This window comes from Myotis nattereri, assembly GCF_964212035.1.
Source record: "Myotis nattereri genome assembly, chromosome: 7".
NCBI classification, from domain to species: domain Eukaryota; kingdom Metazoa; phylum Chordata; class Mammalia; order Chiroptera; family Vespertilionidae; genus Myotis; species Myotis nattereri.
Window position 1 is genome coordinate 2,124,302 of NC_138082.1, and position 288,358 is coordinate 2,412,659.

Consider the following 288,358-nt stretch of genomic DNA (forward strand, 5'->3'; position numbering starts at 1 on the left):
CTAAAATGAAGCTGATGGGGGGATAGGAAGATGCACAGATAGCCACCTCTCTCCCGGCATCTCCATGTGACCCAGGAGTGCGCACTTGCCTAGCCGTCCAATGGTGACCCTTCTCCTCCGCAAGCAGTGTCTCTCCAGCCTAAAATCTGCAGATGCACAGTGATTGGTCCAACGACGTCTCCTTCCCTGTCATCCCGCGGGTGATGTCATCCGCATCCGGGCATCTTGGTGCTGTTGTAACTGGGCCGGCGGAGAAGCAAGTGTTCCGCTGCCCACGCTCATACAACAGACCGTCACCTGGGAAGATACTTACCACGTCTGAACGGAGTGAAAATTAAGTAACATAAATTGGGAAGTGGCAAGATGAAAACAAGTTTAAAAGAACAAAGCTTTGAGCTGGGTCTTAAGGAAGTGCCTTCAGTGAACGGGTGTGAGGTGCGGAGAATTTCGTGTGCACGTACACGCATGGAGGTGGCCGTGCTGAACGTGAACACGGGAAAAATAAAACAAATGCAGGGGGTCTTGAGGAGACTAGAAAGGCCTGCGTGGGAGACAGGAAGGAGCGGGGAATGAGGGCTGGCGATGAGGGTGGGAAGAAAGATCTCGCTTACTAGAAGTATCTGGATCCTGTGGACAACCAGGGTTTTCTTGCCAAGATGTCATGAAGAACTGTACGTGGTCCGCGCCCCTTTCTCACACAGGTCCCAGAACGTGTCTCTAGGTACAGAGATACATTGAAAGGCTGTGTTCACGTGGCCCGAAATGCATGCCTGTGGGCGTCTGCATCCAGAAATTGTTATATTAATCTTTGTAGCAACTCAGATAGAAGGAGGACTTTTTGGGGTGCTCTTTGGATATTCCATGTGACAAGCTGCTTCTTTTCCTGTTTCTTAAAAAGAATTAAGCCATGGAAAGGCTAACTTTTTCTCTAGAAAAATCTGTCCTGGCTTTCACAGCAGCATACAAATTTGAACTCAAGAAATCCCTCTTTGGCTGGCTAAGGAGAACTAGAAACAGCAAAGATAAGTATTTAACTTTTAAAATGCCGTTCAGACATCCGCCTGAAACTGCACAGCCGGGACCAGGGGGCGTGGGCGAGGAGGACAAGCAGGCCTTTCTTCCCGGGACTCCCTGACAGCCCCTCTCCAAATGGAATGAGAGTGGGATCTGGCAAGATCCCAACATAAAACCTTCTAGGAAGATCAGGTTTGCAAATCAGCCATGCCCACACAGAGGGCACCAACATCCTTAAGATCAGGCAGGGAATGTTAGAAGGAAAATATTTTTTTAAAAAGTACATGCATTCCATTATTTTCTCAAAATACCAGGCAGAGAGAGGTGTGGAGAGCTGGCCTGAAGTTGCCCAGACGTATAGGTGCTTAAACTAGGCAGCAAATGCCTACGTAAACAGAGGCATCCGCAGTCCAGATGTGCTCCTTCTCTCCCTCGGTGGGTTGTGTCTCCTGTACGAGCAGAAGACATATTAATCACTCCTTTTACTGCGGAGGGGATGGGTGCTGCTCTCATATTTCAGAAAGGGGCTGGCAAGTGAGCGAAGCCAAACTTTTTCCTATTTAAGGCCACAGCAGCGGGCTCCCCACGGCTGGCTGCGAGGACGGCCCGGTGCTGGAGGGCAGGGGCGACTGATGGTGCTACTCTGAGCGGCCCCTTCTCTCCTTTGTGCACGGAGAGTCTCATGTCTGACCTGTAGACATGACGAGCTTCGTGCGGAAGGGGACCTGGCTGCTCCTCACTCTGCTGCATCCCGCGCTGGTCCTGGCCCAGCAGCTCCCGGAAGGTGAGTGGGTGCCCGTTCCCCCAGCTCCCGGCGCCCTGCCTCTCCCTCTGCGGGCACAGGCGGCAGCGAGGGGCGCTGGGCTCCGGAGGTGGTCCCCCTGTCCGCCTCCCAGATGTGAGCCTGCGGGGGGGCCGGGATGGTGCTGGGGAGCGCCTTTGCCTAGAAAGCAGAGTGTCCTTTCTGAAGGAGACGCTCGCTGGTGCCTGAGATAAAGATGTTTCCCACTCACTTGCTCTCATGTTCGCGGCCCTGGGAGCTCTTACAGCGGCTTGAAAGCCCCGGTCCTGGATGCTAACGTCCTGGAATGCTTCCCGGGCAGCTGGAAGCCATCGGGCGCCTGGAACGCGTTATGCTCTCCTTTGTATGCTGGGTTCTTTGTACAGGGGGATAGGGAGCCCTGTTTTCCCAGGAAGAGAATGCATTTAAGTCAGAGCCTGCAGTAAGAATCGCCTAAAGGAAACGCTACACATGATTAGAGTCACTGGATAGGTTTCTGTACAAGGCAACACCGTCATCTTAACCCCTTCAACAGGTTCAAACTGTTCCCAGAGTTTCATGGCTCCTAACTTTTTTCTGTTTCAAGCACTTGGCGTGTTGACTAATACAATTTTCTAATAGTTTGTTGTTAAGGGTCTAGTGCTTTATGTCTGTCCTGCATTTCACCTGCATCTGCATGGATAAAGAGGATAGTTTTTAAAACATGCCTTCAACAGAAATGCTTGACTTGCCTGCAAACAAGGTAAAGACATGGGGCTGTTTGACTCCCAGAAGCTTGATGTGTTGTGTATTCTAATAAGCGCAAACAATGAAGTTCATGTTCTACTTTCCCCCAAACCACATCTGCTTCATTATCTGATTCTGTGGAAATGCTCCTTTCCATCCATACGTTTCTTAGTCATCAGAATCCTGGACATATTGGAATACGAACTTAAAGAGGAATAAGTACTTAAATGTTAAATGTGAAGGTGCTAGAAGAAACCATTACACATCCATTTCCATTTGCACAAAATGTCCACATCTAAACCTATAGCCTTCGCAAACGTGGCGTCTGGAAATGGTTGTCTTTGTTTTTAGTACCAAATACCTTTGATGTTCTCACAGGTCCTATATGTAAGCGGCGGTGGGGGGTTGGGGGGGGGACCCCAATGGCATTTCCTCAGTCGTATTCAGCCTCTGGCCACAAAGAAAAGAAACACTCAAGTCCCTGATTCCCTCACCCCCCACCCCGCCCCCCCTTCCTTCTCTCCCACCTCCTTCCCCTCCTTCTTATCTGTCCACCCCTTTTGGCTCCTTTGCACTTCCTCCCCCTTTTCATTCTTTCACTCGTCACCCCACCCCCTTCCCAGGCAAGTCCACCTCTCCTCCTCTCTCACCCCCCCATCCTCACAGAATCCTCATCCTCCACCCTCTCGTTTCTCCCCCCTTTTCCTCCATCCAGACCCTCCCAGAAGATGCTAAACTCCTACGCCTTGGCTAGAAAACCAAGCGACTCTTACCACACCCCCACCTCAATAAAGACTTTTACTTTCTTGTGAAGCTTTTAAATTCTTCTGATTTCTGAAAAAGGAAAAAAAAATCACAGTTTCCATTTGTTGGAAAGACTACAAACCTTTGGTGTTTAGTTCAAAGACTAACAAAATATTTGTCATTGCCTAGTGGTTATAATTTTTCATAAGCACTGTGGCTATTTGTCTCCTAACCCCAACTTTGGGGAGGAAAAATGTGTGATGCCTCCATTATCTGAACATTACATAATTGCTCTAACTGCCCTTTTTCTCTTTAGCTGCAGGAAAGAATAAACAGCTATGGAACTTTGTTGACACTCTTGGGTGCTTTTTAGTTCAAAAGACATGGAAAGGGATTTTGTTCAGCTTATTGTTTATGTTTAGGAATTTTTTAAGAGAAGACATCTTGTGTTCCCTGTGGGTTTTACAAGACAATTCTGCTGGCGCATGAGCTTGGGGCGGTGCCAGGGGGTGGCTGGGTGCTCAGCGGCTGGAGAACATCATGTAGTTCTCATGTGTGCCCTGAGAAAGAGCACAGCTCCCACCAACTCTAACCTCGTCTCCGCACACACGTGTCCTGGAGCAGAAAGCATGTCCTCACAAAGAATTGTGAAAGTCCTATTTAATTCGTGTATTTGCTTCCACCGATGGAGAAACGTGGTCTGTTTTATATTTCCTGTCCTTCAGGAACATGCCAAATTTTAAGCACAAAGACTCACCCCCTAGTGGCTGACCGGTGAGTTGCAGAGCTAACTCCGACATAAAGGTCACACACAGCTGGATCCCCTGTTTCATAATGAGACTTAAAAATATGACGTGAATGAATGTTAACTATTAAATATGGATTTCCTAAGAAAATAAGTACATTATGATAGCATAGTGCCACAAACACATACTCACACACAATAGTCACAATATCTAAAGACTATTTGGAGGCGAGCTTTATGTTATGGGCCATTTAAAAAATTCCACATGTAAAATATGCAACAACTTTTTTTGAATACTTTTTGAGTTTCCGCTATAGTCTTTATTTGACATAAGTATTTCAGGAAGATATTCCTCAATAATATTGCTTGGCTGGGGCAGAGAGATAAGCTACATTTTAATGAAAAGTGCTCTCAGTTGTGGCTTATATTTGCTATTCTGATGCTCCCATGGTGACAATGAGCTGCGGGCCTCTCATTGGGTTAGAACTGCAAATTGTCGGGGACTCCGAGAATCGGGTCCCAGCACAGGCTCTGAGGATCTCTCCTTCCTGCTTGAAGGATAGCAGTCACGTTTCCTGGCTTGTGTCCCCCCATAATGAAACTCAGCTACCGAATGGGGAAATGTTAGCGTAAAAATCACTAGAAACAGTTACACTTCTAAGAGGAGAGACTGCAGAATCGCTTACAAGGCTCAGTGTCCAACCCCTAACATGGATTCAGTGCTTCAGTGGAGGTCACACCAGTAAGAAATGATGGTGTTCAGACTAGAACCAAAATTCCGTTAAATTCTAGGTACTTAGAAGAAATAAAATATATGCTAAATTTAGAGTATATGGGTTTTCTTATTTTTGTAACAGTCATTGAAAAGAGATATGGAAAAAATCATATACTGTCCTAGAAAATATATGAGCTGATCCATTTCTAAAGGGAAAAAAAAAAGGCAGATTTTTTTTTTTTTGTTAAGCACTCCGTTTTCAATTGGTAAATCTATTTTTTAAACAAGAGGCTCACTTCTCATTTAACCAGAAATCATCTGCCGTCTTGAGGAATAAATTCTCAGTGAGTAAAGTATTCGTACAAAATACTGGTTTTCGTGGGTGGTAATGCCCATTGGCCCAGGGCCCACAGGCTAACAGCCGTGCTGGTGGGATTCTGGCATGAAACCCCCGGGACTGTGGGAGCAGCACGCCCCCTGAGGCGAGTCTGGGGAAGAGGAAGGAGTGGGATGATGTGCCTTTTGCCGAGTGACGCCTCCTGGCTCCATATCTTGTCTACAGGCTTATTTTTAAAATCTGGGACCAGGAGCTGTGCGTTTCCCAGGAGTGGAGTTGAGACTGTAGACAGCCCCTCCAGCGAGTCCCTGCTTCTGCACCTACAGGGGTGCCCGCCAGGCCCGGTGCCCTTCCGAGAGAAGGGTGCCCTCTGCCGAGCGCCTGTGCCCAGGGCGGACGGCTTGGGGCAGATGCCACGGCTGGGAGCCCAGGTCTTTCGTTTCGCAGCATCATTTTGTAAATGGGCTCACTGCCTCGCTGGGACGAGAGGGGATTGCTTAAGGTTTTAAACATGAAGGTTGTCACTGCCTTTCCTGGGCACGGACGCTGGTAGTTTTCGGGGCTACACGGACTGTCTGGAAACGGCTCGGTGGACTGTTGCCTGTAAAACGGTTTTCCCTGGAAAAAGCGCAGCCCTGCTGTTCTCCACACTCAGAGCGGGGGCGGGAGAGGCGGGGGGTCAGACAAATCCAGCATTTTCAAAGGGGAAACTTTGCCTGTTTCATGTCAAGATGACAACGGAAAGAATGAGATAGAGCTTCTCAGCACAAATCATTCGTGAACTGCAGTTTGAGGAGCTACATTAACCGCGAGAATGTCTGTCTGTGCCTAATGAAAACACAGCAGAAGTGGATTCCTTTCAGATTAACTAACAAATCCCTTGCACTTTCCAGAGCTGAGGTCAAAGAACTGCCATTACAATGCGAGCTCAACGAACAAGAGGAAAAGTCCAACCAGAGGGCACACATTAAATGGCTCAAAAGATGTAAAAAGCAGAGATAAAGGAGTCAGACCCTGTTAACAATTCCACTTGCTTTTAAAAGTCCCATTGAGAAATGCCTGCTTTAGTTAGTAAGATGGCACTTGCTTCTCTGAAACTGCATTTTCTGCCTTATTTGGTGAGAGGGAGGCAAAGCGCATGCTTCTCGAGTTAATTGAAATCAGAGAAACACCCTTCAAAGCTGCAGAGATGTTCATGTGTCTAGACTCAGAAGGGAAGCTTCTGATGACGTTAGAAGTTCATGAATGTGAATGACTTAGTAACATTTTCCAAAAACCAGAGTCTTAGGGAGACATCCTTAATAAGGCTTTTGATGCTGAGTGCAGAAGCCCTGCCTGCTCGCTGTCGCTGGGGGAGACCCTTTTCCGCGTGTGTAAAATCGACGCGAGGTCTTAAGTGCATCTTATTGCTGGTCTGGATGTCACTGGGTGGGCTTGGAGGGAGAACTTCTTTCCCGTGGGGTTGGGAGAAAAGAAACAGAATTGAACTCCAGATGTTCACGTCTTGGTTTGAGACCAGGCAGGAAAGATTTCTGCAGAAAACGGGTGTCCCTTTCCAAGAAATCTACCTCTTTAGGCTTTGATTTTAAACATGCAGGGTTTAGAAACCCTAAGGGGATAAGACCGTGGCCCTACCCTGCCCTGGGAACTGCCGACAGGGAACGGAGCACAGCAGTTGAGAGAATCATAAAATCTTTATGAATCATCATCTCTAGATGGATTTTAAATTTGTTGGTGAGGACAAAAAGAAGCAGAATCTACCTCGCCCAGGCAAACAACATTTTAAAATTGAAATCATCCATCTCTGTAGGTCTACAGGCATTCCCTTCAAAACCCTTGGTGTTAACTCACATATTTGAAGATATTCCAATAAATGTAAAAGCAGCAGAAACAAGTTTAACAAAAAGATATGTTCTCCAAACAGTAATGTCTTTTAAAAGTCAAACATATTTCAGTTGGAAACTATATGAACTCCATATATACACTTACAAAATATTCAACTTTCTAACGTAACAGGAAAATAATGTTATGATGACTGACTAATCATACCTATCAGTAAAAAGAGAAGAGAAAAATATTAAACTTGTCACTCAAGCTAAATTAACAACGTGGATGCTTTAGGGAATATTATTTTTACGACAAAAGTGGAATTAAGACAAACATAATTTTGCATTAGTTTTAGTCACACGATAAATTCAGCATAAATTAACATTTGAAAAATGAAAACAAAGGCAAGATTTCAGCATATCTAAAAATATTAAATTGTGTTACTTGGTTTTATTTTTCTCCAAACCGGAGAGCTAGGAAATACAAGAAGCGAAGAGTAGATGATGATATACTAGCTTCGTCTTGTTTTGTAATTTAGATCCCAGGAAGGACGTGATTTAGTCTAATGAGCTGCTTGTGTGACCATAAATAAATTTATTTCAGGACGGTGCTTTGTAAAGGGACCGGAAACATCAAGTGACGTAAGCGGTGGAGTTTAAAGTTAATTACCAACTAGAACAGGGGGCTTAGCTTAGCTGATTACAATAAGGGAAGTAACTGGGAAATCTATGACTTGTCCAGTAGTAAGAATGAGATTATGTGCTTTTTGCTTAGCTTGTTTGCAAAAGGATTTCTCTCTTTTTTTTTTTTTATCAAAGGGAATAACATGAAATGACTATCATTCATGAGCCCCCTTTTCTATTCCATTTCTAAATGCTGCGCGTGGCAGACTGGAGCGTTTTGTTCTCTTGAAGACAGACGTTTCCCCGGTGGGCGCCATGATTCCCCACGTGTAACTGGGCTATCACGCTAAATCCGAGGCCATGCAACATCTGGGTGAGAGTGTCAGCTTCCGGGGGGACAGATTGCCAACCAGTGTGCCATGCGCAGAACAGGAAAGGAGAGGAAGCTGCCTGGAAGTCACCATTCTTTCAACAGAGTGACCGAGGGAACGCAACAGAGAAAAGTCGGACCCTCCGCCCCAAGCTCCCAGAACTGCCTTTTTAGAGAGCAAATCCCTCCCCGTCTGTGAAATAAGTTAGGTCAGGACATACACGGCATCCGTTCTTCATTTGCCAGCATTCCAGCGCTCTCTTGTTACTTGGACCAACATCGCTTTTAGAAAAAGGAGACGTGCTCTCAAATAACGCAGGCCTCCCGTTGAGGCCTCTGGGTTGTAAAAGGCACAATGCACATGGTTTCTAGGGAAACTGGGGCACAGGGGGCTACAGAGCAAGCTTTGTTGTATAACATTGGGCTTAGCCCAATTCTAGCAAATTTGCTTACAGTGTTAGGAAGTCAATATTGTGCTCATGCATTTAGCGTTTCCAGAGCAAATGGAAAACACTTATTTCTAGTGATGTGATGATACCTTCAAGGGACAGAACAGGAGGGTGAGTACACAGGAGGAAATGCAGGTTAATTTTAAGGCACTTTAAGAACACAGGAAGAGAAGACATGTAAGATATGAGCTACGCAACCCTAGCTTAAACTGTCATCCTCACTCGTCTCTGATCCGTCATCAGTGTTCAAGAACTCATTTCTATAACAGGTCCTGTATTGAACATAGAAAGATGCTCCTGATCCAGAGACAAAGAGCTGAAAAACCATCCCTATAAAGCAGCAGCGTTTCCCCAGCCTTACTGAAGTATCATCGATATAAAGTTGTATGTATTTAAAGTGCACATGGGCTGATTTCCTAGACACACACATTGTGAAATGGTGACCACAGTCAGGTAATGCACCCACCCCCACAGGCTTACCTTTCGTGACACCATTTGAGCAGGCCTGCTCACTGGCCTGACGTCCACGTATGGCCTTCAGCCTTTACGCTCACGAAGTATAAAGGAGTGATTCTTCAAGAGTTTAGACATTTTCCCCCAATAGCCTCCTATATCTGTTTCAAACACAAAGGAGGAACTAGAATGGCTTGCCTGCTACACATTGCTGTAAAACCACCATGCCTTCTGTTCTGAGCAGTGGGCCGCACTGGGTGACTGTAACACCAAGTAAGGATGCACTTTTAAACTTCGTGAATCGACTGAATCGATGGAGGGTGTTGCGCGAGGTCGTGAAAGTCGTAGCTGCGCACGCGAGTGGGCACAGGAAGGGAGGCGATGGTGGGCGGCTGGGGCGTCGGCAGGTTCTGAGTTCTCCTTTCTGGGAACTGCCACTCACCCGCGAACCCTGTAAGCCCCGAATATTCAGCACAAACCTAACCCGTTATCACTGCAGCTCTGTGGGGGGGATGGAGAAACGGAACTGACCAGGGGATCCGTGGTTGTATGTGAGAAGCTCGGGACCCACGCACGGCCTCGGGGTGCCAGGCGGCCAAGTGCGGCTGGTACCCACTGACCTCCCGCAGGCAGGCCGCTTCAGGGGCACGTGAAGGTCTTGGCTCTGAGAAAATGAAATAAAGGTCCGCTTTTCACAAAAATACAAATGCTGGACAGCAAGGACACCATTGGTTGCTTGCAAAACGTTCTGCAGATATTTAGAAACTGCTATGATTTATTCAGTGCTGGCCAGCTAGCGTAGCAGCCCTCAGCCCGAGGCTGCATTTCACCACAACCACAGCTCATGCTTGCAGAACCCGGACCAGGCTCTATTTGGCAGCCCCTACGCTGATTCACTGGTAATAGCTGCTGAAACAGCCCAAAATTTGTGTTGAAGCAAATCTGGGGCCATTTTAAGCCCCAAATGGCCATGATTCATATTTTTCATGTGTTCTTTTATATTATTGTTTAGGTCTTACCAATATTTGTTTAAAAAAACACCTTTGTTTTGTAATTTGGGAACCTCTTCACATTCACATGGCACATCCAACACACGGGCATACCATGCAGACCTACCACAGCCCAAAGAGCTGGCGGTGAGATTCTGTATCTGCAGCGAGCGTCGCTGGCTTTCCCAGGGTTCTGGACGGGCGTTATGCTGCCCAGAGCAGCTGCGTTTGCCCTGAACTTCTCAGCGAGGTTCATAAAATCCAGACCGTCTTCCGAGGCCCTGACACAATCATCTATAGTCCAGTGCTCCCATCTGCTGCTGGAGCCAATCCTAGCCATTGGGTTGACAGGCTTATTTTCAATGGCACAATCAATAGATAAGTTTCCGTGTTGTGTGGTTTCCATCGGTGCTAAATCCTTACTCTAATAAAATCAAAGTACTTCCTGGCCTTACGAGAAGTTTGCTGTGCTGTGCCGATGTGATGTTCACAGACAGATTTGGTATTCCACGCAACCTCTTACTACTTAGCAAATTAGGTAGGAAAAATAGGCTCTTCTTGGTACCTAACTTTGTGGGTCTTTCATTTTTTCTTTGCATAAGCAAGCTCATAAGAAGATACACGTAATGAAAGGAATAAATTATTTGTTTCGAACCAGCTCTACTTTGGCTGTTGGAAACAGTCATGACATGATAGTGAAAAGCACATTTCGGCAAAACATGAGCAAATGTCACACCATCTTACCTGTTTTCCAGTTATCGATGGAGGATGCTCCCATCTCGGCCAGTCCTACGCGGACAGAGATGTCTGGAAGCCAGAACCATGCCAAATATGCGTCTGCGACTCAGGAGCTGTTCTCTGCGATGAGATAATCTGTGATGACCAGGAATTGGACTGCCCCAACTCGGAGATCCCGTTTGGAGAATGCTGCCCGGTGTGCCCTCAGCCTCCGACCACTGTAAGTGGAGAGCACAGCCCTCCTCCCGCAGATCTCTGTTTAAGCACGTGGCTAGGTCCTATCTCCCAGGGCTGTGAAAGGAGCCTGTCCACCAATCCTGGTAGCATTACACGTAAAAGGTGAACATTCTTGGTTTAAAACCAGAGACTGGGTGTGATTTGGGATGAGAAACAGATATGCAACCTGGGACAGACCTCATGGGAAAGTTGCTCCTAAGTCTTTTTAATCTGTATCTTCTCCATTTATTAGCCCACACGCCCTCCGAATGGCCATGGACCTCAAGGCCCGAAGGGAGATCCCGTAAGTAAACATTCTTCAGTGGAATAGCATTAGCTCCTTGCGTAGTTTGCTTAAAAAAAAAAATCGAATAGCCTTTCATAATTGAACTGTCATCATTTATACATTTATTTGGTAGCACGTATTTCAATAATGACACAAAATCACTCACACGAAGATTCCATGATCGTCCGTGTGAGCAGTCAAACTTCCCAGACTTTCCATAGTGTCCTCATCCCCATGAACAGTTTCCAAAATAAAGTAAAGGTCACTGTGCAAAGGCATGAATGGCATTGAAATTATTCATATGATTTCATTTAAAAGGTATATTTTTCCCAAGAAAATGCATTACTTCTATTGATTCCTCAATTTATAAAGCAGAGAGGCTGCTACTTGATAATGATTCTGAGTCCCTAGGACTTTTCACTGTTTCATTCGTTTTTATGATTTTCTAGGGCCCTCCTGGTATTCCTGGGAGAAATGGCGACCCTGGTCTTCCCGGGCAGCCCGGGACCCCTGGTTCTCCCGGCGCCCCTGGAATCTGTGAATCATGCGCCACTGGTGGCCAGGTAATGCACGTCTGGACAGAAAGACCCCCTTGTTAAAACTCCCTCCTCATTGCCTTTTCGTTAGCCGATATCACATTGCTCTCCTGTGGGCTCCTTATCTCTATTTTACATATTTAACAAATTCTTATTTAGTGCTGACAAGTGCTGGGTATTTTTCTAAATGTTTTATAAAGATTTACTCTTCCTCATTATGCTAATGCTATTACTACTATATCTCTGCAAAACTTCCCCACGCCTCAGCAGGCATATGCCATGTGCACAATATGTGAGAAATGAACCATCGACTGCCAAAAGGGGTAGCGAGAGAGTTTAGGAATTGCTGCAACTATGTCGACTTCCCTTATCACCCCATGGCACAGCTTCTGGAAGTCTGGATGAAAAACAGTTGAGCTGTGCACATTCCTTATTGACTTCAACAGGACTCTGTTCCTCTTGAAACTCATGGCAAGCAATTAACTCCGCGTGTGAAACGATAGCCAAGCACATAAACAAAGCACCCTTCCGCTGTGATGGAGTAAGGAGAAATTTACAAACGTACACAAATCACTATGAGTTTTAAAAAATTATTTTCGAATATCAATTAACAAGAACCTTAACTTATCCTTATCCTGGTACCAATCAGAACCCCTTGCTAAACCTACAATTCAAAATAGAATCATCTCCAAAGAAATTCAACAACACACGAGCCTTTCTCTTATCCTTGGGCTTATTTTCTATGCAGATGTTTGGTTTTGCGGTGAACCTGTTTCGCATGTCAACCCAAAGCCAGGGGAGGTATATTTTACTTGTATCATTAACTGTTGGGGAAATAATTTGACTTCTCCATTTTTCGGCTCCAAATGAGAAGGTCAGATTATTCATCCTCTGAAAGCTCTTTGGCCTCAACCAGCCTCTGCTCCTTTGTTTCTGAGGCTGTGAATGTCACTGAGAAATGTTCTGGGTCAGAGCATACAGGAGCAGATTATGTGGGATCGACACTGCAGTTAGTTAAAAGATCTCAAAGCAACTCCTTCTGTAGAATATAAAGCTATAGAGAGAGGCTAAGCAAGATAATGAAACAATACACCCGACAGCCTCTGGCGTGCGGGAAGTTTCTCTCCGTGGATAGTGGGTGTTGCGTGCACTGCTTCTAAATGCTTTGGAAAAGAACCGCAATCTACATATCAAAATGACTGTATCTGTCTGGTCTTTTTGCTGCAGAACTATTCTCCCCAGTTTGAGTCCTACGATGTCAAGTCCGGAGTAGGAGGAGCGGGTCTCGGAGGCTATCCTGGGCCAGCTGTACGTACAGGGGTTTCTCGGCATTGCAGAGCATCGTTTAGTCTCTGATAAATCTTGAATGGTTGTTCTTCCAGTGATACGGTATTTTAGCATCATTGTATAAAGTAGCTTGTTGCCTATGAAGGATGGGGAAGGAGATGGTAGGATAATCACGATCCTCTATCCCTGCTAACTTTTTCCTCCCCTTCTCATTTCTGCCCGTTTGCCACTCGTTTCTGTCTTATAGAACCACCTATACCGGGCCCACCTGCTTTCATGCTTAGGTCTCACACTCATACACTCTTCACTTGAACCAAATTGTTACTGCCACTTTCTCTCTCATCTAAGTTGTTCAGAAGCTTCTTTTATTGTCTTTTCATTAATTAAATGCTACTTTCTAGATGACATGTTGGGTGATGAATGTCCAATATCCCAATCTGTCTCAACTCATATCCTGGAATCAAATACAATTATTCACAGGATTCATCAAGCCTTTAAGTTCATCTACCGTAATGATAGCTCCTCACATTGTACCCAAAGGGTTTCTTTCAATGTAAATGACCTAGAGTTTTGAAAGAAGAAAATAGCAAAAAGCATTGAGCTCTGGGCATGTGCCCATGATGCATGGTGTCCCATGCAAATGACCCTGATGTAGAGGGCCTATCAGAAGGAGCGACACTAGGTAAAGTGACCATTTCACTGAGCAAAAGGTACATAAGCTAAGACTGGATTCCCAGGGATTATGGCCCACTGTTGCCCAGGTCACTGGTCCCCATATCTGTGACTTCTAAAATGACAAAATTTTAACTAATACATCCAAATGAAGTGGCTAAAGAAAGACCATTAAAATGTACATAAACTACAAAAAGAGACTTTTACAAATCTCTATAGTTACAGAGGCTGTGATTTGTATGTGTATGTCTCTTTCAAAGCCAGGGAATTATATTAACTATGTTAGCACCTGCTCTTACTCAGCCACATTCATATTATGAACCCTAGGTTTAAATCAGATATACAGTTTTTACTTAAAAAAACAAACACTGAAAAGCCACTACTTATTAATATTCCAGAAAAGAAGTCATAAGAGAAAATTTAATGACATACTGTGGCTTTATAAATTTATTAACAGTATTTAAAAATAGCAGGTTATAACACTGAATCTTTTCTAGCTTAATCTACAGTTCTGAAAAAAATGATAAGTCAATTGATTATAACTGTAATTCATCATTGTCCCAAGTATGGATGATTCTCAGATGCACATCTCAATCTCCATGTCTACATAACTCAGTGATGCACTGAGAACTTTTGGGGTGATCTACACCATTGATTTAGAAATGAGATTGTGTAGAATGCAGATAACTACTTTTCTACAATGAGTTGGGCTTCCAGGCAGAAAAATAAAAATAAAATGTTCCTTGTACCAGCATCCCAATGTTGAAGGGATTTTCATAGCATTTTGCTGCATTTTTTCCAGATTTTAAATCCCCTTTGGGGGGGTTTCAGGCCAACAAATTATAATATTTATCCATAATTGTTGTTGATTCGGTGGGAATTTCATTTAAAGTGATATTGTTGTAATATCTGTATTGTAAATATAACAAAATTAATCCTATCCATGAAGAGCTATTACATCAGTAGGTATTACATACTAATTGTTCACATTTTTAAAGATACCGTTATCATCCCAATGCAATGGCGTCTCTTTGAGGCTTGAGGAAAGTGTATTTCAGATGCATTTATTTTGTACTTATTCTTTAAATTTGCATTCCAGGGTCCCCCAGGCCCTCCCGGCCCTCCTGGTGCATCTGGTCATCCTGGCTCCCCTGTAAGTATGGCCACAGTGGTACTTCCTCTTCATGCATGTTCTATAAGTCAAGGTCATACAGACCTTGCCATCATTCAGCCACGCCAGCATGCAGAGTTCCACTGAAGTCAAGAAGTCGCAATCAAGAAACTTTCATTCCTGCAAAGATGTTTAATTCCTTCCCACAAACAAAATATTAGCAATTAAAACTTGGTCAAATCAAACCACATGTTTAATTTGTATGTCATATGACTCAAGTTTGAAACAATTCTGTTTCAGTGGAATTAAGTAGATGAAATGGAATCAATTAAATTGATTCTGATCTGAGAGTTTTTGGCTTCCATCTTTATAAACTGGAACGAAATTTGCTGACCTCACCTAAAAATCTTGAGCACATACTGTCTTCAAATGTAAATTAATCATGTGAAGATTAAGTTACTTTAAAAATATTTACACATTATTCTACCCACTAGGGTTCTCCAGGATACCAAGGTCCCCCTGGTGAACCTGGGCAGGCTGGTCCTTCGGTGAGTAATGGTCACATCTACATTTAATAGATTGAGAATTCTGTATAGAAACCACTTTCATTTTCTAAAACTTAACCATAGGTCCCTACAAAGTATAGATTAAGTTTATGCTTTCAACTTACAATAATAAATGGTATTTTTATGATAGTTGAATGGGTTTCACAGACCGTTTGGACTCTTTTAATGGTTTAAATATCTAAGAGACACTGTTTACTCTAGGAGTTCTCTGGCTAATTAGAAATTACAATAATCCACTTACTAGTGCAGATACAAATCTTCTATCTCTTAAACATAGATTTAATCTTCCTATAGCCACTCCTGCATATCTACTCTTCTGATATATGATTTGTAAAACTTGATTTAGTAGAAATAAACATAATCTAAAAAACATGCTGTGTAAATAAGTAAGGTGACGTTATTTCAAAGTATTTGGAAATAACTATATATTTAAAATTCAATATCTCAAAAATGGAAAATTGTATCAAAATGTATAAATACACACATGTGACATAAAACATAGATGCATGATATTTTTAATTTTCATAAAAATAAATTTAACAAAGGGGGCTAGGGGAAAGAGGCTCCTACAATAAAGTCAACATTAAAAAATGTTTACTTTTTAAAAATAAGTTGGACAAACAGTAAAACTGGACACAATATAAGTATAATACTAACTCAATGTGTCATTTTCTTGATAAAAAATACTGAGAGTATTTTCTAAAAGGAGGTTTCTTCCACTAATGCATACAGTATGTAATAATTGATTGACTGTAACAGAAACATCTACAGATTTATTTACTTTTAATTTCCTTATTTTTAGGGCCCTCCAGGACCTCCTGGTGCTATTGGTCCAGTTGGTCCCGCTGGAAAAGATGTAAGTTTTTAAGGACTGAATGGAGATACAGCAAAATTCAACTTGGAATAGTCTAAGACGCATGCACCATAGGCCACAATATCAGAGAGAAAAACTTTATTCAAAAATAACCTTAGTGACATTTTAGCTCATATCAATCTTTGAATATCTAAGGTTAATAGTATTTGCATAACTACATGTACCACTTGCTAAATTCTAAACAGCAGAACCCCCAAATGTCCATCAAGAAGACTCGCCCAGTGACTGTGTCACTTCATGGGAGGAGAGAGAGGTTTCTTCTCTCTGTCTCTTGCACTGAAGAAACTGCTATCAGTACTTTATGAATTTCAAAACTTATACACACCTTTACTATTATGCTGCTCTTTCTTTCCCATTTAATTTCCAATTGCACATTCTTCTCAGGGGATTGAGACGGTCGTACTAAGTCAGTGGTGAGAGGTGCCTGCATGACTCACAGGTTTACACTGAGGTGGGAGAAGCCCTCCTCATTTCTTCTGTTAGGAAAGCTGGCCTCAGCGTTACATGTTTAGCACAACCATTTGCATGCGTTCTTGGTGAGAAAAATGCAGATGAGCCAGTCTGTTCATTGTGCACAGTGTGCTTGTCACTTACACGGCTCCTTCCTCTCCGCAGGGGGAATCTGGAAGACCCGGACGGACCGGAGAGCGAGGACTGCCGGGCCCCCCGGTAAGTCATCAGCGTCCACGGCGTTAACGGAGTAATCATAAGGCTCTTCACGGGAAAGCTGTCATCTAATGACATTGAACTGACCTTGAAAATAGACGGCATTTCACTGCTGGATTGTGCTTCTCGTTGACGATTCATGAAACTCTCTCCCACTCTTTACCTCTAGGGGATGAAAGGCCCGGCTGGTATGCCCGGATTCCCTGGAATGAAAGGACACAGAGTGAGTAGAGCTTCTCGGTCGATTATCGCTGTTTCATTTGTCAGTGCTACTCGCCTGACCAGTATCACCGACTATGCGCCCCGAACGGCCGACTCTAACAGCAAACGAGTGATTTATACAAAGTAGTGAAGCTAATTTTAAACGTATACCAGACTTGGGAAAGAATAATGTAGTTTTCTTATCACAACTGTCAAAAAACATAAAATATATTTTAATGGTTATGCATATTTATTGTCTTAATCAATATGATTTACAGATAGAATTAAGCAAGTTTATTCTATGCAAAATATTAGATTGAACCAACTGAGCCAATAATCTACCAACTTACTATAACTAAAATCCGTGAAACAGATATTTGCTGTTCTAAAGTTAAGGCAACTTCTAAATTGGACTCAATTATACTTTCTAATTAGTTCAGCTTTTTTTTTTTTTACTGTAAAATCAACATCAAATGTCTTCAATCTATTCAAAGGACTTTTAAATTATTTAAGTTAATGTTGAACATATTGTTAGGTGGAAAACAAGCAATCAAAAATCAATGTAAAGTTTTCGAGCATTCTGCATTATTAGCAGATTTTAACGTGTTTACTCTTTTTATCCATTTCATAGGGCTTCGATGGACGGAATGGAGAAAAGGGTGAAACAGGTGCTCCTGGATTAAAGGTGAATCCCAGCAAAAATCTCACTTTCTTAAGCAGATTCATGTGAACGGTACAGCTACGCTTAAGAATCCTATTGGAGGTTTAGCTTTTTCTGAAACCGACCGGAGTTTTGCATTGTAAGAGCTGCGGGATAGTGAGGAACTGAGATGCCCCGTTAAAGCTTCCACGAGAGCTGATGACTCGAGCTGTCGCGATTAGAAATGAGTGGACATCGCTGAGTAACTCGGGAATTACTTCTATTAAAGCCACACGTTTTTAAAATACAGAAAGTGATATTTCTGGTAAAGAAAAAGTGTTACAGAAACTTGATATTGTTAAAATGTATGTTTTTTCCTTGGGTTCCATACAGTTTTTCACAAAATGCTGTGTTTAAAAAACTAGCCCCGTTCTCCCTGTTGCATGATGGTAACGTGCTGTCTGTCCCCAGGGTGAAAACGGCCTTCCTGGTGAGAACGGAGCGCCGGGGCCCATGGTAATCCTTCCTCACGGGCTTTTCCGTTTCACATCCAGCTCCGTCCCACCCGCCCTGCCTCGCTCCCCCCGCCTCTGCTGCTACGCTGTCCAGTTCGAAGTATAACCGTCCTTTCCACTTCCTTCTGCAGGGTCCCCGAGGGTCTCCTGGGGAGAGAGGCCGGCCGGGACTCCCTGGGGCCGCTGTGAGTACCGGAGCCCCAGATCGCTCTCTCGCACCCGGAGCCACAGGGTCTCAGGGTCTCAGGGTCTCAGCCAGGGAGGGCTCGGCTGTGACAGATGCAGGGAAATGGTTCTCCGCACACCTGCACTCAGAGGCGCCCCCCGTAGCACCTGAGCCATAACTGCAGGGAAATAGGTGTTTCTTAGTGATTGTCCCTGCTGAGGCTGTTGAAGTGTTAACTTTGCATATGCTATCAAAGCCATTAATGTACATTCAGTTTGTAAAATACAGACACCAATCATTCTACATTAGATCATTGCTATATACATATGGGTTTTAACAAGTTGGCTCCAAACTATATCTAATCAGTCAGTAGATGTTAATGTATTTAAGGAAAAGTTAACTCAATTGAGTCAGATTTTTAATCTAAATACTACTGGTCAGCAGTGTTTCAGAATCCAGGAGATATTTAAGACAAACTTCTCTTTCTAGGGGGCTCGAGGTAATGATGGTGCTCGAGGAAGTGATGGACAACCGGTAAGTAGCTGGTCACCTGACCCTGACTTGCCTCGGGGAGATGAGATTGTGGGTTGTGGGATATTGGAGTCATAGGGATTGTAGACCCAAACTCAGCATTTTCATAAGCATCGGACCCAAACGGACACTAAACCCCAACGTAAAATCTAGAAACAGTTCGTCTAGAAACGCTAAGTTCATTGGTTCTGATGCTCCTCATTGTTAGTTCGCTCGGCCACTTGCTAACATCTGTACGGTGCTTCCAATGTGAGTTAAGGGTCAGTATTGGATACGGCAGCTAAGACAGATAATAATGTGATCTCTGTTTTATAAACAAGAGCTCAGGGCTATGGACCCCACAAAGTCACAGAGTTTGGGGCAGAAGTCAGGAGCGGGGGGCGGGGGAGGCCCCAAATCCCCCAACTTCAGAATTCACTCCCATTTTAGCTTGTCGTGTGCTAACATGCTACTCGTCCATAAGGATACCCACCCACCATTTCACATGCTTACTTGTCTCCTGTGTTGTGTGTGCTCACATGTTACTAGTAGCGTTAGCTCTTGTTGACTTGCTCAGTTCCTGAAACGGTCCTTAATCCTCGCAGGGCCCGCCCGGTCCGCCCGGAACCGCAGGATTCCCCGGTTCCCCCGGTGCTAAGGTAAACGTGCGTCTCCATCGAAGAGAAGGGACAACCTGGAGGCAGCCACATCATTGCATCTTGAAAGATTTTTTGTGGCCAAACAGATATCTTCTATCTGAACCGATCTACAAAGCCCTCTTCCTTTTTAAATCTTGGGGGTAGTGGTGCTGCTGACATGCATTTCCGATGTCCACGACGGCTGTGTCCTTGGCTGTGCGCTCACCTCCAAGCGTGGTCTCCTCCGTCACTTTGTCCCTTTACCGCTTCTGGATTCCAAGCGTCTTACACCCGGCGCTCCGCCGCCCTCACATCCTTCTGAGGCCATTCCTCTCTGCCCGGTCGGTTTCTGGGACAGAGAGCTAACAGTCACATCCACAGGGCCCATCTTTCTCTGCCTCTACGGTGAAGGGTTCAGAGAGAATACGCAGCGGTCCTTTAGCTAGAGTCGGCATCCTCACTGCCCACAGCCTGAGGGGGGGGGGGGGAGGAAACTGCTGGGAGATGGGACATGGCCAGGGAAGCTGACCGCCTCGGGCTCTCCCTCAGGGCGAAGTCGGACCTGCAGGCTCTCCTGGCTCAAACGGCTCCCCCGGACAGAGAGGAGAACCTGGACCTCAGGGACACGCTGGTGCTCCGGGCCCTGCGGTGCGTACAGCCGGGGCCCGAGGGGGCGGGCGCGCCACTGCTTCACGGGAGCGTGGAGCCCGGCGTTGCTGTCCACGGGGGTGGGGGGACCGTGCTCCGTGCTCTGCCGTGAAGAATGCGGATGTGACTGGCGCTGAATTATTTAGAACGTGGTTTGTCCCAGTGACGGTCACAGTGAGCCTGCGTTTTACGTGCGGGGCTGAACTGGGAGGAATCACCCGATCTCTATAACACACAACACCCACCACAACACCCACCGCAAGCTTAACGAACAAATCTGTGAACAAGGCCGCACTATTTGCATTGTTACTAACACGCCTTTCCCTCCAGGGCCCTCCTGGGAACAATGGGAGTCCCGGCGGCAAAGGTGAAATGGTAAGATGGCCCCCCTCCCTCCTCTCACCCCCACTGGGACTGCTGGCTCCTCGGTATTTTGCATGAGGAGACAGCTGTGAAGTTGAAGTGAGCTATCCCGGGGAGAAAGTTCAAGTGTAACTAAGACTATTCTTCTGGGCTTGTTTCTAGGGTCCCGCCGGCATTCCTGGGGCTCCTGGCCTGTCCGGAGCCCGGGGTCCCCCAGGCCCGCCCGGTACCAATGGTGTTCCCGGCCAGCGAGGTGCTGCCGTAAGTTCCTCTGCCCTCTGTGCCCTGAAAGGCGTGGCTTTGTTCTCACAACAGGCGCACAGGTGGCAAGCTTTCTATTCTTGTTGCGTTCCTGCTGCTTTCACCGCATTTTACAAGTGAATGCTTCTGGGGATGATTCATTAGTCTATCCCCCCTCCCCCCTCCCCGTTTTTAAACCAAGATTCTGTTCCCTTAGGGCGAACCCGGTAAGAACGGTAACAAAGGAGAGCCCGGAGCACGCGGGGAGCGTGTAAGTGCCCCCCACGGGCGTGGCTGTCGGCGAGAAGAGCACAGCCGGGTGGGAAGGGACAGGCCACCGTGGGCGCCTAACCAGCCCCTGCGGGCCTCTTCCTCAGGGGGAAGCTGGTATCCCCGGGCTGCCGGGCACTAAGGGTGAAGACGGCAAGCCTGGTTCGCCTGGAGAGCCTGGTTCCAACGGATCCCCAGGAGCCCCAGGAGAGAGGGTATGTCTTCCACGGCCCCGCAAATGCAAGGCCTGCGGGGGAGGCTGCCTGGCTCTTCCTCGCGGGGGTGCCCCCCCCATGTTGTCTCGAGGCATTTCCTAGCGGGAGGGCATCCCTATGGCCACTGAGGGTCATGAGATGCTTTCCTGCTTTGGACTGAAATCCTCGGCTCTCACTGTCCCCAGGGCGCACCCGGATTCCGAGGAGCTGCTGGAGCCAACGGCCTTCCGGGAGAAAAGGTGGGCCCCCTTAGTTCCTATTCTCTTAAGGGCACGTAGGCCACCCCATGACTTCTGCACGGCTCCCCATTCATTAACACTTAAACGCCTGGCAGAAATGTAACCGTTTTCAAAGCACAGTCATCGTCAGCGGCTCCAACACCGAGCCGCCACCTTTCCACCTTCCTGACTCACACAAGTCCCTGCCGCTGTGAGAGCCCTTGAACTTACCTGTCAGGGGGACCTGCTCACCGCAGCCTCAGTGCAAGAATAAGATAAACTAAAATGCTTCAAGGTTCCTTGAAAAACGTTAAAGTGCTATACAAATATGATTTCATGCCAACGAAGATGTTTAGCTCTTATATGCACCGATATATAGTGTTAAGTTCACTAGATGCTGTTTTTAAGCATGTGATATGCATCCAAGTTGCCTTAAAGTATTTCCAATGTGAAAATCCGAGCTCGGAGTTAACAGTGACGTTATGCTGAGCGAGGCGGCAACGTGCCAGCTCTCTTTACGAGACCAAAGAGCCCTGGTCAGGTGGCTCAGGCGGGGGGAGGCTGCGGCGTTGATCCTTGGTCTGGACATGTATGGGAAGCAATCGATCTATGTTTGTTTCTCTCTCTCCCTTCCTCTCTCTCTAAAACTCCATAAAAACATGTCCCCAGGTGAGGATTAAAAAGAAAAAAGAGCGCCCTGGACAAAACAGGACCCAATGAAGTTCTCTAGCTGTAGCCTAAGTCCCGCCCGTGTCTGGGCGGATGCGGGCCCTTTTACTCACCTGCTCGCTCGCTCGTTTCGCCACGCAGGGTCCCGCTGGGGAGCGCGGCGGCCCCGGCCCCGCAGGGCCCCGAGGAGCCCCCGGAGAATCCGGCCGAGACGGTGCCCCCGGACCTCCAGGAATGAGGGTGAGGAGGAACCTGCTGTTTCCTAAGAAAAATGCACATGGGGAAGGCTCAGAGGATCTTCCATCAGGCTCCACCTTTGCTTATAGGCTCACAACAAAAACGCGTTTACAGGAAAGTTAAGCGGATCTAGATTAAGGAGCAGACACGATAGAGCAGTTAACTGAAATGCTTGGCTGGCAGAAAAATGTAGGCCACCGCGAGGCTACCTGTATACGCGGGAATGTGGACGTCTCGCAGGTGGACGCCTGTGTTTGACACCGCTCTGAAAGCACCTCCCTGGCTTTTCCCATCCAGGGGGTGCCCGGGAGCCCAGGAGGACCAGGCGGCGACGGGAAGCCGGGGCCGGCCGTACGTACCTGCTCCCTTCCCGTGAAAGCCCGGGGCCGCACGCGGGCTGAGCGCCGGGTGTGTGCGGTCTGTGTGGGCCACGTGTCTACGGGGCCTCTCCTAACGCGGTTTGTTCTCATCAGGGACCGCCAGGAGCAAGAGGCTCCCCCGGTTCTGCAGGCCCACCTGGCCCGCGGGGTCAGCCTGGCGTCATGGGCTTCCCTGGCCCTAAAGGCAACGATGTGAGTCCCTGCCTCTGTGGGCACTTGGCCTTGCGCTCTCCCCGTGGGAGGGTTGGGGTGGGGCCAAGATCCTCTCTCCCGCAGAGCGCAGAGCGACACTGGAAATCACAGTGCCTGGCAGAGGGAGTTCAAGTGTCGTTTTGGTCGAGTTCTGGGGACAGAGTGGAAACCTACTTATAGACAGTAGTTTTGGGTTGTGAATGTGTGTGGCTGTGTGTGTGACAGTGTGTGTGACTGTATATGACACTGTGTGTGACTGTGTGTCTGTGTGTGTGACTGTGTGTGTGTGAAGGTGTGTGTGTCTGTGTGTGTGTGAATGTATGTGAGGGTGTGTGTGTGGCTGTGTGTGTGACTGTATATGACACTGTGTGTGACTGTGTGTGTGAATGTGAGTGTGTGTGTGAATGTGTGAAGGTGTGTGTGTGACTGTGTGTGAGTGAATGTGTGTGTGTGACTGTGTGTGTGTGAAGGTGTGTGTGTGAAGGTGTGTGTGTGAAGGTGTGGGGGGTGTGAGAGGCAGGTCAAACTCTGAGGGAACAGTGTGATGAATGACTTCCTCTTTGGAACTGGTAAATACTGGCCATTTCTTTAGGGGGCTCCTGGCAAAAACGGAGAGCGAGGTGGCCCCGGAGGTCCTGGCGCCCCGGTATGTACTTTCATCCACTTCTCCCACCCCCGCCCTGCAGGCCTTTGCCTCCAACCCCATGACTCTCTCCCTGCTGCTTTCAGGGTCCGGCTGGCAAGGACGGTGCAAGTGGAGCTCCGGGCCCCCCTGGACCGCAGGCAGGTTTCGCACAGCCTGCAGGGGTGGGGGGTGGTCGGGGGAGGGAGGACTTGGGGAACGGCACAGCCTCTGGCCCGGGATCATCATGGCTCATCACGGCAATGACTGTGCCGCTCCCTCAGCTGGCGGCTGGCGGCTGGCACTGAGGAACGTGTGTGTTGCAAGGTCTCCTGCACAGGCACTTGCACAGGCAGCATCTTCCCTCCTTCCACACGGTTCATTCCCAATTACGCCGTCAGCCTCTGCGGTGAAACCGTGTGCGCTCAGTGGGAAAGGTGTCTCCTGACGGAGGATCTCATCACAGTCTTTTTCCCCAGGGGGCAGCTGGTGACAAAGGAGAGGCAGGACCCCCTGGCCCTCAGGGATTGCCGGTAAGAATGTATTTAACTCGTCATTGGACACCTGCTTTCCATGAAGTACTCTGGTAGCCATTGTCGTTCATTTCTTGTGACACGAATAGAGTATAATTCATCTTAAGCGTAAAATTTGCGGGTCTTGAGTCTTCTACCTTGAAATACAATGATAGACAATGTGACTAGACAGGCATACTTCCAATAATTTCTATGTCTAGTCCAGAATGAGTATTACTAATGAAACATTTTTAATATTAATAATGTTAAAATAAGTGAGTTCACATAATTCTATATGTTTATACTTATTTTTTATTAGAACTTAAATTAATAAAGCTAAATCCTTTCATTTTTATAAACATCTCCCGCTATTCTGTAAACAAAAAGGATCGGGCGAGTTGAACACTGTTTTGTAATATGCTTCTCCCACCTCTGTCATTGGCTGTTGAGAGCCATAATTTTTTTGCCTCTAAAAGACCACTGAACCCGAAGTTTAAGACTTTGCAGAAACCTATGAGAGCTTTGGTGCAGCCAGTGCTTGCAGTGATGACACACGCCCATCTGATTCCTCCTAGGGCCTCCAAGGAGCCAGCGGGCCCCCCGGGGAGAGCGGGAAGCCTGGTGAGGCAGTAAGTGGCCTGTCATCTTCTCAAAACCCTGAAACCAAAGGAACGCACCGCCCTCCTTTATTGCTTATTAAATGTTGCCTTTCCTCACGCCACGTTGTCTGAGTTTTAACGTTCAGTTTTGAAATATTCATTAACAAAACAGAGAAAAGTTGTTCTATCGTAACTATGGCATTGTTTGAATTGGAGCCTAAAACAAAAGGAACTAAAGAAAGAGTAGACACCTCGAGGTGACAAACTTGCCCCTGGAGACACGGCCAATGTGTGTCTTGCTTATATGTCGTAACATGCGTTCCGATGGAGCCTCATTGGGGAATGTCCATCTCCTAGGGCCCCAAGGGCGAGGCCGGTGCGCCGGGAGCACCAGGAGGCAAGGTAAGCCCCCCCACCCCCCCCCCCGCACCCCGTTTGCTTCCTCCTGTTTTCAGCACGTGACAGAGCGATTGGCTAGGGGCCTCCGTCTAGTATTTATAGCAAAAAGCTCTTTTCAAGGAGCACAACATTGTAAATGCTTGGGGACACACCTGGGGCCCCTCAAAGCATGGCGAGGGGATTAAACTTGCTGCATTGGCAACACCACGTTCTCCGATGGGCATCAACACCCAGAATCCACTGCGGCCTGACATTTCAAAAGAAAAACCTTCCCCGCGCCTGGATTCTCTGTAAAAATCTGCCAATAGAGGAACGTCCAGTTTGCTCTTGTGAATAAAATGGTTAAACTCATTTTCATCAGACCAGGTGTCAACGTTTCCTGGGTGGGGCCACCTTTAAGACTTCCGTTCCCACTCAGTGGATCAAATGTCTGTTATAAAAATTCCCAAATTGTTCCAAACTGTAAGTTAAGAACCTAGCGGTCTGCACGGAAATACTACTGGTACAGGTGAGGTGCGGGTCCCTCTCCGGCACTGGGTCTCCTCACAGGAGTGTTCCCTTTCCCCGACAGGGAGACTCGGGAGCCCCTGGTGAGCGTGGGCCTCCTGGAGGGGTAGGTCCCCCCGGACCGAGAGGTGGATCGGGCCCCCCCGGTTCCGACGGAGGCAAGGTAAACGCCACAGCATTCGGGCCCCCGGGCTTCACAGAAGGCACTGCATCTCCTTCTTGTGACTGACGCTTTCTCCTTGCGTGTCAGGGCCCGCCCGGTCCCCCTGGGCCGCCCGGTCTTGCTGGCAGCCCTGGCCTGCAAGGGATGCCTGGAGAGAGAGGGGGTCCTGGAGGCGCCGGCCCGAAGGGTGACAAGGTACGGGCTCACCTTCTGTTCATTATGTAACAAAGCAGATCTCGTGGGTAAAAGGGAAACACGGCTGCTGGGAAGCAATCTATTTTCCAAATTCATGTCATCCTTTTATAGCAAGTGGAGGTTGGCTGACCCAGAACACCAGGTGTTTACCCAGGCAGCCTGGCGGGGGGTCCTCTCGGGGGCAGGTTCCCCCTGAGGACGCTTCCCAGCGCTGACACTGGCCTCTGTTTGGCAGGGGGAGCCAGGCACCGCGGGTGCTGACGGGGCTCCTGGCAAAGACGGCCCCCGGGTGAGTACGCGTCTCGGGGAGAAACGGGCCTTGTCTGTGTCTGATGGACAACAGTCCCCTCCCCGCAACTTCTGTCTGTTCCCCAAACTGTTCCTGATAAGTCAGACCGGACTTCGCTACCTTCTGGGCAGTAAGAAGACCAAAACGATGAGATAGTTCAAATTTCTGATTTCTGTCTCTCACTACCCGACAATTCAACCATGACCTGAGTATGGAAAATTCCCCAAAGTAGGAAAAACGTTACAAGCTAAAGTCAGAGTGAGTCACTAAAATGCAAGATAATCAATCCTGCTTATGAAGGAACTTCTTAATTAAAAACAAAACACATTGCCACTCTGTGGTCAAGCCATACCCTGGCGTACTACTTAGCAATGAAAAGGAATGAAGTATGGATGCCCCCAGTGATCTATATAGACCTCCGGGCATCATGCTGAGGGAAGGAAAGTCAAGTCAAAAAGGGACATAGTGCATGATTCCATTCACGTCCCATTGACATGGAGGTGCAGGCAGGGTGTGGTTGCCAGGAGTGAGGAATGGGGTGGGGGCGATGGCTGTCTCTGTGGGAGGCAAAGGAGGGAGTCTGAGGGTGACTGTACCATGTGTCTTGATTATGGTGATGGTCATGCAAGGCTACGTGTGATAAAATTACATAGAGTTACTTACACACACACACACACACACACCCCAGTGAGTGCACAGAGAAGCCGGAGTAAGCCTGTGGGTTGTACCAGTGCTGACTTCTTGGTGTTGCTGCTGTACGACAGCTGTGTGAGGCGTCACCTCATGGGTGTTGATATTGGCCTACAGCTGTGTGAGGTGTGACATGGTGGGAAGCTGGGAGAAAGGTGCACAGGCGTTTCCTGTATGTTTCTTTTCAACCTTCTGTGAATCTGCAACTATTTAAAGAAATTTCATGTTAGAAAAAATAGACACTATAATCAATTCCATTCCCATTAGCAGACATCTTCTAGATTTAGTCATAGTTACATGTTAAACATGCTAAATAAACATGAAATCTAAGTCATTACATAGATCTATTTACTGTCATTGCCTTAAAAATTCATAAAGGCTTCCCATTTGACAGACTAGATGGGTAAGCCATCATCTAATTAAAAAAAACAACAACTAATATTTCATTTAAAACTTTACCATTTGAAAACATGATATGTGTAACGACACTTTGCGTAGTCAGATGACACATTTTGAATTATTAAGCAGTGGAATAAGGCAACATATTTTAATTTTGAAGTTATGACTGTAAGCTCGTACATCTTGTTTACCTACTGCAACAAAAAGGAAAATCAATAAACTTCTCCTGAATCCTGTAACCCTTTAGAGTCATTCCTTAGAATCTCAGTTTCACTAAGCTCTGAAGTCCTTGTGCATGGAAGAGAATAGCACTCAAGCAATAAAATATGACCTAATACATTCGCTGGATAATATGTCTGTGTCTTCCTGTTTGATTAATAGAAAAACTGATGCTTTCCATTTTCAAAATTAAAAATGTTTCTATTTTCTTTAGGGTCCTACTGGTCCCATCGGTCCCCCTGGCCCCGCTGGTATGCCTGGAGATAAGGTAACACTTAACACTATTTAGAAACAACAACAAAATCTCCTAGCTTTTTGGACGATGGGAATATCATTTTTCTTTTCTCTCTTTAAAGGGCGAAGGTGGTACCCCTGGACCTCCGGGCGCAGCTGGTCCTCCTGGAGGCCCTGTGAGTGTGAACAACATTTCAACATCCCCTTTAACCCACACATGCAACAGCGACTGGTAGTTAGCAGGGCTGCCAGCAGCCCCAGGACGCGTGGTGGGAACAGTCTGTGGCAGTCAGACAACATGCAAGAAACGTTCAAGTGCTCAAACCCCAAACTCACAAAAGACAACTGTGAATCCTGCCTTCTTTACTAAATAGTTGGGGGAGGATATAAAAATCGCACAAGTAATATTCATTGGTATATAAGCATTTCCTGACCGACAGAATCTGAGCCCGAGGCTCTGTCTAGATCTGAAGTTCTCTGCCTCCAGGGTTTGGGACTCAGGAGAGAAATAGAGTAAATGTTTTTCATTCATTATTGACTGATCGGTTTTTCAACCCATTTACCGTGGGTCTAAATCTGTACATTCTTTAGAGTTATACAATTAGGTACGTCCAATACATCAGAATTCTCAAGTTATGATTCTTGCAAATGCTCTCACAGTCAGAGGCAGAAGGCATCGATGGTTTGGGTGTTGTTCGCAACTACTTTTGTTCAGAAATGAGACAGTCTCCAGGTGATGGGCTGCGTCAGTTACCTGTGCACACTTCCTCCTTAAAGGAGAGATAAGATGGTGTAGAGGCTGATTTGTGGTCCCTGTGGGAGGCTGTCTTCCTGGGACTAATAAGGATGCTTTCCCTCCAGGGTGAGAGAGGTGAAAGCGGACCCCCAGGCCCCGCCGGCTTCCCTGGTGCTCCCGTAAGTATGAACATTAGGGATCAAGAACTGCACATCGGTAGCCCCAGGGATCTAAGCCCAGCCCAGGGGAGCTAGTCAGTGATATGGTAATAGGTACGCATGGTGCCAGGTGGGCACTGGACATAGCGGGGAGGCACTGTGTAAAGGCGATGATTCTCCAACTCAGTGGTCCTCAACCTTCCTCATGCCGCGACCCTTTCATACCGTTCCTGATGTTGTGGTGACCCCCAACCATAAAATTATTTTCGTTGCTACTTCATAACTGTAATGTTGCTACTGTTATGAATCGTCATGTAAACATCTGATATGCAGGATGTATTTTCATTGTTACAAATTGAACATAATGAAAGCATAGTGATTAATCATAAAAACAATATGTAATGATATATGTGTTTTCCGATGGTCTTAGGCGACCCCTGTGAAAGGGTCATTCGAACGACCAGGTTGAGAACCGCTGGTCTAACTGCTATGCCCACACCTGACACTAATATAGAATGATATCAAATGTAAACTGTAATTGAAAAAAAACAACCAACCATACATGTCCCCAGCCGGAATCTGATCCTGCTGGAAAACGGCAGAAGTGTAGTCCGGCCTCCACCACTCAGTCCCTATCCCACCAGGTTACTTCAGCTCCTCCCCGTTTTGACTTGATCGCCCTCCTTACTCTTTAAAAGATGAGGCTAAAGGACTTGCCGGCCTTTGTGCCAGGCCCGGGAGGGAGCAGGTGCCTGCCTCCAGGAGCCCTCTGACCCGTACAAGTCCCTCAGCAGAGGACAGCACCCGGGAAATGGGCTCTGAGCCCCACCTTCCTCAGAGGCCGCCCCGGTGCCCACTTCCACACGCACGCAGTCCTCGGAGAGACCGTCTCCCGCGTGACACACCGTGGGCACCTTCCTGCTGTCTCGGGGACGGTCTTCCTCCAGGAAAGCATCAGGCTGTCCTCTCAGGACCGTCTTTCCTGAGCTTCCTGCGGCCGCCCTCCCCGGATGACTGTTCTGATTGCGAGTCATGATGAGCCGGGCGCCGGGGCCGGTGGCCACTCACTCGTGTTGTTTCTGGCCGCAGGGACAGAACGGCGAGCCTGGCGGGAAAGGAGAGCGAGGCCTTCCTGGCGAGAGAGGCGAGGGCGGGCCCCCCGGGGCCGCAGGACCCCCCGGGGGAGCTGGACCTCCGGTAAGTCTTCTGTCCCCTTCTCTGAAGCTTCTGGCGGGACTTACTCTGTCAGCCTGAGTGCTTTTCATGGTGACAGGAGCAGTCTCCATAGCAACATAGTTCTGAGTTCGAAGCTTGGCCCAACAGTCTAAATGTCATCTCAACTAACGCTTCGTAGAGTTTTGCTCTGTTGTTGGCGGGGAGAGGTTCTTATTTCCATGGTAGGGTTTTCCCCTAGTTTTATTGAAATGTCATCGCCATAGAACGTTGTATGAGCCTCAGGTGCATGGCAGCATGGTTGGACTTGTGTGTAAATTGCGAAGTGATGACCACAACACAGAGTTACTGGTTGGCAGGGGCTTAAGGCTTTGCCAAGCATGCGACGTGGTGCCCTTCTTACGCATCATTCTCACCTCCGTTCCACACAGGGCCCCACTGGTCCCCAAGGTGTCAAAGGCGATCGCGGCAGCCCTGGCGGTCCGGTGAGTGTGCCCCTCTGAACTGTCGTTGCAAAGCACCCCTAAGCGCCAGTCTGCCCACAGACTGCTTTGACAGCACTAGGTCCCCACCGAGAGTATCAAGACCATGGTCGCTTACTCACATGTGGGTCACATGTAAATTCCAAGAGGAAACAAACCATAGCGATCAGAGTAGAAGGCGGCCCCCCACCCCAATGCTTGTACTTTATCCGTGTGTGTAGTGCCTACGTGTTCGTTCTGCCCCCCTTTTAAACGCGCTGTCCTCCCGCAGGGCGCTGCTGGCTTCCCCGGCGGCCGCGGACCCCCCGGCCCTCCTGGCAACAACGTAAGTGCTTCCCAAGGCTTTCCTCACCGCCCCAGGGGAACTCACAGACGATGAGAAACCCCCTCGCTCATGGCTTTGAACCAAGTCCCATAGAAAGCGATTGGAATGCGGGTGGAAGAGGGAAGAATCTTTAACGTTTTCATTGTAAAATACTCAAATGTTGGACCTGTTTGTAGGGTAACCCAGGCCCCCCAGGCGTCAGTGGTGCTCCAGGCAAGGACGGCCCCCCGGGCCCCCCCGGGAGCAATGGCAGCCCCGGCAGCCCCGGGATTTCCGGACCTAAAGGTGACGCTGGCCCACCTGGCGAGAAGGGATCCCCCGGGTCCCAGGGCCCCCCGGTGAGTAGTGTTGCTCTGTCATCACTAACGCCGTCAGGAAACGTACTCACGGGAAGGAGACTGAGGTTTCGCTGTCTGCCCCGCAGGGCGCCCCAGGCCCACTCGGACTGGCAGGGATCACCGGCGCGCGGGGGCTGGCGGGGCCCCAGGGCATGCCCGGGCCCAGGGGCAGTCCTGGCCCGCAAGGCATTAAGGTGAGTGTCGTCTTCGCATGGCTCGCCCCTGGTGTTTCCGGCAGCCTCGGGGGTCGTTAGCCACAGCGTGGCCAGAAGGAGCAGGCTTTCCTGTAACAGATGAAAGTTCCTGATCTTTTCCCATCTGGGGGAGCGTGCATTTGTTAAAGGCTCCAGAGTGCAAAGCAGTGCGCACCACAGGCCAGCTTGGAGCGCGCGCACACAGGGTGGAGGGCACAGAATGTTTTTCCTACCCTCTCAATTGCCTCTGTTGGGAAATGTGTGAGCATCCTTCAGTTTATTGACTGTGAGTCTGAAGGGAGACATAATGTCAGCGTACGGACCTGCGAAAGCCTTTCACTGACAGCAATTATTCATTGTTTTGCACTCCTGACTGGCTTTCACTAATATTGCTTGGATAGCTTAGTGGTTAGCATCTTAAATATTCATTTAGGAAATGGGACAATCCAGTTCTGTTTTATGAAGGCGCATATTTCGATACTTCAAGCACCTCTTTAAACTTAAAGGTCATATGATATTGTAACACATTCTGTGTGCGATGTATACGGACGCAGGTAGCAGGTGTACAGTCTGTAGGTGGAGCCAGACGTTCAACGTCACTTCAGGGTCATGATCGCCATCAGCCCATAGCTTCGCGATGGCGCATCCTTATATTTTCCTCATAATGGCCACGTCTGTGTCTGCATCTCCTGTTAGGATGGCTTCTGAGTCTGACAACCTGTGTCCTGTGTATTACTCAGCCCCTCGGTGTCCAGAGTCACTGGAGAAGTTAGAAAACGCAAGAAGTTTGCTTCTCCAAAGCTTTTCCCTGTGGAGACCCTGTTAGGAACCAATTCAACAGAAGTGGATTTAAACTTCTAAGACCATGAAATTCATTTAGTCCTTAGGTTTAAAACATGTCCGGTATGTTTCTCGCAGGGTGAAGCGGGGAAGCCGGGACCCAGCGGTCACAACGGGGAGCGTGGGCCGCCTGGGCCCCAGGGCCTGCCCGGCCTGGCGGGGACGGCGGGCGAGCCTGGGCGCGATGTGAGTACCGGGTCCCCGGAAACAGCCAGCCAGCCAGGGGGTCCTGGGTAACTTACTGAAGCCAGAGTCCCAGGGACCTTCAGGGCGAGGAGTGTGAATATGGTCGCGTTTCCGTTACTACTCAGAATAGCCTCGAAGGTCCATGTCCATTGATATGACTCAATGAGTGACTGTTCACGGGGAAGAATATGACCTCTGGGTAAATAAAGAAACGCGTTGGGGCGGGGACACCCTAAGCTGCAACATTCCTTCTGGGTGGACCTGTCCTCCATGTTTTCCGTGATTAGTTTTTCCTTTAATTGCAGATTCCCGTGATCAGCTTAAAGTACTGTTTGTCCCGCTTTTATGTGTCATCTCTCCCTGAAGGGCTCCTATTGGACACTTTCTCCCTAATCACGTCTCCCTGTCTCACCCCAGGAAATTTCACCCACAGACACACTGCCCGCCGGCACGTCAGCTCGGCAGGGCCACGCCCCCTGCAACAGCCACCACATTTTACTCCCAAGAGCCAACTCCCACCCTCTCTAGGAGGACAGTGCTCCCCGAGAGACGTGGCGTCGGTGGCGTTGGAGTGGTTCCAAAGAGGTGCATTTCACTCTCCGTTCCTTTTGTCTCTTTCCGCAGGGAAACCCTGGATCCGATGGGCTCCCGGGCCGTGATGGAACTCCTGGGACCAAGGTATAGCAAGCGCACGGACAGCAGGCGCATGCAATTAGAGCTGGCTGCCGGCCACACTGATTCTGAATCTGGAATTTCCCCACAGGGAGATCGTGGTGAAAACGGCTCTCCAGGCGCCCCTGGCTCCCCGGGACACCCTGGCCCGCCCGGTCCCGTGGGTCCAGCAGGAAAGAGTGGTGACAGAGGAGAACCTGTGAGTCTTACTACGCACCATCGCTCTTCACTGGTCTGTTTTCCTCCAGAGAGAGGCTAGTAGGCAGCAGACAGAATGTCACACCTGCCAACCAAAAGACCCACCATCACTCGCTGTGCAGTTTTTACGCGCGTCATTCCGTAGGCAACGGCGGTCGTAAGGCCACAGGAGAAGTCTCTGGCGGTAGTCAGTGACGAGTTCATTACTAAAATTCAAAATGGCACTAACCAGACCAAGTGTGCACTTACCAGGTAAACGTAAGGCTGGGTTAATAGGACGTTCTCAGCTTGTCTGTTTAGACCCCCTGGTAAAGATACAAACAGGGGAAGGACATTGAAGGAGGACATGATACTAACTTTCAGTAACAGTAAGCATAGTTATTCCTGCAGAATGCAATTAACTTTGAAATCAAACAAAACTATATCACGGAGTGACTAATTCCGTGTGTTCCTGTGTTTCCTTTTATTTCAGGGCCCTTCTGGCCCTACTGGTGCCCCAGGTCCTGCTGGTGTCCGCGGTCCTGCTGTAAGTCGTGTTCTTTTCCTAACTTCCTCTATCGAGGGAAAGTTCTCTCTTCTGGCATGTTCGGGGAAAGGGACGACAAACCACAGAACTATGGGACAGAGGTTCAACTTCCCCTCAGTGATGCAGAAAGCAATCCCAGACCCCAAAGTTCCTCAGGGCCAAGGATATACACATCAATTACTGGGGTCTCATGCAATTGTCAGTCCCAAATCCCATCAGTGTGTGGATGGGATGTCTAAGAGAATGCCAGAATGTAAGAGAATTTAATTGGTGTAAATTCTAGCGTGCTTTCCCAGTGAGTATATGTGACTAGAGCCTTGACTGGACATGTGTTTTCGTAAAGGGTCCCCAAGGCCCCCGTGGCGACAAAGGTGAAACAGGTGAACGTGGTTCTAATGGCATCAAAGGACATCGAGGATTCCCTGGCAACCCCGGCGCCCCCGGCTCTCCGGTAAGTGCGTCGTTTTGTGAGAAAAGCCCCTTCAGTGCGCTTTAACTGATGGGCTAGGCAAGTGTTTGCACTGAGAGCGGAAAATGTTCATTTCTGAATGTATATGCCTGACGGGTTGGGAAATGGATTCAAGGACGCATTGGAACTCATAGCTGGCAGGAGACAGCGGGGAGACTGAAGGGAAGGAGATCATGTTTATCGCGATCCCTGTCTTTCTTGATCGGATCTGGCATGTGTGGTCTCCTAACCTTTTTAAAGTCTTCACTCCTATCCGCCCTGCCTCTCCCCCCAGGGCCCTGCTGGTCACCAAGGGGCAGTCGGGAGCCCAGGGCCCGCCGGCCCCAGAGTAAGTACCGCAGGGAGAGCGGGAAGGTGCATGTCGTCGCCCTGTTGGCGCGGAAGGAAGGTCCTAGCACTGTGACATCATGACCCTGTTTTAGGGACCCGTTGGACCTAGTGGGCCCGCCGGCAAAGACGGGACCAGTGGGCATCCAGGGCCCATCGGACCACCAGGGCCTCGAGGGAACAGAGGTGAAAGAGGATCCGAGGTAAGACATCCCTCAGAGACACACGCATTTAACTTGCTCTCACCTTCACATGTTCAGAAACACTTTGCAATATTCTGAAACCAGAGTTCAACAATACGCAGTCACCCGACTTGATTTAGAAAATGCGCAATGACTTGACGACATTCTCCACCACGTTAAGCCTCTAGCACACTGCAGCGAGGAGAAAACCTTTCACAGTTTGATCAGTTCCCAGGTGTAACCTAATAGAGACATAAGCCCGTCCGCCTGCGCTCTCTCACTGGAGCCTCACAACCATGACGAACACTCGAGCTGCAAACGCAGGGTGGGCAAGCGTGGGTTTGCGGCGGTTCCCAGGGGAAAAGACTCGCGGTTATGATTATGACAGCGGTTTTACTAACTCCGCGTCCCATGTGCTCACACTGTAAACATACCTTTGCCGCCCCCGTATGTCGTACATTCTAGCTCTCCGATAGCTTCCGGGATTTCTGTTTTGCTACTGATACCTTCACTCCTAATACCTTTCCATCCTATACCTTTGGGGTGAGTGGGATACAGACCATTCCCCCCACAAGGTACACACGTGGCAAATAAAAGGCAAGTAAGTGATCGGCCCACAGACACAAAGTTAATGACAAACCTGGGCTCAGGATTCTAATGCTGGCGTGACACGGGAGGGGACTGACACGGGAGGGGACTGACACGGGAGGGGACTGACACGGGAGGGGACTGACACGGGAGGAGACTGACACAGTAGGGGACTGACACGGGAGGAGACTGACACGGTAGGTGACTGACACAGGAGGGGACTGACACGGGAGGGGACTGACACGGGAGGGGACTGACACAGGAGGGGGCTGACATGGGAGGGGACTGACACGGGAGGGGACTGACACAGGAGGGGCCTGACACAGGAGGGGGCTGACACGGGAGGGGACTGACACAGGAGGGGGCTGACACAGGAGGGGGCTGACACGGGAGGGGACTGACACGGGAGGGGACTGACACAGGAGGGGGCTGACACGGGAGGGGACTGACACGGGAGAAGCCTGTTCCGCATTAGCCTTGCTCACGTCACTCACCCAGAAGGAGCCTCCTGGAGTGAAACTCATGCTCCAGCACCACCGCCTCTCACACAGCAGAACAACACCTTTCCTGAGAGCGAATCAGAATCATGATAAGTTTGCCATCACTGGGTCACGTCGCCCTTTGCTGAAGTCATGATGATGTCTCAGGGCGTCCATGGTCTTTAGTCCCTTTTCTGGGGCTTCACATGTTTTCTCATGGAGACCAAACAAGCACAGCTCAGTGATGGACGTTCCTCCCTTCCCCAGGGCTCCCCCGGCCACCCCGGGCAGCCAGGCCCGCCTGGACCCCCCGGCGCGCCCGGGCCCTGCTGTGGCGGCGGCGCGGCGGCCATCTCCGGCGGCGGAGGGGAGAAGGCAGGAGGGTTTGCCCCCTATTACGGAGATGAACCACTGGATTTCAAAATCAACACCGAGGAGATTATGACTTCCCTCAAGTCAGTCAGCGGACAAGTGGAAAACCTCATCAGCCCTGACGGGTCTCGCAAAAACCCGGCCCGGAACTGCCGAGACCTGAAGTTCTGCCACCCGGAGCTCCAGAGCGGTAGGTGGGGCCTCGGGCCGGGCCAGGGGAGAGAGGCTGAGCAGGGAGTAGGGAAGGGGAACCTGCCCGGGGGGTGGGGGTGGGGGGGCTGCTGGTAGAGCAGAAACGGGCTCCCCGACGTTGGCTGAAGGGAACCCCTTGACACGGAGAAGAAAGCATGAACTCAAAGTGTAACATGAACTACTTCAAAGGACCCCGAGTAGGACCATTTAAAGACAGTTCCGCAGAAAGTGTAACACAAATCAGTTTGGTATGTTTCTGCACATCATCACAGGCCCGGTTGAGTGACAAAGCAATGGTTATCACTGTAATTTGATGCAGACAAAGTTTGCAATCTAATTATTGAAATAATACAATTTAATTTTTGTAATAAGTCAAATTATTAATTCTTTTCAAAAATTAATAATTTGACTTAATTTTTCAATAATTTGATTTATTTAAAAAATCCAAATGAAAAATTCCAGAATATTACATGGAATTTCATATTGCAATAGTATAAGGTTTTGCCTATATTGGTTTAATTCTTTCTGAAAGACACCATTACTTCAAGCTCTTATCTACCTTGACATGGAACACCGCCTTGGTGTCACTTCAGGAAATGACTTGACATAGAGGACAGTCGACCATGGGGACTTTGGGTTTAGACTCACGGCTTAGATCTGGATTAGACAAAGAGCGTACATCACGCTATACTATAAATGTAAGTACATACAATGCAAACACAGTAGCAGTCAACATTCCGAATGTCTTACCAGGCAAACACACAACATCACTCTGGTCCAAATCTCAGTACTGGAGTCTGTAACCAAGTTCCATTGTCCTGTTCGGTGACTATTAGGAGAATATTGGGTTGACCCTAACCAAGGCTGCAAGATGGACGCCATTAAAGTGTTCTGCAACATGGATACGGGGGAGACCTGCATCAGTGCCAGTCCTCAGAGCGCCCCCCGCAAGCGCTGGTGGACAGACTCCGGCGCCGAGAAGAAGCACGTCTGGTTTGGGGAAACCATGGATGGGGGCTTCCAGGTGAGAGGGGCTCCCGGGCTCATCTGACACTAAGTCACCCTTACCTGCCGGCCGGCCTGGGTCCTGCTATCTGTTCACCACAAAGCACGGTTAGTTAATAAACAGAAGAGCCCAACTGACTATATATTCAGGAGGCCACTTCTAACCCTTGTGTGACTTCTCTCTTAAGAGCTAAGCTACCATGAAGAATGCCACCACCTTTTAACTCCCCAGACAGTTCCTACTCTGACATTTTATGTTGTACATGTAGCAAACACGTGTTCACACGGTGACAGATGGTTACAGCCTTCTCTCAGCAATCACATTGCAAGGCATATACATGTAGAGTCCCTATGTTGTACATCTGGAATCATATCATACAGTACGTCAATGATGCTTTAAGAAAAGTTCACATATAAAATATTCTTAACAAAATATATGAACAACCTACATTACAATAGCCAAACTATGAGCGTGAGTCCCTCTGTTGCACCTGAAACGTTTGACCTGTTGGCTGTGCTCCCCCCGCAGTTCAGCTACGGCAACGCTGAGCTCCCCGAGGACGTCCTGGATGTGCAGCTCGCCTTCCTCCGCCTGCTCTCCAGCCGGGCCTCCCAGAACATCACGTACCATTGCAAGAACAGCATCGCATACATGGACCACGCCAGCGGGAACGTGAAGAAAGCCCTGAGGCTGATGGGCTCCAATGAAGGCGAATTCAAGGCGGAGGGGAACAGCAAGTTCACATACACAGTCCTGGAGGATGGCTGCACGGTGAGTGTGGCCCTCCCCTCAGCCCGGGCCACCCTGAGCTCAGCAGCTCTAGCTGAACCTCACTGACTATCTAGAAACGACATCAAAACAGTGAGGGCGAACACGAGAAGGAAGGCGTTTGGGGTTAGTTATATAGAGCCTACTGAGTTGCTGCAGGAAATGCTCGATACCACGAAAAATAAATATGTTTTTCTCGGCCGCTAGGTAAAAAGCAGTTGCAATGAAAGCAATTGAAACTTAAATCCATAATATAAATGTTATCAGATCATCTGGTTACTACGCACTCTGCCTACTACAGAAAAAGGTGTGCTGTGTCACAGTGCGCCTGTGACACCAGCAACGGCCTCCTATGTCTCATGGCTGCCATGTCTCTTGGCTGCATCATTTCTCTTGTGCTTGACGTAATCTCATGTTGTTTTGGACAGTAACACACTCTACAGGCTTGCAGCCTGGGAGCCACAGGCTAGACCAGCCGTGGGCAAACTACGGCCCGCGGGCCGGATTCGGCCCGTTTGAAATGAATAAAACTAAAAAAAAAAAAAGACCGTACCCTTTTATGTAATGATGTTTACTTTGAATTTATATTAGTTCACACAAACACTCCACCCATGCTTTTGTTCCGGCCTCCGGTCCAGTTTAAGAGCCCATTGTGGCCCTCGAGTCAGAAAGTTTGCCCACCCCTGGGCTAGCCCATCCAGCCTCGGTGTGTGGGAGGAGCAGGCTGTCCCACCGAGGTCCGTGCAAAGGCGCTCTATGTTGTTCACATAACGAAATCGCCTAAAGGCACACGTCTGAGCAGGGCCGCCTTCGGGAAGCAGCGTCTGAACGGAACCGTGATGTCCTGGTCACTTACCTGTTCCTGCTCTTTTTACAGAAACACACCGGCGAGTGGGGCAAAACGGTCTTCGAATACCGAACACGCAAGGCGGTGAGACTCCCTATTGTGGACTTCGCGCCCTATGATGTTGGCGGTCCCGATCAAGAATTCGGTGTGGACATTGGCCCTGTTTGCTTTCTATAAGCCAAACTCTGTCTAAAATCCCAGCCAAAAACCTCACACTCCATATGTGTTCCTCTTGTTCTAATCTTGTCAACCAGTACAAGTGGCCAACTAAATTCCAGTTATTTATTTCCAAAATTTTTGGAAAAAGTATAATTTGACAAAGAAGGATAGTTTTTTGTGTTTTTTTTGCTGTTTCACCAAATACAGTTCAAATGCCTTTTGTTCTATTTTTTTAAAAATTTCAATTTCAAAATGTCTCAATGGTGCTATAATAAATAAACTTCAACACTCATACAATCACACTGAGTTACTTCTTTGAATCCAACCCATGTGCAGAGCAATGACTATGCTTATAATTCAAGAACAACCATTCTTTCTGAAATATTCAGACATACAATTTGAAAAGACCTCCCTGTTTTAACTACCTCAGCCTGGTCAGAAACACGGATGAAGTCTCTAAGTCCCAGAAGATGAAAAAAAAAAATGTATAAGTTGGTAAAATTTATGAATTGCATTGATTTATTTTCTAAAATATTTGTTTTTTAAAAATGTAGCATGTAGTGCAAAAATTTAAAAAAATATTTTTTTTAAGATTCACCATTATTTTAATCTTGGATATCAGCTGCTTTTAAAGGTGCTTTCCTCCTCCCCCGTCATTGCTAGCATGATCAAGATGACCAATATTTGGGGAGACTTTGAAGACACATGTTATGGTGCTAACGTACTTTCACTTTTAAAACTCTAGGCCAGAACTGTTGCCTTTCATTCCAAACACTGAATGCACACCATCTGTGCAGGTCTCCTGTCCAACAAGGTTGATTGGCATGTCACTGTAGAGGACTATCCCTTCATCGTGTAAAAGTCAACAACAACAACAACAACACACAAATTATGGGGCTGATGTGCCACAATAACACAGGGAATGTGTTGAAATTTCACTTTGTAAGCTTGTATGTGGTTGTTGATCATTTTTTCTTACAGACACCCATAATAAAATATCATAATGAAACATTCCTTGTTTTTGTCACTTTTCATAGACTTAGCACATGCATGTTTACACTCAGGATCTTTAGTGATTTCCTAAAAAAAAAAAAGAATATTGAAACCTCATTCTATAGCCCAGTGACGGCGAACCTTTTGAGCTCGGCGTGCCAGCATTTTGAAAAACCCTAACTTCACTCTGGTGCCGTGTCACATATAGAAATTTTTTGATATTTGCAACCATAGTAAAACAAAGATGTATATTTTTGATATTTATTTTATATATTTAAAAGCCATTTAACAAAGAAAAATCAACAACAAAAATGAGTTTGCGTGTCACCTCTGACACGCATGTCATAGGTTCGCCATCACTGGTCTAGCCTAATAACGCAATGACCTTCAGACGTATGAGTTAATATACCTACGTTCAGAGCAGGGAGCATGCCCGTGGGGGACAGTGCAGATAGTCAGGTCATACTTAGTGGAGGCCCTGAGGCACAGTGAAAGTGGAAGGCATTCGATCCATCCGAGCCGAACCCTAGAATAGTAACATCATAAATCAGGTCGCCCCTAAAGAGGAAGCGAGCAAGGAGGAAGATGCTGGAAATTGTCAAGGATGTCAGCTGGGTTGGAAAAACTGACACTAGGCATAAGTGCACGTTTAGGACGTTCCCGCCACCTTTACGCACCACCTGCCTCACCGCCATCTTCGGCCGGCCCCTTCTCCACCATCAAGGTCTTACTCTTCCGGTGACTGCCAAGAAGAATGGTACAGTCTCGCACATTTGACTTTATAGTTTGATGTTTGCTGGCTGTAAATGGTTTATAAAACTAATACTTTCAAAAATAAAAATATCATCAGTCAAATGTCAAAACTCTTAGTCAAGTTATCCTCCACGTCAGGGGCAACGCATGCCAACAGTTTCTCCTGCATCTTTCCAGAAATACTTTATATAGTCTCTAAATATATTATCTATTATACGATTATTTGAGAGAAGGACATACACAGAGAGGTGCAGACAGAGAGACAGGAAACCAATTTGCATTATGAGTTAAAATTAAATTACCTGGAGCTCTAATTTGAGACATTGGCAAAGCCAGGTATATTTTGGTCAAGGCTTTTTTTAAAATATATATTTTTATTGATTTCAGAGAGGAAGGGAGAGGGAGAGAGAGAGAGAAACATCAATGATGAGAGAGAATCATTGATGGCTGCCTCCCGCATGCCCCCTACTGGGGATCAAGCCCACAACTTGGGCATGTGCCCTGACCAGAATTGAACCTGGGGCCATTCAGTCCACAGGCCGACGCTCTGTACCGGCTAGGACTGGCCAAAGCTTTGCACAGTGCATCGCCCTGACGGTGGCTCTCCCGCCTCCCCCTTTCGCTTACACGGTCCCTTATGATTGCACTGGGCCCATCTGCATCATTTAGGATAATCTCCCCGCCTTAAGATTGATTAGCGCTTAGGTCTGTCTGCAGCCTCACTTCTTTCTTGCCTTGCCACGTAACGTCAATGTGCATAGGTCCCCGTGGTTCAGGAGTGGACGTCCTAGGGAACTATTGTTCTGCCCACCTATGCATAGAAGAGAGGAGGCCAGGAGACCCAGGCTGGCGGTGCTCAGGCAGGAGGCAGGGCAACGGCAGGCATCCTGGCCGCAGCACCCCAGATAACATGGGTGCCCAGCCCGTGACGGCTTCGCCAGGCTGCTTCTGGGCATGACTCGGAAGATGGCTCTGGACATCGGCCTTCTTTTCACTTCTGCTCATTTGATGAAGCTGTTCATTTCCTGAACTTCAGGAAGAATCTACAAATCACAGTGGACGCTCAGTAAGTACCTGGTGACGAATGGCTCACTAAACCGAGGCACACTCACCGGAATGACGCTACATGAATTGGCTATGATTGTCCTGGGAGTGAATAATCTAAATCCCAACTCAACTTAAGAGGAATCGGTGGTAATTTATAATTATTCATTAATAACCCTCTTCCCTCTCAAAGAAATGCATTTTCTTGCTCCCTCCTGCACCGCTAACATGGCAATTGGGGTTTTTTTTGAGGAAACAGTATAATAACTACTTTAGGCTGCTTACTGAAATGGCCCCAATTATCAGCTCTGAAGTCAGATTGTTTGACCTAATATCTTTTTTTAAAATATATTTTTATGATTTCGGAGAGGGAGGGAAAGAGGGAGAGAGGGAGAGAGAGGGAGAGAGGGGGAGAGAGAGAGAGAGAGAGAGAGAGAGAGAGAGAGAGAGAGAGAGAAATATCAATGATGACAGAGAATCTTGATCGGCTGCCCCTGCACACCCCACACAGTGATTGCACTGAGCACCATTCAGGGAAACAGAAAGGCTGTGGGAGCACCTGTGGGTACCGGTTAGGGGTAAATGTAGGAAAACCCCATCTACATCCAGGGTGAGAACTCGGCAGCCCTTGGAGGCAGGACTCGCCATCTGTGACCGCTCGGCTGGTTGCTCATTCATGTCCAGGCTGACGGAGACGCGTGGCTGCTGCCCACGGCAGGACCGTTCCGTTTCCTGAGAAGAAGCTGGGGACTGCGCTGGCCCGGCTGCCGGTCCTGGTGAGCACAGGCCGAGACGGACAAGGTTAAAATCCCCAACTTCCGGGCGCAGGTGCAGAAGGAAAGCAATGGTTTTCTTCTCACTGAGCGAAAATAAAAACAGGAATAAACTTAAAACTCGCCCATTTATACAGACAACGAAAAAGCAAGTAAACATTTCATTCTGCAGATCACTAACTTCAACATGAATCTCGATGAATCTTTCCGTTCTCTGCGTGGCTGGCATGTGATGGAGAAACACAGGGCCCCGCCGCTTTGAGGGGGGTGTGTGGAAAGCTCCCTTCCAACAGCCCGGGCCACCTCCCACTCCGCTCGCCCTTCAAGACAAGGCCCCCCCTCTCCTGCCCGGTGACAGCGCTGCCTTTCTCGGGATGCAAGCTGCGCGCCAGCAAAGACCAGGCCTCCCCATGCCCCACTCTTGTCTCCAGGTTTATAACTAGAGTCAGACCCTGAATGCGTCCGGGGAAACCGGGTGAAGGCCCATGTCAGGCTCACACAGGGAGGAGTGGAGGGTGTCCCGCTTTCACAGCGTCTAAAACCGGGGCGATGTGTGAGGAGGTGGTGCCGAGGTGCCAGACAAATGAGAATTGTGCAATTCATGCTCGACAGGCGGTCAGCTTTGCATGAACAGAGGATTCTGGGAAGACCATGATTATTTGGCTGACACAACGAGGCCGCAGAGGCAGCCCAGACTAAATGAAGCTGAGTCATCCCACACTTCCTGGCGAGGCGAGAATCTAATTTAAACTTGAGGAAGGCAGACACGTAGGAACGGTTTAGCACAGGCGACAGCTGCTCATCTCCTAACTCCTCATCAGGCTGCACCCTGAGCCTAGAGGTGCGCGGTGGGAGGTGTGGCGACGCTGGACAGCTCCTCACCGTGTCCTTGACTCTGCAGATGGGAGGGACCAGCTCAAAGGAGCTGCTTGGTTTCCGGGAAATGACAGGATTCCAGCACGCGCAGGCCAAAGGCCAAAGCTAGAGGACCAGAGACTCAGTGGGAATAACTGTCAGAGACAGCAGGCTGGTGTGGTTACAAGCAAACAAACCCCCCAAACAAAAAAACAAAACAAAACAAACCCCAAAACAAAAACAAACTTAAAAACAAAAGCCAACAGCAGGGACAGGCACCTCACTTGGGAATGCTTTTGGCGTGGCTAATGCCAGTGAACCCAGTAAGATGGCCCATGAGGTGGGCTGCCTGGGAGAGTTGTACTTAGTTGTTCTCGTTGTTGTTGTTTTATTTATAACAACAAATCCAGTGCGGGTGGAGAGAGAGCTTCGATGGAGTGCCCCTCGTTCTCAGCTGAGGGGTTCCTAGCGCAGGACCTCGAAGGAGGGAGGGCAGGGCTTGGGGTGTCCCGGCAATGACAGCACAACTGATGAGCAGTCGGTGTGGCCAAGCACTGTTCTAGTCACGTTACACACAGTAAATGCACTGCTCACTTCAACCTCTATTTAGCCAAAAATAAAATTAAATAAGAAAATCAGAGACGTAAGGTAAATTGCCCCAGGTCACCTAGTTAGTAAGAAGGAGGGCTAAGGTTTTAGTCCAAACAGCCTGGCCAGCAAGGCTCAGTGGTTGAGCATCGATTTATGAAAACTATGAACTAGGAAGTCAGAGTTTGATTCCCAGTCAGAGCACATGCCCGGGTTGCAGGCTCGATCCCCATTATAGGGAGTGCAGGAGGCAGCCGATCAATGTTTCTCTCTCATCATTGACGTCTCTCTCTCTCTCTCTCTCTCTCTCTCTCTCTCTCTCTCTCTCTCTCTTCCTCTCTGAAATCTATAAAAATATATTTTAAAAAAGATATTAGGCCAAACAATCTGACTTCAGAGCTGATAATTGGGGCCATGTCAATAAGCAGCCTAAAGTAGTTATACTATTACCTCAAAAGAAATCCAAATTGCCATGTTCGTGGTGCACAAGGGAGCAAGAAAATGCATTTCTTTGGGAGGGAAGGGGGTTATTAAAGAACTAGAGGCCCAGTGCATGACATTTGTGTACTCGAGGGGGAGCATCCCTCAGCCTGGCCTGTGCCCTTTAACAGTCTGGGAGTCCTCAGGGGATGTAAGCCACAGTAGGACATCCTTAGCGCTACCGCCACCACCACTGTGCTCACCCACCATCAGTCCGGCTTGTGGCTGAGTGGCACTCCCCCTGTGGGAGCTAACCACTAGGGGGCAGCTCCTGCATTAAGCATCTGCCCCCTGATGGTCAGTGCACGTCATAGCGACCGGTCATTCCACCGTTCGGTCAATTTGCGTATTACCCTTTTATTATATAGGATAATTATAAATTATCACCGATTCCTAGGAATTCAGAATGTTAACTCTGAGTTAGGATTTTGATTATTCACTTCCAGGATAATCATAGCCAATTCAGGTAAGGATGCCTTGATTTAGTGAGCCACTTAGTCATCAGACACTCACTGAGCATCCCATGTGCAGGAGGCACGGAGACACTAGCTTATCCGAGTGAATGTCCTCCCGTTGCTAGGCCATTTCCTCTCTGTGCTGTCAATCACCAGAATGCCCGTAGTCACCCTAATTCCTCTCCTTTTCATTCTCATCTATTTCCACAACTTCAGTCATCACTTCTGCTGGAGAAAACTCATGAAGTCACATCTGCATTGCATGGAACTAAAGACCCATCTAGTCTATGGCCTGAGACCCTGCTAACGTTTCCCAATACAGACCTGCGCACCAGAATGAGGTGTTGGCCAACAATGAACTGCAGGTATGATGGTGGCCCCTATCTTTAATAATAAAAGGGTAATATGCTAATCAGACTGGACGTCATTCCGGACCTCATTCTGGACGTCCTTCCGGACGAAGTCGGAGGGATGCCCGGGTCCCAGGTGCCAGAGGGAAGCCAGTGCTGGCAGCCGGGGGAAGGATGGCCTACTCTTGCATAAATTTCATGCATCGGGCCTCTAGTAAGATTATAATGGAGCTGGAAAATTCCCTTTGCCTATGACGTCATTGCTGAGTTGGTGGTTGATACAAGTCTGACGGTCAGAGATGTCCAGTCAGATAAATATATATAGGAGTTTCAACATGTGTATGGCTTTTAAATCCATGCAAGTAAATGTGATTATCAAGTAATAGAGTAGGAATAAAGACGGAGCTCACAGGGTATTTCAATATGTGTAGGTTGGTGAAATAAGGAAGACGCTAAGACGAGGAGAAGGTACAAAAGAAAACAAGGAAAATGCAGTGACCTGGACGCCAAGTAAAAAAGAGTTTGTTGTTTAAATTTTAGAATTATAGCATATTAGGAGGACAAACAAGCTTACAGTTGATGTATTCCAAGGCCACTAATTACAAATTTTAAAAATGGAGTTCAAGAAACATTATGAGTCTTCCTTTGTCCTGGAGATGCCAAATAGTGAACGAAAGCCATCCTCCAATCCACAGTCATCTTAACACATCTCTTTTTAAAAATGTATCTTTATTGTTGAAAGTATTACAGAAGACCCCTTTTTCCCCATTGACCCCTTTGAGCCCACCCCCAACCCCCACCCCAGGCCTCACCACCCCACTGTCTGTGACCATGGGTTATGCATATACGCACACAAGGTCTTTGGTTGGTCTCTTCCCCCTCCCCTGCCTTCCCTCTCAGGTTCCTTAGTCTGTTCCATGCTTCCATGTCTCTGGGTCTATTTTGTTCACCTATTTATTTTGTTCTTTAGATTCCACATCATTATCTATCTTGATAGAGAAATAAATACAACCCTTTCACCTTCAAGCTGGCACTTGAACAAAAATGATTTCACTTTGTGTTTGAAATAAAGTTTATTTCATGTCTTGAGGATGAAATTTATAGTCATTAGAGCATATTTGGAAAATGCAGAAAGACAAAAGCTTGCTTTTCCACCTCTCACATCATGCACATCTCCTTAAAGTCTTCTCTGTATAATTTAACATAATTTCTACAATACTACATATGCAATTCTGTATGCTGCCTGTTTCATTTAACGTGATACTATTTTATTTCTAAAAAAAAATATTTTTTGACTTTAGTAATAATTAGGAAAATATAAAAGAAACTATTTCTTTTAAAGTAATGGCTTCAAAGTTAGAAATCACATCAAAACTAACTTACTTTTATCTAGTTTATATTAAAATTTTACTTGTCTGGGTTCTATCATAGAGGAATGTGCTTATTTTAAAAAGTGAGTCATAAACTGAAAAGTATTTTCTTTTCAGACATAACTCTCCATTTAGTCATGACTCACAAAGTGAGCTTGATACAGCACGGGTGAAAACATTCTATATGACAGAGAATACATGAAATCTCTCCCCACAACTTCATGTTCCCCAGGCTGCCACACCTAAGGTTTTCAGAAAGCTTATAAAGAGTTGCTTGTTGAGTCAATGCCATAGAGAAAAACTATCATCCATAGCCAATATGTTTTAAACAAATTTTTCTGTGATGATACTTCTGCTCCTTTTTCTTCTCATGTCTTTAAACTTTGTTCAAAAACATATTTCACTGTAAAATCTTAAGTGTTTTCAGTAACATGCACGGAATTACTTGGCATCTTCTAACTGTATCTGACATAATCCATGTTAACAGAAATCTGGCTACTCTTTGTGGTCCATAAATTTCATAAATGGGAATCATTATATTGCATACCAATTTAGTGATGATGTGAAAGCAATGATCTGCTTATTGCAGTCTTCCAAACGAAACATTTCATAATGGAACAGATGGGCATGACAATGACAAGATGTAAGCCCTGTCTTAGATTAGGTTCCCTGGAAGCGGACTCTGAGATGGAGACTATGGACAGAAGGCTTATTGGAAAGTTATCTCGGGAGACACATAAAGGCAGGTGTGGACGGAAGAGAGGCCGGCCCGCATGCCCTGACACCGAGGTCTCAGGCCATCCTGTGAGGACTGGGCACTGACATGGCCCTTCAGAGTCAGGATTAAGTCACAGGGGCCAGCACCAAGCCAGCCCCCCGAGCTGCTCACTGCGGGCCAGAACCTGGGAGGAATGGGGTGACCGTCTGTGAGGCAGCACTGGTGACAGAGGGCCATTCTCAGCGAGGGCCAGCTCTGAGCCGCAGTGACAGATATTCCCAGAGACCGGCGGGTCAATGGTTTGTCTTTGAAGAGGAAATATGGGCGGAGCAACACATTGTCTGCCACCAGCTCCTACTCCATGCTCAACGCTCTGCTAAACACTCGAAGGCATTGCTACCCATGATTGCTGCCCTGCAGGAATGCGCTGTCTAGACTAGATACGTTGAACCCATATGAAACGGCACGGAAGCATTCAAAAAGGTGGACAACTAAGTGCTTCAATCTGCTGGGCGAACCACAGGGACCAGAAAAAGAGCTGGCCAGGGATCACTGTACTGTCAGGACAGTCTTCTTGGAGAAGGTAAAACTCGAGTTGTGCAACAAAGAAGGTTCAAATTTAGGTAACCGGTGGAAAAGAGGAAAGCCATTTCAAATTAAGAAACAAAAGAGAGAGGAGAGACAGAAACATTAATGATTATCCCATGCCTGTAGAACAGCAGGAAGTTCAGGCTGCCTGCATTTATTCATTTCAGGTCAGCAACATCATGGACAGTTATTCCCTGCGAGTCTCAGAATCGAGTCAGCGCTCAAGACGATTCCAGGAGAGCGAGCCACCATAGAGATGTGGTCAACGGCACATCCCGAGACTCAGCGTAAGTTGTATGAGGGGGAGACACTGGGCAGACACAGGAAGGGACCACCATGTCCAGTGGAAGGAAGAAGGTGGCATCTGAGGCAGACTGGAAGGGATAGACCATTTTCAGGGAGAGAACAGAGTCCACAGACAATGCTGTGAGGAAAGAGGTGCCAAGTTAGGAGGTATATTTGGGGATTTAAATTAGCCCAGTTTCGGACGGAGCATGGGTTCTGTGTGTGTGTGTGGGGGGGGTGGGGGGCGCGGGGTGAGAAATGACACTGGAGGTATAAATGGTACAGAGAGCTTAGAAGAGCAAGGTGAGAGGTGTGGTTTTTTGTTTGGTGTGTGTGTGTGCGTGTGTGAATCTGCTTCCCACTGTAGAGCCACATAAAGGTTTTACCTCCTGGAATCCCACTGCTTGAGGAGAGCTCAAGGTCAAGGGTTGGGTGGGGAGACAGGGTCAGATTTGCAGGCAACCAAGAGATACTTATCGTGGAAAGAGAGAAGGATGGATCTACGTTTTAGGGAAGAGGGAAACAAGACTAAAGAACCCTGGCAAGGGATGCAAGCCCTTTCCCCCCCAGAACTAGACTAAAGAGTCGCAGGGCGGAGGCGCACTCGCTGGGAAAGTAGGTTAAGAGGGGAAGATGAGGACAGCACAGGGAGGGCAGCGGGAGGCATGGAGAGCCGCTGTCTCCTGAGGAGGCCGGGTGGAAAGTTTCGCAAGCCCAGCCCTGCTCCCCGCCCTCCACGTGGCAGCGCAGCCCGCAGCCATTTCTTGGGAAGGATGCTTGAACGGGACCAAATGTGTGACTGATTGGGGAGGACTAGGTCAGGGGCGGCCAGCGTGGATTTGGAAATTCTTTTCATACAGATGGTCGATGAGATCATCTGGCTCCAGATGAAATCATTAGGGAGCAGACCTTCCCAAAGGGGGTGGGGGCGAAGGACAGCCTGGGCTGTGCGGTGGGAGGGAGGCCGTGGAGGAAGCCCCAGGGCAGGTCGGACTTGGCTCCTGTCACTCTCAGTGGTTGAAGGGAAGGACCTGGTTTTTAGGGCGAAGGTTGCGATCGATTTGAAGGCTCTGAGCACAGAGAGGAGCTGAGCAGAAGGAAGGCTTTAGTCGGGCTCTTAATGAAACATGACTCAGGCCTGAGTTTCAAACTGAGTTTTGAATCTAAGCCATTGCAGACTGTCTTCAGTGGAGGGAGCAGAGCTCAGATTTGAGGGGATGAAGGTCACGGCTGCAGCCAGGAGCCCACTGAGCACAGCAGGGTGCACGGAGACAGGGCAGATGTCTGGGGGCAGCTCGGACGGCAGCTTCCTTCTGGAATCTTCGGGGCTTACATTCTGACTACAGATGTCTTCAATTCTGTTGCATTTTTTTTTTTTCATTAAAGTGGCTAACATTTGTGAACATTCCATAGCTCCAGCTGCCTCGCATTAGCAGGCCTATCTCATCACAGCTTCCAGGGCCGGGAAAACTGTTCACATAAACACGGCCGTTCCACTTCCTCGCGTTATCACCATGCGAATCCACGTTGCTTCCACCTGTGTGCAGACCGGTTTCTTACAGCACCGATGACACGCAACCGTAACTGCTCATATACCAAAGCTTCGGGTGCGCACTCCTCACGTGGTGGTGAATCACACTGCTTGATAAAAAGATAGATAACCTTTGGGGTTTTGTTTTGTTTTACTTATAAGACAGTCGCATGGTAAAGCATTATTGTGAATGAGATCATTTGAGATGTTTGTTAATGGCATAAAAATGAAATCCAGCACAGAATTATAAGTACATGTTGAGAGGATCACGCCAAATTCGAGTAACTTTCTCTTAGGGGTCTCTATTATCACAGTCTCCCTGGGGCCTTTGCCTGGGTTGATTTTCAACCAGAATTTCATCTCCCTGTGGTATTCTCTCCTATTGTTCTTCTTTTTTTAAAAAAAATATATTTTATTGATTTTTTACAGAGAGGAAGGGAGAGGGATAGAGAGTTAGAAACATCGATAGGAGAGAAACATCGATCAGCTGCCTCCTGCACACTCCCTACTGGGGACATGCCTGCAACCAAGGTACATGCCCTTGACCAGAATCGAACCTGGGACCCTTCAGTCCGCAGGCCGATGCTCTATCCACTGAGCCAAACAGGTTAGGGCTCCTATTGGTCTTCTTGAGTTCAGTCGTGAACGTGGACAAACAGATTGTGAACGGCATTACAGCAACCGAGGTGGCTTCAAGCTCTCTTTCCCCAAGTTTGTGGTTCCCGGTAACAACCCAGCTCAGGATTCTGTAACTAACTCCTTCAATATCAGGGCTCCCCAGCGATCTGTCCTCACCCCCACTCCCCTTTCCCATCCTCCTGAGTGAGCCCATTCTTGCCCGAAGCTCTGACCTCGATGCCATGGCTCACACATCTCTGTGATGGCCCAGCCTGTCTCAGTGGACGCTCCCCCAGCACATGGCACATAGCCTCAGCCTGGCCCCTTCCCTGTTCTTCATCTCCCGGTAAATACCCTCACCTTCCATCCAGTACCCAAGCCACGAACCAAGAACAATCCTGAAGTCCTTGCTGCCTCAGCTCCTCACTCTCCCATGAGAGTCTGTTGATTCTGTTTCTAAAACATCGCCTCGGCCCGTCGCTCCTTCTCCATCCTCACTGGCTTGACTCACTCGCTGTGTCTTTTTTCCAACGTGGCTCTAACTCCTTTCTGTTTTCAGTCTCACATTAAAAGTTCCCTGAGTGTTACTCCCAAGGTGCTCTTTCTAATATGCAAGTCCCACACATGTCTTGCTTGCTTCAAACACAGCATTTTGAAATAAAAGTTCCATTGATCTTTTGAATGGTTCAGACTTACTTCAAAGGGATTGACCTGCAATACAAGATATTCAACATTTCTGGCCCATTCGCCAAATGCCTAGGATACTTCCAACTTTTATGATAACCAAAAGCACCTTGCTCACACAGCTCCAAGGTCTTCTAGAAGGTATGGATACACTCCCTGGCTGAAAACCAAAATTAGTTTCCTAAAAAAACAACTCCTTCAGAATAACTTTCAGCCTCTTTAGCTTTACATAAAAGTCCCTTCATCTTATCTCTTCTACTTCATTAATTTATCTCCCCAAAAACCCTTGCATGTAATCAACTGCCATGGCCCGCCAAGTTGGGGGGCCTTGTCTAAGAACTCCAAGCCTTATGTCTGCTAGCCTCCACTGCTCAAGGCGCGGTCTTTATCCCTCGAGATTCACTAAGAAAAACCTTTCCCAGGTAGTTTTCCGTGCTTTCCCTCCTCTCCAAATCCCAGCCTCGGCTAGACGATTCAGTGGTTGTGCAAACTCCATTAAGAGCAGTCATCACCACGCATTTACTCAATTCAGTTGGTGTGTATGTTTCACCCTCCAAATGGTAAAAACAGCAGACCAAGCACGGAGGGACTTCTTGTAGCATTGCCTGGATGATCATTTTACATTCCAAATAAAAAATAGCAACATCCTGACGTAACATACACACACAGAACATACACCTGCAACAGATTCTTAAGCTACAGTCGAAATCAATCTGCCACACCACATATGTTTTAAGTTTTACTCTAGGTTGTATTTGCAATTTTTGCAAATGGTATTTGTTATTTGTCATCCAGTAAAATTGATGATCCTGAAAGATACCCCAGTGCACCCTGCTCTTTCCCCCCCCCCCCCACACCACCTGCTCACCTACCTTTACAGGAACTCGGAATAAAGGACTTGAACTATACTTTCAGTATCCACTGGGAAAAACAGACAAAAAAGTACATTTGAGTGTTTTCCTGCCTTTTCTATCACACCTAATAAAATCAGACATTTTAATATTTGCCCAATTATGATAACATTTAATATGTTATTGATTCAGTTGCATTTTTTATTTCTATAAATATCTTCCACGTTTATTGGTATTTATATTATGGCTTTTGTGAGTTACCTACATAGAAGTTTGCATGTTTCATTTCTTTCTTATTGCTTCCTAAGATAAAGTATGTTAAACCTTTTCTGTCATATTTTATTACAAAAGTTTTCCCAGTTTGAGCATGGTTGCAAGCATGCTTGTTAAGAGTTTTATAATATATATTTAAAATTTATTTTAGAATCTAATCTTCCAACCTTTTATGTTATTACTTATATATTTGTTTTCATTCCCATTCCAAGATTACAAAACTACTCAAAATATTTTGTGGTAATATATTTAGAGGTTTTTTAAAATTGAAATATTGAGTCCATTTGGGAAAGGTTTTGGTACAAAGGTTAAGAAAGGAAACATGCTTTAAAATGATAAATATCTATAAGTTTCTGTACTACCATTTACTAAATAAATGAGAATTAATTTAATTACATATTAAACTCTAATACAGATACATGGATTCATTTCTAAATACTCTTCTTTTACCATGGGAAGTAGCTTTTTAATTATTTTTATATATCTACATGGGCCAGTGACCCATCTTAACTCACCATTTTTGGGTGTGTGTGTGTGTGTGTGTGTGTGTGTGTTTTTCTTAGGGGAAGATTCCTTTATCACTTTTCTTGCATATTTTTTAGTCCAATGAGCTTTAGAGTGTTTTTGTCGCGTTCCATGTTTTTAAAATCCTATAGGGAGGGAATTATTAATTTCTGTATTAATTTAGAAAAAAGAATTGCATTTTTCAAATACTGAGCTTCTCCCCATGACAATAGGCATATTTAGTCCGTTTTTTATCTTATTTTATATATCTCAATGTTACAGGTTTTTTCAGTCAGGTTCTACAAATTTCTTGTCATGCGTAGCACTTAGTGTTGTATGTTGCTATTGTCTGTGAATACAATCATTTCATCTATGATATTCTTATTTCTTTTTAATCTTTACTGTTGAAAGTATTACATATGTCCCTCTTTTCCCCCCATTGACCCCTTCTAGCCCGCCTCCACCCTCCGCCCCGGCCTGCACCACCCATTGTCTGTGTCCGTGGGGGATGCAGACATGCAGACCAGTTTTTTGGTTGATCTCTTTCCACTCACCCACCCTCCCCACTTGCTCTCTGCGATTCCACAGTCTGTTCTATGCTTCTATGTCTCTAGATCTATTTTGTTCATAAGTTTATTTTATTAGATTCTACATATGAGTGCAATCATGTGATAGTTGGCTTTCTCTGACTTATTTCACTTAACATAATACTCCCCTGGTCCCTCCATTCTGTCTCAAAGGGTAAGAGATCCTTCTTTTTTACAGCTGCATAGTATTCCGTGGTGTAAATGTACTGCAGCTTTTTTATCCACTCATCTACTGATTGGCCCTTGGGCTGTTTCCAGATCTTAGCTACTATAAATCGCACTGCTATTAACATAGGACACATATGTTCTTTTTGACTGGTATTTCAGGTCACTTGGGATATATTCCTAGGAGTGGGATCACTGGGTCAAACAGCAGTTCCATATTTAATTTTTTGAGGAAACTCCATACTGTTTTCCATAATGGCTGCACCAGCCTGCATTCCCACCAACAGTACACTAGGGTTCCCTTTTCTCCACATCCTCACCAGCGCTTGTCGTTTGTTGATGGTAGCCATTCTGACAGGTGTGAGGTGATACCTCATTGTAGTTTTAATTTGCATCTCCCTGGTGATCAGTGACTTTGAGCATTGTGTTCAAATTATTTTTTAAATGGAATTATTTGTCTTCCTTTTGTTAAGTTGTATGAGTTTCTTATGTATTTTGGATATTAAACCTTTATCAGATGTATCATTGCCAAATATGTTCTCCCATACAGTGGGCTTCGTTTTTATTTTGTTGTTGGTTTATTTTGCTGTGAAGCTTTTTATTTTGATGTAGTCCCATTTGTTTATTTTCTCCTTAGTTTCCTTTGCCCTAGGGGCTGTATCTGTATATATATGGCTATGAGAGATATCTGAGGTTTTCCTGCCTATGGTTTCTTCTAGGATTTTCATGGTTTCACTATTTACATTTAAGTCTTTTATCCATTTTGAGTTTATTCTTGTGTATGGTGTAAGTTGGTGATGTAGTTTCATTTTTTTGCATGTATTGGTCCAATTTTACCAAGGCCATTTATTGAAGAAATTGTCTTGACTCAATTGTATCTTCTAGCCTCCTTTGTCAAATATTAATTGAGCATAATGGCTTGAGTTGATTTCTGGATTGTGTTCTGTTTCATTGATCTATATGCCTGTTCTTGTGCCAGTACCAGACTGTTTTGTAATACAGCTTGATATCTGGTATTGTGATCCCTCCAACTTTGTTCTTCTTTCTCAAGATTGCTGTGGCTATTTGGGGTCTTTTTTGGTTCCATATAAATTTGGATATTCATATTCATACTAATAGAAATAGTAATAATAATACAATAGTAATAATTGCTTCACACTAGTACATAAATCAAGTATAAATGCTCTCTGAACATAATTTTCTAGTTACATAGTATATAACTTCTCATAATTCACTTAAATGTCTTTTGAACAAACACAAATAACAAACAGTATGTTGGATCCTTGTAAATAGTCTTGCCCTTGTAACAAATACAATTAATTGAGAAGAGCGGAACTAAACAAGTAATCCTACAACTGTGTGAAGCATCATAGGTTGTAAAGACAAGTACAGCTGCCAAGAAAATTTACAACAGGGGATGTCACCCTGGGCTAGGGAAAGGTGTGGAGATTAGGGAGGGTTTTGTGAGGAGGTAGCGCTGAGCAGGGCACTGAAAGATGAGTGTCAGTACACTGAGCCAAGGAAAACCCACGCAAATGGTCTTTGACAGGAGTGGAAATCTGGCTTCTAGGAAATGAGACAGACGCCCATTGTGTGTGGAGCAGAGAGGAAGGCAGATGGTGGGAAAATACAGGCTCAGGGCCTGCCAGAGCTCCATAGGGCTTCAGGATGCCTGACTTCATCCTAGGAGAGGCCACGGAAGCTTTTAAGGTGTCCTGCATATGTGTTGTGTTGGGCTGTGGGGTCGAGTCTGGTGAGATGTTCAGATTTACATTTCAGATTTGCTCTGGTTCCCATGGGAAGAATGCATCAGAAGAGGCAAGAATGGGTGCCTACTTGCAGGCTGCTGAAGGAGCCCAGGTGAGGAACGATGATCACGTGGACGAGGACAGTGGCAGTAGGAATGGCGGGAAGGGTATGGCCTTCATGAACATTGAAGAGGCAAAACTCAAAATACATGCCATGCCAGGGTTCTGGCAAGGCGAGGCAGAGAGAGGTGCCAAGCCTCACTCCAGGGCTCTGGCCTAAACCGATGGACGAGGAGGAGGCTGCTGCCCGAAATAGGGCTCACCGGCCATCAATCAGCTCTGCGACTGAAATGTGCATTTTCTTGAGCATTTTGATCTACAGGTACCTCTGCGACCCAGTGAAGATGGTGAAACATTTACACATGCATTTCCTGAGCTCCAAGGAGGATTTGGGCTGTGTGCATGCATCTGAAGCTTTTGCTAGATAGATAGTAACTGGAGCCATGGGTGTGGATAAAGGCAGGGGGTGAGAGAGTATTGAGTGTGAAGATCAGAAGACTGATTCCTGGGGAATGCAGACATTTGAATATTGTACAAAATGATGCATTGATAAAGGAGGCTGAGAGAAGAGCTGTGCTTGGGGACACCAGCCATTTTGAAAAAAAAAAAATAATAATAATCAACTTACTGGCCTGCCCCAGGCGCCTCAGGCTTTCGGCTTTCATGGACGCATCATTGCCTTGGTTTGCTGCTGTTGGGCCTCAGGCCCAAATTAGCTTCATAATTCCAAAGAAAAACTGTTCAGTGCTCTCCACTCACTGGGCAGAGACCCTCGGCGCAGTGGTTAGAGTCATTTATTCTCTCCAGATTTCGTTCACTTGCTTTCTGCTAAATAACACCGTTCTCGTGAGAAGGGGAGCTGCCTATAATTTCTTTGCATCTCTCTTTGATTTGGAGTAAGTTATATGGTACCTGGACATAATTTGCCGAATTTTGTGTTACGCGTCAGGGAATTTTTCAGCATTGTTTATGCTTTCTTTGCTATTTTTATCCTTTTTCATTTCAGTTGATTTCTGGAATTCCCATTTGGGTTTTTTAATAAATTAATAATAAATGAATGTCACCGTCCTCCCAGATGAAGATTGTTTTGCTTTTGGTCACATAGAGTTTGAGGTGTCTGTTGGACATGAAGGTAACGAAGTCTACTGGTCTAATGGGACCTGTGGATCTAGAACTCAGACAAGAAACGCCAGGGCCTTTGTAATTGCCTTTTATTTTTTAAATATTCCCAAGTTCCAAGTATAAACTAGAATTTCTATATTTGGAGATTATAAGTGTTTTTGACTTGAGAGAATCACCACATGTTTCTGGCTCATCTACCTGAACTTGACAGCCTGTATAAGTTGAACTTGAAAGAAGATTTAATGCAGACAAACTCACAGATGTCTTTAGGGATATAAATATTCAAATTCAAGATGTAGATCACAAGTCAAAACCAATTTGGGGAACAACATGTTGTTAAATATTGAAATAAAACTCTGAAAACGTTAGGTTACGTTCATATGTGATGCACTTTGAGACACGTGTTTTATTAGCACCGTTTTTCAACCATGAAAAACCAGCTGCTTTTCTCTTTTTGGCAATAATCCTACCCTGGGGTCTTAGGGGCATAGACAGTGGCTATTAGTGTCCAGTTTCCCGCCCTGAGTGACGCTGCAGCTCGACTTCCATACATGAGCCAGCGTATAGTCGGTGGGAGACATTTGTTGAATTACTTTTTAAACGAACGGTGAGCAAGGAATACCACAGCGCCCTTCCTTCCACTGCTGGAAAGGAAGTGGGTCTGATACGCTCAAATGAATTCCACGGAACAAAAGCCATTGACGTGACAAAAGCGTGCATTTAATTCGATGCTCTGCAGATACATGACTACAGCTGTGTGCATGGCTTGTCTTTGGGATGGTCCCAGCTGTTTATTGTTAAAGAAGAAATTAAAATGGAGCCAACACAATGCAATTAAGGAAAAACAACAACCTTGAGACACAGGGGCCCGACATGCTCGGACTAGGAAGCAGGCGGGTTACAAGCATCCCAGGTACAGCGTGAGGGGGGACAGTGGGGAGGCCCGGAGCAACGGCCCCTCTTTCAGAAACGGCCACGTCTAAGGTTTTCACAGATGGCACTGATGAAACCATCTTTATTTTTAAAGAATTGTATAGAGGAATTTTAGCACCATCATTAAAGGAAAAATAACAATACATTTTAGCCCTGCCTATCTCCAGTCTTGGAATAATAACGGAAGCATAGCACCTTTCAGTATCTAAAATATAAACAAGAATAGTAAGTCCCTCCCAGCTTCTAGAGATGAGGTAGCTCATGCTAAGACATGTGGGTCATGTTTCCTCGGAGAGTTCAATGGCCAGATGGTTGTTTCCAATCATCACATCCGATCCGTCAGCTCCTCGGCTGGGTTTCTAAACAATCTTTTCTTCGTTACAGGCTTCGGGGCGATGCTCCTGCCATCGGAAGACTCTCAGCTCTGAGTCCTGGACATGCTGATAAGGTTGTATGTGTGAGTTTTGCATTCAATGTCTTCTTAAACAAGAAAGTGCTGTACCCAATGGTTTACTCATGTGACTTCCAGCTGCATTAATAGGCTAAGTCAAGAGGGAAAGGTATCTTTAAATCTGAATGAGGAAAAAGTCTATACTTACCACCCTTTATAAAATCTAAGTTCACTTTGTTTTCAAGAAATTTCACTGAATATATATTATTTAAAAAGTCCATTTAAAACAGTGAGGAACCATTTTTTTCAAGATTCTCTTTAAAGAGTCTCTGATAGTTATACAATATCAAGACATGCACGAGTGTTTCTATCTCAAGGGCAACCCTGGATCGATCATCTTTCACTTTTAATTGATCATCGGGTCTGAGAGGTCGCAAAAAGGCACCACCTTCTACTTGTCCAACTGCAGCCACGGGAGATAAACATGTGCTGTGGTTTTACAGACCCCACTCTCTAAGCTACCAGCCAGGAAGAAGAGTTTTCTCATAAATACTAAGCAACTTTATCATCACATTGAAATAAACTGAAGAAAACAAAGACTATGTATTCAATCTGTTTACTTTTTCTTAAAGGTGGTCATTGTCATTGGTCATCTTACACCTAAACTTCTGTACTGAAAAATCCTTTAACTCAATGGACACTTGAGGACTGTAAGTAAAATAAATATTCTGAAGGCTAAGGCCAGGCACATAAGACCGTATGTACAACGCTGACCGGAGCCAGCCACTACTTCAAGAGTCTCAGGATCAGCTTCACGCAGGCAAGGTTCTCGCGACCGGTGGGGCCATGGATGGTGAGGGTGTTGCTCGCTGTCGCCGGACCATGGCTGCTTCACACAAAGCAAACGGGCCCGATCTCGACGCCGAATTCTTGGTCTGTGCCGCCGACATCCACGGGGGCCAGGTCTATGATGGGCAAGCGCGCCACGTTCTGGGTTCTGTATTCAAAGACGGTCCTGCCCACATTCCCATTCCGTTTCTAGGAGGGAAGGGTGCAGCGGGTTAACAGTGGGAATGAGTGGCGGCAGAGGTGCTGGGCAGCATTCTGAGCCAGCTGTCATAGCGTATGAGTCCAAGCAATGTTTTAGGGCTGAGAGCGCCGCCCACGGTGAGGTCGGCAGGCCTGGAAGACGTGCTTCCACGCTTCCAACCCAGGAGCTGCCCTGTGTTCTCCTGAAACGCCCCGAACGGGCACTGACAACGTGAATGATGGAGGCCTATTTGCTTCTCACATGAAACTATAATTCATCATGAATGTTTTCCTTTTTCATAACTAGATAGGCACGTAGGGAGACACACAAATCAGCAAAAACTAGAACCTACCTCAGCTTGATTATACATTTTAGAATCAAGAAAGTTTAAGCATGAGACTGAGATTAAAAAAGTAACTTGCAGAAGAGCTAGATCAGGTTCCAAAGAGTCAGGCTTTCCTCACTGTTTCGCATTAACACGTGTGTGAACCTGCCTCATGCCCTAGCACACGTTCAAGTTTACCCTAAAGAACAACAGACAGACTCCTATGTCTGTACACAGGGTACAACTGTCCCTACCGCTGGTGCCATAACAGTATTTTTAGCAAAAATGAATTTTTCTCTCATCAGATCAGCATGGCACAAAAGTACTTACGGAGCACGTGTCCTGAAGGACTATGTATCTGAACCTGACGTTTCCTTCCGCTCTGATGTCCAAGTCGTTTGACCCTTTAAGGACCACGGCCTTCTTGAGGTTCTGCGCTTGGTCGTCCATGTAACCGACGCTGTTCTTGCAGACGTAGGTGACGTTCTGCGAAGCTTCTTTTGATAAGAGGCGCAGGAAGGTCATCTGGGTGATGGCTGCGCTGGGCGACTGGTGGTCTCCATAAGCAAACTAGGGAGACAAAAGGAGTCCTTGCTACATGCAGTTCGAAGGGTTTCACAGTGCCGTGTGTGAGTGTGTGTGTGTGTGTGTGTGTGTGAGAGAGAGAGAGAGAGAGAGAGAGGATGTGTGTGTGTGTGTGTGTGTGTGTGTGTGTGTGTGTGTGAGAGAGAGAGAGAGAGAGAGAGAGAGAGAGAGAGAGAATGTGTGTGTGTGTGTGAGAGAGAGAATGTGTGTGTGTGAGAGAGAGAGAGAGAGAGAGAGAGAGAGAGAGAGAGAGAGAGAATGTGTGTGTGTGTGTGAGAGAGAGAGAATGTGTGTGTGTGTGTGTGTGAGAGAGAGAGAGAGAGAGAGAGAGAGAGAGAGAGAGAGAGAGAGAATATGTGTGTGTTGATTTCAGGTAAATCAGTTTTGAAGAGTATTACTTTTATTCTGTCATGTAACAGAATATTCTACTTTTAAAAAGTACCTTAAAATGTTAATGACTGTTCATAGGTAAAAGCCTCTGCCTTACTCCCCAAAACAGCAGATGAAGAAACCATTGATAATTACACTCATCAAAGAAAGTTTATGTATTTTTAAATCTCTGGAATATTATTTTTAGAAGAAGTTATGTACTTGAACATTGGGTTGGATATTTAATCATGAATCAAAAATAGCTCATTGTTTTTATTATTAATTATATTAAGATTTAGGACTTAACTATTTGTATAAAGTATTTTTGCTGTTGTTACTCCTCATCTGAGGATATTTTTTAAAAAATATATTTTATTGATTTTTCACGGAGAGGAAGGGAGAGAGAGAGTCAGAAACATCGATCAGCCACCTCTTGCACATCTCCCACTGGGGATGTGCCCGCAACCCAGGTACATGCCCTTGACCAGAATCGAACCTGGGACCTTTCAGTCCGCAGGCCGACGCTCTATCCACTGAGCCAAACTGGTTTTGGCACCTGAGGATATTTTTCCATTGGTTTTTAGAGAGAGAGGAAAGGAGGGGAAGAGACAGAGAGAGAAACATTGATGTGTTTCTCAGAGAGGCAACATCGATTGGTTGCCTCCTGCTTGCGCCCTGACCAGGGCCAGGGATTGAGCCTGCAACTAAGGGACGTGCCTTAACCAGAATCAAACCAAGGACGCTTTGGTCTCAGGGCTAATGCTCTATCCACTGAGCCAAACCAGATATGGCAGCATAAAATATTTTTAACCCAACTGTTATACGTTGTAGGAAATATGAATCACAAGGTTTTCATTAGCTAACAAAAACCAATAATCAAAATGATTTCCTGAAGGCTCTTTCTCATTCATCTTCTACTCTGAGGTTTATTTTCAATGCTCCCTTTTGAGCTCTTTACATAATATTATGTTCACTGAATTACCTTTCAATTGGGTACATTCAAAATTTTTCTGCTCATTAAATAATGGCAGATTCTGGTATAAATTACTCAGACCCATAATATGCTCACATTATGTTTATCATGAACATGAGTTCTGAGGAGAGAGCAGGAGTAGAGTGAGAAGGACATTTCAGAGCTAGGGTGCCGCAAAGAGATCCAGAATGAAATGCTCATATTGCGGCAGGAGGTGGCAAGGTTGATTGAGATTCTAAATACTGGGCCATAAAAGAAGCATATACTCTGAAAAATACTAATAGACATCATATCATTATGAAAATACATTAAGTTTAAGCAATACTACATTTAAAGTCATTTATTTATGAATACTTATAGTAATTATGTAATATTTATTTACTAGAGGCCCGATGCACAATATTCGTGCAAGAGCAGGCCTTCCTTCCCCCGGCTGCTGGCACCAGCTTCCCTCTGGCACCCGGGACCCGGGCTTCCCTCGCAGCTCTGGCTTCGTCAGGAAGGTCGTCCAGAAGGCTGTCTGGTCTAATCAGCATATTACGCTTTTATTATTATAGATAACTTACCAGGTATTGGATACTATAGTAAGGACATTATATTCACACAAAGACTATGAAATAGATATCGTCACCCACACTTCACAATGAGAGCCTGAGGCGCTGGAAGGTTAGTGGCGTCCTGCTGTCCCCATCCAGGGAGCAGTCACCTAGGTCTCCTGTCCTTCAAGGGGCCAGACCCCTTCATGGATACCTCACAGTCAGCGTGACAGGCATTAAAGGAACTGACGATAAAAATAATTACTTCCTACATCCCACCAATGAAAAAATCACCATGCAAAATTTATGTTCATTTAATTCATACTAAAACTTTGTTTATGCAATGATACAGCAATGGCAACTAATGAGAATATATGACTTTAAAATTAACATGGTAAAATAAATCTGGTCAAAAAATAACAACACAGTCCTAAATACACCCTGAGGTGTAATAAAGAGTGAAGAGCAAACAGGCGATTGTAAGCGCGCGGCTGCGATTACCTGGGCTCCTCTGTTCATGTCGAGGCCGTACCAGACGGGCTTGTGGTCAGGCGACTTGCTGGTCCACCAGGTTTTCCGGGGGATGCTCGACGGGTTGGCTGAGATACACGTCTCTCCCGTCTCCATGTTGCAGAAAACTTTGATGGCGTCTTCCACGGACCCCTGGTTAGGGTCAATCCAGTACTCGCCTGTTTTCCAAAATAAACATATTTGCTAAGAAAAGTGAACTTCAAACATGATGAGAGTCACGTATTGTCAAAACTATCGATGTAGTAAGTATATGAGTTAAACTGTGATTAGAATGTTATAAATGTCTCACTGGCCCTAGTTAGAATTGATCTCTATTACATCTGAGAGATACTTGAAATAGGTTATACCAAGTTGGTGCTTGGTGCTGGACACGTAGTTAAAAACACAAACAAATATGCATTTGTGCATCTATCTGTGTGTATGTATGTATGTGTGTATATAATAGGTACGAAAAACTGCGTTTTAAATAAAATGTAGAGACCTTGGTGGCTGTAAAGTATAGAGCTGAGAATGGAACTGCCGAGTCCTCACGGGTCATTTCAGCTCTCCCTGCCAATGTCATTTCAAAGTTAACTGGGGCCATTAAGCATTTCACAGCTTCTTCTTATGGCCCAGAATCCCTTTTCTCCAGGTCTGATTAGATTAATCAAAATGACAGAATACTGCAAACTTAAGGCATGGTTTACACAATGAGGACAGAAAGACTACTTAATTCCAAAATACTTTGATTAACATATAATCCTGCCAGCAGAGATCCTTAAAGCTGTATTTATAGAACATTAAACTGCATGAAAGGTATTTCATGACCAAATAAGTTTGGGAAATAAAATAAAATAAACTTCATTCTACTCTTGAAGGCCCAACGATACATGTGAGCATATTAAATCCCTGAGAAGTCACGGAGGTAGGGCAATGCCAGCCTTGCTTCAGCAAGTGTTCTCCACGTCACAGCACCACCAAATCTCCAATTGTTATGACTTCTGGATGGAAACGGCACTGCCAGGATGAGGTCAGATCATTAACAGGGTGTGTCCTCTCTCAGTATTTATCGTCTCACCCCCGTTCTTCATGTCATTGGCGGTCCCCCCGCTAACCCGCCAACTCTCTGACATGGTGACCATGTCCCCTCTCTCTCACTGCATTCCTGGAAGGCGGTCAGTGAATCGTGGCCGGGATGCAGCGAGAACAACCGGTCAGGACGCGAGCGCTCACCGCTGTGCTTCGCCGAGTGGCAGAGCTTCAGGTCCTCACAGGTGCGGGCCGGGTGCTTCTTAGAGCCGTCGGGGCTGCGCATGGTCTCGATCTGGCTGCTGAGGGACTTGAGGGTGGCGTGGACGCCAGGGTCCGTCTTGTTCTTGTCGTCAGGAGCCGCCTCGTCTTCCGTGAACTCGGGGAGGGGGTCTGGCATGTTCTCATCGTAGTGCCCCAGGATGTCCCCGAGGGCGGCCGTGAGGTGACCCGGGGGACCCGGAGGGCCAGGCGGGCCAGGCTCGCCCGGAGGACCCTGATGGTTGAGAGCATTGGAAACACATGAACACACTTGTTGTTTGTTTTTCATTGGACACAAGGCACTGCTGGGACTTGGTGCCCAGGGAGTTACACCCGGCCTCACGGTGCTGGGACCTGGGAGTCGCGCCCTTTAGCCTGAGGGCTCTGCCTGCCAGCCTGTAACCTCCCAAGGGAGAGAGTGACGCCCAACTACCTCCCCGGCAACAGGCCTGCAAGTCGGCATCTGAGCTACAGCAAGCTCAGAGCACCAAGTGTGTGCTCTGATGTTCACCTTGAAGACGAATATAGTTTATGTTAAATATGCAGATGTGGCCATTCATTTCCAGACGACTGGGGGCAAGGCCAACTACAATGTCTCACAGGATTTGTGACAGACGCCGAGAGGGAGGACACAGAGGAATGGGGGTCCCAGTTCTGTAAGATTGCACGTCAATACCAAGGACATACCCACAACGAACACCACAAGACAACTGTCCCCTATTTTCAAATAAGGGGGAAGACGGAAGTCTTTTAAATGTTCAAACTAATGTGTAGATCAAAATTCTGTGTGCTAGCCGAAACCGGTTTGGCTCAGTGGATAGAGCGTCGGCCTGCGGACTGAAAGGTCCCAAGTTCGATTCCGGTCAAGGGCATGTACCTGGGTTGTGGGCACATCCCCAGTAGGGGGTGTGCAGGAGGCAGCTGATCGATGTTGCTCTCTCATCGATGTTTCTAACTCTCTATCCCTCTCCCTTCCTCTCTGTAAAAAATCAATAAAATATATTTAAAAAAAAAATTCTGTGTGCTAAACAAAATTTAAGAATGTTCTCTTTAGCCTTTTTAAAAAAATATTTTTAATGATTTCAGAGAGGACGGGAGAGGGAGAGAGAGAGAAGCATCAACGATGACAGAGAATCATGGATCGGCTGCCTCCTGCACGCACCACACTGGGGATCAAGCCCGCAACCTGGGCATGTGCCCTGACCGGGAATGGAACCGTGACCTCTTGGTTCATAGGTCGATGTTTAACCACTGAGCCACACCGGCCGGGCTCTAGCCCTTCCCTTAACAAGCTGTAAAATGTGTGGTCACCTTTGACCTGGGAGCTCCCGCTGGCAGACAAGGCTGGAGTCCGCCCCTGAGGAGCTGGCTCTGGACAAGTTGCTTCAACCTTTCCTCACCTCAAGAGCCTGTGAAACCTGTTGGGTTCACTTTTAAGATCACATCATGGCCCGTGAGTTCCTTTACACCAACCTCAGGAGGTTTTTCCTAGCGAGGACGAGTGAACCGCCACATAAAGTCCTAGTGGAGGGCCATTAAGTCAGAGGAATGGCACTTCTGGCTCTTTTCCGCCCACAGAGAAATAATAGGGAATATTCCTCTGGACCACGGTAAACATAAGGCTTTTCGTTTTATAAAATAAGTAATAAATATTCAGTTTAATGGCCAGTGAGGGGCAGAGTCAGAATAAAGAGGGACAGGTCAATCAGACCGAAGAGGAAGAGAGATGAGGAGGGTCCCAACGACCCGAGAAGCCAGAGCCTAACACAGTGTACATCACCCTCAAGTCGGCACTACTGGAACATGGTGATGAAAACGTTAATTGAAATCGTTTTTCATGTCGTTTGCAATAGAGAAAAGCTTAGATTTCACACTCTTCGCTTTGCAGCATTTTCATGAGCGACTATACTCATCTGCCTCACACTCAGTGTCCTGCCGTGAAGGCAAAGCGGCTTTTCCCCAGCCCCATCAGGACACAGCACACCATGCTCCTTGCTCTCATCGGTGCCCATGAAAGGAGGCCCAGCAAGTTGGACTCTGATTTTACAGGCTCTGAACGATCTCGATTGAAGAGCTGAAAGTTACTTCTACAGACAAGCTCTCGTGTGACTTTTAGGTTTGTTCTCAGAGTCCCTCTGTCCCTCGTCCACCGGCTGCACAACCGTCCTCGGCTGGGCCCGGGGCGTGAGGACCAGCAGAGCCTTTGCAGGCACACCCTGTGACTCACCTCAGGCCCCGCCTCCCCGACGCTGCCCCGCACTCCAGGAGGCCCGATGGGGCCCAGCGGCCCGGGGTTTCCTTCCTTCCCTGAGGGGCCCACTGGGCCCGGGGGACCCTGCGAGAAACAAAACTGGATGTTAGAGTCTCTGAGAAAACTCCCACAGCGCCCTTCTCTAAACAAAGAACCGTTTTCCTGATGAACTATCACAGCAGTTTCTCAGATTCAGATCCTAATGACTAACGAATGGAGTTCCAGAACATTCCTACTTTACTATTTCATCGCACATCAATTTTCATCCATGCACATAAAAGACCAGCAGCAGTTAAAACCTTTAATGGGCTTGTCATCTACTTTTATTAGTGTTGGGACTATTTCATCAAATCTCATGTAAACTCGGTTATAAATTCGGTGAACTAGGAGTAAGAAAGGCAGAAGGTGAAGTGATAATTATAATTGTAAGTTATGTTTGTGTGTTTATACAAGTATCTCCTGACATCCTAACAATTTTAATACTACTCTCCTAAAATGTGTTGTCTATACTAGATTTAGACATAGCAGAAATTCTAATGATTTTCCTAAACAATTATGTCTGTCAATTATGTTAGACATTAATGACCTATTAGGGGCAGCATGAATACTAATGTGGAATTTCTAAAAGCCACAAATGTTGGCTTCATTTTATGATCTGCATTTGAATCAGCCTTAAGCCAAACACTCTGAGGAAGGACCCCAGTTCCTTAAAAAAACACATGCAGCTGCAGAACAGCCAGCTCTGCCTCCATGCACGGCAGTCCTCGGAGATCACCTCACCGAGCGCGAAGTAACGGACACGCCAGTGAGCACGGGGAAGGACGGCCCCATCGATGAGCGCGTTCACCGCAGGAGGGAGGTTTAATGGGGGCCGTGAAATACCGAGTCATAGTACAGGGCTTTCTACTTAAGGGTGATGGCCGACTGCTTCAGAGAACCTGGGCAATGCTCGCTTCAACCCATGACATGCTACTCGGGCTCTCGCAGGACATCACGGCACGCATCGCCGTTCACACCTGGTCCAGCTTAGTTACTCACTCTTGGGCCAAATGGTCCGGGGATCCCAGCACTGCCTTGCTCACCATTTGGACCCTGAGTGGGAAAAACATGTAGAATGTTACCAAAATATTTCCATCCTGCATTCTGCCGGCCTCGGGTGGTTAAAATCCGCTGCCGCTGACATCGGCTGCATCAACTGCTCGCACAGTCATGTCTCCAAAGGTCTTCCTGAGTTGCCCAGAAGTAACGACCACGCAGGAGGGACGGTGCACATACCCTCTGGGCTCATGTCTTTCCTAAAAGTCACAGCTAGCAAGTGGCAGTGACGGTGGCCAGGTGGGTAACTCATTATTTTGAAAGGACAGGAAGGTACAAAACGTCCATCCGTTTTATGACAATGTCCATGTCAAGACAGCTGTGCACGTTCACACGGAGGGCAGGTCATTGGTGGAGAAGTTACTTACAGGAGGCCCGGGAAGTCCCTGAAGACCGGTGAACCCCCGGTGGCCCTTCTGGCCTCGGTCGCCGCGGTCCCCGTGATCGCCTTTGTCACCGCGAGGCCCTTGGGGTCCCTAGAAACAGGGTCATGCGTGGGTATTGCCTGTTGAGACTACAATTTCCTACAATTTTACCTTTTACAATTGTATTTACTGTTATTTTGAGTCCCACACTTTATATGAACATATTTACTTATATAAATGGAATCAGACCTAGAAATTTTTGCCTTTTGGAATGAAGGTAATAATTAAAACATACTGTATTTAATAATGCTTTCCTAAGAGTTAGTTTTTTAATGTTTATCCTATATTTATACTAAAATGAGGTGTTTTTAAGTTGGTCTTTCTTATCTAAAACAGTTTCAAAGACTGTATTTCACATACTCGGCTGCTATTATGTGAAAAATATTGCCGCCATAAATAGCTTCTTTAAAAGCAAAACATGAGTCCTTATTTACTATGCTACCTCTAAAAAGAAAATGCTTATTAAATTTGCATATCCAGATAAACTGGACATGACAGCTGGGACTATATTAAAAAACTGGTCATCCTGGAAAGTTGCTAAGAGAGTAGATGCATCAATTCTGATCCTGAGAAACTAAAGGAAAAGCAATAATTAAGAATCTTCTTATGGGATAGAAGCTACAAGGAGAGAAAAGGTGAAAATTATCTGATCAGTTTAATCAGTCTCCGGCTCCTTCCTTCCTTTCCTTTCATTCTTTCTTTCCTGTTTCTTAAGTCTTAGGTGACCACAGCAGCTCCGGTCCAGAGCTCACGGCAAACTGACAAGGTCGCCTACGTGGGAGAACTGTGCTCTCGGCAGCTCTCCTGGAAGAGAACTGGAGGATGAAAGAGACCACCAAACAGACGGACTCTTGGGGTAATATTTTTCCTTACCAGTTTCTTGTTCTTCTTTTGTATGGTTCCTTTATTTTTTTGATTTGGATATCCTAATTGTCAAACAGTATGAAAACCTTTTTATAATAAAAGCAAGACTAAGTCTCAGTAACTTTTTATATTTTATATAACGTTGTAAATTTAAATATTAAAATCAGCCCAGCCAGCATGGCTCAGTGGTTGAGCATTGACCTAGGAACCAGGAGGTCATGGTTCAATTCCTGGTCAGGGCACATGCCTAGGTTGCGGGCTCGATCCCCAGTGAGGGGAGTGCAGGAGGCGGCCGATCAATAATTCTCTCTCATCATTGATGTTTCTAGCCCTCTCCCTTTCCCTCTGAAATCAATAAAAATATATTAAGTACTAAAATCAGCCTGAATGCTTTCACAATGTTAGAGAGGTTCTTTTATTTGGGGAATGCTCCAAAATTTCATAATTGAAAATAAACTAAACCAGAAAGCACCTACTTGTTATTATTAACTGAAATTCATTTAATCATGAAAAATGAAACTAGACTGTTTTTGTAACTGGCTAGAAAACGTTTGACTTGTACATGCTATGGGACTATGAAATCCTCTCTAGCCGGGCTCAAATCAAAACTGAGAATTGTGATCTAATAACAGGCCATGATTTTAAGGCTATAATTGATCTTCATAAATACTGATATGGATTTATATAACAGGTGTGAGAGGAACAGAAGAGACCGCCTATAGAAAGAATTCATTCCCAGTAAGACATCTGTGTAAGGCTCTCTGACCCGGAAGTAACTGCAAGTAGTAAAAGAACTGAACATGGGCAGTAAAATCTCATTGCAAATAAAACATAATATTGACTATAGCTTTTAAAACTTACAGAGAGCATTTAAACCCATTGTGATTTTTAGAAAATCTCAGAAAGAAGGGTATGGTTATTCCTATTATTCTGGGAGACAACTGTTACTCTAAGAATCATTATTGATTATTTGAAAGAATTCATAGCTTGAGAAATTTGGTAATTTATAAACCTTAAATTGTACTTTCTCTTTGGGAGGGTATTTTATGGAAGAAGGCATTTTCTAAAGAAAAACAGAACTTACTGGCAAGCCACGTTTCCCAGCTCGACCAGGTGGTCCTATGGGACCCCGGGAACCCTGGAAGAAATTTTCACAAAAGTTGGAAAAAACAAAAACAAAAACAAGTGCATACACTATGTAGATAGAGAATTCAAAAGCCAGATTTGTGGCTGGATATTTACTAAGTTTATGTGCACCTATGCATACTCTTCTGGCTAATTAATGAAAACCAGGCTAATGTCCCTGGTATAAGAATGTGTTCATCTCACTCCAATGACACTCTATAATCAGTTTTATTAATTGGTGAAGCAGTACTTGCTTAAATTTAACAGGATTTCCTATAAATCACAACATTTTAGGTGGTGAAAGTCAAAGCATCAGAATTTTTGAATATCTATTAGAAATCAAATGTTTGCCTCAAAGAATAAGAAAATTAACTCACAATGAACTGTTTGTCATTCTTGGTTTGGAGTCATAGTCAAGGGCACATGGGTGACTGTACGTATGCGTCCAAGTAGCTCTAGTCAAGAGCACATGTGTGACTGTATGTATGCGTCCAAGTAGCTCTAGTGAAGGGCACATGTGTGACTGTACACATGCGTCCAAGTAACTCTAGTGAAGGGCACATGTGTGACTGTACACATGTGTCCAAGTAGCTCTAGTGAAGGGCACATGGGTGACTGTACACATGCGTCCAAGTAGCTCTAGTGAAGGGCACATGGGTGACTGTACGTATGCGTCCAAGTAGCTCTAGTGAAGGGCACATGGGTGACTGTACACATGCGTCCAAGTAGCTCTAGTGAAGGGCACATGTGTGACTGTACGTATGCGTCCAAGTAGCTCTAGTGAAGGGCACATGTGTGACTGTACACATGCGTCCAAGTAACTCTAGTGAAGGGCACATGTGTGACTGTACACATGTGTCCAAGTAGCTCTAGTGAAGGGCACATGGGTGACTGTACACATGCGTCCAAGTAGCTCTAGTGAAGGGCACATGGGTGACTGTACACATGCGTCCAAGTAGCTCTAGTGAAGGGCACATGGGTGACTGTATGTATGCGTCCAAGTAGCTCTAGTGAAGGGCACATGTGTGACTGTACACATGCGTCCAAGTAGCTCTAGTGAAGGGCACGTGGGTGACTGTACGTATGCGTCCAAGTAGCTCTAGTGAAGGGCACATGGGTGACTGGACACATGCGTCCAAGTAGCTCTAGTGAAGGGCACATGTGTGACTGTACATATGTGTCCAAGTAGCTCCAGTGAAGGGCACATGGGTGACTGTACATATGCGTTCAAGTAGCTCTAGTCAAGGGCACATGTGTGACTGTACATATGTGTCCAAGTAGCTCTAGTCAAGGGCACATGGGTGACTGGACACATGCGTCCAAGTAGCTCTAGTCAAGGGCACATGTGTGACTGTACGTATGTGTTCAAGTAGCTCTAGTGAAGGGCACATGTGTGACTGTACATATGTGTCCAAGTAGCTCTAGTGAAGGGCACATGTGTGACTGTACGTATGCGTCCAAGTAGCTCTAGTGAAGGGCACATGTGTGACTGTACATATGTGTCCAAGTAGCTCTAGTGAAGGGCACATGTGTGACTGTACACATGCGTCCAAGTAGCTCTAGTGAAGGGCACATGGGTGACTGTACACATGCGTCCAAGTAGCTCTAGTGAAGGGCACATGTGTGACTGTACATATGTGCCCAAGTAGCTCCACTAAAGGGCACATGGGTGACTGTACGTATGCATCCAAGTAGCTCTAGTCAAGGGCACATGTGTGACTGTATATGTGACCAAGTAGCTCTAGTGAAGGGCACATGGGTGACTGTACACATGCGTTCAAGTGGCTCCTAATGCAGAGCATCGATGTTAGTTGCTGCCAGTGAAATGGCCTCTCCTTACCGGGTCTCCTCTCTGTCCTGCGTCTCCAGGGGCGCCAACGGGGCCGGGAGTGCCCGGGGCACCCTGAGAGCCTGGCAGACCCGCGGGTCCAGGGTCTCCACGGTCACCCTGACAACAATAACAGGATAGCACTCAACATTAATTCTCAAACAGTGGTATTCTATGTGCCCATGCTATTCGCGATGAACAATCCCTTTTTAAAAACTTACTTTATTATTTTACTTACAATTTACTGCAATAGTTTATTTACTTATTAATAACTCAAACTGAGAAGAATAAGGTGATTCCTCCCAATCCCCGACGTCATTGCTCCCCTCACTCCTGCCCTATTGCTTCCCTAGCCCCGATGCCGGACCCGAGCAGGCAGCACGTTTCTTGTCCAGACGTCTCCGCTCTGGGGTGTCTGTGCTCGGGGGTGAGACAAAGACTCGCTGAACAGTGTGGAAACAGAACATGCCAAAGAAACCACTTTCCGGGTTTCCAGCCCCAGGCCTGTGTGAGAAAACAAACGATGGAGGCTCCTCCCGACGCCGTCACCACCGCATGAGGTCAAGGTCTGCACTCCACTGCGGTGCGACGCCCCGGAGGAAACAGCTCTGGGCCCAATGTGGGGGCTGCCCCCGAGTGCACAGGGCACCTGAGAATAAGCTCAGCAGCATCTGAAGACGCGGCTGCCCCTGATTCCACCCGGAGACCCACTGCGCCCGGGCTCCCGTCTCACTTGTCTCGTTAAGCAATCAAAAGCAGGGTGCCCGCTGCAGGAACAGGGATGAACGCAAGGAATGGGGCAGGCCATTTTTTTCTGACAGAAATCGCCTTCCTTGACTGGTTAGTTTGGCCACCAGGACAAACTTGGGCAATAGATTAGAGAATAGACTCATAATACATTGAATAGCTAAATTGGCAACTCTAGGATTTTTAAAGAAACATACAGAAAGCACATATTCACTTAGAAAATACCAAGGATGGCTTCTGCAACTATTTAAACTTATGATCAAAATAAAATGTGATGGAAACTTCAAATGCACATAGGGGTCCAAATATATCCACAGTGACATCGGGGCACACAGCAGCAAATCTTTGAGGACTAATCCCTACACAATATATACTGACCAAGGGGAAATTTACATTCCCTGCCTTTATGTAGATGGGGGGACCCCAAAATTCATCAAAACCCTTTCTTCCTCTTTACGTCAGTGCCTGGTGGATACTCACCGTGGGATTTAAAACACAAATGCCCCATAGTGTACCCCTCAGATTCAGAGTCTCTGAAAACCGCGGCTCAGAAACTGTGTTCCAGACCACACAGCCGGTGCCGGGGTCCAACCCAGCATGGACCGGCTCCCGGCAAGCCGGCTACTTCAGTGGTCTGCCTGGCTTCCCAGCCTGCTCTGCTCCAGGACGGGCCTTAGGGTGGGAAGAGCCGTGACGCCATGATAGGCTTAGGAGGGCTATGCTTGCCTTCCATGCAGCGGGTCCCACACAGCTGTGAGGCCACCCGTCGGGACTGGAGCCCCTGGGAAAGCTGGGACGTGTCCAGCTCAGTCAGTGCCTGTCTGATCTAGAACCACGTCATGAAATACTAGCTAACAATTCCCAGAGAGCCGTGCGGCTTCTTTGCGGGGCATCCCGTTAGTGGGTGCGTGGGGAAATGCAGATGTCGCACAGCTGCCACACTTCTGCAAGATGATTTTGAAATCTAGACCACTCGCCCGATGCCTTCGTGTGCACCAAACATGAAAGCACTTCGCTTTCCTCCTCTTCATAAAACTGCCATCTCACTCTGCTGTGCGTCAAACCCCATTCCATCGACAAGATCTACCAAGTCACAACGTTACAAAGCAGGCGGCTTCCATCAGGAAGGTCAGGGCGGTTTCCCTTTCTAGTGTCACCCAGGCTGCACACCCCCATGGCTCCGCGGTTTCGGTCGGTGACAGGGCCTCACCCGCTCTCCTACAGCGCCGTCCCGGCCCGGAGTGCCGTCGTTGCCCGCCGGGCCCTATGACAGATCACAGTGAAAAGGGGTTAACTGGCAATAAAAAATCTCACTCCAGCCGCCAGACACGTGACAGCGGCCACACCGACTGCCCGCCCGCACCTGCGACGGCGTTCATGGAGCCCCGCAGGGGGAGCTGGGCTATCTTCTCCACCGCTTTGAATTGCTTGAAAAATCAACCTATTTTCACTCAATCTAAACTCTCCATTTCTATTTGTTTATTCTAACGAAGAGAAATAGTCTCAAATCCTTTGAAATACATATATGATAAATTAAATTCTTGATGTTTTGTTTACTTTGTATTACCAATGAATGGTCTTCCTTACTTTTACTTCTTAAGCTTATCCAAAGAATACCCATCAAGTTCTTAAGTAAAATATTTAGACTATCAAATTACTTTTAAAAATAGGTAGTCTTCTCTCCTTATTTTTAAATTTTTTTTCAGAATAATGTTTCTACCATTTGATGAAAAACTTTGCTCTGAAAGGCACTGGCTGTTTGTGATTTGCTCATCACAGCACTGAATGCAGCAGGTTCCACCCGTAGTTCTCACACCTCCCTTCAAAGCCTGGTTCCCTCTCAAAGCCCAGGGGCCACGGCATCAGTGGCGTCACTTTACAGTGGTCGTTCGGAAAGTTCTCTCCACTCGGTCCTGTCACAAGCTGAACAGTTATATTAATCCCATCACTGTGGAAAGTGGCAGTTGTGACAAATATGCTACTCACACAATGAAATATAACAGGGGAAGGATGGATGAATGTGCCCTTTTACGTTCAAAACAATTTGGCAACAACCTAAACCAACTAAGAGGCTTGGTTCCAGAGGAGAGGAAGTCAGCGCAAAGCCCTCACCCTGCTAGGATTCTGTATGTCATCCCTTTGTCAACCCTCTAGGCAGCCGAGCACATAACATACCATCACTCAGAAACTTCCTCCAGGCAAAATGCACACACGATTTCTAGATCGACATCTGAGTGAAAAAGCCGACCCCCTCCCATGACACCGACAAGAGCCACTTTCTCGGTTCTCACCTCAGGTCCTGGCTCCCCGACAGGGCCATTCGAGCCTGGGGGGCCCACAGGCCCAGGGGGCCCTTTGTCTCCAGTGGCACCCGTCGCGCCCACTTTTCCTGGTGTGCCCTGGAATAGAGTATAGATATGTCACCCACTTCCACAGAAATGTAAGGATGCCAGTTCCCATAAAGGCTGCATGCATCCAGCCCGGCCGGCGTGGCTCAGTGGTTGAGTGTCGACCTATGAACCAGGTCACGGTTCGATTCCCAGTCAGGGCACATGGCTGGGGTGTGGGCTCGATCCCCAGTGGGGTACACGCAGGAGACAGCCAATAAATGATGCTCATCATTGATGTTTCTATTTCTCTCTCCCTCTCCCTGCCTCTCTGAAATCAATTAAAACAAAACAAATAAACAAACAAAAAAGCCCTGGCCGGTGTGGCTCAGTGGACAGAATGCCGGCCTGCGGACCGAAGGGTCCCAGGTTCAATTCCAGTCAAGGGTAGATGCGTGGGTTGCAGGCTCCATCCCCCGTGGGGGACATGCAAGAGGCAACTGATCAATGATTCTCTCTCATCATTGATGTTTCTATGTCTTTCTCCCTCTCCCTTCCTCTCTCTGAAATCAATACAAATATATATATTTTTTTAAAAAAGAATGCCCGTTCCGAGTTACTTCTGCGCTGTCTGCTCACTTTATTTCTATGCCCTGCTCCCTGTTGGGAGATGTTACTCCCAGGTGTCTGGCTCACATCTGATAAAAGCATTCCTTTCTCCTTGTGTGCTGGTCTCAGATCTCTACCACATGTGCCCCAGTTCCAAGGCCCAGCAGTTCCTTTCTCTGCCAACAACACTCCACATAAAAACATCACCTATTTTTTCTCACGTATATAAACTCAGAGGGGCAAAATTTCACGTCTTCAGAGCTAATAGTGAGCCAGGCTTTTGTTCACGCTCCAGCGAATATGAGATTCGAACACCCCCCTCCCCCCGCTGCCCCCCGGCAACGGGGATCACTTTCAGAGGCTTTCTTCCGAGTTCTCCCCACTGTCACGGCCAATATCACTTTAGCCCAACTCCTTCCTCGCCTTGCTGGTTCATGAGAGCTGCTCTGTGAACTGTGGACTGTGGGTGTTTCTGTCCGCGTGTTATTTAAGGAGCGGCTACCTACTCACCAGGAGACCCCCTTCGCCAGCTTCTCAGAGAGTTTTAATATTTGAAGAAAGATTTAGAGTCACCCCAAATCCACATCCGCATTTGTTTACTTCACTAGCCCCGAGGTCAAATAAATACACTTTTCAAAGACTTTGTAAAGCACTTAAGCAAAGAATTTCACATGTAAGTCAAAAGCTTTTGAAGATACTCAGAATGTGTATCTAAAAAAGACTTTAAATCTATTCAGCAAAAATATATACAAATTATACTGCACAGAATCAGAGAAAACACCGACTGCGCAGCGCCTCACCGCAGGGCCCGGCAGGCCGGGCATGCCTCGCTCCCCGCGCTGGCCCGGCATGCCCACGATCCCTCGCTGCCCCGTGGTGCCCGCTGGGCCCGGGGGGCCGTCCGGACCCTAGTTTTGAGGATAAACTAGAATTAGAAGTTGTCCAGGGTAAAACCATCCACAAGAACTTTACAGTAGCTCACAGCTGAACAGGCTTTTCTGGTATAAGAAAAAGTTCCCTGATTCATAAGACCATACGATATATAAGTAATCAATTTATAATCCACACAGACCTTCTAACCTTATTTAAGAAGTAAAAATAGCTTATCACATGAAAGCAAACTTGAAGATTAATATGAATATTGATGGAATAAAAGAGGTAACTATTCAGGCAAATATTTTTCCTCTTTAAAAAGGACACATTTTTAAAATAAAGAGAATCGTATGATGTATCTGAACACATTAATGTTTAAAGGCAGTTGGATATTAAATGAAGTAATGTGCTTCATAAAAATTTACTTCATACAATGCAGACAGACCAGGAAGAGTGTGTTCTTGTTTGGATTTTGAATACAACACCCCTTAGTGCTGTAGTTTCATATGTGCACACACACTCTTTCCTAACGCAGAGAACTGCACACGCAAAGCCTGCAGGGCATGAGGGAGGTGCCGGGTGCTGGACAGTGATGGTGACGTTTCATTAGCAAGTATCTAGTTACAGGCGCTCTAGAGCAAAGATGCCAACTCACAGGCTGCCCGTCTTCTCCGGGGTCCCCTTTGTCTCCTGGGCCCCCGGGGGGGCCGGCTGGTCCACGATCTCCCACTCGCCCGTGAGAGCCGGGGTCCCCGCGAAGACCCGGGGGCCCCTCCTTCCCGGGCTCCCCGAGGGGCCCCGCCGGCCCTGGAGCTCCCTGTGGGACAGAGAGAAAGCGGGAGGGCAGGGCGGGCCGGGAGGCCGCGGGCAGCGGTCTGTGCCTCGGGGGCCTTCGCCGGCCTCACGCTGTTTTCCTGTCAGATGCTCAGACCTTCATTCCCCAGAAGAAAACGGGCGTTGTTGGCAGACAGTTCCCCAGGAGTCATTGTTCAGGGCTGAGATTAACCCAAATTTCAGACCTCTTAAGGCTCCGACCCAACAATAAACACGTAACATCTCATCTCATCAAGGAAGAGTAACAGTTAATAAACAAAGTCCCAGGAATGCTTCCCACTGAGGGAGAGGGTGAGCACAGGACTACTGGGATTTAGTGACCACAGGGGCCAGCAGTCAGACTGGGGCTGAAAGGACTTGCAGATAAGCTCCCCCACAGAACAGGGGGTCAGAGATGAATTTGCTTTGACAGCACACCAGTATGAGTTGTCAGATAAGGGTTGTTAATATGGGGAAAGAAAATCATGCATGGATTAAATTACAGAGTAAGTAATAGGAATTAAATCTGTGTGTATCTCTGTCCTGTGTACAGATACGTGTGTGTGTGTGTGTGTGTGTGTGTGTGTATCTCTGTTATGTGTACAGATACGTGTGTGTGTAGTTACTCCACCTTCAATGGTGGACTGACTTACAACAGGGCCTGGGGGTCCAACTCTGCCGGCAGAACCAGGAAATCCCGTAGCGCCCTAGAAACACAGCATAGAAGCCCCTTAACGTTACAGTGAGTGACGCAGGCTCCCGCTACCTGTTTTTCACAGGGCACTGGGCCTTTGGGTGCCCTCCTGGCTGTGACCCAGGTCCAGCTATTCCTGATCCTTTGTTTTGAGTGGAGCTGGATTAACTGGGAGGAAGACTGCGATTTCTCCCTCCCCGCTCTCCATTCATCTTGAGCATACACAGGCATGTTCCAGGCCAGGGCTGAAACCACATTCGCATGTCACAGCAGGAATGGATAGCGCTCCAGCGCCGTTCCCCATCTCCCACCGCTCAGGGGCCACTTATGCTGCGGAGGAGGCAGCGGGTCTCCAAGACCCTGACGCTGATTTAGGCAGCTCTCCCTCCGCACTAGTTACACACACAGAAGCTGTTGCTGCGGCTTCAGATCAACTTTAAAATACCCAAGAGGCCCCGATGCCTCAGCTGACCGTGTCCGCCCAGAGCTCCACCCCCAAACCGACTCACCGGAGGACCCTGTGTTCCTCGCCCGCCTTTGAGTCCGGGGACCCCATTCGGACCCTAGACGGGGAGAAACAGAGAGACGGCTGCGGTGAGGCAGGCCGGCTGCGCACCGGCCGAGCTGGGGACTGGGCCTCTCCGCAGGGCTCCGTCGGGCTTACGTGGGGGCCTGGGGATCCTGCCAGCCCCTGTGGCCCCGGGGAGCCGGCGTCTCCCTTCTGTCCTGGCTCTCCGGGCTCCCCCTTCACGCCTGGCTGCCCATCGGGACCCTGCCAATGGCATAAATAAGCAGTTGTTAGAACACTGACGGACAAGGTACTCCACAGCGATTCTTACTAACATGATTAACGCTGGACGTAACCAGCTGTTGTGAAGCGGTGCTTTGTCATCAGTATGACAGCAGAGAAGAGAGAAGCCGCCTGGTGGGATCCTTAACGACAGTCCGAGAGAAGTAAGTATCGCACCAGGTTTCAGTTTAACAAAGAAGTATAGAATCTGGAACTGTGCAAACTCATCCATTTTTGTGCTAGTCCGTGAACTGTTTTGAAAATGAGAATACCTAGAAAACTGCAAACTTTCCAGAATCTTTTACCTTCAAAACATATGGCAATGATAACTAATTAACGCACGCTCTCACGGGGAGTGCTCATTGAACATAGAGATACACGAAAATTATACCTGGGGGCCGGCAAAACCAACAGCACCAATGGGGCCGTTTTCACCGCGGGAACCCTGGAAGACAAGGGGAGACGTTCACACCTCGTTCGCGGTGGCCACGGCACGGAAACAGCCCAAGTGCCTGCGACAGGACTGGATAAAGAAGACGCGGTGCACAACACAACGGAGTCCTACTCAGCCACAAGAGGGGATGACATAGCGGCATTTGCCACAACACGGATGGACCTTGAAATATTCTGCCAAGTGAAAGGAGTCGGACAGAAACAGCTAAAAACCACATGATTTCACTCAAACGCGGGATATCAAACAAAAACCCATGGGCACAGGCGGTGGTTGCCAGAGCGGGGGCTGAGGGGACAGGGTTTGAAGGAGCCTATTATATGGTGATGGAAGATGGTCTGACTTTGGGGGGTGGGCATACAGTGCACTCTGCAGATCTTGTATCATAGAAATTGACACCTGAAAAACCTAAATGACCCTACTAGCCAACGTCACCCCAATAAATGTAATTAAAGTTTTTTAAAAATACAATTACATAAATTTGGAGTGTCTTGAAATAATATATAGAAAAATCAGACATACTGCTTGAGGAAGAATATATATATAAAATGATATGTATATACCATAGAACAAAATCTCCAAGGTTTGAAGTTTCAAAGACGTCTCTTAATTACTTAGTGAGCTGCTTACCTACACTCACTCGATTGTATCACATTAATAGAGTGATAATCTTTTAAGTTTAATGAGAGAAGTAAAAGCTGAAAACCAGAAAGTTAGAAATAGCCTACTGCATCAGGCACGGTTTTCTATAGCTGTCAGGACAAGAGAGGAACTAACTGTCTTACTGCTCAAGGTGATGCTGAGACCACAACACACCGTCACTTACAGGATTGCCGCGCGAGCCAGGAGGGCCGACTAAACCTCGAGGGCCAGGTTCTCCCTGCAGAGCAGATGGTAGATGGTTACCGTCCGAAACAGCAGCAGACACAGCACCGCTGTGGGACGGTGGGCACCGCGTGGAGGGCAGATAACGGGCGTGAACTAGCCAACGGCCATGCTTTGTGAAAGGGAAAACACTGAGAGAGCCCGCTTCAGGCCTCATGGGCCGACTCCACAGGACTCATTACCTTTTCTCCGGTGGGACCTGCAGGACCCGGAGGGCCCAGGGGGCCTGGCAGACCCTGCAGGGAACAGAGGAACAGGACACTGAGGGGGAGAAGGCACAAAGTCTCCACGTTCACACACACAGAGAAGGGCTGCTTTCGCAGAGCATGACCTAGAATAAATAACGACATCTACATGCTCTCAACATGTTTCTATCTGGTCGAGAACAATCTCCACAGAATGTCTTCATCTCTTTCATCTAACTCAGCTCACCCAGACGTGGCCCTGCCTTCAACAGCAGGCAGGCTCAGTCTGTTCTCCGCCAGCGCCTCCGTCTCTCAGCCTGTTAACGTTGCTAATCCTACTTGAAATTTGAGTCCAGGCTCTAGACTGAAGAGACGTGTCTTCATTTGTACAAAATGCCATATTCTTGCATCCTAATACGCTAGCAAAATGTCACTCTTTTATTTCAAAAAAGTGAAGTGTGCTAATGCATTTGGTTTTCTACATCCCCCTGCACGTAAGGAAGCGTCACAGCGACACTGAGGGGGCGCTCTTGCTCAGAGCCCGGGGGAGCTGCCGCAGGAGACAAGCTGGGTCTCCTCCACACGTGGCCACAGACTCCCCTCCTCCACTCGGTTGCAGCTCTTCCTGAACCACGTTTTCCCTCCAATACCCGTGTGCTGCCTCTTCCTGTGCAGCCAGATACTCGCTTGTAATTTAATTTCTGTATGTACTACTGAAGAAGCTTAAGGAACAAACATGATTCTTCAATTTTATATTATTAACAAGAACACGAGTAAACTATATTAAATTCTCTGGATCTATAGTGGAACAACATTCTTCCAATAATTTACCTAATATACTTCCTTAAAGGATCTGATGAACTAAAATATAAATTTACACACTTTTTCATAGAGAGAAAATGTATTATTCATTCTCCCCCTTACTAATGCTGATTCATCACCCTGTTGTTTTCTCACTCCTTACCTCCAATAACTGAGAAACATTAATCACAACTTTGCTCTACAAGACTCTCCCTGCCTCGCCTGCAAGGAGGTCTAGACCAGCTATGAGATCAGCGACTTTATAGAATGAACACGCCTGTGAGGAAGACAGGTGAGAGAGGCCCCGCCGTGGACAGCAGCGACCTCACGGCTCTCAATAGCGACTTTCCTTTCTGGCTGCCCGAACTCGAGGTGAGCAGAACGAGTGTCCACGGTTGGTCAACATCTAATCTCAGGTTTCCTCATCCTCCAAGTCCAACCGCCATGGAGGTGAGTCCGACCGCCATGGAAGCGCTACAAACGTTATTTTGGAAAGTCCAGGCAACTTCCCATGATGATGACAATGCTGACTCCAGGGATGGGGGGGGGGGGGGGGACACGAATGGTTTCACTTACTCTTGCTCCATCGTTCCCAGCTGTGCCTTCAGAGCCTTTCTCTCCTAGGCCGCCCTGGGGAAACACAGAACGGCCTGCATTCGTGTGGTTGTCTCCTTCCCACACTTGCATGGAGGGCTCACGAGTGAAGAGTTATGTCTTACGCTTGGAGCCGTACCTCCTGGAGCTCAGAACAGTGCCGGGCACTGCACATTCTCTCAATAGATGTACATTAAAACATGAATGAATGAATAAATGAATTAATGAATGAATGAGCGGCTTGTGACTCAGGGCGGCGGAAGTAAAAGTCTGCCCAGGACATCAATGTCGGTAGAAAATCTAACTGAACGAACTCAGAAAAAAGTAAGAAGACTCACCCTGTCACCCTTGGGGCCCGGCGTCCCTGCAATCCCTCGCTCCCCGGGCATGCCTTGAAGGCCCGGCGGGCCCGTGTCCCCGGGGGTGCCAGCTGGTCCTGGGCTGCCCTGAAACCAACCACAGGAAGGGAGAGCACCTCAATATCCAGACTGAACCATATGGAATTACAAAATAGTAGATTCTCAGAGACTTTGCCCAGTGCTTATATGTTTCATTTGGAAAATTATCTCTGAGTTCATTAAAAAAACAACGATCAGATCAGCCATTTTGATAATCAGTTTATGTTTTCAACTTTTCTCTTTGGGGAAATTAAGTACTGATTCAAATAAAAATGATAGAGCTTCCTTTTTTTCTTATTTTGGTAACATCACGATGAGATTCTAATAAAGAAAGGAGATATTACATTTAGAGAGTATTTCATTCTCTCTGTAATAAACCCATGATATTAAGCTGGTTTTGAGGCTCATTCAGTGATTAAATTGAAGCAAATCTTCTGCAATCACTTTGGATTATAAAGATTTGCATAATCACGAAAAATTCGACTTCAGATGTTTACGCTGAAACTGGTTCCATTGTCTGCTATCAATGTTAAAATGGCGCCCAGAAAGAAATGGCACTGATTCTTGCCTTCTGCTGTGTTGCATTTTAGATGCAAAGACAACGTCCTTCCGTAGATTTTGTCAGCAGAACCGTGGAACTCAGGACAAGGACAGTGGAGCTTAAACCCCATCACAGCAGGGGACTGGTTTTTAGCTGACGCTCAGCGCCAAGCGCAGCCTGTAGCTGCCCGTAAGTATTCGCTGCGGAGGAAAGCCAAGTAATGGAATACCCCGGAGAATGCGGGGAGCACACGCTGGCTCCTACTCACCTTCGGGCCGTCGGGGCCGTGCCCGCCGGCCATGCCCTTCTCGCCGGGCAGCCCGGTGATTCCCGGTTCTCCTCGCTCCCCCGGGTTTCCTCGCTCTCCCTAGCACAACAGCAAATGTCAGCCTCAGGGCTTGGTCTGAAGGGGGTTAGGAACATTCCCGAAAACATGAAACAGGCCCTCCCGGGGGAAGCTTCAGAAATGAGCAACTACTGAGGCTCGGTTTCCCGATTTAGTGACAAGAAACAGACGTGAAGGCAGGACAGGGCAGGTTCCCAGCACAGAATATTCCTCACGGGAAGTAGAAGAAGTTAATGCCACAGCAAAGCCCCGCTGAAGACACGAGGAAAAGGTGCTTTTTAAAGGGAAGCCAATGGCAGCAGGTGGATGCGAAGGAGAGAATACTCACTCGAGGCCCCAGTGGGCCCACGGCCCCCGGATCGCCAGGAACTCCCTGTAACATTCATTTTAAAAGGTGGGAGGAGAATCTTTGAGCTAAATGGCATTTATTTATTAGAAATCTTTCCAGATCATACACCTAATTTTTTTAACACACTAAGCCGAAAATATTGAAGAAAGAAAGATGTGTCCACTTTTATAAATGGAGTGGGCATCACACAAATTGGATGGAAAAATTTTTCCAGAAAAAAATGATGTTGTAACTGAATATTTGATTTTTGGCAGTGAGAACATACAAAATGTTATCTTCCAAAGTGCATTCATGTTTTTAGAGATACAGTAATATATATACTAAAAGCCTTTTATTTCCTAATGCAATATGAAAAAGTTTTAAGAGAGGGAAGTGAAATTAAAAGCAGTAGAGTACTGGTCTTTTGAATAAAACCAATTCCACTCAACTCAGTAAATACTTCTTGAACATATAATGTGGGCAACACACTCTACTAGGAACTGTGGGTTCAGACGAGGGCAGTCATGACTCCATTAAAGTTTTTTTCTTTCTTTGATAAAGATAATCTCTGTATAAAGTAGGCCTCTGGTCTTATCCCTTGAAATTACTGTCCTCACTGAGGTGTGATCTTCCTAAAACTCAATCAAACAGTAGTGCCCTTGCTTAAAAACCCTTCGTCAGCTGCCCATTATTCCAAGAGGAAGAAAAAGTAGGGCTCAAATTAAGACTCTCCATAATCTGGCCCCAATTCACACCTCCAGCCTCCCTCCACTCTGAGTTGCACTCTGCACTCCTGACTCACAGAACTGTGCTCACGGCCTTAACTTGACCTGCAAAACGTTGTCCTTCCTGTACCACGTCCTAGCGCACTTCCTCACCTTTCCTCCTCCACTTACCATCCTTCATCCTTCAGATCTCGTGGAAGTTATGACCTCGTCCAGGAAACTCTTCCTAAACCTCCAGTCAGAACCAGTGGCATCTTCTGTGTTTCCATAGACACAGTGCCCCTCTCCCCGCCCCACACTGTGACTGTCTCCCTGTACTCTGTCCCGCACTGTAATACAGGATACGGACAAGGTCCATGTCCATCTTGTCCAATTGGTTAAGGCCAAGCAAGGCTTAGCACAGCTGAGCCCGCAGCACTCAGCAAATACTTGTTGAATGGTGGAATGAATGAATTCCTCAGAGAAAAATAAACGAAATAAACCCATGTGCTCATAAAATGATAGAGATAAAGTAGTATCTGTTCATAACAGCTGGTAAAGCCTCCAGGAAAACTCCATCGCATGACTCAGACTCACTCAGGGATTAAGAACAGTCGTGGGAAGCATGTGACCTGGGCTCAAAGCCCACCAGCTGTGCAACCTGACACCTGTGCCCCTTCCCCTCCGCAACAAGGGGAGTAGTAGTAGCGGGGGTGTCTGAGGTTAAAAAAGATAACATGTGGCCCACCGGGGTGGCCCAGGGGTTGAGCGTCCACCTCTGAGGTCAGGGTTTGATTCCCCCTCAGGGCACAGGCCTGGGTTGCAGTTGGATCCTCAGTGCCGGGTGTGCAGGAGGCAGCTGATCAATGGTTCTCTCTCATCACTGATGTTTCTATCTCTCTCCCTCTCTCTTCCTTTCTGACATTAATAAAAATATATTAAAAAGATAATATATGTAAATCACACCAGAATGGAGCCTCACACATGATAAGTGATATTAAGAAGCAGTGGTTTCTAGTATTGCTGTTCTTCGTATTCAAACACTTACCTGATCTCCTGGTTTCCCACCTTCCCCAGGAGGCCCTGGGGGGCCTGGAAGCCCCTAAAACCAAAGCAACAACGGAAGTGTGACTGCGAAGCTGCCCAGGCCACCAGTGTCAGCAGCTGACCTCCTACAGCTCACAGAGCCTCCGGGACTCTATTCAACCAAAAGATGCTGTTCAAACACAGACCCAGAGGCCTCCATCTCATAACTAACCACAGAAGCGAGCTGATTGGTCAGGCCTTCATTTGCATATCACTTAGCAAACAAAAGAACAATGTAACAGGAGGCTCTTTAGATTTGTAGGTTTTTATAAAGGCTCTGAAAACAATATACTAGGTTATTGGAATACTACTGAAAGCTTCTTTCCCCCAAATTATGCTTATTCGTGCTGCTAAATAATCTACCATACCAATATATTTAGATAAATTATGAAAATTTGTTCAACAAAGTCTTTTAGACACTGTGCCAATAAAATCAGATAAGTCTTAAAACAGTTAAATAAATGTCACTGTGATATGAAGAATATTTTTTGGTTTTTCATTTGTTAATAGCTTTGGGTTTTAATCAGTTTTTCAGGGGAAGTCTATTCTTTTTCTTTGAAAAAAATGTTGGAGTTTTTTCAAATGTCTATCCTATTTACTAAAAGAGGGATGACTTGGAAAACTGTAGAGCTACGCATCGTTTTATCGTGTCTTTTCACATTTTAAAAGAGCGTGTAGTCAGTGGAGAGGGACTCAACAACGGAACCGCGCGTACCTGAAAGCCGGTGGGGCCAGGGGGGCCCTGCTCGCCTCTCTCCCCAGCCAGGCCCTAAGGCACAGAGGAAAGGAAATGGTGAAAATCCCGAGCCAGCCCTCACCCTGCTTCCTGTCCGTGAGAACCACTAGAAGTATTTCCATTTATTGTATTTCTTCCAATCGCATGTTCTTCACTTTGGCCGGATACTAAACTAGTATTAAAAGTCATCTATTGGTTTGAAGTCCCTGCTAGTGAGAAAATATCTTTCAAAGCCAGCAAAGAGACTGATGACATGTGTTTATTTTTTGATCCAAACAAAATGTCTGGGGCTAACCATAAAATTATGGGGAAATTGGATGAATTGGAGATGGAAAAATTCATTACTTTCATATATCTAATCTAAAATGGTAATATTTTCACTGCAGTTTATTTCTAAGTGTCATAAAAACCATTAATCAAACCTTCAAAACTAGTCAACAAAGCTAGTATTTTAATTCATTTGGTATTTTAAACAAATAAAATGCCAAAATAGTTCTGATAAACACTTCATTTTACAATGCTAGGATGAAAATATACCTCAAAGAATATAATTCCTTTTTAGCCCCTCAAAAGAAAAACCAGCTTAAATAAATATCTATAAGACACATTATTAGAATAAGATAGATAATATTCAGTAATTTGATATTTTAAATAAAATACAGTATTAAATGTTAATCAAGCTCTATTTTCCTTAGTTGACATATTTTCCAACAGTGATACGTAAAGATGAAGAGGGAGCCTTTTGCCATCAGCACTGTATAGAGATTTAAAATGAAGAAGCCATCGTGCCGTTTAAAAGGCAGACGATTCCAGCACAGGAATCCAAAGGAAAGATATAACTGCGATTATTCGATATGCGCTTCTTCCTTATTCCCCCCAAAGTTATCGTCAGTAAAGTCCTGGACAAACACAATGGAAAACGCAACATGCACATATTTCTGCCAAAAGGTCACCTACCGGGGGCCCCACGGGCCCAGAAGGGCCGACTTCGCCGTCTTTCCCAGGAGCCCCCTAGCGTCACACAGAGAGAGGTTGTGAGATGAGGGCCATGAGAATTTGCGTAATTTTATTTTTTTTCTTTAGCAGAAAATGTATATAGCTACCCTCTGTCCAGGGACACCAGCATTTCCTGCTTCCCCAGGTTTGCCAGGATCGCCCTAAAGAACAAACTTACATGTCAATCAATCTGTCCGCAGCACGCCTGTGCCCGGTGAGAACTACAGGAGACGACAGGCAGGTTACACAGGTACTCACACTGCTGCCCTTGGGGCCGGGCAGCCCCATGGTCCCAGGCTGCCCCCTGATTCCTACGGAGCCGGGGGGCCCGGGGCGGCCGTCCTCCCCCGGAGCGCCCTGCAAAAGCCACAGGAGCCACGTAAGTTCTGTGGAGGTTCTTTCTGAACATCACGTCACCCCCGGAGTCCCTTGCCTTGGCTCACTATAAAACCTAACGTGTTTTAGGTTTTCCGACATTGTTCTCTGAGTGAATGAGGACAGGCGAGAGTCCACAAAGCAAGCGAAAGCTGTTGGAGTATCTTTGACTCTCTGTTCCCATTCTGTGCCCGAGCCCCCTCTCCATGTCTCCTCCCTTTCTCAGCTGAAGAGAGGAATCTGGCCCTTCTCCTTCACTTCGTGGCAATGAAACCTCAGCCTTCTACTTCGCATCTGCATATAAGAGAAGGGCCCAGAGTATACGTCAAAATTCATACCTACTTATCTCTTAAATGTATCAAATTGGAAGGAACATCGAGAAATAAGAATGCTGCTAACAGACAGATCTCGTCAATATGAAGAATACATCATTCTGACTTTTTCCCTGATGTCCAGAAAGCAATTTTAATCTCAAACATTTACTTCAATAAAATGTGACAATTTTGGTGAATTTGAAAATATGCAGAGCCTAACTATTTGCTTCCAAGGGGCAGGGCCCCTTAAACAGATAAACATGGTCAGCAGCCACGTGATCAGAAACATCAGCCCCCCTAAGCTGCCTGCCTGGAGGAGCACCCACGGCTGTGGGCGTCGGCTTAAAGCACTTACCAAAGGCCCGAGTTTTCCTTCAGGACCTTGAACCCCAGGATTGCCTGTCAGACCCTGAAAATTAAAGTAACTGTCAGTTTGACCTGCAGCTGAAGATTCTGGAGTAAAAACAGCATCGCATTCATAGGACCAGGTTCCACCTGGCAAAGGCCGCGCTCGGGCGCCTTAGGGTCCCCTAGACAAGCTCCTGGACCCTCCTGGCCTCAGCGGGGTGCTCAGCAGGATGCAGGGCGACCAGCACAGAGGCCAGCGGGCGGCACCAGCGGGGGCTCTGCCTCCAGGGCACCCCCACGCCCCCCGCAGTGCCCAGGCCGGATGCAGGGCGTCAGTCTACATCGCGGTCCAGGAGCCACCAGGCTTGGCAACCTCGCGTAACCGCTCTCTGTAACGCACCTCCAACACGGTATCCTGGTCCCAGCAAGGGGGGTGCCCAGGTACAAGTCACCCCAAAATCAGGAAAGCCGACGCTATGCTCCCACCAGGTGTGTGTAGTCCATTCCTAGCCCCCCAGTCCAGATGCGGTCTAAACCCAGGGGTCATTTTCACACCAGCACTGTTGGCCGGCACTGGGCGGCACTCCCCCGGATCAGACATGAGGGAAGAATGTCTGAGCCAAGATGCACCCACGTCAGCGTTTCCTTAGCGGGAGGAAGGCTAGCGTGGGCTTCACTCGCGGACTCAATCCTGGGCTCAGGAGAAAGAGCTCATGTTGGGCCAAAGGTATCTTTTCATCCAACTTTCTGTGTAACTCCTTTCTCCTGAAGGGACTGCTGACCATTGAATATGAGGGCAATTCCAAAGTTGAAATAAATGTCAAGTGATAGAAAATATATCTTACGTGACATTTATCATCAATTCTCTCCGTCAAGTCAAATAAGTTATTATCAAGCAAAATATATATAAAATGGACAAACAGGATTTTTTTTTCATGAAAAGAAGTAAAATTGTTCATACAAACCCTTTTAAAAAGGAAGACTAGAATTAAGTGTGTTTTCTACACATGACAAAAATAACAAAATAATGAATCGGGCCAAAACCAAAAAATAAAGAAATGTTCCAAGTTGTAAAAGTGAGCGAGAGAGAGTGAGAGAGAGAGAGGTAATGAGGGAGGAAGGAAGGAAGAGAAGGGAGGAGAGGGGAGAGAAGGGGAGCGGAGGGAAGGGAGTAAAGGGAGGAAACACCCTTCATGAATTCCCAGGAGCACGTCTCTTGGCTGATGGACCACAAGACGGCCGGCCGTGTTCTTACCCGAGCTCCCGGCAGCCCTGGTTCCCCTGGGCGTCCTGGGTCCCCCTGCCCTCCTTTAGGTCCTGACGAGCCTACAGGCCCCCTCTCTCCTTGCGCCCCCTGTTCCAAAGCAAAGCAGACGTGTCAGGAAAGAGCAGGGAGACACACATGAGCATATAAACTTCCTGTTGTGCTGAGCAAAGCATGAGTGTAACGAACAACAGCGGGTCAGTCCCTGCAGAGACCTCCCGGCAAACAGGGCCCCTCGCCCTCTGCTCTAACTTGCATTCCTGGGAGAACCGCGCTGTTTCTTCGTTACCCAATGAAAGTGGTGATCAGAGCCTCGCGCCAATCATTTCGATATTGGAAAAAACATAGAATTTTGAAAGACTCTAAATTTCTAGATAAAGGAAATAATACGTCAGCTCCAGGAAATGACCATGACCTCTTCTTCTCGGCATTTCCCTGACGAATCCGGAAACAAGCTCCCATACCCCCTCCATCGGCAGCCTCCCCGCCACCCTCTCTAACGCAGACATCGCACATGACATCGGTGTCCAAAGCTATTCTGGATCTGGGCCCCACGGCCAAGGCTGAAGCATGACGCTGGGCCCCCGCGCCTCCCACCGCGCCATGGCCACCCTGACGAAATGGCCTCACCTTGGGTCCCGGTAAGCCATCAGAGCCCGGGAAACCGCGGTTGCCAGGAGCACCCTACAAAGGAGCAAGATTCGATCTTAATACCTGTCGATGGTTTCGGAATACATACCGAAGGGATAACGTTTATCTTTAGCACTAACGGCTTTAGAGTCTGTGATCAAGCCCATATGGCGGTAAATACGCGCAAGAAAAAACCTGACTACACAGAGGAAATCTTAAATTTTAAAGAATATATAAGTACCGAGCCAAAAAGTTATCCAGAGCAAAAAATATTCTAACAACTCACGGTAAAATCAAACCTAAACTGACACACAGGCAGGCGAGGCGAAGGAAGGGCGCACCTGCACACGCAGAACGGCCGGACCACGCCTGGGCCTGTGCGCTGGCAGCCCCTGCGGCCCCTGCGGCTCACCCAGTGTGAGTGCGGCCGTGTCCCCCTCAGGCCCGGCTCACTGTCCTCCCGGGCTTTGCAGTCAGCCTCTGGCGGGGCTTTGCCGTTTCCTCTGCTGAACAGTGTTCCTCCCACGTTCTCTCCCAGCACGTCCTCACCCTCAGGTCCTGTTTCCTCGCCTCCTCCTCTAACGGCCCCCCGGGTCACACACCCGGAGCTATTCCTGCCGCATCGCCCTGTGACTTCCTAAGTGCGCATGGCATTTATTAAAACGTGTCATTATGTCTTTATTTACTGTTGACTTGTTTTTTGCTAACGTCCCCATCAGAGCGAACTATAGTTTACCAGCCCCACATGAGGGCTGGGACCGCAGCCTTCTGCCCACTGGTGCATCCCCAGCAACACAACGCACTGGCGTAGCGCAGCGCCCCGCCAGTACTAGTTCAAGCCCTAGCTGCATGAATGAATACAGTGGCTGGCAGTGCCTCCCATTCACAGGCTGCCATGCTAAACCACACCTGCAAGCGCGTCTCCTAACTGCTCTGGCTTTCCTTACTACCCCCAGACTTACTCCCCGGAACCGTAAGGAGTTGCTTTATGACTCAGTTTACCCTTTCTCCCACCGGCCCTTGAGGACCGACTGCGCCGGGGTCGCCGCGGGGACCTCTTTTGCCTTCTTCACCAGGGGGGCCGATGGGACCCTGAATGCCATGGGGCCCCTGTTGAAAACGGAAAAGCAGTTACCAGAAAAGGCCATGCAACAAGTGCAGTGGGAAGATCCACCTAATGAAGCCAGTCGCACATTCTAAATGACGTTAAATGGGCTATTTCCGTCCAGAGGGATCACAGTCTCACAGTTATTATGTCACAAACGTCAGCGTTGTGAGCTGCCCACTGCTAGGCAATGCACATGTCCTTCTTCTCCTTTAAAAAGAATGCGCCCTTACCGGTTCCCCTTTGGGGCCAGCTTCTCCTTTGAAGCCTGGGACTCCTGGGTCGCCCTGAAATGAAAGCATCCTCAGCGGGAGCACCCCCTCCCTCCCGGCCCCCGCCCCGCCCCGCCCCTCCCCGCCCCTCCCCGCCCCCCAACCCCCTGAGCACAGTGAACAGCCGGGAGCTGAGTGCCAACTAAGCACTGTCCCCTCTGAAAACCTGACACCATGTGTGTGAATTTTCATAAAACGCAGAATTTGGCAGCAGCTTGTTTATTTCACAGTGTCCTCAAGAGGCTTGTTTTTCAATACTGATTCCCATTTTGCATGCCAGAATAATTACAATTATTTAGCTATTATTCCAATTTGATCATTAAAATGAGAACCAAACAATCACCGCTTCTGCAGGAAACCTACTGAGGGTTTATTTTAGGAATCAGAATCGAAATCATTTTATATTTATGTCCTATCTATTGAGAGTTTGACAACTTCTCCCAGGGCATGACATCTCTATGGGGCTTTAGGGTTTTTCTTTGTTCAATTGCAGTTTGGGTTTAGGAGCCAGACTGCTAAACTGAGAACATGATCAAAAGAAATATGAAGCATCAGCCGCCTCATGTTTCAGTAAATCTGTCACCGGCAAAAGGATTGATCAGCAAAAACTAAATGACTTGGAGCAGAATCTAGAATATTTGTTTTGAGTAGCGCTAGAAAAAAGGTTGGTTTTATGTATCTATCCAGCTAAAACATATGTAAGCACAAGTTTTCAATCTGTTTATTTCTTATGGGTGCATCATAATATTTTTCCTAGAACATAATTTTTATAAAATATGGAAACTCATTAAATCTAACATATGTTGAAATCTTTCTTCAAGCACCATATGATTTCACTCACACGTGGAATCTAATGAACAAAATAAACTAACAAACAAAGAGAAAGAGACTCATAGACACAGAGAACAGACTGACAGCCGCCAGAGGGACCGGGAGTCAGGGGGCTGGTGAGAAAGGTGAAGGGATTCAGTAAAATAAATAATAAATAAGAAAACACCTCCTGGTCACAGGCAGCAGTGTGGTGACTACCAGAGGGAAGGGGTGGGGGAGGGTGGGAGAGGGTGAAGGGGGGATAAACGCAGATGGAAGGAGACTTGACTTGGGGTGGTGAACACACGATAGAATATACAGATAATGTATAGGGTTCCCCCCAAAATGTATACACACATTTTGAATAATTATAAAGGCAATATTTATTAAAATATATTTCATTTTCAAAATTGAGCTATCAGCTGTTAAAGTGTATACATTTTGGGGGGACACTGTATTATAGAATTATTACCTGAAACCTATATAATTGCATTAACCAGTTTCACCCCAATAAATTCAATAAAAAAAAAATAGAAATTAAGCCCTGGCGGGTAGCTCAGTTGGTTGGAGCATCATCCCGATATGCCAAGGTTGTAGGGTCAATCCCCAGTCAGGGGTCAGGGCACATACAAGAAGCGACCAATAAATGCATAAATAAGTGGAACCACAAATTGATATTTTGTGCTCTCTCTCTCTCTCTCTCTCTTCAAATTAAAAGTTAAAAGAAGAATAACTCTCAAGAAATAGTTGTTGAATCCACTTTTAGTCAAATCATCATTGTAAGCACCCAATAAACCTCCACATCTCCCCACACTGGCTTGCTAATGTTTCTATAATGTTTATTATTCAACTGCTCGTAAAATTCGATGAGTTCGAACATGAAGTTCTGGCCTTACTATTTTACATAAAAACCACTAACATGATGTTCCACTTTGAATTTAAACCTCAGCACTCATGTCAGCGTTTGCTCCCACTTTGTGAAGACCCGTGTCTTCGTTCGCCTCGTTCAGTTACGCCCCGGGTTCCACCGCATCTCGTCAGATGCTGTCCCTCTCGGCGAGCTCAGTCCCATTACACCAGCGGCAGTAGCGGTTCTAAAGGACGTTACCGGTTGGCCTCGAATTCCTGGAAGCCCAGTGCTGCCCTGAGGTCCTTGGGATCCGGGGGGACCTGCCAGGCCGGGGGGCCCAGAGGGGCCTGCAGAACCCTGCCAGAGCGAGAGAGACACGGTGAGCAGAGACCGGAGGAGCCTCCGCCAACGGCCAAAGCCCCGTGTCCACTTGAACTTCACGCAGCGGAAACGCAGGTGCTCACCGTCGGGCCTTTGGCGCCAGGAGTACCGTCCGTCCCCACTGCGCCCTGAAAGGTACAGGAAAAGTCTATCACACGGGCAGCCATGTCTAGGGGGTCCTCTCAGACGTCTACCATCTTCCAAAAGGGAGACCATAAGTCACCACCCAAAAACTCAATGGCCATCACATCATAAAAGTAACTTTGATGACGTTTTCCATCATTTAGACGCAGCTGGCGTCACCAGGGAACTTGATCTTCTCCTGAGCTGCAAGCACGCGGTCGGCAGCCAAGGGACATGTGCGGCCCCCCCTTGTGCTGGAGCTGCACACGCCCGGCCTGCGGCCGCCTCCCGGGCCTGGCACTCACCGGGAGGCCCTGCGAGCCCACGGGCCCCGGCGGCCCCGTCTCGCCTCGCTGCCCCTGCGGGCCTTCCGGGCCTCGGGCGCCGGTGGGACCTGCTTCTCCCTAAAGGGAGCAAAGAGAAACATCCATCTTAGGAGAATGTCAGCACGGGACTATTCCAAGTAGATCGCTTCCTTGAGTTTCACATTTTACGCCCAGATCTAAGGGGGCCAAGAGCACAGCTCCCTGCAGGGCTGGGCCTGACCGGGGCGTGGCTGCCCCCCCACCCCCCCGACTTGGGGCAGGATGTGGCCGCTAAGGGCGGCCTGGGAGCCGCCTATTCCCACCTGAGGGTGCGGCCCCGAGAGGACACCAGTGCAGGGCGTGCAGTTAAGTTTTCACTCAGATAAACAGCAACTAATTTTAGTATAAGTTTGTCCCATGAAATATTCGGGACAGATTTGTACCAACATTTATACTTCGTTGAACTGAAATTCAAACTTAACTAGGTTTCTGTATTTTACCGCCACGTTCTGTACCCAGGTATACCTAATGCTGACATTCCAGAACTCGAACCCGAAGCTTGAGGGAGCTCATGGGAACCAAGAAACCACATGAACTCCCTGCTCAACCCGTCGCCCTTCGCGGAGATGCAAAGAGCCGGAGGTGGCGGGTGTGCTCCAGTCGAGGGCCAGGGCCATGGGGGGCCCTTGGAGGCACAGAAACCCGGCGTCTCACGGGGATGCTGGGTGTCAGACTTCACCGGAAGCTCTCGGGAGCCACAGGCAGTGCCGGCAGCGCCCTGTGCGCGGGGTGGCGTGTGGCTGCCCCTCTGTGGAGCCCAGCCCCGGGCGCCCTGAGGTTCTTCCCTTAACCTCAGCCGGGCTCCTGCGAGGGCGAGGGCCTCACGGGAAGGGGGAGGGGGCTGAGGGCAGGATTAGGACTTCGGGGAGCAGAACAGGTATGGGGAACAGAAGGTCCCACCTGCCTGCACTCAGAGTGAGTTGTCGTGAGGAAGGGACGGGGAGTGAAAGACCCAGGGCAGCTCTGCAGAGCAGCGGACCCCGACCCCGGGGCAGAGGCTACAGGGGGCAGGAGAGGCTCGAGAACAACTAGACTTGATGCCGCTCGCGCTTCAGGGAGTGTCTGAGGGTCGGTGTGGACTGAGCGTGTGTTCGTTTTTGAAGCTCACGTCCAATTCGAGTAGAACTACTAACAAGACGCAGAGATGAACCAAAGAGCGAACATGCGTAAGCCACGGACACAGACAGTCGTGTGGTGCAGGCCTGGGGCGGGCAGGTGTGAGCGGAGGGCCAGTGAGAACAAAGGGGGGCGTCTGTAACACTTCCACAATAAAGACAGTTTCTGAGAAGCAGGGACCCCCGAGGGCCTGACGCGAAGCCCTCTGTGCGCACAGACTATCCCACTGGCTCGCCAACAGCTTCCAGGAGGAGCCAGACTCGGAGACGCGAGGGGACGGCGGGGCGCGGCCATTTCTGCGCGGCAGGACCCTGTGGCAAACGCCCTCGGGGGGGAGACAGCGCTGCCAAGGGTGCGGGAAGCAGGCGGAGGGGGCGATACGGATGTGCTCCCGGGCTCGGCTAATACAGGGTCACCCCTCCTGCTGCACCCTTGCGTTTACTATCCAGAGTGTTGGGGGAACAAACTGTGATCCTCTACAGAGGTAAACGGGCCCAGCAGAACGCGTCAGTCCGTTCCCACGGGCAGTGCCGAACAGCCTCTCCGTCCACCCCTTCGTGGTCAGGGGTGAGAGCCCGCCTCCTGTGAGAGAACAGCCTGGACGGCCTGACTCACTGCAGACTCTCGTCTAGAACATTCTGCTGTCTGCTACCGCCAGGCCCTGCAGCCAAGGGCAGATCCCAGCTCAGATCCAACCGTTGCCCTGCAGCGGCCACAGGGTCTGCGTCAGGGACTACCGCAGCAGGTTCTCGGACAGCTGTGTGATTGTAAGTCACTCTCTTTGGGTTACATCTTATTTAGTAATATCATTTTTACATTTTCTTTATGTTTTCCCTACCGTATGGACACAGAGAATACTCTGCAGTGGTTCTCAACCCTCCTGATGCCGCAGCCCTTTAATACAGCTCCTCACGTTGTGGGGACCCCCAACCATAACATTATTTTCGCTGCTACTTCGTAACTGTAGTTTTGCTACTGTTATGGATCGTCATGTAAATATCTGATATGCAGGATGTATTTTCATTGTTCTCGACCCACAGGATGAGAACCGCTGCGTCTAGACTCTTTCCTTAGTTGAGAGCAACCTTCTTGCTCTTCAGTAAATGAAATGACATTCTTCACTTTGGGATTCATGTAATTAAGAGCTAAATATATTAACGCTTTACCTTCATCCCAGGATTTCCTGGAAAACCAGAAGAGCCAGGAATCCCAAGAGGACCCTATTAACAGAAACCAGAAGAATGACCGGACATGTATCTTAATCAATGTCTAAATAAGCCATCATTTAGTCTTTCACAAAACTCTGTGCTTTGACACATAAGAATAACCCACTTAGTACTTTGAAATCACAAAAATAATAGTGTATTTAATACAAGTACCTGCCAACACTGAAATGAAATAGTGCCAAATCCTGTTATGTCTAATACTCATGTCCACGGGTGTTAAACATAATAGGATCTCCTAGTCGAAGCATAGCAGACTGAGTCAGTCACAACCACAGATTGTTGAAAACAGTTGCTTAAGAAATGTATTTTTGCCCAGATGGTGTGGCCCAGTGGTTGAGCATCAACCTATGAATCAGGTGGTCATGGTTAGATTCCCGGTCAGGGCACATGCCCAGGTTGTGGACTGGATTCCCAGTCGAGGGGGGGGGGGGGGGGCGGGGGGGGAGGGGAACGGTTGCAAGAGGCAGCCAATCAATGATTCTTTCTCATGATTGATGTTTCTCTCTCTCCCTTCTCCCTTCCTCTGTGAAATAATAATAATAATAACAATAATATAAAAAGAAATGTGTGTTAACCAATTAATAAAGATACTTTTTCAAAAGTTATGTTTTGTACCAAAATCTAGGACTATCTTTATGAAATGATGCTTAAGAATCCTCTGGATACTCTAGAGCAGTGGTTCTCAACCTTCCTAATGCCACGACCTTCTAATACAATTCCTCATGTTGTGGTGACCCCCAACCATAAAATTATTTTCGTTGCTACTTCATAACTGTAATTTTGCTACTGTTATGAATTGTCATGTAAATATCTGATATGCAGGATGTATTTTCATTGTTACAGATTGAACATAATTAAAGCATAGTGATTAATCACAAAAACAATATGTAATTATATATATGTTTTCCAATGGTATTAAGCGACCCCTGTGAAAGGGTCGTTCGACCCCCAAAGGGGTCGCGACCCACAGGTTGAGAACCGCTGCCCTAGAGTGAGTATTTTCAGGCTAATAAGAAACAGATATCTGTCACTACTCCACACCTGGGAACGGTGCATAGAGTTTAAACCAATGACTTAAAAGCTGGATTGAAAGCATCTAGCATAGGAGGAATTCCATTCTAGGCTATCTTGGTTCTTCTTTTAAGAACCATTAGCTTTTAATCCCACCAGTTTTGTGTTTTAAAAAACCCTTTTTAACTATAGTTACTTTGTTGCCTTTTTATGAGTAACAAGGAAGACTCCAAAGGCAAATAATTTCAAATCTGATTTGCCCTCTGAGCATCTCCTGAGCTCGCCATGGTCTCCATCCACCCATCATGGGTCATGCTGTGTTCTTGCTCATTTACATATTCCTCTGCCAAGACTTAGCTTGGGGGTCGTTCCTCTTGAAGTTCCTTGACATCTTTCTCCAGCTTCAGGAGCAGGTATTTTCTCCTCAGTGTCCCCAAACCTCAAGTCACAGTCTGTGCTACAGCAGCTAGCAATGGCCGTATGCTACTATATTGCCGTCTCTCTCCCTTGGTAGACAAGTCCGCTTTCAAGGACAAGTACTGTGTGTTTATCATCTTTTATTCCAAGTGGCTGGGCACAGTAGGCGCTCTGTAACGTCAGTGAGTGTGAAAGTAGAAAAATGCAGGAATGAATATGAAAATAATAAAACTCACCATCGGCCCGGGTTTTCCTGGCATACCGTGTGCACCTCGTTGTCCCTAATCAGGAGAAAAAGAGACGAGATTCTACTCCATTTGCTCATGATTCATTTGCTTTATAAAAATTTCCATGTTACAAATTAAAGAATAAATATTAACTAACAACAAACTTAACTGGGTTAATAAAAATAAAAACACACATTTACACAACACTGGTAAAGTAGAAATAAACCCATCTATCCGTATAGCGACGAGAAAGAGGAGACTGAAAGGGATGAAACTGATGAAAACCATTCTTTTTACTTGAATGTGTCACCATCTCTCAAATTAGATCAAAGACAGTGGAATTTTGAACATCTCTTTGCAGGCATATTAACGCAGAGGAGGAATGCATTCCTTGTAAAAATAAAAATAAAATACAATGAATCGCACGCACACACTAGGAGATTAAGCAGCAGTGAGAGCTGCGGGTGTCCCCAGGTCCCTCTCCGCTGCTGGAAGCGGTGAGCTGAGGGCTCACAGTGGCCCCCCGGGCTGCCCTCAGCGAGGAGAGGTTAGCTCTCCCAGGGCTGTGCCCCTCCCGTGCCCCGCACCGGGTACAGGAGCTCTTGACCCACCCAAGAGCGAGGAGCCCTCCCCGCTGCAGAGCTCCCATGACCGAGGACTCGCGGAGCCAGGTTCCTGCAGTTGTAACACTGGTTACTTTCTCCCTCTGACAAACCCGGTTCCTTTACTCCCTCTCCACAATGTGGCACCTGAAAGCCGCCCAAGGGTTTCCTGCACAGCCTGCTATGATGCTAGTTCCTGGGAAACCGGACCTAAGGCTTCCATGGCACTGGTGCTAGAAGGAGCCTGAGAAGGTAGACTCTCAGATGGGATTTGGGATTCCTCACTGACCACGTGGCGGTAGAGAGAGCATGCCCCCCCCCACCCCCGCACGCTGTGGTGATGCAGGGTCCTCTCCAGGCATGCACTGCGTGGGCCGCCCGAGTACGGGAAGGGGCTGTGGGTGCAGCAGCTCAGGCATGTGACAAGTTTTAGGGGGAAGAGCGATTACAAGTTGATGACACTGCATGGGTCTTACTGAGTGAATCCAGCAAGTGAAAGGCTGATGGCGATGAATCAATATGAGGCTCTCTGGCAGCATTTAAAAATACTGCCATCTTCTACAGCCAGGGTGCGGGAGCTGAAGCTCGAACCCATGACGTAATGACAGAGGTTTGAAAGCGCTTGAGGAGGTTCAGCTCTAAACGTGTTTCGGCTCCTAGGCCGTGATCGGAGGCCTGACTGGAAGGCAGGGGCCTTGGCGTGGGCGTGGGAACCTCTGCAGAACTTCGCAGTCTCGGCACCCGGCAGCCCATGGGCCTGCAGACCGGCCCGGCCCCGCTTCTAACCGCGCGTGCTTCCTCCTTGCTCACAGGAGCCTGCTCTCCCGACAGCACATGCCGCTGCCGCCACCTGCCTCGCCTCCAGCTGTCAGACCCATAACCAGCACGAAGTCACAGCGATGGGCTTGAGGGGAGACTCCACACCAACAGGAGCCACCGGTTCCACGCATCGTGCAGAAGAGGGTCCCGAAGGCACAGCCGAGAGGGACAACACGCAAAGCTGGGGAGTGTGAACGGGAAGGAGGGAGCACGCTCCCAGGGCCCACATTCAGCACCTGGTCAGGGCCCGGCCCCGGGAGATGGTGCTCACAGGGGAGGCGATTCTCTGAGAACAGAGAGGCCCACACAGAGCCGGAAATGCCACAGCTGCCCTGGCAGACAACAGAGGACGCACAGAGCGTGGACACTAGATAGACGACCTGTGCGAGGCTGGTGAGGGCGACACTGTGTCTCCAGGGGGCCCTCTGCTTCCCGAGGGGCCAGGAATGGCCTGTGGGGGGGGTCTCACTCCCCACACCAGGGCTCCGGCACCTTTGAGAAGCTCTCGGGTGGTTGTCCTCTGGGGTAACAGGAGGGGGTGCTGTACACCTGAGGTCCCTAACACTGATGGGGACCACGTCAGCATAATGGAGGCCAGGTGGCAGTCCCTCACTGTCAGAAGCCAAGTGGGGGCAGTGCAATGAACTGCACGGCTGTAATATTAGCAAGGGCAGCCGGGCCCTCCGCGAGCTGTGGAGGGAGTCGGGGGAATAGGCCCCCACCGAGGCCTGAGGTACGGGGACACAGCAAGGGCATTTCCCAGGCTGTACCTTTAAAACAGACCAGGAGACTCGTATCAACGAAAGGGTGCATGCACTGCACTGACAGACTGTGATGAACATAAAATAAGGATGCTTGAAAGGATGCTCAGTGAATAATAAGCGCTTGATAAATGTCACCTGTTAGTATAATGTTATTACTGTGCCAAAGTGTATGCTTTTCCATGGGTTATATCCCATGCTGTTGTATGTTTCACTGTTTTCTTAATTTCTGTGTTAAAATAAATTGGCAGCAAATGTAATGTAAGATGTGAACACTCAGAGAAGCTAGCTGAAGACTACATGGGAACTCTATCCTATCTCTGCAACTTTCCCGTAAACCTAAATTTATTCCACAAGAAAAAGGAAAACATTTAAAAGTAGGCAACCAGCCTTGTTATTCTCATTTTAATGCATATTCAGTAAAGCATCACAGAGTGGAGCACACAGACTTACCGGAGCGCCCTGAGGCCCAAGCCTGCCTCTCTCCCCCGGCATTCCCCTGGGACCCTGTAGATGAGAGAGAGAACATCCCTTGAAGCATCGAATGTAACTCTAGGACAACTTGATTACCCTCCTCAAAACAGCTGAGACTCCATATACTTGGCCACCAAGCAACAGTACTTCTTGGGTTTGAAAAACTCTACCTACCACCTCTTACCTAAATAGACTTCACTTAATCTAGTTAATGGGCTGCACCTCAAATCTGATTTGATCACTGAGTACAGAAAAAAAATAATACTAAGGGCACTCACAGTTAAGGAAAATACTGAAATGTAAGAAGGCTTTCCTACTTGAAGGATGCAATTGTTAGTGTGCTTGCCTATCAGATGATAAGCAAGGTGACTTCACTAGCAAACGTTATCATGTCTTTCTGTCTGTTTCATTTAAACATTCTCTTACTAAAATCTAAAAAGCAAGTAAATAACAAAGAATTAAACGGGTACTCACCATAGGACCCATGGCACCCATTGGGCCAGTAGGACCGGCTTCACCCTACAGCAGAAATGACATCACATGACAATATGAGGAACCTCCATCGACAGTCACATCATTTTGCTCCACATGCGTATCATACTAAACATGTATTTTCAAAATGGGCATTTGAAGGGCATTCGAAGGACCTCAAAATCTATTGAATTACTTTTTCTCAAAATGCAATAAAAATTCCATTCCTACAGAAATAAGTCTAAAGTAAAATTGGGGATTTAAACAAGATTGATGGGACTATCATCCACAGTCACATTAATTAGCATCAGAACTACCTATGTCTAATAATACTTTAGGCTTTGTAAAACCTCACAAAGTAGACACTGACTGTAGCATTTCTTTAAGTTCTGGAATAGGAAACTTGAAGCCAAATGTCTTTGCACATGTGACTCTCAGGGGACTTCCCCCTAAAGGGTCCTCTGCAGTCCTGCTGCTCTCTCTCCCTCTGGAAACACAAGTAAACATGGGAAGAACAAGGGCCCAAAGGCCCAGAATTAAAGGCCGCTAAATGGCGGGGATAACGGACCACCTGACCTCTGTGAGGCTCAGAGAAGAAGAGCGAGTGAGTGAGAAGGTGGATGATGGTGCCACATGTCATATGGACACAGTCTCCATCCTACACCAGGAGGGACCCAGAGCCACAGTGGCTATTCTTGGTGGCAAAGCCAGGACACAGCATGTATCCGGTAAATCTACCGCCACTCGTCTGTGAAAAGGTACGTTTATCTACTTAACTGCTCACTGTCTATACTCCTCTTCCCTCCAGAATGACTTAGGGGGTTCTGGAAGGCGTTTGGCACTTGACACACAACCAAAATGCTATGGTGAGGTCACACTGAGGCATCAACAATCACCTTGGAACCGGTTGCTCCAACTTCACCTTTAGGGCCTTCAAGACCTTTATGTCCCTAAAAAGAAAAATACAAATTTGTATTTTACTGTGTTTTTTTCTTTTCAGATGCGTAAAAGCAGCAAACATAAGCTTACAGAAAGTGCCTGATGAAAATGAATCTCAAATTTAAAGTTGTTACACAAAATGTTTCCAAATTCTCAACATGTTTTAAAAGTCTCTCCAAAGAATATTAGTTTCCCCCTTTAAATAATGTTTTCAACAAGCAATGTTCTAACTTTTCAAACTTCTTTACTTCATAGAAATTTAACCTATAGCTATAGATAAAGAACTTACAAGAAAATAAATAGTTATAGAGTTTAAATAGTTATCAAATATGGGTTATATGCAGGGATAATATTTAAATTATCTAATAACTAGTGATTAGCAAATATTCTAATCAGAAAGTCAACCACTCAAATCAGAGGCCTGTCAGAGTATACTGAGTAAATACCAGCCAAGCGTTCAGGTAAATGGATAGATGGATAGATAGATAATTTCTATACAAGACGGGGCAAAAGTAGGTTTAAGTTATCTGTATGGAAACGAATTCAATAATTGATAAATAAGAACGCAGGAAGTAACTGTGTTTCACGTCCTCAGGCTGCAAGCCTACTTTTACCCCACCTGTATATGTACATGGTATAACGGTTGTGCGTTATCTGGAGTTATAAAGAGAGGAGCATCCTACAGCCTCCACGTCTGGGCTGACGGGCCCTAGATTAGCGCCCTCGCTGGGTCTGCACTTATTCCTCTGTGGGGCAGTTGCCTATTTTCCTAACCGAAGCCCCTCTGAGCCTGAAGCTGAAAGCCATGGAGGCTCCCGTTCATCACCGTCTCCTCCTGCAGCACAGTGTTCAGTGCGAGGTGAGGCTCACAGTGTGTCTACAGGCTCAAATGAACTGCAGAAGAAATGTGAGAGCCGGTCACTTTAGGGACCTCGGAGGCTGCTCAACCACAGCCATTGCGCACACTGAGACACGGGCTTGTCCAGATTTAAGGCAGTGCCCCCAGGCCCTGCCCAGCCGGCCCCAGCCTCTGCGAGGGGTGACTTACGCGGTGGCCCTTCAGGCCTGGCAGCCCGGGCGCCCCGGGAAATCCTCTGGCTCCCTGTGGGGGACACAAGGCATTTCAGGGTCACTAATAAGAATAGGAAATTGCTTAATACACATTTTCCCTAAAAAAATACCTGGTACATAGTTTTTCACCAACAAACCAGAGAAGAAAAAGGAGCAGTATACATTTACCTATCAAAATACACGGAGGGGATCAAAGATTAAAACTGTCCGAAATGGAAGCATGACTTACAGCGACATCGGTTCATGCCAGGTACTGACTTGATGACATTTTCAAGATTTCAAATTACATCACTGTGTTATTAATAAAACAAGCAAAAACAAACAACAAAACAGCCTCAGTCACATATCTAGTGTCTGATCCAAATAGGTCAGTGACAGGAAGGAAATCAGGAGGAAAACTGTGATTTTCTTCCTTTACCTAAGCTTTGGGGTGAAAGAAAAATGCATTTGTAGCAAACCAATGTGTTTTAGTTTCCCTACCTTTTAAATATTGAGAGTGGGATATAAGAAATATTATATTATAATGAATAAACAGAAAATATTTTAAAGTAACATGATAGAAAGAAGCTGGTGCGTTGGTAATTGTTTAAAAAACTAATCAAGGAAATAAAATATCCAACAGAAAGGAAAGTCAACAAATACAGAAAGAATGAGCTGGCTCAGGAATTTCTTAATTTCTGTTCATTTTAGGCATCCTTTACCTAAGCATATCAAATTTTTTTTAAAAAAGGAAATCATACAAAAAATTAAATGCAAATGGTAAGACTTTTGAAATGATGCTTGAAGCTGTTCCCTCAGACTCTCTTAAAGCACAGAAGGACCAGGGACTGACTCGCTCACTCTCACTGCCTGTGTTAATCAGACTCTGACCTGAAGCCATTAGCACTGCCAGCAACCGACTGAGCACTGGATAGCATGGACTGATGTTATCGATGACCAATTATTGGTATGAATCTGCATAGCCCTGGCACTAAGCCTTATGCCTGCCCGTGGGCATCCAATGACTAATCATTGACTAAACAACAGAGGTAAGAAATGGTTTAATATTTCTTTTAACACTCGAAGCACTTTCCCAAGCTTTTAAGGAACTTCTCTTACACCAGCACAATCTTACACAGAGAGCAACATCCATCTGTTTGCGTTATCACCTTCACTTACTGTTAAGTAAATCAATGCATAAATAACTCAATAAATGAACTTTATATGATGAAAGCAAAGCAATAATTCCTCTGGGACCGCTGCAGGATGCTTCTGTAGCAGGGGGAGGGGGGACGTTGCTATCATAGTAAGGACACATCAGACCATTTGCTCTCTGAACAAATACACAAGTTCCGTTCATTCCTCTGTGACACAGCCCTGCTCAGGAATCCCTTCTTTTAGGAACTCCCTGTGTTTCCACTGGAATGCGCCCCTTACTGAGGTTCCCCCCCTCCCTCCTGGCAGGAGACTCAGCCCACATCCCTCCGAGACCCCAGGGGGATTCCTAGCTCCGCTGTTGCAAATCGCCCCTGAGCTTCGGGGATTTGGTCCCTTGCAAGGGCATTCCCGTGCATTCCCGTGTGATTGCATCTCTCTGCTGGACAAGGAAATGAGCCAGATGTGCGAGAGCTCGTGAGTTTCCTCATCCTGCCGACCAAGGCTGTCATCACACCCACTCGCGGGTCGCTGCCGAGCGCATCTGGCTGGGCCCTTCCCCCGGGCAGGGTCCCACACGGGGGCCGTGGGAGAGGGCGCAGGGCAGTGCGCACCAGGGCAGGCTGACACACTACGCACATCTGTGCTCACAACTAAACCCTGCCTGTGTCCGCGCTGACTTTCCAGGATGCAGGGGGAGGAGGGGAGAGCAGGCAGCCGGGAACTGGTTTATATTGAAACTAAAGAACCCTCAGAGCTCTGTAAATTCTCTTGAAAAAAACAGCATTCATTGTTTTTAAAAAATCCTAGTATTGAACCTCCTCCATTTTCAGAAAGTCAGCTGGCAGGGAACTCGGTATTGTTGGATGCGCTGAGCAGGAGGAACATTTGGAAATGATACAAAATCTACTAAGTGGGAGGCCACGTCAGCTTAGGGACGTTGCACAAGGAGAAGTCTAAGGGCAGGGATGCTGGAGGACTCGCTAGCTTATCACCCCTAATTTCCCCACTGCCCGTGTAGCACCTCGAGGGGGAGGGGGGAGGGCCTATGAGGACAGCAAGGTGGGTCAGAGTGCGCCAAGCGGGCAGATCCCACATCCTGGCGGGGGCGGCCAGGGCCCTGTGCCGGGGGGAGCCCAGGCAGAGGAGGGCAGCTGTGCTGGGAGAGCTGCGACCAGTGCATCTTCTCATAAGGTTCCAGGGCCCAGAGGCCAGTCCAGAATTTCAGCCAACGTTAGGGTTTGCGGAGCAGCCCAACAGGCCGCCTGTCCACCAGGCGTGTCCCTGGCGCAGGAAGAACGTCAGGGAGTCCCTCTCCAGCTGTGGGTTCCAGCGTGGGAACAACACAGAGTGAAACGTCAGGAGATAAACGAGGACCCGCGGGGTGGAGATGCTGTGATCTGTGCCTCCTCTGAGGCCGTCCTTGCCGGCTTAGGCCCCCAGCTCCGGGAGGGTGGGAGTGAGCTCGCCATCATCCCGGCGGAATGCCCGCTCCGCGGGGACCTGGGTCCCATGGGCAGTGAGAGGCAAGCTCACGTGCGTGCTCTGTGTCGCTAAGGACAGACTTACCGGAGACCCTGAGAAGCCCACCTCACCAGGACTCCCATTTCTCCCGGGTTCTCCCTTTAGGGAAAGCAGAGAAGCAAAGCCGGTTAGAATGTTCTCCTGGGAGACGAGGTGACAGAGCGACTGCAGATAAAACGTCTCCCTCAGAAAGACTGTGCCCAATGCCCCACATGCACACCCGAGTGCTACGTCCGACGGGATCCACTCTAGCGTCAGCTGTGACGTTCCATAATTTATCCAGAAGCAGAATGACACCGGAGATGCTGGGCCGCCTCAGCCCGGCATGTCATCAGCATCAAAGTTCACCACGTGCGTAGACACGCATGCGGCACTGAATTCAACAGTGTTTCTTAAAACACTTCTTGCCATTTCTTTTCTTGTTATAAAAAATATTAAGAACGGCCAGAGATGTGTTCCTTATGGCCAAATTCAGTGTGGTCTGCTTAACCAAGTCACATGACACATCGCGGGAAAACATTTACTTCGTTTAGTGCCCCTTGGCCTGTCCATAGTTTTATCCGCAACTTCGGTACAAGGAACCCAGAAGAGCAGAGCTGTCATTGCACCCTGCTCTTCCATCAGTTTTTAATGTTAAAATCTGAAGCTGAACCTTAACTTTAATTAAAGATCTAACTGAAGAAATAATTTTTTCAGCATCAGAGAGCAATGCTGACCCTGCCCTCCTAACGCATATAAAATCCACGCAATGACGACCTAATAATGATGGCTTCGCCATCAGCCCATAACCTGTCCCTGCAGATCACTGCAGAGTCCCACGGGAAACCCTAATGGAAACCCTGGAGAACGCAGGCAGGGAGAGCACCTCACAACACCACAGGGAGAGCACTTTGAGGTTTTGTGAATCCTCTCTGAGCTCTCACTGTCTGACACGAATGGAGGCTGACAGTGGGGAATGGAGTGGGAACGGACGAGCGACATTCATGTGACACTGCCACTCCTCAGCCCCTGCAGCCCCCCTCTACCCCCCTCCTCCCCCCTCTACCCCCTCCCTCCCTCCCCTACCCCCTTCCTCCCTCTTCACCCCTCTCAGCCCCCCTCTGCCCCCCCTGCCCGCCCCCCGCCCCCCTCAGCCCCCCAAAGCAGACGAGGAAAGCCCACGTACATCTTCACCGGGTTTCCCAGGAGGGCCCTCTGGTCCGCGAGCACCAATCGGACCCTAAGAACAAAACACAAGGGAACAGAGAAGACTTACCTATATTTACCTGCGCCCACCAATGATGCAAGCCAAAATATTGTTGAAACAAATAAAAAAAACAGAAAGTAGCTTCATCAATATTCTGAATGTTACGTTGTATCCCTCAGGTTATGTGCTCAGCATGAAAAGTTTACTTTCACAAACGCAAACATCGCAGCACTGCTGGCTGACCACGTTCACAGTTTCCGAATGTCAATGCTCTGCCCAGGAAAGGGGCCACACACAGCCCTAACGCGGCCCCGGCGGGCTGCGACTTCCCGCTGCAGGAGTGACGAGCTGGGGAGTGAACAGCGGGGGCACCATTTATGAGGAGCTGCGTCTCACTGGGCCTGCGTGCTGGCGTGACACTTACCATCGGTCCGGGCTCCCCAGGCTCCCCGGGAGGTCCTGCAGGGCCAACACCGCCCTGAAATGAGAACGAAGTACAGAGAAGTTACCGACAAACCACAGGGGGAGTCCCGAGTCCTGCGCTCCCCGAGGTGCCCTGCAGAGGCTCCAACCGCTGGGGTGCCACTCCAGCCACAGGGCTGGGGGAGGTGCTTACTCGGCCACAACTCCATGAGGTTTCCAATCTGTGAAATAAATAATATGGCACCCACTTCATTAGGCTTTTATATCTCTTTAGATCATTAATGCCCAGTGAGAACCTAGACTAGTGCAGGCACAGTGCTCAGTCAGTGGTAGTTACCTCCTTCCTCCTCCTCCTCCTCCTCCTCCTCCTCCTCCTCTTCCTCCTCCTCCTCCTCCTCCTTCTCCTCCTCCTCCTCCTCTTCCTCCTCCTCCTTCTCCTCCTCTTCCTCCTCCTTCTCCTCCTCCTCCTCTTCCTCTTCCTCCTCCTTCTCCTCCTCTTCCTCCTTTTCCTCCTCCTCCTCCTCCTCCTCCTCCTCTTCCTCCTCCTCCTCCTCCTCCTCCTCCTCCTCTCCTCCTTCTCCTCCTCTTCCTCCTCCTCTTCCTCCTTTTCCTTCTCCTCCTCCTCCTCCTTCTCCTCCTCTTCCTCCTTCTCCTCCTCCTCTCCTCCTCCTCTTCCTCCTCCTTCTCTTCCTCTTCCTCCTTTTCCTCCTCCTCCTCCTCCTCCTTCTCCTCCTCTTCCTCCTTTTCCTCCTCCTCCTCCTTCTCCTCCTCTTCCTCCTTTTCCTCCTCCTCCTCTTCCTCCTCCTTCTCTTCCTCTTCCTCCTTTTCCTCCTCCTCCTCCTCCTCCTCCTTCTCCTCCTCTTCCTCCTTTTCCTCCTCCTCCTCCTCCTCCTCCTCTTCCTCTTCCTCCTCCTTCTCCTCCTCTTCCTCCTTTTCCTCCTCCTCCTCCTCCTCCTCCTCCTCCTCTTCCTCCTCTTCCTCCTCCTCCTCCTCCTCCTCCTTCTCCTCCTCCTCCTCCTCTTCCTCCTCCTCCTTCTCCTCCTCTTCCTCCTCCTTCTCCTCCTCCTCCTCTTCCTCTTCCTCCTCCTTCTCCTCCTCTTCCTCTTCCTCCTTCTCCTCCTCTTCCTCCTTTTCCTCCTCCTCCTTCTTCTCCTTCTCTTTCCTCTTCTTCAATGACAACTATGTTTTCTATTCACCAATGGTAGTGATATAAAATAGCTTAAAGTGAAACTCCATACCCATGATAATGACAGTACGGTATCATTGACTGAGACAAGAATTCTTTTTTCTTTCTTTCTTTGGAAAAATTATGTTCTACTGCCTGACAACTCACTACAAAAACTAAAACAGCTCTGCACCATTATTCAGCTGGTGTGCGGCAGGCTGCAGAAAAGCGGGCAGCGGTGTATTCTTTTAAAGCACATGCATGGTCGCCGTGGCTGCTGATTCTAACAATACCACGTGGCCTTCCCTCTGTGGTCTGATTCCAGAGCCTCAGGGCTGGCACACACCGACTACGAGAATCTTCATCCCGACAGGTTATTTCAGAAGCAAAGGCACAGAAAATGCTTTGTACAGGAGGGCAGTCACATAAAGGAGCCAGGCAATAAGACTTTAGCCACATCCACAACTTTGCAAATCATGCTGCACGTTTCTAAGGAAGTAAAGATTAACTGAATTCAACCCAGTCAACGTCAAGGCCAGCCGAAGCAGCCATGCCACAGAGGCCTTATTTCGATGTGTTTCTCTCCGTGAGACAGGATGGAATTTAATTACAAAAAGACTTACTTGCTGCCCTTGTAAACCTTGAGGTCCCCTGGGGCCAACAGGACCCTAAAAGCAAGTGAGAAGAAAAGTTAGGCACTCTTCGTGACAATTAGGTCAAACATTTAAAAAATGCGGCCTTGGCTTTAGAGTCTGGAAAAGAGAGGCGTGGGCAGCGGGAGATGAAGGCTCCCAGCTGTATCCTCTGGAATTCGGCTAAGTCCAAGGAGCCTGGAGCGGGTGCCATGGGGGTGGGGGTTCATACGCTCTGTGGGTTCACAAAGAGAAGTGCAGGACACGCCTGTGCCCCCGTGGGCCTGTCAAAGGGAACGTCTGAGACGGGAGGTCCTGCAGGCCCAGAGCCTTATCCCGCGCCCAGCGCTTCAACCTGCAGCCGGTGACGCATCATCTGAAGGCGCCACTCGGACTGAGGCTCATGAAACGCCAACAATAATGACCCGGTTATTTCAAAGGTGAACTTAGAATTATGGGGGGAGGGGCCGAGTTTTCTAGATGACTCCTTTTTTATTAACGTCCATGTGGAGTTCCCTCACGAGCTTTCCCTTTTCATGTAAACATGAGGTGGGTCACGGAGTCATAACCAAGGGAAGGAAAGGGAAATGCAATTTTAAAAAATTGGTTAATAAACGCCTATACAACTTCTTAAAAGTCACATTTTAAAAAGTGAAAGCAATGAAATCAAAATCAAGCTTGTTCTTGTGGTAAAAAGTTAATTTTTTTTTGGTTTTGAATTGATCGGATTGTTAGCTAGTAAGAAAATGAAAGTTTCATTACAAAAATAAATGCATATGTTATTTAAACTTCAAATGGATTAAAACTCATATATTTCAGAAAATGATCCCAAGATAATCACTGAATGAGACCATCCTGCTGGTGACTTAAGAAATATACACACTGAAGCAGTGACTCCCAAGGCTGGCCGCCGGTGGGTGGGTGGGTGGAAGGCGGCCATCTGCGTCGTCTGCTTCACCCTTATTGCCTGAAATTCCACTCAGCTGGGATGCTTTCGAGTTATGTTCTGAGCAAAAAAGCATGAAGAGCTGGTTTCAAAAGTGCCCACTCCGTCGGTGGGACGGCCTGGCCCCCGTGCCCGGCGAAAGGGCTCCCGGAGGAAGGGGAGCTGTCGGCTGCTGGGGAAATCCCAGGGGACGGACGGTCACCGGTCCCTGCAGGACGCCCCAGGGCTGGGAGAGGCAGGTGCAGGGCATTAAGGGAAAGAGGAAATGAGAGAACAGAACCGGCAAACCGGTTTCAAAGTTCTGCCAAATCACTATTTCTAACAACACAACCCTCTCACATTTGTTTCACTTGTTTAGAAAGCACGCTTTTTAAATGGTATTGGTGGTTACGTTTTAAAATTCTTATTTTCTTTAAATAATAAGTAAACTATATAGACAGTCTTTTATTAATTTATTAATGTCAATACTTGGCCTGGCTGTGGATGGGCCACCGGCTTTTAACCCGAGCGTCGCTGGGTTTGCTAACAGCCTGAGGAGACGCCATTGCTCTTCACGAGCTAACGCGGGCCTCCGTTTCAAGGTCCTGTCATTAGCAGGGACTTGGGCACTCACCACTGAGCCCGGCATCAGCCCCATCTGACTGCCGAGTCCGGCTTTGTCGTCCAGCCCGGCCATCTGTGCTGAGAACGGCTGCAAAGCAACGTTGGACAGTGAGGTCAGAGGCAGGTCTCTAACCCACTACGCAGGGAATGTGCGCACCGCACGCTCCCCGGCTGCCCTGCGCCCCACTAAGAATCGTTGTAAACTTTTGCTTTAAGCGAGAAAAGGATCAAGTTGTTTTCCACCGTGTGCGTTTTGATTGAACAGCCTCCCACCAAATCGCTATCACAGCGGTTCTCAACCTGTGGGTCGCGATCCCTTTGGCGGATGAACGACCCTTTCACAGGGGTCGCCTAAGACCATCCTGCATATCAGATATTTACATGACGATTCATAACAGTAGCAACATGACAGTTATGAAGTAGCAACGAAAATAACTTTATGGTTGGGTCACCACATGAGGAACTGTATTGAAAGGGCCAGCAGGTTGAGAACCACTGCTCTATGACGATGCTGTTTCAGAATGATGACTGCAATGAGCCAAATGTCTGAGACTCGATAAGGTCATGGATCGTGCTGTTAAGTATGGAGCCGGTCTAATCCATTTCAGTCGTAAATCTCTATCGGGCTGCTTCCCAGGGTCCGGCATGCCAACGTCTGCACGCACCTACAAGGAGCTTTTAAAGACTCTGGATTCCATGTCGGACGATGCGACTCAGCTGGGATTCTACCTTCCTGCTCGTGGCCGGCAAGTTTTAAACTGTATTTATTGTAAGTTAATAAAACTTTTATAAACCTTTCAGTGGAATTCCTGAATGTTCCAAGAACTGGCAACAGTTGGACCTGCTCTCTCTCATATCTGAACACTCTGCTAACCCAACTGACCAAAACCGTCCACATACATTTCCAATGTCCCATTAATCTCCAGGTTTTAGTGCGAAAAGAATGTGTGAATCGTTCGAAAACACAGATTGGCAGTTCCTTCTACAATCAGAACAAAGGGACGAACTGCTGTCAAACAGAAATCCTGTTTCAGGGCCCAAGTGTTTCCCGTATTACGCCGTGCAGCCCACTCACACATCCCCCGTCTGCCACTAGGGACTCAGAGACGGTCGGAAAGACATTTGCTTTACTTCCAGCAGAAACGAAGGCTCGGGAACCGTCAGGCACATTTGCAGTGCCGATCGGTGGTCCTTTCCCATGCGCCACCGGAGCCGTGTCGTCCTCCCTGGTGGGGAGTCACACGGGTCTCGTCGCCCCCTGAGCCTCTCTCCTTCAGGGGGGCCCCTGCTCAGGGTCCTTAGAATCAGCAGGAAACAGAGTTCACAGGCCCAGGGCTGGCCTGGAGCATGGCCTCTGAAGCAGCACTTAAAAAAAAAAGCTGCTTTGCGTTTCCCAACAATTCCCTGTGGATTTCTTAGTTTTATCCTTGTTCATAGCAGCACTGCATTCCCTTGGGGGCTCTTACAGTCAAGGGCCAACAGCTGAACCAACACGATTTTAAATTACAGCAATAAATAAAAAACTTATTATATGACAGAAACACGAACGATGCTTCCAACTCACCCTGCTTATGCCGTCGGGTCCCGGGTGGGACGGGTGTCCGGGAGGCCCCGGGGGCCCTGGTTGGCCAGGAACACCTGGCTCCCCATCAATTCCCTGCGGACCACGGGGACCCTGGGAAAAGAAGCCGTGGACATTAGATCCCACTGCCAACGCCAAGTGCACAGACTTCTCGATGGAAACGGTGCTATTACTTTAAAATGAACTGCCATATCCATGAGTCCAACCATGACATTCTGGAAAAGGCAAGATTATGGGGACAGTGCAAAGGTCAAAGGTTGCCAGGCGTGGGGTGAATAGGGGAGTACAAAAGAGTTTTACGGCAGTGAAAACACTGTGTACCCTATAATGGTGGCTATACGTCATTACGCACTTGTGCCTTAACTCAGTGTACAATATTGACAGAAAACCCTTATTCCCTACGGACTCTGATGGGGATGCTGATCATGGGGAAGGCTCTGCATGTGTGGGGGCGGGTGTATATAGGAACTCTCTGGACCTTCCTCCCAATTTTTATGTTAAACACATAAAAAGAACAGCCCTCCAGCCACCTACAGTTATTCAGCCTGGTCACAGCCTCTACTATTGGGGCAGGGTGCATTCTGGGTAAGAATTTTACTCTTGATGTGCTAAATCCCCAGGACCCAGCCTTCCTGGAGTAATGATAACATTGTATCCAGTGTGTTAGAATAACATTGTATCCAGTGTGTTAGAATAACATTGCATCCAGTGTGTCAGTGTAACATTGTATCCAGTGTGTCAGTGTAACATTGTATCCAGTGTGTCAGTGTAACATTGCATCCAGCGTGTCAGTGTAACATTGCATCCAGCGTGTCAGTGTAACATTGCATCCAGTGTGTCAGTGTAACATTGTATCCAGTGTGTCAGTGTAACATTGTATCCAGTGTGTCAGTGTAACATTGTATCCAGTGTGTCGGTGTAACATTGTATCCAGTGTGTCGGTGTGACATTGTATCCAGTGTGTTAGTGTGACATTGTATCCAGTGTGTTAGAGTAACATTGTATCCAGTGTGTCAGTGTGACATTGTATCCAGTGTGTTAGTGTAAAATTGTATCCAGTGTGTTCATTTTCTAGAATGAGCCTCCTCACTGGGCCGAGTTTTGCTGTTCATGAGCAGTTTCTAAATGTGCCCGCCTGTCATAGATCACAGTCAGCTACGTATGTGCCTGCTTAACAACCCCTGCCCCAACAACAAAAATGTGAAGGACCCTGGATTGTAGTTGGTGGGTTTACTCTTTCTAACTCTTCAATGCTTCGCATGGTTCCCAGCACGAAGCTGACGATGTGTTCGTTACACGCTCTCGGCGCACTGTCTTCTCCTCGCCACCCCCAAGGCAGACCAGACCAAAGCAGCACAGGGGGGTGCAGTGGCCCCGCCAGCCTGCTCCTCAGAGACCGGAGCGATGCCCTCCGGCTGCCCAGCTCCCCTCCTAACCCCCATTCTGAAGGCCGCGTGGGGAGTGGCCACGTCCTCAGCCCAACCTCCCTGTTTCCACGGGGCTGGTTAACTATGTTCTGGCTCTTTATCCCCAAAGAGTCCTCGCCTTCTCTAAGAAGAAACCAAGGACGAGAGAACTCAGAAGTCCATGGAATTTTCATAATTAGCAGCACGGGCTGAGCAAACTATGGTGAGTGCGTTGGAGTTCAATAGTAACAGAAGCTTCTCATGCCTAAACGTGAGACTACGCAGCGCCCGGCAGTGACTGCTCTGAGCGGAGGCAGCCGCAGCCGGAGGGGAACTGCAGGAGCTGGGGGAGGGGCAGTCTGCACGGGATGGCGTGGGAGAGGGCACAGGAGCTACTCGGAACGGTAACCCATGCGTTTGAACATATGCAGACATTCATATCGGCATGTTCACTTCCTGGAAGAGTGGGGCACATAAGCCAAGGCATCTGTTCAAATAGAAGGAGATAACTTAGCCAGAAGAAGTGGCATTTTGAAAAGTATTTTCTTGGAAAATTATTCTCATCTTTTAAAAATCAAACCTTTTCTGACTCCTAAGCCCCTGACAACTCACTGGACTCTTCCCATGACATGCATGTGAGTGGGGGCTGATTTTAACCGCTACCGAGGGTGTCTGAGTCACGCGGGCGTGGGCAACATGGACTGCGAATGTATGCTGGCAGTGGCTGCAGACAGGGGAGGAGTCTACACCACTCGGAGCCTGCGTGCAAAACTAAGGTGTTTTGAAATTGAAATTGCAAACTGAATACTAGTTATTGTTATAAACAAAAAGTGAGCTGACACTTTATTTCCGCTCCCAAAGACAAAACCAAAACTGCATCAGTGCCGATGGGAGTAAAGAGCGGGCTGGGTGGTTTAACCCGCAGCGGCGGGTCCCGGCCCCAGGCCTCTGGGATTAATAGTCATGTTTCAAACTCAGCTCTGAAGACAGCCCACTTTTTCGTAGACTTCATGATGCATCCTGTGTCCCCATGGCATCTCCTTAAACAGTCAGGGTAACTATTACACAGACTGAGGTGAAACTCAGAAAAACTATCCAAAATGAAGTAAACATAATAAGCAAGATTTTAAGAGAAAATAAGAAAAAATATGATAACATGTATATGAACATTTTCATTGATAAATATTGAAAACAAAAACTGTAATTTGGGAATGCACTAAGCGATACGGTTTCCCATTCCCAAGCGAGCTATTCACACAGGTTATATCAGCCTCAATGTTCTCTTCGGAATCGGTCCCTCCCACCCCAGGATCCCCTAGGATCCCGGGAAGCCATGTGCAATACCAAGTCTTGCAGATCGCCACTAGGTGGCGACCTTTCAACGTCCACAAGTAGGAGTGATGAGGACCCAGAAGCAAGTTAATGCAGTGCTGGTTAGTAGCATGACAAACACACCAACTGTTATCTGTTGGGGTAAGAGCTGGTCTATTTCCCACTTCACAGATGTTAAACAAACCCACAGCTGTCAACTGTCACGTGCAGCCAGCACTCAGCACCCCACCGACGGCCCTGTCTGACAGTTGCTAGTTTCCCATCGCTGTGAGTTACCAGGACCACACGCGTACAACTGAGGGCCTGTGATGAGAGACATTCGTGATGGCCACGGGCTGGTCATGAAGGCTCTGAGAGCATCTCTACGTCAGCCGTTCTCAGTCCGTCTTCCTCCCGAGGGACATCTGACAACATCGAGAGGTGGTTTTAGTTGTCACAGGTGTACGAGGCCGCGGGGCAGCTGCTGCCACGGCATCTGGTGGGTAGGAATCAGCAATGCTGCCAGACATCCTACAAGGCTCACGGAAATGTCGCCCCCATCAGCAACAGAACTGAGGCTGAGGAAGCGCTCTACACCGTGAGCCTCCTGCAGTGTTTGATGGCTGTGGGCGTAGCGGGGGAAGATGGTATTTATGATGGTGGTACCTCCTATGTGTGTCAGCCACAGCTCTAGTCCAGCTAAGCAGCTCCTGCAAGCTGTGCGACCTGAGGCCAAACATTCTACCTGTGGGTATTCTGTGACATCATGCCAATATCTTGACATTAGCTTTGGTGGGGGTATTTACACCCGGGAAATCGGCAAGCGCTACAGGCACTTTATTTATTTATTTATTTATTTGTAAGGAGTCAGTTGTTAAACACTGTCACACCACTGCTACGATTAAGAGAGGAATCGTGAGGGGAGGGGAGAAGAGAAGAGGCGTGAGGAGTAGATTCACTAAATCCTAACAGGGATTCTGGAAGCCCAACCACTATTTCCGTCGCAATTTTCACCCAGACTTAGGATTCATGTTATCAACTATCCTCAGCACGAACATATAGATGCACAATGTTTTCCACATGACCCCCTACCCTACCACCCCCCTTCCACCCACCTTTGTCATTCCAGACCCTGGACAGACACCTGAGGGCCAACCGCAGTGTGTAAGCGCCCCGCGGGGGAGCCGGTGCAGAGGACAGCAGTGAAGGATGAGGCAGACGACCATCGGACACAGTTTCCTGCCCACCCGTTGGGCCAGGCCCGCTCCCTGGGGCACTACGACTACCCGCATGTCTACACACACCACCCACAACCCCAGCTCCAGCCTGGAAAAGCAGATACTGTTTCATGCTTCTACACACGGCATCAAGTAAAACACACAATTGTATCAAAGAAGAAAACAGGGCGGCAAGAGTTCCCAGCATTATGTTTTTCCTCATTTATATATTCAAGGTTGTCTGCTGCTGACTCGTTCATCCATTTCTCCCGTTTAGATATGGATAAATGCGTATTTTAAAGTTAATAGTCCAGGGTTACATTTTAGGACATATCATTTGACAGAAAATAAAAGAGCACAGAATTTCCAGATTGAAACATAAGATAATGATAGCAATACACTAATTAATCCTGCTATTCAGTATATGAAGGACACGAGCTTTTGTGGGTGACACAGAGAAAGAACTGCTATCCTAGGGCAGCAGCAGGTAATAAGGGGAAACGTCTGGCATATGCATCCGATATTCTCCTGTTTTACCTCAAAGGTATGGAATGATTATTTACATTTTAAGGCACTCCCTTTATTCTGGTCATGGATTTGTTGATTTTTAGAACTATCCCTTTGATGGCTCTGCAGAGCTGCTCAATGAAGAAGCAGCATGCTGCTTGTGAAATGAATTCATTACACACCCACGTGAAAGAAAATTTGTCCTCAATTAGTTTCTTTTTCCTTTATCCAGTTTGGTTATCCCTGTGGCCACCACAGCTCACACAGCTCGGGTGTTTTATCTCATCAGTGCATTCTTGGCATTGCTGACTCATGAGTTACAACTTCGGAAAACAGCATGAGGTATCCATTCTATTCCCTTAGGTTCTACTTCATTCTAACTTGACCTCACAAAGGACCAAGACAGGTCATCTGTGCCATCGAAAAGGATAACCGGTAATTATTAGCATGTGATCATTTCCTCCGAATCAGGAGATGGACACAATCTCCTCACGACCTGAACTGGATGTTGCACTGAAGGGAGGTGAGGGAGGAACAAAGCCACCAGCTCTTTGTTGCACCCAGAGAATGGGGTCCAGGGGCCCAGTACCCAGGACGATTCACACCAAGGGGCCCGCCGTCAACTCACAGGCTTTCCTTTGGGGCCTCTGTCTCCTCGGGGTCCCTGCGATCCTGGAGGGCCCTGAAGCAGAGAACAATGGTTACGCCGCAGAACACGTCCACACTCGGGGGGTTTTGTTTGAAAGGCTTGCTCGGGATCAGAAACTGGAAGACGGGAAAATCTCCCTTCGTTCTGAATTCAGCTCAGTCACAGTAGGAAATAAGCCACGTGCACACGGAAGCCGTGTGTAGAGAAGGGCTGTTTGCTTTAGCAGTGGCGCTAAGGCCTGTAAAGCATGAGCTGTTACAGCACAGCCCCGAGGAGGCCGGCGAGCTCAGCGTACTCGTTGGAACAGGCATGGCAAATTCGTAAAGATCATTCCTGTGGTCTTGTCCCTTGTCTGTGGGCACAGAGACATCTGAGAGCGACAGATGTGTGAGCTCCGGATGTCACTGGTCTGAGCGAATGCCTGAGTTCACGTTGGTACCTGATGCCCCAAGTTACTCACCAGCACTCGCGTCGCCAGTGGACGCGCTGGGAAGAAAGCTCTTGCCCCACATGTGCCTGCAAGAACCTCACTTCCTGCTGCCTCATCTCCCCTGTCTCTTTAAAACCCACTCAGAACCTCCAAACAGTAACTGCGGTTCTTTACCCCTCACCAGGACAAGTGAGTATTGTCTTTCGAAAGTGGGATCCTTGTGCTCATGTTTAAACCTGCTCTTTTTCTACAAAACGGCAATGGCCCAGAGAATCCCATTCTCTTCAAAAGAGGTTCAATTGAGTTAAGGAAATTAGGCTGTGCATTTGCTCAGTCCAACAGCCAGCACTGCTTAAAGGCCAACGCTTCCGGGGGCCGGAGCAGGCCTGTGAAGGCCTTATCGCATGTTACTTCTGCTGATTTAGTGTCTTAAGTCCCTCAGGAATCATGTGTGAGGGAGTGTGTGTGTGTGTGTGTGTGTGTGTTATCCATCTAGTTACCTATGAATGCTACTGCGAATCCAAACCTGAAATTCGAAATATGCTATTCCAATGTGTGATATCTCAAATTCTACAGCTATATAATTTCATTTCATCAATAGATAAAATCAACAAGTGTTTCATTAAACAGATAAGAGTAATCCACCTTTAACACAGCAGACAAGTACGCCCCAATGACAACGCTGAAGTTAACCTAAACCAACCGTACACCCATTGGCTGTTTTGCCCTTCACCTAGCAAGAGGGGCGCTGACCCGGGAGACACAGCGGGCGCCGCACCTGCAGGACCAAGTGGCCCTGGCGCCCCTCACTGCCGCAGCGGGAGGCCTGCCCTGGAAGCTGCTTTAAGAACTGCCGAGGGCCGCCAAGCGTCCTTGCTGGGCATTCACTGCCTTTTTGTGGCCGTGAGATTCATGGACATGTCCCGTCCCTTCCCGAGCTGCCAGCGCCGCGGACGCTGAAGGGAGCTACTCACCGAGGGTCCGGGCCGACCACGGATGCCTGTCACCTAAACGAGAAACAACATGATTTGCAAAGACGAAACGTCTATCTCCGGAGATTTATAAAAGTCAACAGTCAAACAAAGAGGAATAACAACAGCCCCAGAGAATTGTTAAGAAACAGGAAGGCTGTCGACTGAGGCCCCTTCCCTCCGGGAGCTGAAGCGGCATGACCTCCATGCCGAGGCCAGAAGGCAGCCTGGCGGGGGCGTCGCAGCCCGAGGCCGCAGGGCCCTCCATCCCCGGCAGCTGCACAGCTTGCGCTGCCTCCTCTGCATCGCCTTCCCTCCTGTGAGACGGTGATCGGGACTATGAATGACCCCTCACAGGGCTGTGCCGAAGACCAGCAAATACCTGAAAAGCACCTAAAACAGCGCCGAAGACACGGGAAGCACACGGAAGTGTTTTAAATGAAAGGGAAACGAATGATCTTCTCTTCAGGTCACCTGTTCAAAACAAGCCGACCTACGGCAAGGCGAAACGCCGACACTGCCAAGCACATCAACGAGCACACACTTTTTACTGACGGAACGGCAGTGACTCCTTTAAAGCCCACGACAGTGGTTGCTGAAGAACTGCCATCCTATTTAGTGACTTGCGTTTATCACCTACAAATCTAGGTGACCCTGAAGAACTTTTATACAATGTGTGTGTGGGGAGGGGGGGGCATCTGCATACTTTCAACAATAAGAAAATTTTTAAAAATGACAACACACCACACGAGTCTCAGGCAGGAGGACGGCATGACCGTGTCTGCCGGGAGCCGGTCCATCCTTGCTGTTTCAAGGGACCTGGCATATATAGCATACTGTTCTTAATATGTTTGCTCCCCTTAGCGCTGTGTGTTTTAACCAAGGTCACCTCTCTGAGAAAGGTTGTTTCCCCAGGTAGGAATTTTTCCCTGAAGTCAGGGAGGGGATGCCTCTCCTAGAAAGGTTGTTTCCCCAGGTAGGAATTTTTCCCTGAAGTTAGGGAGGGAATAAAACCCCTCAACTAAGTGCCAGGCGGGTAATTAATCACTTTAACTATGAACAATCATGCTTAAGCTACATAATCTTTACTCCCTGGAATGGAGATAAGAAACGCCCTAACCTTTGTAATAGAGATTGACAGGATTAAAATCAACTGGTATAAATACAGATGTAATAAGACAGCAAGACACAGAACTTAGGAGACAGAAAGAAGACAGCACCTACACAGAACCTACAGACAGAAGAACTTCGCTGGAGAGAACATGGCAAAAGATCCTGGACAGAAACTGGCCTCAGAACCTAGAGACAGAACCTAGCGAGAGAACATGGCAAAAGATCCTGGACTGAACCTGACTACAGAAATTGGCAAGAGAACCTGACTAGAACCTGGTGACTGAACCTGGCTGGAGAACCTGGACAGAACCTGGCTGGAGAACCTAGCGAGGGAACATGGCTACAGAACCTGGCTGGAGAATCTGGAGAACCTGGCTGGAGAACCTAGCAAGAGAACATGGACACAGAACCTGGCTGGAGATCCTAGTCAGAACTTCGCTGGAGATCCAGACCAGAACTTGGCAGGAGACCCTGACAAGAGAACCCGGCTATGATGATCAACTGAACGCTGCCTCCGTGTCATTCCTTCTTCGCCGACTCCGTCCACACCTTTGGGGACCCCTGGACCCGCTGGGGTTGGACCCCGGCATATGGCGCCCGAACAGGGACCCTTAGGTAAGCCCCCCATTCCCCTAGGCAAGCGCCCCGCACTCGGGACGGATAGGACTCCACCGTAGGAAGAGGGTGGATAGTCTTCACCGACTCCGTCCACACCTTTGGGAACTCCTGAAACAGGATTCCCCTAGGTAAGCCCCCCTCCCCATTGAGAACCCCCACACTCGGGACGGATAGGACTCCACCAGGGTGCTACAGACCCCCCTATAGAAGATAAGTAGGGTAAGAAGGTGGATAGAACAGAACTTAGCTAGGCTGCTGATCAACTGAACGCTTCATTCCTTCTTCGCCGACTCCGTCCACACCTTTGGGGACCCCTGGACCCGCTGGGGTTGGACCCCAGCTTATGGCGCCCGAACAGGGACCCCTAGGTAAGCCCCACTATCAGGATGGATCAGACTCCACCATAGGAAGAGGGTGGATAGTCTTCACCGACTCCGTCCACACCTTTGGGAACTCCTGGAACAGGATTCCCCTAGGTAAGCCCCTCCCCGCCCCCCCCATTGAGAACCCCCACACTCGGGACGGATAGGACTCCACCAGGGTACTGCAGACCCCCCTACAGAGGATAAGTAGGGTAAGAAGGTGGATAGTACAGAACTCAGATTGAGAAGATGTGCCATACTGAGTCCAAAGAAAGAAGACTCTGTATTGATCTTTAAGAAGATTGCCATACTGAGTCTAAAGAAATAAGACTCTGTATTGATCTTTTAACACATATGCTTGCTAGCAGAGGAATTAAGGTTACTCCCAGTCAGACAGAACGTTTTATACAAGAAATATGTCCATGCTTTTCTGAGGAAGGAAAGGTAAATGTAATGGCATGGGAGAAGGTAGGCCCAAGGAGCCTTATCCTTAACCCCACTGCAGCCTTTCCACCCTGGGAAAGTGCAGGATTGGCAAGCTCTCCCTGGGGTGATAGATCATGACTCAGGTAATAGCGGAAAGCGTCAATCCTACTCTTAAAATGGATACAAGAGAGCATTTGGGGTTTTTCTTTTTAATCTCTGCTTTTAAAAAATAAAAAAGGGGGAATTTGCCGGGAGCCGGTCCATCCTTGCTGTTTCAAGGGACCTGGCATATATAGCATACTGTTCTTAATATGTTTGCTCCCCTTAGCGCTGTGTGTTTTAACCAAGGTCACCTCTCTGAGAAAGGTTGTTTCCCCAGGTAGGAATTTTTCCCTGAAGTCAGGGAGGGGATGCCTCTCCTAGAAAGGTTGTTTCCCCAGGTAGGAATTTTTCCCTGAAGTTAGGGAGGGAATAAAACCCCTCAACTAAGTGCCAGGCGGGTAATTAATCACTTTAACTATGAACAATCATGCTTAAGCTACATAATCTTTACTCCCTGGAATGGAGATAAGAAACGCCCTAACCTTTGTAATAGAGATTGACAGGATTAAAATCAACTGGTATAAATACAGATGTAATAAGACAGCAAGACACAGAACTTAGGAGACAGAAAGAAGACAGCACCTACACAGAACCTACAGACAGAAGAACTTCGCTGGAGAGAACATGGCAAAAGATCCTGGACAGAAACTGGCCTCAGAACCTAGAGACAGAACCTAGCGAGAGAACATGGCAAAAGATCCTGGACTGAACCTGACTACAGAAATTGGCAAGAGAACCTGACTAGAACCTGGTGACTGAACCTGGCTGGAGAACCTGGACAGAACCTGGCTGGAGAACCTAGCGAGGGAACATGGCTACAGAACCTGGCTGGAGAATCTGGAGAACCTGGCTGGAGAACCTAGCAAGAGAACATGGACACAGAACCTGGCTGGAGATCCTAGTCAGAACTTCGCTGGAGATCCAGACCAGAACTTGGCAGGAGACCCTGACAAGAGAACCCGGCTATGATGATCAACTGAATGCTGCCTCCGTGTCATTCCTTCTTCGCCGACTCCGTCCACACCTTTGGGGACCCCTGGACCCGCTGGGGTTGGACCCCGGCACGTGTCCAGAGAGTGGACGCCCAGTCTTGCTCTCTTGGGATCACAGGGCTACTATACCACTGAAATGTGTTATAGTCACATGCAACATATTTATTTTTGTAAAACCCTGATTTTCACCGTTAGTTATGGGACTGTAAAAGTCAAGAATATTGTACTGAATAAGCATTAAGTTTTGTATGAAATAAATAACCTATTTTGGTCAATATTCAGATTTGTATTTAATAAACATAAAAGTTTATATTAAAATTAACGATTATATTAGAGAAGTAATCTTGGTTTGCTTGTTTTATACTAAAAACTTGGTTATAAAATAACAAGTTTCCCTTTTTTTGAGAGTATGTACCTGAGTGTAATGTACAGCTCTTAGCTAGCGGGTGGAAGGGGCGTGAACGTGACATAAACATGTACTCACAACAGGCACTGATCCGGGCTCTCCTTTCTCTCCCTGTGAAGCAAGAAGAAAACTTCAATTAGCAAAAAGGATGGTTTGTTGAACATGAACATGTCATACTACAATATTCTATGTAAACCCTGGGAATGTCTATGTAAGAAACAAAACAATTCAGAAGAGAGAGTTAATCAGTTTTGGATATTGAGTCAGACATTATTCCTGAGAAAAAAGACGACTCATCTGAAGGCTACAAGAGGAAAGTAACGCCAATTCCGTTCTTACAGCAGCCAAGCCCACGAGCTGACGAGACCAAGAAGCGCTTGTGACCAACACATGTCAAGTCAAAGCAGGAGACGCTACCTACACGCGACAAACTAAACGTTCTAGGGATTCAGACACGTGAGTGTTCACACGCACCTTCCATGCCACCTAGATTTTCATCACGTGCCCGATGCCGGTCCTAAAACCCATGCCACCCTCCCCTAAGACTCCTGGGAGAATCTGAGGAATAACCAGAGATAAGAGTGCTCCACTTAATAAAAAGAAAGGGGAAAAATAAGAAAAGATGTGACAATATTAGGTAATTTAATATCTGAGGAAAACCTAGAAAAAATATTGATTGATAAGAAAATAAAAAATAACATAAGAAACTATCATAATCTAAAGTAAATAAAGCCAAGCACTTTAATTTGCTTTTATAAGAGATGTATCAAACACAAAAGGTGTGGATGGAATTTCTTTTGATTCTTAGAACCTTAGAATCTCAGACGCTGTGTTTTGTTAGCATGATGCCAAGCACACAGGATAAATAACAGTGTGTGAACTGTCCCGACAGATCCCTATTTTATCACATTTTGCCTGGGTTTTGTATCTTAGGATCTGTCACCCAGCCGACCTGGCCTCCCGAAGGCATAGCCCTGTCCACTTCGCACCCTCCGCGAGTTCTATTTTAATTTCTTCTTTCACATATATTGTTCTTTAACCTAATTATAAAAATAATACGAGTTCATGGTACTTTAATACTTTGGGTGATTACTAAACAAATTAAACTGATTATTTCAGGGCAGTTTTCACTGAAATTTTTTAAATAGAGAAAATAAAGAATAATCTAAATATCTTACTCAATACTCTTGAGTTAAGAGTAATATTAACTCAAGTTAATATTATTGTTAATATTAGTTTCCATCGCGTGTCTGAACTTGGTTTACCTAATAAACACCTCAGTATTTTACTCTTAGGTTTTGTCTTCATTTTTACAATAAAGAATAACATAACAACGAATGCCCTTGCTTATGAATGTTTGTGTGGCCTCTCTAATGAATGCATGTGACATATCTCTAGAAATTAAAGTTGTCAATTAAAGACAACACATGTTTTAAAGATTTCTTCCCGAAGTCACCAAATTGCACTCCCAGAGGCACAAGCTAACTACACCCCCGTGTCTCACGCCTGAACACGTGCCGTGAGGTGAGACTTTAAAATCCTTTCACAGCCTTGGTGGGCGTGGTGATGGGCTCCACGGCAGAACCACAAGGTCATGCCCGCTGCTTCCCAGGCTGAGGCAGCGAGTGTCTGCAGGTCAGGGCAGACTGAGGCCTCGGAGAAGAAGCAGGAAGAGGCTCCAGGTGAGTAAGTTCCAGGGATGGAGCCCGCAACCCCGGCCTGTGCCCTGGCCGGGAATCGAACCGTGACCTCCTGGTTTGTAGGTTGATGCCAACCACTGATTCGCACTGGCCAGGCAATCATTTTAATTGTGTAGAAGGGATATATAAATCCATGCCCAATAAAAAGAAAAAAAAAGGACCTTATTTTTTTAAAGTTTCTTTCTGGAACAAGTTTAAAAAAAGAAGTAAAATGGGAGGATAAATTATTTCAGCCAAAATGAGAAAAATAGGATAGCATGCTAAAAATGGTTGTGAAATCTCTGTCCTAAGAGACCAGCAAAAAAAAAAAAAAAGTATGCTTTGTATTCAGAATGGAATCTGCTGATGTCTTTCTTAGCTACATTGTTGGTTTATTTGGTATCTCCTTATGCGCTCTCTGCCTGCAATATTCGATATGGGATTACATATTCCACTGCCAGGTTCTGATAATGCATTTGTCTAATGTGTCTACGATGCTTATTACTTTGGAAATAAGCCACAAGAGTAAATATTTGCTGCTTTGTTAATATGGGCATTTTAAACACCTTACGATGGGCTTTGTTAATGAAGTTTATTTATGTGGAAGGATAATTTATCTAAAGTGTAACTAGATTTGGTTTTTATACCCATTTAAGTACCCAAATTCAGATGAGAATTAACAGTTTAATTTTATATCTGTTACTTGCCATTCAAGGCCCCATCACTTTTATAAGATGGGGTGCTTGCCCCACTACCGCCTCATTTGTATTGTTTGCCTCTGTTGAGGGTTGTGATGAATAAATGAATAAATTATAATAAAACTCAGCATCGACATGCCCCAAGCACCTGCGTTTCTAAGCATCACCTGCTCTCGCTGCTGGGACCCTGGTGACCAGGAGCAGAGTGCAGCTGCCCTGGCACCGCCTGGCTGTGCCCTGCCCTGCGTCCCGGCCGCCTTCGGGAAAAGCCGGAACTCAATGCCAGAGCCAGCCCTGCCCTCCGATGCTGTGCGCGATGCCTACAAGCCAAGCCAATTACTTCAGGGCCGTCCGCGGGTCAGTTCTTTTTTTATTTCATGGATCTTCTATGTATTTATCGAGTTTGAGACCTGAACTCAGACATTTAGGTTTCAGCTTTCCTAGCTTTTAGATCTAAACTAAATGTGAACTAGAACTGACAGGCCTCTCCTTTGACCTGTGTCAATTAAGACAAAGGTGTGATGTGGCCCGCGGCACAAGTGTGGCCGCGCCCTGGCATCCGCTGGCCAGCGCCGCCTGCACCCCGAGCACAGCACTGCTGCCCCTGCGCCCGGCCCAGCACTCAGTGCAGCGCCAGCGTCTGCAAGCGGAGGACGCATTACATGTGCGGGTGATGTGGCAGCAATCGCCTTGAAACCCGGGGTGACTGCCATTTCCACCAAATCCTGTGCCTCCCACTGGGATGAGACAGAAGCAAATGCCGCCGTTCCCGCGGCAACCAGAAAGCTGAGAACACAAGCAGGAGAAGTGGACTCTCTTCACTAGTGGGACTACCATTTCCCGGCGACCGGTGGGTGACAGCCAGTGTGGGAGGCCATGGCCATCGGAAACTCCTTTCCTCCCGAGAGTAAGGCTTGACCTTGGAACTAGATTTTAGGCTCCTTGACGGTGAGAAAGAGGGGGTGGTATGTTTTTGGTAAAATGCTCAATTAATTCCTTTAGCTGAATCTTTACTGCCCAACTAATGGAAGAGGGACCACAACTCTACTGAAGTAGAACTAATTCCTTCCCTCTCCCCCTCTCCTCTCTCCCCTTTCCCTCTTTCCTCTCTCCTTTCCCTCCCTCCCTCCCTCTCTTATCTCCCTCCCTCCTTACCTCCCTCCCACTCCCTTCCTCCCTTCTTTCACTCAGTTAAACATCTATTGCACTTCTAATGCTTAAGGCACATATACTAAGTACTATGATAAACAGAAGTAATTCATAGGTTAATGTGACACAGCCTCGATCCCTACGGGCCCACTGTCTTCTGGAAGGAATAGCTATAAACAAGAATTAACAAAGCGCATAAAATAGAAGCATCTGTAATCTGTAAGCAAGAAGCTGCACTGAGCTCATGTATTTATCTTTGGATGGTACTTTGTACTTTATGAAAGGGTTCCAAACACTTCAAAAGCACAGTTCTTTGTAGACAGTATTAGGATGAAAAAGACACAAAAATGGAACTATGCAAAATAAAGCTTACCTTTCTTCCTCTACCTGTAAAAAGAAGAGAATCAATGTTATTTTATGCAGAAATAGTTTCTTTAAATCTCCTAAATACTTCTTTTAATAATAGGTAGTGTTTTTTTCCCTATCACTAGTGAGCAGAACTCAAAAGTTGTTTGGGATCAATGTATCCGTAAGAGGCAAAATCATGCATCCCTTTAGAGAATTGTGACATTTAAAAAGAAATTCTTCATATCATTTATATAGCATTTAAAGTTCACTAAATTACCGGAGGGCCGATCGCATCCCAGCCATCCCCCCCACCCCCCTCAGAACCCCACCTGTGCACGAATTCATGCACCGGGCCTCTAGTTAAAATTATACTGAAATATTTTAGACACTATTCTCTGCTTTTGTTTCTATATTTTTTTGAGTAGGCTATTCATTGAGTAGCAAGCCCAACTATATTAAAGGTACACAATTTACAGTAAAAACCTCCTTCCCTCTTGTCCCCCTCCCCTGATTTCCCACATTTCACCCACAACAGGGGGGCACTATTCTTAATTTTCCTATTATCAGTCTTCCTAACCAAGAATGTAATAGAACATCCTGTTTGTTAAAGTCATCATTTGAATAAGTCGTGTTCTACAGTTTTCTTCAGATAGATCTCGAACAGTTTGTGTTAAATTTATCCTTAGCCACTCTATCCTCCCTGTTGTTATTATAAATGAAGATTTTTATTCTCATTATTTATACTATGGCTAGAGGCCCGGTGCACGAAATTCGTGCAGGGTAGGGTCCCTAGGCCTGGCCAGTGATCAGGGCCAATCCAGGACTTCCTTCCCTCAGCTGCCAGCTGCTGGCTGCCAGCTGGCGCCTTTCTTTCCTGGCTGCCGGCTGCGGGTTGGGACCTTCCTTCATTCCATGCCACGCCCTGGTAGCACATGTCATAGCAAGAACTCCTAGTCTGTTGAACTCCCAAGGGGACAATTAGCCTTTTATTATATAGGATGTAATCGCATATAGTAAACCCACTAATTTGTTTATTTCACACTGCCCTCTTACTAAAATCTTTTATTTTTGTAGTGTGTGTGTGTGTGTGTGTGTGTGTGTGTGTTGTGGGGTTTTTTTTTACTCCATTCTCTTCAGTTTTATAAGCACATGATTTTATTTTCTGCAAATTGATAATTTTATTTTCTCTTTTCTAATTTCTAAATCTCTAATTTCTTTTCCTATCTAGTTGCTTGCTCAGGTACATTCAATAATGTAGAATTGCTGCTGTGATAATGAATCCTTGTTTTGCCTCTGAGTTTGGAGAGAATGCTTCTATTATTAAACATTCTTTTTCCTTGGTTTTCCAAAGGATTCTTTCTTCTTCCTTTAAGTTTAATAATTTTACTAAGATAAGTCTCTATATTGATTCTTCTGGGTCAACTTTTTCAGACACTTGGTTTCCCTTTGCAATATTAAAATTAAAGTTTAATATTACTTCAGGAAAGTTTTCTTCTGTTATACGATCATCTCTGTTTGTTTCTTCGTTGGGGGTTCTTCTTCAGGGACATAACCTGTCTCGTGTATCTGTTACTTCCTCCCAAAGCCTTTTCCTTTTTTCCCTCCTCAGCACTGTTTTCTCTGTCCCTTCGAGCATTTTCTGTAGCATCACTTCTCCTGTGCGGCCTACGATTTCACCTGCATGTCTCCATTATGATTGTGGTTTCCTCTCTATTTCCTTCCACATTACATTTTTTTGCATTTCTAATTTATGGCCTTCTTTCTCAGAGGCAATTACTTTATTCAGTTTTATTTAGTTTATGATGAAAGGTTTTGTCGAATGATTTCCCTGTTTTGTGATGATATAGTTAACTGAGTTTACCTGTTCTTGATCGTGTAAATTTGGTTAAACCTCCCACACTTTTTTCTCATTGTATCTTTGTATCAATGCTCGTGCCAGGTGTTTTTGGTTGTTGTTGTCAGTGTTTTGTTGATATTCACCTGGGAAGGAGCTGAGTTTTCCTAAACCAGCTATTTGCAGGAGGTGGAGGATTTGGCTCTGTTTTTGATATTTGCCATCATTGCCCAACGTACTACTCCTTGATCCCCACCGACTGGATTTTACTTCACTCCTTGGGGTTCTTTGAAGAATGCATCTGCTGCAGGCAGCCCTTACGTACCTTGCTTTAAGCCTCTCCATTCTGCCTTCCTTATTACTTCCCCAAAATGTAAGTTTAGATACTTATTCAAGGCACATTGTTACTTGAATGCTTTCCAGGAGGAGCACTGATCAATTACTGTCTAACTGTGAAAACGTCATTGCGTTTGCTGTGACTGGCAATGGCATTTGGGTAAAAATAAAGCCTGGGCACTGTCTTGGCCATGATGCTCCAAGTCTCCACTCATGAGCCGTAAAACGATGACCTAGAACTTTAACATCAACCTCACCTGTTCCTTAAGACACATACATGTAAACTTGTTTCTCTCATATGTGAGCTTTAACACATGTTCTCAGACATGCAGTCTATGCTAAACGCACGCAATTTTCTCTCAAGAAAGTTTTAAAACCAGTAGTTTACACCCTGTTTCTCCAGGATATACATCCCTTCTCTTTTCTTCTCTGCCAACGTTAAAAACATTCTGAGCTAATGTTCTAGACCAGCGGTTCTCAACCTGTGGGTCACCAACCTGTGGGTCGTGACCCCTTTGGGGCTTGAACGACCCTTTCACAGGGGTCGCCTAAGACCATCGGAAAACACATATATAATTACATATTGTTTTTGTGATTCATCACTATGCTTTCATTATGTTCAATTTGTAACAATGAAAATCCATCCTGCATGTCAGATATTTACATGACGATTCATAACAGTAGCAAAATTACAGTTATGAAGTAGCAACGAAAATAATTTTATGGTTGGGGGTCACCACACCATGAGGAGCTGTGTTAAAGGGTCGCGGCATTAGGGAGGTTGAGAACCACTGCTCTAGACGGTTCTGTGGCACGCAGTTACTTTAGGAATCATTCTTCTACCCCCAAGGGCTAAGTTGGCACCAGGGAAAATAAATGTTTGGTTTTTTTCCAGATTTTCTCTCAGCACATTAATCAATTTCATAGAAAATCAACAAATGCCTTGGAGGCACCCAGCACGGACAGGTAACAAATGGCCACCTAACATGGTACAGGGAATTCTCAACTGAAGAGCGGCTTAACCATTCTCCGGAGCTGCTGGGTCTGTTGGCACCGCCACTGCCAGACGAGCCCCGGACCAGGCCCGAGCAGCCCAGCGTGCTCACCGAAGTGGGTGCCGCCCCCTCCGGAGGTGTGTGGGCAGACCGGGCAGCACTCCCCAGCGGGCGTGATGGGGTCGGCACACTCCAGCACCTCCTGGCACTGGATCTTGTCGCAGAGAATGGCCCCGTTGTCGCAGACGCAGATCTGGCAGGGGGCGGGCTTCCAGATGTCCCTGTTTAAGTACATCTGGCCGTTCTGAGTGCAGGCTATCTCTTCACCATACCCTTCTGGAAGGAGAAGGAGAAGAAAGTTAGTGACCTCCTGAAAGTTCAGGATCGGGAAGTAGTGGAGAAGAGGAGTCGTCCTGTGGCTCCTAACGAACTCTGGGCAAGCAGTACCTCCCAAGTGCAAGCACAGATGAACTGCCTTCATTTGTATTTACATCCAAGCAACGTGCAGCTCACAGTGAGATGAGCACGACACTGCATCCTCGCTGATCGGGGAGCAGGTGAAGTGATCAGGAGGAGGGAAGGCTTCGTTTCTGACGGTATAAATGACAAAACATGAGGAGAGTGACAAGGGGGAATAACAACAAAACACTGCAAAGGCGAGGAGAGTGACGTCCCATGGGGAATACGCCATTTCATGTTCAGGCGACCCCCCTGTGCCTTTCGGCTCCCTAGAAGCTTCAGGTTCGCAAATTCCACCACAACAAAGACACCATGTGTCCTTGTACCAAGAAGATGAAGTTTTTTTTAAGCGTATGGGTTGCCCGGCCGGCGTGGCTCAGTGGTTGAGCATCAACCTGTGAACCAGGAGGTCATGGTTCGAGTCCCAGTCAGGACACATGCCTGGGTTGCAGGCTCCACCCCCAGTGTGGGGTGTGCAGGAGGCAGCCTATCGATGACTCTCTCTCATCACTGATGTCTCTCTCTCTCTCTCTCTCTCTCTCTCTCTCTCTCTCTCTCTCTCTCTCTTTCCATCTCCTTTCCTCTCTAAAATAAATTTTTAAAAGTACTTATTTTTTTTAAATTATATGGGTTTATTAAAATTAGTTTTAAACGTAAGGTTTTAAAAAAGAGTAACAGTGTGTCCTCTTTTATGGAAAACATTTACCTCAGACATCCTGAGCGGAAGGCGCCCACTAAGCTGAAACGGAAATGCCAAGCCTATACCGGCAAGGGTCCTTATCGCTGCATCAAAATGAATGAAGAAAAGCCGTGACCAAAACAATATGGCAGCCTATTACACGCCACCTGCCAAATGCTTTCCTATCGTTAGGTAAAAACTGCATGCAGATTTGGAGAATATATACATGCACAGGAATAGCACTTCTATTATTCATCTACCACAAAATAAACACAGACATCACATCTTTAAGCTTGTGTTTCTTAAAAGCAAACGACAGTATTTTAAAACATAAAGCAGACCATGGTATCCCTGCTTAGTTCCTCAGGAGCTTCCCAACTGCTGAAACTCAAACTCCTTTCTGCAGCCCAGGCGCCTCCTAGACCCTGCCCCTGACCCCTTTCCTGGCCCGGCCTTTCCTCCCTGGTCTCGGTCCCCTCCTCACTGTCAGGGTTTGCCTAGCTGCCCCTCCCCCACAATTCTTCTCTGACAACCTCATAGAAGGGACTTCCTTACCCCACTGATGTGCTTCACAGAACTCTTTAAGAACCATTTACTCATCTACCCATTCATTCATTTTTATTGGATGCAAGGCAATCAACAGTTGCTGAAATGTGAATAGGCGCGGTGCCCTCATAAAATGTACCATGATTAGTATTAATTTACTTGTTATCTATTTCCTCGTCTCCTCCCCTAGACAGCATGGAGAGAATGGCTAGTGTGTCTTGTTCACGGTGGTGTTTCTAAAGACTGACACCACACTTCGCAGAGAGCTAACAGCCAACAGTTGTTCCACGAATGGGTATAAATGAATGAATGAATGAATCTAAATTATGGTTCACTAACTTAACTGCACCAGCATTAACTTTGCACTTTACAAAAATAAAGCCAAAAACTTAAAAATGCATCTGAAATTAGTTTCTGAGAGAAATGGTCATTTGTCAGTAAGCAGACTCAATGCTAGCACGGAACCACCGGTGGCAGTGACTCCGTGTAGGTACAGACGTTAGCCCACTGCCGTCCTCCGAGCTCCGGGAGGCCCTAGGGCGGCTCCTCTCACGGCTGTGGGACCCTCACACAGTCAGTCTTTCGTCGCAGATGCTGGCAAATGGCAGCTGCTGGCAGAGGGCGACGCCACCCGGTTTCTCTGCTGTTCAGCAGAGGAGCGCCGTTTCCACCTGCCCCCCCCTCCCCCCCGCCCCCAGAAGATCCTATCAGATCGGCCACAGCCGACACTAAGCAGCACGCCCCTCCCCCACACACCGCCCCGCACTGTGCTGCCAAAGGCATTAGCCCGGCAAAGAGAAACGTCTCCTGCTTCCATGGGCTTTTCGGCAGCACTACCTTAGAAAACAAAACAGAAATTTGTACATCGAATGAGCAGCATTACTTTTAGATGAAAAACCACTTTGAAGCTTTGTCGTTCTACGATGAACATTTCAACAGAACACACCCTGTATGAACACAGACTTGCACCCGTATTCATTAAACGATTCCATTGCATAAGAAAATTAATATAACTCTGCTCCTGAAATATCCCATCGCAAACACGGAAGGCCGGGGCTGAAAATGAGACACACGCTAAGCTCAGTCGGCTGGCTGGCCTTCCCTTCCCACAGCCTGAGGGGCACAGCGCTCACGTGCTGGCACGGAGGAGTAAGTGCACTAGTACCGCACGTGCAAAACACTGAAATACATGTGTTCTGTTCTCAAAAACATATATGATTGTGACGTAGATTTTAGCCGCATCGATGAAGCCATTAGCTGCGTGGAAACAGAGAATGTGAACAGCAAGCAGCACACAGTGACCGGCAGGGATGGGGCCCTTAAAGGTCGTAAAAGCGGGACAGACCCCTGGGGGCGCGTTCCGTCTCCTCAGCTCCCTCTGAGGCGGGTGGGAATGAAAGGCTGGTGCCCTGGGGAGTCCTGTGCTGAGTGACATCAGCCAGTCAGAGGAAGACAAGTACACACGACCTCACTCACATGTGGGATCTCATGAACCAAAGAAACTGATGATCAAAAATAGACCCAGAGACACACAAGCATGGACAGACTGTGGGACCTCAGAGGGAAGGCAGGGGAGGGTGGGTGAGAAAAGGCCAACCAATGAACTTGTGTGCATAGGTGCACAATCCATGGACACAGACAAGGGGTGGGGAGGGCCTGGGTGGGGAACAGGGGTGGGCTGGGAGAGGTCAATGGGGGAAAAGAAGGACCTATGTAATGCTTTCAACAGGAAAGATTAAAAATAATTTTAAAAGAGCACACACACACATACGCACACACGCATATGCACACACGCACACATGCATGCACACACGCACATACGCAGACACGCATATGCACACGCACATACGCACACATGCATACACACATGCACATATGCACATACGCGCACACACACACAGACTTGTGCTAACTGACAGCAGGTCAGCTTCCTCCTGAGAGTCTGAGAGCATGACCTCAGTCAGGGGCAGAGAAGGGGCCACCGTAATCTCTTTAAATGACCACGTTAAGAATTCGAGTTATCCTCTGAGTCATCGCTGGCCCTTTTCCTCGGAGAATTTATAATTAAATCTCAGATGACGTGGAAAGTGCGCTGGCCGCTGCTAATGGCAAGGAGATGAAAAACCACACGCGCTGGAGCCGCCTTCCTCCCCCGCAGCAGGTCTGTGCCCGGCACGGGGCTGAGACTCAGAGAACGGCAGACGCGGACGGGCAGCCGGGCAGGGAGCACCGGCCTCGGAGCCCGCTGGGAGCACGGCAGGGGAGCACCTTGTGGCTGGCCGCCTGTCCTCCACGCGGACGTTTACGTAAATGGAAGAAAGAAAAGGACACAGAAAGCAAACTGCGGCCAATGGGCAGGAAGGTGTCCTGACAACTATTTTACGAATAGCAACATGAAAAAAACACTAAGCAAGACGTGCGGGAGAGAGTCGACACTGCCCTCCCGGTTCCTCCGCGCAGACGTAAGACTCACCCCGGCCGACAGGCACCTTCGCTAAGGCCTAGAACTTGAAAAAAGGATTGGCCTTAAAGTATGTGGGCAAACAAGTCTTTTTTATAAAATCTGAAAAGGAATTCTAAAACCTTGATATTGTAACACTTGTATTTTTTCTATTTATGTTCCTTTAACTATCCTAAAATTGAGAAGGGCAGGTATATATCGGATAGTATTGCCATTATTTTGTCATCTCTGTGCTGGTGTAACTTCTAAATATTTTATCTTCCAAGCTACAGGATTCCTTTACCCTGACCAAATGTTCTAACCAATCGGACCGATCCACAGTGAGGTCATTGCCACAGACTCCATGGCACTGGCATCTTAGAGACGTATCTCATCTGACAGCATTTTATTTGCGGGAACTCAGTTGTCCTCTGCTTCTCACATATCCTCAGAGGTTTGTCTCCTCAGCAGGCTTCTGTGCTTTTAAATTTAGTTATAAGAATTCAACTCCTAATCACTAGATGGCAGACCAAATCTACCATCTCATTATAATATATAATTAGAGGCCCGAGCGTCAGGCCTGCTGTTTGACAACCTTGGGCCATGCCACGGGGCCACATTCTGTTATATAATTACTAGAGGCCCAGTGTACGAAATTCATGCAAGGGGCTCAGCCCTCACAGCTCTGGCTTCGTCCGGAAGGTCATCCAGAAGGACATCGGTTTAATTAGCATATTATGCTTTTACTATTATAGATACTCAGGCAAAGAAGCCCTCACAGCCATGACCATATTGAAACCTGACTGTCAGGAGAGAGGTGGTTGTATCTTCAAATTGAATTATGGTATTGACCTAGGGAACTGGAAAAACATATGCCCTCTAAGTCCCTAAGCCCACGCTGGACACTCCCCAGACATGAGTGGAAGCTCTTCTGTGCAGAAATAGATGCTCACGGGTCACAAACACAGCAAACCAGGGCGGGTCCATCGCTCTCCTCCCCTGGCAGGGCCTCCTCGGGAGCCAGACGTGCCCTCACCTCCGCGCCGCACGCCCAGGCCCTCCCATCAGCCCTCGGTAGAAGCACCTGCTGCGCAGATGGACGTGCGAGTGAGCGAAGGAAAGGAGGAGCTCGCTCCCCGAGTGCCTGTTAAAAATAGCGTGACTCTCTCCTCTTCCCCAGCTGCCCGTGGGAGATGTGCACTGAGGACGCCTGTTTTGAAAGAAAGGAAAATGGGCCACTCGGCGGCTCTCGCCAGGTGTGTCCCTGGTGCCTGGACCTGTGTGTGCCCAGGAAGGAAGAAGATGTGTCAGTCCCGGCGGCTCAGGGCTGAGAAGGATTTTCAGAAAGCTGCACAGCCCCTCGGCCTCCCTGACCTGCGGGCCTGGGCCTCCTGGGGCTGGAAGGTCTGCGCTCACATCTTAGCACCCCCCTGGCTGTGCAGCCTGGGCGCAGGGAGCAGGGCGCTGCCGGCCGGTCCCGATGAAGGGGGCAGACAAGGCTTCAGGGACCAGGAGGCAGCGACAGAGCAGCCCCGTGGTCCTCTGGCCCGAACCCCGACGCTGCCCTTCCCAATGCCCAGCCCGGAGACCCCTCCGAGGAGCCACCCTGCCTGGCTTATCCTCCCACAGAGGGCGAGGCAGAGGTGGGCGCCTTCACTTCTCCCTTCCGGCCCTTCTGGGAAAGTGCCCGCGATTCCACGTCCATCGCTTCTCTTTCCATTTCTGGTCCCGGACTTTGCAGCCGCCAAGAAGAGCTGAGGGCACCACGCACACAGGCTGGCGGTCCTTTCCCGCCTCCGCCTCAGGTCTGGGAGGAAGGCCCTGGTGCACCTGGGTGAAGGGGGCGGGTGGGTGAACAGGGAGCTAGACCGTGGGCTTTTGCATCACTGGGTCTCCAATCCACCTCCAGTCTTGCCTTCCCAGCGAGCCCTCCAGTCTCCTTGTAGGGAGGTCATTCAGATCCTAATTTCTGGTGTTTTCCTCCGCTCTGGTATGGCACCAACGGAACAACATTAAGCATTTCATGACTATCTGAGCTGAATTAAATTGCTATTACACTAAGGACGATCCTAGTTAATATGCTAAATAGAATAAGAATTAATTTTGAAAACATCTCGTGAAATCTGAGTAAGGAGACAGCTCACACACAGTAAATGCAGAACATACAAATAACACGAGACTACACTGTCTACAAAGCTGGTTAGCTTCTCCAGTGCCCTCATCAGACGTGTCTCAATCCACAGGCAAAGGCGTGTCAGTTAACTAGTAAAACTGCTGTTCTAACTTGACTTAAAATGGAAAAAATAAAGAGGGAAATCTCTCATATGAGGGACTGAAGTTTCTTTCCAGGTATCACTGGGAAATCTGAACGGTCGTGGCCAAAACGTGAAACTGGAATTACTCGCCGTGCCCAGGCGGCCATCCACAGCCTCGTCTGGAAAACCAGTTGTCAGGAGGCTAATGCTCTGACATAGATTTCCCTCCCAAAACATGGCCAAGTGCTGAATCGCTGCAAAATCACCACCAGAGAGTGGGGCCTGCCTGGGACTGGACACACTAGAAATCTCGGCAGTAACTTCTACAGGAAGATTTGGAGACTTGAACCCAAAATCCCCAATTTTGTCCTGGCTACCAGGTTTTATTAATGTCTATTTAGTCTGTCATCAGGGTGATTTCACTGAAGAACAGAAATGAAAACAGACCTCGCCCTTTTTTTCTGGTATTCCCTGCCACATCACTCTCAGAGCAGGTAACAGCCTCCTTAAAACAAGACTGAATCAGCCTTTACTTCAGAGCTGAAAGCCTTCTCTCCATCTGCCTTCATGGTCAGCTCACTTCTGTAACACACATCAATGACTGTATGGAAACCACCTTATCGCTGTGGTTTTAAGCCTCAACACATTTCAAATCTCAACACCAGAAAAATGCCACAGGACTATTCACAAGGAGAAAGGACCTGCTGCCTTTACTGGGACGTTGTGTGAATAACCTTCGGGACAATAGACAAGAAAAGCAAAGACAGAAGCAGGAGGAGAAGGGGGAGCAGAGAGGGGAGGAGGCAGGGAAGACCAACAGCCAAAACAATCATTTCTTCTCTGAAACACCTTTACTACATCCAGAAGGAATATCTGCAAGTTTATTTAGCAAGATACACAGCTAAACTAGAGAAACTTCATTATTCTATGGTTGAGTACGAAAAATACAAAGAAATGAAATCTAAGATTTTGACCTGACAATTCTTGTGCTTCTGAGAAGTTTCCTTAATAAGTAAACAAGTAGAAACCAAATTAAAATACTGTTTTATGTAGAGGAAATGTGAACATGGAAAGTCTTACAGGAATTTCAAAAGCTTTAAATCATTAATAACTAGTGACCCGGTGCATGGGTTCATGCACATTGAAAGGAAATTTATTAGAAGGTGGCCAGCAGGGCGGAACTGGGTGAGACGGGCCGGACATGCCCTGGAGCCAACCTCCTGCGGTCCCTCCCCAGCTGGCTGCACCTGGGCAGTGCCAAGCTCAAAGGGTGCCTGTGGAGTGAGCGGGGTCCCTCCAGCAGGTGGGGTCCCTCGGCCTGGCCTGCGGGGATCAGGCCAAAACAGGCTCTCCGACATCCCCCGAGGGATCCCAGAGTGCGAGAGGGCACTCTGCAAAGTTGCCAACGTACAGGGTGTGGAACACAGATGCACGTGTGCAGTAAACCAGCTTCGGGCCGACAGTGCCCCAGCAACAACATAACCCATGGCCCGAAGGTGGAGTCGTGGGGCCCTGCAAGGAATCGGGCTCCCTCCTCTCTGGTTCCAGGGTGCGTACCTGAGAACCGCTGCTGCCAAGCTACCGCAGCTCGGCAGCTCCTGCATTGAGCGTCTGCCCCCTGGTGGTCAGTACACATCATACCTCCCGGCCAGCCAGACGGTCGGACGTTCACTTAGCCTTTATATATATAGCTTGTCCAATATTATTCCTTTAAGTTTTACTTAAAGCCTGGATTTTATCATTACCATTTAATTTATATTTTAATGTCTTAAAACATGATTTCTACAAAGAAAATACCTATAAAGGAAAAGAAACTTTTGTTATTTTTCTTAAAATATCTGTGGGGAGGTTTAAAATTTTCAAAATGTTTAAATTATCAGTTCAGTCCCAAATCGGTGTGGAACACTGATTTTTGTACTGAACCCAGTGGTTAGCAGGTGTTGAGATCAAAGGAGAAAAATTTCAAACATCTGCTGACCTGTGGAACATAAAACTTAGAGAGAAAGACAGATTAATAGGTTGTTTGCTTTAGTAAAGGAAAAGTATACCTCAGTTTCTCTACTTCATATATAGAAAAAGATAAAATATTAGCCTTAACTTTTAGGTAACATAACATATTCTAGGCTATCACAAATAAATTTGCCTTAAATTGCTGCTGAAAGTAATCCAAATAAATTAGTCAATCTGGCAAAAGGAATGGGGGCAGCATTTAATCCGTTTAGTCAATATTTATTTATACGGCAGACTTTACTGAGTCCTTGTCTAGCGCAAGAGCATACTTTGGATCATGAAATGAGACGTTTGGAGGCCAGCTTTCTTGCCAACAACAATCAAAATATACAGAAGTTGCAATAGATAATGAAACTGTCTTTTAGGATACAAAATAAATTTGCACATATATGCAGTTCATTGTGGAAAATCTGCACGCACATTGAAATTTCATAAACTCGGTTCCATTTTCTCATGAACTATGTGAGTGAGGAACCCTTTTGAATTATTGTTCGTCATCCTGGAAATTCCCTCTCTTATGTTCTGAGAGTCCTTTGCCTAATACTATTTATTTTAATTTACTAGAACTAATTCTCAGGAACATAAACTTGAGGATTTTCTAGAATCCCAAACAAAAACAACCTTCAATCATTGCAAGAAAAATAGTCATGTTTATGAAAACAGACTTCAATAAGCTCCAAGTGAGAGAAATACAGAATTCCGAAGGCCTGAGGTCGAGGGAAGATTGATCACCTCCTGGGCTGAGCGAGAGGGGACACCACCAACGCGCGCGTCCCAGTCCCCACGCACAGCGGCCCTGCAGCTCAGGCGGCGGAGTCCAGGTCCCTGTGCGGGTTTGAGGCTGGCTTCCTCGAATATTTTTGTCTTCCAATATCTTTGGTAGCAAGAATTATTTCAAATTATAAAGTAAGTTGAAGCGAACATCAAGATGACGTCAGGTACGTCCTAGCTGGTTGGTGGGAGCGTTCACTGTCCAGTGCGCAGAAGGGTCTTGGGGTTGATCCCTGGTCAGGGCACATTCGGGAGGCCACCGATCGATGTTTCTCTCTCTCTCCCTCAACCTCTGTCTCTCTCTCTAAAAGAATCAATAAAAACAGATCCTTGGGTGAGGATTTTTAAAAGTAACACACTGTCTGCTTTTTGATAATACAGTTTATTTAACAACTATTTATTATCTATCTGCTACTTTCCCGAGTACTGGGAACATGGAGGTAAGGTGATGAAAGCCACCCCTCCCTGGAGCTCACAGATGCCCGGCTCGCGTGGCTCAGTGGTTGAGTGTCAACCTATGCACCAGGAGGTCATGGCTCGATTCCCGATCGAGGCACAGGCCTGGGTTTGGGGCTTGATCCCCAGAGGGATGCCGACAAGAGGCGGCCAATCCATGATTCTCTCTCATCATTAATGTTTCTCTCTCTCTCTCTCTCCCTCTCCTTTCCTCTCTGAAGGAAAATAAAAATGTAAAATTAAATTTAAAAAGAGGACAGTCTTTCAATATGTGTTACAAGAAGTTGGCTCTTAAAAGAAACAAAAGCCAAGAAGAAGCCCACAGACTAGTGAGTCAGTCCAGGACAGACGAGTAGGTCACAGTTTGTAAACCAGAAGCGACCCGAGTTGTTGTGGGCATACTTAAGAAAGGCGGTTGGCTGAGGCTGGAGAAGTTTATGTAAGAAAAGTCAAGAGAGTTCTGTAATTCAAGTTCTGTAATTTCCTTATTTATTTTTCTTTAATTTAATACTTTTCTAGGTGTGTTGTTTTAGGTGAAAAACTAAAACCCAAAGTGGTTTCTTCCAAAAATTCCCTTCCAAGCTACATAACGCGCCACTCCTGGCCCTAGCTGGTCACTGGCAGTGGGCTCCCTCCCTCCGCCAACTGGCAGGGACGATGGGGGGGGGGAGGGGGAGCACGCACCCCTCCCTGTGGCTTCCTATTTTCCTCTCTCTGTCATTTCTTCTCTTCCCGAGGATAAGACAAGAGCGCTCTTGTTTCGAACCCTCCCAGTGCCTCCACAGTTGCTGCCTTAGAGGGGGCGGGGGGTGGGGGGAGGGCGGGGGTGCCAACCGCTGGCGCAGAAGCCAGGGCGCTGGACACAGCAACATGGGAGGAACCAGCTGCCACCGGTGGCTATGTCTGGCAACGCTGGCATGAATTATAAATGAGTTTTTCCAGATCCAATTCCACAGCCATTGGAAATTCAGCAAAACCAAATTTAAATTCCATTTTTCAAATTTAGATGCAGAATTCTGGATTATACTGCCTTGACATTTTAGGATTCAAAAATAGTTGGATGGTATAATGTCTAGTGCGAAAGTCAAGAATCGCCCATGCCTGCTAGCTTATCATGTGGAAAACTGTGACTTCAGGTGTCAAATGCCTGTGCTGGACGCTCCTTCTGTTATGCTTAGTAAATCCATTCAGACCCACATCAGATGCCCTAAGGATTTTCCAAGTGACTCTCTGCTTGACCACATCTCACGCCAGAGACACAGGGGGAGACACCAGCTGCCCCGGCGGAGGGAAGCTCATCGAAGTGTCGGCTCCAACAACTCTTCCTAAGGAGCCTAGGAATGAAAAGCACGTCCCACCCAGTCATCCCCCCAGAGGCCACAGCTAGTCAAGGTAACACCTTGCTTATGGAGGATTCTGTAAGAAACAGGAGAAATGGGATCGCGAAGGGCTAGCCCTCCCTGAAGGGGCGGGAGAAGTGGCTTCTACAATAGGCCTGGACACCCAGGCGTCTGACACGGTGGAGGCCTGGGGGACGGCCGGAGGGAGCAGGAACCGCTTCAGAGTCCCGGAAAGAAGGGCCCACGGGCCCCATCAGGAGGGAGGGAGGGGAACAAGTCCACGAACCGCCAGCTAGAAGACCCCGGGGCTGGGTGGACTGCGGCTGGGCCAGGGTGTGACAAAGAGGGAACATGACCTCAGAGGCTCAGAACCCAACGGAGGAAATCACATCTGTTGGCCACGGTGACGGATTGAGTCATGTTCCCCCAACAGGTATGTGGGTGTTATTTGGAAATAAGTCCTGACGATAGAAGTGCCGGGAGCCGGTCCATCCTTGCTGTTTCAAGGGACCTGGCATATATGGCATACTGTTCTTAATATGTTTGCTCACCTTCTTGGCACTATGTGTTTTAACCAATGTCACCTCTCTGAGAAAGGTTGTTTCCCCAGGTAGGGATTTTCCCCTGAAGTTAGGGAGGGAATAAAACCCCTTAACTAAGTGCCAGGTGGGTAATTAATCACTTTAACTACGAACAATCATGCTTAAGCTACATAATCTTTACTCCCTGGAATGGAGATAAGAAACACCCTAACCTTTGGAATAGAGATTGATAGGATTGGAATCAACTGGTATAAATACAGATGTAACAAGACAACAACACACAGAACCTAGACACAGAACCTACACAGAACCTAGAGACAGAACTTCGCTGGAGAGAACATGGCAAAAGATCCTGGACAGAAACTGGCCACAGAACCTAGAGACAGAACCTAGCTGAAGAACCTAGAGACAGAACCTGGCTACAGAACCTGGCTGGAGAACCTGGACAGAACCTGGCTGGAGGACCTAGCGAGGGAACATGGCTACAGAACCTGGCTGAAGAACCTGGAGAACCTGGCTGGAGAACCTAGCAAGAGAACATGGACACAGAACCTGGCTGGAGATCCTAACCAGAACTTCGCTGGAGATCCTGACCAGAACTTGGCTAGAGATCCTGGCTAGGCTGCTGATCAACTGAACGCTGTTTCCGTGTCATTCCTTCTTTGCCGACTCCGTCCACACCTTTGGGGACCCCTGGACCTGCTGGGGCTGGGCCCCAGCATAGAAGCACTTCGGGTGAGAGGCACAGGGACAAAGACACGTGATGGAGGCAGAGACTCAAGAGTGGCAGTTGCCAACCACGGGGAGTCAGGGCCTGCAGGGCCACCCGAAGCCGGGAGGAGGCAGGGAAGGGGTCTCCCTCGGTGGCAGAGAGAGCAGGCCCTGCCAGCGCCGTGGGGTTAGGCTTCCAGCCTCCAGGACTGGGAGGAAACCCCTCCTGCTGTGACAGCCACCGTGGGTCAGGCGTTGTGACTCAGCAGCCCACTCGCTAACATGGGTCTCTGCAGGAAGCAAGGAGAGTCTAGAAAGTGGATGAAACAGACATTTGGAAAGATACACAGATTTGATTGGAAAAATCCTAAACCTTATGGAAGGCACATTGGAATGTCCAGGCAGAACGGCCCAGTATGAACAAGAACAGCCACTAGCTATCGTGCTATAAGAGCCGTGCCACGTGCCTGATGGAAGCTGTGTACTTGGTCCTGGCCACCACCCGGTGGAGGCGTGGAGTCCACGCAGGTCACACAGTGAGTGAGTGGCAGGCCACTATCTGAACAAGCACAGGCTCCTCGCTGCTGCCTCCTCAGGCAGGCACCGGACTCCGCTTTGGAGAGAAGATGCTGGGAGACAGGCTGTGCATATCAAGTTCAACATTCACCCCTACATGTGAGCATGAGGAAGGGGCACTGCACTGCCCGCCCACAGGAAGGGTGAGAGCGCGAGGAGTGTGGTTACCTCGGAAGGAAAAAAGAGAGAGTGAGGCACGGGGGCCTTGGAGATAGAAACCAGGAGAGATGAGCATGGCTTGTCAGGTTTTTTGTTTTTAATGAATTTGTTATCAGAGGGAACCAAGCAAGAAAATGCCAGTGTGGACTCGGCTCTTCCTTTCTGTTCAGCTCCAGCTCCCCGTGGCCAGCTGTTGGTTTCCCGGTGCGCGGCCTGTGCAGCCACCACGCGCTCCATCTTCACTTCCTGTGAGGCTGCCCCTGGCTCCCCGAGCCTCCAGGACACGGATGGGAGAGCTCTCTCCACGACACAAAGAAGCCTCGGGCGTTCTGCTGAGTGTGGACAGTGGGTGATTGCACACCAGCGACTGTCCGGGTCTTCAGATTGGTTTCAGGGCACAGGAAATGGAACTCCCCCGAGAATCCCGCCTACATTTTACAGAATGATGCCCCTAGCAGCAAGCAGAATGCTGTATTCTACCTGCTTCACTTAGACCCGGGGTCAGCAAATCGCGGCTCACGAGCCACATGTGGCTCTTTGGCCCCTTGAGTGCGGCTCTTCCACAAAATACTACGTGCGGGCACGCACATACAGTGCGACTGAAACTTCGTGGCCCATGCGCAGAAGTCAGTATTTTGTGGAAGAGCTGGTATTTTGTCAGTGCATATCTCTTGCTCTGCACTGACCACCAGGGGACGGTGCAGATGAAGGAAGGCCCCAGCCGTAGGCCGGGAGCCGGGAAAGGCAGGCCCCGGCTGGCAGCCGACAGCCAGAAGGAAGGCCCTGGCTGGCAGCTGGAAGGCCCCAATTGGTCCTGATCACTGGCCAGCCCTAGGGACCCTACCCGTGCATGAATTTCATGCACCAGGCCTCTAGTTAGAAATAAAAACAAATCATAGAATAAAAGTGATTGTTCCTTTTGTTTTATAATAATAAGAGTGATCTAATAAAAAAATTTAAATCTGATCCATTTGCATACTTATTGAATGAAAGATAACTGGGCGAATCCGCACATTCTCATGATGTTAATGGAATAGCAGAGACTGAGTGATTGAGTGGAACTCTGTTAGCTAAATATCAAGCACAAAGGCTGATGGGATTTATTGTGAGCTCAGCCAAGCTTTTCATGATTGAACCATATTAGCAAAGAAGATGACCAGGTGGACTGGATGAAAAGGAAGCTCAAAGTAAGTGTGTCTCCCCCAATGAAGTCTCTCTGGAGTTGTGGATTCGACCATAGGGGTAAGGCCTGCGAGCACCTGAATTGCTAGACAGAAGGTAGAGTCGAGTCATTGTTTCCTGCCTTCTACATGCTCCAGTGACTTCTCTAGGGGCTAGGAATTCTAAAGCACACCCCACACCATTCTCCACGTGCACACCAAAGTGCATGTACCCCGGAACCACACAGGCAACATCATTCTACCTCAACCCATAACACTCGAGCCAGGTTTTCATCCCGGGGCCCCAGGCTCGGATTCCTTATTCTGTCTGCAGAGCGAGTGAAACTTGCCCAGAGCTCACAGGAATATGAAATGTGCAGCCATAACCCTCTCCCAGCACAGCTTTATGCTGCTTCGTGCCAGCCCATGTGCAATGGAACTACAAACTCCACTATTCAGTGTTCCAAAGACTCGGAAACTGAAAGATTGACTCTTAAATAGGAACTTGATTATATTTTAAATTATTTGGGATTAAATAATTTTAAATGATTGTGAAGTTAGCTCACAATCATTCAGTTTGTCGCTCTTAGCGTTAAAAGATTTAAAATATTAGTAAAAGAAAAGCCAATGTGACAATAAAGTGTGCGTGAGTGTGTATCATCTAACAGCGGGTATGTGAGGGTCTTCACAACTGTAGTATTTTGTGTGATGGAAAGAGACGGGCAAATTCCTCTGAGTTATGACTCCTAACACTAAATTGTTATTTCCTATTGTAATACTATCGTTAATACCTAAGGGTTTTATTATTTAAAAAGTACTTTCTCCCCTAATATTTAAAACACATTTATAAAATGTCATTTCTTTTCATGTCATTAACAAGGGTGGATTTCAAGGAAAGCCATATGGCATTCACAGTACACCGAGTGGAACATTCTGCAGAATTTCTTAAGAGGAAAAGGAAATCAGTGCTTTGGCAATTATGCTAAAATGTCAAAAAGTCCTAAAACTCAGAGAGAATAAGTTCTATTTCTTAGTAAGACATGCAAATAAAATACAGATGGTTCTACACCTACGATGGGTTATGTCCCCGTAAACCCATCGTAACTTCAAAATATCGTAAGTGCTAACGGCATTTAATACCCCTAACCCCCACAAACCACAGCTCAGTGTAGCTGACCTTAAACATGCCCAGGACACACCATCCAACAAGCACGCAATACTCCACTGCGTTCCTTACCTACTCTCCTGGGGCTCCCGCTGCCCAGCAGGTGAGGGCGTCATACTGACAGAGCCCAGGAAAAGAGCAACGCGCACCACCCGCGTGCCATGTTAAAGTCGAAAAATCCTAAGTGAAACCATGCAATTCAGGGACTGACTGCAACGTAATTCAAATCTAATTTCCCCTACAGAGGTAGCATCATAATTTAAAAAAAATGCATTCCCAGCTAAAGGACTAACTTCAGCAATAACATGACCATAGCAACACAATGGAACGTCTACAGCCCAGGGCACCAAGGAGGGGCTTCGAAAGGCCTTGGGAGAGCGAAGGAACAAACTGGGGTCCCCAAAGAAACACCCACAGAAACACTCCAGGAAATGCGGAGGCCCTAAGCAGAGCGACTGTGAACTCCATCCACCCAACCACGTCGAGCTCCTGCTCCACGCCACGGCCCACGCCACGGCCCCACTCACTAGGAGAACTAGACCAAACGAAGCCAGCACTCTCATCTCAAGGAGCTCTCGTCCCATGAGAAGACACCCAGGCAATCCAGCCACTGCCACACAGAACGCAGACCCTGCGGGAAGCAGGTACCGATGCTGAGGGGACACGCGTTTTGAAGGCCTTCGTAGGAGGAGCCCACTGGTCCTCTGGGGGAGAGGTGTGCTAGCTGAGACTCGGAAAGAAGCAGCCTTTGCCAGGCTCTGTGTAACTCTGCGGCTGGAAGACCGGAGGGAGAGGAAACGGAAGGGAGCCGGGACACGGGGCGGCCGAGGCCGGAGGAACCCGCAGCTGTTTTCGTTGGACTTGGAGCTCCGGCCCGAACGTCACCTGCTGTGAAGCCTTTGCAAACAACTTCTTTGATCCTCAGAATGTTTTAATCCAATAAAGGAGAGTGAAATAGCCGCCACCCCACCACACACACGAGGTTGTTTGGAGAAGCAAATAGATGAGAAAGTGCTCCGAGATATCAACACACGCCTGTCATTAGCACACAGGTTCCCGGGCGCGTCCTGCCCGCCGCAGCCCCCTCAGTGCACAGCACAGCCCGTGCTCAGGCGCTCCCTCCCTCGGGGACCCCCTGCATCCCGAGTGGGGGGAGGGGAGAGCGGTCACGCAGGGCGTCCTGTTGGCAGAAACCCCTGTGCAGAGAGCGATGGGCAAGGAGGAATCCTGCTCCTCCCACAACACCTTCAGGCCAAGCATTGGCACCAGGCTCTGCTGTCGGCCTGCGAAGCATCACAGCACAGAGCGCTCGGCTCTCAGGACAGCCGCCAGGACGCCGGAGGAGGGAAGGGGGTGCCGTGGGCAGAGGCGCCCCTGCGTGAGCACAGGAGCTGGGCAGGCCCTGCGGCAGCAAGCGGCCTGTCAGGGTCACCCGCCCTGAGCTGCCCCCGCCAGGACACCTGTGCTCAGTTCAGTCGGAGTCGGGACGATTCTGAGACTGATTCTCTGCCACCTGGAGACGATGCTTTAAGCCGTGGCAGAATCTGACCACGTTCTGTGATATTTCAGTTCTCTCTCCATTCAAAGATTTCACCCCAAATCAGTCCCATAAAAATTATGTTCTGTGATTTTAAATGTTGTGTAGCCCTCAAGTCAAAGGGTCTCTTTTTATTTTATTTTTTAAACTTTCAGCCTTGATTTTGTTTTGAATTGTGCTTCTGAAGTCTGGCTTTGAATGGGAATCACTCACAGGATTTTTTGATGTATGAACTCCTGGGCCTCCTCTGGGATGCTGATTCGCTTTGCAGCTGGCAAGGTGTCTTTTAAAGCTCCTCTAGGACCAGGAGGCCATTTCCTCGGGAATCGTCCCCGAGTCTTCACAGCCAGGTTCCCATGGCCGCCCACTCCTCCACGCGAAGAACAACACGGAAAGGACTGCTCCGCGGTGAGACTCCAGCCTGGCCGTCCCGTGTCCGGTGACACGGGAACATGTGTCTTGTTCCTTCCTTGTAACAACACGGACGAGAGCTACATGGCACGCCCTGCCCTCCACAGGAACACGTACCACTGAGAACCACCCCAACCTAAAACCTCACTCAGTCGGCATCTTCCTCACACGCCCTTCGCTCAAGCATCACTGAGACCCTGTGACCCGCTGCACTCAGTGACCAGACCAGCGCAGCCCCTCGGGGCGGATGGCCAGTCTCCCTGGGAGCAGCCGATCAGACCAGCGCAGCCACTCGGAGCGGATGGCCAGTCTCCCTGGGAGCAGCCGATCAGACCAGCGCAGCCACTCGGGGCGGATGGCCAGTCTCCCTGGGAGCAGCCGATCAGACCAGCGCAGCCACTCGGGGCGGATGGCCAGTCTCCCTGGGAGCAGCCGATCAGACCAGCGCAGCCACTCGGGGCGGATGGCCAGTCTCCCTGGGAGCAGCCGATCAGACCAGCGCAGCCACTCGGGGCGGATGGCAGGAGTCGCCACACAGCCCGGGGCCCGCGCCCCTCACCGTCCACGGGGGCTGTGTCACTGCGTAGAATTCACAGACACCAAACATCTCAAGACGCACATTTCACCCCGGGGAGGCCTTAGCAGGAAGGAGCACGCCTGCCTCCGGAGGACAGAGCGCAGGCGTCACCCACGCTGGGCGCTGGCAGCGGGGCCTCGGCCAGTCTTTGCTTTTATAAACTGGCAGGAAAATCCCCTACATGTTACCACAGGGGCCCCGCCCATAAGGAACTTGCTAAAGAAATCTGAAACCCATCCTCTGAATATGCAATATATAAAACGATTAAAGAATGACTTTTCGTTCCTTTTATTTTGAGGTGATTCTGAAACATTCCTTAACTATGCAAGAATAGATCAAGAGGAAATAGTGTGAACAAAATAATAGTTTCTATGTCAAATATCAGTTTTGTTTTCATCTTTTCAAACCCTCCTCTATTTTACATGCAAAAACTACTGGGTGATATTAATGTTCATAAATCACCTATTTTTTATTGTTTTTTTTTTTTGCTTTTGTTTTTACTTTAGAGAGAAAAAGGAAGAGTGCAAGAGAGATAGAAACATTCATGATGAGAGAGGAACATCAATCAGCTAGCTGCCTCCTGCACACCCCACACGGGGGATCGAGCCCACAACCCGGGCATGTGCCCTGACCGGAAATTGAACCCTGACCTCCTGGTTCATGGGTCAATGTTCAACCACTGAGCTGCACTAGCTGGGCCATAAATCACCTATTTGATCTCAAAATGGATAAATCGTAGTCCGTGGCCTCGGTAATTATTTTCAAGTTAGGAGTCAAAGACTGACTTAACTGCATATTACGTGCATTTATTCAAACTTTCCTTGTGCTAAGACTTAGGGGAAACACTTGGATTATAATTTACCCATCTATAATAATAAAAGCAAAATATGCTCATTACACCGGACGTCCTTCTGGACGACCTTCTGGACAAAGCCGGGGCTGCGAGGGAAGCCCGGGTCCCGGGTGCCAGAGGGGAGCCGGTGTTGGCAGCCAGGGGAAGGAAGGCCTACTCTTGCATGAATTTCGTGCATCGGGCCTCTAGTGTATTAAATAAACATACATGCAGATGCGTCATAGATGGGAGTGAGCTGGCAGGCTATAGTAAAGTTCATGCCTCCATGGCATGGAAGCTTTAGCTGTTTCAGATTGCACTCTTTTAGGGACTGTCTAGAGTTGTTATAGATTGTATCACCATAACTGACCTTGAAGCAAAGAAAAATGAAAGAATGAGCAGTTAATTAAGTAAGATGTCTGTATTGTGATATTCCAGATACAATGGTCGCCAACCGAAAGGTCGCCTCCAAAAGGTTGGCGACCGCTGTATCTAGAGATCTTTTGGCCGCAGAATTAAAAGACTTTTCCCTTTTTATATTCCTTCACTTCAGTTTGACAAGAATGTGTTTCTGTCTTTTCTGTGCCAGACATTTCCCTGGACACGGGAGACAGGCTGACGGACAACACATTCCTGAGCACGTCACTGTGTACTGACGTGCTCTCACTGGCTTTGCCTAAGGATGCTCCTTGCTCTGTGACTCACGGAATGATGACAGCGTTTTGCAGGGAGAATCTACCTGGTGCCTCCGATCTCTACTCCGAATCCTCTTCATCACAGGGACACTGTGAGAGGGGATTCAGTGAACGTCATGTCTGACTATTCACTTAGAGAAGTAACTGAAAGAAGATGACATTTTTTAGAATTTCTTTAAAAATTCATTTCCCCATTCAACAGCTGTTTACCGGGTGCTCACACCTATGAAAAGTTGAGCATATTCCTCCTGACTCTCTGCTTTACTGCCTCTGAGGCTCTACTCCCCAGGGAAGCAGGGTTTCTGGTCGTGCTCATGCTGTGTCCTTGACACCTAGAAGGGATTCCTCATTCGTTTATTTTGATTTTTAGATTCAATTGTTGATAGATATGCACTTATTGCCATTTTACTGTTCGTGTTTTTGATCTTTTATTCCTTCTCCTTCTCCTTCTTCAAGAAGACCCTTTAACATTTCGCCTAACACTGGTTGTAGGACAAAGCCTTAGGGCACTTTATTGGACAAAACAGAGCTGACCTCTAAGAGTGAAAGGTTAGCTGGGGGCAGCCGTTGGGAAGAGGGCAGCTGTGAGCATCTGCTTAGAACAAGTGTAGGTCACAGCGGGTGGGTTTCTGTTGAGCAGCAACAATAACAATGAGGCCCAAAGGTCACGCACTGATCAGACATCAGCCTGTCTAGACCTGGGGAAGGAACAGATGATGATTCCCCCTCAATCTGGCTTCAGGCAAACACACCGATGAGAACTTGTTTTGCCCCAAAATGTGAAAATTAGCAATTCTGATGAAATGTGAATTTAAGAACGGAATTAACAAGAATTAACGCTCAACTGTGTTTAAATTAGTTATTCAGTCCCTCCAAGAGAATGTCACCTTATACATGACACCTTCAGCTACATCCACCTCTTATACTTGGTAAAACAAATTAAAGGAGAAAGGGGGACATTCTATATGTGAGTCAATAATTACATATTTCTCATAAGTATATTTAAATATTTTAAACAAAATAATTCTGTGTAATATAATTGGTAAAATATAAATACTAAACAGGTTAATTCAAAAGATAATAGATTTGATTATAAGGTACTTGTTAACTCACCCACGTAGGTTCATAATTTGATTGCCTATGTAAAAATGTCTGCTATTTGAACTATTAAGTCATCGAGATGAATGGACATGTGATTACACATGCTCGTGGCAGGTTCTCTGACCTCAAGAGGCCCACACAGCCACGTTTTACGTCTATTTTTATGATATGTAATCATGGCCTACTTTTTGGAGACATAAGTAGAAGTTTCCTACCACATCAACATTCCAGAATAACAGTATCATCTCGGAACAGACAACTTCAGAAAATCAGGGAAAAACAGCTTATTTCAGGAAAGGTTACGAACATGATTGCATATTTGTTTAAATTTTTAAACCTTTTGTTAATCAGATAAAATGAACTTTGTGTGCTTAAGAAAAATATGTAAATAACTTTATTAGTCCTGGCTTCAAACATTAAGTAAAAACTAGCTTAACTTTTAATGATTTGACTGTACTCTTACTTAAACTGAATACTACGAATCATTTTTGGAAAAGCATCATAGAACTGAAACACAAAAAATGAGATTCAAATACTCAAATCATAGTGTGTAGAAAGAAAAGATGTGTGATTTTAACTATCCATCTAATTTACTGTGAAACATCAATCAAACCATATGAAGTATCCACTGCCTCTGCATGCCTGGCTGGAAGCGTCGGGAACAGCAACTGGGAGATGCCTGAGCAGTTGTCAGAGACAGGGAGCTGAAGACGGGACATGCTGAAGGGAATCATTTTTAACAGTTTTGCATAAAGCAAATTCAAATATGATGAAGTACAGAATGGAAAGAAGTTACATAAAACACCCTTTTGGAATCTGGGAGTTAGCAAACACCAGGAATTCAAGGGCAAATCCAGGCAAACTGGGAAAATTATATCATAAATGGCAATGCAAAAAAGAAGTTCCACTTGTTTCTCATAAGCCTGGCTAAAAAGAGGGAGGTGGGCTGGACACCCCATCCGAATTACCCCCTAGCAATGAAAGCGCTGGTCCTTGGACCTCGTTAAGCACATGAAACTAGTGCGATCGCGTGGAATAAGAGGCGTTCGTTTCAAAGCTTCAGAAAGCCCCCTGGCCTGTAGGAACAATATCCGTATTGAGCTCTACAGCCCAGGATCAGCTGAGATGCATACAATGTACACAGTACATTTCCCATTTAAGTCGTAATTTTTCTTTTTGTTGTTTTTCTATGTTCCATCTCAGCTTACACTTATGGCTGAAGTAAAACAATAAAGTACTGGCTTTATTTAAAAACATAGAACTTCTCATTCAAACCAAACAGCAAAGCAGGACCCGCCTCAGATGGCCATGGGTTTCTAGACTATTCCACAGCCTCCTTAGCAGCTTTTTATTCCCTAACCTGGAAAATAACAGGTGACACGTAATTTACGACGGAGATATTTCATGACAAAATACTGCCACACAAGCAGTTGGAAGGCATTATTAGTAACATAAGTGTTTCCCACGCTCCCCGAAACCACGGGGCCCCCACCAGGTACCCGCTACCTGCGCTTGCGGATGGGGCCCTGGGGTGATGTCTACCAAGCCCTATTCTTCTGTTACAAACAGTGACCTGAACACAAAAGGCAGTGCGGCCAGTCCTCTGGAACCATGGCTGCTGAATCTACAGGTTCAACCACCCATGAATCAAAAATAATCAGGGGGAAATGGGACATTTTTGCTCATGTGCAGTGTTAGACCTCAGATGGTTGGTTGCTACTGACGATGTAGGGACATTTTTTCTTATGATTAAACGACGCAGTTTAACAACTATCTGCACAGCATTTACATGTACGAGTCGTTGTAAGTGACCCAGAGGCGAGGGGAAGCATAGGAGGAGTGCCTAGGTTAGAGCAGGTCCTGCCCCAGTTTCCGTCTGGGACCTGAGCACCTGCAGATTCGGTCTCCGGGGGTCCTGGGGCCCCTCCACGCCACTGGGCAGCTGATGGCTAATGAGGACGCGCGGGCTGCAGTGCGGGCGGCAGCTCTGTTCAGCTGCGAAGACTGCGGTCACTGCCACGCACGTGGGAAGCCCCCAGGGTAACAAGAACCTGGCGAGTGAGCAGGCGGGAGTTGGTCCCTTTTGATTTGATGAGTTACTGAACCACAGACGTTCGGCTCAAAGGGCTTTGTTTCAATCGGGGCAGTCGCAGGAACGGTGGCAGTGGCGGCAGGAGCAGAGCGTGTATTTACTGAGCACATACTATGCACCGAGACTGCACACACTGTTCCACTGCTGATCACTGAACCCTCAGCTCAGCGTCCCCCGGGGGCGAAGGCAGGCGCTCAGTGAGGAGACGCCTGCCGGGGCCTCAGACAGACACGGCGGGCCCTGGGCTTCAACCCAGACCGGGTGATTGCGAGGGCAGCTTTTTCACCAGGATAGCGATTGTTAGAGATTTAAGTTCTGAACCGTACATGTTTCATCAATCCCATTCATTCCCTGGGTGGGCAAGGGACAGGGGGCGTTAGAGTACAGTGACTGGCAGCGCGGTGGCAGGACCCTCACTCAAGCTTGGATTTCTCGGCCTCGAAAGTCCAGAACCTTTGTGGGCAACTCCGGACTCATCCACCAGACGTATGTTTGTAACTGCTCAGCGTGTGGCATCTGCTCTAACACACTCACTCACATATAAAACAACATGCTGTGCAGCGGGCTGGAGTTCCCGCTGAGCTCATCTGCATCCTCCAACAGCAGCATTACTGTCAGGTATGTATGCGTGTAGGCATGATGTATGTACTAGTATGTGTTCATTTAGATGTCCTTTGAAGATTCGAACCTAGGCCATATAATAATGGCACATACATCAAGGCCACAGCAACATCCACGCTCTGCACTGGGTCACAGTACTTTGTGGAAAATTCCGGAGAAATGGTAGGAAGGACAACAAACCTGATCCCCATGGAAAAACAACGATTCGGCAAGAAAATGGGCAGGGCCGCTGGTGCACTAGAATCATGGGAGTAGCATACTGAGCGGTCTCATTTCATGTTAAGCAAAGAGGGCTATTTCTCACTTGCACAGAGGAACATGCTTTCTCTCATGTACTTAATAACATACATGCCGTAGACTTTCATATCCCCCATGTGTGAACCATGTGTTCAAGAAATATCTTCTTCCCTCCCCTCAGACATGAGGAACTTTCAAGAGGACCTAGAAATCAATATTTGGATTTGATCTCTCTCAATTTTTTAATGTTACTTACGTAATTCCAATCGTTTTTAAAAGCACTGTGTACGCCCCACAAAACATGCGCAGCCGACTCAGCCTGTGCGGGAAGGGCCTCTGGGCGAGGTGTATTTTTAAGGTGATATTGCCAGCATTTGCCTAGCTCTACCCTCCTGGCATTCGATGGTATGCCCTAATTTGCCTGTTTCATAGGATATTCCCACACATGGAAAGTTTGGAAAGAAATGCTATAAAAGCCAAGGCTATCCTACTTCCAAACTGTCCTTGCTTCTGAAATATTAATAAAAACGTAATTCATTAAAGCATTTATATGTATGTGTATATGCACCTGTTCACACACACACACACACACACACACACACACAACTTCTTTGCTGCATGGGCTTAAAAAGAATGATTTCCCCTCCCATTCAAGGAGCGTTGAATGCACCTCGACCCAAGACTGTGGGCTCTACTGCCACGCTGCAATGAAAGAGCGCTTTGGAGGAGTGGCTGATGCTACAGCGGGGGCAGGAAATGCACTGGGGCATTTCACTGTGCTGGTTAGCAGCTAAACAGTAAGAAAGTACTAAGAAAACCCCACAGTGATGGGAGTACGTCAGAGACGCGAGGGCCAACTGAGAGAACGCCTACCACTCAAATTGGAGCAATCTGACCAATAAATAAGCAAAGTGGCATTGAATTATTACCCAGAGCTTAAAAAAATATCTATGAGCTCATACTGAAGAAATGCAATAGATAAATCAACTGATAAGTTAATTGATTAATTAATGGAATAAACATAAGCTCTGTGCAGAATTCTCAATAATTTATGTAGACAAGGAGATGGAGCATTAACTCCCACCCTCAAGTGGGGGCTGCACAGCGTGGCTCTCCCCCAGCGAGCCCCCTGTGGGAAAGGAAAGTAGGAATTTACAGTGGAGACGACAACACGACTCCAGCAGGGACACAGCGTATCGAGAGCGGTGAGGCATGTTAGCGGCTGAAAATGGCATTTCACTCTGGATCATCCTCCCAAAATCCACAACCCCGGTCTAAACGTTAAAAAATGTCAGATTAAGGGACGTTCTATAAAGTACCTGACCACTACTCCTCAGAGCTGTCAGTCATGAAAACAAGACAGTATCGCATGATCTGACTTAAACATGGAATCGAATGAACAAAATTAACTGATGAACAAAACAGGTCCGGGGCATGGAACAGACTGACAGATCCGGGCGGGGGGAGTGGGTGGGGGGGGGGCTGGGAGAGATCAACCAGAGACCTTGTATGCACATACGTCTACGCCACGGGCACAGACACGTGGGGTGGGCGGGGGCTGGGCGGAGGGGAAAGTGGGGAGAAAATAGGGGACATCTGTAATAACTTGAGTTAATAATAAATTGTTACTATTGATTCATTTGTTGTTAATGCAAGATGTTAAGAAGAGGGAACATTGGATCTGGAATATATATTTACAATGTTTCTGTACATCTAGAACTTCTAATATAAAAAAGTATGTTTGAAAAAATGATCAGAAGTTAAATCATGTCAAAGTACAATTGTTTAGTGTATTTTTTATAAAAAGCAAAAATAAAAATTAGCAGCAGAGTTAAAAAGTAACTCATTCACACTAGCACAGAGAACTCACACATCCATTCTCCACAGTGTCCTGCAGAGCAGAGCCGGGCCCCCAGCGCCTTGAAGGGGCAGCCCCGCGGGGCTGAGAGGAACAGGCCCCCGGCATCCCTCCAGGGCTCCTGCCCGCCCGGCCTCTCCCCTTTCCTCTGCCTCACGCAGCGAGAGCCTGCCCTGAGCAGGGGCACGTCTGAAGCGGAGGCACACTTGGCACTTTACCATGAAACAGATGTTTACAGAGCAGAAGGCTGAACACAGAGATGGCAGTGCGCCTCCCCAGACCCGAGGAGGGGACACGGACAGTGCTGCGTGTGGGTATGTGCCCTGGCACCAGGAGGGAGAGAATGGGAGGTTTCTCTTCGCTCCAAGTGTTCAGTGCGGCTCAGTCAGAGCTTCCCACCTCTATACTCCTCTCCCTTTAGGGTATCGCCGTCCCCTGGCCCCCCTTGTTTAGTCTGATTTCTCATGGCAGACCTTCTGTTTAACTAGGAAATGACCTAGGCCAGGTAACTCCTAACAGGGACCCCTGGAGTAAGTTATTTTCCTAAGGCTCAATTCTTCCAATTAAAAAACAGACTCTGTAATTCTCATCTCTAATCCAATGAGATCATTTCCAGGAAAAAAGCACTGTAAACTATGGGATATCACACAAATATTATTACATTATATTCTGTGTAGTAAACAAAAGCAAACCTGCCAATTGGAGATTTTAAAATATTTTAATAATAAATCACCGTTCTTTTATTTCAAGGACTATAAAATAGCCAGATGTCTTCCTTCTGAGAGAGACATGCGGCAATGAGGCATTCTGGGAACTGAAGCGAGACTGGCAGGCCAGAGGTGGGAGGGGAGCTGGGGAGCTCTGGTTCATGGGGAGCCGCGTTGGGAATCAGTGCGCACAGGCCAGAGAAGACACTGCCGCCTGGACAGCCGGCGTCGAACCAGAAGAGCCGTTCAGTAAGAGTGACTCCACGCCAGGCGTCTTGCGGGCGGTACCTGATGGTGCCATGATGCCCCGAGGGCAGACTACGCTCCAGTTTCCTGTTTTACAGACAAAGGGACTGGGGCCCATGGAGACAGCTGATTCCCCCGAAGTAGTGAAGTCGGTTTTCACAGCCTGTTGTTCACGTGACTGCAGAAGGCATGTTCTTTCTATCCCTTCAGCCAACAACTATGTCACTGGTATAAATGGATGCCCATTAGAGTCTGATAACTTATTTGAGGCTCTGGTTAAAGATCTTCTCTCACCCAATAAATAAAGCAGGTTTACACAGTCACATGAGTCACACGGTCAAAGCAACCTTTAAAATTAATACTTTCTCAACTTTTCCCTAAATTCTTGAAATTTACCAGGGCTGCAGAGCAAGAGTGAGTTTCCTAAGGTGTAAATAAAGTCAGCTGGCCAGTCAATGGCATCTAAGTGATTACAATTTATTAGGGAAGCCACCTCTTTAGACTTGAAGAAACCTAGTTGTGCAATATATTTTATTGGCTTAATTTCATAATAAAGTTTATGTCAAGGATCAAAGAGCAAAAGTTAAGCTTCATGATATTAAGAAAAAAAAGTGAAATGTTTTATGAATGGTCATTTTATAGTTACTATCGAACTCTTCTGAAATCTCTATGTCTTATGCTAAGAGATAATATAAATTTGATGTAATTAGCAGCTAAATTTTCCCCTAAGTTATATAATACTGAAAACATTGCATAAACAAGATTACGTTAAAACTGTTTTGCTATTAGGATTGAAAATAATTTTAAAGCAAAATTTCTTTAAGATAGTAAAATCTTTCTATGATAAAACAAGCTTATTTTTCAACTAACTTGTCTAAATATTTAAAATTCCCCTAAATTCCTTTTTTCTTATTTTTGAGATAAATGTTTAAATTTATGATGTAAGCAGACTATAGGATCTCCCATATGGCAGTCAACTAGGTCACTATAATTATAAATTTTCTATATTTGTGTACATTATATACCATTATTTACATATATTTTCCATTAAAGTCTATTTTAATTTGACTTTTCCAGTTTTTAAGCTTTAAGTTTTTAAACAAATCTTAGATTTTATAAGCTATACAGTTTCTTCTAATACACATGCACACATATAACTTGCAAGATATCAACCGTGCTGTGTAACCTGAAGTTACCTCCCCTACCACCTGGGGAAGTTCCTATGCTTAGGAAGACATCCCCAGAGAACATGGGATTTTAGAGCATTATTCTTGAAGTTAGCTTATGCCATCAAATTCACAAGAGATTATGAATTAGAAAAAACAAATGACCCTATAATTAAAAAGACTACTTTAAACCTATACTGGCGAGAACATATTTTTGAATACCACCTCAACACCATGCATTTGCACTGTTTTATAATAAAAATGCATTGTACATGTGCTTAATAATTGAGAAACTAAATAAAGTGTACCCTCCAAATAATAATATTCATGAGTATCCGTTAAAGAGTAATAATTTAAATCGGTGTTATCCATTCCATCTCCTCAGTCTCCAGAGCAGACGTCCTCAGAATTCACAGCCACATAGTCGACCGGAACTTTCTCCCGGCTTCACCCTAATCATTCCCCTTTCTGTCCGCGTCGGATACCACAGACATCCGCTGATGACTTCTCCCAGGGCTACCCTGCAATCTCTCTAAGTGCAGCTACTAAAACTGTCTTTTTAAACTGCCTCCAACCATCCTCAAGCTCGGCACTGCCCTCCGCTGCGCTCTGCCCCAGCACAAAGTCGCGCACACCTCAGATCTGCGTCTCCTTTTCCTTTGGCCATGGCTCCCACCTTACAAACCTCACCTACCGCTCCCTCGCCTCCCTGCCCCCTCTCTGAAATATTACTTGCGTCTGCTAATTCGAAGCCTAGATCCTTAAACAAATCTTTTTCACACCAGCCACTACCCACACCTCTCCCACCGGGAACACATCACAGTCCCCGCTCTTGGCGGCCAGCTGGACAGCACATCTACACGCCGTCCGGCCGGCGGGACGCCTGGAGGCCCAGGCTCCTTCCCTTCCCGCACCTTCTGTGCCACCGTCAGGACGGCCCCTGCGCATCCTTCCACTGAGGCCCGCGGGAGCAGGTCATCCCGGACCCCTGGCTACTCTGGCCCTGGCTTAACCAATGCACCCCGAGGAAGAAGGACCGCCCAGCGGCGGTGCCTTCCCGTTCCCAGGAAACCCCCGGAAAGCTGGACCTGGTTGTGTGATCGAGGTCACCGTTTCCCATTGAGGACTCTCCCCTCCCTTACCCCAGCCCCGCAGTCTCCCACATCCTGTATTCGAGTAAGGCTTCCTCCATGGCACTAGCACAGTCTCCACTCTACACGGGTCCTGTCATGGTGTCCCTGGTACTGTCCCTTAGAGTTTACAAAACAAGACAAAAGAATCTTGTTAACAGTCTGGCAGCATGGCTCAGTGGTTGAGCGTGGACGGTTCGATTCCCGGTCAGGCCACAGGCCCGGGTTGCAGGCTCCATCCCGAGTGGGGGGCGTGCAGGAGGCAGAAGGTAAGTGATTCTCTCTCATCATTGATGTTTCTGTCTCTCCCTCTCCCTTCCTCTCTCTGAAATCAATAAAAAATATTTTTTTTTAAAAAAAGGGTATTTTAATTCTGCTCTAATTTTTATTACTTCCTTTCTTCTGCTAGGTTGATTTTGTTCTTCTTTCTCTATCTAGTCTTTTAAGATGTGATGTTAGGTTGTTTACTTGGAATTGCTCTTGTTTCTTGAGATAGGCCTGCAGTGATATAAACTTCCCTCTTTGGAAACAGCGAAGTGCCTGCGTAGAGGAGGAATAAAGAAGGCGGTGCAGCACACAGTGGAGCGCTCACAGCCGTAAGGAAGGATGAAACGGCGTCATTTACGACAACATGGATGGGCCCGGAGAACATCTGTGAAGTCAGTCAGTCAGAGAGAGCTGAGAACTACATGGCTTCACTCACATGTGGGATGCAAAGCTGGAGCTCGTGAGCACAAACAGCAGCGTGGTGGTCGCCAGAGGCAGGGGTGGGGGCAGGGGTCCCAATGTGAGGTGACAGGAGACCTGACTCTGGGTGGTGGGCACATGGGCAACAGGCAGGCTGTGTGAATTAGTAACCCCCACAGGAAGCCTGTACGTTCATGTTGACTAATGTCACCCCAATAAATTCCATTTAAAGAAGAAAAAGGATCTTGCTGACACAGCCTGCACTCTGATGGTGACCAGGGCACACGGGAGACAGCCAGCCCGACCTGCGCCGCGATGAGGGGCAGGCGGTGCTCCGGCAGGAGAGGGGTGCCTGCAGGTTGGATGGACAGGGGCGGCTTCACAGAGGACGCAGGCCCGGAGCGGCGGTGAAGGGGTGAGGTGCGGCGAGGCGACAGGGAAGACCGCAGCCGTCACAGCACCGTGGGAAACGCCCTGCCAGGGCCGCGGCAGAGGGGCTCCGGGCTCCGGGCTCCGTCTTCTAAAGACATGCAGCTGGAGAAGCGAAGCCCCGAGGCCGGGACGTGGCCATGAAGATTCAGATGCGAGGGATCATGGGGAGGAGTTTGGGGTCAGTCTGTTTCCCAGAACTTCAGGAGGAATAACAACCCCAGCGCTGTGTGCAGCATCTGCAGGCCAGATGGCCTCGGGGCGGCTCTCCCAGGCATCCCGCCCTGCGGACGCGGCTGTGATGCAAGACGGGGCCTACAGACCGTGACCTCCAAAGTAGTGAGGGTTTTCTGAATAAGTCAAGAAATTAAGATACATTAAAAAAAGAAATGTGCCATCTGATGCACATTAGGACGAGGAGTCTGTTCAGTGACAAGTCCGTGGCTGGGGTTTGCCTGGTCTCTCCCCTTTAGGAGAGCAAAGGTTTCATCCCAGCAAGAGCTTCCTCAGGGGAGAGGGAGGGACGCAAACAACCGGCTCGCGGAGCGGGTTCCATCGGAAAAGGAGGCTGTGCTCGTACAGACAGCGTTAGCTCCTGAGAGCCCGAGGCTGCTGGGCGACGGGGACCAGACAGCACGAGGTGGACAGAAGAGATGGCACTGAGACTCTTACCAATAACCTGACTGGACTCCATGAGGCTTCCGGTTAATGTTTAGAGTATTTACCGTTTTATCAGAGGTGGTTTTTTTAAATCCTAATGAGCTTGGGAAATGGTAGGTGCTTATAATTCCAACAACGAACGGGAAAGGCTGGGGCAGGAGCTGGCTGGCGGGAGGGGGGCCTCGCAGGGCTTAGTGTGGCCGGGCCCTGCCTGCTGATGCGGGTAAGGAATTCTCCATTTGGTCCTGAGTAAGAACAGATGCCTGTGTTTTTTTTTTTCTTGAGAAAGGAAATTACATTTTACATAAGAGGAACTCAGCGCTGCCAAGCTAATAAGATAAGAGATTTCATCGTCCCCTGGAACCCATTAGCGCACAGTTTTCCTCTCTCCCAGCGACTCTAGCCCAGCTCGCCCTGCTTTGGGTCTGGAGCCTGGTGGAGCTGAGCTGACCTCGCCCACGACCAGCAATGCCTTCCAGCCTTTCAGAATCCTTTCTGAATCCTGTGCTGCCCAACAACAGAAGCCAGGAGTGTCCATGTTCTCTCTCATAAAAACCCTCTCACCCAGATTCTGAACAAGTGGGACATGAAAGGATAAAGGAACTTGCATCAGGAGGTGTTAGAATATTACCTGGGAACTAAAAATCCAATAGGAACCTTACCCAAGTGAGTAAAATAATGTGATGGGTCACTCACATCGGGAATTAAGCACCATTTTTTAAAAAATTTAATACTAGAGGCCCAGTGCACGAAATTCTTGCACGGGTAGGGTCCCTAGGCCTGGCTGGCGATCAGGGCTGATCAGGTTCCCCGCCTCGACTTCTCTGCCTCCTCGCTTCCCTCGCTCCCTCAGCGCCCCGCCACCGCCGCTGGCTGACCACCCGCCATGTTCCGCACCGCCCCCGGTGGTCAAGGCACACCATAGCGAGCGATCAAACTCCCGGTCTCCCGGTCGAACTCCCAAGAGGACACTTTACATATTAGCCTTTTATATAGAGAGATTTTTACAGAGGTTCAAGGTAGTGTTCATTGACTTCCCTATTTAATAGTAAAAGTGCAGTAATGCAAATGTACGATAGTTTACTAAAATAATGTAACTGTGCTGAAAATATAGAAGACTCATCCACCAACCCCAAATATTGATTAGGCACCTACCCCAACAGAGGATACTATGTGCAGGTGCTATACTTAACTCCAAGAGCACAGAGTGAACTAAGACAGAGAGCTTACAGACAAATAGAAGAGACCAGCCCACAAACAATAAATTGTCTAACTCATGGTCACAGGTAGGAATGAAGGTATGTACTGGATGCTATGATAATCACAGGAATGGCATCCACATCAGTCTGGGGATCCAAATCAAATAATCTGTGATGACACATTGCTGTTTAGATCACATACTATATTAGAATCTTATCTCCACCTTCACCACCACATAGAGTGTCTACACAGCCTAGATCATTGTGGGCATATAAGAAATTATTGCTAGGTAATGAGCTAAAGAAGATTTCATCTAGTATGACTTACATTGGGAAGTTACAGTATTTTACAGGAAAGAATAGATTTGTTAAGTTGCTTAGAGTATAGGAGAAAACTTGTGTGAAAGGTGAGATCAGGCTACAAAACTATGAGGTAAGAAGGTAAGGGAGAAAAAAGGTAGAGATACAGACATAGACAGAGATAGAATGAGATAGTAGAGATAGAGACGGAGAGAGACAGAGATAGAATAGAGGTAGAGAGAGAGAGAGACAGAGGTGGAGATACAGAAATGAATACAGCTAAGTGGAGAGGCAAAAAAGGAGAGAGAGGAAGAGAGGTGTGAGGAAGGATGGAGACAGGAAGTAATTGAGATCTTAGTCTTTAATAACGTGACCCTTCCTAAGAACCCTAAATCCTCAATGAAAGTATTAAATTCTCAAAAACTTGGCATGAAAGGCCTTTACTGTGTATACGAGTGAGGGGCGGACTCTCACATCTGGACTCACACAGGCATGACATCAGAATTACATGGAAGGTGAAGGAGCATGGATTTAGTGGAAGTTGCATGCAATTTAAATGGAAAGTGACCTACAGCTAACACTTTGATTACAGTGAAGGTATCTTTGATTAGATTACAATATATAGACAATGAAGAAGAGAGAGAAAGGTATTCCAGGACAATCCAGGAGAAAATACAGGCATGAAGTGAGACTGTGTAAGAACTGCAGTGGGAGAGAAAATAAGTTCAGCCCTAACAGTCTGGCTCAGTAGATAGAGCATCAGTCTGCAGACCAAAGGGTTCCAGGTTCAATTCCAGTCAACGGCACATACCTCGGTTGCAGGATCCTCCCCAGCCTGGGCCCTGGTTGGGATACGTGCAGGAGGCAACCAATTGATATGTTTCTCTCACATTAATATTTCTCTCTGTCTTTCCCTCTCTCTTCCACTCTCCCTAAAAGTCAATGGAAAAATACCCTTGAGTGAGGATTAAAAAAAAAAAAAAAAAAGTTCATGTGGGAAGTAAAAGAAGATAGGGTAATTAGGGACCAAATTATTAAAGGCCTTAGTTGTTAAACTAAAGAATGTGCACCTTCTGTTAAAAGCTATGGATATCCTATGTAATAAAAGGGTAATAGGCAAATTGACCCTAATAGGGGAACCGGAACGACCAAAACAACTGTTTGACCAGTCACTACGAGGCTCACTGACCACCTCTCAATCCCTTTCCCCAGCTGGCAGGCTCCCATCGCCCAATGGCGAATAGGGAACCAGGGGTGGGTAGCGGGGGACGTGGGTGGCACCAGGCCAAGGCCCCTGCCCCACCGGTCGCCCCACACACAGAGAGCAGCCCGTGGTGGGGGCGGGGCCAGCAAGCGAGCGAGCGGGAACTGCCAACCTCTCAGTCCCTCCTCCAAGCCAACAGGCTCTGATCGCCTGATGGAGAATGGGGAACCGGGGGTGGCGGCGGGGGGCGGGGCCAGCTGCAGACAGCCTGGGAAGAGGCCCTGATCGCACGCAGGCCAGGCCTAGGGACCGTACCCATGCACGAGTTTCATGCGCCGGGCCTCTAGTTATACAATAATGAAGAAAGTTAAAATCTTTGATAATGTAATGATGATGTGGGATACACTGTCATTCTCTCATAGGCAGAGAAGTGCACATTGGAATGCAGTGTTACAGGCGATCACAAACATTTGCTAAAACTGAATTTCAGACTCCAGCCGAGGTGAGTAGAGCCGACGCAGGCTGCATCCTGGGCGCCCATTGTTGTCTCCTCAGTATTTCTAACAATTAGTCTCAGCATTTGGGCAAGAGAAGGAATGCCATATAAATAACTTAATTTTAGGAAAGGGAGCTTAGGAAAATGTGGCTATTATAAAAAAAAATAGTAAGAAGGAATAGTTTAAAATAAAATAAACCACAGAAAGTCTGGAGACTATTTTAAAATACACCATTAGAAGCCCAAGATGAATTTTTTGTCCTGAATAATAAAAACAAGCCAGATGCAAAAAAAAAAAAGGAAAATGCTTCCACAGCAGTTACTGCCACGGGAGAGGCTGACTCCACCGAGAGTCCGGGCATAAATGTGAGATTTACAAATCAGGGGCCGGAGGGCCTCCGAGCTGAGACAGATCAGATGCAGCTGGAGACGAGGCAGAGCACACAGCTATCTGTGGCCCCACCTCCCAAGGAACTTCAAAGCCAGTCCTGGACAGGGGCCTCGTACACGGCAGAGAAGGAATGCGGCGAGGGTGGGGGGGAATGGGGGGGAATGCGGCGAGGATGGGGGGGAATGCGGTCAGGATGGGGGGAATTGGGGGGGGATGGGGGGAATGTGGCGAGGATGGGAGGACCCCCCCCCCCCGGGAGCGGTGTGCTGGGGACAGACACTCAGCCCTCATTCCTGCTGCTTCGGTGGATTCGCTTGAAGATGTCAGCACGCACACCGCATACTGAGGTAGAATATGGTCAGAGGTGCTATATTCAAACTGCCAAAAATACAGTGCGTTCTACTCATTAGAAGAAATCAGTAACCGTAAGGCTGTTGTGGGAGGCGGGCTCTCCCTGGGAGAGGGAGGTACAGATATGGAGAAAGGACAGCAAGGCTCTGTGAACCGGAGTCTGTCCTGATCCGCCTGCCGGAGGCCTCACGGGAAGGTACCCAGCGGCCCTGCCCCTGCCCACAGCTTGGACTCTAAATGTCACTCTCCAGAGGCCCTGGGAGAAAGGCGCGTGGGGGGGGCGGGAAAGAGAGCAAGTGGACACAGAGCCAGGAACAGGTGTGTCAGCGAAAGCAGGTGGCGGTGGAAGAAGGGGAACATGGGTCAGGACACCACAGGGTCCGGCCTGACAGGCTTCCTCTGGCCGAATGTGAACAATGTGCGCTGTACAATGAGTTCTGCACTAATGGGCTGTCACAGTGAACACAAAAGAATCCACCAGTCCAGAGTGATACTAGGAAGCGATAAAAGAACAAACACAGAAATGGGGGTAAAAGAAAACCTGTCATAGATAAATGCCGGTGACACTATAGCATCTACACAAACATTAAGAAAGAACTTAAGAGTGAAATGTTGAAAAGTGAGCCAAGACAGCTTACCTGTCAATAACAAGTTACGCCAAGACAACACAGAGAAATGGTCCATATGATAGCGATTCATCAACACAGAATCCAGTGAGAACCTGGGACTCTCACTCCTGTCTATCCAAGCAACCTGTGGAATCTTCTAGAAAGTGGGGGATGATGGCACTTAATACAACAGAACTCACAGAGGAGCCATGATCTCGAAGAGGAAGTGATGCCTGGCTAACTTATTAGCGATGTCAAGCTAAGTAAGCATCGGCCGGGAAAGACCTGGCGGATGCGGTTTATTTACTCTCGCAGAAGGTCTCTGACAAGGTTCACACCCAGCTCCTTGCATGCGAGTCGCCGTGGGTCTGGGAAGGTGCGTAACAAGCGCCACGGGCTGGCTCAGCCAGGACACAGTGAGCAGCGCCGAACAAGTCTTTCTTCAGCCTGAGAAGCTCCAATCCTGAGGCCTTAAAGGACTGACTTGCTATAACTTCTCTACACAAAGCAGAGCCCTGGGAAGTCTCTACGCCCACAGACAGTATCAGAGTGGCTATATCTCCCCATCTGCCTTCCAGCCTGCCCCAACATCCCAGCCCCCTTCCCCCCATGAGAAAGGAGATGGGGGGGGGGGCAGCAGATAGAGAAGGAAGAGGACGGGAGAGGAGGAGGAGAAATAGAAGTTCCGTCTCCTCTTGGATGCTTTCCGGGCCTCTACCAAATGGCTGGTGGGACTTTCTTGAGTGTTTTATCACAAACCTTGAGCAGTGCCACTGGGCAGTCCTAACCCTCCTGGGGCCTAAAAGCCACATCATGAGGGAGTGGCACCAACAGGTTCCATGGTGCGCTTACTAGACAGATAAAGGACCAATGAACTCCTGTTTGTGGAAGCTATATATACACTCACAGGAAAATTAACTTCTATTCATTGGTGGAAGGGAATCCAAGTTTCCCTCAGATGACAAGCCACATTATAATGGGAAAAAACTCAAAAAAATAATCTGAGTTTCTGTATAGTTCTCCCTGAAGACTCAGCAAGATGCTAGTTTAAAAAGCCAAGAGAGCCGAAACCAGTGTGGCTCAGTGGATAGAGCGTCGGCCTGCGGACTGAAAGGTCCCAGGTTCGATTCCGGTCAAGGGCATGTACCTGGGTTGCCGGCACATCCCCAGTGGGAGATGTGCAGGAGGCAGCTGATCGATGTTTCTCTCTCATCGATGTTTCTAACTCTATCTCTCTCCCCTCCTCTCTGTAAAAAAATCAATAAAATATATTTTAAAAAAAATAAAAATAAAAAATAAAAAGCCAAGAGATTTATGAGGAGAGAGAAGTATACAAATAAAGTAGGACCTGACACTTAAAGCAGGGCCAGAAATATGTCATGTGGCTTGGGTTCCAGTCAAAGGAAAAATACATAGAGGCAGAGAAGATCCAACGAAGGGCAAACCCAGACCCAGGGCGGTTATGGACTCTGGATAATTCACACGGAAGATGTGAAGCTCCAGGCGGAGAAGATGAAGCCAAGAAGAGTGTGTGAAGTCTACTAAGTCATGGGGGTGTCAACTGAGACTTGAAAGATGTAAATATAGGATTAAAAAGAAAAGAACATTAAAAGTTTGTGATAAACATATATAAAAATCCCATATACATATTACTAATTCATATAGGCCATGGCCTTACCAAAGATGGAATTTCTAAAGTATTTGATTGGTTACTAAGCTCATTTTAACTGTAGTATGGTATTTTATAAGAAATACTGATCGTACCCCAATAAAAGTTTGAAAAACAGAAAAGGTTATTCCTCCATCAAGGCCATTTCACTTTCTTTTTATCAAAAAGAAAACTTGAAATGTGAATTTTAGGTGAAGATTTTCTCCCATTACAAATATCTTTCAGAAACTAGTTGTGAAGACATCTAGAACTAAATTTCTACAAACTTCAAGCAAGATTGTCTTAGAAATAAATGCAGTAGCACGTGCTGATTAACCTTAGAACATTAATATTTAATCAATTACTAATTTTTGGCTTTCTACAATCTAAAATCTATATATATAAAAGCCTAAGTGACCATTAAGACTGAACAACCAGGACAACCAGTTGGCCAGTCGCTATGATACACACTGACCACCAGGGAGAAGATGCTCAACACAGGAGCTGCCCCCTGGTGGCCAGTGCGCTCCCACAGCCAACCTCCCCGCAGCCAGCCCTGATCACCAGCCAGGCCTAGGGACCCCACCCATGCACAAATCCGTGCACCAGGCCTCTAGTATAAATATATTTATAGTGGGTATAAATTCCACTTAATTCTGAAAGTCTATGATTCTTTTAAGTCCATGGAATGCAATTTCATTTGCAGAAATCTAATAGAATAAAAATTAAGGTTATGCTTTACCTTTATAAAATAACAATCTACTTTATGATTAACCAAAGAGAATTGCACATGATAAAGTTTAATTATAAATTTAAATTGGAGTTGGGTAAAATAACAGTGTATTCTGATAATGCAGAAAGTGAAGAAACTGTAAGTGCATTAAAAATAGCTTATCTTTCCAGTAGGTTACAGTCTAAATTGTACATTTTCCTCTGTTCAGTATTTAGTGGTTTCAAGACCATTGGGAAGGCTAACATTAGAAATTTCTATCATCAAGTCATTAACCTCCAGAATAAAGCGTGGCTGTCTACACTGACATTCCTCTTTTATAGCCAAATTTTTCTAGAGAAAAACTTCATGATATCACTTATTAAAATAGAACCTTTTATTTAGTGTTCTTTGTAGAGTCTTCGTAGAAACTTAAACATACACTTTTCAAAAATGATGTATGTCCTATATGGCTGTAATTTCAAGCTCAGAGCGGGGCCAGGCCTGGCAATCCCTCTGTGAAGGGTAGTTTATGTGTACCCGCGGCTGTTATGGTTGGCTTTCATTTATGTAATTATGTATGAGGTCAATATGGAAAACGAGCCCTCATTCATTACGGCAAGCATTCCTGAACAATGTGTGTGCCTTCAGGATCACACTAACAGGCTCACAGTCCAGAACAGGGTCAAATGAAAGCTACCAATTGTTCAGCCACTCAAGGCTTGTGATTGTTTCGATGTTACAATCATACTTTGGATATGGCTTAACTGGCAATAAATTCCATCCAAAATGCATAGCACAGGAAGTGAATACAGTTCACGCTAATTGTCACGTATCAGGGCGCAAACACAAATCTCACTCTGTAAGGTTAAGATAAAAATCCTTGAGACAATGCGGAGCAGGGATTGCTTCTGAAATTTCCTCAACTAGAATCCTTTCCCAGGCTTGGATTTCATCACCCCCATTAAAGAAAAAAATCCTTGAGAGACAGAGTTTTGTGTATACAGTAAATGTTCCCTAATATTCACTGGAACCTCTATTCTCCGATCTTTGTTCTGGAATGGACTTATGGAGCTTGTCTTTGGTTCCTCAAACATTACATCCATTTACACTGAACATCGGAAGAGAATGAGAAGCTATTTAGGCCTGGCCAGTGTGGCTCCGTGGTTGAGTGTTGACCTAGAACCAGGAGGTCAAGGTTCAATTCCCAGTCGGGGCACATGCCGGGGTTGCCAGCTCCATCCCCAGTAGGGGGCGTGCAGGAGGCCGATCCCTGATTCTCTCTCATCATGGATGTTTCCGTCTCTCTCTTCTCCCTTCCTCTCTGAGATCAATAAAAATATTTTTAAAAAGTAGCTATTAAGTCCAGTGTCTCAGGAATCCCTTCCACAGCATTCCTAAGGGACTATGAATCCTTGGCGAGGTTACTTCCTGAGACCAAGAACCCCACCTTAGGGGAGCCCCTCTGTTTCCGCTGGGTCAGACCATTAAAAAGAGCTCCCACGGGAAATGCCACACGGCATTCCTGAGTGTTGCTACGTGTAAACACGGGGCAGAGCAGTCTTCAGTGCAGCTCAGTGAGCGGATCAGGGACCACCGGCAGCCAAAGTCAGCTTTCCTATCTTTCCAGCACAGGGAGCTACCAAGCTGGAGTTATAAAGAAGTGAATTAGCTCATTTCCGCACCAAGGAGCCCCCTCCGAATACCTAAGAGGAGCCAGCCAGGTCCCACCTTGTCATTCTTCCTCATCTTCTCTGGTGAGAACCCAACCACTTCACCCTGCGTGTTGTAATGTCATTATCATACTCCACCCTAGCAGACTTCCAAATGTACCTGCTTTAGACTACTAAAACCATCTCTATGGCTAGAGGTCTTAGAACTGATTCCAAAGTGGGCTGATGGCTTATATCTCATAAAGGCGAAGTGACAAAGAAAGCAATCTTCAGAGTTAAGACACGCATAATCTAGATAACAAATCCTTTCAAGGAAAGCAAGAAAATAATTGCATTCTGACTGCCTTAATTTCTACTGTATCTACGACGGAAGATGTCACTACATGGCAAATGTTTAAAGAGAAGTCATAGTGTAGAACAGTGGTTCTCAACCTTCCTAATGCTGCGACCCTTTGATACAGTTCCTCATGTTGTGGTGACCCCCAAATTCATTGTTACAAATTGAACACAATTAAAGCATAGTGATTAATCACAAAAACAATATGTCATTATACATGTGTTTTCCGATGGTCTTTGGCGACCCCTGTGAAAGGGTCATTCGACCCCCAAAGGGGTCGTGACCCACAGGTTGAGAATCGCTGGTCTAGAATGATAATCTGCAAATTAAGTAAACACAGACAGTTACTTGTTGCTTTTATAAGATTCCTATCAGTTTGTATTTCCTCACTCCACCAGGAGTTGCAAATACGTATTTAAATTAAAATCTATCTAAGAGCATCAAACACGTCCACCTCTGCAAGTCTTCTCTTACCTTCTTCATCAAAAAAACACAAAACACTAGAATAGCTTTTCTCATTTTACTCTATAATCATCTTCAAAGCTCTTCTGTAATTGACTTTCTTTAACTGAGCGCACACCGTACATGGTTCTCAATAGCTCTAGTAAAAAATGATTATTTTTTTAAAAGCCATTTTTATTTTAAAAGCCACTTTTTAAAAAATATGATTTTATTGATTTCATAGAGGAAGGAAGGGAGAGAGAGAGAGAGAGAGAAACAATGATGAGAGAGACACATCAAGCAGGAGCCTCCTGCATACCCAGCACGGGATCAAGCTGGCAACTCGGGCATGTGCCCTGACCAGGAATCGAACCCGGGACCTCTTGGTCCATGGGATGGTGCCCCACCAACTGAGCCACTCCAGCTGGACTGAAAGCCACTTTTTAAAAAATCATAGAACCACGAAGTTTACCTAGAAGTCATATTGGTGGGTCTCTGATCCTAGTGTTTATATAACAAAGAACAGCACTGCTCCTCTGTTAACTTAAGAGGCTAAAGACGATAAAGCCTTATCATTCAAGGCATAAAACTGCTTTCAAAGTTGTCGAAGGAAAAAAAGCATAATCATCTAATGTAGAAGAAATGTTGCATTAGGTAAAGAAAATCTCATTGGGGACATTTTAAAAAATAGATTGCGTGTCTTAATAAAAATAAAAGTTAAGGATTTTGTAAGCTTAATCCACACCACACATTGTGTTTAATGCTGTAGGTGTGTGTGTTCTCTGGTTGGATACATGAAGTAGGCAGGAAAGACTTTCATCCCATTTTACAGATGCGGTCACTGAGGCTCGGTGAGGTTCACTGTCCTGCTCAGTCACGTGGAACAAGGGGGCCTGAGATGAGGGCTTGAGGCACCCTGTTAAAGTGCTCTGTCTACCTGTTGTGAACCAAGCAGTACTAGGTACCAGGGCTGACACACACACACAGAAATGAAAATGCTCTCCATCGCTTAGTCGCTAAGGAGAGTGAAATCATTACAATGCAACGTGACTAGAATTCTTCCAGATCTCAGGAGAGCCGAGAAGGAAGTCATCCCCTCTGATTTAAGAACTTTAACACACGGTCTCATTCCATCCTCACCCAGTGCCATGTAGTCAGAGCGAGTACTGTTGTCCCCACATGTCACCAGGGAAGGACTCCGGGCGTGTGTGTAGGATCTAAAGGAGAGGGCGTGCCGCCAGCAGGGCAGAAGCTAGGAGCCATGCTGAAGGTCCTAAACTCCAGGTATAATCGGGGTCGGCACCTTAGGACCCACAGGCCACACCAACCCATGATGCCCAGAGACTCTGAACTGTATCCCGGTGACGTGTCTCCAGAGAAAGAGGATGGCGAGCCATGGCAGCCAGTGTGCTCGGCTGAAGTGGTGGGAGATGAACACAGGGCGCAGCTCATCTCGGCAGCCGCCCTCTAGGCCCGTGAGCACTTCCCAGTGGCACCTGCGGGGCCCAGGCGGAGCGAGCTTCCCACGGGGAGCGCACCCGTCCCCCACCCCGTGGGGACATAGTTGGAGTCTGAACTGGGTCTTCAGGCTCCAGATCCTGCTGAGTCTGGCCTCTAGGAAGAGCCTGGCTCTTTCTGGCCAGAAGCAGGCTCGCCACAGAGAGGGGGAGGGGCGCTGTTTCAGAAAAGATCTGGGCCAAGCACGTTGTAGAGGGAAGGGAAGGCGGGAGGGCAAAGGGATTTGGAACGAACGTCCAAGATCTCCCCCGAGATGGAGCAGGTGGGGATGCACTACCTTAAACCGCTTACCGCGGGCTGCCTGGCCTGGGACGGCATTAGCAGCTGGCATTTTAAAATCAGCACACGGGCGGGAAAACTGCAGTGAAAGAAGCAGGTGGGTAGTCAGCGTGTAAAAGGGCAGATCCCACTGAGGGGGACTTTCCTTTTCCATGTTTTCTTCGCCGTTTGGGAAACAGTCTCAGAAGGGCGCCTGATTGGACAGAACCCGGGTGCCCCGCAGCCCTGCTCCAGGAGGTCAGCCTGGGGCACGCCGCCCGCCCAGGAGTCCCAGCAGCACACTCAGTCCTCAGGCGTCTCTGAAAACGTATCTCTCCTGACAGGACACAAAGATGGTGTTCATTCTGCAGGTGGGAGGGGGCAGGTGGGGAAAGCAGTCCATTCATGTATGAACTTCACATACATGATCTCATCTGCTTCTCATAACAGGCCTTTGGCAATGACATTGTGACCTCGTTGTACAGATGAAGAAGCAGGGCCACGTGGAGCAAATACCGAGGATTTGAAGACAGATCGGTCTGACGCCAGCCAAGCCTGTGTTACTAACCCCATGAAGGCCAACAAACGTATCAGCCAGGAAGAGTCCCTGATGGTCATCCTAACATCAGTGGCTGCAGGACAGACCATGAAGGCACAGGAAGGGGGGTGCAGAGCCGTGTGAGCTCATGTGTGCATCCAGCACAGGCGGCCTGCTCTCCCCCAGGCAGTAACAGGGGCTCCACTCGTGGCGCTCCTGGCTCAGCTCCCCCACCCCCTGCATCTGTGCGCTCCGAGCTCTGCTCGCCTGGCTTGCCCCGCTCTGGTTGTTCTGGGAGGCCTGCCTCCGCTTTCTGTAGCAGCTGCCCACGCAGGCATTCCCGCATCTGGAAGCACCCCCCTGCCCCTGTGAGAGGCCTGTGCTTCGGGGGCAGTGCCTCTATGGACCCCCTGGGAGGCCACATCACCTGGGAGCACAGCTTTCCCACACGCCCCGGCTGTGGACACCACAGCCCCCACGGCTCGCTCTGGAACCTCCTATCACGCCAATGATATTCATTCGTCAATGTTAGAGCATCCCGAAGTAAAATCATTTAAAAGGAAAAAATTAAGATAAGCAAACAAAAAGTGCACAGGTGTGCAGGCGCGCGCGCACACACACACACCCTCTGGGTTCCTTAAGGGAGACAACCACAACAGAACTGGCCTTCATTCTGAACGACATGCTCGGGGAAAGTCAGTTCCACTAATAGGAGCTGCAAAGGAGCCCTGAGTGAGCACGCGCAACCCCAACAACAGCAGCTTCCGCTGTGGAGACCGAGCGCTAAGCTCAGGACTCAGCGGAAGGGCTGCCCAGGGTGAGCCTGGCCTGCTCAGGGGCCAGAGTTCGCGGCCCCATTCCTCCTGCTCCCCGAGGCCCTCTGTGCGGTGGCCCTGGGGGCATCAGCCCCACAGAGGACCAGGCCCTGCCTTTGACGCGGGACCCTGCCAGTCCCCGCCACCGGCCTCCCTGGACAGAGCAGCACTGAGCCGACCTCGCCACCTCAGAACCCAGGGCCTCTGAGGCCTCCAAGGGAACCACCATTTTACAAGGAAACGTCCACCAGATGCAGGTTCCAGGAGTTTCGCACCTCTGCCATATTTCATTTTCATTCCATTTTACCTGGCGGAACCATGACACAAATTAGGCCGTCAGTAAAGGCTTACTGAATGAATGAATGAATGAATGAATGAATGAATGAATAAATGAATGAATGAATCAGTGCTTTATGGATACTTTACAATAAAATGCTAATGATGTCTCTAAAGCACATTGGGAAGTTTCCAAATGCTCTTACCGCCTCCGTTTTATTTAAAACGTTGTTCACTCTGCATGGTGCTCCTTCGCCTGGAACGCCCTTCCCACGCCTGCCCCTGACCGGCCTTCTCACCCGTCTCCCGGGACCGGTGCTCCTGCGCCAACAGTGCCAGGCTCCAGGTGCCCTCTGTGCGGAGGGACAAGCTCTCCCAATACCGAGTCACCAGCCACACCAGTAGCACTTACATCTTAATCTTTAAGTTAAATTTAAGTTTAAGTAGCGACAGGTGGCTAGTGGATATCATACTGGGCCTACTCGGAAATTGTCCATTTTTTACCAGAAATGTTGTGTTGAGCGCCCGCCTTCCCCCGCTGTATGAATTCTCCACCCCTGCTGTATACACAGCCAAAGCCGTGGTGGTTTTAAGACAGGGCCTCACTGGCTAACAGCGAGGGGCTGGCCTGCTGGGGCCTCATGGAGAAGCCACCCCCACTTCCTCCACCTCCTCCGACTCCTCTGGCCCTGGGGCTGCCGCCTTCCTGGGCTCCTGGCTGTGCAGACTCTCCCAGGCCACCCATCCCACACTGCGCGATGTCTCTGGCTCTTCCTTCCACCTCCCTCTCCACTTGTAGATGGCTGTGGCTTGGTCACTGTTTTCACAACACACGGGTGTTATCTTACAGCCCTGGGCGAGAGTCTGAGCTGGCCGTGTGCTGGGCTACAGTGGAGGCTGCGCTCCCCACGGGCCCTGGAAGAGAACCCACCTCTCCAGCCTCCAGGGGCCACTTGCACTGCGTCACGCATGGACCCCCCTTGGTTTCCATAACCCGCAGAGTGGCCCCTTCACAGCTCTCACTCTGAGCCCAACAGTTCTATCTTCCTCCCTGACTACATCTCTTCTGCCTTTTTTAAAAATTCTTTATTGTTGAAAGTATTACGTATATCTCCTTTTTCCCCCACTGACCTCTCCCCCGCCACCCCCCCCCCCCCAGCACATATCCTCACCCCCTAGTGTCTGTGTCCACTGGTTATGCTCATGTGCATGCAGACAAGTCCTGTGGTTGATCTCTTACCCCCCCCTCCCCGGCCCTCCCTCTGAGGTTTGACTTTTATAAAGACCCTAGTAATTACATCGAAGCTACCCAGTTAATCCAAGTTCATCTCCCTTTCTTTTCTTTTCTTTTTTAAATATATTTTATTGATTTTTTACAGAGAGGAAGGGAGAGAGATAGAGAGTTAGAAACATCGATGAGAGAGAAACACCGATCAGCTGCCTCTTGCACATCTCCCACTGGGGATGTGTCCGCAACCCAGGTACATGCCCTTGACCGGAATCGAACCTGAGTCCTTTCAGTCCGCAGGCCGACGCTCTATCCACTGAGCCAAACCGGTTTCGGCAACAACTCCCTTTCTTAAAGTCAGCTGCCCAGCACTCATAATGGCATCCGCAAACTCCACTCTCCCTGCCTGTGAAGTGAGGCCTCCACAGGTCACAAGGACCAGCGCATGGGCCTCCCTGCAGGGCCATCGTGAGCCAGCCACATCCTACAGCAGGATTCTGGCCGCGTGGCCCGAGACCTGCTCACTGCGGTAACCTCGGAGCCACGGCTGTACCTATCATCCCACTCAATAAGTAGTGTTAAATACATTCATTTTCAGTTTTCAATTTTTGGAGAGATCGTGTTGACTATCATGTTGAAAACTGTAGAATTAAAAATAAATAAAAACACCATGAATTTTATCATTTATATTACATTTGAAAACAAACCATGTATTATTTTTTATTTCTTCTCGGCCTTTTAGCTAAGATCAAGTGTCAGTAGACCATCCTTTTATAAGGACTTGGAATTGCACATGTGCTTCATTTTCCAGTCTGTCCTGACGGCCTGGCCTCATATGTCGACTTGAAGAGTCTGGGTGCCCCGTGTCAATGGACAGAGGCCCCAGCGAGACACCTGCACTCAACAGGCAGTAGGTACCACACCCGAGGCACAGACGGAGGCTGGAGGTCCTCCTGTGAAGATGCCAACACTGGTGTGATGGGGATTACGGGCAGTTGCTTATAAAAAGCGAGAATGTTGGTGTAATAAAAATAAAGTTTGAATAATTTAAAACATACTGTTATTTTTGCATACCCCAAAATATATAGATGTGTCTCAACTATATGTTGGGGCAAATATTTGGATCTGTCATCTAACAATAAATCTGATTAAACTGACAGTATGAAATCATATTTTCTTCTGAAATGTCTGACAAAAAGCTATTATAAAATCCAGTATGAATTCATACTGTAGAATATAATAAGCATATGGTTTACTAGGTTCCTCTAAAAAATTGCAATAAAGTAGTGGAAATATAATTGAGGATTAGTTGCCATGGTAGCTGAAAAGTAACATCTCGTCATCAAAATGGAAAATGTAGCCTAGACAACTGTTAATATGGCCATTAAGAGCTCTGACCATCTTCTATATTTCACCCACCTCCCCAGGGACAGCACTCAGCTCTCAGACTAAAATGCAGCAGGTAGCTAGGCATTCTGTCCAGCTGCATGAAAATTCCCTCCAGACAGATAGATAGATAGATGATAGATAGATAGATAAATAGATAGATAGATGATAGATAGATTGATTGATAGATGATAGATAGATGATAGAAAGATAGATAGATGGATAGAGATGACAGATGATAGATAGATAGATAGATAGATAGATATGATAGATGATAGAAGATAGATAGATAGATAGATAGATAGATAGATAGATGATAGATGGATGATAGATGATAGATAGAAGAGAGCACAGCAAGGGTTCTAAACGAGGTTTGTGAGATATCTGGGAAGCTGAATACAAGTAATGCTAACACTATAAGGTCACATTAAAAGTGACAGTTGTGCCAAAACCGGTTTGGCTCAGTGGATAGAGCATCAGCCTGCGGACTGAAAGGTCCCAGGTTAGATTCCGGTCCAGGGCATGTACCTGGGTTGCGGGCACATCCCCAGTAGGGAGTGTGCAGGAGGCAGCTGATCGATGTTTCTCTCTCATCGATGTTTCTAATTCTCTATCTCTCTCCCTTCCTCTCTGTAAAAAATCAATAAAATATATTTTTTAAAAAAGTGACAGTTGTACAAATCTATTTCTTTTTAGTTTGTTTCTTCCAAGTTTATTAAAGCATTTACAAATAAGAACACATCTGGAAGTTTAGCCTAAGAATAAGCAAAAACAAAAAACAAAAAAAAAAACCCCACAGTGACATACAAGAATTTAAAATATTCATTGAGTTAACAGGGCACATAAAAGACAGTTAAAATAAAGTGTCCAAAAAGAACAGGAACACAATCTCATCCCTTAAGCTGAGCAACCAATCACGAACACGATTCTGCTATCTTCTTGTGCAGAGGAAGGGCTGTGGCACCACTTTGCCCCCGGCTGGACGGAGCAGAAGGCCACCCTCACTGCTGTCTGCTCCCCCTGCCTGTCACAGGCCAGTCACAGGAGCTCGGAAGCCATGTGCTTTCAATTACACAAATAAAACGTGGGCTGCTTCGCCCGCGGAGCTAAGTGTTTTGTGGTGTTCCTGTTTGAGATCGAACGTTGCCAAGAGTTTGGTCACAATGCCCTGCTCCTCCTGGTATGTGCTGGTTTGGAGAAACAAGTTAACATTTTCCCCATCAATGAAATCAATGAAAAAATAAACTATTTTATCTGATATTAGTTAAGCATGTATGACTATTTCTCGATCTAAATAGGGAAAATATTTTATTTGTGACAACTACATTCGTATAGCATTCCCACTCCATATATTTGCTTTTCCCTCTCTCTCCAGATAGGCTATGATTCTGGAGTGCAGGGATTGTGATATTTCTACCGTTTCACACAATGCCTGCGACACGTACATGTCAACAAATATTTGCTGAGTGTTAATCAGAAAGTCCAAGTTTTTAGGTAATCACACCAGTAATTAATAGAAGAGTTTCTGAGAATCAACACAGTAATAGCTAAAGATATGTGCAATGGCTGGCTTCACAATAATGACTTTGTTGAGTAATTTATGAAAATCTGTGTTAATTTCGTGGTAAAAAGTGTCCTTATCACATATAGATTACAAATCATCAAGCCAACAATGATTTGATGCAATTCTCTTAACTCACCACTGATCCCAGTTCTGTTTTTGTACAATACCTCACCAGCATTATAAATATTTCCTAGAACTAAAATTATTAGCACCAGGGAACACAGATTGTATCCATCATCTCATTCATAATATCCAGTAGGTCTTTAGGATTGGAAAACAACATGGAACTATAATTAGCTGAGAGGATTTCAGTTACATATATGACCTCCATGGCCACTATAAGAAATTAGCTCAGAGTTCAATATACAGTTATGTGTCACAGACTGCTTATATCACAGTCCCATAAGATTATAATGGAGCCGAAAAATTCCTATCACCTAGCCATTATAGTCATTGTCATAGCATTATTCACATGGCGGTGCTGGTATAAGCAAACCTACTGCACTGCCAGCTATGTAACTGGTATGATGTATTGATTATAAGACACTATTTCATCATTATTTTGGTATATTTCTCCCTACTTACAATAAACAGTTAAACGGGGCAGCCTCATGTGTCAACAGTCTCTTGGTTGCATCGTTTGTTCTAGAGCTGGATTTCATCTCGTGTGGTTTTCTACAGTCCCGTGCTGGACTGGTTTGCAGCCTGGGAGCAACAGGCTATGCCACACGCCTAGGTGTGCAGTGGGCTATCCCATCAGGTTTGTGTGAGTGCACCTCCATGATGTCCACACATCACCACACCCCTAGGTATGCAGTGGGCTATCCCATCAGGTTTGTGTAAGTGCACCTCCGTGATGTCCACACATCGCCACACGCCTAGGTGTGCAGTGGGCGATCCCATCGAGGTTTGTGTAAGTACACCTCCATGACGTCCACACATCACCACACCCCTAGGTATGCAGTGGGCTATCCCATCAGGTTTGTGTAAGTGCACCTCCATGATGTCCACACATCGCCACACGCCTAGGTGTGCAGTGGGCTATCCCATCAGGTTTGTGTAAGTGCACCTCCGTGACGTCCACACATCGCCACACGCCTAGGTGTGCAGTGGGCTATCCCATCAGGTTTGTGTAAGTGCACCTCCGTGACGTCCTCACATCGCCACACGCCTAGGTGTGCAGTGGGCTATCCCATCAGGTTTGTGTAAGTGCACCTCCGTGACGTCCACACAATCGCCACACGCCTAGGTGTGCAGTGGGCTATCCCATCAGGTTTGTGTAAGTGCACCTCCGTGACGTCCACACAATCGCCACACGCCTAGGTGTGCAGTGGGCTATCCCATCAGGTTTGTGTAAGTGCACCTCCGTGACGTCCACACAATCGCCACACGCCTAGGTGTGCAGTGGGCTATCCCATCAGGTTTGTGTAAGTGCACCTCCGTGACGTCCACACAATCGCCACACGCCTAGGTGTGCAGTGGGCTATCCCATCAGGTTTGTGTAAGTGCACCTCCGTGACGTCCACACAATCGCCACACGCCTAGGTGTGCAGTGGGCTATCCCATCAGGTTTGTGTAAGTGCACCTCCGTGACGTCCACACAATCGCCATATCGCCTAGCAACACATTTCTTAGAACAGTGGTCGGCAAACCATGGCTCGCGAGCCACATGTGGCTCTTTGGTCCCTTGAGTGTGGCTCTTCCACAAAATACCATGTGTGGGTGTGCACGTACAGTGCAAAGTTGACTTAAAACTTTTTTAAGTCAAGTTTATTAAGTTAATTTTAGGGAACGTTGTGGAGTAAAAGAAGATGTAGTGTCGAGGATTGAGAAGGGTATATGGAGATGGTTTGGACATACAGAGAGGATGAGCGAAAGGAGAGACGAAACAAGTACACAAGACGAGTGTGGATGGGAGAGTTGGAAGGGGTCGACCTCAGCGAATGTCCCTCAATCAGATTGAGGACGTTTTTAGCAAAGGCCAGCTTAGGAGGACCCTAATTAAGTTAATAACAGTGTACCTACCTATATAGTTTAAGTTTAAAAAATTTGGCTCTCAAAAGAAATTTCAATTGTTGTCCTGTTGATGTTTGGCTCTGGTGACTAATGAGTTTGCCGACCACTGGCTTAGAACATCTCCCCGTCAAGGGAGTGGCGCCTGGCCATAGGCGCATGAATGAGGAGTCACACCTCTGGAAAGGTGGCTCTGGTTCCTACCTGTTTGGACAACTGCTCTCTTACAATGAGAACACTGCACCTGCCAGGCTCGGTCCTTCCCTCCACCGCCTTCCGGGGGTCCCTGGGACCAGCGACAGGGATGCGACTGCTCTCTCCCAGGAGCGCTGCCAGTGCTCCAGCCACACCACCCTCCTGTCTGCTTCCTTCCCGCCCGGCACTCACTCCGGCCTCCAGCCGATGCTCCCATTCCTGAGCTCACTCCAGGCTCATCCTCTAAAGGCCAGTGTTTTGGATTCAGTGCTTATAGATCCTAATTATTTCCAGTGTCTACTTTGCAACTAAATGGGAAACTTCCCCAGGCCAGGCACCAAGGATTCTACTTCTGTATTTATTAATAAATACATCGATTGAGGGCACCATACCACTTGGCTTGGCACAGGGAAGTCAGACAAATGTTGGTTATTGGCAATTTGATTGGTTATCAATGGGCAGCATTCACACAAATGAGTAAAATATTTCTGCAGGTGATTACATTTTTAACTCATTTGTAACCTACATGGAAACCTGAACAAATATTTTCATTTTAAAGAACATCAGTCCAGCAGGATGAAAATATTTTCTTAGCAAATAAACATTTTCATTGGAAATCCTCCTACTTAAAATGTTTGGTTCAGATGTCTGGTCTCTATAGCTTTTAATTAATTTATAGACCAGCTTAAGTTCATCTACATGCATGCTGTTCCTTATCTATCCATCAATTTTCTGTACAAATATTTACAGCTAGTTGTATCTCTTCTATTGTGACTCTTCAAATATGAAGACCATTTTTAATTTTTTTTCCTACTTCCAACTCAGTGCTTAGGAACCTGGGATGGAGGAGGCACTAGGTAATATCTGGCCAATGACGATCTCATTAATTTTCTAATCAGTGGAGAATGTAAGGCCCGAACAGAAAGCCTAAGAGTTAGCGTTGTCTCCCTGAATGCTAAGCCAGCCTTAGGTTTCTTTCCAAAGTCACGGTGGGCTCTTGTCCTGTGATTGCCATTGTTTCCATCTCCAAGCAGATTCCCATTCACAAGGTTTCCTATTTCATCTCCAGTAAAACCTTCACTCGGGTAAATTAAAAGTTGTCTGGTTATTTCCTCCTCACTACAGCTCTTCACAATAACCCTCAAATCCCAGGTCTGAAAAAACTCTTTTTAAAAAATCAAAGATTCTACAAGATGAAACAACACTTCCCTTAATTATCGTCTGCCACAGGTGTGGTTGCACTGAGGCCTCTAACAACGCAGCACTGAGCAGAAATGACCGTCGGAAAGTACGGAGTGCTTCCTTGGTGCCTACGATTCTCTCTCCTTTCCCTGTCCCTCTCCATCGCGTACAACGGGAAGAGCTGTGGATTGGGAGCCAGGAAACTGAGGTTCTACATGTCTGCCCAACACCACTGCATCCTGTGTCTCTGATGAGTCTCGGCTTCCTCATCTGTAAATTAAGGTTCTTAGGTTTTATTTGGGCACAAATGAGTCCACTGTAAACTCCTACTGGAATGTAGTGTGGTATTATTACTTATAGAGGCAGAAAACTCTACAAATAAATGTCAGCTGGTTATAGACCACTGGCCAGCGCAGAAACCTCAGCCTGGCCTCTGAGACAGGGGGTCTCCTCTGGCTTATGATTTGGAAACACCAGGTGGGGCGGGGGGAGGAGGGGAATGAATGAGCGAGCATTACAAATGGATGGACAGCTGAAGCAGACTATTCAAAAGAACCATGCATTGCCCAGTTGGAAAAAAAATACTATGTCTCATGATGCAAGATCTTTTTGAATAACTGTTTGTATGGTTTGGTTTGGTTTTAATGTATTTTTATTGATCTCAGAGAGGAAAGGAGAGGAAGAGAGAAAGGAACATCAATGATGAAAGAGAATCATTGATAGGCTGCCTCCTGCACACCCCATACTGGGGATCGAGCCTTCAACCCAGGCCTGTGCCCTGACCGAAAATCAAACCATGACCTCCCAGTTCAAAGGTCGATGCTCAACCACTGAGCTACACTGGCTGGGCTGAATAACTGTTTGCTATCTAACCAACACTCCCAATAAAAAAAAATGATTTACAGAAACTTAATCTTTACATCATGTTAATACAAACAGAACAATAAGGTAGAATGGTTGATCTGAAAAGACATTCCAGTATAGGTAACTTAATTTATTAAGTGAAATTGATTAAATTTTACATTTAATTAAAATTGATGCATTAAAAAATGAAGGCAATAAAAATAGTTGATGTGCACAGGCACTTATGGTTGTTAACAGTGTAACACAACACATGGTGCATTTCCCTATCTTCTCTCTAATTGGAAATTTCTAAATTACTCTGAAGTCCGCACAGTTTTCGCCAGGTGGCATGAACTCTTTTTGCACGTCTCCTTGGGCAACAGTGTCTGAAAACGCTGTTGTAAAGCCATTGGCTGAAAAGCAGATCCTTTCATAAAGTGATACATTGCGAGTCGCGTTCCTTACATGAATCCTGGGTGAATAACCTGCAGAAACCTGTATCCAAACTCTAAACCCTACCCTAAAAGCACAGAAACCAGTACTAAGGGCCGGGCCTCATCCTCAGCCCACCCGCACGCGGACATGGGGTTCTTCACAGTGGGACACCCCACATCGGACCCACATGGGGTAAGTGTGCGAGACCATTCTGTGGGCACAGACCCTCAGGGCAGGACGGCCCTGGACCGCCTGTCACAGGGTCACAGGCAGAGACTGAGGCCCACGATGGCGAGTCCCTCCCCAAATCGCCAAGTCTGTTGGCGATCGAGCTCACATGGCGCAGACGCCTGCGTCTTGGTCCAGTTTTAATCTAGCAGCTTTTCTTTAAAATTATTCCAACGATACACCCACGCGAGAAAGCGGAGGCCCGCACCTCTGTGACTGCATGTGCCTCCCGGGGCACACACACACGGGAGCCGACGGCGAGGGAGGTGGACCCTCTGTCTGACACTTGGCCCGGGGGCTGGGGCTGTTCGTCACCCGCTTAAATTCCCAGCTCCGCGTCGCCTCTGACCGGGAGAGGATCCCCGCTGCACACAGGCCCTGGAGCTCAGCTCCCACGTGAGGCAGGCTTCCCGGCGGGGCGAGCAGGGAAAGGGCAGCAACAGCGCTCAGCCCTCGGCGGGCGGGAAGCCCACTTCGGCCTGGAGACGCGACGGTCCTGTTACACTGGAAAAGCCATGTTTCACTTGTCCGTGTTCTGTTCCTCCTCAAGTCAAAGCCTCTATTCTTGTCTTTTCCTCTTTCATTCCTCTTTGGGGGCTCGGGGAGGTCTCTAGACCGTTCCATAAGCAGGTGTTTTACTTCTCCCAGCTCACGGTTTAAAACGCCGGCGGCGTTGCTTTCCTTCTTTTTCCTGAAGCCCATGTTCGTTGGGAGTGTGGTCAGTCACCACAGCACTTGCCCTGCAGTCAGCTCACCCTCCACCCGGAAGGCATGGAAGACACACTACCTTTCCACAGGCCTTGCGCCCACACAGCTTCCAGACACTGTGAGCGACTCACTGTGAAACTGAAACACTAACATAAAGCGTATTATTGCTCACGTGTAAATGAGAAATCAAAGCTCCAACACGCTGTGGTCATAGCGGTGCAGAGGTGAGAGTCGGGACCGGACTCGGCCCCTGACGGGGTCGTGCTCTCTGGCCGCTCTGGCCGCGTTGTCAGTAGAGGAGAGGCGCTCACAGGAGCTCCTTCCTCATGAGGGACCGCCCGGGGGGGGGGGGGGGGATGCAGGCCGCCCTCTACAGAGCATGCCCAGGGCCCACACTCAGTCCCCTGTGACCCCAGCAAAACATCAGGAAGGTGAACAAGTATTTCACACACTGAGCACAGTTTCACGTTCCTTGAACAACTCTACCTGAACCAAGTGTGCAAACAATTACCAAAATCATTAGATTAGAACGAAAGGAGTCCAATTTAATGAGCAGAGGACAGCCAAGTCTGTGAAATGCATCCTAACACTAAACATAGCTTCCCGAGTTTTGCCATTTTGCTTTTCTCGACTGGCTTTGTGGATAATCAAGAGCAGAGCACAGCCTGACCCCAGGGAACGTGTCCCTGCCATGTCCAGTCCCCATGATGCCTCTCCCCCCCCCCCCGTTCTGCCCGGTGCCCGCACGGTCTCCAAGCAAACCGGGGACCCAGGCTGCTCTGACGACAATCGTTTCCGTCATGGAGAAAACTACCGCACGGCCCCCGCAGGGAACCCCTCCTCACAGCGCAAATGCATCCACTTTTCTTTAGTGCCTACAAAGTGCCCAGAGTTTTCATCTCACTCTTCAACAGCAGGTGACAAAACAGAATTTCAAGATCAGTAACTTGCTCACGGTCACAAGCCTGCAGGTGCACAGACAGGCCCCGAAGCAAGACTCCAAAGACCTCTGCTCTGTGAGCTGCCCGGTGGGAGCAGGTGGCAAAGGAGAAGTTCTCGGCGCAGAAAGCGGCCCTGCTGGAGGTGGGAGTGCAGGAAAGATGTGATCGTTGGGAACGGAAAAGTTTCCCAGAATCCAGAAATTCTCACTGAGACACTGTCCTGTTCCTGCTGGCCACAGGCCTCATGGACGGTGCATATGGTGTTCGCTCAGAAGACTGGAGAGAGAGTATTGTGGTCGGGTTGGTTTTTTATTTACTTATTTACTTATTTAGTCACTTATTTAAAAACGACTGTGCTTCAATTCACCATAGCTAAGATCTGGAAACAGCCTAAGTGCCCATCAGTAGATGAATGGATTAGAAAACTGTGGTACATCTACACGATGGAATACTATGCTGCTCTAAAAAGGAAGGAACTCTTACCATTTGCAACGTCATGGATGGAACTGGAGAGCATTATGCTAAGTGAAATAAGCCAGTCAATAAAGGAAAAATACCACATGATCTCACTCATTCATGGATAATAGAGACCATTATAAACTTTTGAACAATAATAGATACAGAGGCAGAGCTGCCTCAAACAGATTGTCAAACTGCAGCGGGAAGGCCGGGGAGGGTTGGGGGGCAGGAGGTAGGGGGGTAAGAGATCAACTAAAGGACTTGTATGCATGCATATAAGCATAACCAATGGACATAAGACACTGGGGGATAGGGGAGGCTAGGGGACTGTCTAGGGCGGGGGGATAAAATGGACACATATGTAATACCCTTTGTAATACTTTAAGCAATAAAAATAAATAAATAAATAAATAAATAAATAAATACAAAAAAAAACGACTGTGCTTTAAGAATATAATGTTTACGAAGATTAGAGGAGCCCAACCGGTGTGGCTCAGTGGTTGAGCGTCGACCTATGCACTAGGAGGTCACAGTTGGATTCCCACTCAGGGCACAGGCCTGGGTTGCAGGCTGGATCCCCAGTGGGGAGTATGCAGCAGGCAGCCAATCCATGAATCTCCCTCACCATCGGTGTTTCTATCTCTCCCTTCCCTCCTCTCTGAAACCAATACAAATATATTTTTAAAAAAGATTAGAGGAATCGAACATAAATTAAGAGATATCACAAACATCCCTAACCTCTTTGCAATTCTTTCAATAAATCTTACAAAACATGTAGGTATGGTCGTGGAGCCCCAGGTTAGCTGGGAGCCCGACATGTGAGTGTATTTCAATGAGGAACCCGTCCACTGGACCCTGTGAACCCACAGAGCGCCCTCTCTCAGGCACGTGCCTGCCTTCCAGGTGAGCACAGCCAGAGGCATCTGTTGGGAAGACTCCCCCCAGAGTCCTCCTCAGAAACAGAGGGGATCTGGCGCAGGTGTCCATTTTGGCTACACTCAGCCAACTCTCAGCCTCTCTGAGATGGATTTGAAGTGACTCTAATGTTCTGATGGTGGGACCTTCCTTGGACAAGGGCGGAATGCCCATCACAGCTGCTTCATCTGCCAATGTCAGCTGATACCGATGGCCAGGGGATGATAAAGAAAAGATCATAAGAGGCAAATTACCACATGAGGAGCTCGCATTGCGGGAGAGTGACATTGTTGAGACTGCGCATCAAGATGACAAGTGGGGGCTGTGCTGTGTGCCCGCTCCCCTTGAAGAAGGAAAGAAGGACCCCAACAGGTGAGCTTTGACAGCAGGTCCCGTAGGAGGAAAAGTCTGTCATTGAAGGAAGACTTGGGGAGGTGACATCCAAATGGAGCTACAGCGAGAGACCCTGATTCTGAGCAGAATCCTAAGGCCTTTCCTCGGAGTGGCCCCGCTCCTCGCCCAGGACAGCAGCACGGTGCCCCTGGGACAGATGGGGATGGGAGGCAAGGTGGCTTGGACGAGTGGCCCCAGGCAGGGTTACGGAACATATTTAAAGGCTGAATAGACCAAAATATCATAAAAATACTAATTGAATTATAATTTAAAAATATTAACTTAATTTTAATAAATCATCCTTGAAGTACCCAGACACAAACGCTGCCTGTGGAACTTTGAATGGATCCACTGATTTATCTCCATGGATCTAATTCTGTTTCAATTTCATCTCATTTTCTACAAACAGGAATTACCCCACTAAAAAAATAAATAAATAAATAAATAAAACAGCCCTAGCTGGTTTGACTCAGTGGACAGAGCATCAGACCCACAGACTGAAAGATCCCGGGTTCGATTCCGGCCAAGGGCACATATCTCTACTGCAGATTCGATCCCAGCCCTGGTAGTGGGCATGCGGGAAGCAACCAATCCATGTGTCTCTCTCATATTGACGTTTCTCTCTCTGACTCTCCCCCCACCCCTTCCACTCTCTCTAAAAACCAATGGGAAAAAAATGTCCTTGGGTGAGAATTAACAAAAATAAATAAAAATAATAAGAACCAAAACAAATGGATTTTTTTTCAGTTTACTGAAATATTCCCAGGCTAAATGAGAACTCCATTGATTCAGGAATTTATTAGTTATTTGTCAGCAAAATTCAGCTCAGTTTTGCTATGCTTAAAGGAAGAAAATAAAATCCCAAGCAAAACCGTCCCCAGTAGAGTGGAGATTTAAGGGGAAATGGAGAAAGAAGTGAGAGCTCTTTATGCACACGTAGGAAGACAACTCTTAGGCACCTCATGGCTTGAACACAAGCTCCCGCGTGGAATGTCTCATTGTCCCTCCCTCATTGGCCCCAAGTCTTTTTTCCAGTACAAACTCGTGTAAAAGAAAATTCTTGTATCCGAATCACTCGTTTGCCTTGGCGTGGCCAGTGCCCTGCGGCCCTCTCCAAAGGAAGTGTGAGCCTTGTCTATAAAACTTCAAGGTGTTTGCTGGTAGCCAAAGGCCAGAAACCAGGGCCATTCATTTTGCAGTTACCCTCCCATGGTACCCAGTTAAACTCACTGTCCACCAGTCCATCCCACCAGAAACCCTAGCTAAAATGATAGCAGCCACATGAGAAACATGATTAAACTGTAACTTAATCACTGGTTCAATATGAAGCTCTGGGGGGGGGGCGGTGGGAGATGAGTGAGAAAAGGCTTAGAAGTGCTTTCAAACTAGCGTGGGTGACTCTGCCAGGCTCCTCCACTCGGGAGCAGACAAGAAGCGAGTAACTGCTGTTTAAGATCAATAACAACACAGAATGTCTACGCGTAAACTGTACTTGCTATGGACACCACCCTTATTTTCAGAATTTCATAATGAAAACATCTAACGTTGAGTGACACAGAACAATCACATTGAGCAACAAAGACTTAATTAAAGGAATTCATAGCTACACATTACTGGGTGAAATCCCATGTGCAGACCTGCTTCGAGGTTCAACCCAACATGTGGTTGAAGCTTGAAAAGCTGAGAAAAGTGCCGTCAAGTAGAGAAGGTCTGCGTGTGAGCCATGTGCCCACCTCCTGCATCAGCCCCTGCTTTCTGGAGTCGGTTTCACGCGCTCTCCTGGGAGTGGAGAGGGTGGAGACCCAGCAGCCCCTGGGCAAGGGAGAGACCACACAGATCCTGGAAAAAGACAGGCACCCCTACCCCTGCATCCAACACCCCTGAGACCTGCCTTGGAAACCCTGCGCGGGGAGCACTTCCTCCAGGTCAGAGGCAGCCCAGGAACGCAGGGTGGAAATCCACATCTACTTTCATCGGGGGCTTTGAGGACCATCATATCCTCAGTCAGCTCTGAGGCCGAGGAGCTGGTAGGCAGGCAGGGGTCGCAAGGCCTGGCACGGACTGGCTCCTCACACACTGGGAGCAATGGCGGGGAAGGAAGTACATGGGGAAGAGGAGTCTGAAACAGGACAGGGAGTGACGGGTCAAAGCACGCGGCCATCAGAAAGTCCCCGATAGAAAAGGTTTTCATCACTTTTGTTTTTTCCAGGAGTAAAGCTACACAAGGAGACAAAACAACACAACTCTTCTATTTGAATAATAAACTTTTTAAATGGCTTAAAATATAGCCCAGTAGTATTTGATAAAACTACTGATGCATTGTCAAAATGACCATAATAGAATACTAGATAAAATTTGCATTTTAAGTTTTACACTAGATTAATCTCTTTTAGAGCAAAAGTTCTTGTTTTGTTTATAACAGCTAACATTTTGGTTCTCATAATCACCTAAGAAGCATTTCTTTTATTTGCTATACTATTAAATACTAATGGGGTAATAATCGCAACTGTAGATTGATGAGTGCTTACTATTTCTTAGGAGCCTTACTAGTATGTATGTGATTTATATACATGATAATTATTTGAGGTAAATATTATCATTCCAATTTTATAGATGAAAAAAACTAACAGAGAAATCAAAAAAATTGCCCAAATATGCAAATATACATTACAAAACCTTAATTTGAAATCAGTTCACTCATACTTAAATGACTAAATGGTAGAAAGATTTTTTTTAGATTTTTAAAAATAACACTTATTTGGCATATATTCATGGAATAACTATTACATACTTAATACATACAATAAATTCATGACATGAAGTGCAACATGGAAAGCAGAGATTAAAACATGGAAAAGTGTGTGTGTATGCGTGTGTGTGTGTATGTGCATGTGTGTGCATGTGTGTGTGTGTGTGTAGTGGGAAGTGAGAATTATAAGCAATTACTTACTTTGAGGCAGAGAATAAAGCTGATGAGACTAAAATTCTAGAAATGGGCCAGATCCTGGAAGGTCTTATCTTCCATGCTTAGGAACTTGAACATTATTTTTCCTTCAAGTTCTGGGAGTCAGTGAGGTTTTAAGAAAGGTACTGACATGACGGGATCTTAGTTCTATATCGCAGTGGCAACAGAGGGGGTTCTCCATGCAGGGGGAAGTGGCCACCCAGAGGCAAGGAGACAGATGTAGATGCTATTGAAGGAATATGCAGGGGTAATGATGAGGGCCAGAACCTAGGCATTTGTACTACAGAGGGAGAGGAGTATATTTGAAAAACATTTAGTAGGTAAAATGGTCAAATTTTATGGCTGATTAGAATTTTTGCTTGAAGACCAGGTAGGACGATGTTGCCATGAACTGATACAAGGACTGCATAAGGAAGAGGATCCTGTCTCGGAAGGAAGATAATGGGCTGAGTTTGGAAACACTAAACGTGACGTGGCTATGGCGCATGCAGTGGGAGGTGGGGTGTTCTGAAGTTCATGCAGAAGCTCAGGGTTGGAGAGAGAGATTTCAGAATTGTCAGCATTTAGCTGTGAAGCAAAAGGCTGAGTAAAGACTCCCAGATGGCCTGGGAAGAGAGCGCACAGAGAGGAGCCGTCACCAAGTGCTCTGAGGAAACAAAGTGCTAAGGGACACGAGGATAAGGAGGCCTGATGCTGAGAGGGAGGCCAGTGGGGGAGGGAGGCCCTCCGAGCGAGCCTGGCAGGACAGCTGGAGCTCGATGGCATCAAATGGAAAAGGAAAGCCTGGGAAGCGGGAAGGGGCCACTGGAGCGTCACCCATTTCAGTCCTCATCCTACGGACCGGCCTGGACAGAATGAAGGGGAGCGAATGTCAGAGGTCCGTGGACGAGAGAGGGCATGGAGGCCGACAGAAACCACACTCCCCCCCGAGCAGAAGTTACGGGCTAAGGGGGAGAGTCCAAAGGAAGGGAATGGCTGGAGTTATGGAAAAGGGAGTGCGACTGACGGAGTCAGTTCCCCCAAAAGATGGAGAATGAACAGAAGACAGAAGAACAGATCCAGACGCGTCTTCACACAAACGCAAAGGTTGGTGAAAGTTGGAAATAGACCCCAAGGTCTGTGATGACGGGAATCAGATTGTTCTATCACTTCCGTGCTCTAAACTCGCCTTCAGGTAAAGTTCCCCAGTGACCTTCTGCGAGTCCCCTCACAGGGACAGGCTTGTGTGCAATTTCCCCAGTTTCACGTGAGGCCTGACGCTGGGGAGGCTGAAGGACTCGCAGGTTGGACCAGAACCATGTGCTGGCCCAGTGATGGCTGGGCCGGGCTTACTGCACTTACTGAAGTTTAGAGACTACGGCAAGGCTACGATGCTTATGTTGCAAGCCATGTTCCCACCAATAGCAGAGTCTGTTGTCACCGTGAAACTGATTTTTAATTCTGATTGAGCAGACACTCAAAAAGAAAAAGAAAACAGAACCGTGACTATCTTTTCCCCTTCCTAGATCTAAACTTTTAAAAAAGCATACAAATATTTTTGAGTTTAAGCATTTTACCAGAAAGCTTTAGGGACAAAGTTCCATTAATAAAGTGCCATTAATGTATTACTATTATTAGCATTACTGCCTTCTCTGTAAAAGGCAGCATGTGGGTGAAGAAAATCCTGTGCTATTATAATTTCCCTGATACATTGTTCCTTACAGAATATATTCAAGTGCAAGATGGGACCACCTTGATTTCTTTCAAAGGATTTAGTTTTAAACAGACTTTGAGAATAAAAGAAGACCACTAAGACCACTAATATGGTCATACCTTTAAGGCAAAGTTTTCCATAGGACACACTGCTCCCCATACAGGTGTCAAGAGCAGATACTCTTTTAAATACTGAACATAACAGCCCAACAGTGTAACCTGAAAATCAGATGAAATTTGCATGGAAAGAAATTAGAGGAAAACTGAATTGTCAATATCTTCCTAACAATTCCAGTGTCTTATATAATCTTGTGCAATTTGCCCAAATTCATATAATAGGTCAATTAATTTGAACAATTTTAGTCTTTTTCCCCTATCATTACTATATCTCTCATATGTAAATCAAAACTTTTCAAGGTTGTAATCTAAGAGCAAAAATCACTAGGTCAAAAAATGACTGATCTATTTTTAAACATTTTATGAATGTCATATAAGAATGAGTGATGATGTATGAATTACCCCTCAAGTAGGAGCAAACTGTTGGATTAAAAAAAGATTGAATTCTGTGGCCATGGATTAACATGACTCCAATCTTCTAAACCCCAGATCCTCAAAACAAAGCTTTCTCTCTCTGCTTTACCTCACACCTGCAATATATGCCTTCTAGAATGCTCATATGAATCTCATACCCACAGTGACAGTGCTAAAATGTGAACAAAAAGAAGTAAAAGTGACAAAACAGTGAAAATGAAAACTGCATCTTCAACCAGAAATAAGTTTGAGTAACTTGTGTGCTTTGCAAAGAATGATTCATCTCTCCCCCAGAGGACGACTTGGGCCTTGAGCTATTTTTCCAGAAATGATGGTGAATTTGCAGTGGTTTGTTGGCAAGCTTTAACCAGGTTTCTTAGTGAAAGGGATAGTGGGAATAGCAAGTTATCACCACCAAAGTCAGTGTGTGGCCTGGGAGCAAGAAGCCAACTGGTCCACATCAAGATCAAAAGCATGTGAGGCAGAGAGTTAACACAGAGGCCTCACCAGCATCAGCCAGGGCACCCAGAGAGCCTCCCAGAGCCCATCGGAACCTACTCCCTCAGGACACTTGGGAAGGAGGGAGGCTGGCCTCTACGTTAGTGACGAGCTCTTCTGGTGACTCTTCATGCAGCCGGCTCAATACTGATCTGCGTGTTGCTTCCCAGCTAACCTAAAGAGTCATCGTCAAAATATACATTGTGTTTGTCAACAAACATAGAGCATCTCTCTCTCTCATCTCTCTTGGAAAAATACTTTTCAAAATAAAGCCTCACTTTGGCTTGAATAAAAGTTATATAAGTACTTCTAAATGTATCGCAAGTTAATAAGGAAACAAAGAATTGTTACCTAATATTTCAGTGCCATTCAGTGTTCTTGGCTTCATAGTCTGAACAATAAGCAGGGAAGGTCTGGCCACTCAATTATATGCAATTAAAACCAGATCTGTCTATTCCACTGAACTTGGCTAACACGCTCATTGTGGTCTAGAGACTATGGTTGCCTCCTAACCACTCTTCTCCCTTTTCCATCCTTTATAACATACATAACTCTATTTAGTAAGAGCACACTGCCAGTGTCACCAGCTAAAGACTACATCTCCCAGCTGCCCTTGGAGGTTTGTGCAACCTTACGACTAAATTGTGGCCAACTACAAGTAAGTTGAAATGGTATGAAGATTTAATAATCTCTGTTAAAAATGAAGAGATCACAGCCTTTGTCTCCCATCCTCTAGAGCAGCAGTTCTCAACCTGTGGGTCGCGACCCCTTTGGGGGCCGAACAACCCTTTCACAGGGGTCGCCCTAAGACCATCGGAAAACACATATATAATTACATATTGTTTTTGTGATTAATCACTATGCTTTAATTATGTTCAATTTGTAACAATGAAATTGGGGGTCACCACAACATGAGGAACTGTATTAAAGGGTCGCGGCATTAGGAAGGTTGAGAACCACTGCTATAGAGAGATGCTGGGAAGTAAATGTAATGGCTGGAGCCACAGCACCCATGGACCACAGCATCAGGGTGTGCCCTGAGGATGAGAGTGGAGACCTGTGAGACTGAATCTCTGGGGTCTTCGTAGAGCCTTTCACTACCTGACTAAAAGCTTCTTTCAGCGTAAAGAAAAACACACCATGTTTGTTGTTTAAACTCCTGCATTCTGCTGTATACAGCTGAACCTAGATTAAATTATCCACTGTCAAAGAAAAGTTTTTATGGCTGGCTGGTGTGGTTCAGTGGTTGAGTGTCGACCTAGGAACCAGGAGGTCACGGTTCGATTCCCAGTCAGGGCCCATACCTGGGTTGCCTCCTGCACGATCAATGATTCTCTCTCATCATTAATGTTTCTATCTCTCTCCCCCTCCCAGTCCTCTCTGAATCAATAAAAATATTTTTAAAAGAAAAGTTTGTATGTTTTCTATGATCCAAAGTATCTGCTTCAATGGTAAGGAGTTCTCTACCTCCTTCAAAATGATCCCATCCAAGTACTGCTGAGTGTTAAACATCCGCTTCTTCATAATTATTTTTAACGATGAAATAAATGGCAGACATGCAGAACAGAAATGCAGGAGACCACGCCACAGAAGGGACTGTGAGCCTCTCATCTCTTAGAAATCAGAAGGTGGCCTGGGCCCAGGATATCAGGGGAGGGTGAAGCAAGGAGACTGCAAATGCATGGTCCCTGAGCTGGATCTGGCGCTCAGATACATCGTACTTGACTTCCGCAATGCTTTCTGGGAATGTTACTTTCAAATGCCTTCACGTGGGCCCACATCTTCAGTTCTGCACAGGCCACCACCCTGTGGCTGAACAAACGCACGCTTGTTTTCCTGGCTCATGGTCCCCGTCTGGCCTCTGGAAGCACTGGCTGGCATTTCCAGTCCCCAGAAATAAGACGGTGCGTTTCTGCACCTCCCCTCCTCTTCATCGCTCCTCATTGCTGACATCAGTGACTGACAGCAAAGATTATTTGCCAAGATGAACGCTATCCACTCCTCATAATAAGAATGTATGTAGCTCATTAGGTGTTACATCTTTATTTAGGAATATAAAAATCACTATAAATACACTAGTGTTTTCTCCTACAAAAGAACAAATGGGGAACCTTTTAAAACACCTCCCACCACAAACAGAAATGCACAAAAACTCAGGAAAAGCTCATTCTGTCATCTTAACTCTGATTTATATTACTTAATAGTTTCAGCTAATGTTAGTCCAACTCGCAGACTTTCTCCTTTCCGTTCTTACAAATTTAAAAAGTCAATTTAGTTCTTAAAATGCAGTGAAAAGTAGTAATGATTTTGGCCTTAAAAGCCTGAAACTGTATTTACTTCCACTAACCTCATCACTCAGAAGTATTTCTATCAAGCAAGCGCGAAGCTTATGATGCCCATTTCCGGTGAATGGCCACAGTGGAGCAAAGGGAAAATAAACCTTCAAGTCTTAAAAGGGAAAAAGCAAGCGTGTAAATATGTACTTACGTGTGATAACAGGCCTCTACATTCCCAAAGGGGCCTATTGTACACAGAGTCAGTGTCATATCACATGCCTGAGTTGTAGCTAAAGCTGGAAAAAGTCCTCGTTCCACATGCATCCTTAGGTATTTCTTTAGTTTCAAGCGTCTGCCTAACTGTGCTCTTCCTCACACTGGCTCTGACACTGTCACTCCGCTCCCGACATGCCCGCACGGGAAATGCCGTGTTGACAAGTACCCACATAACATCACCGAGCCCAAATATCTATGATCAGCAAATACAAGCTGTGTAGCTCTGGATTCTGAAATTTGTTTCTATTTTCTCCTAAAGTAGGGCCGCTACTACTTTCTTTTGCTATTGAAATGTATCACTGTATTCTCTTAGGTTGAGCAATACAACAGAGGAATTTATTTTTAAAACATGCATGCAAGCAATTACTCTTTTTCTGTAAAATCTAATGTTTTTAATTCCAGTTCCTGGGCTGTTTGGTTATTATGAAAGGGGAGGGGTTGGTATGGATTTGGAGTTATTTTTGCACCAGGCATCACATTTTTAACATTTATGTGAATGAATAGTGAGAAAAATTAATCTCTACTCATTTCCCCAAAACACCTACAGAATAATTACAGCTCCTTGGAAAATCTTTGCACGCATGACCCAGCCCGCATACCTTATGAAACATTCCTTTAGCTTACTCACATGGTCAAGTATTTCTATACTAGACAGTTATTTATTTTAAAATACATTAACAAGGAAAGCTGCTTTAACTGAGTTTTAAGTTAAAGCTGGCTGTTGAGCGGGCGGGGTGTGGGGAGTGAACTGTTCCTCTGAGGACCAGCATTTCTATTTCTATTGTAACTTTCTCTATTTTCCTCCCCTTTCCCGACTTCTACTTCCTGTTAGGTCTCTTCCCCGCCCTCCCACACATCGCCTGCTTTTCACACCATTATGAAGCAGCTCAACAGTTTCTGGCTTTTATAAACTGCCTGGTTTTTAAAACATAAAAAGTAAGGAAAGTTCCAGGAAGTGCCCCCTCTATAGGGCTGCAGACAGACTGCTCGGTGGCCTCCGGCTTTTTATTTTCACTCTTTGCTTGTGTTTTAGAACTTGTGGTCCCTGGATTGATCTTATGAACATCGTTAGAGCGAAAATACACAGAAGCAGGTATTCGGATGCATCTACAAAACTCTATGGAAAGACCGTCCCAAAGAAGTTGACTGAAAGCGCTGCATTTTACAAGTTCGAGTTTGATGCCAAATAGTTAGGAAATCGCCATGCCCTTTATCAGCGCCCATGTGTGCATTTGAGGCTCAGCCCCAGGGCGAGGATTGGATCGTCCCGGAACCAGTTTAAACATGGCCTGCACCCTACTGCGGCTGCTTTCACTCCCTACACCCCCCACCCCCACCCACACCACCATGCAAACTGCACGGGAAGGCAGTGGCCAGGCAGTGACCAGGCGGGATGCGTCTTAAATAGAAGGGAAGGAGCAGAGAAAACTTCATGGAAAGAAGGCCGTCCCTACAAACACTCGTGATAAATAAGGTGACAAGGCAGCTGGTCCCTGCCTCCGCCCCAGCAGGCAGCCCCTGTCCCGGGAGAGCGGGGAGGGGAGGCCGCCCTGCAGGAAAGTCCCCTCGGCCCGGGACAGAAGGGAGCCCCTGGGTGCGCAGGCGATGCCAGATCCCAGTGGAGGGGGTCACAGTGGAGGGAGGGGGGCAGCCAGTGGAGGAAGGCTACAGAGAGAACAGGACAGAACAGAACAGGACAAGGAGCCAAAAACAAAGAAGCGCGCGGGGCTGGAGCGGCCGCAGGGCTCCCACACACGGCGCGTGGGGAGCGGCCGGGCTCCCGCAGAAACACCGCCCTGCGCCGCCCCAGCCCCGGGCCGCCGATCGGAGCGGCCCCTGCAGCGCCCCGTCCCCTGGCGGTCTCCGGTCTCCTCGCCTGTCCTCGCTCGCTCCTGCTCCTGTCCCCACAGAGGACGGAGCCGGTTCCCAGGAGCGCGGGGTGCGCTCTTCCCCGGGGGCTGCTGCCGAGGCTGAGCCCCTCTCCTCCCGGGCGCCCCGGGTGCTGACAGCCCCTTCCCACCCCCAGCGCCTCTTCCCAGGCTTCGCCGTCCGGTCTCCCCCCGCCCCACCCCCCGGCCCCGGGGAGACCCCACCCGGAGCAGAGCGAGGCACTCACCATCCCCGTCCCCGTCCTCGTCCTGGGCTCCGAGGGAGGCGAGCTGCGCGAGGAGCGCCGCGAGCAGGAGGAGCGCCCCGGCGTCCCCCCAGGTGGCCATCGCGTCCGGCGGAGAAGGGCCCGGGTCACCAGCGCACCCAGTCCGCCCGCCTGCGCCCCGCAGCCCCGCGCAGAGGAGGGCGCGCGCGGCTTTAAAGGGCGAGGGCTCCCCGCCCCCCGCCGCCTGGCCAGTGCCTGCGCGCCGCGCCTGATTGATGGGGCGCAACCGAATCAGAGGCCCAGCGGTCCGGTGCCTGAGGTTCCAGCGCACAGGCCGCCTCTGCACAGACATACACGCCCCTCTTCCTTCCTTTTCTTCTAGGGAAAGCCCGAGGGGGAGGGAGGCTTCGCCCCCCCGCCCCCCCGCCGCCCCCCCGCCACCCCCCCCCCGCCCCGCGCGCCCACACACCCCTGGACGTGGTCCCTACGCTGCGAAGACTCGGGAGGAAATGCAGCCTCCCCGGTGCCCGGGAAGCCAGGGGTCTGACTTGCCCACCTGGACCGCGCAAGGGCCCCATCCTAACCCTCTTTGGGCAAAGATGAACCAGCAGGTTCCGGGCGCTCTGCTCCCCCCACCTCACCCCCACCCCCCCACCCCCCGTCCTGGGAGGGGCCGCTGACCAGGTGGGACCCAGGTGAGGAACCGCCTTAGACAGCTGCGCAAGGCATCCTTCTGTTTAGCGCCACCCCCACCCGCCTTGTTCAGGGGACACATCTGCAGACCCAGGCAGCTTGATCACCTGGAAGGCAGTGCTGAGCGCCCACCTATGAACAGGAGGCCACGGGATCCCGGCCAGGGCCCAGGCCCGGGTTGCCACTGGGTCCCCATGTGGGGCTGCAGGAGGCAGCGGCCAATGTCTCTCATCACTGATGTTTCCATCCCTCTCTCCCTCCGTCCCTCTCCCTTTCTCTCTGAAATCAATAAAAATATTTTTTAAAAAAGAACAAATGAGGCACATTAGTTTAAAAAATACGAAAACCCGTCTGCTGCGCTAGTGTGCGGGATGGGAGGACCCGCCCTTGAACTGGGAGGCAGCGAGCCCAGCCCCGGCTCGGTTCCGGCTCCGTAACCCTGAGTCCCGTGTCTCCTGCTCCCCAATTCTCTCCTCCGGGCAGGGGCTGCCTGACGGTGGGCGGGGCAGGGGCACTGAAATGAGCCATGCTATTAACTGACCTCCCAATTGCAAGGGCGACCTAAAGGCAGGTGGGGGGGTCACCATCCCCAACCAGCTCCCGGGCCTGTGGGGGGCCTGCCGCCTGCCAGGTGCGGCGCATCGGGAGCTTCTGGGCCGAGGATGCTGCGAGGCCTGGATGCGCTCCTGTGACCGTGTGGCCGAGCGCCTGGCCGCCTGGAGTCCACCCAGCGTGGGTGGCTGGTCTGCAGGACACAGGGCTCCGCTCCAGCCACTCCAGGTCCAGGCGCCTGAGCTGCGCCACGGGGGAGGGGGGGAGGGAAGAGAGGAGGGGGAGGGGAGGGGGGAGGGGAGGGGGTGGCACAAGAGAAGGGAAAGGCATGCCTGCTGCCTTCAAGGAACAGGTGGATGCCGAGAAAATGAACGCGAAGCACAGAGAGAAGCCGGAGCCCGGCTGCGGGGAGGCATGAAGCCCAGGCCTCCTGGGGAGAAGACAGGGGCGGCCCAGGGAGCAGGCACCGGCATCACTGTCCGCAGGGAGGAAGGCCAAGGGCCCCGCGAAGACCAGCGCGGCCGGGAGAAGGGCTCAGAGGCGGCAGCTCTCCAGGCCCGCAGCTCCCACCGGGACGCTCACTGCGCTCCCCTTAGACACGTCTCTGCAGGTCCCTGTCACCCCCGCTCCCCCAGGGGGGCTGCTCCCTCTGAAACGCAGGGCCAGGTCAGGTCACAAGTCACCCTCCTACTCCTTGTTCCTGGCCTCTGCGCGGGCAGCACTTGCTAACTATCGGGAGAACATCGGGAAAGTGCGTGCCGGGAAAGTGTTCACTCTCTGGGGGACCAAGGAAACCCTCAGGCCCCGCGTGTGGAGCCCTAACTGAGGGGCAGAAACACGGCCTTGGCGGACGCACACCGGGCCCCGCCCAGCATCCCAGACCGGGAAGCACCGCCTGTAGCAGTGCCCGGGCCTCCACGCCCGGTGCACCCTCAGGCCGCCCGGGCACCTGCCATGCGCAGTCACTGTCCGCTTGTCCACAGTTATTTTAAATGTCGCTGTGAACACGGCTTCCCCGGGAGAGATCCAAGCTCGGTGCACCTCCCCAGCTCCCCATCCCAGCGCAGGCCCCGCCTCCGGACCCCGGGGAGCAGGCAGCGCCCCACCCACAGGGGGGCAGGGCAGGGGGCAGGGCAGGGGGCAGGGCAGGGGGCAGGGCAGGGGGCAGGGCAGGGGGCAGGGGTTCTCTCCTGCGGGCCTGCGGCTCGGCCTTCTCCCGGCTGGGCTCGGACCCCTGCACTCAGCCTGGGGCTAGGAAAGCGCTCCCGGGCTGACTGGGGTGCTGGGTCCGCCCAGGAGAATCCCGGCCATTTCTCAGTCCCTCCGCCCTAGTCCCAGGCCCGCTGAGCCCCGCAGCGGCTCCCACGCGGCCCCTCCCGCGCGTGATGCCCCGGGGCCGCTGTGAGCTGCGGGTTCAGCGCTCACAGTAACCCGGAGGCGCTTGTCCCATTTCTCCGGGCAAACGCGAGGGGTTCACCTGCCCGCGCTGCTCAGCGGCAAGTGGCAGGCCCGCACCTCGCGCTCGGAGCCCCTCCTCCTGGGCCGCCCTCTGTGCTGCTGGCGGCAGGATTAGACCCCGCACCCTACCACCCGCTTTCACCCCCTCGGCCAGCCTCCTCTCTTTCCTCAAAAAGGAAACAAGAATGGTTTCCCTCCCCTCCTCTCCCCGACCCCGTTCCGCTGCACCCTGGGCCTCAGGATCTCCTCGCCACCAGCCAGAGACATGCCTCCTCCTTCCTCCACCCTGTATGATGCATGCTCTCTTCTCCCTTATCCCCAAAACTCTCCCTCCCGGCTTCCCGCCCGCACAGTCCTCTCACACCCCCTTTCCTCAAACTCCCTGTGCTACTCCTCTCAGAAAGCGACTGTGCTGAGCTCTGCATGATCAGCTCCCCCACCCCCCCTGTCTAGGGCTGTATTAATGACTAGCCCCCTGACTTGTGTCCTACTCACATGCTAATGACTTCCAGCAAGGCTCTCCTGAGCTAGAGCCCCGCATTTCTGAGTGCCCGCACTGAGCATCTGTCTCTGGACAAGCCCCTGAAACAGAGTCCGAATGAGTCCCAGCGCTCTTCAGGCCACCTTGACTCTCCTCCCAAACATCAGACACCAGCACACTCTTCCCCCTTCCTCAGCCCCAGCCACTGGCCACAGAGCCCTGTTGGTTCTGCTATGCATTCTTCACTCAACTACTTCCCTTTCTAAAGAACTACATCAACTCCCAAGTACTTAGAAGATACCGTAACATGACAGTATTAGATGGTGTTAATGAGGAGGAGGAGGAGGAAGAGTGGAAGAAAATTCCTACTGATTCCCATCTCCTGCTTTCCTCCTTCAGCCACTGGACACAGAATCTCCCAGGCCCATCAGCAGCTCCAACTCAGAACTCCGCTCCGCCTCCTTTGTCCAAGGCATTCCCTCCTTCAAAAATTATCGGTTAAGTATCTATTACTTGCCAAGTTCTATGCAAAACAACTAAGGATTAGTTGTGCACAACACAGACAAGACCCCCACGGCTACAGGGCTTGCAACCTGAGTGGAAAAGCTGCGATACGTGAGCAGACACGGTCATCCATCCCTGACAGTGCCAGCCAGGGGGGGACACACAGGCGCTTCCAGGGTTGCTCAGGGGATGGTCGCAGGGAAGCTGAGCCCAGACCCATTTCGGGAGGGAACCGAGCATCTAGGACAGGGGTCCTCAAACTACGGCCCAAGGGCCACATGCGGCCTCGGAAAACATTTATCAGGCCCACCAGGTGTTTTTGCCGCCGCTGCCTATTGCTTAGCAGCCGACTAGTTTTTTTAAACTACAGTCCGGCCCTCCAACGGTCTGAGGGACAGTGAACTGGCCCCCTGTTTAAAAAGTTTGAGGACCCCTGATCTAGGACCTAATGTTTTAATGGGATCTATCCCTGAGAACTGGAACAAAAAGGCATCCCAAACAGAGGGAACATCACGGGGGAGCAGCCTGGAATGGTATAGTAACTCTATGTCTGTCATAAGAATGATCACAAACTTAGAGGCTGAAAACAATATGAAAGTATTATCATCTCATGGTCTGTAGATCAGAAGCCTGGGTCTCAATGGGGCTAAAGTCGAGATGCCACCCAGGCTGCATTGCTTTGTGGAAGTTCTAGGGCAGAACCCACTGCCTTGCCTTTTGGGGCTCCCTCTCCTCTCCCTCCACCTTCCAGGTCAGCGGCACAGCGCCACCCGGAAACCACTCCTGCAGTCGCATCTCCTTCTCTGACCACAGCCAGGAAGGGCTCTCTGCTCCCAAAGACCAGGTGGCTGCCTGGGTCCCGCTGGATAATCCGGGACAATTCCCCACCTCGAGATCCTTGGCCACCTCTGCAGAGTCCTCTTTGACACGAAAAGGAACATGTCACATGTTCGGAGGGTTAGGACAGAGACATCTTTGAGAGGCCACTATTCGTCCGACCGAGACAGGAATCGACGGTGAGTGCGCAGGAAAAGGCGGCCTTTGAAGGACAGAAGGTTGGAGAGCAGGTCTGTCATTACAGTCTTCTAGGTCACAGGGAGAAGTTTAGTTTTTTAGCTTTTCTAACTGTTGAAGAGTTGTTAAAGAGGAGTGACGTGTGCTGATTTACTGATTTTTTTTTAATATGAATGGCTTGTGACCAATCACGCTGGGAGTGAGGGTACCAACTAAGAAGCACTGATATTTGGAAGAAGAAATGATGGTGGCAGCAGGAAAAAAGAAGGCTCTCTTACCCTTTGAAACAGCAAATTACTATGTATTTTTTAACTTTCCAAGTTTTTTTAAAATATATTTTTATTGATTTCAGAGAGGAAGGAAGAGGGAGAGAGATAGAAACATCAACGCGAGAAAAATCACTGATTGGCTGCCTCCTGCACGCCCACTACTGGGGATCGAGCCGGAAACCCTGGCATGTGCCCTTGACTGGAATCGAACCCAGAATCCTTCAGTCCGCAGGCCAATGTTCTATCCACTGAGCCAAACCAGCTAGGGCAACAATAAAGAATTATTTTTTTTAAGCAAATGATGGCGGCGTGGACGAGGGAAGTGCAGTGAAGACAGAGAAGCAGAGGGATTCAGGACAGGTTCTGCAGATAAAGCTGCTCGTGAAGTACGAGAAGTTGCGTAAAGGGACGAATTGAGGCGGGATTCCGCCAACTGGTGGACGGCAGAGCTGCCCAAGCCCTGGTGTGGCCCCTGACACCACCTGCTCCTCCGCGGAGCTCACCGTACGTCCTGAATAGACCCCTCTAATGTCACGCTATATTTTTTCTGTCTTGCTTCATTCTGGTTCAAATTTAAAGGAAACCATTTGAGAAGCTGCATGAATTTCAAGGGCTGACCATTTCCTCCCGTCTGTAGAAGGTGCACATTTAAAGAATGGTTAGAGGACTGAACATAAACATACAATGACAGGAATTTTCCACTGTCACCAAAGGGTGATCATGTTTGTAGACTCAGTGAATTATTTTAATGACAGTCAGACTTTGGAAAACTATAAAACCTTCACACATTTTAAAGACAACTTCTAAAATATTTTTAGAATCAGTGCAGGTCTTCTCTGCAGCTCAGTGCGTTGTTGCAAAATGAGAATATAAACAGCATGTAACTCCTGGGTGGTTTGTCATGAGGATTAAATGAGTTAATATTTGTAATAGTTCTTAAGACTGTGTGGCATAAAGTTCTGATTAAATAAAAATAAGCAACTGTGTTAGTGCTTTCTTAGAAAACATATAATTTGTCATCAGTTTAAAATGTAACTATTAAAATTTACTTAAAAATCAAAATCCAGGGAAACTATTAGGAAGTTTAATTGTCTACCACTGTCCGCTCCACTCGTTCCCTCACTGACTTTTTTCTTTTATGTTACACACATAAAGTCATGCTTTAAATAGAACAACACCCACCTTTTCCAGCAGACCATTCCTTTAAGTTTTAGCAAGTGTGTACGATCACGTGACCACAATCACAATCCAGAGAATATCCTCTTCCCTCACAATGTCCTCCGTCTGCAGTCACTCTTCCCCTCTTGTCCACCACTGATCCAATTCCCCGCCCAGTAGCTCTGTGTTTCCAGAATGTTCCATAATGGAATCCCAGAGTATGTAGCCTTTTGTCTGGTTCTGAGGTTCATCCATGCTGCTGCATGTATCAGCAGTTCATTCCTTTTCTTTAAATATCTATGTTTGTGGTTTTGTATTCCTTCACTCTCAGCCATGAGCCCATTATATATTAAGCCTAACAAATCCTGAACGCGGGCGACCGTTTGTTTTGGACTAGACCAGTGATGGCGAACCTATGACACGCATGTCAGAGGTGACACGTGAACTCATTTTTTTGGTTCATTTTTCTTTGTTAAATGGCATTTAAATATATAAAATAAATGTCAAAAATATAAGTCTTTGTTTTACTATGGTTGCAAATATCAAAAAATTTCTATATGTGACACGGCCCCAGAGTTAAGTTAGGGTTTTTCAAAATGCTGGCACGCCGAGCTCAAAAGGTTCGCCATCGCTGGGCTAGACAGTTCTCTGCAGCTAAAATAAAGTCCACGAGTCAGGGCTTCCCCGGGGGGAGACCTTTCAGGTGGCAGCACGGGGTACAGGCTACAGAGGGGGACTGTCCAGACAGTCAGGGACATCAAAGGCCACTCCTACCGAGGGAGCCTGCTGTGCTCCATCACCGCTTCGGAAATTAGAGGCCTAAGACTCTCCAGTTGTTTCTCAACCAAGTAAGAAGCCATTCAGCCCATCAGGCTCTGAGCTCGTACATTGTTCACTGGACAATTATGTGGCGGCCAGAGGTCTGGGAAGTGTCCGTGGTATGGAGGGGGCAGTAGAGGGCAAGGAAATCAGTGTGACACATTTTATCATGTCCCCAGGCCATCAGTGCTTTGTTTAATATTTTAAGTGTTCCTGTGCATCGGGCAAACCACTCCCTCAGCTCCCTCAGTCACTCAGTTCTGTTTGCAGAGCTGTGCAATTCTCTGCCTTTCAAAGGAAATGCAAGAGCTTTTTGTAAACTGGCTCTTGAAAAAGGGTAGCATTTTATATAAACCCGCCATTTTAAGTGCTATTTATGTTGTAGTTTTGCTTTACCTTTCACACTGGGAATGTAAAATTGTACCAGGTATCAACATGTCAGAAGCATTCAACAAGTTTTTAAAACAAATTTTTAGATAATCTATTAGTAACAAAAGGTTCATCCCTATCTCCCACTCCCTGATGTCAGGCATCTCATACAGGAAGTAGCCAGTTGGGGTCAAGTCTTAATGCTAAAAGCAGACACTGCTGATTACAATCCCTACTCTCACAAGTCTACGGAAGTTCTCGCAGAATCATAAAGAAGCTAACATGACATTATTGACTGAAAAATATATGATGCATTTGGATTTTAATTTTTATTTAAATATCTTCAGGTAATCAGTGAGTTCACTTTGCTATCAATATTACTTATGTCATGTGTATATCCATACACAGAAACACATACATACAAAAGGAGCTGGTGAGAGAGCCATTCATCAGCTGAATTTTGAGCATGTTCTTAAGTAAGTGCATCCATATGTCTGAGTCCTCCTTAGGAACCAAGGAAAGAAAGGCCAATCCTCCTGAGACCACCTCCTACCAAAACCCAGGCTGCTATTCCTACTATATTCAATGCAAGGCAGGTTTTCCCTTCGGAAAGTGTATTATTTTAACGTTTTTAAGTGTGTGAGTGATGTCATCTCATGAGATTTGGAGGAACACATGGATCTTATTTTCTTGTTTTACTGAGACTTACTTTTGTTTTCTCTGGAATAACTGCAATCATAGGATGTTACTGGATGAGTGAGATTTGACAAATGTGCCTTGTCTTCCCTTTCAGCCTCATCTCCACGTCTATGGTTTTGGAATGAGAGGAACCTGGGAAATTGTTCCTGGAACATCTGAAAGATTTTTCCATAAGTATAATATGTAGCTAAAACAGTCAAGAGGCACTTGGGACATTTGGCAATTTTTCTCCCTGCTCATCTAACTAAAATTAAATTTATTTATCATTCGTGTCTCGTAGTGAGTCGCTAAGGCCCATCAATGGGCTCCAGAAGCCACAACATACTTAACTTAATAAATGTATTCTAGATCCTGCTCAATGTTTATGAATATGTTAAAAACTCTCCAAATTACTTCAATTACTGGGCCATGGAAATCATCAGTAGCAGGAAAAATTAGGGCACTGTACTCTGAAGGCATGAGCATCAGCCACACACCCTCATTCCAAGCGTGCCTTACACATCTCCATGTGTCCTCCCTCCCTCCTTAAGGAAGAGGGGTTCTGGTTTCAAAAGTTATATGCAATTTAATAGAATGCACATTTGTTAGAAATAACTCTGAAGCTGCAACCCTAGACAGCACGGAATCCTGGCCTGGAGGGCTTCCCTGGCGTGGTGGCCACAGACACCAGCACTGACCCCTAGACCCCACACAGCACTGGGATGAGTTCTATGGACAATGGGAGAACGAGGCAGGAAGAACAAGAATCTGCAAGGAGTGTGTGGACGTGGTGGAATTTAAGCAAAGCCCCAAAGAATGGATAACATTCCAACAGAGTGGCTGACAGGAGGTCAGGGATGTCACAGAGGGAACATTCAAGTGACAAAGAAATTGTTAGCAGCCCCAGCAGAGTAAAATCATAGGCCATTCAACACTACAAATTCAGGGAGGGGGGGAGGAAGGGAGACAACATTTTTAAAAGCATTAAGTATTTACAGTAAAGTAGATGGGAAGAAGGGCCAGAAAATATTTAAATACAAGTTGCAAGAAATTCCAACCTTAACAATACCTTGATCTTTTAATGGTCTACTCAGGATTTCCAGATAACAGCTATGTTAATCACTATATTTCAGAGTATCATAATATTTTTGTGAGTTCACCAAACTAATAAACTACTAAATGAGATTCTCCAGTATGCTCTGCCATTAGAGAAGCACAGAAAGGCATCAATAAAAAATATCTCCACATCTTTACTCATGGAGCCAAAAAAAGTCCTTTCTAATACTCGGCTCGGTCTGTTTCTTGTAGAACCACACCCATCTCCTTGCTTCCAAAAGAAGACATCGCTCCAGAAAAAATGTGCTGCATCAGTGACCAAACACAAAGCTGCATCTGCTTCCCCCAGCACCCATCTCACACCCCAGCGCACCCCAGAGCAGCTCTGCGGCCCCTCTGCTCTAACTCTGCGAGTGGAACGGCCCTTTAGAGTAGTCAGAAAGACAAACACAACTCCAAGCCCAGGAGAAAGGGAGTGGATGGTTAGCACAACCTCGTGCTTAGCTTTGAAGAATGAGAAACCAGCCCAAACCCATCCTGCATCGTTAGAGGTGCAGGGGACAGGAAGGACTCCAGGACTCACTTGAGGAAGATGTGCACTCACTGTGGGCATGATGAGCCTGAAACTCACCATTAGAATCATTACCTGTTGGAAGGTTCAGCCAGAAAGTAGAAATGAAGAGGAGGGAAGGGAAAGAGGGATCCGAGATGTGAATGAAGCTCATTTTCTCCAGATCAATTTCAATCATTCATATTTCACTGCTTGTTACCCTTAAATATAGAAATATTTCAGTGAAAGTATTAATCTTTCAAAAGAGTTTTGCTGAACAGCGCAATGTTTCCAGAACAATATTAGAGCTGAAGCTCTCCAGGCCTCTTTCCTGCTAACGGTATTTCCCTAGGAGCATGAAGAGACAGTAAATGCTGCCAGTGAGGTTCAAGCTCAGGACCCTCCCACTGGTGCAGGTCAAGCAGACATTTGAAATGGCGACTCTTAAAGTGTTTTTTGGAGACAAGAGAGAGGATGGGCCCTTCAAACATGCGTACCAGTCAAGGAAATGTAGTGAGGATGTATCCTGACCAGGATAGAATTGTCCCGTCTTACTTCTGTGCACCCTCCCAATCTAAAAGTGGCCCTGCTTTCAAGTTCTAACCAAAACGACACAGAGTGGACTTAAGTACAATGTAGTCAAGAACCAAACACCAGAACTCTAAGTTACCACCAACACGCCCATCCCATAAGTACAGGATGACGCCGGTGGCGTGGTCCAATTACAGGGAGCGGACCCGTATTTGCTTTGGCAAATGTGGAGTCTGTGCAAATAGGAACACAGCTGTGTGCTGAGTATTTTAGTGTTTCTAAAACTGCTGATTCGGACATAAAATAATATCCCAAGTTGCAAGGTATCAGCAAGTTTACAGAACAGAGTGCCGTTCTGAGTATTTTTGACATTTTTATAGAATAAGTGACCTCATTAAGCATTTCTGTCACCATGTCAGTTGTAACAGAATACTTCCATCTTCTATACTGAGGGCCGCATCTTACCATGGTCACAATTATTGTTCCAATTTAGATTTTTTATTATTTTCACAAAAGCAGCCCAAGCAAACTCCATGGGAGCTAATGATTCTTTAGGCTAAAAGAGACGCAGTTGAATAACTAATTATCTGTGTGTGTGTGAGAATGCCAATAAAAGTGAAATATTTTATATTGAAATTCTGGAAAAGCAAAGCTGGAAAATTACTGACAATAAAATTGAAGAACTTGGTCCTTGACGCTACCTGTCTAAAAAGGGGGCATTTTCACATAAAGAGCTTACTTCTCCAGTTCAGCAAATCATGCTGTTTCTTAGAGAAGTTATGTCTCTTTAGCATTTCAAAACTCAAAATAAAAACGAAGCACCTTTTATTTACCAAACAGGGCTTTACCCAAAGACGTTTGCTGAGTGGATAATGCCTGAATGCTCCCTTAGTGCCCTGACTGTCTCACTCTCAGAAATTTTATGACTTCTTTCTGGACTAATTCATCACAAGGAACTACAGCCTATCTGTTTTCTAAGTTGTGTGTTCATGTGCATCTAACTTCCCTACTGACTCAGAGTTTTAGACCTATTTGTGCTTTAGTAATTGTTGAATTGACTTAGACTTACTTTCACATTATCAAATCCACTTCATCTTGAAACTTAAATCTCAGCACACTAGGATACTTCGCTACTTTAATTCATTTTCCTTTGGATTTCTTGTCCCAATACTATGAAAAATGAGCGTTCTAAGAAGAATATCAATAGGCTTCATTGTGTGGCTGACTTCTCGTTGGTTTGCAGTGAATGCCGAGAGCATTTTGCTGGGAAGAGCGTGAGGATAAATCTCCGCACTGAAAGGGGAGAATGTTGTGTTGGGTTAACTATATGGTAGGGCATAAAGCGGTAGAGTACTTGCTACTTATCTGCAACCGACCCCAGGTCTCAGAATCTACTGGTAGATCTTAAAGTGTCACCACACATCACTCTGCCGAATTCTCCATTCTCTGCAGTTTCCCATACCTTGAAAAGGGAAAGAGAATGCTAACACTGTTGTCCTAGCAACAGTCACACTTCACCTTTGCTTCATTTTATCAATAGTCACTTCTACTCCCACCTTCATACTGCATCTATAAAGAAGCAAAGAAACACAATTCCTTCTCACAGGAGTATGGAGACCCCTGCCTTAAACACATAACTTTTGCTGTTTCTTATTTTGTTAGCCCAAAGAGAAGACAGATTTTTTTAAAGCTAAAATGTCTGGACTGAGGAAAGAACTATGATTTTTGGGTTTACTTTGTACCACGCGCCATGCTAACTACTTTACATGGAGTATCTCATTTAGCACAGACAGTTCTGAGAGAAAGATATTATCGTCTTCACCAGCATCACCCCTAATTGGGGGTGACAAAATTGAGTCTTGCAGACATGAAGCGATGCGCTTAGCAGCTGTGGGCAAACTACAGCCCGCGGGCCGGATCCGGCCCGTTTGAAATGAATAAAACTATTGAAAAAAAAGACCGTACCCTTTTATGTAATGATGTTTACTTTGAATTTATATTAGTTCACACAAACACTCCATCCATGCTTTTGTTCCGGCCCTCCAGTCCAGTTTAAGAACCCACTGTGGCCCTCGAGTCAAAAAGTGTGCCCACCCCTGGCTTAGAGCCTCCGTGCTGGTGAGTAGAAACAAAGAAGATGAACCCGGGGAGTCTAACCCAGGTCCTTATTACCACGGGGCTACTTATCTACAGGAGGCGACGGCCGCCTTCAGCTCCTGGTGAAGCAACGGCACTGATGTCAGTGCTCAGGAGCAAGTGCGCATCCGGCCTCGGACACCGACGTCCACGCCACCCCTGTGACCTCCGTGTGTCCCGTGAGCCTCCTCCCTGGGCTGTAAAACGGGGGTGACGCCCCCTACATGGTGGAATAACTCTGAAGATTAGTCAAATGACTGCATGTGGCCAACAGTGGGTGTCAGACATTGTTGGTCGCCTACATCATACTTTAATTTCTTACGATTCCTCCAAGGAAGGTGTTTGGGGTCTAAGACAAAGATCTATTAGTCATTACAGAAGAAAAGTAAGGAGCAAATTTTGTTTGATTATAAGTTTGTGTAACACACTAGGATCAGGATATCATACTAATTAGAAGAAGCGGCAGAGATGTTAAGTAATTATAATACCAGTTTCATACTCCCCACCAAACCCCTCTTTCCTAAGATGAACTTCTGAAAGGAGCAGAGCAATTGGTCTAGCAGTCAGTCTGGGAGGGAGCGGGGAGGGACAGACGGGAGTGTGTGAAGATGCGGGTGCCTGAGCGGCTGAGCAGGGACGTGCACTACAGAGCGGCGCTGGGTCAGCCTGGCCGGCCATCCGGAGACTCCAGAGGAAGGGCCCGTGGTTGGACATAGGCCGAGTCCGGAGGTTCTTATAAAACCAAACACAGGCGGCAAGAGCAAGAGCATCCGACCTCGAGCCAAATGCTGAGAGGTGCTTCGGGGGTAAGTTCCACAAAGGAGAACAAGTACAGGCCCAGACCAAACCCCGCCGGCCTCGCCTGTCACCCACGCTTACGCCTGAGGCACCACACCCGGATAGGGCCCTGATGGCTTCCTATATGTGGAAATAGCAACTGCCACCTAGCGGGCACGGCTCAGTGTTGAGTGTCAACCTATGAACCGGGAGGTCAGGGTTCGATTCCGGTAAGGGCACATGCCCTGGTTGTGGGCTTGATCCCCAGTGTGGGGCATGCAGGAGGCGGCTGATCAGTGATACTCTCTCATCACTGATGTTTCTCTCTCTCTCCCTCTCCCTTCCTCTCTGAAATCAATAAAAAAAAAATTCTAAAAGAAGAACAGATAGCAGCTGCCTATGTTGAAAGGACTTAAGAAATTTCTTTTCCCAAATATATCCTTTGATGAATTAAAGTCCTTCAAGCGAAGGAGTGGTTCCCTGTTGCAAACATGAAGGGTTAGAACCAAGCCTGAGGAACCATGGGAAGGAAGTCTTTATTTGTCATTACAACTGACCTGAAAAAGTATTTCCCCAAACTCGTCGAACTGGCAGCAATTTGTGAAAGTTGTTTGAATTGATAAAATATGGAGGCAGAGATGGAAGAGGAGCCACAAGGGACGGCAGGGCTGTGAAAGGCGGCACTGAAAGGCTTTAATAACATCACATGCTTGACAACTATGTGTAGAACTGAACTGAAGGTCAACTGATAATTTGTTTCCTTTTTTGTATATAAAATATATTTTTATTGATTTTAGAGAGGAAGGGAGAGGGAGAGAGAGCTAGAAACATCAATGATCAGAATCATTGATTGACTGCCTCCTACACACCCCCTACTGGGGATCGAGCCCACAACCCGGGCCTGTGCCCTTGACTGGAATCAACCTGGGACCCTTCAGTCTGAAAGCTGACACTCTATTCACTGAGTCAAACCAGCTAGGGCTGATAATTTGTTTTCAAGTGTAATGTGAGCAGCTGTTCAATAAGAACATCTAAGTAATATTAAACTTGGAACCTAAATTAAAATCCTTTGATTTATAATATTGCACTTAATTTTTACACATAATTCAAATTTATACCACTTTTTAAAATAACAAAAGTGATTTTTTTATAATCTTGGATTTTATACAAATTAAAGACAAAAATTGAGATGTTGGCTCCTAGAAGACTGGAGAACATACAGGGAGACCCAAAAATGTATACATGCTGTGAATAATTATAAAGGCAGTGTTTATTAAAATACATTTCATTTTCAAAATTGAGCCATCTGCTGTTAAAGTTTGTATACAACTTTTTGGGGCACCCTGTATGTTCAAAGAAACTAGCAAGACCATTGCAGATCAAGCAAAAGGTTAGCTTTCTTCTTGTATATGTTAAATTGGAACCAAACATATACATATTTGACTTTTCAAACTTAAACAAGAAAAATGTGGATTCGAGTTGTGAAATTTATTGCACTGTGGTATTTTCAAAAATTCACTATATTTTCTAATTGGTTCTTCTGACCTCTATTTTTTTAATTTTTAATATGCAAAACATTTGTGAATCATTGAGATATATCTTCAAAGTTGACCAAAAATAACTCAGTAAAAAAAAAAGAACACATTTCAGCTTCCATTCCATTCGACTTAAGCCACGAAGAGCTCGCTCTGTGCTGTGAGCTGAATGTTCGCATCCCCTGCCCAAACCCACGTGCTGACATCCTAACCACAAAGGCGATGGTGTCTGTAGGCAGGGTTTGGGAAGGTGGTGTACCATGCGGGGAGTAACCTCATGAATGAGACCAGTGCCTATAAAAGAGGCTCCAAAGAGACCCGCCCCCCTCCTACCGGCCGAGGACACAAGAAGTTGTGACCCAAAAGGGGGCCCTCGTCAGCAAGTGCCCATCCTGGCACCCTGAGCTCACTCAGCCTTCCAGCCTCGGAAACGGTGAGAATCAAGCCCACTGTATGAGCCAGCAGGCTGCGGCATCTGGTGCTCGCTATCCAGCGAGCTGAGACGCTGTTATTCCAGTGTTGCAATCAGTCCTCCTCACAACCTGCATCAGCCAGACAACGCCTGCCTCAAGCGCATCAGGTCCTGGGACAGGTCCTGGGACAGGTGCTGAGGCTACCGCGGTCAACGGGCTGCCCACAGGCCCTGCTCCCACAGCTGCGAGGAGAGCTGCTAAGTAGCTGTGATGCCAAGAAGTCAGTGCCCTGGCTCACCTTCCATTCCAGCTGAACTTCTCCAGCAAGTTCTCCACATCAGCTGTGAAAAACACCCACTCCCCATTCCTCACTCTGCTCCCTGTGGGGAGCATCGCTGCAGGGCCACGGTCACGGACTGGGTGACTAGGCCCGGTGCAAAGCCGCCTGCTCATCTCACTAACCCTCTGCAGCACTCAACACCGCCGCCACCTCCTCTCCGGGCAATGTCTACCTCGCTGTTTCTGTTTTAACCCTGCCTCCCTGATCACTCCTTCCCTCCTTTTGGGGTCATCCCCTCTGACTTAGCCTTTAATCGCCGCAATCATTAAAAACGTATTTCTCTCATTTCTGGAGAACAAACCTGAGCTGGCACTTTTCCTGGAGAGGAGGCTGCAACCGGTCTAGGAGATCTGACGTCAATTTTGCTGACCTGGAAGTATTAGAGAATAATTATGAAAAAAATCACACTTGGAAATATTTTTATCATTGAACGTTCCTTATCTGTGTTACATAATAGTGTTTCTAATGCTATTTCTAACATTTAAAAAAGTTTGAAAGGTTCTGACTAGGGTGTGAGAAGTCTAAACTTTGTCCTACAGGCAACAAAGAGCTACTGAATGTTTCCAAATCAGGCGAGATGACTATATTTGAGAAAGGATGCTGTTGGTTATTAGGCTATTGGCTCTCATCTGTGATCCAGCCTCTACCCTGGGCTCTGCGATGTCAGAGCTGGGACTCTGCAAGCCGCTCCTCTGCCAGCTGGTTCTGTTGGAGTCTGTCAACAGGGGACGGTGAGGGGAACTGGAAGATGGGGAAGGGCAAGGAGCTCCTCCTCTCCGCTTGCGTTGTGTCTGCCTAGGTCACCCTGCCACGTGGGCACCCCGGTGTCTGAGGCCCCTCCAGCAACCAGCCTCCCAGACCCTTGGAGGCGCCAGTCCCCCAGGCAGTGTCTTCCCCAAGGTGTGAGCCTCCACAGCCTTTCCTTTAACCTCCGAGTCCCCCAGCCCTGGGATGGGGCAGGGCTGCAGCGGTCCCTCTGCTAACCCTTCTTGTTGGGTCAATTCACGCATCACTGCTAGTCAGCATTTCCTCCCTTCTCCATGTGGGAACACCGTGTGGCAGCTGAGGTTCTGCATGGTGCACACATGTTGCTGTGGGTCAGAAAATGGAGTCGTGGGAACTGAAGCTAGCAGACCATGACCTTAGACTTGTATGCATGCACATAAGCATAACCCATGGACACAGACAGTAGGGGGGAAGGGCATGTGCTGGGGGGTGGGAAAAGTAGAGAAAGTCAGTAAAGCTGTTAAGAGCGATCATAATGATAAAAATAGTAATAGCTCTATTTATGAAGCACATCAATATACCAAGAGCTGCTGTTAGGTCCTATGACAGTTACTACATTTATTTCCTACTAGGGGCCCGGTGCACGAAATTCGTGCACTGGGTGTGGGGGGAGGAGAGTGTCCCTCAGCCCAGCCTGCCCCCTCTCACATACTGGGAGCCCTCAGGCGTTGACCCCCATCACCCTCCGATCGCCTGATCAGCCCCTTGCCCAGGCCTGACGCCTCTGCCAGAGGTGTCAGGCTTGGACAGGGGACCCCCATCTCCCCCCGATCACTGGCTCTGGCCCCCGCCCAGGCCTGAGGCCTCTGGCCCAGGAATCATGCCTGGGCAGGGGACCCCCATCTCCCTCTGATCGCTTGCTCCACCCCCCGCCCAAGCCTGATGCCTCTGACCGAGGCCTCAGGCCTGGGCAAGGGGACCATCATATCCCCCCAATCCCCGGCTCCGCCCCCCACCCAGGCCTGATGCCTCAGCCAGAGGAGTTGACCCTCATCACCCTCCGATCACCAATCACCGGATCGGCCCCTTGACCAGGCCTGAGGCCTCCGGCAGAGGTGTCAGGCCTGGGCAGGGGACCCCCAGCTCCCCACGGTTGCAGGCTCTGCCCCTGCCCAGGCCTAACGCCTCTGGCCTGGGCGTCCGGCCTGGACAGCGGGGACCCGCAGCTGCAGTGGCCCCGCGATCGTGGGCTCCGCTTTAGGCCCAGGCAAGGGACCCCTAGCTCCCGGGACTGCCAGCTTCGACCGTGCCCAGCTCCCATCGCTGGCTCCACCCCTACTTCCTGCTATCACCGGCCAGGGCGGCAAAGGCGCCTGATTCTCCGATCATGGCTGGGGGGCAGGGCAAAGGCGGCCCCAGGGCCGCCTTTGCCCTGCCCCCCAGCTCTTAGCTCCCCCCTGGGTTTCCGATCACTGTCAGTGGCAGGGGGCTTCTTCCTGCTTTCCCTTTCACCTCCCTGCATTGTGCCTACATATGCAAATTAGCCGCCATCTTGTTGGCAGTTAATTTGCATATAGCCCTGATTAGCCAATGAAAAGGGTATCGTCGTACGCCAATTACCATTTTTCTCTTTTATTAGTGTAGATGATATGGGTACTTGTATTTATTTCCATTGTACAGACACAAAAATTGAGTCCCAGAGAGATTTTCACTGATGAACCGCAGGTCACATGGAAAACAGTGGTGAAGACAAGATAAACCCATTCCTCTGGTTCCCAAGGCCTTCCTTTTAACAACTGAAATGGAGCTGGGTTCCTGAGTTACTTCTGAGAAAGAAGCCATCGTGTTTAAACAGTCATTCAACAGAAAGGACTGTGCAGAGGAAGGAGTCAAAAGACCAGAACCCCCTCAGAGACGTCGGTGTGGTGGCTGGTGAGATGGTGAAGTGACTGACTGCAGTGAGTGATGTTAGAGGGCAGGTCTGGGTGCCGGGAGAAATCATCAGTTTTGTGCTGTGGGCATCTGAGGAGTGATGTCAGCTGGAAGCTGAATCTGAGCCGGTCCTTTAAAATGGTTGACACAACGATAAGGAGTTGCCAGCTCTCCGAGTCGAGTCGATGCCAGGGAAAGGCCTGAGAGCAGCTGGCAGTGCCGGGAGGGAGGCCCCGGGGGCACCGCGAGCAGAGCGTTCAGGCTCAGCTTCAGCCTCGGGGCTCTTTCCTGTGGAAAGAAGAGCAGAGTCCCCGGAAGAAATGTATATGAGCAGGGGGATGGGGACCTGGGGACAAAAGGAAATGTCTGTATGACGCACAAGAAAAGCATGAAACTATTCAAGAGGTTTTGTGGGGGGGGTTTTTGGTGGGTTGTTGCTTTGTTTGTTTGTTTTTTAAGGAAACACAAAGAAGAGGGAAAAGAGAGTTTCTAGCAAAATGCTTCCTTTTCTGCACTGAAATGCAGGATCCCCGGACTGCTTATCCGCCTTCCAGTGATTTGGCGGCAGAAAATGGGATGACATCAGCAAACCAATCCCTAGCCGAGTGGAGTGAGTCACATTTTCGTCTGTTTTCACTTGATTAAAATGTATTACATTTGTTGAGCCTGGCGGGAGGGGGGGGGGGGGGAGGGACAGAGGAAGTCATTGAAAGTGGAAAATTGAAAGTCCAAATATGGCTTGTTTCTGACTCACCAGAATTGCAGCAGCAGAAGATCTAATAACTGTGATGTTAAAAGACTCTTTTTTAAAAAAAGAGTATTTCTTGTATTCAAGAAATAGTTCCCCAAATCAGAGTGCTTTATGGCTTTCTTCAACTTTGAACTTCATATCAGAGACAAACCCTAAGTAAGGGTAATTTTCTATAATGCTTTAAAAAATATAGAGATCTTGTAGGAAAACTGGGTGGCATTGAATAGCCCCCGGTCTTTGTGGCTTATTTTGTTCAGAGGGGTGAAGGCTGCGAGCGTGGATGGCTCAGATGCATGGCAGCATTCACGTCTTGGGAGCAGAGCAGCAGGAAGAGGGGGTGAGGGTGGGCGGAGATCTGCTCTTTACAGGGATCCTCGCCACGTAATCTGCAAACAACCCACTTCCTGGCAAACGTCCGCTCACTGGTCCGTCTGTGATTTTTTTCTTTTACTGTAGCTGCTAACACCGACCTTCAGGTCTCTTCACAACAAGAGAGATTTATAATCGGGCAGAATCCCTGGAAATGAAATCCCTGGCCGCTGGCGTGAGGCAGTCATGTTCCTCAGTGTGTGAATTATTGCGAGGCTCAATTATATAAGCGTGGGAAGGCTCCAAGTTCTAAGACAATGCATACACCTTAGTATTGTTTGTTTCCTAGATCACAGCATGCAGAGATCATCTGTGAATGGGAACACACTGTATATTTTTTATATTTATTTTATTTAGTTTTTAAATATATTTTTATTGATTTCAGAGAGGACGGGAGAGGGAGAGAGAAAGAAACATCAATGATGAAAGAGAATCACTGATTGGCTGCCTCCCACACACACACCCCCCCCATTGGGGATTTAGTCCGCAACCCAGGCATGTGCCCTTGACCCGAATCAAACTCGGGACCCTTCAGTCCGCAGGCCAACGCTCCGCTCTATCCACCAAGCCAAACTGACTAGGGCCACACTGTATATTGTAACTATAAACAATGAGGGACACTTTTGACTCTGACCCCTCCTGCCACACTTCCCTCAGAGCCCCACAGTGTGGAGTGGCCCCTGGCATTGTGGGGATCCGCCTGAAAAGCGAGTCGAGTGCACACTTCCTTTTCACTCAGTGGATGTGTGCATGTGGTGCAGTCCACCCCACAGGGAGCTGAGACGCCACCAGCAGGCCCGCGGAGGCTGGCTTCTGAAATACCCCTGCCCGTTGTGCCGACCAGCCCAGCAGCAAGGCTCAGGGCTGGAACGCATACCAGTACACGGACATGAACATGCCCGCTGGTCATTGTAATAAAAATATGTTGGTAACGGAGAAGAAACAAGATTTGAAAGGTCTGCAACCGGAAAAGGCAAACGGGAGGTCCCTCCAGCAGCAACGTGTCCGATGGTCCCGTGCGCGTAACCACAAACCTGCACACGTTCTTCTGGTTCCTGGTGAGACGCACAGAAGTAGAATTATCAGCTCCCTCTGTTAAGAGGATGCGGCCTGCAGCAAAAGTACGGCAGGGCAGCTCGGCTGGCAGGGCTCAGGGGTTGAGTGTCGACCTAGGAACTGAGAGGTCACGGTCGGATTCCCGGTCGGGGCACAGGCCCGGGTTGCACTCATTCCCAGTGTGGGGCGTGCAGGAGGCAGCCAATCAGTGATTCTCTCTCATCATTGCTGTTTCTATCTCCCTCTCCCTCTTCCTTCCTCTCTGAAATCAATAATACATTTATGTGTGTCTATGTGTGTGTCTGTGTTTGTGTGTGTGGTGTTTCAGGGTATAAAAATGCTAACTTTATACATTTCAATGTATTGGATTATATTTTAGTGTATCTGTTTTATCTCATTTTGCCAGTCTGGTTCTCTCAAAGCAAACAAAATGTGAAATTTCACCAATGCAGCAAAATTGCTTGGAAAAGTAACAAAACTATTGTGCATGTAAAATCAGTATGTTTAGTACAATTGTAGAGCTTAATACAAAGGAACAGCCATTTCAGGGGCACTTATTCCTCTTCTTCAGGCCTCACTTTTACATTAGTTGTGTGTGCTTTTCAATACCAACATTCAAATACAACAGGAAGGAAGGATTCTAGTAGAAGCCAAAAACATTAACTTAAAAAAGACTGGCTAAAATTCAGTTATGGCATTTGTTAGGTTCTTATATTCAAATCTATTATTTCTTTTTTTTATTCTAAGTAAATATTAACTCTCATACCAAATTTTTATTTGTAATTTCACTCTTTTTCTTATATAACACCTCTTGAGTGTCAGGCCCTACAGAATCTGAAAGCATTCCTATGTGAGGGCAAAAATGAAGTGGACGAATAAAATCATCATAGTCATGGTGGGAAGATGGAAATACTAAAACATTTAAATGTAACTTAGAAAGAACAGAATGAAAGGTACCAGAATTGGTGATGTCATGGTATTTCGAGGTATAAGTAAACCTGGAAGTATTATCAGGTGTTTGAGATTTTTTTAAAAGTAAGCAACTTGCATGGCTACACAACGAGTAGGCCCGAGAACGGCCTGGGAATGGGGCTGACCTGCCAAGGCAGCAGACAACACGGGCCAGGCCCAGGGGCCCTGGGAGCCAGCGTGGGCTCCACACAACCCTCCCTCAGAAGGGCCCACACTTGGTTCTCTGTTGCATCTCAGGATTCTTAAGAAGTTTAAAAGGGCGGTGTCCACATTTCACTTTGCACTGAATCCTGCAAATGGTGGATCTGGTTCTTACGAAACACACGTGGCCTCTACAGGCCGTGTGGGCCGAGCTGCAAGTCTTCACGCCTGCCGGCTGCCCTGGCTTTGGCTGCAGCCGGGGGTGGCCTCCGGGAGTGAAGCTCTGCAGCAAGGCCCACCCTGCAGGGCTGGCGGATGGGCCACAAGGCCATCCTGAGGAGGCCCAGGCAGCCGCGCCCAGGCCCCACGGACCCAGGCCCACGCACTGCAGGCCCCACGGACCCAGGCCCACGCACTGCAGGCCCCACGGACCCAGGCCCACACACTGCAGGCCCCACGCACTGCAGGCCCCACAGACCCAGGCCCACGCACTCCAGGCCCACGCACTCCAGGCCCACGCACTCCAGGCCCACGCACTCCAGGCTGTGTGGCGATCTCATCGCAAGACTTGGAAGATAACTTGAGTTGCCCGATGTTTTCCTTCTGCATTACGGGTAAGGACAGGTTCCCAGGGAGTCTCCGCCATTTTCCAGTCATGCCTTGTCCTTCACTAAGACCCAGGAACTCGAATCCTCAGGGACAAGGGTGAGAGGGTGAGAAGAAATGCCGACAGGAAGGGTAGTGGTCACGCTCCCAATAACCCTGGAGGCACATGTTTGTAAGGAAGCCTATATTCAAACATGACACCTGCTTCAGCAAAAGGTATTCATTCACGAAATGGCATTAGATGTGCTGACATGTTTAGGTGGGAAAAGGAGGGCAGCACATGACGCTTAGACAGGAGCAGCTCTGGACTCTTGTAGGTGGGGCTTCCCCATTCCAGTAGAGCCGCTCCCACAAGAAACCCGTTCACGGTCTCACCCTCTGCCTCCCCTCTGCTCCTCCCTGGGAGCAGGGTGGACAGTGCCTGGCGACATTATAAACATTGCCCTGAAATTTGACAAACTAAGAATGCTAGCACCCCACTTCAGCGTCTACAGCTGGAATATTCTACAATGTGGATCTATTCAGGCGGAAGCTGAGGGCATTTGGCTTCTGAAATAGGAGCCTGTTGATGAGACAGTCACACCATAGCCTGAGTCCATTCTGAGTCGCAGCCTCTAATGTCTAGAGCATTACTGGAATTGAGCATTTACTACAACGCCACCCTAGTTCAGCGGGCCCGGCACATCACTAGCACTTTGCTGCATTACTGTTTGCTCTTATCCTCAAACAGATTCGAACGGCAGAGGAAATCCAGCTGAGTGTGCTTCAGAGTGGAAGCCCGATGACCACGAACGGTGGTGTCCATCAGAGTCATCCAGGACGACTGATAAAATGGAAGCTCTTAAGCCTCTTTCCCAGGGATTCAGATTTAACAGGCGGGGGCTATGGTCCACATATTAAGAAACTTTGGAACAGACACCTATGAACTTCCAACTTTTTTAAATGTTAGAAATAGCATTAGAAACACTATTATGTAACACAGATAAGGAACGTTCAATGGATAAAAATATTTCCAAGTGTGATTTTTTTTCATAATTATTCTCTAATACTTCCAGGTCAGCAAAATTGACATCAGATCTCCTAGACCGGTTGCAGCCTCCTCTCCAGGAAAAGTGCCAGCTCAGGTTTGTTCTCCAGAATCGAGAGAAACATCTGTGCGCGAGCAAATGCCAGAGCAGAAATGACTGGGTCACTTCCTTCTCAGGCCACCAGGCAGACGGGTCCTCAGAGAACCGAGACTGGGCACTGGAAAAACCACTTACGGTCTTGACTTCAGGCCACTGGACGCTGGCCAAGGCAAACCCGCCTGCTTTCCTCCTCAGAAGGGGCAGTCGTGTTTGTAGTTTCAGAAAGGAAATCACCGATGCCCAGCAGAGAGCCTCCCAGAATCCCACGCTCAGCTCTGCCACAGAGCAGGGCCCAGCCCCACGGAGCGTGTGGAGACCAGATCCTGGGCCGCAGTGAGTCAGCCCTGGCCTGAGGCTGCTTCACGGGGGGCTCTAGGCCAGTGGTCGACACGCGAGCCACATGCAGCTCTTTGGCCCCTTGAGTGTGGCTCTTGCACAAAATACCACATGCGGGCGCGCACGTACAGTGTGATTGAAACTTCATGGCCCATGCGCAGAAGTTCGTATTTTGTGGAAGAGACATACTCAAGGGGCCAAAGAGCCGCATGTCATTCGCGAGCCGCAGTTTGCAGACCACTGCTCTAGGCTGGGGAATTCTCGTTTACCCAGCACTCAGATTCCCAGGATGAATGTCAGCAAACTCGTGGATAACAGGCAAGTAAACATATCCTTCATTTCAATCAAAAAGCTCAAACATCTGGGTTTTCTCTGAGGCAGCCCAGCTGACTTTATATAGCCCAGCTCTATAAATTAGTTTTGTATTAAAATATCTTACTATCTGGTGTTTACTGGAAAATAAATTTCTCCAAATGACAGCACACAAGAAACCTCTGCCCAAAGAACTACTAAGTGAAGGGGAGCCATCCTGGAAGACCACCTTTCTCACGAAGATTTAAAGTGTTTTCCTCCCAAATCATGTCATGCACAGGTTCGGTGTAACGAACTGTATGTCCCAACAGTATCCCATGCATGTAGCCAGTCCAGCCTACATTGCCTAACCCAGGGGTGGGCAAACTTTTTGACTCGAGGGCCACAATGGGTTCTTAAACTGGACCGGAGGGCCGGAACAAAAGCATGGATGGAGTGTTTGTGTGAACTAATATAAATTCAAAGTAAACATCATTACATAAAAGGGTATGGTCTTTTTTTTCAATAGTTTTATTCATTTCAAATGGGCCGGATCCGGCCCACAGGCCATAGTTTGCCCACGGCTGGCCTAACCCGTAGACCCTCCCCCTCTCCCCAGATTCAGATGATCTCTTGAATCACTGGGCTGTGCGCACTAGACCCAGCTGTGCTGTCACAAGGTTGGAAGTCAGCCAGGCAATCGAGGGAAAGCTAATGGGGTGTAAGGGATGTGCGTGTGCTCATCGAAGACCAGAGTACTCATAGCAGAGTATTCATATGCCTAATAGCCAACCCACCACCACCCAAGTGTACCAACAGGGGATGGGTTCATCAACGTAATAAAACCTAAAATCCCATGAACATTATATGTGATACTAGAGGCCCGGTGCACAAAATCATGCAAGGGGCTCGGCCCTCGCAGCCCCGACTGCCTCAGCCCTCACAGCCCGGGCTTTGTCCGGAAGGTTGTCTGGATGGTCATTCCACTGTTCGGTCGTTCGGTCAATTTGCATATTACACTTTTATTATTATAGATATGTGATATTGTATGCTTACATAGCCAGACGCCCTTAACTCCAGAGAAAACTGCACCTTTGCCCACACGTGTCCATAGCAACACCCTGAGAGGATGAATGATGCCCTTCCTGCAGAGGACAGGAGCCCTCACCATGAAGGAAAGTTGGAGAGAGAAGCTGGCTGAGAGCTGACAGTGGGCGCAGGATTTGCGCCTGCAGCCGAGGAAAACTACCTCTCCGCAAAGGAGTCCAGGTGGGAGACAGACGGCAGGCGCTCCTAAAGAGAGGGTGGCCGCATCTGATAACAATGGTCCTACTGTTCCACTACCCCCGAGACAGCTACGCCTCAGACTGCCTGGCCTGGGACACTGATGAGTAATAAAATGTAAGAGGATGAGCAGCTAGAGCCCTGGGACAATGAATTTGCTATTTCAAACTTTTCTCAAAACAAAGCAAGAAAACTGCAGTCAAAGGCGAGCGTGTGGGAACCAAGGTCCTCCCCTGTGATTACACTGCGCACAAACAGCTGCTGTCCTGCTGGGACCTGTGTCTTGCTCTGGTAATTGGAGGCTGGGAGCCAGGACGGTAAACAGTGTTTTGAATGCTTCCATTTAAGAATAAAGTTATTACATTCTAAGGCAAAGCTACCTGGAGCCACAAGTTGAAATAAACAGATAATTAAAAATGAGCCACTAACATTTCGAATTCATACAGTGCTGCGTGTCAATGCACATAAACATGTTAAACACTCGACAGGACTGGACACCCTGACACCTCTCACAGCAGGTGCGAGGGAGGCACAGGACCTGAGATGCCGGGGTCACTAAACAAAGCTTGTACTGCAGCTTCACTCTGGTTTTCAGAAAGCAAGCCAAGCGTAAATGTGTCTGTTTTATATTTCTGCTCTTAATTTTTTCTTTCAACTCAATTCTTTTAAATTAAGTTTATTCGATTTTCTTTTATGATTAAAATAACTGTGTTTTATCTCTCAGTCACCGTAATTTAAAGATTCTATTTTATTTCTGCTTCTTTGCTTTGTTTTCTATCTTTTATTTTGTCTATATCTTCAATGATATCTACTCTCAGTATACTGTAAGTTTTTAATTCCACAGTGCTTATTTTTTATAATAAATATTTATTGTTGAAAGTCCCCCCCCTTGTTTCCCAATTGCCCTCCCCCACCCTCCTTCCACTCTCATTAAAAGATATAAAAATAAGCACTGTGGTTTAACATATAGTTTTCAGTTTATCAAGTGGAGGAATGAATCATGTCAAATTCCTCCTTAGAAATATGAAGAAATTATTGAACTACAGACTTCTTCACCCCTGCCCCACTTCCCTACACACACCCTAGCTTTGGCTTGTATGCTCTGGGGTTTTGAAATCACTACTATGTTACATTTAAAATTTCATTTAAAACCTATATTTTATTCAAGAAATTATAGTATACATTATTCAAATTTTACTTCTGATGATAATTAGACTCAATTCTATGTTTAAATAGATTCAAAACCCACAGCCATCCCTTCAACACCAAGAATTCCCCCACTCACAGATTCTTTATCTTCGTTTTTTCCCCTAAGTTGGTGAATTGAATATTTAGGAGGAGATCTGGGTAAGGCAGATAAGCTAGTAATGTATCTCCTGAGTCTGATACATAGGGAAGTGTTGGCTGCGTTTACCAGGGAATAGTAACTTAGATAGGGATTCTTTAAGCCACACACAGTGCTCCCAGTCTTCTAAGAGTAGAACATTAGCAACACGGGACCTACAGGCATACATACATTTCCCTTTAGCTCTCTAATGACTGCTATGTGACATTTACAGATAACAAACTTTTCTTCTGACTCTAAATTCAATGTTCTCATCTACAAAATGGAACTATTACTTAACTCTCAGGTTTGATGTAAGAAATTAATGACATCCTCTATATTAGTGCTATAATAGAAATAGAAATGAACCACATATGAGTTTAAAAATTTCTAGAAAACATATTTAAAAGGAAAAAATAATATTAATTCCAACAATATATTATGCTTTACCCAATCTATAATAATAAATGGGTAATATGCTAATTAGACCAGATATCTTCCAGACGTCATTTGGGACATCCTTCCTGACAAAGCCAGGGCTGGAGGGAAGATGGCCAGGGTCCCGGGTGCCTGCAGAAGGCCCGAAGAGGGAAGCAGCCCAGGTCCCAGGTGCTGGAGGGAAGCCGGTGCTGGCAGCCGGGGGATGGAAGGCCTACTCTTGCATGAATTTTCATGCATCGGGCCTCTAGTATATTCAATAATGCATTGTCATTTCAACATGTACACAATATAAAAATATTAATGAAATATTTCATTCTTCTTATACAATGTCTTCAAGATACTGTGTATATTTTACACTAATCACATATAGCTATAGCATACATTTATTTGCATATAGCATATATAAATTTGTAATTGCCATATTTCAAGTGCTCAGTAGGCATAAGTGGCTACCACACTGCTCAGTGCAGAGAAATCCTATCTAATAAAAAGCTAACATGCTAATTAGACCAAACAACAGAATGACCGTCCGGACAACCTTCTGGACAAAGCTGGGGCTACAAGGATCGAGGCTATGAGAACTGGGGCTGCGAAAGCTGAGTCCCTTGCACAAATTTCATGCATCAGGCCTCTAGTAGAATATAATTCAACAGAATATCTTGCATAAAAAATATGTACTAAAGTGTACATATTTTTATTGTTTTATTTTAACACTAGAGGCCCAGTGCACGGATTCGTGCACCAGTGGGATCCCTTGGCCTGGCCTATGCCCTCTCACAATCCGGGACCCCTCGGGGGATGTCCAAGAGCCAGTTTTGGCCTGATCCCTGCAGGCCAGGCCAAGATACCCCCAGTTTGGGCCCAATCCCCACAGGCCAAGCCAAGGGACCCCACTGGTGCATGAATGCATGCACTGGGCCTCTAGTATGCATATAAGATCTTTGGTTAATCTCTTCCCACCCCCTACTCCCTCCTTCCCTCTGAGATTCATCAGTCTGTTCCATGTTTCCATGCCTGTGGTTTCCACTCCTGCATTGAGCATCAGCCCCCTGGTGGTCAGTGCGTATCATAGCTACCGGCCAGTCAGCCAGTTGGCCAGTCACTTAGGCCTTTATATATATATATACTAGAGGCCTGGTGCACAAAAATTTGTGCACTCAGGGGGGTCCCTCAGCCCGGCCTGTGCCCTCTCGCAGTCTGAGACCCCTCGGAGGATGTCCACCTGCTGGCTTAGGCCCGCTCCCCGGGGGATTGGACCCAAGCTGGCAGTGAGACATCCCTCTGGCAGCCCGGGAGCCCTCGGGGGATGTCCACCTGCCAGCAGGGAGCAGACTTAAGCTGCAGTCAGACATCCTTAGCGCTGCTGAGGAGGTGGGAGAGGCCCCCGCCACCACCGCTGTGCTGGCAGCCATCAGCCTGGCTTGTGGATGAGCAGAGCTCCCCCTGTGGGAGCGCACTGACCATCAGGGGGCAGCTCCTGCATTGAGCATCTGCCCCCTGGTGGTCAGTGTGTGTCACAGTAACCAGTCATTCCCAGTCTTTCTGCTGTTAGAGTCAATTTGCATATTACCCTTTTATTATATAGAATAGAGGCCTGGTGCACGGGTGGGGGCCGACTGGTTTGCCCTGAAGAGTGTCCTGGATCAGGGTGGGGGCCCTGCTGGGGTGTCTGGCCAGCCTAGGTGAGGGGCTGATGGCTGTTTGCAGGCTGGTCAAAACCCCCGGTGGGGACACTCACCCCATGGGGGTTTGGCCAGCCTGGGTGAGGGGCTGAAGGCTGTTTACAGGCTGGCCACAGCCCCTTCAGGGTAGGGGTCCCCACTGGGGTGCCTGGCCAGCCTGGGTGAGGGGCTGAGGGCCGTTTTCAGGCTGCCCAAACCCACTTCAGGGTGGGAGTCCCCACTGGAGTGCCTGGCCAGCCTGGGTGAGGGGCTGATGACTGTTTTCAGACTGACCAAGCCCCCCAGTGACCAAAGCACCCAGCCTTTCCTTTTTTTGTGTTTTTTTTTATTCGCTCCAGCTCCGTGGCCATGGCGACCGGAAGTAGGTATCTGGGGTTTATTTACCTTCTACAATTGAAACTTTGTTGCCTTGAGAGGAGGCAGCAGCCGGCCGGGAAGCTTGGCTTCCTCCATCATTGAGGCAACCAAGCCTCCTGCTCGCTCCAGCTCCGTGGCTGCCAGCCACCATCTTGGTTGGGTTAATTTGCATATAGTTGCTCTGATTGGCTTGTAGGTGTGGCTTAAGGCATAGCAAGGTATAGTCAATTTGCATATTTTTCTTTTATTAGTGTGTGTGTGTGTATATATGTAAATATATATATATGTATATATATACATATATATACATATATATATATATATGAAATACAGAAGTAGTCTCAGAAAAAAACTCTTTTATTTGCTTTCTAAATAACCTGTTTCTTCTGCCTAATTATGTCCAGGAGTCTTTATTCTATTTTTAGATTAAAAAGTGTTTATTAGTAAGACTTTTATTGAAATATAGCATAATATAGGAATAAAATATGCTCTATTTGTGACTTATTATCTTCCCCATTAACAGTTGAAATATATATGCATATAATAAAGTTCACTGTAATTTCCAGAGTATTTCCACTTATATTTTTTCCCTGCTGTTGAGAATTTGAATTGCTCCACACTATGAATCCCTCCCGCTGCCTGTTATAAACATGCTGACATTTAGGGACAGAAAGGAGTGGCCAGTTCCACATCTCCCAGGGGCTCACTGAGCAGCACACCGGGGCGGGCTCATCACTGGCCAGGAACGGAGCCTACATTCTGCAGCCTCGGGGAATGGATGTCACCCCTACATTTGTATCAGACAATTGTACATTTGAAACCCATATCATTTTATTAACCAATATCATCCCAATAAATGTAATTTAAAAAGTGATTCATGAGCCTGACGTATACATTCAAAGTTCAAATGGATAAACTTTCATGAGAAATAAATTCTAAGCAGATACAGAACATTTGTATTTCATACTTGGAAAATATATATGTGAAACCAAAACAGAATCAGAAATCACTTTTAAAATAAGGTAAATTCTTAGAAAACTTAAATATTTACTAATGAAAAGAACATGATGCCTCCCTTTACCACAGAGAACAAAATTTCAAAGGCTTCAGAGGCCAGGCAGAAAATACCAATTAACAAAGAAATCCCAAATGAAGACTTTGGCGACCTGAAGAGCCACAAGCCCTTAACAAAAGAGCTACCAGATACGCACACTAGCCAACCACTCACATGAAGGGGTATAGACCCAGGGGTGACAGATATTCTAATTTTTTAAGACACTCTAGCACTTCACATTTTAATGTTTACCTTCAGATTTACAAATGTTGAAAACTGTAATAAAATAATGGCCTCCCAAAGACACCCACATCTTACCCTACTTCTGGGAACCTGTGACTATGGAACCTTCCCTGGGAGAAAAAGACCTGGCCGATGTGATTCGGTTAAAGGTGAGATGACCCGAGATGACCCGTGTGGGCCCCGTTTAACCACCAAGGCCCTCAAGGGGAACAGGAGGCAGAGGGAGAGGTGATGACAGAAGCAAGGCAGAGTCAGAGAGAGATCTGAAGACTCCATTCATGTAGCTTTGAAGATGGAAGAGGAGCACAGACGAGGAATGGGGCGGCCTCTCGCAGGGGCAGAAGACAGGACACGGATTGTCCCCTGAGACCTCCCAAAGGAGTGCAGGCTGCCCACACTGTCCCCCAAAGATCCCCTGCAGACTCCTGAGCTCCATGAATGTGAAAGAATAAACATGTGCTGCTTTAAGCACTAAATGTGTGATTTACTATTCAGCAGTGCTATGAAACTAATGAAATGTTTTTAAAAACAACTCGAAGCAAGCCAAGTGAACCACAACTGCGGCCAAACTCCAGCCTTCGGATCATAAAGGAAGCACCTTCGAGATGTCAGACAGCCTCACCCACAGGGTGAGGGGTGCTTAAGCCAGGAGCTAACTTCAGATGAGCTCTGGCTTCCACGCAGGGCTTACCCGTGTTATGCTTCACTCGCCTTTCTGCTTTCTGAGCTTCCCCCAACCAGTGCCCCGGGATGGGCTTATCTGGGTTCCCTGGTCCTGTTCGCCCAGTGGGCCCCGCGCCTTACGACAGCTTTGTAGGTCTCTTTCCTGAACCATTAGGCGTTGTTTTCATAACACAACTTCCAGAGGACACCCCTTCATCCCCAGGTTCTCCGAGGAAGCTTCCTGGTAGCTCCCCAGCGCACTCAATATCTGACATAACACACTAATATCACTAACACACAATGGGGGTCATGGATGAACTAATATCATTAACACAATGGGGGCTCATGGATCAATTAATATCACTAACACACAATGGGGGCTCATGGATCAATTAATATCATTAACACAATGGGGATTCATGGATCAATTAATATCATTAACACATAATGGGGGCTCATAGATCAATTAATATCATTAACACAATGGGGATTCATGGATCAATTAATCAGTCAATAAATCTGTGGAGGAAAAATCTAAGACAAAGATAGGCTCAGCAACACACATCATGAACAGAATCACGTGCATAACATTTTGCCTTTTCTATTAGTTCCAAAATATTAGAAAAGGGAAATCTATGTATTTAATCTACAAAATACCAGTTTCTCTCCTAATAGCATGTGCTTTTATCAATGTCACAAGTTTGTAGTTTTCACTCTCGAGATATAGCTGTGTATGTCACAGTTTATGTTTGTACAACGGAGTCTGGCATTTCTGAGAAGTTTCCCTTATCTTCAGCATTTGCCATGTTTTAGAAATTGAGAAGAAACAGATGTTGATGGTGAAGCATATTCTAAACTATTTCAAAAGTATTTGGCAGCGAGGGCTGACATTGGTGGAAGAACAACTCCGTATAAATGGACGTTTATTTTGCATGTACTTTTCCTGAAAGAAAAATAATTTAAAAGAAGACAAAAAAAAGAATTATTGATATGTATTATACAAACATTAATAAAGAAAATGACTTTTAGTAAATATATTTTATCATGATTTTGAGTCTCTATAAAACTCCATATAGCTACACATTCATGTAATATATTAAAAATTTTCAAGTTCTTTCTGCTAGTGTAATCTGTACTTTTTTCAATTAACCCTAATAATTTTACTTGTCCTTCTTAATTTTTAATTTCTACTATAGCCTTGAAACTAACCCTTGCTCGAGAAAATAGACGAATTCATGATCCAGTATTGTTCTACAAGAATTTCTGAAGAATTCTTGTGATTGAGTAATAATTCAAATTTCTGGGCAAATCTGGTGATTTTGCATAATATGTTCATTTTATTCTTGGCCAAGCTATGTTTCTACATCATTAACATAGCCTTAAAGTAACATTAAAGCTATTTTGGTGGGTAGATTATAAGATGATTTCACTAAAAAGAAGGCTGTTATAGCATTTCAAAAGATTTGGGGGAAGAGAGCGTGAGTAGGCTTAACTCAAAATTCTGCAATGGATTTTTTAAACCATTTGTCACAGGGAGAGCCAATTCTGTAGTTTTCTTTGGCATACAAAAAAAGATTTTATTAACATAAATTTTCAGGGAATAAATTTAGCAATATATAGGATAGACAATTATCTCCGATCATTTTTCCCTTTGCTAAACTTCTCTCAGTTGGCTGTTGAACTTGACACCATTATCATTAATTGCAATTATATACCAAAATAGCCAAACTGTCCATTTGCCACATTAAAAGAAGGTGGCAGTTTTAAGCAATGAACCTCTCATTATTGCAAAGCCTACATCCTCTCTCCAGTTGGCCTTGAAGTTAAAAGGTTCACATGTATGTTATGGCCAAACTCCAGCAACTGACTAATTTATGAACAGGGAGCAGATTGGTTACAGTTTCCTATTTAGGATCCACAGTCTCTCTATCGAAAGTCAGTCCAGGGCTCATTAGGTGAGTGTAGCACACTTGGTAATAAATTGCCTTTGTCCTTTTATTCCAGAGTTCCAGAGTAAGCTTTTAAAGTAGTCCCCTTTCCTACCATCACCCTCGACTGAGTATTTGTAATCACTTAATTCAAAATGAAACAATTCAGTTAAAGGAAGCGCGCGATCACAGACCGCCGGCTGGAGCACGGCCCGTGTCTCATCCCTGTGCCATCCGGGTGCAAGGGGTGGCTAAGGAAGTGGAAGGAAGGAGAGCACGTGTCACTTCGGTCTGCAGCTAAGCCACAGCGTCCAAGGAAAATACCTGCTGCGCGACAGGAATGAGCAACATTCAAGACCCCTAAGGTGCGAGGGAGCTGCCACACACAGCAGCGCTCCCACTTAGCCCAAGGCTCCCTGTTTACATTTAGCGTGCAGTTCCCACAGCTCCGGGCATGGCAGCTCCTGGGATTCACACAGAAGCCTAGAGGCTGGTGCTCTATCCTCCCAGCTTACAGACCAGGCCTGAAGCGCAGGTGAAGGAACATGCCAGGTCATGCAGCCGGTGCAGGGAAGAGCCATGGCCGAAACCCGGGCAGTTTGACTTCATAACCCACACTCTTCACCAAGCCGCGAAGGGTAGCCAGGCTCTGTGCATTCCTAGAGACGATCATTTTAGCCGGTTACCCCCACTTTTCTGAGTCCAACCAATTTGGAGTCACTCTAGCTAGAATCTTTAATAAAGTGGCTACATTTGCTGATACTTCGTGCAACCTCCTTCCCTCCCCTACTTGAAATTTCATCTCAGAGTCTATTTCCTCTACTTCTTTACGTCACTGAAAGAAGATGCATCCTGCTTTGTTCCCAAGCCTGACTGCATGTTCCACCTCAGGGCTTAGTTCCATCCCCTACCACGCCCTGCAGGTGAGCCTGATGCATGACTGTCCTCACACTTCCGCACAGTAAGTACCTCTTCCTTCACACAGCGCAAGAGTGTATATGCACCCCCACTTCCTTGGAGAAAAGAAACCTGCCCTCAGCCCTGCTCCCCTCTAGAGACAGTATCTGCCACCACGTCTCATTCTAATTTCACTCTACCTCCTGAAATTTGTATTTAAAGAAAGGCAGCTAAGTCAGCCACCACTGTTTAGTCAGAGACCAAAAAGAAATCACAGTATTAATTGTCCAATTGCTTTGGTGCAAAGAGATGGACTCTTGAAGCCAGAAATCCACTCTATTTAATGGTATGAGCTCTGGGCATCAATCATTAGTAAAACATGAACATTGGCTCCTACCCCATCAGGTCCTTGTGAGAAGTACATGTAACCAAGTGTGGGGGAACTCTCAAATTCATCTTGGAACACAACAAATAATTAAGAAATATTTGTTGAATGTGAATAATAATCCTGTCTAATAATAGAGAACATGGTAATTAAACCGTAACTTCACTACCCTTCCCATTGGCTAATCAGCGAGATATGCAAATTAACTGCCAACCAAGATGGCGGCCTGAAGCCACGCAGCTGAAGCAAACAGGAGGCTTGTTTGCTCCACTGACGGAGGAAGCCAAGGTTGCCCCCCTGCCGCAGCCCATCTCTGAGCTGCACTCTAAGCAACTATGTTGCAATTATAGAAGCTAAACAATCCCCAGAAACCTGCTTTCAACCACCAGCAGGCTCAGAGCTTAGAACGCCAGTGATGGCAACAGAGTTTCAATTATAGAAGCTAAACAAATCCAGAAACCTGCTTTCAGCCAGCCACAGCCTCAGAGCTGGAGCCAGCTCTCAGCTCCAGTGACAGCTATAGAAGGTAAATAAATCCTAGAATTAAAAAAAAAAAGAGGCTGGGAGCTTCAGTCGCCTGCCAGCCTGAAAATGGCCCTCAGCCCCTCACCCAGACTGGCCAGGCACCCCAGTGGGGACCCCCACCCTGAAGGGGGTGTGACCAGCTGCAAACAGCCATCAGCCCGTCATCCAGGCTGGCCAGGCACCCAAGCAGGACCCCCACTCTCATCCGGGACACCCTTTAGGGCAAACCAGACAGCCCCCACCCGTGCACCAGGCCTCTATCCTATATAGTAAAAGGGTAATATGCAAACTGACCTTAACAGCAGAAAGACTGGGAATGACTGGTCACTATGACACACACTGACCACCAGGGGGCAGACGCTCAATGCAATGCAGTAGCTGCTCTCTGGGTCAGTGCGCTCTCACAGAAGGGAGCTCTGCTCAGCCACAAGCCAGGCTGATGGCTGCCAGTACAGCAGTGGTGGTGGGAGCCTCTCCAGCCTCCTCAGCAGCACTAAGGATGTCCGACTGCAGCTTAGGTCTGTTCCCTGCTGGCAAGTGGGCATTCCCCGAGGGCTGCCGGGCTGCCAGAGGGATGTCTGATTGCCATCTTAGGCCAATCCCCCGGGGAGCAGGCCTAAGCCAGCAGGTGGTCATCCCCTGAGGGGTCCTAGACTGCAAGAGGGCACAGGCCGGGCTGAGGGATGCCCTACCCCCAAGTGCACAAATTTTTGTTCACCGGGCCTCTAGTAATAATAATAAAGCTGGAAAATGACCCTATATTGATAAGTGATGAAAGAGGTCAGCATGTATGAAAAGGAAAGAGCACATGTGTGTGAGAGAGGAAGAGAACAAAACAGAGAATGAGAGAATGAGAATGTATATGCACCAATCATCAAAAGGTGCTCTAGTAATCCATTCATTCAACAAATATCTACAGAGCACCTACTCTGCTACCAGCAGCATTCTCCACACCCAGGACTCACCTGTGACCTAAGCAGAGACAAGCTCTCTACTGTCTGATTCTGCCTCTAAAACAAACCAATGTTTTTAAAGAATCTCCAGGGTGAGTTATTTCTTGTTCTGAAGTCTTCAGATCTCTTCATTGTCTCCTTAATTAAATCCAAACCCCTTCACCTGTCATTCAGTATCTTTTATTTTCATTTTGTTAACTCCAATCTATTTTTTCAGTCTATTCCTTACTATTCAACTTTTCTTCTACATGAACTCGCAGGAGGCATAAAAAAGTAATATTTTAAAGGGACTCTGGAGCCCCTGCAGAGCTTAGGAATCAAAGCCTCTTGCATGTGTCTAGGGCGTGTGAGCCAGGGCTTGGGGAGGAGATGGAGTTGCAGCTGATGGAGCCGTGAAGAAACACTGAACGAGGGCCAGATGATGAAGGGCAGTATATGCTACACTAAGAAGTATAAGTTGATTCTTAAAGGCAAACTGGACACCATCCACCAAAGGAGTGAAATGATCCAAAGGCAACTGTGGAGGCAGCGGTGAAATTGCAGGGGGTGTGCAGTGGCATGGAGGGCAGCTGAGAAGGTGTTAGAGTATGAGAGGCGATGGTGACAGCTGAGCAACGTGGTGGAGCGAATGCAGTGGGAATCCCACTCCTGAGAAACAGGTCAGAGTCGCCACCAATCAGCCGCAGGTCAGGTGGCAGATACCATCTCATCATCCTTGAGCCTGTGGCCTGGACACAACCCGGAAGGTGCTCATGAAGGAACCTGAGTTTACACAGACAGGTCCTTCGCTGACTGCCCTCGGTATTTCATTCTTCTCACAAAAGCTTGCCCGTAAGTAAAACTGAAATCTTCTCAATTAAGATAATTTTCCCTTTGAAGCACATGCTGGGGGCAGGGGAGCATGGCCCGAAGGCCAGGAGGTGGCCGTGGAGGTAGTCAGCCTGGGAAGTGCTGAGGCAGGCACTTTCACAGAGATGACAGCTATTGGTTCTGCCTGGTCCCAGGACACTCGCTGTGTAGGCGGGCATCGAATGCTTCACCAGCAGCAGTGATGAGGGGGGTAAGTATTGCCTGGCCTGGGCTGAGCTTAGATACTCAAGGCTGCTCTGGCCAGTGAGCTCACCGCGCAGCTCCGTGCCACTAGGAGACCTGGTGTCCGGCTCGACAGGTCTTGGGAGGGCAGCCAGCCAAACATGTGCACCCAGATTCCAAGTCGGGGCAGGAAAGGAGGAGGCCTGCCTCAGCACTTCCCGGGCTGACTACCTCCACGGCCACCTCCTGGCCTTCGGGCCATGCTCCCCTGCCCCCAGCACTCCTCACTGGCCGCTGCCACTCCAGCCGCACGCAGAACATGCCCCCTGACATCACACCACAGTCAGCGCGCCCCTGCCCGTCACCGAGCCTAAGGCCGGTATTCCACTGCAGCGGAAGACAGTGCTGCTGAGGGCGGCCAGGAAAAACGCGAACCTGGGCCAGCGTGGGCAGTAAAGCACCTCACCGGCTCTTGCTCAACCTCGCGGCAGCACTCCTACCATCTGAATGCATCAGGCACACCTGTCATTCCAGACACCATCATCAATCTCAGAGATGCTATCCTGCCACCTGCAAACAGTTGTCCTGTCTATTCATCAAATGTGGGGAGCCGATAGTTGGCAAAGTCACAAACAAGTCCCAGCTTAGAGGGCACAGTCCTCTTAAGCATAATTAGGCTTGACCTTATAACGCCCCCTAGATTTTACTTGGGAAGCTAATGGGCTGAGGGAAGTGCAACAAGAACAAGAACAAAAACAAGTGAAACTCACAAGAACAGTGTAACTATGGTGACCACTACCTTGTTTACCTCTGACTATAAAAATAAAGGCCCAGCTTGCCTCGGGATCTTTCTCTGTGGCCTCAGCCAGGCACAGGAAGATCCACGGAGACTAAAGAGAGCCAGAGAGTTCTGAATGCTGTCTCTGTGTAAAACATTCTTCCCGACTCCATCCACACCTTTGGGAACCCCTGGACCACTGGAGCTGAACCCCGGTAATCAAATACACAAAGAAAGTATCTGCACACTCCATCACCCACTCCTTCCCCAGGGGTAGCCCAAAGTCACAGGCAAAATCAAAGTCTCACTCTCCCTTCCGCTAATCAGAAAGCAGGCCAGCCGGGGTCTTTCCCACATATATTGCTCATGATATAATTCTTTGTACATCAAAATAGTAACTGCCATATAAATAAATACTTTATTTTTTAAATTTGGACATGATTCAATTTGATAAACACTTATTATTCTTGTTATAGGTTGGCTCGCATGCTAGGCACTATCCTATCTAATAAAAGAGAAATATGGTAATTAGTGTATGACCGCTACCCTTCCCATTGGCTAATCAGCGAGATATGCAAATTAACTGCCAGCCAAGATGGCGGCCGGCAGCCAGGCAGCTGGAAGCTAACATGAGGCTTGCTTGCTTCAGTGACGGAGGAAACCAATGTTCCCCGCCTGCTTTGCCGACCTCTGAGCTTGCAGTTTGAAACATTGTAACAAATATAGAAGCTAAACAAAACCCCAGAAACCTGCTTTCAGCCAGCCGGGATCTCAGAGCTGGAGTTATACATTGTTTCGATTATAGAACCCAAACAAACCAAATACCTGCTTTCAGCAGCAGAGGCCTCAGAGCTGGAGCCAGAGCTAAAGCTGGCCCAGAATTTAAAAGAAAAAAAGGAGCAGTTGGGAGCTTCAGTCACCCGCCAGCCTGAAAACAGCCCTCAGCCCCTCACCCAGACTGGCCAGGCACCCTAGTGGGGACCCTCACCCTGAAGGGTGTGTGACCAGCTGCAAACAGCCATCATCCCCTCACCCAGGCTGGCCAGGCACCCCAGTGGGGACCCCCACCCTGATCCAGGACACCCTTCAGGGCAAACCAGCCAGCCCCACCCATGCACCAGGCCTCTATCCTATATAGTAAAAGGGTAGTATGCCTCCCAGCACCGGGATCAGCGGAGCCGCGAGGCCTCCCAGCATCGGGATCAGCGTGACGGGGGCAGCGCCCCAACCCCCTGATCGGCCCTGCTCTGTGTGTGACAGGGTGCGGCGCCCCAACCGCCACCCCCCCCCCCCACGGGCCCTGCTCTGTGTGTGATGGGGTAGAGCCATAACCTCCCCATCAGCCCTGCCCTGAGTGTGACAGTGGTGGTGCCCCAACCCCCTGATCCACCCTGCTCTGTGTGTGACAGGGGGCGGTGCCCCAACTCCCCTATCGGCCCTACTCTGTGAGTGACGGGGGGGGGGGGCTCTCCAACCCCCTGATCGACCCTGCTCTATGCGTGACGGGGGGAGCTCCCCAACCCCCTGATCGACCCTGCTCTGTGCGTGACAGGGTACGGAGCCCCAACCCCCCTGATGGGCCCTGCTCTGTGCGTGACAGGGGGTGGCGCCACAACCTCGCCATCGACCCTGCCTTGATTGTGACAGGGGGCGGTTCCCCAAACCCCCAATTGGCCCTGCTCTGAGCCCAAACCAGGGGCTGCACCTAGGGATTGGGCCTGCCCTCTGCCACCCGGGAGCAGGCCTAAGCCAGCAGGTCGTTATCTCCCGAGGGGTCCCAGACTGCGAGAAGGCACAGGCCGGGCTGAGGGACCCCCCTCCCCCCCGAGTGCACAAATTTTTGTGCACCAGGCCTCTAGTATATATACAAAAGCCTAAGCAACCATTCGACTGTTCAACTGGTAGCTATGACACACACTGACCACCAGGGGGAAGACGCTCAATGCACAGGCATAGAAACATGGAACAGACTGATGAATTTCAGAGGGAAGGGGAAAAGGGGAAAGGCGGGAAGAGATTAACCAAAGCTCTTATATGCGTACTAGAGGCCTGGTGGGTGCATGGATTCGTGCACCATTGGGGTCCTTCGGCCTGGCCTGTGGGGATCTGGTCGAAACTGGCAGTCCGACATTCCCCGAGGGGTCCTGGATTGCGACAGGGTGCAGGCCAGGCCTCTAGTTCTGAACTAAGTGTGCTTAAGCTTATTGTGAAAGCAAAATTCTGTTGGATTAACTACTGCCATTTCTGTCACAAAGCTAGTTCCTGTCAATGCAGAAGTACAGTTTCCTATGAATAAGCAGACAATACCACAAGCTTCAGCTTCAGATACACAGTGACCATCTCCTTCTCTCCTACTAGTCCATAAAAACGAAAATGTTTGGGCTGAGAATTACCCTATGCTGCCTAATTTTGTATCCTAAATAATTCGTTTACATTGCTGCTTTCCTCTATAATTTTAAATTACCATCCTTTCCTGAACAGACACCTTAGCTAATGACACCTGACTGTCTTACTGGGAACAGAAGATGATGACTAATGCCGTGAAAAATGGCAGTGTCCTGTCTTTGCTCAGCATAATAATTGCGGTCCCAAGACTGCTGAGAGCGATGTGGGGTTTCTTATTTAAATCCTGTCCTCAAAATGAAGACTATAAGGAAGGTGAGCTTTGTTTGAGTTTCTGTAGAGGAAGGAGACACGTGTTAGAAGGATGCTATTTCTGCCACATTGGATTCTACCCCTTTCACCTGAAAGAGGAAGGACAAGCAGCTGCAGCAGCTCAGACACGAGCCACATGCCCAGGGAGCAATGTGGTGGCACAAGAAGAGCTTGCACCCGGGACCCAGGAGAGCAGGTGCTGGCCTCAGCTCTACCCAAGGGGCAGGGAGCACCCCTGCCGAGCCTGACCCACTTCCTCAGCCGAACAGCATGGGCAGATGCTCTCCGAGACCCCTCCCAGTCCAGTCTCCTAGTCCATGTCCTGACCCTTCCACCCTCACCCAGCCACTGACCCACCCCCTGGGAGCAGGTCCGAGCAGAGAGGAAAAGCTCCGGGAGCAATAGCTGGAAAGAAGGCACCCAATCAGGCGGAGGCCATCAGGAACCTGCTGCCTGTGCACCGGCCCCAAGCACTGCAGACAGAAGTCATCTGCAATGGACGGCCGCCTGGCTCAGTGGGTGAGCAGCATCCCATGCACCGGAGGTCGAGGTCTGATTCCCGGTCGAGGTCTGATTCCCGGTCAGGGCACATGCCCAGGTTGCAGGTTCAATACCCGGTAGGGGGCATGCAGGAGGCAGCCCGTTGATGTTTCTCTCTCACTGATGTTTCTGTCTCTCACTCTCCCTTCCTCTCTCTCTCTGAAATCAATAAAACCATATTTTAAAAAGTAACCTGTAAGGAATCTGTGGTCCATTCTGGCCCAGAAATGCCTTTGGTGGCAGAACAGTTGCTGTTCAAAGAAAAATGCACCAGGAAATAGTTATACAAGCAAGAAACGTGCACTAATTTCCTTCTCACCATGTGAAGAAAGGATGTAACTGAATGCTGTAAGGCATTCTAAGATCTTCCATTTCTAGAGTCTTAACAGTAATCTTCACTCCAGTCTAATTTTTCAAGGCTACTCTTATCCTCACACAGTAACAGTATGGTTGTTCTACTTCACTCTGGCAACCATATGTCCCCGTTTTCCCAAGGCAGCCTCAGTTCCAATGGTTTTATCCCAAATGTGGACCAAGTTTTAGACTTTAATCCCTCTTGTAAATTTAGGGAATATGATTACCCATATACTTTGTCATTCTCTTTTTGTCTTCCCTGATTATAATAACAAACTCGACATGAGAAGAACAGACTAAGGAGAAACCCAGATTTTCGTATTTGATACCTTGCGCTTGGCCAATAGTTTCACAAGGTAATTGATGACATGGGAAGTTAGACCTGGAGGAGGTTGGCCTGTGAGCAGACGCTGGGAGACACTGGCCCTGGGAACTGGCCACACAGAGTCGGAAGGCCTGGGAAGCAGCGTCAAGGTTGCTCTGTTGCTAATGGCATTTCCATGCTGAGACAGGAGGGACCCTATGGGGAGCGAACCAGCCACTTAGGGAACCGACAGCTCGCGACTGTCTTCTGGGCAGGATATGCAACGGCCATGGCCCTTGGTAATGGGGTTGAGGTCCGATTCCTACTAGTTACCCACACAGGAAGAACCCAGGCGGGCTCTCGGGTGACAAGGAAATGCCCGCTGCTAGGCACAGGACACGTGGAAGCAAGAACAAGGTAGATTTCTTTAACTTTCTCTTATATTGGCTGTCGGTATCAGAATACTGCACTCTTAAATCTCTCAGTAAGCATCTCCAAAAATAAGTTGCTTTTAAATTTTGTTGCATTATATTACTCTCTGAGATGCTGCTAAAGCTGCAGTCAGGAAAACACAAACACAGACTGTTTCATGGCAATTTCAGGGGATTCACAGCTTCCAAGAAGGTTACCCACAGCCTGCAACTGGAAACCGGTAGCAAAGAGAAGCGTGACCTGGTCAGGTGGTCTGGGGTGGGCGTGGCCAGCAGGGGCCCAGTCCAGTTGGCAGCTAAGAGTCCTGGGATGCCCTGAGGAGGGAGGAGGCCGCAGCTCCCAGACCTGGGAGGGTCACCCCAGAGCCAGTCTCCGTGGGAAGCTGAGGCTGTTTATACTATCGTCTGAGTGTCCTGCTTGGTCTAGAAAGTGGAGCAGGCTGACGTGTGGTATGAATATCCGTGGGCCCAGCTCCTGCGAGCAATTGTCAGAAAGTGAGGAGTCCAAGGAGCGAAAGCCACCGGGAATCTGCTGCCTGTGCTCCCTGCCCAAGTGCTGCGGACAGAACTAAAGAGGGATGTGAGGGTCAGACTTGGCTGGTGGAGGTCAGAGAAGAAGTTTCTGTTAACGGCTCTGGCAAAAAAGTAAAAGAAAGAAAGAAAGATGGTGACCAGATGTTCTCCATTTAGAACCTGTCAGGAGGAGATTACATTGCAGGGGTAGGAATTCAGGTTATATAAAAGGAAGGCCTCCCGGCCAATGAACTCTGCATGGAACCAGTGACTGATGGACATGGTAGTCTCTCTCCACGAAATATTTTTTAAAAAGTGGACATGTGCATATTTTCCGTGATTTGAATACAGTTGTCAGAAATGAGACCAGGTCAAACATCTATGGACATACTAAAATTTCTTGAAAAACTGGCATGTCTATAATTGACATTTACTAAATTATAACAATTGTTATAATTACTTTTTCATTTATTGTTTTAGAGAGAGGGGAAATAGGGGGGAGAGAGAGAGATCAATTTGTTGTCTATTTATTTATGCATTCATTGGTTGCTTCTTGTATGTGCTCTGATAGGGGATTGAACCCTCAACCTTTGTATATCAGGACAATGCTCTAACCAACTGAGCTACCCAACCCGGGCCTATAATTACTTTTAAAATCTACTGAATTCTTCTAATCTGATACTACACCCACTTTTCTATATAAAAATTAGGATAAAAATATGTATAATTCATAATCAACATAATCATACAGAATCCATTCATCATCTTCAGTATTCCTATTAATTCCAATTAATATTTATCAATAAGACTTAACAATCAAAACAATAGGATGGAGCAGTCCAGTTATATATCTGTATCTGAAATTACATTTTTAAGCAAAATGAGTCATATCTACATACACATGTTGAAAATAATATCTTAAGTAAAGTACCCGCTGGAAAACTATGCAGAAAATAATGGAAAAGTAAATACAAAAGAAGTTCTGGAAAGTCTGTTAGGAAAGTAATGAGATTTACAGATTGACTAAAAACACCAGAAAAACCTCCAAAGGGTACTTGACTTTTGGTCAGTCAGTCAGTCAGAAAAGAGAGCTGGCAATTGATGAGGAGAAAATGTGAATCATAAAGTCTACCTCCGCCATCACACAATGCATATGAACCAGATGTCTGCTGGCTAGTTCTTGGCCTCGCGTCTAAAAGTCAATAACTGCTTTATATATTTGGCTTCATGACCAAGCTTGGGTTTCCTGTTCTTTCAGTTTGTAATAAATGAGGCTACACTCACACAGAATTGGGGGTAGAGTGTCCCAACCCTCCTATCCATTCCTGTCATCCTTTAGTTTGGCTAATTGCTGAGGCAAAATTGCCATGTCTGTCACCTACAGCGCAAGTTTGACTCTCTAGCCAAATATGAGGACGCACAGTAGTGATTGCTATAGCAACAGACTAAACAGACGATCCGAGGGCAGCGTCGGAGGAAGAGGCAGGCGATCCAAACACAGGGAGGGATGACAGAGCTACAGGACTTTCAAGCACAATCCCGACCATAAAACTTAGACCACGTCCCAGGTAATGGCATTCTTCATAAAGGTATCCTTTCTTCTAATTGTTTTATCAGCTAAGAATTCGTTAAAACAGTTTAATTTCAATTTTTAATGAACTATAAATTCAAAGAATAGTTTCTAAATAAGAACTCTAATCCAAAGTGTCCAAATGCTGACTCTTTACATGAAATTACATAAAAATAAGTTGAAATTATTCCATCCCTTTAGAGCGGTTCCCAGCTAGCCTTCCAGTTGAAAGGAAAATATTAGCAGCACAAATATAAGCCACAAGGGGAAAAAGACAGCACCTGTCCAACTCCACCTTCTTCCGGCTGTTTCTCTAAACGCTTTCGTTCCCTCAGTCCTTCCCTCATAAACTCACACGCGCACACACTACACATCTTGCTCTCTTCCTGTCAGGACACAGGTCATTGTCAATCCTTTTATATAATAGGGTAAGATTCTTGCCAATATCAGGCTGCTGTACTGGATTTGGTAAAACTTTAAAACTGGTTATGAAGAGAACTGTTTTTCTAGTTCACCAACCGAGTCTCTGCCTCAGCCGTGGTTCTGAACCCTGACTCACAGCCTCCTTTACAGCAAAAGCTTGTATCACTTTTGCACTATCATGGGATGCAGTTCTCAGAATGCATACCTAATAAACATACCTAACTTTAACAAATCACCGTAATGTCATAATTACAATGCAAACAAAAGGGGCTTAAAGTATGTATTTCATTATATGTGTTCAGCCATGACTACACTAGATGACAAAAAATACTAAGATCCTTATACCTACCTATTCGCAATCAGCTGTATGGATACAATACAAACAGGACAATAGTCATCTAATCACTGTAGTACTTTTTTATGTTCAGTATCTAGATATAAAGGCTAAACAATTATAGTCACATTGAATGTACTTAGCAGTTGCATTCCAGAGAAATTCATTACATATTAAAACTTTATGGAAAATACTTTGTGTTTACATCCATAATGAAGTTGTTTTTAAGCTCAAATAATTACAGAAGGCCTTTGCATTTACATGAATGACTCAAGACTTTCAAGTCCTATAGGATATGGGATGACTGTTCCCTGCATTTCAGGAAATAGAGCATCCACAGTTTCTCCCCCGAGAAATGCTCTTTAAAAGGGTCTAAATATTACTAGAGAGCAGACCACACTCCCATGCCAACCCTAAAACCACATGGCCAGGTGGAAACACCTGCCACCTTACAGTCAACCTTGGATTTACAGAAAAATATGGAGCAGCTCCTCTGGGAACACTGTATCAAAACTTATGGTCCAGCCAGTGTGGCTCAGTGGTTGAGCATCGACCTATGAACCAGGAGGTCACAGTTCCATTCCCAGTCAGGACACATGCCCAGGTTGCAGGCTTGATCCCCAGTGTCGGGTGTGCAGGAGGCAGCTGATTGATTATTCTGTCTCATCATTAATGTTTCTCTCTCTCTCCCTCTCCCTTCCTCTCTTAAATCAATAAAAATATATTTTTTAAAAATCCCAACTGAATTTTTAAAAAAAATGTATGTGCACCGTTACAAATATTTTCAAAATCAAAGAATTGAAACCATGCAAACTATAATCTCTGTTAAGGAAAATTAGTTAGAAATCAATAACAGAAAAATACATTTTAAATTAGATATTAAAAAATCAGTTACATTCCTAATATAGCTAGCTACAAGTGGCTAAAAAATATAAGAATTTGCCGAAACCGGTTTGGCTCAGTGGATAGAGCGTCGGCCTGCGGACAGAAGGGTCCCAGGTTCGGTTCCGGTCAGGGGCATGTGCCTGGGTTGCTGGCACGTCCCCAGTGGGAGGTGCGCGGGAGGCGGCTGATCGATGTTTCTCTTTCATCGATGTTTCTAGCTCTCTATCTCTCTCCCTTCCTCTCTGTAAAAAATCAATAAAATATATATTTAAAATATATATATATATATATAAGAATTTATAATAGCAAGAGAAATACATAGAATCAAAGAAAAACATACCAAAATATACTGAAAGAGTGCCATGAAGCATATTATGAAACCAGAGGCCCAGTGCACATGTGTGCACTGGGTGTGTGTGGGGAGGGGGTGTCTCTCAGCCTGGCCTGCTCTCTCTCACAGTCCGAGCGTCCCCGGGGGATGTCTGATGGCTGAGGCCCGCTCGCGAGGAGGGAGTCAGAGAAACCTGCACAGTTGGACAGCCGGCAGTCGGACATCCTTAGTGCTGCCACAGAGGCGGGAGAGGCTCCGCCACCACCGCTGCACTTGCCAGCCTCAGCCGGGCTTTTGGCTGAGTGGCGCTCCCCCTGTGGGAGTGCACTGACCACCAGGGGTCAGCTCCTGCATTGAGCACCTGCCCCCTGATGGTCAGTGCACGTCATAGCAACCGGTCATTCTGCTGTTCAGTCGATTTGCATATTAGCCTTTTATTTTATTGAAATTCATTAAAGAAAACCTAAATAACTGAGAGACTGTGCTCACTGAAAATAAAACTCAGGAATATCGCCATGTCTATTTGCTCAAGTGACATAAATACAGTGGAACCTCAGTTCTGGAACTTAATTCATTCTGGAAGGCTGTTCAAGAAGTGATATGTCAGAAAACCAAATCACTTTTCCGCATTAGAAATAATGTACATTGTACTAATCCTTTCCAGACCCCCAAATGATTCCCTGGGTTTGTTTGCTTGCTTTTTGAAAGTTTTTATTTCAAAAAGTAAAGCCACAGTTACTTTCACAAAAATATCTGGGGAGGGGAGTGGGAGGGATGGGCCGGGCTGGGCTCCTCCCTCTTTTTTTTTTTTTTTAAATATATTTTATTGATTTTTTACAGAGAGGAAGGGAGAGGGATAGAGAGTTAGAAACATCGATCAGCTGCCTCCTGCACATCTCCTACTGGAGATATGCCCGCAACCCAGGTACATGCCCTTGACCAGAATCGAACCTGGGACCTTCCAGTCCACAGGCCGACGCTCTATCCACTGAGCCAAACCGGTTTCGGCAAGGGCTCCTCCCTCTTCTCCTTCACACTGTGCTGTACAGCCAAGGGCTGGCTTGCCAACCTCGGGAAGGCGGAGCTGCTCCGTGGTCATGTGATCAGGGAGAACTTCATCGTCAAAGGGGCAGCACATGTTGGGGATTTAGCATCAGGGGGACAGGGGCCCCTCCCAGATGACAAACCTCCGCTCTCACGGAACATGGGACATGTCTGTTCTGCCAGACGCTGTTATTCCTTCTTTGCCAGAACTTGGCCACTGCAGGCACAGGCTCTGCTGTTCATCACCACGATGGTAGAGAGAGCGGGCTTCCCAATGGTCAGAGCAGCCGCAGGGGAGGCCAGGGCTGCTCCGGCTGGGTGACACAGCCCCGGCCCCGGGACTGGCACAATTCTCAAGCCCCGTGGTCGGCAAACTGCGGCTCGCGAGCCACATGTGGCTCTTTGGCCCCTTGAGTGTGGCTCTTCCACAAAATACCACGTGCGGGCGCGCATATATAGTGGGACTGAAACTTCATGGTCCATGCGCAGAAGTTGGTATTTTGTGGAAGAGCCACACTCAAGGGGCCAAAGAGCCACATGTGGCTCGCGAGCCTCAGTTTGCCGACCACGGCTCTAACCCATTTCTCTTCACTGTCTTGCAAGCCAGGCACCAGCTTGCACACGATGTCCTGCCTGACCCGGTGCAGCGGGAGGTGGGCAGCGCTGTGTTGCAGACCCTGATGCCCAGGGGCAGGGCCTGCTGCCTGGAGGTCCCTCACAGCACAGGCTGCGGGCAGCACGGGGTGCTCTGCAGGCAGCCGGCCCCTGTGTCCACACCGGCCCCTGAGCCTCACGCCGGCCTCCTCCCCGCTCCTAGCGGTCACCTCGCACACTGACTGCAGCGGCTTCCCCAGCCTCATCCCATCGCAATCTGGCCCCGGGAGGAGACCCATCGCACAGGCTGATCCCGGCTGCCACTTCTGGCGCCTGCAGGCGGGACTGTCCCCGACTCTCAGTAAGGCCCGCCATGTCCTTTCTGGGATCCCTTGGATCTTTCCTGTGCACAGTCCATGTCTAGTCCTGTTCAATCTGTAGATAAACTTCTTCCCTTAAACTGACGGAGCCCCTACCAGCCGGAGGGAGTTCCCCAGCCCTGGGCCCAGGTGCCTCTCGGGCCGCATGGGCATCCTCGCTTGTCCTCACATCCCACCTGCAGAATGCTGTCCTCCCGCTCTGCCTTCACCAAGTCAGCAGCGGTTTCTGCCTCTCCGGTGCCTGTGCTCTGCGTCCTTCCCGCCCTCAGCAGCAGCATCGCTCTCGCTGCCTCTCTCTGCGTTAAAAGTTTGTCACCACCGACGTCCCCACACGAAAGCTCTCTCCTGTTTGCTGCCTGAGAGGCCTGGCTGTCCCGGCATCAGCTTGAAAGGGTCGTCAGCTCTGAAACGTGAACACCGAGTTTGGTTTCACAGCTGAGACGTTTTTGCTCTGAATTGTTCGAGATGGGAAACATTCGAGAAACGAGGTCTGACTGTATTTAACATCAGTCCAACAAAATCTCACAAGAACTTGTAGTTTCTGGCCAAGCCACTCCATCCTAGCAAGCGAAACCCTGAACAAACAGAAAAGTCAACACCTCTCCTTGGACCTGCCAGCGAGATGGTGGCACAGGAAATGCACTGCCCCAAACGAAGAGACCTGCAGGCAGATTCAGAGGCTCACCCCGCCCCCCACGCCCCCCCAATTCCCCCCAACAGGAACCAGGCAGAAACCCCTGCCCTGCAACTGACAGACCGCGGAGACTGGTGTGGGCGAGCTGAGGACTCAAACTCCAGGGGACCCAGTCGCCTGGGTCCTCCATCCTGCTGTGAGTCTCGCCTCCTGCGCTCCACGAGGTTCCCACGGTGAATGCTGGGGGAAGGTGCCTTCCTGCTCTATTGGGAGGGAAAGAAGCCATTTTGCAATCCATCGGAGCGCTCTGTTCTTCACAGCAGTCTGCCCTTGGTGGAAACTAGCTAACCAGAGCTGAGCTGTGGCGGTTTTATCAGAACCTCATCAGCCTAGGGCAGTGGTCGGCAAACTCATTAGTCAACAGAGCCAAACATCAACAGTACAACGATTGAAATTTCTTTTGAGAGCCAAACTTTTTTAAAGTTAAACTATATCGGTAGGTACATTGTTATTCACTTAATTAGGGTACTTCTAAGGCTTAGGAAGAGCCACACTCAAGGGGCCAAAGAGCCGCATGTGGCTCGCGAGCCGCAGTTTGCCGACCACGGGCCTAGGGGAAGGGATATGCCAAACCCCAGCCCACGCTGGTCACCTGCCCACCGAACGGGGCGGTTGGGCAGCGTATGAAGGGCTGTGTCTGCAGCAGCAGCACACTCTCCAACGTCCGCTCGGTCCGTCCCCGGATCTGAGATTCACTGACCTGCCTGCTTGGACCAGCCCCCTGTGGCCTGTGTGTGAACGAAGGTTAGTTGCAGGAAACGGGACGTTACTGTGTGGGCCCACATGGAGGCCCAGGCTCCTCCCACAGCTGTGCAGGTTTCTCTGACCCCCTCCCCACTGGAGGAGGGGGAGCCGGACAGAACATTTAAGTCCACCCATCATCTACTTCAGGAAGACCAGGAACTGAACAAGCTGAAACTGAACTGGACCTTACGTCCGGTTTGGAGACTGTGGTAGAGGCTGTTGGCATAGATACTGGTCTGCCTGACAGCCATTCCCCAAAAGGAGCCAGAGTAACCTGGGGAAACATGACCCACAAGGACAGACGTCGGTTATTTTAACAAACTGTGGTCATTCCCAGACCCTCCTCCCTGCAGAGCCTGGATTACCCACAGGGGCTTACACTGATGAGTGCAGGTGCTCCTGGCCAGGGCAGGCGCTTGAGCTACTGCAGCCCCATCAGAGGGGGCGGGAGGGTTTTCCTCGCCTAAAGGCAGGAGAAGCCCCTCCTTTTTGTGGATGTGAATAAGGAAGTACCACAGCCAGATGGCTCCGTGACTCCAACGGGAGGGATGAGGACAGGACTGCCAGAGAAGGGGGGGGGGGGTACTTAGGTCTTGCTTCTCAATCAACCAGCCTGACGCCTCGTCTATACTTATTTGAAAGCACACACACATTTTCATGTCACCTACAGGGTTTTGAGTTTTCTGCCCGTTGCATCTGGAAGCATTCTGCCTGATGAAATGACCCAAAGAGCTCATCATCTGTCTCTCTTAAACGGAACTTTCCTGTTAAGCATCATTCTTCCTTACAGTTATTCTTGGTCCTATCGAGTTATTTAACCAGAAGGCTGTTAAGTAAGCCTGGATTTAGAACTAGGGGAGTTCATTCAAGAAATATTTACTACCAAGTGCCAGGCATTGGAATTATCACTGACCACAGATTCAGATCATTTGCAACGTATGTTCCACGATAAGATCCGTCTGCCCCTGGGCCCCAGGCTGCGTGTGGGGACTGCGCCAGCCCCCCTGCCCCCCAGGGCGCTAGATGAGCATCCTGCAAGCCGGTCTGGTCCTTTCCTCCATGGCTGACCACCTTCCACTGACCAGCGTGCGCTCTCCAGGGGCAGAGTTACATCCAGCTGGGCGGAGGACAGAGGCCGCAGCTCTCTGCCCGCAGCTCTCTGCCCGCAGCTCTCTGCCCGCACCGGGCACTGACTCCGGATGGGAATGACTGTCCGGAAGGAGGTCTGCGCCTCCGCAGCTGAGCAGTGCGGTCTGTGGAAGAGGTCCCACCTGGAGTTGCATTTGTACTATGACAGCGGGAACTGTTAGACTTCCACCATGAAGAGCAGCAGTAAACTGTGTCTTTAGAAAAGATGGCCTACAGAGAGCATTTCTCACACAGGAACATCTTCAAAGTCCCGAGAAAGTCCTGTCTACAGAGAGCTCTGCTCAGTCAGACGATTCCACAAGTTCCAGGATGTGAGAAACACTGCAGAGAGAGACAGAAAACAGCTCCTACGGGAGCCATCACAGTGGGACCGGGGGCCACACTGGGGTGCGTGCACAGGCTTTGTTCTGGGGTGATGAAAATGTCCTAAGATCTTCAGATGGTGCTGCTTACACTCTGTGAATGAACTATAAAACATGAACTGTATACTTTAAAAGGGTGAATATATAGTATATAACTTGTAACTCAATGAAACTGTTATAAAAGGCTACTTCAAAATATTTCTTGAAAAGAGCTTTTTTGTCACTAGACAAATAAAGTATACAGCTAATCTCTAACCCAGCCATTCTACATATATACATATATATATATGCACATAATTCTTGGATAGTTATATAATAACTTCTCTGAAAATGTTTATTATAGTGCAATGTGTAATTCCGGGGAGTTGGGGCAGCCTTCGTGTCCATTAGCAGGAACGTGGACAGGTAAAGTATGGTAGATGCACATTGTGAAGTATCAGGCAACCAGAAAAACCAATCAGATGCACATACTTCAATGTTTCTATGTGGGTTAACCTCAACAGTATGATGCTCGGCAACAATAAAATATGTATTTATTTCTTTAAAGTCTATGCATAAAAATTCACATTTTGCAAAAACATACATTGAAATGGTTGCCCTAAGAGGTGAGGAATAAAATAGAAGCAATAGAAATTGGAATAAAAGGGAATTAATTAATTCCCATGTCTGTACCTATCATTTTTAAATAAGCAAAGAAGAGAAACCAAGATGGCGGTATAGGTAAACACCGGAGTTTGCTACCGCGAACAACCACTTCAAAAATACAACTAGAGGGAGCGAGCAGGCGGCGGCGAGGCGTCCTTCAGGCGGATGAATGTGGATAAGGTGATTCCGGTGGAGAAGCTAGTGAAAGGGCGCTTCCAGGACAACCTGGACTTCATCCAGTGGTTCAAGAAGTTCTATGACGCTAACTACGATGGCAAGGAGTACGACCCCGTACAAGCACGACAAGGGCAAGATGCAATTCCTCCCCCCGACCCTGGCGAACAGATCTTCAACCTGCCAAAAAGGTCGCACCAGGCCAACTCCCCCACCGCAGATGTCCATCCGGATGCACAGCTCACCTTGGCACTCGGCGCCACTTTTCCAGTCTGAGGCGTGAGATGTACAGGCCTGAGTGTTGTCTTCCGCAGCCAGGACGTTCCTTAAACTGGCACTCGCCCTCCCCCTCACCCTCACCCTCCCTCAGGCCAAGCTGTCCTTACGCTGCCCTGGCCTCATGTTCTAGAAACTCCCTCCTCCGTCTCTCACAAAAGCCACGGAGAAACATGTGCCCTTGGAGGGAAAGAATGTCTGTGAACCTGAAGGAGACATGTTTCTTCCACAGCGTCAACAGGGAATACTGTTGGTAGTTCATTCCAGGAGGCAGCCATTCCTAGACGCGGGGCCTGATTCCTTGGCCATGGTCACCTCATTGGTCTTCATCGGGGAGAAAGGGTGTTTTCCGAAGCCAAATCCGTCAGACCCTTCTTGATAAAACACGTTGTGACTCGACATTGTGGGCAGGAGAACGATGACAGCGAGGTGCGCACCCCGTGCCGGACGTCGTTACAGCTGCTGGAGCCGCACGAGGCAGGAGGAGCTCCTTTCTGACGCCGATGGCCAGCTCTTGGGAGACGGTCACAGAAACGTAGGCCGCAGTGTCTCGGAGAGGCAGGATAGGGGCTGTAAGCTGCTGTAAATCCATGGACGTTACTCTTCGCGCGCGAGAGTTTACCCAGAGTCTGTCGGCTCTTCCTTAATTTAGATGTAATTATAACGGGCGCAGGGCGTGGCTTCCCGGCACTGAGCTTCTGGGGCGGGGAGCACACAGATGTCAATAGAAGGACAAGTATTAGTCAAAGAAGAGCCAGGAACCCTTGCCGAGACCTTGCTCGCCAGCCCGAAGCTGCCATCGTTACTGCAGAGCCGCACAGGGCCAGGCACCGTGGGAGCCCCCGGGTCTGTGTGACACCAGCAGGCGCTGAGTCCCTCCACGTCCGAAGATTCTCTTTAACTTTCTGTTTACAATCATCTCCCCCCAAACTACTCTACTCTCTAACTGGCCTCCCTGCCTCTGGACTGAAATCATTCAAGACCGTTTTCCTCACAGACAAGTCAGATTGTGTCCACCCCAAATGGAAGACAAAGGGAGGTGTTTGCTGAGGGTGGGGGCCCGCTGCTGGGAAACGCACATCCGTCCCTGTTATCACACATGATGCCCAGAGGGAGCAGCCAGCAGCGATCCCTGTTCCGCCTCTCACTTGGTCATTTCGTGATCATCTGCATTAGTGGGAACAACGGTTAGTGTAACCGAACATAGGGGATGCGACCCTCTTAACTACTTTTTCCATCTGGGCTTTGGAATACTTGATTCATCTGCAGTGGGTGTCTCTCTCCCCAGATATTTCCATGGATGAGAATTGACTCGCATGTCCTGACACTGATGCATCAGGAGCAGTAAGCAGAGGCTCCGAGCACCTTGTGGCAGAGGGACTGTATGAGCGCGGGACACGATCCGGGAACAGTGACCGCGTGTTGGTAATTCAGAAAGGACTGTCTGCATTGGCCAGAAATGTTTCTTACGTCGTACAAACAGCTGATACAGAGTGTTCCGTGTGTCTAAAGTGGTTGCACTCCACCCAGGTGGTGCATTCTGTGTTGTGAGCACGAGCTAGATCTCTCTGCCATCTCAGTACAGACACGAGATTTTCTGCGGGTTCACAGAAGCCACGGAGCCCAGTAGTGTCTGCATGTGGCCGGTGACTTGCCTGGGTGACTGACCGGGGCTGTACAGGCTTCAGCATGAGCGGGGGCTGTCGTGTAGGAGTGGATAGCTGCCTGGAAAGTCTTATTCGCTCTACGTGTGGAGGAACTGCACCTTGACTCACAAGGAGCATGTATTAAAATAACATTTTCATCGTGATAAATATCTGCCAAGTGCATATATCGTCATGAGTCGTGATGTTTGTAAATGCATTGCTGTGAGCCATATCTGCAACTTGAGATAGCCGTCGGGGGATCAGCTTTTCTGTGTGAGCACTTACTACACTTTAAAGGAAATTTGAGGATGTGGTTCCTATAGCAACCACAGCTTAGACACATTGCAAATTCACATATATTAATGTATTTAAATCAAACTCACATATACAAATACAGTGTGAAGCATTTAGAGTTGCTATGGAAAAAAAAATACAACTAAAAGACGGAACAGACATCATCCAGAACCACAGGAAGACTGGCTGAGTGGAAATTCCACAACTAGAAGGAAAGAGAAAAGCATACCGAGACTCAGAGGAGGCGCAGTGCGGAAGTAAAATACTAAGGTGCGGAGGTGCATGCGGAGTGGGCTAGTGGCTGAGGGCGAGGTTGTCGTTTTCAATCGGGAGGGAGTATCAGGCTCTGAGCTCCAGTTCCAGGCGAGTCTCTAGGGACCCAGACTCAGACGGGGGAAGCGGGACTGCCTGGCATCGGTTGGAACTCCAGGGCAGCTTTCTCTCCGAGGGGCTTGCAGCGCTTACCGGGACATTGAGAAGCAGAGCCTCTGAGGGCAGGACTGAGAGCAGCCATAACTGCTAGCCCCACCCTGTTGATCCTGTGGGACCCGGCCCGCCCAAGCCCTGCAGGGAGGCTTTTGCTGGATAGCCTCAGGCAAAGGCTAGATTAGCACCTCCCTAGAGATCCAGGAGCCAGGAAACCCAGAGGTCAGAGTGGGACCATCCAGTTTGCAGCTCCGTGGAACCATAAAGGACACACTCAGGGGGCTGACTCAGTGAGCACCAAAGCCCCATCGAAGCAAGTCTTGCCCCAGAGGGGTGTCTCCAGCACAGAAGTTCTCCCACTGCAGACACAGCTGATTCTCACAGCCAATTGGCCTGGAGGTCAATTCCTCCCAGTGATACCTACAACAATCAAGGCTTAACTGCAACAAGACTGTGCACAAAGCCCACAAGGGGGTGCACCAAGAGTGTCCTCCTCAGGTAATTGGGGAGGCTGAACCACTGGGCCCTAGAGGACACTTAGCACAGAAAACCACTTTATCAACACTGGGAAGCATAAAAAATGCGGAGACAAAGAAAAAGGACACAAATGACAGAAATGGAGGAAAGCAAACTACTGGATACAGAGTTCAAAACCACACTTTTAAGGTTTTTCAAGAATTTTCTAGAAACTGCCGATAAACTTAATGAGATCTACAAGAAATCTAATGAGACCCTCGAGGTTGTGATAAAGGACCAACTAGAAATTAAACATACACTGACTGAAATAAAGAATATTATACAGACTCCCAACAGCAGACTAGAGGATTGCAAGAATCAAGTCGACGATCTAAAATACGAAGAAGCAAAAAACACCCAACCAGAAAAGCAAAATGAAAAAAGAATCCAAAAATACGAAGATAGTGTAAGGAGCCTCTGGGACAACTTCAAGCGTACCAACATCAGAATTATAGGGGTGCCAGAAGAAGGGAGAGAGCAAGATATTGAAAAACTGTTTGAAGAAATAATGACAGAAAACTTCCCCTACCTGGTGAAAGAAATAGACTTACAAGTCCAGGAAGCACAGAGAACCCCAAACAAAAGGAATCCAAAGAGGACCACACCAAGACACATCATAATTAAAATGCCAAGAGCAAAAGACAAAGAGAGAATCTTAAAAGCAGCAAGAGAAAGAAAGTCAGTTACCTACAAGGGAGAAATCAGACTGTCAGCTGATTTCTCAACAGAAACTTTGCAGGCCAGAAGAGAGTGGCAAGAAATATTCAAAGTGATGAACGCCAAGAACCTACAACCAAGATTACTTTATCCAGCAAAGCTATCATTCAGAATTGAAGGTCAGATAAAGAGCTTCACAGATAAGGAAAAGCTAAAGGAGTTCATAACCACCAAACCAGTATTATATGAAATGCTGAAAGGTATCCTTTAAGAAGAGGAGGAAGAAGAAAAAGGTAAAGATGCAAATTATGAACAACAAATACACATCTATCAACAAGTGAATCTGAAAATCAAGTGAATAATCTGTTGAACAGAATGAACTGGTGAATATAATAGAATCAGGGGCATAGAAAGGGAGGGGACTGGCTATTCTTAGGGGGGAAAGGGGTGAGGGGGATTCGGGAAGACACTGGACAAAAATCGTGCACCTATGGATGAGGACAGTGGGTGGGGAGTGAGGGTGGAGGGTGGGGTGGAAACTGGGTGGAGGGGAGTTATGGGGGGAAAAAAGAGGAACAAATGTAATAATCTGAACAATAAAGATTTAATTAAATAAATAAATAAATAAATAAGCAAGCAAGCAAAGAAGAATGCCAGGGAGCTGAGGACCCCGGATACCAAATGCAGAGGACAACTGAAGAAAATCTCACTTTGTTGCCTGAAGTTGTCAGTGGTCCAGCACCATTCCTCTGGCTTACTGACTATGTGGCAGACGTCTAAATTGTTTCCAGACCTCGTGCTATTTTTATATTAGTCATCGGAGCGAATTCTACTCAGCATATCCTCACTTTAGAAACAATTTTTCAGACAAACATCCTCCCTCCATGAAGTAAGAAGCAATGAGAATTAGTGTATCTGAGGCTTAAATCCATGTTTCACAAAACAGATTTGCTGGTAATGAGTTGTTTAACATAAAAAAAAATTCTCAACTATGAGTGAACATGTAGAAAACTATGCTTTTTCCTGGGAATAAATTTTAAGGAATACACAGGAGCATTTTACCAGTTGACCAAAAGATGCATCATCTCTTTTTGACAAAATTTAGAGGGGGAAATGCCACTATTAGTGGCTATAAATTTAATTCTCCATTAAAACAATCTCTCTTTTGCATACAGCTAGCTATGCATTGGAGAAGACAGAAAGATTGTGCAGCTTCTGGTCAAGAAGATTTTACATGAATCAGAGTTAAGGGTTAGCAGCTACTCAGTCGTTGCTTGATCTCTCAGAGCCTTTGGAAAGGATATTAAACAAGATGATCAGTTGTGTCCCTAAAACTCTGTCATTCTCTGAAACCGAAATCTAGCCTTGTCTTAATGGAATGAAATGAGAGATTCCACACATTCGGTCAGATGCCAACTCTAATACTTAACCATTTTCCCAATCAGGAAATTCCTCTTGGCTAACCTAAGTCGTAAGCCGTTCCAGTAATTCCTTCTATAATGTGGTTAGAAAACAGATGACCACTTCCCTTGCATGGAAGATGTTAAGGCCATACTTGAATACAGCTAATAAATAACACCTCACATTTTCTTCTCCAAGTCGAGTAATCCCAAACGTTCCGTAAGTCTCAATTTCCAACCATTTAATCATGCGGTGCTTCTCCTGTGATTCTTCTCCAAGTTCTCTAGATGCTCGCTGTGGACCCCCAGCACAGACAACAAAATTCATGGAGGATCTAGAGAGTGGGGTGTAATTCCCGACCAGTTTGTGGACAAGTAGCATAGATATTTCAGGAACTAAGAAAACCTTTACTCCTTGTGTCACGACCACCAATTTTGGGAAGTGATTATAACTTTCTCTTTGGCAAGAATACCAACATAAATGTCGGGTGGCTTTCCTCTCCCATCCACAGACCAGAAGGTACAGATAGCTTTCCTTTACAGTATTCCAAGGAAAGACAGATTTCAAATTAGGTGGATCGAAACTGGTGATTTTCTGATCTCTTACAATAGGGGTCCTCAAACTATGGCCCGCGGGTCACATGCAAATACAAATATTGTATTTGTTCCCGTTTTGTTTTTTTTACTTCAAAATAAGATATGTGCAGTGTGCATAGGAATTTGTTCATAGTTTTTTTAAAAAACTATAGTCCGGCCCTCCAACGGTCTGAGGGACAGTGAACTGGCCCCCCGTTTAAAACGTTTGAGGACCCCTGTCTTACAATATATCAAATGTTGTGCGTTTTGTACATGAAGTTTCAGATAAAATTAAATTGCTGTGATGGGAGGCACCATGACGGCAGAACGTAGAAAGCTTTGAATGTGAGATCTGATTCAAGTTTCTATGACTTTCTACCAGCCTATGCCCTTCCATCAGTTAAATTTCTCTGGGCCTTAGTTTCCTCAAGTTCGACTGAGTATGATAATATGTACCTGCTAGGACTGTTGTGAAAATTCAGTAAGATAATGAAGCTATGGCAGATGTATATCACCCTCTCGTCCACTGAGCTAACCCTGACGCAACACTGATAGAAACACGAATCCTTCACAAGCATCAGCAGAAAACCCATCAGAGAAAGCATTCACTGATTTGGGTATTTTTACGGAAGCTTTACAAGGTCCCAGAAATTGCACATATATTTCAATCGGAGTTCTATGCGGCCTTTCCCCAGATTTCAGCCACAAGGTCTCCCTCCTGCTAACCTTGACTTCAGCCTTGATGGTACTTGACTCCTTTCTCTTGCATCATCCTCACAACTTCCGTCGTCTCACTCCTGTGGGTCCAGCTCCAGGTTCTGCTCTGAAAGCACAGACCTTGCTCTTACTAAGTGCTCAGCTCAGTGCTAAAGGCGCCAGAGAATGACAGGGGCCTGTCTTCCTTACGACAAAGGCAAAGCGCCCTTGCTGGATGGAGTTACTGTCCTTCACTCATTCCTGAGGGGAACTGCACCAATGGGAGTCATGTCATGTCCCAAACTAAAAACAATAAGTACTAAATCATGGATTTGCATCTTTAAAAATACTTCTGTTTGAGGCTTTACAATTCATAGTTTTAAATATTTCTAGTGTCCATGGTCAACGATTGCAGTCATAAAAATCAAAGCCAATGCATCTTCAAAGCAAGGCTTGGTGGAACAGGCACTATTATTGTTTTGAGCTTGTATAGAATTATTTTATCTTTACCAAATCTATGTCTTTGCTCTACTTATAGTATTGCAGTTTTGCTCTGCTAAGTGAATGAATTATTTCTAGAAGAATAGCCCTTGACTGGGGAAGCACTTCTGTGATTTTAATTCTTTAATTCTATTTTTAAAAACAAAAACAAAAACAAAAAAACAAGTGTTACAAGCATTGGCCACACAACAGTAAATTTTACTGAGGCTCTGAGATGATTAACATGAAAATAACCTTTTAATTGCTTACTTTTCTATTACAAGCCTTGCCTAGAACTTATTAATTAAATCGTGTGGCATTTGGTCCCTAAGCCTCATAATTTTAAATGTTAGCAGAGTATTTTTTTAAGTTTAAGGTGGTGAACATAGTAGTTTGATTTACATATATTGTATAACGATTACCACAGTAGGTTTGGTTAACACCCATCACCTCATATAGATATCATAAAAGGATAAAAACGTCCAACAGTGTGGATCAGTGGTTGAGCATTGACCTATGAACCAGGAGGTCACAGTTTATTTCCTGGTCAAGGCACAGGCCTGGGTTGCAGCTCCATCCCCAGTGTGGGGCCTGCAGGAGGCAGCTGATCCATGATTCTCTCTCATCAGTGCTGTTTCTGTTTCCCTCTCTCTCTCTCTCTCTCTCCGTCCCTCCCTCCCTCCGTCCCTCCCTCCCTCTCCCTTCCTCTCTGAAATCAATACAAATATATTTTAAAAGAAAACAGATCCTCGTGATGAGAACTCTTATGATCTACTCTCTAAGCCATACAGTGTTCACCATCGCCCGAATGCTGAATAGTACATCCCCAGTACTTATTCGGGTTGTAACTAGAAGTTTTATCTTTGAGCACCTTCCTGCAATTCCCCCTCACCTTACACCCCGCCGCTAGTAACCACAAATCTGATCTCTTTTTCTATGAGTCCAGCGGGTTTTATATTTTTGGTTTTTTATACTCAATATGTAAGTGAGTCATACAGTATTTGTCTTTCTCCATTTCACTTAGCATAATGCCTTCAAGGTCCGTCCATGTTTTCACAAGTGATAGGATTTCCTTATTTGTTATGGCTGAATGATATTCCTTTATCCATTAATCTGTCAGCAGACACTTAGGTTGTTTTCATTTATTAGCTATTGTAAATAATGCTTCATATTGTAAACTACGAAGATGGAGGTGCAGATATCTTTTGAAGTTAGTGTTTTGGTTTCTTTGGGATATATCCCAGAAGTAGAATTGTTGGATCATATGGTAGTTCTGTTAGCAAAGTATTTTATTAGCATTAAATCATTCTCATTGAAGGAAAAGTATTGCCTTCTAACCACCTGAAGCATATTATTTAATTTTCCATTTTAACATTTTTAAATATATCATTATATAGTAAACTAGGGGCCCGGTGCACGAAATTCGTGCACTGGGTGTGTTGGGGGGGGGGGTGTCCCTCAGCCCAGCCTGCCCCCTCTCACATACTGGGAGCCCTCAGGCGTTGACCCCCATCACCCTCCAATTGCAGGATCGGCCCCTTGCCCAGGCCTGACGCCTCTGACAGAGGCGTCAGGCTTGGGCAGGGGACCCTCATTTCCCCCATCACTGGTTCTGCCCCCAGCCCAGGCCTGATGCCTCTGGCCCAGGAATCAGGCCTGGGCAGGGGACCCCCAGACCCCTCCGATTGCTGGCTCTGCTCCTTGCCCAGGCCTGATGCCTCGGTCAGAGGCGTAGACCCCCATCACCCTCCGATCGCCTGATCGGCCCCTTGCCCAGGCCTGACGCCTCTGCCAGAGGTGTCAGGCTTGGACAGGGGACCCCCATCTCCCCCCGATCACTGGCTCTGGCCCCCGCCCAGGCCTGAGGCCTCTGGCCCAGGAATCATGCCTGGGCAGGGGGCCCCCATCTCCCTCTGATCGCTTGCTCCACCCCCCGCCCAAGCCTGATGCCTCTGACCCAGGCTTCAGGCCTGGGCAAGGGGACCATCATATCCCCCCAATCCCCGGCTCCGCCCCCCACCCAGGCCTGACGCCTCTGGCCCAGGCATCAGGCCTGGGCAGGGGACCCCTGCCCAGGCCTGATGCCTCGGCCAGAGGAGTTGACCCTCATCACCCTCCGATCACCAATCACCGGATCGGCCCCTTGACCAGGCCTGAGGCCTCTGGCAGAGGTGTCAGGCCTGGGCAGGGGACCCCCCAGCTCCCTGCGGTTGCAGGCTCCGCCCCTGCCCAGGCCTAATGCCTCTGGCCTAGGCGTCCGGCCTGGGCAGTGGGGACCTGCAGTGGCAGCGGGGGGCGCTGCGATCACACGGGCTCCGCCCCTGCCCCTGCAGGACGCCTCTGGCTGAGGTGTCCGGCCCGGGCAGCGGGGACCCGCAGCTGCAGCGGCCCCGCGATCGTGGGCTTCGCTTTAGGCCCAGGCAAGGGACCCCTAGCTCCTGGGACTGCCAGCTTCGACCATGCCCAGCTCCCATCGCTGGCTCCACCCCTACTTCCTGCTATCACTGGCCAGGGCGGAAAAGGCACCTGATTCTCTGATCATGGCTGGGGGGGCAGGGCAAAGGCGGCCCCAGGGCCACCTTTGCCCTGCCCCCCAGCTCTGAGCTCCCCCCTGGGTTTCTGATCACTGTCAGTGGCAGGGGGCTTCTTCCTGCTTTCCCTTTCGCCTCCCTGCATTGTGCCTACATATGCAAATTAATCGCCATCTTGTTGGCAGTTAAATGCCAATCTTAGTTGGCAGTTAATTTGCATATAGCCCTGATTAGCCAATGAAAAGGGTAGCGTCGTACGCCAATTACCATTTTTCTCTTTTATTAGTGTAGATATATGTACATATATATAATAGTTGAAATATAGACTATCCCTGTAACTACATTATTTTTCAGATAAAACACAATGTTTACTTCTAATGCTACTGCTCATAATTTGGAGGCAAATCTTAGAGATTACCATTAATTTACTTTGTTTTATATTTTAAGCCTTTTCCTCTAAACACCAACTAGTCCATTAACTGCAAACATGTAAAAATATAGAAAACTCCTTTGTTTCCAAATAGCAATTCTCTGATTGTTCGTAATAAGCCAACTATTGACCAATTGATTTAGTATTTGTATTACGTTGAACCTAATAAAATAGCAACTTAGGCCAAAAATGGCTGAATAGCAGCAATTTCAGATGCTTCAAACTAATAATTACGCTTCTACCCCAGCAGAAAACACTGACACATACTTCCCCCTACGAGTTACACACAGAGGCCACAGGAGGTTGTGGAAATCTCTCATACGCACACACAGACTGCTTCTGATTTCAAATTTATCTCAGCCAAAACCACCTTTTATATTCTGTCCTCCAAATTAGGCTGTGTCCCGAGGGCAGAGCTGGAGGCGGCAGAGAGTTATGGCTTTTACTCACTCTGTGTAATGGCCACCACATGCTATTCAATGTCATGTACTTCCTGGATTGCACGTCTGTGCAATGCCTTATCCCCTGCTCTGACTTATGGTAAGTGTCTCCTTTGAGGTTAAGGACACAGAAAAACCTAAAGAATTTTTTCTGGTTTTACCAATGACATCAGATTCCCAAGAGGCTGCTAAAATGTGCTAGCGCTTTAACATGCATGCTAACCATGCTGCGTGCAATTATGGCCTCGCTGCCACATTCCCACTCCCCGCAGGATTGCTTAGTTATGACTCACACTACACAAGCTTGACTCACGTAGGTTGTAGCATTTTAGAAAATTACTTCAAAAGATATTTAAGCAGAAGTTCGCATATTTCAATACTATATCTGGAAAAGTGCATCATAACTTAGACTCAAGATATTAAAGTAATAAGACTTATTTTCTCCTATGCAACAACATATTGATTTATTTCATACTTTCTGCTAGCTTTCCAAATTTTAAAATTCTCAGCTCATTTCCATCATATCTGTTACTTGGAAATTCCTGGTCAATTGTCATAAATTGTATCTAAAAATTAAATTCCTGACTTATCTGCCTTTTTGTTTCCTTATTTCTTTAATGTAAAAAAAGATATACTTCAGGATTATTTATCACTAGAGGCCCAGTGCACAAAATTCATGCACAGGTAGGGCCCCTAGGCCTGGCCAGTGATCAGGGCCAATCTGTGGTGTGACTGGCGGGGTGATCGGGGCCCCTGCTGGCACACACCTTGGCTGGCCTGGCACCGCCCACTCCCCAGCCCCACCCCCTGATTACCCTGCCGCTGCTGGTCACCTCCCTCTGTGGGAGACAATTGGTGGGGCAATCGTGGGGCGGTGCTGCCTGCTCATCAGCCAGCCCTGTCCCCCACAGCCGCCCACTCGCCGACTGCCCCCCCCACCCCACCCCACCCCCCCCCGCCGCCACCTTAGTTGGCCTGGGGCCTGCGGGCTGGGGGCAGCTCCTACATTCAGTGTCTGTCCCCTGGTGGTCAGTGCACGTCATAGCGACGGGTCATTCCACAGTAGTCCCACTGTTTGGTTGACTTGAATATTAGGCTTTTATTATATAGGATGATAGCATAAGTTGACTTTTGGAATAAAATAAAAATGTATTTGAATTCCTATCCTGCCAACCCTTCAGCAGCCCTGAAACTTTAGGGACATTACTTTCCCTCTCTACGTCTGTTTCCTCATCTGTGAGATAATGATAACAAAACCATGTGTAGAAATTAGATTAGACAGCAAATATAAGCACATAATTTATTGACTGAGTTACATTAAGTGACAAAGATATTAATTCTTAATAATGTTAATATCATTTAACCAATCAACCATGACAAGAAGACCTCTAGCCATGGATCTTTTAATCACCTCAGGGCTATCTCCACATGTGAATGAGTCAGTCAAAAAGGTCTTCACATGACCCCAAGGCCAACTGAAGCACATCACGCAGTTAAGGTAAAGCACATAAGTAAGAACAATATGGCTTACTTAGCTCAAGAACACAGGCTGAGAACACAGAGCTGTGAGTCTAGGTCAATCAGAATAAGTCCTGCCCCTCTCCATACTCCTGAACAGCAAAGCATCACAGACAGTGAAGGACCACCTGGCTAATTCTCTGCGATTTAAGAACCATGAGGAGAGGGCTTTTGCAGCCATAGTTTGGGAAGACATTAGGATCAGAAAAAAGAACCTTAGTAGCCACTAGGTCAGTGATGGCGAACCTTTTGAGCGCGGCGTGTCAGCATTTTGAAAAACCCTAACTTAACTCTGGTGCCGTGTCACATATAGAAATTTTTTGATATTTGCAACCATAGTAAAACAAAGACTTATATTTTTGATATTTATTTTATATATTTAAATGCCATTTAACAAAGAAAAATCAACCAATAAAATGAGTTCGCGTGTCACCTCTGACACGCGTGTCATAGGTTCGCCATCACTGCTCTAGGTAAACACAAATTCTAAGGAAACAATATATTTTAAAATAAAACCAAAGTACATTACTCCATATTTCCACTAATACAACTACTCATAACTCCAGTACCTTCTCCATCACAGATATCCAAATATTCTAAAAGGTTAGCTGTTTGTCAGTGTCTCTACCTATGTGTTACTTGACCAAATACACTGGACAAAATGAGTGTCTGCCAGCCCCAGTGGCTTTGGTAGTCAGGAACTGTCTTTCCCTTTCAGGGAAAATTAGAATCTGTTTAGGTTACAAAGTAGGTGGTTCTCAGGGGGCAGGGAGGGGGGAGGGGAATATTATTTTATTTTATTATTTAGACTGAACATCAAAACCTGACTTTTAAAAAGCTAATAAAAACCCAATTTGAAAGTTAAGAAATTATTTCTGTAGCTAATGTTTTACTTAAAAGAAGCTACAAAACATACTAATTGAATAACTGAATTTTTATCACTGCAAATATAAGGACACAATATGTCACAGAGTAAATCGGTAGGGAAGATAGCATTGGGAAGGCAAAATGTTCAACTTTTCAAGTTTCAAGTTTTTGTAATACAAGAGTTTATTCAAATGAAAAGTAAAAATCAGTTTTTTAAACTTTTCATCCGAACACGGATCTTTTCCATGTGTTCATGACACGTGTATTCTTCCCTACATGAACTCGGTTTAAACATTTTTGCAGCATGCTGATAGGCTATCAAGTTCATTCTTGTAAGTACAGGTGCTGCTGCTTCCTATGCTTAACCTTAAAGTACAAACTCTCTATTCTTCAGATAACTTTTAAAATCTATTTTTCTGTCATTTATTTTGTCAAAAACAAAATAAAGTTAAAACCACCAAATCTATAAGGTCCGTGGTTACTGACAGTTACTGTGCAGCTGAGAAGGGTCCCGAGCTGGGAGCTTCCACGCGAGGCTGGTGTGAGGCTCGGGCCTGGCCGGGCAGGAGGCTGGTAAAGTAAAGCGAGGAATCTGTTAACCTTCACAGCGATTGGTTATTACAAGGGGCTCTCCAGGTGGCAGGCGACTGGCTAAGAGTGGTTTTCTTACACCATTTTTAGGAACATAATTTCAGGGACTTTTGACTAGAGGCATTCACAAGAAATGACCTAAATTAAATTGTTTCGCTCATGTTTAGAAATCAGTTAGATTTAGTGTCGCTTATATGGTTTAAATAGCTTTGTCTGCTCAGGGGAGTCTCAGGTCCATTCTCCAGTTTGTATTTAATTGTAACAAGTTCTTAAGCTTTTTGCCCCATATCCCAGAGTGCACAGTAGGACTTACAGCCCACGGTCTTTAGTAGTGACCCACCCAAGGATAAAGCCGGGGCCTGGGACCGCGTTGTTCCAGGGGGCCTCCTAATGCGTGGCAGCCCCGGTGCACGTCTCCCACAGCGCTGTCGGACATTCCTGTATTGCCAGCGCTGTCTGTGCGTTCACAGGGGAGCAAATACTGTGAAATGCTGAACAAGTCAAATACATCAGTGAGGCTCACAGCCTATGGATTTCTAGGTATCTGTCAGGATAAAAACCAAGCAAACAACTTTCCAGCAAGAATCCAATTCTCCAGGAGAAGCAAGCAATTAATTTTGAATCAATCTGGAGCCTGCCACTTAAAAAGAACACAAGTTACTGTATAATTCATGGCTAACCAATAATTCCAACACCACGTAGTAAGCACACTATTTTTCGTATTAGAATGCATAACAATGACTTTAAAACAATATGTATTTTTGCATGTTATGATAACTGCATATTTTACAATAAATTTGAATATTTATTATATCACTTAATCTTAAAAACTCTACGAATTGCCAGAATGGAATTTTTTTATTATTTCCATTCATAAATAAAAACCTAAATTGCAACTAAATCCAGTGAAATACTCACTGTCCTATAACTGTTACATAGTTGGGCTGGATAACATCTAAAGAAATTGGATTGAAAGCCAACACAGTCCATCATAAGCAGGAAAAAGAGAGCTTGAACTTGACGCATGAAGCCCCTGACGGGAAATGCTGCCTGGATAAGGCACAGCAGGAGAGCCCCACAGCGGGGAGCCTGCCTGGTGTACAACACAATGAGCCAAGTTGCCTGTATGAGGAAAGACCGGGTTTGCTGGACAGTTAACAGTGTCTCAAAAAATCAGACTCTCCAAACTGTGTCTAAAGAGTGATTAAAAAGGCAGCTAATACCAATTCATCTTTATGTTTGCTTAGCGAGGCAAAGAATTCAGATCCATTTTAATCTTTTGTTTAACGACACACTATCATCAGAATCACTGCCAGCAATATCATCTCTAAGAATAGTTCAGTTCAATCGTCTGCAAAAAGTTCATTCACTGCACAAACATTTACTCATGTGTCCTACATTTAAGGAGATATAACAATGTACAAATCAAAACTCCTGGCCTTCGGGGAATTGTATTCTTCCTAAAGGATCAGACAATAAAAAACCAATAAACATGTAAGTGCCACTAAGAATAAAGGTGGCGAGCCCCAACCGGTGTTCCTCAGTGGATAGAGCATCAGCCTGCAGACCAAAGGATCCGGTTCGATCCCAGCCAAGGACACCTACCTTGGTTGCAGGCTCCTCCCCGGCCCCGGGCTCTGTCAGGGCATGTGCAGGAGACAACCAATCAATGTGTTTCTCTCACATCGATGTTTTTCTGTCTCTCCCTCTCTTTTCCTCTCTCTCTAAAAATCAATGGAAAAGTATCTTTGGGTGAGGATTAAAAAAAACAGGAAAGAAAAAGAAGGCAAAGGGGTGGTCAGGGAAGGCCTCTGATGAGGTAACTGACGCAGAGACGTAGGAAGAGAAGTGAGGAGTGTGAGGAGATGAAAAGAGATCTTCCTAAGCAGAGATCAGCAGCTACCAGGAACTGCCACGCCTCAGGTGTGCCTGGGAGAGGAGATGGAGCGCCTGCCGGGCCAGCGAGGGGCCAGGACAGGGCAGCGATGAGGGCAGAGGAGAGAGCTCGCTGGAGCACCGGGGAGGTCTGTGTGGTGAGCTTCACAGCTGCCGAAGGATGGAAGGGAGCCAGTCTGAGTGCAGACCCTCACAGCAGGCAGCAGAGCAGTGATCTGTGGCCAAGGAACAACACACTGAACATGGGAGGGGTTCCCCTGCATCTGTGGCCCTTTAAATATGCTCACCTCACCCCAGCCAGACCCAAGCCGGCTGCACGGTGTGGCCATCCCTGCGACCACGGCCACAACCAAGTACATGTGCTGAGACAGTGAGAATTACACCAGAGACACATATCAGGAAGCCAATCACAGCATCTATAAAAAACAAACTTCTTTCTCTCACATTCAGATTTAGAAGTTAGGTCCTAGCTGGTTTGGCTCAGTGGATAGAACATTGGCCTGAGGACGGACGGGTCCCGGGTTCGATTCTGGTCAAGGGCACATGCCCAGTGTGGGCTTGATCCCCAGTACGGGGTGTGCAGGTGGCAACCGATCAATAATTCTCTCTCATCATTGACGATTCTCTCTCTCCCTTTCCCTTCCTCTCTAAAATCGATACATATACATATATATATATATATATACATATATATGTATATATATATACACACACACACACACATTATATATATATATATATTTTAATAAAGTTGTCGGTCTTGTCCTGGTGCAGCAACAACACAGCAGCATCAGCATCTTCCATTGCTTCACGGCTATGGCTAGTCCACAAGCACCCCCATCCCCAGGAAGCTAAACTTCCCCCAAAATCTCCAGTTAACCTACACCAAGGATCCATTCAACTTTCATTTCTCTCTCAGGGGCAGACCTGTATTACTTGCAAGGGCTTTTGGGAGTTAGTGCTGTGGCTAGAACAGACCTAACACTACCTCCAACAGAACTGGAAGCTGAACCATTGCGGGACTGGAGACAACATCCACTGTTCAGACGTCAATAAAGGGCAGATGCCTATTCTAGCGACTCAGCAAGGGCCCGGCAGCGACCGTGACATAGCAGGTGTGCTTCACCTGTAAATGCCTTACACAGCAGAGGGAGGGAGACCCACACCGTGAAAAAGGTCACCATGATGAACAATCCCAAAGGGAAAACACAATGAAGGTTAACTAACGCTTGATGACATAGAATTCTCTGCTGCTCTTTAGTCAGCTCTGGAAAGATATAGCATATGGTTATGTACTTAGAACATTTATATTGTTTCTCAATGTCTAGAAATTTAGTACAAACATAAAATTATACTAAACATTTCAAAAGAAGGATGATAGTATAAAACAAATATAAATTTCAGAAATAAGCATTATTCATTCCACTCCTATGTCTGCTTCCAGTTTCCTGTCTGATGCAGCCACTTGCTGCCAACTTTTGCAGTTATAATATGGAAATAATAAAACCATGATCAGAGTAAGGAAAATTACTAGGCAGAGAGGCTAATGGAAGACATATATCAACTCTAAGGAATTTAAAGTAGCAGGATATAAAATGATGGATTTGTTTTCGTCTATAGTGTATGGACATAAAATGGATGAACTTCTGGCACACCAGCTGTATGCATGCTGCCTGCCTTTCTTGATTTATGTCTGACTTTGTGGATGCCTGGATTCCTCTTTTTTTAGGTCAAAGATTCCGCTCCCTGAGTGGGATAATGAGAGGGGAAAGGTTAGTACGTGTGGGTGGGATCAAAGTCCAGTGCTTGACTCAACAGAGTTTTGTGCCTTGTGATCTTTGAATATTCCAAAAAGATCTAAATTCTAGAGTAATGTGAATCCTTACCCGTACAACACATGGCTGCACCATGTTCTCTGTGACTCAACCTCAAGAGGAACCACCATAGAGTGCATGGTAGTGGACAAAGTAGGCAGGTCAGTTTCTTACATCCTGAAGTATGAAACCTGAGCAACGGCAGTGAAGGGCTGCCCATTCCATTTAAAAAGTGTATAAATTTGCCTCCTGTGTCAACAAAATAGTTGAGGATTTTTAGTTAAATGTGAGGAAATAAAGAGCTATGGAAACTTCATGTAGGGAAATACATTACTAGTATTTAAGTGCTAGGAAGTGCTGTTGGCTAGTTGGAAAGAAGAAAAGAGAAAGGAGGGAAGGAGTTAAAATAGGGAGGAGAGAGAGAGGAAAAGAAAGGGATCCAAGAAAAAAAGGAAGACACAGGAAAGCAAAGCAGGGATATTTTTAACTAGCCTATGACATTTTTGAAATAGCAAAATGTAGGTTGAACTCAATCTCTATAGCAGTGGTTCTCAACCTTCCTAATGCTGCGACCCTTTCATACCATTCCTCATGTTGTGGTGACCCCCAACCATAAAATTATTTTCGTGGCTACTTCATAACTGTAATTTTGCTACTGTTATGAATCGTAATGTAAATATCTGATATGCAGGATGTATTTCCATTGTTACAAATTGAACATAATTAAAGCATAGTGATTAATCACAAAAACAACATGTAATGATATGTGTGTTTTCCAATGGTCTTAGGCGACCCCTCTGAAAGGGTCGTTTGACCCCCAAAGGGGTCGCGACCCCCAGGTTGAGAACCGCTGCTCTATAATCTTCCTCCAAAAAACCCATAACCCTAGATTAATCATGATACACATTATACAAATACCACTTGAACTATTCTCCAAAATACCTGACCAGGAAAACCAAGATGGCGGCATAGGTTAACGCCGGAGATTGCTGCCTCGAACAACCAATTCAAGGGTACACCTAAAAGATGGAATGGACATCATCCAGAACCACAGGAAGGCTGGCTGAGTGGAAATTCTACAACTAGGAGGAAAGAGAATATCATACCCAGACTCAGAGGAGGCGCAGTGCTGAAGAGAAATACTCAGGTACGGAGTGCGTGCGCGAAGCGGGCTGGCGGCGGAGGGAGCGGTTGTTGTTTTCAATCGGGAGGGAGTTTCAGACTCTGAGCTCCAGATCTGGGCGAGTCTTTAGGGACCCAGACTCAAACGGGAGAAGCGGGACTGTCTGGCTTCGGTCGGAACTCGAAGGCAGCTTTCTCTCTGAGGTTTGCAGCGGTTGCTGGGACTCTGATAGGCAGAGCCTCTGCGGACTGGACTGAGAGCAGCCATAACTGCTTGTTCCACCCACCTTGTAGATCACCAGGGACCCGCCCCGCCTAAGCCCTGCACAGAGCCATTTGCCAGATAGCCTCAGGCAAAGGCTAGATTAGCACCGCCCTAGAGATCCAGCACAGAAGCTCTCACACTGCAGACACAGCTGACTCTCATAGCCAGTTAGCCTAGAGGTCAAATCACCCCTGGTATTGCCGACAATCAAGGAAGGCTTAACTACAACAAGACTGCCCACAAAGACCACTAGGGGGTGCACCAAGAAAAGATAAAAAAATGCGGAGACAAAGAAACAGGACGCAAATGTCAGAAATGGAAGATATAGAGCTCAAAATCACACTTTTAAGGTCTCTCAAGAACTGTCTAGAAGCTGCCGATAAACTTAGTAAGGGCCTCGAAAAGACTGGTGAGACCGCCGATAAATGTAGTGAGATCCTCAAGAAATCTAATGAGACTCTCGAAGTTGTGATAAAGAACCAACTAGAAATTAAGCATACACTGACTGAAATAAAGAATATTATACAGACACCCAACAGCAGACCAGAGGAGCGCAAGAATCAAGTCAAAGATTTGAAATGCGAACAAGCAAAAAACACCCAACCGGAAAACCAAAACGAAAAAAGAATCCGAAAATACGAAGATAGTGTAAGGAGCCTCTGGGACAACTTCAAGCGTACCAACATCAGAATTATAGGGGTGCCAGAAGAAGGGAGAGAGCAAGATATTGAAAACCTATTTGAAGAAATAATGACAGAAAACTTCCCCTACCTGGTGAAAGAAATAGACTTACTGGTCCAGGAAGCGCAGAGAACCCCAAACAAAAGGAATCCAAAGAGGACCACACCAAGACACATCATAATTAAAATGCCAAGAGCAAAAGACAAAGAGAGAATCTTAAAAGCAGCAAGAGAAAGAAAGTCAGTTACCTACAAGGGAGTACCCATACGACTGTCAGCTGATTTCTCAACAGAAACTTTGCAGGCCAGAAGGGAGTGGCAAGAAATATTCAAAGTGATGAATACCAAGAACCTACAACCAAGATTACTTTATCCAGCAAAGCTACCATTCAGAACTGAAGGTCAGATAAAGAGCTTCACAGATAAGGAAAAGCTAAAGGAGTTCATCACCACCAAACCAGTATTATATGAAATGCTGAAAGGTATCCTTGAAGAAGAGGAAGAAGAAGAAAAAGGTAAAGATACATATTATGAACAACAAATATGCATCTATCAACAAGTGAATCTAAGAATCAAGTGAACAAATAATCTGGTGATCATAATAGAATCAGGGACATAGAAAGGGAATGGACTGACTATTCTTGGGGGGGAAAGGGTTGTGGGAGATGCAGGAAGAGACTGGACAAAAATCGTGCACCTATGGATGAGGACAGTGGGTGGGGAGTGAGGGCGGAGGGTGGGGCGGGAACTGGAGGAGGGGAGTTATGGGGGGAAAAAAGAGGAACAAATGTAATAATCTGAACAATAAAGATTTAATTAAAAAAAAAATACCTGACCAGGACTCCTTAAAGCTGTCCAGATCATTGGCAATAAGAAAAACCTGAGGACCTGTCATCGCTAAGAAGAACCCAAGGAGACAATGAGTACATGGAATGAGGTGTCCTAAATGAGGCCCTGGGACAGAAAACGGATATTCAGTAAACACGAGGGCTATCTGAAGAAAATATGGACTTCCCTTAACAATCATTATCAATACTGGTTCAGTAATTGCAACAATGTGCCGTCATAATGTAAAATATTAATGATGTGGGAAATTAGGTGTGGGGTAGGCGCTTCACAGCTTTTCCATGAACAAGAACTACTCTACAGTTAAAAGCTTATTTTTAAAAATATGGGCCTCCTGCGGACTGAAGGGTCCCAGGTTTGATTCTGGTCTGATATCTTGGTTGCAGGCTCCTCCCCTGCCAGGGCCCTGGTTGGGGCTCCTGCAGGAGACAATCAATTGATGTATTCCTCTCACACGGATACTTCTCTCTGCCTTTCCTTCTCTCTTCCCCTCTCTCTAAAAATCAATGGGAAAATATCCTCAGGTGGGAATTAAAAAATGTATTATATATATGCCTAAAAATCACTCTAACAAGTTCAAAAACTACCACATGAATCCAAAATCAGTCTCTAATCTGAACCACATTCACCATTAATCTGGAAAAATGTACTAAAGTTACATGTTACTGACAGTAATGCTGCCTACCCTAACTAGGTAGACCAGAACCCTAACTCAACATCTTCCCTCCAGCAACACCGCTCCTGACAGACACAGTGTCAAAGGCATAATTTCAAGAGTTACTGGTAAAAATGGGCCTTTAAGGTAAAAGGGAATGATTTGTATTGAATTTATTGGGGTGACAATGGTTAATAAAATCATACAGGTTTCAGGGGTACAGTTCTGCAACACATCATCCGTACACTGCGTCATGTGCTCACCACCCAAGGCCAGTCCCCTCCCAGTGCCCTGGGCAAACTCTTTGGATAAAACAGAGCATCCTTTAGAGAGTCCTTCCCCTCATGCTGTAACATCTTCACATCTTTGTTCTTATTAACTGTGACCAGCAAATCTTTCCATGAAGCAAAGGAGTGGCCAGCTGAGACGTAGACATTTCTGGCTGAATAAATCCTTTAATTAGGAAGTGGCCCGTTTCCTCAAGTGTTCCAGATGCACACATTTTGTATCCGTGTATCCTGACATCCTACGTTAGCACATGCTCCTGGCACGGCCTTACTCCCCAGGTGGCCAGTGATGTAACCAGCTACACTCTGCGACTGTTTCGGGGCTTTGGGTGGCCTCAGGGAGACCCACAGAAGTTCACACGTGGTAAAACAGACGACGGAGGAGAGCAGAGAGCACGAACCGGCTGGGGCAGGGCAGGTGGCGCAGTTTGGCTCTGCATTTAGTAAATTACAGTCGAGCAGCTTTTCGTTGATCCTAACTGTCCATTTTCAGAGGGTACCGCTGCCAAACGCCAGGTCACTGGGGCTGCATTAAAAAGCTCAAATAGCACGTTCAAATTTGAAACTATAGGTCTGATTTATTTCTAGCTTTTCAGCTGGCAGATGTGAAAAGCACTTCTGAGCAGCAAAAGAAGACGAAGAAATAACTTACAGTGAATGGAAAATGTTAGGAAAGCGAGGGCTAGACAAATCTGTGAGTCATGACGGAGTTATCTACAGGGATGGGGATTCCAGTCCACTCATTAAAGTGTGGGCTGAAACGTTGCTTTATTTGTCAAGAATTTCCATGGGAGGCACGGGTGGGGAGTCAGGGGGCGGGGACTAGGGGGGTCACGCTTGACTACCACCAGAAACGGCCCATCCTGAGAGTGTGAGCTACTAACACAACTTTAAGAGCCTCCACAACACAGACCAGACCTGCGGCCTTAAAGGACCTTAAGTAACTTCATGGCACTATTTCAAAAGTGAAACAAATTGTAAAAAAAAAAAAATTGTTCTAAATGAACAAATGTAGCTTCTGAAATTATTGTAATTATTTCTGGGTTAATAAATACAACATAGACTTAGTTTTGTCTAAGATTTAAAATCTTAGAATGTCTATTTCCAACAAAGGAGAAAATTATTCTAAGTTAGGAATTAATTTTACATGCACAATTTTCTTTGATATTGCCATCTTTCTTTTTTCAAATAACAGGAACAACATAAAGAAAGAACCTAAGAAGAAATATGTACCTTGTGGATATTAATTGTGTTAATTCCATAATAATATTCATTATTTACTTCCCAGACAAAAGGAAGATAGTTTATGCTTTTGAGGCAACCTGCCTAAATCTGAGAAGTGTCCATTGCCTGGGAATTTCAGTAACACAGTAATCCTGGCTCTGTCACTTACCAGCTTGAAATTTCAGTGTCCTCTATAAAAAGGGGAAATACTAATACCTAATTCACGGAGTCACTGTGATTTTCAATAAGTAACATCTGCAAAGTACTTAGCACATAATAAGTGATAGTTGTGATTATCACGAAAGTTTTGACCTTCTTTCCATAAAAAGCTAAAGAGCAGTTGAATAAACGTCATTTGCCTCGCCGGTGTGTGCCTGACCACTGAGATTTGGCAAAGGTGTGGTGGCACCAGCACACGGACCTCAGGTCCGGCGACTTGGGAAGGACAGGGGCATGCAGGGGAGAGACCAGGATGCCACGAGAAAAGCCCACTTCCAGGCCCCTCCTCCACTCAGTCTGCCAGTATCTGATGGGCTGCCACTTGGAGCCAAGCCTCTAGAACAGTGGCTCTCAACCTTGGCTGCACATTAGAATCACCTGGGAATCTTTTTAAAATCCTACTTTCTGGGCCTCATCCTCCGGAAATTCTGTTTCTTTGTTATGGGGTGAGGCCACAACATGAGTAACAAAGAAACAGAATTTCCGGAGGATGAGGCCCAGAAATCAGGATTTTAAAAAGATTCCCAGGTGATTCTAATGTGCAGCCAAGGTTGAGAACCACTGTGCTAGAAGGTGCCCTAGGCATGCCGTCAGGAGCTACTTTACACATGGAACTTGCACACTTGGAACAAGGAAACGTATGATCAGATACTAAAATGAGTGGTATCATCAGGACTATACAACGGGCACTTTTTAACAAACCATGTGAAATTACAAGATTTAGAGCCAGACGCACGCAAAGCCAGCTTCAAAAGAAAGTCACTATGACTGATCTTCTTATTGTATCTCAAATGTCACGCTCTAGTAACCCGTCCAGAAAAGTACAAGTCCAACCACTTTTGGTCACTTTGCTTTAGACGTCTCTAGTTCACTGATGCTCTAAATTACACTGGAAATCCACAAACGTGGCTTTCATGTATCTGAGTTTCAAATGTAATATTTACCTAATAATTTCTCAGACATTTTGAAGATATGAAATTCTGACAGTATTTTGTCTTTTATGAGCCCAAACCATTTGAGGGTTTCCAAAACTGATTATCACGGTTGTGCGAGAGGCAAAGAGCCACAGCAGTGGAGAGTTCAACAGACATAAACAGCTCCACTAGGGAAAAGATCAGAAAAGAAAGTCTGCCCCCTGCTGTTTACAGGATGAACGAAGGTCCCACCGTTTCTCAGTCAGAGCCAGAAAGAGGCTGGACTAGCTTCCCTTTGAGTCCCCAGGCTTGGAGCCAAGCAGGTTGTGAGCCGCTGATGACCACGCCCGCCTGATGACCACGCGCGCCTGGTGGCCACGCGCGCCTGGTGGCCACGCCCGCCTGGTGGCCACGCGCACCTGGTGGCCACGCGCACCTGGTGGCCATGCGCACCTGGTGGCCACGCGCACCTGGTGGCCACACACACCTGGTGGCCACGCGCACCTGGTGGCCACGCAAACCTGGTGGCCATGCGTACGTGACTAATCAGGTCCAATCCTCCCTCCTCCTCTGCACAGGGAGGAGCTGCTAGGTTACCTTCCTACTTGTGCCGACCTCCTACTGGGATTTTAAGTTCCCAAAGGTACAGGATGACATGCTTTCCTAAGTATGATTGCACAGTCATTACAAAGTCCCACGTGTAGTGGCATTCAACAACCTGACTGCCTGGTGGTGAAGCAAAAGAATCATATGGCCCAGCAGTGTGGCTCAGTGGTTGAGCGTCAACCTATGAATCAGGAGGTCACTGGTTCTATTCCCAGTCAGGGCACATGCCAGGGTTGTGGGCTCATTGTTGATATTTCTCTCTCTCCCTCTCCCTTCCTCTCTGAAATCAATAAAAATATTTATTTTTATTTTTTTTAAAGAATCATGAAGTCAGCATTCCCCTGCCTGTGCTCCCACCAGAGACCAAGCCCCTTCACACTGAGAGCCCCAGTGTGTGGACAGAACTCCAACGCTTGGAAACCACCTATTGGCCCACTTGTTCCAGACAATTGTTCGAGCTAACGAACACTTTGGAGGTCAGTCACTCGCAGACACTTTTGACTGGGTGCAGTTACAGTCAAGGAGCAGAATAACACGTGGTTATGAGCACAGACCCTGGGTACCAACTACCTGATATCAAACCCCAGCGGCACCGCTGACCAGCTCATGAGCAGGATGGTTCCTCCTCCCTCTTACCCATAAAATCTGGGATCATACTCATAGCTACCTCATGGGATTAGGTATGACAACATATAAAGAGAACTATGTCTGGAACACAGTAATCACTGCACAAAAATTACCAGCACCATCATTATTGCTATTATTACTATTTATTTCTTCCTTTTAGTCTATTCTGTAGTAATACAATGCTTTGTGTAAAACAAGGTTTTTGGATTTGAATAATTTAAAATGTACTAAATATATACTCAAGAAGTGTGCATCTATAGGAAGAAAATGAAACAACTTTGTTGATATATAAAAAAGAACTCAAGGAAACTGAGAGTCATACAATGACACTAGAGGCCCAGTGCACAAAAATTTGTGCACTCGGGGGGGGTGGGGTCCCTCAGCCCGGCCTGTGCCCTCTCGCAGTCTGGGACCCCTCGGGGGATGACCACCTGCTGGCTTAGGCCCGCTCCCTGGGGGACCGGGCCTAAGCTGGCAGTCAGACATCCCTCTGGCAGCCCGGGAGCCCTCGGAGTATGTCCACTAACCAGCGGGAAGCAGGCCTAAACTGCAGTTGGATATCTTTGGTGCTGCTGAGGAGGCTGGAGAGGCTCCCACCACCACTGCTGTGCTGGCAGCCATCAGTCTGGCTTGTGGCTGAGCAGAGCTCCCCCTGTGGGAGCGCACTGACCACCAGGGGGAAGCTCCTGCATTGAGCATCTGCCCCCTGGTGGTCAGTGTGTGTCACAGTGACCAGTCATTCCCAGTCATTCTGCTGTTAGGGTCAGTTTGCATATTGCCCTCTTATTATATAGGAGTGCCTGGCCAGCCTGGGTGAGGGGCTGATGGCTGTTTGCAGGCTGGCCACAGGCCCTTCAGGGTAGGGGTCTCCCCTGGGGTGCCTGGCCATCCTGGGCTAGGGGCTGAGGGCTGTTTGCAGGCTGGCCACAGCCCCTTCAGCGTGGGGGTCCTGCTGGGGTGCCTGGCCAGTCTGGGTGAGGGGCTGAGGGCTGTTTTCAGGCTCGCTAAGCCCCCCAGCAGGGACCCTCACACCATGAGGGTATGGCCAGCCTGGGTGAGGGGCTGATGGCTGTTTGAAGGCTGGCCACGGCCCTCAGCCACCCAAGCTCCCCTTGGAAACTGGCTGGAAGCAGGTATCTGGGATTTATTTGTCTTCTATAATTGAAACTTTGTTGCCATGAGCGGATGTCTCAGCCAGCTCAGGGCTGGCAGGAAGCTTGGCTTTCTCCATCGCCTGGGCTACCAAGCCTCCTGCTTGCTCCAGCTCCGTGGCTGCCGGCTGCCATCTTGGTTGGGTTAATTTGCATATAGTCACTGAGTGGCTGGTGGGCGTGGTGTAGGGTGTGGCGAAGGTACAGTCAATTAACATCTTTGTCTTTTATTAGTGTAGATAGTATCAATATGAATGCTTTAATTTAAAAGTAACAATAAACCTAACACAGGCTTCCTTTGAAACCTGGAGAGAATTTGCTGGTTCTTCTTCTTCTTTTTTTTTTTTAAATATATTTTATTGATTTTTTACAGAGAGGAAGGGAGAGAGATAGAGAGTTAGAAACATCAATGAGAAACATCGATCAGCTGCCTCCTGCACATCTCCTACCGGGGATGTGCCCGCAACCCAGGTACATGCCCTTGACTGGAATCGAACCTGGGACCCTTCAGTCTGCAGGCCGACGCTCTATCCGCTGAGCCAAACCGGTTTTGGCTGCTGGTTCTTCTAACTAAAAAATCCATACATTTCAAGTGAAGCCTGATCCAGTGATCCAAAACTGACACAAAATGACGAATTCTTCCTATCTGAACATTCTGTCCAAAGCTTCATTCTAAAGCCATAGCATGGGATCTTTCCCAGCATCCCCAGGGAGTACCGAGATTCCCTGTAATTAGATCTACTGAGGTCACTGCCCCACCGTTTCCTGACAAGGGACACAGAATGGACTGACAGGCTTACCTCCCCTGAGATCATGAGGTCCCCAAAGATAGATGGGAATGTGATAGGAAAAAACATTGTAAGATGACACTCAAGAAATGTTAATCCCTCTAAAGATAATTTATACGTAAAAAAAATCCAATCAAAATTTCAATGTGGTTTTGGAAGGGTCAGTTAAAATGTTTAATCATGAAGAACTTCCAAAAATACATATGCAAAAAGAAATTAGTTTGAGGGAATAAGACAAGAGTAATATCAGAAACAGCAATTTGATCTACCATATATAAAAACCTTTAAAGTTATGACAATTAAAACAGTTAGTGCAGGTATGAAAGCTGGCAGATAAATCATTCAATAAATAATAGTATAAGTGAATAACCACTTAGAAATATTAAATGTAAGATCTTCCATTCAGATTGTATATCAGAATAATTATAAGTAGAGAGTTAAGTCTACGAGATTAAGCCATTAAAAGTAAATATTTATGGGTGAATATAATTTCCCTGAATTACAAAGGGGTTCATTAATATAAAAAAATAGAGAAAAATAAAAATGAAAAGATTTTTAGATGTGACTACTTATAAGAACCAAATAAAAACATCCTTTAACCTAAATCAAATCTTATAACAAAATCAAAGGCAAACGATACTCCCAGAAAAATATTTGTCTTAAGCATAATAAGTAGAAAAAATAGTTCTAAGAGATCAATAAATTAAAATAATTAAAGATGTTTAAAACTGATAAATGAAAAACTTTTATAAACAAAAAAGTATGAATGACTAACACAAGAAAGTTGTTAATTTCACTAATAGGCAAAGAAATAAATATTAAAGAAATGAAGATAACTTTTAAGCCATAAAAAGAGCAAACATTTAAAAATATGTCCTAATGTCAATGTCATCGTCTGAATGGGTGCTATAACTAAGTGCCCTGTAGGGGCGGCTTATAAACCACAGACACGTCTCTCATTGCGGGGCAGCAGGGCCAGGGCTGGGGAGCACTCTCTCCAGGTGCTGGCTGCCTGCTGTCCATGTCCCCACGTGGTGGACAGAGAGGGAGCCAGCCTCTTACAGGGGCACCAACAGCATCCATGAAGCTCCATTCCTGTGAGCTCATTGCCTCCCAAAGTATCACCTCCCATACACTCACACGGGGGGCAAAGTCAGTCAGTCCACAGTAGCTGGGATACGGTAAGGAAGTGCTGTCCTACACAGACGGCAGGATTGTACAGTGACTAGATCTCCTACAGAAAAACAGTTAATGATCCGTCAATAATATAAATACACTAGAGACCCGGTGCACAAAATTCATGCACAGGTAGGGTCCCTAGGGCTGGCCAGCAATCAGGGCTGATCTGTGGGGCGACTGGCAGGGTGATCTGATCGGGGAGTCCCCTGCTGGCACCTGCCTTGGCTGGCCTGGGGCCTGCAGGCTGGGGGCAGCTCCTGCATTGAGCATCTGCCCCCCAGTGGTCAGTGCATGTCATAGTGACCGGTCATTCTGCTGTTTGGTCAATTTGCATATCAGGCTTTTATTGCATAGGACGAAATTCGTGTACTCGAGGAGGTCCCTCAGCCCAGCCTGTGCCCTCTTGCAGTCCTAGAGCCCACAGGTGAAATCCTAAGCGCTGCCACTGAGGAGGGAGAGGCTCCTACCACTTCCACTGTGCTCACCAGCCATGAGCCCGGCTTCTGGCTGAGCAGCGCTCCCCCTGTGGGATCGCCCTGACCACCAGGGCGCAGTTTCTGCATTGAGCACCTGCTCCCTGGTGGTCAGTGTGCATCATAGCAACTGGTCATTCCACCGTTTGGTCAATTTGTGGATTAGCCTTTTATTATATAGGATAATAACCTTTTGATATGATTTAACTTTTAAGAATCTGTCCTAAATATATAACTAAAAACAGCTATGTCAATAATATAAATACATAATAACCTATTACCAGATGAAAAATACAAAAATAAAAAAAGTTCTATAATAAGGAAAGTATCAAATGAATAACCTATATTAGGCAACAATATGCAAAAGTTAAATATACATATAAAGTATATCTGGAGGTATGAGAAAATTCTAAAAACTGAGAGGAAAAACAGAATACAAAATGTGTGTGTGTGTGTGTGTGTGTTAATCTCATTGAGGAAAATTGGAAAAAAATAAACAAAAATTGTTAACAGAGTCCCTGGGTTTTATAAAGAAAGCATGTAAACATAAATATACATTATGTATAAATTATTATTTTTATGTATCAGGCTTATTTATAATATGTACATTTGCAAAATACAGTAAAAACAAAACAAAACACCATGTTTTGGTCGTTATTGATCCCAGAAAAAAATACATGACCAAAAATAAGCTCCCAAATTGGTTCTATCCTATAATTCCTATCTTTTATTAGTTTTTTAATATATATTTTTATTGATTTCAGAGAGGAAGGGAGAGGGAAAGACAGAAACATCAATGATGAGAGAGAATCATCGTTTGGCTGCCTCCTGCACACCCTCTACCAATGATCAAGCCCACAACCCAGGCATGTGCCCTTGACCGGAATCGAACTTGGGGCCCTTCAGTCTGCAGGTGTTCTAGTAGTTATCTTCATATTTGCTCAAGAAAGAAGGTGGAAAGATACTAGTTTTGCTGCTGTTTTCTGGATCAGAAAATTAGCTCTATAATCCCAACTACATCCTGGCAGGAAACGAAAAACCAGTTTTTCTCATTTTGTCCCACATGCTATTTCTACCATCCAGTAATCCCTACAAATGATGAAATCCATAACATTTTGTTATTTTCATTTTCTCAGTTTTAGTCCCTTATACTTGAAATTGATTATTTCATTCCTGGCATCTCTCTCCCCATAACTTTATTATGACATTTGATTAAATTTTCATTTAAACTTAATGATGGATAAGTTCTTTCAGAGTAGGTGTTATTCTCACTCCAGAAGAACCTCAGACATACCATATACTGGCTGCGAGCCACACTCTCAGACACTCACTTGGAAATTGTGACTCACCGTAATGGGCGAAGTCCTTTCTCTCCTCACGGCTGGGATTTTTACATCTTGGTAGAACGTTTTCTCCTTCTGCACTACTGAAAATGTTTCTAGTGTCTCTTACTATGGATAATTAAGCTAGTTGGTCTTAAAAAGAGCTTCCTGTATTCTATAATGCTTTGTTCCAACTGTTGAACTATTCTAAAACTATATTAATTTGGTACCTTTAATATATCTTCTGTGCAAACCTACTTAGGTGTTTTTGGATTCTCTCTATTATAAAAATGGACAGTTCACTTTTACATAGGATAGAAACTTCACTGCGGGTCTGACTCGTGGTAACTTGGTAACCTGATTTGGTATCATTGGTTATAGACCCTTGCATAGGTAAGAACCACACATATTATATGGAAGATCATGATTCAAAATGACCTACCTTCATTGGTAATCTACTTAGGAAAATTAGTCCATGATTCACACTCCTTTTAAGTAAAAATCATATAGGAGCTCAACTGAAAGTAGCAGATGTTGTTGGTGTCTCGGCCCTGACCCTCGGATTCTGGCCACTCTGCTGCCTGCTCATGGACATCTCTGAAGCCCCTAGCACCTGCAGGCTCACCAGAAAGGCTTGGGCGACTCTACCCTTTGGGGGAAGTTCTCAACCAATGACTACTTAAAGGGAGTCGACGCACATGCATCCCAGCCAATTCCTCCCTCAGTCGGGGCAAGTCTGAGGTTTCTCTGTCTCCCAAAATTACCCAGCAAGATGGGGCAACAGGAACTTGCATGACATGCACCCTGTTGCCTGCTTCCTGCCTTGAACTCCTCTTCCAGTATCTCCTGGAATCAGCACTCAAATGACTACTTGCACTCAAAGCTTTGCTCCGGGTCTGCGACTAGGTAATCTATAATAATAAAAGTGCAATATGCTAACTAGACCAGTCATCCTTCTGGATGACCTTCCAGACGAAGCCGGGGCTACAAGGGAAGCCCAGGTCCTGGGTGCCTTCCGGGTGCCAGAGGGAAGCCAGCGTCAGTAGCTGGGGGAAGGGAGGCCTACTCTTGCACAAATTTTGTACATCAGGCCTCTAGTATACAATAAGATGGATGTTACCTTTTTTTCTTCTCTTTGTTAGTTTACATTTCTTTTCCAATCTATATCCCCATCTTCACAACTACATAATAACAACTAACACTATAGTATGTTCACTCTTGCTAGACACCTAAGCACTTCATTTGATTGTTGTTTAATATTCACACAACTATTCAATATACTTAGTGTTTTTATCTCCATTTTACAGATGAGGAAACAGCACCGAGAGCTTAGTAGCACTCTCAAAGTAAAAACGGAGTGAATGTCTATTCAGGTCTAAAATCAATCCACTATACCCACCTCCCTGAAAAACAGCCCTATAGTATTTCAAAGTTGGGTTTAGTTCAGTAAATTATAACTGACAAAAGCACAAATATGAAGGATAAACATGTTGGAAAACAAGAATTTAAATAATGATTATCTTAAAGTAATTTATATTTTAATTTTCAATATTTGTATATAATAAAACTTAAGCTTCTTTTAATTATCTTATGATTATCTTTTGCTATAAGCTTTCTTAATATAGTTTTGCCCTTGACTTTTATTTTGGAGTATAAAAATAGTCCCCAACTTACTACAATTCTTCAACTTTACGCTAGTGCGAAGGTGCTCATCACTCTCCAGGATGTGGGGCCACAGCTCCCATCATGCACCTGGTCACCAGGATAAACAACTGATACTCTACAGTGAACTCACTGTGTTAGAGGACTTTTCCCACCTGTAGGCCAAGGCAAGTGTTCCAAGCACATGTCAAGTAGTCTAGGCCAGCGGTCGCCAACCTTTCAGACCTCACGGACCACCAGTGGTCCACGGACCACCGGTTGGTGACTGCTGGTCTAGGCTAAGCTCTGACGCTCAGTAGGTTAGGTGTATTCAATGCATTTTTGACTTACGATATTTTCAACCTACTAAGGTGGTTTATCAGGACATAACAGCATGTAAATCAAGCACCATCTGTATTTGGGGAGCAGGGATTGGAAAAGATTGTTTGGTCTTTTTCAAGCTTGATTGTTTATAATCACTGGTTGGAATGAGCTTTTCATTCCACCTTATTTCTTACCAGAGGCCCAGTGCACAACATTCGTGCACTTGTGGAGGGTCCCTCAGCCTGGCACATGCCCTCTCGCAGTCCAGGAGCCCTCGGGGAATGTCTGACTGATGGCACAGGGAGCGGGCCTAAGCCAGCAGTCAGACATCCTTAATGCTGCCATGGAGGCAGGAGGGGCTCCCGCCACCACCACTGCGCTCACCAGCTGTGAGACTGGCTTCTGGCTGAGGGGCGCTCCCCCTGTGGGAGTGCACCGACCACCAGGGAGCAGCTCCTTCATTGAGTGTCTGCCCCCTTGTGGTCAGTGCACGTCATAGCGACTGGTTGTTCCACAGTTTGGTCAATTTGCATATTAGCATTTTATTATATAGGATAAGTTGATGGTGATATTAAGAGGAGAAAACTTCAGTGTGTTTTCATAGTATCAGGTGACTCTGTGAGGTCAAATCCATGAAAAGTGTCTGAGAAGCATGTGAGAAGCATCTGCCTTGTTAGCATACAGTGGGGGTCCTCAGTGGTGATGTAAAATGTCACTGCCTAACACCACGGGCATTGGGCTCCGGGCCCCAGCTGCCTGCCCGACTGCAGCCTGACTGGCTGGCTGCTCCTTCGGAGTCACTCACGCAAACTGGCATCGCACAGGGGTGTCCACTGCAAGAAGGGGTTGTGGTGAGTTACCTTTGTTCTCACACCACTGACAACTTATCTATTTGATGAAGAAAAATCAAGATCGTGTAAGATTTTCCTCTAAGTGCTGTTATATAGAAGTAGAATCCCATCTAAAACCACAACCACAAAAATGCCATTCATGTTGCTTCTTGTAACTTAATACCCTAGGTCCTGAAATTCCCACTTTTTCCAGAAGCTGAAGTGAAAAACAAGTGGCCCCTCATTGGACATTTCTCCCAGATCTCTCCGCTCCTTTGCCAAACCAATAATAGGCATTTTATCAAAATGAATACCACTATAATCTCAAATAGTTGGAGTATAAACATGAAATCATTTATTTCAATCACTGCTTTCAATAAGGCTTTTTCAAACCTCTCTTGTTCCATCTCTTAGTATCATTTTTGATAGATTCCATGACTTCCCAGTCATTTTTAGTTATTACAATTCAGTCCAATATAAAACTTCCATCTCAAGCTAAATGTAAGTCGCCTCAGCCTCGCACAGGAGGGCAGCTCTGGGCCCTCTGGGCCGGCTGGGAGGGTGGGGGTGGAAGGGCAGCCTGCAGTCTATGCTCCCCTCCCTTGGCTGCCCTGCCTCCTGAGGCCTCGCTGCCTCAGGTGTGGGGCAGTGAGAAGGGGAGGGAGAGGAACAGTGCCCTGATCTAGCTGGCTGCTGTGACAGCCCCTCTGCCCTGGCTCTCTCCCTCTCTGCTGGATGCAGACACCCTCCACCACGGGGCACAGCTTCTTGGCAAAGCCTTAGGAGGTCTCCCCATGACAGCTCCCTCCCGGGGCAGCGGAAGCTCCAGGTCAACTCCCGCTCCAGCCCTCACTCCCTCCAGGCGTGCACCCCCTCCTGCCTGGGGGCCCTTGTGCAGCAGCTCTGTAGGTGAGAACCAGTGGCTCAGGCTGAGGACAAACCACAGACGTGGGACTTAAACAGCAATCAGTGACTTCTCCCGGCCTGGAGGCCGGAAGTGCAAAATCAGAGGCCAAGGTGAGGGGCTGCCGGGGAGGGCGCTCTTCCTGCTGCCCTCACGTGGCCTTTCCCTGGCCTTGGAGAGAGGGAGAGAGGGCCGGGCCTCTTTCTCTATGAAAGGGCATGATCCCATCCTGATCTGCTCTCAGGACTCATCTCTACCTAACCACCTCCCCCGGGAATACCATCACCCAGGGATTCGAGTTCCAACGTGCGAAGCTTGGGGGTGGGGGCCTCAGCCATCCTGTCCAGCCCAGTGGGCGAGCAGCCTGAGCCTGAGCCTCTCCTTGGCACACGCCTGGTCGCACCCTCACAGCCCAGATGGTAAGAGCAGGCTCTCCTCACCTGCCAAGGATCGCTCCTTGCTCTGCCTCAGCTGAAATGGGCCAAGAGGTGGAGGCACAAGTTTGCTGCTAAGCACACATCCGATCAGGAACCCCCGAGGCCAGCCAGTCTCTCCTGGTGAGAACCTATTCTTCACAAGGAATTCTCTCAGAGCCCCTCTGACTCCCCATTTGTCAGTGACGCCTTCTCATATATGTAGGTATTTCCAAGCAATAGTCATCAGAGATCCTCACACTTAATGGTCTAAAAACTATCCCTGCCTTTTGTAGAAGGTGCTCCTAAAACAGAGCCACGTTTCCTGCATATATGGAGAAGGCCTGAGAAAGGAAAGCATGTCTACCCCCCGACACACACACGGGAGAGGAGAGCAACGCCTCACACAGTGACCACATTCACCGTGATGCCTGTCTCCCCCTCCAGTCACTTTCTATAGAAAGGAGGGGTGGGGGTGGGGGTGCACAGGGCGGGTTCTGTCACTTACTATTATAACTTCGATGGAAGCATTCATAGTTCCTTCTTGGAGGCAGCTTCCTTTAAATTGTGGGATAGTTAACCGCTCACGGTTTCAGATTTGACCCTGACACTGAACACACCGCAGGAGGAAGTGTCATGTTTTCAATGCTACTCCGCTGCTTCTGCCCGCCATTCTCTGAAGTTTTTGTTTTTTGGGGTTTTTTTCAAAAGCAGGCGGGAAAAGATGCCACTGAATCCACGGTCATGGCACATCAGACCTGCGTTTCCCAGGGGATGACCTGAGAAGGTATGTCTTTAAGCTGGAGTTGGAAGCTGGCGCTTTAAGCCACAGTTCTTAATCAGTTTTTAGTATTCACTTTCAGATATGCAATCCCCTCATTCCCCAAAAATCCTTTGGAAGCTGCATTAACCCATGGAGGTCCTGAGGGCTCTGAGGCCCAGCTGCGTTTTTGCAGGTGGAGGAGCCAGCTCATGAGGACATCCCTGCCGAGGCCAGGACCCCACACTGGCTCCCCTCTACCAACCTCCAGGGAAGATGAGCCGCAGCGAGCATCCAGGCCCCGCTGCCAAACACGGGGGAACCTGGCTCAGTGTTTTGGGAGCACCTTCCACAAAGGGCAGAGACAGCTTGTAGACCATGAAGTGTGAGGGTCTCTGGTAACTGTTGCTGGGAAATGCCTACACACATGGAGAAGGCATCACGCTCACTGACAAATAGCTCGTGTCTGAAGGATAGCAACGCCTGCTGGGGTAACAGTTCTGACTCAATCCCAAAGTAAGTCACGGCGCCTCCATGTCATCTGGAAGTGCCTGCTCAAGCAAAATCTTAATCAAAAGTGGTCCTAAATTGAGAAATTCTTTCTTAATGTTAATCAGATCCCAAGACATCTTGGGGGAAGGCAAAAAGCAACCCCAGGACTTTTAAGGACTAATTCATGAAGCAAGATGGAACTGGAGACTTACAAAAAGATGCCCTCTCTGGCCTTCATAGTTCATCATAAATAAGGATGAATAGCCCTGGCCGGGGCTCAGCTGGCGGGAGCCCTGTCCCATACACCAAGAGCGTGCAGGTTCGACTCCTGGTCAGGGCACATACCTGGTAGCGGCACCTGCTGGAGGCTACCAATCAAACTATCAATGTTTCTCTCTCACATGGATCTCCCCCCCGCCCCCCAGCCTCTTCTCCCTTCTTCTGTCTCTAAAAATTAATAAGAACATTTGCTCAGGTGAGGATTTAAAAAAAAGTTTAATAAGTAAATAAGGATGTACTGACAACTGTTCTCATGAAAAACTCTAGGATTAACTCTGTTTATCATACTTGTCCATGGTGTGCACAAATCTTCAAATTAGACAATCCCCTTTCAGAGGTTCTCAACCTTCTGGCCCTTTAAATACAGTTCCTCATGTTGTGACCCAACCATAAAATTATTTTCATTGCTACTTCATAACTGTAATGTTGCTACTGTGATGAATCATCATGTAAATATCTGATATGCAGGATGGTCTTAGGCGACCCCTGTGAAAGGGTCATTCGACCGCCAAAGGAGTTGCGACCCACAGGTTGAGAACCACTGCTTTAGGTAATGTTATACATAGATATTTGAGCCAAGCAAGGTCAAGGTTCTGATGCTGTAAAAATAACAGTCTTCTGACTTAAAATGCGTAATCCTTGCTGTTACATATTGCACTTTCCTTTTCCCCTGCATGCAAAGTTGTATGGAAATACGTTTCTGCATATTTCTTTCTCTTCCTCTGTGGCTTTATTTTTTTAAATCTACTCTCTACATTTTCAGAAGAGAGTCAGAAACTGCATCAGACACTGTGAGACTACACATCTAGCGACTTCATAAAATTAGGAAACACTCAAAGTTCACAGGTTTTCTGAATTTTCTTCACTATGTTGAACAACAGAAAAATAAAACAGCTCCGAGTTCCTCAGCCAGGCTGGAGAAATAACATTAACTCTGTGTCTGGAGCAGCAAGAAAGAAGTGGGGGACACCTTTACCCCGCTCCTCAGTCATCTGGGGAGAAGAACCCCAAACAGGAAGGTGACCCTCCGCGCGGAAGAACAGATGCATCTCCATTAGCCACAGCAAGGCTGGTGCATCCGAGAAGCTGTAGAGCTGGGACTACTAGTAGAGGCCTAGATGGTTCTAGAACAGGGGTGGGCAAACTTTTTGACTCGAGGGCCACAATAGGTTCTTAAACTGGACCGGAGGGCCGGAACAAAAGCATGGATGGAGTGTGTGTGTGAACTAATATAAATTCAAAGTAAACATCATTACATAAAAGGGTACGGTCTTTTATTTCAATAGTTTTATTCATTTCAAACGGGCCGGATCCGGCCCGCGGGCCGTAGTTTGCCCACGGCTGCCCTAGAACATGCAGCGTGCTAACCAGTTCTGAAATCAGCACGGGTCCTGGTGTCAGACAAGTGGGAGTTCTCATTCTGACGCTGTCCCACAGACCAGACAGGAGGCCTTGGAGATGTCCTATGTCCTCTCTAAACCGTTTCCTCGCCAGGAAAACGGGTATGTGAACACCACCTTAGGGATTAAAAAAGATGCTCTGGGAGAGTACCTACCCCAGTGTCTGTTATGGAATAAAAGGCAAATTTCAGTGTGACTCTGTTAATTACATGGGAACAATGACACATTTAAAACGCACCTTTTAGATATCCTACTCAGCTCCCTGTACCAGTTTATACAGTAAAATAACGCGAGCAGCTAGAATCAGAATCAGTACATTCTTAAGAAATTAGAATCCCTCTAATTTTATGTTTGAAGTTATCAAACTGATGTCTTTTTTTTTTCTAAAGGAAAGAAATTGGTCACTCCTTTTTATTCTTCATTAAAGTGTGGATAATGGTATTGGATTCATATATCCACATGAGATTGCTGCCCAAATTCTATGGACTAGCACTTTATCAAAGACTGCCATTGAAGAACGAGAGAATAACAGTTAAACAGCCCCATAGTCTGGATCTATTGCATGAGCAACTCAGAACAGACATTTTACCAGAGATTCCATGTATTCTTCAAGCTGAAACATAAATTCCCTCAAATCTGGAAGAAACTACAAAATAAGCTATTCTTCATGAGACCTTCATTTCGTGTGTCGCTGCATCATGGAGAGCCGAGGAAAGCATGAGCAACATGTAAATCACAGAAAACACTGATCTGTTTCCAAATCATAGGCGAACAGGAACCAAGACACAAATAAGATTTTGCCTCCTATTAATGAACTGATGTTGTTATCTGCTGGCTGAGACGGAGGAGGAGCCACAGAGAGGGGGCCACTGCTGGGAGGATGGGGTGACAGCTGTGTCAGCACCTGCACATCGCCTCTGCCTCTGCCGGGACTGACATGGCTACCCAGTGCCACGCTGCACCTGGCGGCGGCTGGTTTGCATGCCATGACCCAGCTGCGCTTCTCGAGGGCATGCAAGCCCCCAAGAGGGCTCACCAGGCCCAGAAACCCTCCGCAGTAAAGCGAGACCAGCCATGGCCCCTGGGGGTGTCCATTTCAATCAGATCTGAGGATAAAATACCTTTACTTGTTATTGTTTTCCAATTAAAACAAACACGACTATGGCATAAAACAAAATGAAAATTCAAATACATTGTAAAACTCAGACATGACATGTGGGAGGAGTCTGCTTCACGTCACTCCTCCCTGATCCCCCCCCCACACACTCCACACACACACACACACACACACACACACACACACACACTCCTGCTCAGTCCCCTGGTCCTTCCCAGGAGGCGCCGGCACAGCCATCACAACTGCAGCCTCCAGCCCGCACGCTCCTCCCGCACCCCCGCCACTTGGCAGTTAACCGCTCATTTGCTGTGTGTGTGTCTGTGTAATCTGCAGCAATTTTCCTAAATCATTTATTCTGAATTATTTGCATATATTTAAGAGTTTCAAATTTCTCCCACAGACACATTAAAAAAAAATGTACCTCAACTCTCACTCTAACAATTTAAAGTTCCCAAAAAACATAATTCAGAGTTCTCCACCATAAATGGGCATGAATCCAAAATGCTGCTTGTGAATCAAAATGTATTTACCATAGAAATGATCTCAGAAATAGTGCTGAGAATTGTATATCCAGGTCACTAAAAGGTGCTTAATCCATGACGCAGTTGAAATACCATTTACTGTCAATGAAATACTGAACAAAACTAGCCTATTGTAATGATGAAGATACACAAAAGGCAGAAACAAGCAAATCAATCATTTACTTTAGAAGGTGAATTTGTAGGTTGACGGGGGGGCGGGGGGGCAGATTTAGAAAGTAAATGATCAAAAGGTTCTGAGAGGAAGAACTTCTAAGTCTGTGGACAAGGTGGTGGTTTGTACCACCTCCCTCCCCGCAAAAAACAACAACACGCAGACGAGGCCAAATAACAGCCAAGTCATGCCGCGACCCTACCAGCAGAGAAGCTTAAATAGATGCCCTTTCTTCCAGGTTTTCTTCCAGTTCTTACACGTCTGGCTCTAGGGGGTTCAATTATGCTAATTGTCAATTCTAACATCTGCTTTCCCCTCCTCCCCGCTAGCCACCACGTACCCTCCTCTCACATCTCTGCGCCCTGTTTACGCCACAGACTTAGTTCTCAAACAGCAGCAAGAAGAGAAGGGATGAGGACGGGGCGAGGAGAAGGGATGAGGACGGGGCGAGGAGAAGGGATGAGGCCGGGGCGAGGAGAAGGGATGAGGACGGGGCGAGGACGGGGCGAGGACGGGAGAAGGAGGAAGAGAAGACAGAAAGGAAGAGGAAACAGAGAGCGGGGCCCAGGATACAAAAGGCGGAGGTCTCTCCTCAGGTAACAGGCCAGAGTGAGAAAGGCAGGTGTAGAGTTAGGGGGATGGGAAGCCACTGTCTGAGAGGGAACTGGAAGGTAGAGGAGAGTCCGCCTTCTGAGGGAGAGGGAAGAAGGGGCTGGGGGAGAAGAGCCCCGTGCTGGTCTCAGGAAGGTGCTAGCCAGGTCAAAACAGAGAGGACCCCCCAGGCCCCAGGCCTCGCTGAGCGGGTGCCCCTCTCCCGCCTGCACAAGTGCGAGCTCGGGGCTCATTCTGAATGACTGGGCATTATTCTCAGAGACCTGGCTTTGGTTATTCATTAAATAAATGGGCTGCTCATTATTCATGGTCATAGAACTTACTGGGAATGGCCTTGTGAGCTATTGTTCTTGATAAATGTCTGTATCCGTGTGCACAGGTGACCTCATGATAATGGAACTGAAACATAGGGTCGTGTTTCAGAGTTCTGAGGAGACCAAGTGACAAATTGGTGTCTTTCAATAATAACAATATTGCATTGATAACCTGTCATGCATAGTGCCTTAATAGATTACCAGCACGTGTCGCATGAGGAAGGAAACCCGAATTCCAGCTTTGTTGAAGGTTACCTGTGTGTAACTCTGGAGGAGCCGCACGCCGCCCTGCGGGGTGGCGCAGGTGGTTGAAGCTTTGCCCCGCGCACCAGTGGTGGCGGTGGGATCCCGGTCAGGGCACACACCCAGGTTGCAGGTTGGGGCCCATGCAGGAGGCAACCAATCTGTGTTTCTCCCTCTCTCTCTCTTTCTCTTCCTCTCTCTACAAAAAAAATCAATCTATAAATCATTTTAAGTAAATAAATAAACTGCACGCCTACAAAAATAAATGGAAATTCTATAACATCTAGAAGCAAATAATATAAAAATCAACTTCATGTTTTGTTTAGTGCTCTGACTTATGTTTAATTAATAACAAGAATTCAGACATTCAGAATGTCCCATATTAAGAGCAAAACATAAGCTCACCCTTTTTTTTAAGCTCAACCTTTTTATAAGCTCACCCTTTTATAAAAATGAAACAAAACATTCATTTAAACACCTCCCAACCTTCATATGCTACCAGACTCTAACACTTCCTGTTTAAGGAAAATTGTGAGAGCTTTCTTGAGCTTTTAATGTGTGAACAGTAAAGAGTCGCATCATACTTGACGGACACATCAATTGGATTTTCACACAATCTGATCAAATGTACCAATGGCCGTCTTTATGTAAGGGATACAAATGACCGTATAACTCACCATGACGGAGCTTTTCAGGTAGAAGTTTGAAATGACGTGGAGTTACAGACTTTGATATTTATACTTCATATCCACATCGTGATCTGACATAACTGGATTGTTCAACTGCTTATTTTCATGATGGAGCTCATGCTGAATCAATTCAGGGCTTCAAATTTCACGGCAAGAAATAGGTTGCTATTTTCCAAGCCATTATACATTTTATAACCCACTTAGAATTGAAGGGCGTGTTTATTTTATCCTCTGAGATGTTCAGGTTGCATGTGCAGACAGAGAAATTTCTACAGAGTCCACATGAAGAGCCAAATTTGTTCTGTCTCTATTATGTAACAATGCGTTAACTCAGTTCCCCTCGCCTTACCCACCCAAACTGGCATCCTGTGGTTCTCATCATATTCCAACAAAAATAACAGTAAACTTGCTGAGTGTGGATCATGCTTCAGTTCCAAGAAATTCATATTCGTTGATTGACATTACTTCAGTGAGCTAACTACTTAGCTAAACCTCTTACTTTTATACATAATTTATTTTGAAACTACATTCAAAAATTATATGCCCAAAAGTTGAAAAAACAGACATGCCAGATTAGTAGCAAATATGTACAGATTCGATTCCCAAAGACCTAGGTCAGTGGTCGGCAAACTGCGGCTTGTGAGCCACATGCGGCTGGCTCTTTGGCCCCTTGAGTGTGGCTCTTCCTAAGCCTTAGGAGTACCCTAATTAAGTTAATAACAATGTACCTACCTATATAGTTTAAGTTTAAAAAATTTGGCTCTCAGCCAGCACCGGTTTGGCTCAGTGGATAGAGCGTTGGCTTGCGGACTGAGGGGTCCCGGGTTCGATTCCGGTCAAGGGCATGTACCTTGGTTGCGGGCACATCCCCAGTGGGGGGTGTGCAGGAGGCAGCTGATCGATGTTTCTCTCTCATCGATGTTTCTAACTCTCTATCCCTCTCCCTTCCTCTCTGTCAAAAATCAATAAAATATATTAAAAATAAATAAATAAATAAAAATAAAAAATAAAAAATTTGGCTCTCAAAAGAAATTTCAATCGTTGTGCTGTTGTTATTTGGCTCTGTTGACTAATGAGTTTGCCGACCACTGACTAAGTTATAGCACCAGATCCGATATTGAGGTTGGTGCCTCCCGCAAGCCCAGGCAACCCAGCACTCAGGTGGAGGCCGTAGGCCCCTGGAAGCCTGGGTCAGGCAACAGCCTGTGTCAACCTCACTGGAGTGATTAAAATAAAAAAGACTAATAATATCAAATGGTGGCAAGGATGTAGGACAATGGAACGCTATGCATTGCTGCTAAGATTATAAAAATCACACAATGACTTTGGAAAACTATCTGGCAAACTATATATATAAAACCCTAATATGCAAATAGAAGAAACGGCAGAGCAACCAAACAACCAGTCGCTATGACGTGCGCCCGACCTGCTGCCAGCGCCCGCACCCACTGCCGGCACCTGGTGCCGGTCCCAATCACTCAGCACTGCCAGCAGATGCGAGCGGCGGCCGCTGACCCCGATCACCCCTGAGGGCTTCTCCACCTCCCCCTGCTCCTGAGGAGTGATCAGGGCAGCAGCCGCTGCTCGAACCCGCTGCCGGCGCCGGCCCCAATCGCTCTGCATCGTCAGTGGGTGTGAGCGGGGCTAGTGGGTGTGAGTGGGGTCAGCACACAGCAGCAGGAACAGGCTGCCAGCAGACAGGGGCTGTGGGCCATGGCGGGAAGGGCTGGGCGGGGATGCGGAGGAGGGGCCGAGACCCACCCCTGTGCCCACCGCAGCCTCACAGCCCACAGTTCCTTTCAAGGTGCATGAATTCGTGCACTGGGCCCCTGGTGTTTTATAAAGTCTATGCTGCAGCAATTCCACTCCTAGGTATTTACCCAAGAAATAGTAAAACATATATCCACAAAACAACTTTCTTTTTATGCATTTTCCTAAATATCATTCACTCATGTATAAAGTATTTAATAATAAGTTCATTTTATTTTTTTACTTTATTTTTATTGTTGACACTGTTACAGATGTCCCCATCCCCCCCTTGCCCATCTCCACCCCACCTGTGACCCCCTTCCCTCTGGCCATCACCACACTGCTGTCTGTGACTGTGGGTTATGCATGTGTGTTCTTTGGCTCATCCTTAACCTTCTTTCATCCAGTCCCCGAACCCCCTCCCTCTGACAGCTGTCAATCCGTTCCATGTATCCATGCCTCGTTTCTATTTTGTTAGTCGATTTATTTTGTTCATTATATTCCACATATGAGTGAGATCATATGGTATTTGACTTTCACTGCCTGGCTTATTTCACTTAGCATAGTATTCTCCAGAGCCCTCCAGGCTGTCTCAGAGGGTAAGAGATCCTTCTTTTTTATGGCCACAGCATTTCATCATGTAAATGTACCACAGCCTTTTTACCTACTCATCTACTGTTGGGCATTTGAGCTGTTTCCAGATCTTGGCCATTGTAAATAATGCTGCTGTGAACATAGGGGTGCATATACCAGGTGTACCGGTTAATAATGCGGATTTTTTTCAATAGATGGAGTTACACATATGTTGATATATATGTGATTTGATATGTATGCTATTTTGTTGTATTGACAACAAGCTTCAAAACTTCATATGTCAAATTTGCTGAAGGGGTTAACATTATAGATATTTTTACACTT

General features: G+C 47.2%; 3 protein-coding genes across 4 annotated transcripts; 1 reads left to right on the plus strand and 2 right to left on the minus strand.

The window, feature by feature from the left end:
- Window positions 1–1,713: 1,713 nt before the first annotated feature.
- COL3A1 (collagen type III alpha 1 chain) lies at window positions 1,714–39,878 on the plus strand (the record flags this gene model as incomplete). The annotated part of the gene is made up of 46 exons (XM_081095982.1): window positions 1,714–1,798; window positions 10,529–10,731; window positions 10,981–11,031; window positions 11,463–11,570; window positions 12,777–12,857; window positions 14,608–14,661; window positions 15,114–15,167; window positions 15,988–16,041; window positions 16,675–16,728; window positions 16,895–16,948; window positions 17,558–17,611; window positions 18,038–18,082; window positions 18,213–18,266; window positions 18,737–18,781; window positions 19,363–19,416; window positions 19,945–20,043; window positions 20,374–20,418; window positions 20,569–20,667; window positions 20,864–20,917; window positions 21,024–21,131; window positions 21,317–21,370; window positions 22,160–22,258; window positions 22,553–22,606; window positions 22,729–22,827; window positions 23,420–23,473; window positions 24,537–24,582; window positions 25,509–25,572; window positions 25,717–25,824; window positions 26,060–26,113; window positions 26,845–26,929; window positions 29,639–29,746; window positions 30,154–30,207; window positions 30,476–30,529; window positions 30,706–30,867; window positions 30,954–31,061; window positions 31,980–32,087; window positions 32,712–32,765; window positions 32,851–32,958; window positions 33,430–33,483; window positions 33,827–33,934; window positions 34,227–34,280; window positions 34,375–34,482; window positions 35,796–36,090; window positions 36,929–37,116; window positions 37,627–37,869; window positions 38,744–39,878. The coding sequence occupies 46 exons, from the start codon at window positions 1,714–1,716 to the stop codon at window positions 38,888–38,890; spliced, it is 4,125 nt and encodes a 1,374-aa protein (XP_080952108.1). The 3' UTR covers window positions 38,891–39,878.
- Window positions 39,879–56,965: 17,087 nt separating this feature from the next.
- Window positions 56,966–78,284, minus strand: LOC308522808 (collagen alpha-2(V) chain-like). Of its 2 annotated transcripts, XM_081096371.1 has the most exons (16): window positions 77,525–78,284; window positions 77,370–77,423; window positions 76,820–76,873; window positions 76,009–76,170; window positions 75,281–75,388; window positions 73,836–73,943; window positions 72,755–72,808; window positions 70,810–70,917; window positions 68,929–68,982; window positions 66,924–67,031; window positions 66,499–66,552; window positions 65,437–65,544; window positions 63,153–63,444; window positions 61,911–62,098; window positions 59,277–59,516; window positions 56,966–58,629 (listed from the first exon to the last, which is right to left on the minus strand). In XM_081096371.1, the coding sequence occupies exons 5-16, from the start codon at window positions 75,329–75,331 to the stop codon at window positions 58,483–58,485; spliced, it is 1,512 nt and encodes a 503-aa protein (XP_080952497.1). In that variant the 5' UTR covers window positions 75,332–75,388; window positions 76,009–76,170; window positions 76,820–76,873; window positions 77,370–77,423; window positions 77,525–78,284; the 3' UTR covers window positions 56,966–58,482. The 2 variants fall into 2 exon arrangements, with proteins under 2 accessions (XP_080952497.1, XP_080952498.1); XM_081096372.1 differs by lacking the exons at window positions 76,820–76,873; window positions 77,370–77,423; window positions 77,525–78,284 and having other exon boundaries at window positions 76,009–76,477.
- Window positions 76,005–194,438, minus strand: LOC308522515 (uncharacterized protein; the record flags this gene model as incomplete). The annotated part of the gene is made up of 41 exons (XM_081095983.1): window positions 194,278–194,438; window positions 128,528–128,752; window positions 125,277–125,290; window positions 121,456–121,488; window positions 117,362–117,394; window positions 115,937–115,990; window positions 110,850–110,960; window positions 109,296–109,373; window positions 107,728–107,772; window positions 105,941–105,994; window positions 105,496–105,549; window positions 104,376–104,429; window positions 101,650–101,703; window positions 100,559–100,612; window positions 99,666–99,710; window positions 99,171–99,224; window positions 96,545–96,589; window positions 94,821–94,874; window positions 92,479–92,577; window positions 92,134–92,178; window positions 91,928–92,026; window positions 89,971–90,024; window positions 89,635–89,742; window positions 88,633–88,686; window positions 87,994–88,092; window positions 86,746–86,799; window positions 85,960–86,058; window positions 85,809–85,862; window positions 85,663–85,716; window positions 84,685–84,738; window positions 83,932–83,985; window positions 82,180–82,224; window positions 81,774–81,872; window positions 80,905–81,012; window positions 80,549–80,602; window positions 79,169–79,222; window positions 78,928–78,981; window positions 78,042–78,095; window positions 77,370–77,632; window positions 76,820–76,873; window positions 76,005–76,170 (listed from the first exon to the last, which is right to left on the minus strand). The coding sequence occupies exons 1-41, from the start codon at window positions 194,375–194,377 to the stop codon at window positions 76,005–76,007; spliced, it is 3,039 nt and encodes a 1,012-aa protein (XP_080952109.1). The 5' UTR covers window positions 194,378–194,438.
- Between the last annotated feature and the right edge of the window lie 93,920 nt (window positions 194,439–288,358).

What these genes read in the sequence shown, in the direction of transcription:
- LOC308522808 (XM_081096371.1), bottom strand. Translation starts at nt 75,331, where the DNA reads ATGCCGGGCCAGCGCGGGGAGCGAGGCATGCCCGGCCTGCCGGGCCCT. An exon ending in CTGGGAAACGTGGCTTGCCA is followed by an intron (nt 67,032 to 68,928) that starts GTAAGTTCTGTT and finishes CCCTGTTTCTAG; the next exon opens with GGACCCCAAGGGCCTCGCGG. An exon ending in ACATGAACAGAGGAGCCCAG is followed by an intron (nt 59,517 to 61,910) that starts GTAATCGCAGCC and finishes TTGTCTCCCTAG; the next exon opens with TTTGCTTATGGAGACCACCA.